A 280,372-nucleotide genomic window follows, 5' to 3' on the forward strand; every position below is an offset into this window, starting at 1 on the left:
AGACAGGAAGACAAACAAAAATAAATAGAATTGGAGGAAACAGAATGGACAAACATGGGACCATTCTAAATCCTAATACTGTCAGTGAGATAAAATACTTCAGCTGAGAACCAATAGAAGGTCATTAAAAAATAATAAGAGCCATTCCAAGAAGAATAAATTCTTTGAAATTTAAAACATATTAAAATAAAGATTTCAGTAGAAGAGCTGGAAAATGAAGTTGAGGAAATAACTCCAAATTAAAACAAGAAGACAAAGAGATGAGAAACAGGGACCAAATGATATGAAAAGTCAATGTTTCCTTCAGGGGGATCAATATGTAACTAATAGAACTTCCAGAAAGAGCACACAGAAAAATTAAGGGAAACTAAATAACCAGACAAATAATATGAGAAAACTTTAACAAATGAAAGGATGTGATCTTCACATTTAAAAGGGTCCACCAAGTGTCCCAAACAATAACATATTCAAGCATATCATCATGAAATATTGGATCAACTGGATAGTGTGAGAAGATATTAAAAAACTCCAGAGAAACAAAACAAAGCAAAACAAAGAAAAAGTAAATAAACCCAAAATGAAAATAGTTTATATAACAAAAAAGAAGATGTGGAATATCATCAGACTTCATAAAAGGAAACTACTCCCTGGAAATCAACAGGGAAATGCTGTAGAGAGGCAGTTCAAGGTGGCAGAGTGGGAAAATCCTGACCTCACTTCTTCCCGTAGGCACACTGCATTCTACAGCTGTATATGGAAGAATTCCCTCTGAAAAAGACCTGAAAACTTCTCCTTCATAACAAAGGATAAAAGGGCCACATCAAGACAGGTTGGAGAAGCAGAGATATGTAAGGCCAAGAATCCCTCCCCTGGTGTAGCAACTCACATCTCACCACCTTCTTCCTGAGGAATGGGGGGTTTGTGCCCCACATCGAGCACCCCAAACCTTTGAGCCTGCACCAGAGAATTGAGCCCCTGAAACATCTGGCTTTGAAAACCAGTGGGGTTTATGTCCGGGAGACCCAAAGTATTGTTGGGATCTGAGATTCTGCTCTTAAAGGGCTTGTACACAGACTCACTTACCATTGGACCCAGTGCAAAAGCAGCAGTTTGAAAAGCATGTGGACTGTAAGTGAAGGAAGTTCATTTGCGGTCTTAAAGCATCTACCAGAGGAGCAGGGGCCTGTGCAGACTCTCTCCAGGGACAGAGGCTCTGGCAGGCACTATTTTTGTGCTCTCAGTCGACCTTGTTAAAAAGCCTACAGGCACATGCAGTCCACGGAAGGGACACTCAGGATGGCCTGGCTCTAGTGGCCAAGGAAGGTTGTGTTTATGATCCTAAAGGTCTGAAACAATTGGAAAGACAGTTCTTGGGAGACTACTACCCACTGGGCACTGCACAGACAGCTGACTGAAGGACACCTCCTGGCTTCCTGTATGAAGGCCTGTATCCTTGTCCTGGAGCTTCAGCCTGAGGCGTGGGCTTCAGGTCTGCCACATATCTACAGGCTGCGGTGGTGTCGGCCGACATGGGCCAAGAGACACCATCTTTGTGCTCTCTATCAGCCTAGCTACAGATTGACAGTACCTCCCAGAAAGGAGCTTATACACTCATTTAAGGCCCCAATTTTTGTGACCATCACCCAGGGAACATGTCTACATTTCCTCGTCTGGAGGCCAGAGGATTTTCAATTGTACTCCTGCAAGACTGTGTTTAATTGCATGCTTTAAAAGCTGCTGCCTGAATGGAACAGAACAGAGAGCCAGAAATAAACCCATTCCTATATGGTTAATTCATCTATTTCAAAGGAGGTGAGAATACAAAAATGGGGAAAAGGCAGTCTCATTAATAAATAGTGTTGGGAAAACTGGACATCTACATGCAAAAGAATGAAACTGAATCATTATGTTGCATCATACACAAAAATAAACTCAAGGTGGATTAAAGACATAAAAATAAGACCTAAAACTATAAAACCCCTAGAAGAAAAACAGTCAGTACACTCTTAAACATCAGCATTAGTAACTTTTTTTCTAGATGTCTCTCCAGGCAAGGGAAACAAAAGCAAAGATAAACAAGTGGGACTACATCAAATTAAAAAGCTTTTGTACAGCAAAGGACACCATCAACAAAATGAAAAGGCAACCTATAGTATGGGCGAATATATTTGCAAATGATACATCTGATAAGGGACTAATATCCAAAAAATACAAAGAATTCATACAACCCAACACCAAAAATCAAATAATATAATCTAAAAATGGGCAGAGGAACTGAACAGACATTTTTCCAAAAAAGATATACAGATAGCCAACAGACACATGAAAAGATGTTCAACACCATTAATCATCAGGGAAATGCAAATTAAAACCACAATGAGATATGACCTCACACCAGTCAGAATGGTTAGTATCAACAAGACAAGAAACAATAAGTGTCCGTGAGGATGTGGAAAAAAAGGGAATCCTTATGTTCTGCTGGTGGGATTGCAAATTGGTGCAGCCACTATGGAAAGCTGTAATGGAGGCTCCCCAGAAAACTAAAATTAGTAATAGCAATATGACCCAATTCCACTTCAGGGAATTCACCTGAAGAAAACAAAATTCCTAATCTGAAAAGATATATACACTTCTATGTTTATCAAAGCATTATTTACTATTTCCAAAAAATGGGAACAACCTAAATGTCCAACAATAGATGAATGGATAAAGATGTGTTACATTTTTACAATGAAATATTATTCAACCATAAGAAGACTGAAATCTTGCAATTTGTGACAGTATGGATGGTCCTAGAGGGTATTATGCTAAGTGAAGTAGGTCAGAGAAAGACAAATACCATATGATTTCACTTATACATGGAATCTAAAAAACAAAATAATGAACAAGCAAGTGGAAAGAGACTCAAACACAGAGAACAGACTGGTGGTTAGTATAAGGGAAGTGGGTGAAAGGGTGGTTGAAGCAGGTGAGGGGAAAAAGTACTGAGAATGTTTGATATCTTGATCAAGCTAATGGTTACATGAATGTACACACATGTGAAAATTCATTGATCTGTACATTAAGATTTGTGCATTATATTGTATGTACCTCAATTAAAAAAATGTAGCCCCCCTGCCCCAACAACAATAAAAAAGCTACTATCTCAGGGTCTGGCTTCCAGTCAGCCAGAAACTAGGTATTGATTGAGAGTCCTTCGTTTGGACACCAACAGATCTTGGCATACCCTCAACAGCTAGGACCTAACAAGTATTAGTCAGGCTGCTTAGAAAATCACAACGGTTTGTGAGACAACCAAGAGCCAGGGCAAGGTTGAATGACAAATTTCCTCTCCTGCATGAGAAATGCTTTCAAATTCTGAGAGACAGAACATAATTTTCAACCTAGATTCTATATGTAGGGAAATTGTTAATCATATGAGGATATCGAATAAAGACACAAGGTTAAAAAAATTACTTCCCTTATGTCCTTTCTTGCAAGAATATAATGATGAGAATAACAAATACTTCCATGATGTTCAGTATTTGCCAGGCAATGCTCTAAGCATCTTACATACAGTAAGACACTTCTTACAGAATTCCCGTGATGTAGACATTTTTCCAAAAAAGACATACAGATGGCCAACAGACACATGAGAAGATGTTCAACGCCATTAATCATCAGGAAAATGCAAATCTTATGAAGAGACTGAGACACAGAGAGGTTGCAATTCTTGCCCATGGTCACTCCAGTTAGTGACTGGAGGAGATGGGCCATGAATCCAGAAACCTGAGTCCAGAGTGGCTGCCTTGCTGTCCAGCTACACTTCCCCTCAGAAACACTGGGGAAAGAAATAAGAGGCAAGCAGAGTATACCACGGGGCTCAACTATAATAGTGACATGGTCAGAATAATGAAAAATTTTAATTCTGATTAAACCAAAATTATATAACTATTTTCAAGATGTGTGAAGAAGTGTGAATGTGTGTGTGTGTGTGTGTGTAATATGTTGAGAGTAACTAGAGAGCCAAATTCTCATCTTTCATCATACAAAGTGAATAGAAAAATTATCAGACTGAGAAATCAAGCTGATTCATCTCTGCCTAACATATAGAAGGGACTCAATAAATGTTTGTAAATGAATGAATGAATTTCCAAAGTCTGCATCTCACATTCATTTGCACATTTGCATAGCACTATCCTTGAAAAACTGGACAAACAGCTTTTTATCTTTCTCTGCATGCTGTGTGTGTCATGGAGAAATGCTTATGATAAACATAATAAAAATAGCAAATTTGCATGATATTTCAATTCTATATTTTAAATAATAGAATGTACATATGTGTATGTATATAGTCACAAGCATGATGTTATATAGATAGGATAAAATCTCTGCAAGGATAAACCCTAAAGGTGTCAGTGGAGAATGGGACTGCAAAGAGGGAGATTTCTTATTTGATATACACTGTATTTTCTAAAAATTTTGCAATGAGCATTTATTTTTATAATTGAAACTTCAAAATTCAAAATGTACTTAAGTTGTCACAATCATATTTTGATACTTAAAAAATTTAAAGGTCGAAATTCATCTATTTTGTGTTCTTAACACCTTGAGTTTATTTAAACATTGCTTTAGTCAACTATAAATTTAGTCTTGGCTGAGAATAGATGAATAAGGGACAGTTGCCCTCAGGGACACCATGCACTTAAAGACCCTGGAAACAGTGAGTTGTAGCTCAACTACTGGGACTCTGGGCACAAAAACTTGAAAAACTAGGAAACTGCTTTATTGGCAACCACGGACCCAGTAAATACTTGGGATGTCAACATTTCTCTGGCTTCCAAGACAATAGCAGTCAGGTGGGAGTATGCCAAGCAAAAGCACATAAAACCTGAATAAATCTCTCTGCATGTCATTCTCTGCTGCCAGTGTCCGACGTACAGGCACTGAAAGGCAAAAAACATTCCCACCCAGAGCCCTTTGCAAAGATACCTAGACACACAGTCCCATTGTACTGCTCTGAAGTCCTGGGTAGGCTTCTTCACAAGGGAAGCGTTTCACAGGGAAGGGGAAAGGCTTGCCAAAGCGCTCAAACTTTCACTTCCTGTATTTGTTTACTAGTGCATTTATTCCAATTTAAAGGTAAGGTTTCACTCATTCCTTCCCTATCCCCCAAAAATGAATGAAGGAGGAAAGGTAAAGCCAAGGAGACTTGCTCTTCATACAGACCCCACCTGGGGCGGGGGCGGGGAGCTGTTTGGGGGTTTTGCTTAGGCAGTGTCTTGGACGAGGCCTATGGCTGGTTATGTACACATGCAGCAGGGAAGTGAAAGCATCACTAATCTTTTAATGGGAAAAGCTTAAAGTAAACAGAGTTTTTCTTCCTGGTTATGCCAAGAGCTGGAATAATAAATACAGATAAGAGGTAGCCTCATACTTCAAATAATTTGTTGAAACTACATTCACAAACTCAGCCTGATGCTATTTGTGCAGTTGTTAACCATAAGGAGAGCCCTATCCCTTGCTGGGCCTTGAACAAGTGCCTTGCCAGTCTCCACTCACATCAGCCCAGCCTGGGAGTCTAAAATTAGTTGACCTGCCCAAATGTCCAAACTATGATCGATCAATTGTCTCTACTTTCAGGGCAGACCATCGAGTTTGATTGGCAGGTGAAAATGCTAACTATCTGGTTGGAGGGGCAAAGGTCATGCTGTGTCTGTACTTTATGATATAAACAATGCTGCCAAAGAACAGAAAAACCAGAATAAAGATTACCTGGAAAAAATACCAGAATGACAAAAAAGGTCATTACTTAAGTACCTAAGATATTTAGTCAAACTGTCTTTCTAAAGTTTCTGTACTAATAATTTCTCATGTATTGTTCTAAGCAAAATTATCTAAGAATTTTTCAGAATTACATTTGTGTCTTAAGCTTTGTTGTCAGTTCTTTTGGAAATGACCTAAGACATGTGACTTACAAGGCTACAAACATCCAAGTTTTGTAGGACAAGAAAAATATTGAGTAAATCACATTTGAAATAAATAATGACAAGCTCCTACGTGCAGATTTGTGAATAGCAAGATGTTTTGAGAGTAGATAGGACAGTTTATAAATGTGTTTTATCCTTAAATATTTCTAAAAACATCGATTTCTTTTTCTTTTCTCAGCATAGGCCCACTTCCTCATCTCCTATTCCTTCCTTAATCCATTCCATTTGGGCTTCTATTCCTAATTTTTCACTGCAACTGCATTTATCAAGGTCACAAGTAAACTATATCTTTTCAAAGTTAACATCAGTTTACCTTTCCTTTGCCTCTAAAAAATACTGGACATTGTTTATCACTCCATCCTACTCAAAACATTCTCTGCCATAGCCTCCATAACCCTGCAGCTGTTGGCTTTTCTTATTTCCTCAGTGGTCCTCCTTGTCAGTCTTTTTTTGTGGCTTTTCCTGCTATCTCATAATTCCTAACCTAGGAGTGCCCTGAGATATTTCTTGTATCATCTCCTCTCTGTAATTCTTTCCCTGAGTATTCTCACCAAGTCTGTGCCTTTCAATATTATGTCTAAACTGATGACTCTCAAAATCATATTTTCAGCTTGACCAATATCTTAAGCTCTAGATTCATATATCTAATGCTCGTTGACAACTCTACTTGTCTAATTATCACTGCATCTTTCACATAGACCAAAAAGAACTATCAATTCTTATCCCTCTTCCCTAATTCTCTGTTACCAAGTCTCCTTCATCTTGATAAATGGCACCATAATCCATCTAGCTGCTCAGGCCAAAAGCCCAGGAGTCATCCTTGATTCCCCTTTTCCCCTCAGAACCTCTCCAACCCATCAACCAGTTCTATTAGCTCTACTGCTAACATATAGTGTGATTCTGGGCACTTCTTGGCCTCTTCATTCTACCACTTTTGCCCAAGTCACTCTCATCTCTCACCAGAGCATCCTTGTACCCAGTCTTGCTGCCTCCATCTTTGTTTCTACATTCCATCCTTCACAAGGATGTTGAGTGAACACTTAGAGCATAAACCAGATCATGATACTCCCAGTATCTCTTTGCTGATTATCATATGTAAAGCCTTGTGCTACAGTCTGTAAATAGAGAAAGGTCATGATTCAGTACAGGAAGCAGACATGCATACTGTAATTCTAATCATAATCAGAGAGTGGCAGGTACTCACCTAACAGTATATAAACAAACATGAAAAAAGAGTAAATTTTACTAGAGTGGTAATGGCTGATATGGAGCCTGATCGGAGAAATTATTCTCTGGTCATTCATTCAATAATCATTTTTTGAGCACACACTATACCCTGAACTGAGCTCCACAGGGAAAATTATACTTGAATCAAGCAGGATAAGCAGGACTTAAGAGAAATACTGTTTGCTAAGGGACAAAATGTGGAATACACAAGAACAACTTACATGTTCTGAGAATCTTGACAAGTTCAAGTGTGCTGAAATTTTATGTTCCAGTGTGCTGGAACCAAGGCCTTGGCTGGAGAAACCACAGGGACAGTGTATAGGAAGGTTGGTAAGGCCCACATTACACTGGGGCCTGGAAGGCCCAGACAGGCCAGACCGTCTGCAATTAACCTGACAGCAATGGCAATCATCAAGGATGACTTACTTTGCGTTTTTAATAGTTAAGTGATATAAACAAATTTGTGCTTTAAATTTTTTACTCAGGAGCTAGGATGAAAGGTGATTTATGGGAATAAGATAGAAGTCAAGGAGAACATTTACGGAGCTGCTGTAATATTTTAGAAGAAAGATGGTAGATGGTACAGACCTAAATTGGAGCAGGAGCAGTGAGAATGGAAAACATGGATAGTATTAGAAAAAACATCACAAGCTGAGAGCTTGCAAATCCAACCTTGTCACAAATGTTTTGCTTAATAATGCAAACATTTTAAAATCCAGAGACTTTATATAAAATATAAATTTCCAACTCTTCTTCAGAAACCCACAACCCACACTAGGGAGCCACATTCTCTTATCACATCCCTCCCTGACAGTTAAGGAGCACATGCTTTCTTCTTTAGACAGTCATGCTCTTCCCTTCCTGGCCACATCCCTTCCAGCCTGTATTATTTGACCCATCTGGGCTCTATAGGCATTTGAGAGATTTTTTTTTTGAGAGGGCATCTCTCATATTTATTGATCATATGGTTGTTAACAACAATAAAATTCTGTATAGGGGACTCAATGCACAATCATTAATCAACCCCAAGCCTAATTCTCAACAGTCTCCAATCTTCTGAAGCATAATGAACAAGTTCTTACATGGTGAACAAGTTCTTACATAGTGAATAAGTTCTTACATGGTGAACAGTGCAAGGGCAATCATCACAGAAACTTTCGGTTTTGATCACGCATCATGAACTATAAACAGTCAGGTCAAATATAATTATTTGTTGGATTTTTATACTTGATTTATATGTGAATCCCACATTTCTCCCTTATAATTATTATTATTTTTTTAAATAAAATGCTGAAGTAGTAGGTAGATGCAAGATAAAGGTAGAAAACATAGTTTAGTGCTGTAAGAGGGCAAATGTAGATGATCAGGTGTGTGCCTATAGACTAAGTATCAATCCAAGCTAGACAAGGGCAACAAAACATCCATGGATGCAGAAGATTTTTCTCAAAACAGGGGGGGTGAGGTTCTAAGCCTCAGCTCTGTTGATCCCCAATTTCTCACCTGATGGCCCCCCTGCGACTGTGCCTGTCTTAGGTTGTTCCTCCCTTGAGGAATCTTACCTGTCCATTTGAGAGACATTTGAGATAATCTTAGAAAATCAACCAGCCCCAGTGGTTGATGGGAGTGGAATGAGGAAGGAAGGACAGGTTCACCTTCAGGAAGTGGTGGCTGGATATGCAACTACCTGAGATAGGGTGTGCAGGAGAAGAAACTGGTTTGAGGAATAAGATCATTAGTTCTGGATATGCTGAGTGAATATGTTATTAAATCAATCTGTCTTCCAGTTAAATGTTATTAAAGGAAAAACCATCTTCTATTATATGCTTTTAAAAACAGATGACTGTTTAACCCAACCATTAAACCAACCTGCTAATTCTTTCATTTTGCCAAAAGAAGTCTTTGATCCTAAAACATATAAATGTACTGTGTTCATAAAAAGATGTCATTTTAATCAAATTTATATTTGAAGTGTCACAAGGAATTTTTATTCTTCCTGTCATTATTTATGTAAAGGAAAGTATTGCCAAAATTAAAGGCAAAGGAAATTAGCTTTTCTAGTTAATGTCATTGGACATGAAACATTTTTACTCTGATGGAATAAAGAATTGGAAGATTTTTGAAAAACTCTACAGAGTTAATTTAATCTTATGAGAAAGGACTATAGCAAGATATTGAAAGGCTGATTTTTTTCCCTAATGAGGAAAAATGTCAAGATAAATTAATTTTAACCCTGAAATTAGAAACAGATTGTATATGGAGAGTTCATAGGTTATTCCACATTTCAGAATGTTCTCTCTCTTCCTTCCTCCTCATCACTCATAGTACTTAAAGGTCCAGCCCCAGCCACTCCTGGTTCATTGACATGTCACAGAACCATCCAATCCATAGCCTCCTCCCCTTCTCTCAACCATTCCTTCTAGTTTCTAACCTAGAGTTCAGCATTCTCCCTTTCCACTAATGGTTTCATTTGTCTTCATTTTACTTCTCTGATAAGTCAGTAAGTTCATAGAATTAAGAAAACAAAACTTTGTTTCTTCACTGTTCCCCAGTCTACAGTGCATGCACTAAGTAGTTGGTAAAACTTTTGTCTGGTTGAGAGAGAAGATTAAGGGGTAGTATATTAAGGAGCACAAGTTCTGGAGCTAGCCTGATCCCCTCTCCTTCACTTAGTGGCTGTGTGATGTGGTCAAGTTATTTAACTGTTCTCTGCTGCAATCTCTTCATTTGTTAAATGATAGTGCCTGTGTCATAGAGCCATTGAGATGATAAAAATAAGGTCACGTATAGAATGCACTTAGTCTCTGGCGTGTAGTAAACTCTCAGTAAATGCCAGTTATTGTTATTCTAAATGTAGGCCCCGATACAGATTTCCTGACATTGAATAAACTGTTGCATCTTCTTATTCCTCAGTTGTTTGTTCTGGAAAATGGAGACACTAGTAGTACCTACTACATAGGGTTTTCCAGTAATTAAATGACATGATGTATGGAAAGTGTCTGGCACATAAGAGGAGCTCAACAAATGTCAGCCATTCTTATTATCACCACAAATATTATATTTATTCCAAAGCAACCAATCAATTGACAGAAGTAGGGGTTTGAGGGAAGGGGAATAAGTATACTGAGCTAGAGTAAAACCAATCAAGATTTCTGGCATCAGGTAGCAATGATCTCCAACAATGTCCTCATATGTTTTAGTTTTAGTTTTTAATTTTTTTTTTTTGAGAGGGCATCTCTCATATTTATTCATCATATTGTTGTTAACAACAATAAAATTCTGTACAGGGGACTCAATGCACAATCATTAATCAACCCTAAGCCTAATTCTCAACAGTCTCCAATCTTCTGAAACATAATGAACAAGTTTTTACATGGTGAACAAGTTCTTACATAGTGAATAAGTTCTTACATGGTGAACAGTGCAAGGGCAGTCATCACAGAAACTTTCGGTTTTGATCACGCATCATGAACTATAAACAATCAGGTCAAATATGAATATTCGTCTGATTTTTATACTTGATTTATATGTGGATCCCACATTTCTCCCTTTATTATTATTACTATTATTATTTTTAATAAAATGCTGAAGTGGTAGGTAGATGCAAGATAAAGGTAGAAAACATAGTTTAGTGCTGTAAGAGGGCAAATGTAGATGATCAGGTGTGTGCCTGTAGACTAAGTATTAATCCAAGCTAGACAAGGGCAACAAAACATCCACGGATGCAGAAGATTTCTCTCAAAACAGTGGGGTTGAGGTTCTAAGCCTCAGCTCTGTTGATCTCCGATTTCTCATCTGATAGCCCCCCTAAGACTATGCCTGTTTTAGGTTGTTTAGTTTTTAATTTTTTATTAAGGTATCATTGATATACACTCTTGTGAAGGTTTCACATGAAAAAACAACGTGGTTACTACATTTACCCATATTATCAAGTCCCCACCCATACCCCATTGCAGTCACTGTCCCTCAGTGTAGTAAGATGCCACAGAATCCCTATTTGCCTTCTCTGTGCTACACTGTTTTCCCCATGACCCCTCACACCATGTGCAATAAACATAGTACCCCTCAATTCCCTTCTCCCTCCCTCCCCACCCGCACTCCCCAACCCCTCCCCTTTGGTAACCGCTAGTCCATTCTTGGAGTCTGTGAGTCTGCTGCTGTTTTATTCCTTCAGTTTTGCTTCATTATAATAATGCACAAATGAGGGAAATCATTTGGCACTTATTTTTCTCCACCTGGCTTATTTCACAGAGCATAATATCCTCCAGCTTCATCCACGTTATTGCAAATGGTATTATTAGTTTCTTTCTTACGGCTGAATAGTATTCCATTGTGTGTATGTACCACATCTTTATTCATACATCTACTGATAGACACTTAGGCTGCTTCCATATCTTGGCTATTATAAATAGTTCTGCAATAAATATAGGGGTGCATATGTCTTTTTGAATCTGAGAACTTATATCCTTTGGGTAAATTCCAAGGAGTAGGATTCCTGGGTCAAATGGTATTTCTATTTTTAGTTTTTTGAGGAATCTCCATATTGCTTTCTACAATGGTTGAACTAGCTTACATTCCCACCAGCAGTGTAGGAGGGTTACCCTTTCTCCACATCCTCACCAGCATTTGTTGTTCTTAGTCTTTTTGAAGCTGGCCATCCTTACTGGTGTGAGGTGATATCTCATTGTGGTTTTAATTTGCATTTCCCTGATAATTAGCAATGAGGAGCATCTTTTCATGTGTCTCTTGGCCATCTGAATTTCTTCTTTGGAGAAGTGTGTCTTCATACCCTCAACCCATTTTTTAATCAGGTTATTTACTTTTTGGATGTTGAAGCATGTGAGTTCTTTATATATTTTGGATGTTAACCCCTTATCAGATATGTCATTTACAAATATACTCTCCCATACTGTAGGATGCCTTTTTGTTCTGTTGATGGTGTCCTTTGCCATACAGAAGCTTTTTAGTTTGATGTAGTCCCATGTGTTCATTTTTGCTTTTGTTTCCCCTTCTAAAGGAGATGCATTCAGGAAGCAGTTGCTCATGTTTATATTCAGGAGATTTTTGCCTATGTTGCCTTCTAAGAGTTTTATGGTTTCATGACTTACATTCAGTCTTTGATCCATTTCAAGTTTACTTTTGTGTATGGGATTAAACAATAATCCATTTTCAATCTCTTCAATGTAGCTGTCCATTTTTGCCAAAACCAGTTGTTGAAGAAACTGACATTACCCCATTGTATGTTCATGGCTCCTTTATCATATATTAATTGACCATGTATTGTTGGGTTTATATCAGAGCTCTCTAGTCTGTTCCATTGGTCTTTTTTTGTGCTAGTACCAAATTCTCTTGATTATTATGGCTTTGTAGTAGAGCTTGAAGTTAGGGAGCATCACCCCCCCCCCAGCGTTATTTTTACTTCTCAGGATTGCTTTGGCTATTCAGGGTCTTATGTGGTTCCATATGAATTTTAGAACAATTTGCTCTAGTTCATTGATGAATGCTTTTGGTATTTTGACAGGAATTGCATTGAATCTGTAGATTGCTTTAGGCAGAATGACCATTCTGAAAATATTAATTCTTCCTATCCATGAGCATGGGATGTGTTTCCATTTATTGGTATCTTCTTTAATTTCTTTCGTGAGTGTATTGTAGTTTTCAGAGTATAGGTCTTTCACTTCCTTGGTTAGGTTTATTCCTAGGTATTTTATTCTTTTTTATGCAACTGTGAATGGAATTGTTTTCCTGATTTATCTTTTTGCTAGTCCACATTAGTGTATAGGAATGCAACAGGTTTCTGTGTATTAATTTTGTATCCCACAACTTTGCTGAATTCAGATATTAGACCTGGTAGTTTTGGAGTGGATTCTTTAGCATTTTTTGTGTACATTATCATGTCATCTGCAAACAGGGACAGTTTAACTTCTTCCTTGCCAATCTGGATGCCTTTTATTTCTTTGTGTTGTCCAATTGCTGTGGCTAGGACCTCCAGGAATATGTTGAATAAAAGTGGGGAGAGTGGGCATCCTTGTCTTTTTCCCAATCTTAAAGGAAAAGCTTTCAGCTTCTTGCTGTTAAATGTGATGTTGGCTGTGGGTGTGTCATATATGGCCTTTATTATGTTGAGGTACTTGCCCTCTATACCCATTTTGTTGAGAGTTTTTATCATGAATGGATGTTAAATTTTTTCGAATGCTTTTGGTGCATCTATGGAGATGATCATGTGGTTTTTGTCCTTCTTTTTGTTGATGTTGTGTATAATGTTAATGGATTTTCAAATAGTGTACCATCTTTGCACCCCTGGAATAAATCCTACTTGATCATGATGGATGATCTTTTTGATGTATTTTTGAATTTGGTTTGCTAATGTTCTGTTGAGTATTTTTGCATCTATGTTCATCAGGGATATTGGTCTGTAATTTTCTTTTTTTGTGGGGTCATTACCTGGTTTCAGTATTAGAGTGATGCTGGCCTCATAGAAAATGAATTTGGAGGCATTCCCTCTTCTTCTACTTTTTTGAAAATTTTAAGGAGGTTGGGTAATAGGTCTTCACTAAATGTTTGATAAAATTCAGCATTGAAGCCATCTGGTCCAGGAGTTTTGTTCTTTGGTAGTATTTTGATTACCAATTCAATTTCATTGCTGGTAATTGGTCTGTTCAGATGTTCTGTTTCTTTCTGGGTCAGCCTTGGAATGTTCTATTTTTCTAGAAAGTTGTCCATTTCTTTTATGTTATCCAGTTTGTTAGCGTATAATTTTTTATAGTATTCTCTAATAATTCTTTGTATTTCTGTGGTGTCTGTTGTGATTTTTCCTTTCTCATTTCTGATTTTGTTTATGTGTGTAGACTCTTTTATTCTTGATAAGTCTTCTAGGGTTTTATCTATTTTGTTTATTTTCTCAAAGAACCAGCTCTTGCTTTCATTGATTTTTTTCTATTATTTTATTCTTCTCGATTTTATTTATTTCTGCTCTAATCTTTATTATGTCCCTCCTTCTACTGACATTGGGCCTCATTTGTTCTTCTTTTTCTAGTTTCATTAATTGTGAATTTAGACTGTTCATATGGGATTGTTCTTCTTTCCTGAGGTAAACCTGTATTGCAATATACTTTCCTCTTTGCACAGCCTTCACTGCTTCCCACAGATTTTGGGGTGTTGAATTATTATTGTCATTTGTGTCCATATATTGCTTGATCTCTGTTTTTATTTGATCATTGATCCATTGGTTATTCAGGAGCATGTTGTGAAGCCTCCATGTGTTTGTGGGATTTTTCATTTTCTTTGCTTACTTTTTTTCTAGTTTCATACCCTTGTGATCTGAGAAGCTGGTTGGCACAATTTAAGTCTTTTTTAATTTACTGAGGCTCTTTTTGTGGCCTAGTTTACGATCTATCCTTGAAAATGTTCCATGTGCACTAAAGAAGAATGTGTATTCTGCTCTTTTGGATGAAGTTTTCTGTAGATGTACATTAGGTCCACCTGTTCTAATGTGTTGTTCAGTGCCTCTGTGTCCTTACTTATTTTCTGTCTGGTTAATCTGTCCTTTGGAGTGAGTGGAGTGTTGAAGTCTCCTAGAATGAATGCATTGCATTCTACCTCCCCTTTTAATTCTGTTGGTATTTGTTTAACATATGTCAGTGCTTCTGTGTTGGGTGCATAAATACTTATAATGGTTATATCTTTTTGTTGGATTGACCCTTTATCATTATGTAATGTCCTTCTTTGTCTTTTGTGACTTTCTTTGTTTTGAAGTCTATTTTGTCTGATACAAGTTCTGCAACTCCTGCTTTTTTCTCCCTTTTAGTTGCACGAAATATATTTTTCTATCCCCTTACTTTCAGTCTGTATATGTCTTTGGGTTTGAAATGAGTCTCCTGTTGGCAGCATATAGATGGGTCTTGTTTTCTTATCCATTCAGTGACTATGTATTTTGATGGGTGCATTCAGACCATTTACATTTTATGGTGATTATCAATAGGTATGTACTTATTGCCATTGCAGGCTTTAGATTCATGGTTACCAAAGGTTCAAGGTTAACTTACTTACTATCTAAGAGCCTAATTTAATTCACTTAGTATGCTATTACAAACACAATCTAAAGGTTCTTTTTTTCTCCTCCTTTTTCTTCCTCCTCCATTCTTTATATTTTAGGTATCATATTCTGTACTCTTTGTCTATCTCTTGATTGACTTTGGGGGTAGCTAATTTAAATTTGCATTTGCTTAGTAAATAACTGTTCTACTTTCTTTACTGTGGTTTTATTACCTCTGGTGACAGCTATTAAATCTTGGGAACACTTCCATCTATAGCAGTCCCTCCGAAATACACTGTAGAGCAATTTGTGCAAGGTAAATTCTCTCAACTTTTGCTTATCTGGAAATTGTTTAATTCCTCCTTCAAATTTAAATGGTAATCTTTCCAGGTAGAGTATTCTTGGTACAAGGTCCTTCTGCTTCATTGCATTAAATATATCATGCCACTCCCTTTTGGCCTGTAAGGTTTCTGCTGAGAAGTCTGATGATAGCCTGATAGGTGTTCCTTTGTATGTGATCTTATTTCTCTCTCTGGATGCTTTTAACACTCTGTCCTTATCCTCGATCTTTGCCATTTTAATTAGTATATGTCTTGTTGTTGTCTTCCTTGGTTCCCTTGTGTTGGGAGATCTGTGCACCTCCATGGCCTGAGAGACTATCTCCTTCCCCAAATTGGGAAAGTTTTCAGCAATTACCTCCTCAAAGACACTTTCTATCCCTTTTTCTCTCTCTTCTTCTTCTGGTACCCCTATAATGCAAATATTGTTCCATTTGGATTGGTCACACAGTTCTCTCAATATTGTTTCATTCTTAGAGGTCCTTTTTCCTCTCTGTGCCTCAGCTTCTTTGTATTCCTGTTCTCTAATTTCTATTTTATTTATCATCTCCTTCATCATATCTAACCTGCTTTAAAAATATTCTATTGTATGTTTCATTTCTGATACTGTGTCTGTAATGATTGCATCTTTGACCGTAATAATTCAGTTCTGAGTTCTTGAATATTTTTCTGTACCCCCATGAGCATGTTAATAATTTTATTTTGAAATATCTTTCCAGAAGTTTCATGAGGTCAATGGACTCTTTCTCTGGTGTATTCATGACTTTGCTTTCAACCAGACTCCTTTGACGTTTGATATTTGTATGTGGCCCCTCTATTGCCCAGAAGCTCTACTCTCTGGAGCTGCTCAGCCCCAGGAGAGCAGTGTTGGTGCTTGGAGGAAGGAAAGAGCTGTTTCCTGCTTTCCGGCTGCTATGACTGTCTCCAGTGCCATAACCAGTGGGCCGAGCACACAGGTATAAGCCTCTATGCTTGCCTTTATAGCTGCTGTAGGTGGGGCTTCCCTCTGGCTGGCCTAATGCCAAGATAGGTTTGCTGGTTTGTAAGCCAGGTGGGTCTGGCCAGGAGGAAGTCATAGCAGGCTGTGTATCTGGGGGATGGGGGCTAGGAGCTGCATAGCCAGCCAGGGGGCTGGAGCACCTGAAGATTGTGAATGTTCCCTACCTGCTGGGCAAAGTGCACCTGGACAGTTTTGCCTGCCTGTCCTTTCTCCTGAGCAGTAAGCTCTGTGCAATCCTTGCCCCTTTAGCAGCCCTCTTGCTGTTAGGAAGTCTTTCAGACTGCCTGCATTTCTTTTGTCCCAAAGCAGCTGGATATATGGATCCCTGTTTTCCACAAGCAGCTGGAATCTCTGTCTCTCCAGGTATTCTGCCTGTCTTAGCTTTCCAAATCCCCTAATCATGAGAGCACTATGAAATGTAGGTTTTTGTTCCAAGAGCAGATCTCCAGAGCTAGATGTTCAGCAGTCCCAGGCTTCCACTCCCTCCCTGGTCCATTCCTCTTCCTCCCACCAGTGAGCTGGGGTCAGGGAGGGGCTTGGGTGCTTGGGTCCTGCTGGACCATGGCTTTGTTATGTTACCCTGTTCCGTGAGGTCTGTTTTCTCCACGTGCATGCAGTCTGGCACAGCCATCTTTCCTGTTGCTCTTTCAGAATTAGTTGTATTAATTATATTTTTGTATTATATGCAGTTTTAGGGGGAAGCCCCTGTCTCACCTCTCATGCTCACCATCTTTAATCCTCTCCCCCTCATATGTTTTTTAATTATTCTTTTGCCAAGAACCATTAATTTCTACAATAAATGAAAAACTGGCTCCATGAGGATAGTTCAATTCAGCCAAGTGGAAAAAGCTTGATGATTTACTATGCTGTCATCAGCAATCACTTGGACAAAGACAAGGCTGAGAATTATCATTGCAAATATATGGAGGTTTGCTAAGCATTAATAGCACAGACAGTAGATTTAAGATATCTCATTACTTTTTAGGATAAATTTAGTGTTAGTCTTTTAAATAAACCCATTTATACAAGGGAAATTAATGTGTTAATACAAACTACCAATGTCTCAAGGTCTATTATGTGGAAATACGTTTACAATCTAGTGACATCTTTCATACATCTAAAAAATAATAAAATTTAATTTTAAAAAATTTAACATATAAACATTAGATATAATTTAAAAGTAATTATGTTAATCATATTAATTCAATAAAATACATTTTGAATGCCAACTATGCATCAAGTTGTTTCCAAATATTATTTCACTTTTCCTAACAATATTCTTTCCTGTATTATTATCCCAGAGTTAATAAAGGTTAAATAGCTCTTAACCCATATAATGCAGTTGAACTAGGATCAGAACCCATGTCTGTCAAATCTGAAATCCATATTCTCTTTCTGCATCATGCTCCATTTAGAAAATATGTCATCCAAAATTGTGCTGTCCTCCAAATATGTATTTGAATAGCCTGTCACCAACTTTATTTGGTATATTTAACTCTGATTAAATCTTATTTCAAAAAATCTAAATGTATCCTCATGGGGCAACAATTTCCTCTATAGAATACACTCAAAGAATGGACAATAAATGCCCATATGTTTAATTAGTCTAGGATATTTAATATAGTAAAAAATTTTGGACTCTAGTCAAGGATGTAAAAGAAATTCAGAAGTAAAGGTATACCATGTTCATGAATGAACTGATTTAATGATCAGATAATTTAATTCTTCCTGAATTAATTTAAAATTTTGTTGTAGATTCAAAGTCACTCTCATATACTACTGGTGAGAATGTAAAATGATATTACCTGTTATCTATCAGTTTGGCAGTTTCTAAGAAAGTTACATATATGTTTACCATAGGATCCAGTCATTCCATTTCTAGTTATTTACCTAAAAGAAATGGAAGTGTACATCCATACAAAGACTTTATGAAAATACATATGAGTATAGATATATCATACTGTTATTTATGGTAACAAATTATTGGAAGCAGCCTTAGTTTTCATCAGGTGGTGGATTAATAAATGAAACACAATGGACATATACTATGAAATATTATATAGTGGGTAGAAGTGCTGAATTCTATGTATGTACAACAACAAATGTAGATATTAAAAACATAGACTTGTTTACAAAAAGGAGAGAAAAGTATATAGAATGATATCATGAACTAATTAAAAATATATTATCCCAGAAAAGAACATTATATATTCTTCAAATATACCTGTATATCCAAAGACTGATATGCTAAAGCAACTGTCAGTGATGATAAAGTGGAAATCAGTGTGGATCTCATGAATGGTGGAGAGAAATATAATAACATTAAATAAGAAGAAAGCTTCACACAAACTGATGGCATTGGTGTACCATGAACAAAAGAGCTAAGTTTAGTTTAGTTTTCTTTGCATCTGAGCTCCAAATTTAAAAAAATCACTTATATTCTGTATTGGTGGTCATCATATGAATGAATAGAGCAATTTAAAAAAATAGTCCTTGATATCTTTCTTTCAGTTAATATGTTAATTAAGGAAAGCAATATCTAGGAAATAGCCTTCAAAAAAAATATCAGTGATACAGAAAGACATTCTTAATAAGTTCCATGAGGGCAGGAACTGTGACTATTTTCTATACCCTTTTTATCTGCTCCTAGCATAATGACTGACACAAAAGACATGTATAAATATTTGAGAATAAACAGAATGAAAAGAATGCACTTGAAGAGCTTTATGTTAGATGTAGTTATAGACATTGGAAAGAACTCAGTTTATTAAACATTAGAACCTGGGAAATTTGAATCCATTTTCTGTCTCCTGGGATATTTAGGAAATAGTTTGAGTCAAATTCCTCCTGAGCCATCTCCTTACCAGAGAAGATGGGACTAATCATGCACACACACACACACAGACACACACACACCCTATGCCTCACCACCTTATTTTTATTTGTAATTATTGTTGCTTTGACATTCATTTGTTTTCTCTCTAAAAGAGCTTACTATAAATCTTAATGTGAATGGGATCATGCAAGGTCCACTGAGTCTGGTGCCATGATCTACCCAGACCCCAAATGATGGGAGTTGTTCCTTAGGATTTCTGGAGTGTGAAGACACTATGTGGAGCTGAGGGAAGACCCTGCCTCTGTGCTTGAAAGAGAGACCCCACCTTATCATTTCTTTTTTATCCTCTCAAAAACACCTAACCCAGAGTTCTTCACACAGCAGGTGCTCCAAAAATGCTCTTAACATTTGAAATATGAAGAAGAGCAGTTGATTTTTACTACTTGAATCAAATTTGGACTACAAAACTATTGCACCCACTGGACAAACCATAAACTGAAGCCTGCTTCTGGAACATGGGGACTCTGGAAGGACTGCTTTTTTGGCACCATTAGTCAATAAAGTATAAGGGCACACAGACATAAATAAAAATGAGATGCACTGCACATTTTAATGAAATGGCAAAAATCAATAGAATGGGCTAGAAAGACCGCAATGTTTAGAGAATGTGAGAAAGCATAAATCTAGGATTTGGAAAAACCAAGCTCAAACCAGATCAGGTAGTGTGACCTGGGGCAGAAAATATCATTCCTCAAAAGTTTAGTTTCATTTTCAAACTAGACATATAATCCACACATTATACTCCTCACACACAGGATTAAAAAAAATCAAACAATTTAATACAATGCATTATGTTTAATTAAATTAAAGCTTATGATATGACCTGGGGCAAGTCACATCATCACCTTAAGGCTGTTTCATCTTTAAAACAAGGACACAAATAGATATTCACAGTCCCTTTCAGTGAATTCTTAGAAATATCATGGAACTTAATTATAATTATGTAATAATTACATAAAAACAGAATATCTAATATTTAATGTTACAGAGTTTAAAAGCAATTTCATATAAGCTATGTCATTTTAATCCTGAAAACTTCACTTGAGGTTAATATTATTATTCCCATTTTTCTGTTATGCATTTTCTACTAGTTTGGAAGTTCCATGGGAGCCTAGACTTTCTTTTGGGTATCACTGTGTCCCCAGAATGGAATGCGCTACCTGAACCACTATGGACATGTAGATGAAACAGTATGTTAGAAACTAAGCCTCAGATATATTGTGAATTGCCCAACCTGAGACCCATGGGAAGAACGTTTTAATTTGACATAGTACAGTCAGTACAGAATAATATTTTGATCTAATGCCTGACATAAAGCACTAGAAAGTAAACCATCTCATTCATTCTATCCAGAACTGATTTGGATAATCTACAACCAAGCAGCAAGTAGATAATGCTAGCAGATCTACTAATATTCTTTAATGAAATCACTTTGGGAATTATTCATGGGAAAGGATAATGTTTTCTCAGAGTGTTTTTCCCCTTTAAAATATATTTTGAGGACATAGTTTCCAGGCTTAATTAACAAAGGCTATCATTTTTAACAGTGTTTTGAAAGTTTAGAGTATTATTGAAAACAAAAATTCTGGCGTTTCCCTTAGGAGAGAATGAATGGAGAGAGAGCAGTGAAATCTGACAGTAGAGGCTCAGCAACAAATGTTAAAGAAGTGATTGGGAAACAACAGATCTCATGACAAGCAGGGGCATATTGCTGAAGAAGTTTCCATTTTAAAACTAAAAGCAGCTTGTGAACAATCTAAGAGTAACCTGTGTGTAGATAAACGAAAGATAGTACTTGCTTTGTAAAGTATCTTGAGAGAAGGAGGAAATCAGAATAAAGTTAGTAATTATTACACAACTTGAATAAGATTTAACATATTATGCCTAAATATGTCGTTTTATAAATCTTCCTATAGATCTCCTCTATGTTCATTTCATCTCTTAACAATGTGTCTAATTTGTAGGGACACATCAATGAGTAGTCCAATTTTTCCAAAAAATATTAACTGGGCTCATTTATGTTCTTATGCTCTTTCTCTTCTGTTACCTGAAGAGCGAACCAAATTCAGTGGCTACTCTGTCCACCTGGTGGAAATGTCTAAAATTGCAGGAATAGTTTTCAGAGGAGCAAACCTCTCTCATATATAGCTGAAAGAAACCTAGATGTCCATTCCTGTGTTCAACAAACACTTATTGGTACTAAAAACTTGAAATGTTAGAACATAAAGATGAATATCAGTAGCAACAAAGTTTTAAAAGGTTTAAAATCACATTATATACTGGTGTAGCAAAGGGTTTAAATGCATTGGTGAGGTACTTAACGTATAGCACTCAAAGTACTGAATTTGAAGTGCTACAATCCAATTGATGTTTTCTCGATTGCACAGCGATCAGCACTTTAATTAAAACCATATGTCTTACAGCAGGATCCCAGTTCTGTGAGATGAGTTTAGTGCAATACTCATCTCACAAAGATCATTTGTCTAACTTCCGGTTGAGTTGGGCCAGTTTGAGTATCTGTTGCAACTGATAGCTGCAAAAAAACAAAAAGCAAAAGTAAAAGAAAAAAACCTATGTGTTCTGGTGAGCATTTTAATACAGGATGAGCATTATTCATTTTTCTTGGATGCTGCTCAATTTTACCATTCCTCAGGGGAGGAAAAACCTAAATTTGTTTTATTTTGCAACAACATAATCTAAAACACTCTAACCTGTGAACAGAAATGCTTCTTTAAAGCCTGTTTGAGAACTATGACTTTGCTGACTAGTGCAAAACAGTTGAAAATGCATAGTCTATAATTAAGGGTCTGAGTAAATTAAAACTATTTCCTGGCCTGCCCAAGGCCACAGAAGTTGCTGTAATATACTCTGGAGCCAGTTTGCAAGGAAACTAATGAATGCATGAAAACCTTTTTAAAACACACGTTTTCTTTTGTTTGTTTCTGTATCACTCAGGGATACAGAATGAGCCAAGAGTCAATACACAGAACTTCATCTCTTGATTAAGGTACAACCAATTGATTCAGAGATGTTTTTCTCTCTTTGGACCCAACTCTGGTCTTGAAATAGGAGGAACTGGTGTCCATATAACCTGCCTCCTGAATAAGGTGATGGAATGGCCACACCAGAAATCTGCTTTCCCAGCTGTACAAACTCATCTGTTAAGAACAAAGCTAGAAACATAAATAAGATGTATATCCATATTAACTCACCCAGAAGTTTTTATTTTTCATTCAATCCTTTATTGAGCATAAGCAGGTATCAGACAATCAGTTCCTGGGATATAAAGAAGATGAAATTGTGTTCAAAGAGCTGATTGTCTACCTGCTAGAGGCCTGAATTTTATTCTTGCTAAGCCTGGGAACACTGACCTCAGCTCCCTCCAGAGCTGCCCTCTGAAGCACATTTTCTAAGTAATACTTTGACAGGCTTCCAAAGGGTATATAAAAATTAAGCCCTGCAATCAGTGGGAGAAGCTTGCTCAGAGGAAGGATTTCACTCATTCCATCCTACTCACTGACCACCTTTACAGAACAAGAATAGAGGGAGGTGTTAGAAGGGAAGTGTGTTTACACCAGAATAGGGAACAGCATAGAGAAACCTCCCCTCAACAAGGCACAAAGAGGAAGCCTGTTTGTGCTGAATTGTTCTCTTAGAGCAAAATGATCCCAGTTCAAGAGACAAATCTCTGGGACTCACGTGCTCCAGGTACCTCAGTACCCAGCAAACACTTCACCCCTGCAAACCCCCTCTCTGGAGTTGCGCTAGGTCCCCACATGAAAATGATGGGCCCCAGCCAACAGATGAGAAAGGAGAAGTCAAGAGAAAGGAAGCCAAATGTAATAAAGTTAAAGAGGAATGAGGTGAGAGGAAGGGATAAAGAACAAGGAAAAGAGCTAAAGACAAAAGACAGTTGAAAGAAACACTGGACAAAAGAAAAGAAAGAGCTCATGTCAAAGAATAATGAAGTCCTAACACTGCCTGCCTGCCTGCCTGCACTGCACTACTTGACACCCGCGTGCCGTTCACTGCCCTGTGATCCCTTCTGCTCATAGCATTGGTTTGTTGCTATTAAGATACAGCCTAAACATAAACGAGCCATCCTTGGGCTCTGAAAAGTCACCGCATAGTTAGCAACTCCTCTGTGAAGCCTTCCCCAACTTCCAAGCAAGAAGCATGATCCCCCAGCGCGACTATTGCACTACGTTCAGAGCAAGATGGAATTTCTCCTATTGCTCATCGTTCTCACTGTCCCATTTTGTTCTTATTGTAACTAGAGCCCTTTCCTAGGTGGGGAAAGGGTCTAAGTAACAAAGCCCCAGCAGAGGGAATCACTAGGGTTTAGAGGCAGACACCATGCCCCTCACGTAATGAGAGACCCAGAATGGACCAAACGCAGAACTGCCACCAGTACCACCACCTAGTGAAGCTCAGGGGGGACTGGGAGAGGGGGAGGGGCCTGTAAGGAGTGCAAGGGTCATGCAGAGAGAGCATCACCTCTCCCCAAGGGCAAGGAGGATGAAGGCCTCAGAGGACCACTCTTAAAGTTTGGTAATACTTATAGGAAAAGCAGACTAGTATTTTGTTTTCTGGTTGAATGCAATACCCTGAACCTGTGCCACGAAAATGGAGGAAGAAAGAGAGAAAAGAAAGATGGCATAATGAAGGACTGCTAGGTGGAGGGGGGCATAAACGGCATTTTCCTGGAAGTCTCAAAGGTTATAGACAATAGGTGCTATGGCCCAGCAGTTGGCATTTACAGGAAATGAGATTTAAAGTAGCCTTTATGGGATAGTCAGAGGGTGAGGACAATGTTTGGGAGCAAATAAAGATATGTAGTAAAGCACTGTAGTGGGGGTTCACCACCTGGGTGCTGGCTAGAAGATGTGGCCTGTTCTCAAAGGCAGCAGCTGACTCATAATAAGGAGTGGCCCCCTTTCCCCCATCAAGCCCAGAGACCATCAACTAGGACAGTAGTTTACCACGAACCAAGGAGAGAACCTCAGCTTTGCCCTGTTGAGTGATGAAAGATTTTCTCTGCTCCCTCTTCTGCAGCCCACGCCAGAGGAGTGAGGGCCTGGGGAGGGAAGGTGCAGGTGTCACAGCCAGAGAGCATTTGCCTCCGCTTTGTGATGCCAGAACCCAAGCTCAGAAAGGGAGAAGAGCTTCAACTCAGGCACGAGATGATCCAAACAAAAAAAGGGCCGAGCGCCTAGCTTCACACAAGACTGTTCTGACGACTTAGAGAGGATGCCAACAGAGAGTCAGGACAACCTGTCTTCCAAGAAGGGGGTACACAGCAGGAAGGGTGGGTTGGGCTGAGTGCAGTTGGGTGGGGCATTATTAAAAGAAATAACTAGGTTTTTATCTCCAACCAGTTGAGAGTCCTCAGTCAACTGGTTTCTTATCTCAATGACAGGACCTATCAAATTTGACCTGGATAATATGACTAACTGCCCTACTATAATGTAAATTAAGGGCAAGGACCATTTCTTAGTTATCTTTATGTCCCTACCATCAAGCCCAGTGGCTAGTACTTCATAGGTATTCAATACAAATCAAGTTGGAACTAAAATTTTAAATGCATTTTATGACAAGGTGAGACTAGGTTATCTACACATTTTCTTACATTCTATAATCCAACAATTTCTCCTATTAGTTTCATTTGAGAAAGTTTGTCAAAGCAGTTGGGGCTAAAAGAACTTAGTTGGATGATACCACTGTATCTTCTCTCACCAGGTGTGGCCGACTCTCGCCGTGATGGCCACCAATGTGCTTACTCCTCTCTGGGGTCACTCCCCTCCCACACGGAATCTGGGCTTGGCATGTGACTTGGTTTGACTAGTGGGACAACAGCAAAGGCCACCATGAACCAAGGAGAGAAGCTTAGGACACAGCTTAGGCCTCGGAAAGCGCTTGGGAATCAGGGCTTTGTGCTCTTGGAGCTCCGTAGCCTCCATAAGAAGCAGTCCGAGCTAGTCGGCTGGATGATTAGGAAAACGTGATCCAGTCACCACTGTCCCCTCAGACAGCAAACAGTAGGCTGTCACACATGTGCGTGTGTCCATCCTAGACTGTCTAGTCATCAGTCCACCTGCCCGCTGACTGCAGAAGCAGGAGTAGTTCAGCCAAGATCGGGGGTAAACTATCAGACCAGAAAAACTGTCCAGCTGATTCATAAACAATTTTTAAAAATCCTTTTAGAAGCATTGATACATCTTTCCTAAAACATTCATTGCCAAGGCAATGTGAGTCGAGCAGGGCTGCTGGGACACAGAAGGCCGATTATTATTACTCTGTTATATCCCAGAGGAAAACCTCTCTTTCAGTGGAATATGCAAGAACTCGTAACCTTGGATGAATTCAGGATCCACCCTGCCCTATCTTTTGATTCCACTAAATAAATATATATTGGAGGGGTAACAAAGCCTTTAGTAACCGTCTTTACTTGCTTTTTGTACATTTAGCTCTCTCACCTTCCTCTGTAACTGCCTTCTACGTAATGTACTTCCTATTTTTTACTGAAATGTTCTTGTTTCTTGAAACAAAACATAAGAGTAAAGAAGTCTGATCAGCAGGGCAAACTTGCTTTCTACAAAAGAGCCAAACAACACATAATCTGTAAATCAGGAATTCCAAAATCTTTTCCTAAACTGGCTCTGAAGTTAACCATTTTGGGGCCCAACTGACTGGGAAGTGAATGAGAATTGAAGGAATCAGAGTTGGCAAGAAAAATGCCTCTCTCTCTCTGAAGCTTCCCACTGCACATTTAGTAAAGATAGGACATTTGAAGTAAGAGCATAATCTACCTGTCAGAAACATTTTGATTTCACTTAAATAATAGGCAAACTGACAACCACTTTCCCCACAACTGAGAAGCATCTCCTAACATGAGAGGCACTTGAAGACGTGTTAAAATTTTTGCAGCTATTAACACATTCCTAAGAAAAATACTGCTGGAGACACAAGAAAGCCAAGGAAAACAGTCTCCTCTTTCCAATGAAAATGTTTCATCTATTTGATTAAAGGACAATAAATGAAGGGGCTAGAGCAAATTCACCTCACATTCTGTGCTACAGTTTGGTTTTCCTTGAGACCAAGTTGTCCAGCTCAGGAAAAATGCAGCCTGTTGTCACATCCTGGCATTCCTGGGGCAGGGGCTCTGAAGAGGAACCACTTAGCATTTAGCAGAAGAGCCCAGCTGACGCTGAAGGGCCTCATTCTCTGGCAGCCTTGCCAGGAGTGGGCAGCAGGGGAGGGCAGGGCAGAACCTTAAAGGCACATGTCCTTCTTACACTTCTTATACTTATTGGTCTTTCAGGGATTCAGTGACAGATACAAATCATTGTAAGCGAAAAACACAACCCTCTGAGCCAGGAGGCCTGAGCTGTAGCCTCAGGTCTGCTGTAATTGTGACTAACAATAACTCTTAGGTGACTCTGAGCCTCCATTTCCTCTTCTAATAAATAGGGAGGTTGATCTAAAACTGTTTTTCCAACTGTGAATTGTAGCCATTAGTGGGGCATAAAATCAACTTAGTAGGTTGTCACAGGCAATTTTTGGAAAAACAAGATAGGATAAGATAGGGTAGGATAAAAATGACACTATATCACATATTGTCTCATGAAACCTTTGTTTTGGCTATTTGGTTGTGTGTATGTGTTGTTATTGTTGAATATAGTTGTCACTGTATATTGTGTTTGAAAAAGTTTTGATAATACTGGGTTAAATGACCCCTCAGGTTTTCTCAACTCTAGCCTTCTGGAATTTGGTGAAATGTACAGTAAGCACCATCTTGATCAGGTTACATTTGGGGTCAATCCAGACCTCAGTAAATTTCACTACTCAATATAAACTTATTTTTATGTGTGTTGAAGCCACTGAAATGAGTGTGTTTGTGTGTTGATGTGCAAGTACACTTGTGTTTTTATCTTATCTAATACAGGACATATCCACATAGCCAGCACTGACGTACAATGTGACTTGACTATGGTAAAATGAAATGATACAAACCAACATTAGAGGAATCTATCTCCAGAGAAGCATCCTGGATGCCTTAGGGGCAGTGTTTGCCTGATGCACAGAAGGGGCAAGGGGAGGCCATATATAGTTTTCTAGTCTAGTAACCACTGGAAATGCTTCTTGGGAAAAGCACCACTGCAGCATGGAAGCCGTTGTTTGTAGAAGCAAGTTACATGGTCTTGTGACTTCAACAAATTTGAAACAAGACTATAAGCTTACAAAAGCATTAAGCATGACAAGTTTACTGTTTCTTTCCTCGTCCCTGTCACTGTACCCAGGACACAGCACACACTCAATAGATATTTGTTGTCATTCTATGTTACTTTGCTGGCCTGGGGGAATCTCCTCTCACAGTAGCTTGGCCCTTTGTCTCTCCTAATGAATGGAAGACAGGAATAACTATTACATCCAATCCATTGGCCAGAATCAAGTCAAATGGTGCCAACTTAACATAGAGGGATTGAAGTAAACATGGATTTAGTGATTGACCTCTGTTAACACAATCACTCTCTCCTTTTTTTTGGAGGCTCATGTCCTTTATTACTAATTTAGGTTTTCTGACACTCTCTCCTTCTTAAAACACTTTATTTACTTGATTTCCAGAATACAGCACTCTCTTGGCTTTCCATTACCTGGCTGGCCTGTTCTTCCAGAGCCTTTTGCTCTCTGTATGTCTCCACATATCTTTCACAGATGGCATATCACTCAGTTTATACAGCCCATTTACACTTGCTGTCATTATTGATATATTTGAATGTATTTTTATCATCTTACTTTTTGGCTTCTATTTGTCCCACTTTTTCTGTTTCTTTGCTTCTTCTCTTGACTGTTCTAGCAAGTTTGTTTCCCACATCACACTTTTCTCTCTCTCAGGCTTTGGGATTTATGTCCTCATTCAGTGATGTGCTGGAGTTGGCTTTCATCAGCTTGTGAGTGTCAGTTGTGCACACTTTCCCAGCTTCAAGTTCAGTGAAGTTCATCTTGGTAGCTTGAAATCAGTCTTGCCGGGAGTATTTACATCACAGATACAGGCAAATGACACAGAGCAGGGCTTTGTTTACAGAGAGAAAATTGTCGTACATTTACCAGCTCACCACGGATTCTTTCTTTTAATGTTTATGCTCAAAATATTAATAAAGCTTAATTAATTTAACAAAATCTGAAACTAAATATCTTGAACTCCTTCTGAGCAATAGAAAATGTCAGAATAACTAGTTTTCCCTTACTGAACTAAAAACCTGTTGTCACCCAATATTTCAGTCCTGTCTTTTTTGCAGCACAATCAATTACACAGCTATTTTATTTTATACAATGTTTAGATTTATCTACCTATTTATCATTTTACTTCCCATCACTTTTTCTTGTTTCTCAGTCCATCCCTCTGAGATCATTCTCCTTTTTCTTGAGCTGTTTCCTTCATGAGTTCCTCTAGAACAGGATCCTTGAAAGTAAATTCTTTTGCATTGTTGTTTGCCTGTAAAAGATTTCATTTTGCCCTCATTTTGGAAAGATGGTGTTTTTATGGTGTGGGGGAAGATTTATAGTTTAATAGTTGTTATATATCAACATTATAAAAACAACATTACACAGTCTGCTGGCTTCCATTGCTGCTGTGGAGAAGACTGATGCCATTCTAATTACTGTTCCTATACAGGTGGTGTTCTGTTCTCTCTGGTTACTTTGTGAATCTTGTCTTGTGTTCTGAGGCTTTACTGTGGTGGTTTTCTTTTTTTTTATGTGGGCTCTGATGTGCTCCTTGGAAATATGTACTCATAACCTTTACAAGTTTTGGAAATTTTACAACTATTGCTTGTAATATATTGCCTCTCCTCCATTCCCTGTACTCTCTTATTTTAAATCCCTATTGAACACACATAAGGCTTTTTATTTCCATCTTCATCACTTTTCAGTTTTGGTAACATATTTTATATCACTGTATTTCTGCTGCATTATAGAAAGATTTTTCACATAATTCCAGTTCACTAATTCTTTCTTCAATGGTGTCTGATCTGTTATTTAACCAACCCATTGGTAAATTTTCAAAATTATGAAATACATATTATTTATAGAAGTAATGATGTTTTTTAAAATGTGTCCTTTCTTTAAAAAGTTTTTGTCATTATTGTGTGCTTATCTCTGTAATTGCATCCTTCTTTTGTTTAAACATTTAAAAATTAGCAGTCTGTGGAGATCTAAATTTGTTGTTTGTTGTTTCTACCAACTTTCCTTCATAGTGGCCTTCCTTCTAGTGTGTTTGGTAATCTTTGATGTCAGTTCATGGCTTGAAGGTATTCTGCAGAGCTCCTGCAGCCCTAGCTTGGGGAAACATTTCTCCAGAGAAAGTTTGGCTCTGCCTAACTGATCAGAAATGGGAACCCTCGACCTGCAACTACAACCTTCAAAAGAGTTTTAGCCCAGAGCCAGAGACCCAGATTCAAGTTTTCACAACAGTGTTATTATAGGAACACAACCTCACCTTCATGTAATATTTATCTCCCCAGACTACCTGCAGGATCTGGTGCACTCCCCACTGCTCTGACACCTGCTGATTGAACTTACCTATTGCTCTGGTTCTATTCCTCGCCTCTGTTAACTGGATCTCAGTCACCCATGCTTGGCCCAGGCTTAACATGACTTTTGGCTGCCCTGAGTCAAGATTAGGGCCACTAATGTTTTGGAGAAGGCAAACAGTAGAACACAAGGAAAAATGCATTAAACTGGACAATGAGACACTCCTTCTGCCTCAAATGGTTTCCTACCCCTTGGATTTTATCTACCTGGAGAGCACCCAGCTGTCCTTCAAAACTCAGCTTAAACATCACTTCTAGGAAGGCTTTCAGGACCATATTCTGTTTGTGTCCTATCCCAGTAGGATTTAGGTATGAGTCCCTCCTTGCTCCTAGGTGATTTGCTTTTTTGTTTATTTGTGGTGCTGGTGGTTGTGGTGTTTTTATTTTTGATTTGTTTTAAAACAAATGCTCAAAAAATTATGAGCAACCACATCTAAGACTAGTACATTTGAAAAACTCCCATGTGCAAAAAATTACCAACATATGAAAAAGCAATAATTGGAAATATTAATTTCTGACTGGTTATTTTATTAAATATCCACATAATTTATTTTCAACCCAATTGTTTTTTACCAAATTATCACCCACTCCTTTGTGACTCTACAAGATGCCTCATGTATTTTATTTTTTATTTTATTTTTTTTAAATTAAGGGACCACTAATATACAATCTTATGAAGGTTTCACATGAACAACATTGTGGTTTCAACATTCACCCATATTATCAAGTCCCACCCCCCACCCCACTGCAGTCACTCTCCATCAACTTGGTAAGATGCCTTAGAGTCATTACTTGTCTTCTTCATGTGCTACTGACTTCCCCATGAACCACCTATATTGTGATTGCTAATTACGGTGCCCCTTAATCCACTTCTCCCTCCTTCCCTACCCAACCTCCCCAACCCCTTCCCTTTGGTAACTGATAGTCCTTTCTTGGAGTCTGCTGCTGTTTTGTTCCTTCAGTTTTGTTTTGTTGTTATACTCCACAAATGAGTGAAATCATTTACTACTTGTCTTTATCCACCTGGCTTATTTCACTGAGCATAATACCCTCTAGCTCCACCCATGTTGCTGCAAATGGTAGGATTTGTTTTCTTTTAATGACTGAATAATAGTCCATTGTGTATATGTACCACATCTTCTTTATACATTCATCTACTGATGGACGCTCAGGTTGCTTCCATATCTTAGCTATTGTAAATAGTGCTGTAATAAACATAGGGGTGTATATGTCCTTGAAACTGGGCTCCTGCATTCTTAGGGTAGATTCCTAAGAGTGGAATTCCTGGGTCAAATGGTATTTCTATTTTCAGTTTTTTGAGGAATCGCCATACTGCTTTCCACAGTGTCTGCACCACTTTATATTCCCACCAGCAGTGTAGGAGAGTTCCTCTTTCTCTACATTCTGGCCAGCATTTGTTGTTTCTTGCCTTTTGGGTGTTGGCCATCCTAAGTGGTGTAAGGTGATACCTCATTGTGATCTTAATTTGCATTTCTCTGATGATTAGTGATGTGGAGCATCTTTTCATGTGACTGTTGGCCATTTGAATTTCTTCTTTGGAGAAGTGTCAGTTCAGATCCCTTGTCCATATTTTAATCGGGTTTTTTGTTTTATGGGTGTTGAGGATCTGAGTTCTTTATATATTTTGGATGTTAACCCCTTATTGGACAAGACATTTCTGAATATATTCTCCCATACTGTAGGATGCCTTTTTCTACTGATGGTGTCTGTTGCTGTACAGAAGCTTTCTAGTTTGATGTAGTGCCATTTGTTCATTTTTGCTTTTGTTTCCCTTGCCTGAGGAAATGTGTACAGGAAAAAGTTGCTCATGTTTATATTTAAGAGAATTTTGCTCATATTTTCTTCAATGTTTTATGATTTCTTAACTTACAGTCAGGTCTTTGATCCATCCAGTTTCATTCTCTTGCATGTAGCTGTCCAGTTCTGCCAACAGCAGTTGTTGAAGAGGCTGTCATTTCCCCATCAATATCCATGGCTCATTTATCACATATTAATTAGCCATACAGGTCCCATGTGTATTTTTATGATAACATCTGCCACCTTTTATTTCTATACTTCTTTCCTAGAAGACTAAATTATAAAATTCTAGGAGGCTGTGACCATTTACCTCTATTTCCATCACATAGTAGAATACCTAGTTTTTACTATTCACTTAATATCATTAAAAGAATGAATAAATAACATCCAGAATGATCCCTTCCTGTCTAAATAAAGCATGCTTACTCTGTCTTTGTAAGCTAATAGTGTATGTTTTGTACACACTGATTATGATTTACAAAGTTGGGTGCATGTGTTAATGTTAGACAACTGCTTGTTTATTAATGTCTTTAGACTGCTGTGAAAATGCTGATTATGAAATTTAAAACCATGATGATCTACATAGTTCATTTTTAACAAAATAGACCACCCAAGGGAGAGAAGGTTGGTTTCCACTTCACCAGACATGCCCTCGCAGGGATCACAGTCCACTTACTTGTTTATTACAAAAATATCTAGACACTGCCAAATATTGGAACTTTGTGAGATGAACCTAAGAGTGACTGGCCAAAATCCAAAAAGGATTCAAATGAATTCTAAGGCTCATAATTTATCATTTCACCTGCTTTGCCAAATCCTCCTAAACTCATTTGTTGTCAGTCAGTTTTCTTAAATGAACGCTTCTTTGGGTGGACAGGATGTGGGGGCTCTTATAAGTATAAGTGCCTCAATAAGTGTCTACTGAGCTGAGTATCAATCCTTCATTCATACTGATTTTACTGAATGCAGTTTAATCCATGCATTCTAATAAAGCCACTAAAAGCTGGAAATACTATATAGGATTCTCCAAATATTGTCTATCCCATCCAACAGTGATGGATTTAAATTTCTAATTCTTCAAAGTTTCTATATTTGATGTCAACATCTTGATATGTGTGTCTAATGACCATGTCTCAGTATATTTCTTTAAAAGATGTGTAACAATTTCTACACCAAAATTTCTAACTCATTGAACAGAGGAAATAATAAAAAGAATTTCATTATTATTGATCCCATTTTTAAAAATAAGGTGGTCAGATGAATTTTTTTATTGATGCATAGCTAATATACAATCTTATATTGGTTTCAAGTATACAACACAGTGGTTCAACAGTTATCCATATTATTAAATCTTCACCCCAACTAGTGCAGTTACTATCTGTCAATATAGGAAGATGTTACAGAATCATTGGCTATATTCTCCATGCTGTACTACCATCCCTGTAAATAACTTATGAGAATTTTTATATCCATACCCACTCCAACCCCTCCCCCATGGTAACCACTTGTCACATATCAGTGTGTATGGGTTTACTGCTATTTTGTTCATTTTGTTTTGATTTGTGAAATCATATAGTACTTGCCTTTCTCTGCCTAGCTTATTTCACTTAGCATAATACTCTTTAGGTCCATTCACGTTGTTGCAAATGGCCGGGTTTTTCTTTTTTATGGCTGAATAATATTCCAATATTATATGTGTACGTACATATTATATATGCACCACATAGATGTGTATATGTACCACATCTTTTTTATCCATTCACCTATAGAAGGACATTATGAAATAAAAACTGAAGCAATCCTAGGTTGTGTATTAATGTTAACAAAGATGACAGAACATTCAGAAACAAACCTATTTGGGAAGCAGCAGCCAAACATTTTTTTAATTTATCCATTTTCTATTTTGAAAAGTTCCATTATGATATTATATAGTAAGGAACAGAATGATTAGTAAAGTGGTGAGACAGATTTGGTGGGATCTAATGGACATGTCACCTTTCCTGGGGATGCTCATCTGGAGGCAGGGGTGGCGTGCGAGATGGTACGTGGCCTGTCAGTGTGATCTATGGAGGCTTTTTCACAATATCCTTGCTGGACCCCAAGAAAGCATGACCATGGGGCATGTAAAAAGGACGCTTACATGTGTGTATACCTCTACCTCCCATGTTTAATAACCACCTATGTTCACAATCTAAGCTATCCTAGGTATTATTTAAGTATACTTCATATTTTAAAGGTCCAAATGAAAATTGATAATGCAAATAAGTATCTGGTTATAATGAAAATATAATGGTCTCAGATGTAAGTTTCCTTATTCAGTATCTCATAGTTGGTATAATGGCAGCTTTTCCATCTTACTAACTCTAGCTAGTCAGGAACTTGATGGTCATTTTTCATGTCTACTGGTACCCAAATTTCTTCTTTGTACAAATTCCATTGGTCAATGTATTTTATTAAAGTTAATGATGTTGTGCTTACATAGTGCTAATTATGTACCAGACAATTTTAACAGCTTTACATTTATGAGATGATTTAATTTCACAACATCTCTATGAAAGAGGTACTATTATTATCCATTTTTTACAGATAAAGAAACTAGGACTCAGAGGAGTTGTGGAAACTGTGCAGAGGAGTTTTTTGTAAAGACTTGGATGTGCACTTGCAAATTTAGCACAAAGTTCCCTTCATAAGAATGTGCTAGAGCAACCAAATGATTTTTCTTCTGTACTTATAAAAGCGAAATGTCAGATGAAAATGAGGATGTGATATGAAAACATGATAATTCAGGTCATTTTAAAGACAAGTAAGGAAGTCAAAGCTCAGGAGAATTGAAGTGATGTGGACCATTAACTTTCCTTGATTCCCCCTCTTTTAAAGGGGCTTCTATTCTCTATTTATAAGAAAAGGAAAGTTGGGAGATCTATGAAGTTAAAGGCAAAATACACATCCCTGTTGAAACCTGGGGTAAATGTAAGTATCTTATATCATTGTTATTCTTCCCACAGATCTATTTCAGAATGGGTCCTGAATGATTGCATCATGAATAGCACATAGTTCCTTCCATGGATAATGAGTTTGGGATCCAATCCTCACACCCTCAGTCAAATTACTTTTTCTTCATAAAAGGCCACAAAATGTGGGCCTTTGAGTTGACCCAGAAGCTGCTATATACCAGGCTTGTGATTTTCTTCCTAACCTCTACTGAGCATTTGTATTGCATAAATAATAGTTGTATTGTCCATAGTTGAAGAACCATTAACATAATTGTAGTTTACTTATATTTTAGGATTTTCACAGTCACTCTATCTCCATTCAGTTGGACAACAGTTTCCACATATCAGACAAAGCTCTGTACCACTGTAGTTTTATGTAAGAGGAAAAAGGAAAAAGACAGAGTGGGAATGGTTAGGAACACCTCAAGTGTATTCAAATATCATCAAGATATGGTATATATATATATATATTTTTTTTAATTAAGTATAATCATTATTATGGCTAATGTATTGTCTTGCCCTCTCCTTTCCCCACTCAGTGTAAACATGAAATGCTTGACGTCCTTCAGGTTGACTGGAAAGGGAGGGCTAGGCTGATGACACAAAGCCATTCATCTTCATAGCTGGGCACCCAGTCTGTTGAAGAATCAATGTTGGAAGACAGTAGTACAAAAATCAACAGATAGGTGACAAGTGTGAAAAATGCTTGGTAAACAGCCTGTAATGCTGAATTTCTGTATCAGTCAAAATTTATACTCAAGATGACAAAGCTATAAAAGAAGAAATGTTTATGGATCTCAGCTGTTGATGGATCATGAGGGAAGGAGAGAGGACAAATATTCCTTAGATAAGATAAAAAGTAATGGAAAGGTATTTCTAGCTCAACAACATTTTGAAGGAGTTGTACTTAGAAAACAGATTCCTGATGGACTAGCATTTGGGTCAGCCAAACAATCAACAAGAGGTAATCAGGGGAGACCATTTCATCCTTCATTTCATTGGAGGCAAAACTGTGTTGATGTATAAATGGCCTCCTGTTTTCGAATCGTTGTTCTCACCCAGCAGTGAGGCATGAAGCTGGGGAAACCACAGATATCTGGACCTAAGAAGGTATTTTATTTCCCCTCTCCAGGGCTGTAGAGTGGAAAACACACAGGACATTTATCTTAGTCTTGCTGAGTTCTTACAGACTTATAACCCTCTTCCTCTGAGTTTCAAGCTTATTAACTTGATCATAATTAACTTGAACATAATTCTGTTATCCAGATGGACTCCCCAGTATACACATCCCTGGTCAGGAAGAAGGTGGGTGGATTTCTTCTCTCCTCATAGACCGACCACCCACTTTACCCTTCTTGATTTTTCAGTTGCCAGAAATAGACCATCTTAAAGCAAAGCATCAACAATCTCTTTGTCTAGTTATTTAGCCACCATGTGCTTTATTTGAGTAAGTTTCTCACTGAAAAGGAGAAAATGGTCCTCATCCTGCCCTACACATACAAATACATACTTTTTATTTTCCTGAAATGGCCATATCATCTTAATTCCTTAAAGGCTGAGTCAATCTCAATCTCTTCTATCGAGCTAGGGGTGGATGGTACAGAGCAATGAATTGAGGGCTTCCCAGCATAGTTTTTACTTTCCTGAGTCCTTAGAGACTTCCCTCCACAACTTTTTTCCCAGCTGTACTTGGAAACTGTAACAGATCCAGAGACCATTTTAGAACCTCATTTGTATTTTACTGACACTTAGGAATCCAGTTTCTGTTACAGGGATGTCATCAAAGTTGGTGGGCTCAAAACATGACCTACTTTTTAAAACCCATCTGTTAGGAGCCTATAGATTTTCTCAGTTTGTTTGTTTCTGACTGTCTGCAGAAAGGGCAACAGCAGTGTTCTCACTTTCCAAGCCCATCCCCCAAATAGAAATCATCTGAATGCTCACTAGGAAAGAGCTGAATGTCTTCCAAATACACAGCAGGCAAAGAAAGAAAAGGAAAAAGAGAAGAAAATAAAAGAAGGAAGGAAAGAAAAAAGGAGAAAAAAAATAAAAGAAAACAGTGATTTTCCTTAATCTGGATGGAGAAGAATGAAGCCAGGAAGTAGGAAGTAGAATTCAGTTTAATTTGTGCATATCTAGGCAATTTCCCATTAAAAACTCACTCCAGACCAAGGAACAGCATTAGAAAGCAGAATACAAGATCTACCGGTTAGTTTGCTAAGCCGTAGCCACTGTGGGGTCATAAGGCTATGGTTCCCTCTGACAGTGAGGTCCCTAATGTCACGCAGCCAAAAGAGAATTTGGGGACTGCAAGTTGGAGTTAATGAACTCTGTAACTTAACCCACTATTGCACTTGGGTAGTAGCTTTTCAGTTGCCCATCCCGTTGGTTTTACCCCATCTCAACGGCTAAATGTGCATGTACAAACACACACACACAGTCACATGACAGTGATTCTAAGTTCCCCAAAGATAATCATTCCTGGATTGGAAAAAAGCTACAAATAGGAAGGGTGAAAAAGAAGGAAGGAAGGGAGGAGGAAGGAAAGGTGAGTGAGAGAGGAGAAGGGAGGGGAAAACACGAAGGAGAAACGGGACATTGATATATACTGCCTACTCCCCAAAATCCTCACTCTCTACCTAAAAGTCAGATTCCAGATTCTACTAACATTCAATTTCACATCAGGTGGGCCCCAACCCAGTTCAGTTCACTGTAATCAGTAGCTCACTGTAATCTGGTTCAGGATCCTATTTTAGAGTCTTTTGATTAGAACCCAGCCTGCTCACATTCCTGTTTCCAATCTCCAATTCTGTAGAGAATCTTCCTTCCCTACAGCTGACCCCACAGTCATCTTTGCTCTTGCCCCTCTTATGCCTAAAACCTGGCAATAGCTCTGCCTGGCCCACTGGAAAAATGTCAGAGTTCATGGCCTGACATTCAAGGCCCTCTGCCTCTGGCTCAGATCTTCAATTGTGAGCTTACTATGCCTCAATCTCAATATGCTCACAAAATAGTACTTCTACCTCTAGGATTATATTTGTATTTTAAGTAAGAAGAAAAGTGGAAAGCAATAAAGTAAAAAGTGGTACCTACACCAGGAAAGCAAAAACCTTTCAAGACATCCCGGAAGCACATCAATTCATATCTTCCTGGCCTGAAGTGTTCACATAGTCACCAACAGCTGCAAGGGAGTCTCAGAAAACAAGTAATTTCCCAGAGGAAATTGAGGTTCTGGTAAGGAAGAAAGGAAGCACGGTTATTGAGTAGGCAGCTTACAGCGTCTCCCAAAGAGCAGAAAGTCAATAACGCAAAGAGATTGCAATGTATTTTGGTAACAGAAATTAAACAAATGCCTCAATGGTTCAGGGCTAAGCTCCGCACAGCAGCCATAAAGTTACATAGAATTTTGTTATGACTAATCAACTTTAGGAAGATGGGATATGAAATATCCCAAATTATTACATTCAGATATACATTTTTTATAATCTTTTTGTTCTCCTTTCTGAGTTCTGAAACCAAATCATGAATTGTTAAGAAACAGGAAGTAATACACCAAATGGGTTAAGTTACCAGAATACTGACTACTCAACTATCTTTCCTAACTACAAGAAACCTAGCTTGGGGATAAAAATGAATATCAAAATTATTCATTTCAGCAAACAGCTTGAACCCAGGCACATTAGGGTGACTGATATTTTCTGTTGAATAAAGCCAAAATAACATAAATATTTACATAGCATCAGAGTGAAGGGGAAGAATCAGGACTAAGATGAAACATTTTCTACATGAGAACTTCCATTAAATTGGAAAATAAATGCAAGTGTGCATTTAATTATCTTCAGTCTTTTTCAGATAGGTCACCTCTAAGAGTGAGGGTGGCCGGGAGCAGGTGTCATTATGAGCCAGCCTGAAAGCTCAAGGGGGTCACATTGCCTGAGAACTCGGCTCCATGATGCTGAGCTGTTGCTGGGAGAAAGAAATGGGGTTTTTCCACAACCTCACTGAACTATGTGGAAGTGCTCCTTAAAGGAACAAAAGGGAAGGTTCTCCTGGGCCTGACCCCACAGAGAACTTTCCTGTCCGTTCACTTTGTCACCAGTGTTTACTTATTTGGGCTGGTCTCACTTTTTGGCACTCTTCATTTTGACTTCTTCTCTTTCAAACAAATGCTCCAGAGATCTGTGCTGTTTGTTTTAATGCTTCCAAGCCAACCCCAAAGATAAGTGTTCCATGCCCAAATCTGAAGAAACCCAGGCACAGTCCAGGCACTCAGCCTTCCAAGTTGCATTTGGCAACTGACTCTCCAATTCATCTTTCTCTTTCCATTCACTCATCTCTGAAGTAGGAATAATAGCAGCCATTTTCACTTACAGGACTGTTTCCTTTGTCATTAAATATTTATTAAGCATCCACATGTATGACACAAAGTCGAGTTGCATAGGCTACACCAGATAGATGCCGTCCTGAGCTTCAGAGAGTTTCTGCAGAGGAAAAGGCAGGTGGCCCTTGGGCACATAGGCACAGGGCAAGAGTGTGCAGATTTGTGTGAGTGCGGGAGTGAGTGAAGAACAGAAGCTGGAACTACATGCCATTTGCTCTCTTTCTAACTACATGTGTCTGCCTTGACTTTAGGTTATCTTCGGTCATTAATATATGGAAATATATTTGAATTTCAAAGCTGTTGGATTTAGCAATAGCACATAATCAGATTCTGCCTCTTTTTCTATTTGCACAAAGGGCAGTCACTACCAAGTGCCCAGAAGGTATTCACATAGCAGGTATTCAAGATGACCCCACAAAAAAATAAGGAGCAAATATTTCCAGCATCAAGCTTCTCATCTGATAGTGTTACCTAGGTGCATAATACCACTAGGGCTTTTTTCCTTATGGTAAAGGTCAGCATAAGACTGAATTATAATGGTTAGTTCTGCTAAAAAATACTGTCTCTGGGCAGAAGAGAGCATTTAGAGAAGTAGTAACCAAGAAGGTACAGAATGGAAGTTACTGTGTTAGTATGTCTCCATCTATGAAGCTCCAGGCCTTCCCATTAACCTTGTGTCAATCTGTACTATTAAGGGACAGTCAATTATGTGAGGAAAATTATAAAAAATCTAAGCAAGCAATAGCTGGAAGTTTTCATCTGGGCCCTAGCTGTGTTTCCCTTGTTTGCTTAATCTAGGCTTTCAGTCTTCCTTAAAAGATGAAAGGCTGCCATTTTAGCCTCAATGCCTCATAATATGTACGTTAAACTCAGCACTGCCTCATTACTTATTAATATCAAGTTATTATACTTCAGTGGACGGTGGGGGCTGGAGCTGCGATGGTGACATATGTTCCAACAGATCAGCTTATATAATGAGAAGTTGGGCCAAATCTGTCGAAAGGAGTGTTTTTTAAAAAAACACACTGACTTCAAAGAAATGAGTTGTGGCATCTGTAATATCCATGGAGCAGTGCCAGTGGAGGCGAGTGGGTCTGCAGCCGGGGGGCACAAGTCATGCGATTATTGGAGCTTGCAGTGCAGTGACTGGAACAACATCTGAGCCACAGCAAGCTGGCCAGGACATTTAAAAAGAGCTCCTGCGGTGCCTCAAACTTTGATTTTACAGAGCTATGGAGAAAGAAACAGGCTGCATTCAAGAGCTCATGTGTTTTGGCTCACACGTTTTGTCCTCGACCACTGGGGAGGGCTCTGCTCAGCTGGGAATCTGAGGGACACTCTTGGACTGTCATTCTCTATCCACTTTGCTAGCTTTGTGGGTTTGTGCTGGGTTCTGAGCAGGTGATCCCTGAAAATGGTACAAAATAAGAAACACTCTCTCTATTCCATGGAAATTACACTTATTCTTTCTCAGCAAGAAACTCTCAAGGGAGGTGCTGTGTAAAAACTTGACACCTATCAGTTGGTTCTGGATAGAATGCCAGTTGGAAACTAAACAGGTTCTTGTCTGCGTGTGTGTGTGCATAGTGAGGGAGTAAGGAGATTGTGTCCTACAGTTGAGAATTAAGAATATCCATTTCCAATTTCACAGCATTTCAGCATCTAGTCCAAGTATCACAATGTCCTAAACAACTTTTTCCCTGTCTCCATTCTAGAACATTCATGTATGCAACACTATTATTGTGAAACTACTGTGTGTAACATACAGTATGCAGAGTCCTGGACAGAGTGAAGACTTGGGACTGAACCACAGCCTTGCAGCCTCCAAATTCTGTGAGTCTCACTTGCTACTCAAGGGCTTTGGACAGCATTTATGAGGTGTTTTGGAAACCTTGACGTTCTCTAATGTAGTGCAGGTGGGAGGACAGCAGAGTGATGAAGACCCTGGTTTCTGGAGCTGGAACCCTGGGTGCAAATCCTGACTTTTCCACTTACAGGTTATGTGACCTTGGGCACGTTATTTAGCCTCTCTCTTATACATAGGTCCACATCTATGAGATGGGGATAATAATAATAATAATAATAATAATAATAATAATAATAATAACCTATTACAGGGGCTTGTTAAGAACAAACGTTAATGCATATGATGCATTTAGGATTTTACTTGGCACATAGAAAGCATTATATAAGTAAGTGCTCTTTTAAAGCATACATGTGTGCATGCACCCACACACACATAAATGAAAGGTGCTATTTCAGAACTGAACCATCGATGTGAAAAACAAAACTTCCCTCTCTCATTTCTGGACTATTCCCTTTTCAGACCTCACTTGGCCAAACTGTCCTGGACTTCCTGATTCCCTTGTTTGTCCAACTTCGTGTGTGTGTCTTTTAATCAATGTAAGCTTCCTTTGCCAACATTTTAAGTATTATGAAGCCTGGAAGCTTTCCACTCCCAAAATGCAAGCAGGAGCAGAACCCAAAGGGCGTGTTGCACATGTAACTTAGAAGAAGAAATCGAAGCCTGGGAGCTTGGAGAGAAGTCACCAGGTAGAGAAGACATTGGTGCTGAAGAACATGAAGTCTAAGGCGCTCACTTAGTAACGCCAGCTAACATTTAAGAACCCTTGACAAAGTGGACTTTGAAGTGAATCAGACCTGGTACGAATCCTGCCTTGAGTATGCACCAGCTCTATAACTTTGGGAAATTATTTAATCTGGCTGAGTCTTAGTTCTCTCATCTGTAAAATGGGGGTAACAATATTACCTCCCTCCTAGCCCAGTTACAGATTATATTATATAATGCTCAATAGAGTACATGAAACATAGTAAATGAGCAATAAAGAGCAGTTGTAATTATAACCACTGGCTGCCCACTAGGTCGGGAGGACTGTGGGGAAGGAGTGGACTGCACCAGGAGGAAGGGGGAGAAAAGGAAACCCCTCAGCTTGCTGCCTTTCTTCTTTTAAGCCACACACGCTTAACAGTGACTAAAAAAGCCTACTTACCATTACTTGATAAAAGAAAAGTGGGTTAAGAAGAAACTCCTGGAAAACAGAGACTTACCTATAATAAAATCAACATGAAGACCAAATTTCTAAGAATTTAAGAAAGAAAATACTGTTTTCTAAAAGGCCAATAACTGCAGTCTTTGTGCCTTAAAAAATTTTTTTAAAAAAGAAGCAAAGTATATGCCAATAGAACAGGAGGAATTAAAGAATAACTTTAACAGGATCATGGGCTTCGTGAGTTATTGTGTTTGTTTCCATCCCTAAAAGTAACACTCATCCTGGTGAAAAAGTCTCACATGCTGTAAGAACTCACAGAATCATCCTAGAGTGGAAGCCCATAAATGAGTCACTTTGGAAACAGCACATTTTTCTCTTCTTATAAATTTATAATAGGAGAAAGTGATCGTAGTTTCTAGATCCTCCTTCTCCAACCCATCCTCACCTCAAGGGGAATGTGGCGTCAGGGCCCACAGATTTTTCTTGAAGTCTATGACGGGTCAGCTGAACAGACGCAGAGCCCAGCTTCCTCTTTGCTAGCTCCCCTTCTCCCCTTATCTAATGCCAACTCAACTTTATTTTTTATTGGGTTTCCATTACTTCAGTGTTCCCCATGGAGACTCAGTTCCTGTAACTGTTATAGCTGATGGTAGTTTAGTACTTTGAACATCAGTAATTAACTCTCTGCGTCACACAGGCCAGGCGCATTTCCATCACAAGCTGCTATCTTGTCCTCCAGCCTAGAAACCTTGGCACAGTGTCCTCTCAGAAAGCCTGGATTGCATCTAAAACCATGTGGCAGAGAGAGAAGCCACAGATGGGCCCCCCTGAGAAGACTCAGACTGGGAGCAAAACTCTCCTGTCCAAGCACCAGGGTCCAGCCACACTGGAAGCTGCTCCACGAGCCCGCCCACAAGCTTCCACATTTGTCTGAGCAATTTTACTTGTCTCTATACCACGTGCCCCTATCCTGACTCCTCCCACTTCTATCACAGTGACCAATGAATCCAAAACACAATCTCTTCTTTCCAAAATCCATACAACTCTGACACACCAGATATACCTAATGCTTATCATCAATCATTTTCATGCAGCATGAAAGAAATTCTTTTCTCCAACAGTTGTCCATTAGTTGTCTTTATGAAAATCCATCCTGAGTCACAGCCTTTAGCCACCCATAACAATAAATAGACTTGTTTTTATCATTTTACTAATTAAGTATTATATGGCTACTATGATGGATATGAAGAAAGAAGTAAAGGTTGTTAACACTTATAAAGTACCTATTATGTGTTAGTCCCATTCTGTGACTTCAAGGACCTTACATTCATATTGTTAATATAAGACTAACAAGCTCATAATAATTTAAATGTGGAAACTTTTTAAACACTTACAGTGACCCTGTGTTCTGCCTCTATGTGCTTCTCTTTTTAGTCCTTAGTTTCGAAAGAGAAGAGGTCTTTTTAGATCCAAATCCCATTCAGGCCCACCTAGGGCTCCCAATGCTCATATTTCTCATTTTTTCCAATAATTCAGGAATAAGACAGCATGTGTGCAAATGTTTAATAGAATAAAATTAAATTCCCAAATCACAGAGCTCCGCCCCTCCTGATGTTTGAGAACTATGCTGTCCTATATGGTAGCCACTGGACTTGCGGCCACTAACCCTTGAAAGGTGGCTACTGTAACTGCAGAACTACATTTTTAATTTTACACAATCTTAACTAAGTTTAAATTTAAAAACATTTTTTCATTTAATAAAGCGTTATTGTTTTCGAAGGGCTATGCTGAAAATTTAGTATCTAAATTGAGATGTGCTATTGTATAAAATAGACACTGGAGTTCAAAACCTTAGTGCAGAAAAAAGAAGGTAGAATGTTCCATTAATAGTTTTTATATTAGTTAAATGTTTAAATGATGATATTTAGGATATATTGGGTTAAACAGAATATTTTTTAATTAATTTCACCTGTTTCTTTTTCTTAATGTGGCCACTAGAAAATTTTAATTTATGTATGTGGCTTGTTTTACATTTTTATTGGGCAGTGATGCTCTAGAAAAGAATTAAAGAGAATTCTAGAAAAAATTATAGAAACTAGGAAAAATAATTTCTATTGAAATGCAGGGCGAGAAGGACAGAGGGAAAGATGAGAAACTACTAGTTTAGCCCATCTAACCAAATGAAAGGAAAATTATTCGGTTTGAGACTCAATCACTGACTCATAATTCCCTCTAGGATTAATTTTTCATTCCATGTTCCTACCCAAAGCCCTGCCTGCACTGTCCCCTGGGTGATGAGACTGCTCTGTGAGATCCTGACCACTCAATGCCTGGATATGATACTCCCCTCTACCCACCCTTATGAAAGCACTTAAAATGGTGTAATAAACACACAACGTCCAACAATGGCATTCATTGTTCCCCTACATGGTATCTGTGCGGAGCTTAATTCGATGAAAGGATTACAGGAAAAATTTATGTCATAACGATTCTTTAAAGTGAAATTGTAGATCAAAGTTCACCACTGCCAAATATACAACTCAAGAACAAACTGAAGTGCTGCTATTAATCATGGTTTCTGGGGATTTGATGACACAGATTAAACTGCTGTAGGGAATACTGCTGTGCATCTCGCCCTTGCAACTGTCATCAACACTTCTGCCCAGTATTCACGGAGCAGGAAGGAAAGCTGCTCAGTGTTCACTGTAGGTGCCTCTCTCAATGAGATTAGTCACAAATCTGGGCAACAGGTTTAAGTTCATGATAATACCTCAACGGTATCTGCAAAGCCTCTGCCTTCTTAGAAGAGAAAGGTCTTGGTAAGATTGAGAGGCACAGTGGAGGTGAAGCATGGAGGGACAAGTAAATTGAGATCAGATGTCATATTTAATTTCATTTCCACTGAATTTTCAATCAGCTATAAGGCTTTCCATAAAGATTCTATAGAACACTTTAATAATAATATGCCATATTTCAAAGATCTGAGGATATGTATCTTTTCAATTACATTTTTAGCATCTTCCACACTGAAATGCTTCTTAGAGCTGATAGCATCTTAGTCACTGTAGTCCAGGCAGCACTTACGATGAAGTTGTTTCTGCCCGCATTCTGGGTGCCCGTTCAATCATGCTGGCCCTTTTTAATCACTTCCTTTGAGTTCTTTGCTTTGTTGGTACAACAAGGGTTGAGTTTAACTACAAAAATGGAAAGGAAAGTCTTTAAGAAGATTACATAAGGATACAGCATTGAAACAAAGGGTATTGTGCACATAAAAAGACTTAGGAAAAAGTGGATATAAATTTGATATTTGTGTAGTCGTCATTGGAGGAATAATGTCAATTCCACCTTCTTACACAACAACAACGAAGTGTTTTATGGGACCAAACAACTAGAAACCACCTTACAATTGCTGGAGACACTCAAAAGGAGAGTCTCTTGCATGCCAGGCAGTGCAATGGAAGGCAGAAGAAATTGCAAAGCAACCAAAGACTGGTGTGATTGATTCATGTGTTGCACAGGACTATGGATAAGGCCTTGTATCAAATTTAACTAACATGTTTTCTTCCCTAGTGGTTCAAAAATGATAACATATCCTAATTCCAAAAAATTCAATATGTAAGTAAATATAAAAATGGAGGGCATTAGAGAGTTTGTGCCCTCAGTTTATTTTGGGCCCCGGTGATATGCTCCAAATGAACTTCCTTGTCTTTGGTAAGTAAGTTGTCCCCTGATCTCCCTTCTAACACAGGTGATGCTTAGATAAAATGTATGTATTTCCTTACTTTTTTAAATGATTGTTTTAAAATACAAATCATCTGGCTTTTCTTTAGTAAAGGAGCAACATTCAATTGCAGAAATGATAAAATATCCCTGTACTCCCTTGCCTGTAAATCAACTTAAGTAATGTTTCCTTCTTTCTTACTTAGAGTCTAATAGAGATGACCATAGAGATGTACTAAATACCGTCGATAGGCTGTTTTGATTGCCAGGAGAATCAGATGCTTGCTAGTTAGATGACAAATGAGAATCAAATACACACCAGTTGCATTTGTGTATCAGGCTCATTTGCATATCAGGCTTCTGTTTGTAATGCTTCACTCTGGCAGTTGCACAAAGAATAGTCCCCACCTTTTGTTAGTGAAGCAATGTCACAAACATACTTGCCTTGAAGAGAGGAAGGGCTTGGGAAACCAGTATATCATGTGACAGGCAGCAGTCGAGTGTGTCCAGTAGATAAGTGTACATGTTTAAGTTTTAAACTTAAAACTTGAAAATCAAGACCAAGAGTGTTCCTTGCTTCAGTCGCATTCCTCCTAGTATATGCTGTCCTACACCACTGATGCTTGTTCATAGAGAACACTGGCACTGTGGTGATTTTATACTTATTTGAGTTATTATTTGATCGATGTCTGTTTCCTCTGCTAGATCACTCTGTGTTCTGTGTTTTACTCACCACAGTATTCCCAGGGACGAGAATGATGCTTGATTCACAAATGATGTTCAATAAATACTTGTTAAAGATTGAAAGAATGGACAAACGATTGTGATATTGGTTTTCTGAAAGCTATGAGGATTATTTTTTGTTTTTTCTTGTAAGAATCAGTGCAGTTCTTTGAATGTTTTTTAATTTTTAATTTTGGTAAAATACATACAATAGAAAGTTTACCATTTTAACAGTTTTAAAGAGTATAATTCTATGGAATTAAGTATATTCACATTGTTGTGCAACTACCACGTCTGTCCATCTCCAGAACTATTCATCTTCCCAAACTAAAACTCTATACCCATTAAACACTCCCCATTCCTCTCCTCCCCAAGCGCTGGCAACCACCATGTACCTTCTTGTTTTTGAATTTGACTACCCTAAGTACCTCGTATAAGTGGAATCATACAAGATTTGCCCTTTTGTGTCTGACTTATTTCACTTAGCATAATGTTTTCAAGGTTCATCCATGTTGTAGCATGTGCCAGAACTTCCTCTTATAGTTGAATAATATTTCATTGTATGTTTAGACCACATTTTTTTTATCTGCTCATTCATCGATAGACTCTGGACTCACTTTCACTTTTTGGCTGTTGTGAATAATTCTGCTATGAATATGGGTGCACAAATATCTATTCAAGTCTCTGCTTTCAATGAATTTAAATTTATATTCAAAAGTGGAATTGCTGGATCATATGGGCTTCTATTCTTAATTTTTTAAGGAACTGCCATACTTTTTCCCACAGTGGCTACATCATGCATGGGGTTCCAATTTCTCTACATCCTCACCAACACTTATTATTTTCTGAGTTTTTTTAAAATGATTTCCTGATGGTGTGAGGTGGCATCTCATTGTGATTTTGTTTTGTAGTTCTCTATTTATTAGTGATGTTGAGCATCTTTTCATATGATTATTGTCATTTGTATATCTCCTGTGGAGAAATGTCTATGTAAGTCATTTGCCCACTTTTTAATTGGGTTGTTTTGTATTTGTTGTTGTTTTTGAGTTGTAGCTGTTCTTTATATATTTTGGATATTAATCCCTTATTGGATATAGAGTTTGCAGATACTGTCTCCCATCCTTTGGGTTGCCTTTTCACTCTGTTGATAATGTTCTTTGATGCATAGAAGTTTTTAATTTTGATAAATTCCAATTTACCAATTTTTTTTGTTGCCTAGTATTATGTTTCATAACCCAGAAATTATTTTAAAAACAATTCTGGTATCAAATGGACTTGAGTTCAAATTCTAATTTTTCTCCTTTCCAGCCCAATGGCCAGATAAGTCAGTCCCTTATTTTATTTCAGTTTTCTTATTTACAAAATGGTACTAAAAAATACTTGTTTGTATGTTAGAAATTAAAACATGACATATCTTTGGATCACAATTCATGTTAAAGGAATATTAGGCAATGACATGAACAATCAGAAGATTTAAATTTCAAGCTGGCAGGATTTTCCTTGAGCCGATACAGCTGTCAGATAGTTGAATTTTGGCATGAGGCAAAACTTTTCTTTCAAAAAGAAGTAGTTATCATTCTTCTCCTCTTGATCTTCACAATCTTAACATATTTGCTTCCTTTTCTAAGACGCAAAAAATAATAATTTTCTCAAATGAAGACCTATGAGAAATAATTTCCCATAGCATTTTGAAGTATTGTACACATATTTCCAAGGGGACCATAAGTGACAAAGCTGACAGTATTATTCTTCTTCTTTCCAACCCTAACAGGAAAGTTGTTGTTAAATTAATTAAATAAGGAGTCCATTACACTGCGGTGGCTGTAATGCTGTGGCAGCCAATGTAAGCCAACCCAAATATAACTGTATACACGCTTCAAGGTCATGAAATCAAAATGCTAAGGACAGGCAATCGCACGGCCAAGCAGGCTTCAAGCTACAGTCAACCAGCAATTTCCTTCCTTTGCTTCTGCCTTTTCTCTGTGGAAGTCGAATCACAGGCTCCTGGACGGGAGTGCTCCTGATCTGGTGCTGCCCGGTTCGAATCAAGTCTTGCTCAAATAGACTATTAAAGGACTTAATATGCCCCAATTTATCTTTTAACAACTCTTTAACCAAGACTCTGGCTGCACCCCAGCTCCGAATCCCTCAGCTGCGTCCTCACGGTAGGGGGCTGCTCGCGGGACGCAGGGCCGGGAGGAAGGGAGGCGGTGCGGACGGCTGTGCCGTGGGACCGCCCCCGCCGACCCACTGCTTTCCCTGACAGCAGCTTCTAGTCACACGGAATCCGCAAGGAGCGGTTTCTTTCCCTTTTCTTCTCTTCTCTTCTCCCTCCCGCTGCCTTTTGCCCCCCAGTCATTAATATGGCCCCAATCTTCTTCCTTCCATCCTGTCAGTCACCAGTTAGCAGACAGGTTGAGGCCTCACTTGTCATTTGATGGCTGGATGATTGTGGGCAAGTCCTTAACTTTTGTGAGTCCAGCTTCCTCACGTACAAACTGGGGACAGAAGTATTTCCCAGGGTTGTTGTAAAGACTGAATAAAATAAGGTATGTGGATGTGCAGTGTATATAAGAAAATGCTGTGCAAAGTCTAGTTGTTTTTTATGCCTCATATAATGAAAGTTCTGCATTAATTTTCTCCATCTTTCCCTGGGAGGAATTACCTTCATTCATTTAATGGGGGTAAGGCAAGAGAAAGAATCACACTTATCAATAAATGGTTACCTGGCCTTTAAGTGGTTTGACAAGGGAAGAGGATGAGATGTTGCCAGATAACGTTTCATTGTGTCATTCAACTGGATACGCATGAAGAGCTGGAGGACTAGAGCCAGGGCAAGGGGTCAGGGCCCCAGAGCCACCTCAGCTGGGAAGCAGTCACTGATGCTATAAACAGGGCCCCCTGATTCAGAATTACTAACTGCTCTTCCTAAACCCTATCAAAGCAAATTACAAGTGTCACCTTCCAAAAAGGACTTTCTTGGTCTCTGCCTGATAAAGGGAAGGGGCCTGGGCCCTCTGGATGATTGTGTGAGAAGCCCACTGTGTGGAGGACAGAACTGTGCAGGTGCCCCCTAAATGCATACACCATGAATGAGCTGCCTGGCAGAGTCACCCATCATTGGTCTGTTTTCAGTGGCCAGAGAGTCACCACCTACTCATAATACCCTACAGAAGCATCATCCATACAGCGGGTGGACTGCGTGTTGCAGAAGCTGTTCTCTCCGATGCCCATCATGCATACTGCTTTTAGGACACACAGTACTTTCTGCTTTGGAGAGTTTTCTAGAGCTTTATTGTCCAGCATGGTAGCCAGTAACTACACATGGCTATTTAAACTTGAAATACTTCATATTAAATAAAATTAAAAATTCAATCCCTCCATCTCACTAGCCTCATTTAAAGGGTTCAATACCTGTATGTGGCTCGTATTAGACAGGGCAGATATAGAATATTTACATTGTTAAAGGAAGTTCTATTGGACTAATGGAGTATACTGTCCTAGAACACTTACCCCTCACTTTACCAGCCCTTCCTGGCCTTTGTCAAATAGTGTCTCATCCTCACAGCTCGATCCCTTCCCTCTCCTCCGCATAACCGTAGTCACATCCTCTGTGCTCCCTTGGTACTACCTCCAGTTTACATAGTATTACCTTTTGGTACTCTTCCTGCTGCCTCGATTTTAACATTTACTACATGGTGTCATGACTATGTGTTTGCACATGTGATTCTCTGATGAGACTGAGTATCCCCAAAAGAACAACTTTTCTCACTCATCACCACATCACCAGCAACAGTATATGGACTGTGGCAGGTGCTCAGCAAATGCTAAAAGCAGGGCTGAAGAAACCAGTGAAAGTCATGTAAATAAGCTGACACATACTAGGAGCTCAAGGTGTCATCAACACCCTTCTCCCAGGGGTTCTGACTGGATGTATCACATGCACAGGAAATAGAAAAAGCATAAACAAAAGCTTTATCAATCCGGGCAGATATGTGATATGTGGCACCCCAAAGCAGAAACATAGTAAAAAGTACCCTATGAACACAGTGGGGTCTTCTGTTTTGTGTATCTCCCCTCCCCCAGTCTATGCCTATTTTTATGCCATCCTCCAACCTTTTGGATGGATCTTACCAATAGAGTCTGAAGAAAATCCAAGCCAAAATACTCTCCTGTATTCCAGAGAAAAGGAACAGAGAGCAAGAAGGAACCTGTGTGCCCCGCCGTGCAGTGACTCACGCACCTAAGCTGCTCACCTGAGATGGCAGCAGCTGTGGGGTCCGCAACCACTGTTACGGTTTTCCTCAGAGCAAAGGTTTTCTGAGGCATCTTAGATCACCACCAAAAGAGAAAACTTTTTTTTTCTGACACAACACCCCTAATCCATGGGAGTTGGAGAGATCTCTAGGTCCTTTTCTGGGATTTAATTGTTTTATATTATAAAAAGTACTTTTTCAAGATAAAATGGCATTTACTGCACTCAGTGGCACACATCTATAAACTAGAAGTAACCACGTTAGTAACCTAATACAGCAATCCTTTTAGAGCCACTGGGCCCATAGCTCTCAGGATGCAATACTCATCTTTCATGCAATCTGGGCTTCTCTAGCACCCTATCTCACTGCAGTCAGTGACACATCTGTGGCTAGCTGGATGTCCGAGGATGTTGAAAGTCTCCCTTTCCTCCCATTATTTCCAGACTAGACTCTGGAGGGTGTCTGCAAAAAACAGTTTCTGAAACTACAGCTTAGCCTGGGGAAGCTCCTTAGACTGAATGATCTCCAAGCTGCATGTAATTCATTCTTCCCTTAGGAATATTTCCCCTTTGAATTCACATAACATCCTAATAACTTTAAAAGATACTCATAAAATACCTATAGTTTTGGAAGGAATATCTTATTTAGCTGTCACTGCAATCCTCCATTCATAAAACTCAGCTCAAACAGAGAAAGAAAAAGGAAGGGAGGGAGGGAGGGAGGGAGGGAAAGTCTTCCCTTCCCTGTGTTTTTGTGAGAAACTTAGAGTCTTCTATGTCTCTACTGATAATGGGAAATTGGCAGCTCACCCAGCAAAATATCCAGACCTAACCAAATTTGAGGTTCCATTCTAAGCCTACAAAATCCACTTATTTTTTATTCATTTATTCATGTATTTATTTAGGTAGCCATTCCTTCATTAATCACTTTTTATCTTTACCATATGCTGTGGCAAAAATAAACAAGATAGAGATAGAGCCCCCCTCCCTATGGATTGCCCATTGTAGTTAAGCTGTTCGACCTACACAAAAAGCATATATTGAGGTATATTATCTTAAGAAAAGTTTGCACATTTTACTACACTGATGGACAGGGACTGCAGTGGGGCATGGGGGGGGGACTCAATAATATGCGTGAAAGTAGTAACCACATTGTTTTTCTTGTGAAACCTTCATAGGAATGTATGTCAATGATAACTTAATAAAAAAAAGAGATAGAAGTATGCACAGAATGCTTTGACAACATTTTAGAGAGACCGTTTATTTCTCCCAGGGAAAGGAAGGTAGAACCAATAGAAACTGGGAAAAGCTTCACTGAGGAACGATTTGAGTAAGTTCTTGAAAAGTGAGAATGTAGATTTGAAGGACATGCAGGACTGAGGAGAAAACATGAAACTAAGCTTAAAAGTGTTTGATGTCAAACTATCAAAATACATGTTTGATAGTGGAGACCATCGCTGAATTTTCTGAGGCTTGTAGATGGGTCAGAATTCTTAACTTTGAAGGTCGCCTGCTTCTCCACACACAGCTCTTACTTGATCTCTTAACATCTTTTAGCTCTAATTCTTCATATTCTTTCTGCTTCCCCATCCTCCCAGTGTCCTCAAGTTACAACTGAGTAGACAGCAGACATTTACACTTATACAGCTTCTAATTCCTCTCTTCCCCATATACCAAGTTCATGAAATTCAATAATCAGAATAAGCAGAAGCTACCAGGCACCCTCCTTGATGTTCATTCATTCTTAGACAATGTTCCCCAAGGCAAAGGACTTCTAGAACTTCGTAACAGTCCTTGATACAAGTGTCTTTAAGATTGTCTTTATTGTTGCTGAGTGAGAGCTTCTATTTTGTTTGAAAAACATATGGTTCAATGAATTTTCCCTTGAAATTCATTTCGGCATATTAAGAAAAAGGAATCTGCAAATCCTTCCAATCCATTTCACCAAATACCTTTGAGAAAAATGTGCAGTTTTCCAGAAGCCTCAACAGGCAAGGTTTTTCCCTTCCTGCTATTAATAGAGAAATATTTTATTACAGTTCTGTAAACAGAGCCAAATTGAAAAAATTGCATTTAAATGATGTTAGGGTTTCCAAAGAAAACCACAAAACAAACTCAGAGTTAAGGCGATAATGCATCCCTGTTGTACCTTGGCACAGGAGCAGGCATTTTGCAGTGACCATCCGGGATATGTAACATCATAATAGGGGCAAGGGCACCAACTCAGAGAGGCTAAGAAGCAACACTTTTGTGTGTGCCAACTATGATATATTGCAATATGAAAGCTTTTTCCAGGAAACCAACATTTCAACTTTTATAAGGCATTTGAAAACACCAAAAGTTTTTTTAACTGCTATACTTCAGATGTCTAAAATAATGCCTCACAGATAGATGCTCAATAAATATTTTTTGATTGAATAAATATTGAAAGTGCCAAGCTTTTTCTGTAGTAATAAAAATTCTTTGTTGCTTTGGGGTCCTTTTACCCTTCCTTTAAAACACTGAAGGATGTATAATTATTTACCCAAGAACATTTCAAGAGTGTTGGGAAGAGCGGTAATTTATCAAGTACTTTTAAATTTGTAGACCCCAAAACCATTTTAAAATGCACTTCTGTTACTGCTATCTCTACTAAGAATGTGAAAAGGCTGATTTTAAAAGTTCATCAAAATGTCTTGGCTCTCTCACCAAAAGCATGAGCAACAACAAAAATATAAGTAGATGAAGTAGATCTCTTTAAAATTAAAAATTTTGTGATGCAAAGAACATCATCAATAAACTTAAAACACAAGTCACCAGATGGGAGAAAATATTTGCAAATCATATCTGCTGGGGCTAGTATCCAGACTATATAAAGATCTCTTAGATCTCAAAAATTAAGACAACCCAATTAAAAAAATGGATGAAGGATCTGAATAGGTATTTCTCTAAAGAAGATATACAAATGACAAATAAAGCACAGGAAAAGATGCTCAACATCGCTCATAGTCAGGGAAATGCAAACCAAAACCACAGTGAGATACACCTAGGATGGCTATAATCAAAAAGGCTGATAGTAACTGTCAGAAAGGATTTGGAAAGATCCGAACCTCATGCATTGCTGGTAAGGATATAGATTGCTACAACCACCTTGAAAAATAGTCTAGAAGTCCCACAAAACATTACAACATGGCTCAACAATTTCGTTCCTAGTCACATACCCGAAAGAAATGAAAACACATATCCACAGAAAAACTTGTACACCAATGTGTTTAGCAACATTATTCATAACAGCCAAAAGAATGAAACAACTGAAATGTGTCCATCAGCTGATGAATGGATAAATGCAATGTGGTATGTACTTACAATGGGATGCTATTCAGAAATAAAAAGAAATTAAATACTGAGACATGAAAGAGCACAAATGAACCTTGAAAACATTATGCTAAGTGAAAGAAGACAATCACAAAGGCCCATATATCGTGTGATTCCCTTTGCAAGATATAGGTAAATCCAGTCCCAAATGGGCAAATCTGACAGAAAGTAGATTAGCAATAGCCTAAGACTTTGAAATAAAAAAAGGGCGGGGGAAAAAGTGAAGGTGCCTGTCAATAGTCATGGAGTTGTGGGCAGGGTGATGAAGATGTTCTGAACTTTATTACGGTGATGGTTGCACAGCTCTGAATATACTAAAAACCACCGTATTATTCACTTTAGGTGAATTGTATGGTTTGTTAATTATATCTTAAAGCTATGATTTAGAAAATGTATTGGCCTTATTATGAATTATTCTAGTGGCTTGTAGTTTAATATAACTTAAACATGGACATAGTGTGTGTAAGCTGACCTAACCCTGTATAAACCCAACGAATTGCAGGTAAATCAACTATTTCATATTATTGGATCTGAGTCAGTGTGAAAAAGACCCTTAAAAAATACAAATTACAAGTGTTTTCTTGATGAGGATTTAAATGTATTTTGAGTGGACTTGGGATGATCTCTAGGTATTCTCATAGATGCCGTATCTATTTCAAAGTGACTTTATGCCATGCAGTTAGAAGTATCATCAAAAAGTAGTTTTATTAACATCTTTTTCTGTTCACTATAGAGTCACAAATACAGTAAGTTCAGCTTCCTTCAAATACTAACGTACTAAATTATGTCCTACATATTATAACTAAATAACATGATAAGGTATGTCATACTTAATTATAACATGTAAAAGATAAATACTAATTTGATGAATTTAAAATAATACTGATGGTGGTGTTATGTTCTTTGTAAAGATAAACACACACACACAGGCAAATATATATATATAAATTTTTTTTCCAAAGGATGTATTTTAACAGAACTATTTCCTACTATTAAGCTGAATATTGTTTATACTTAAGGTCATATGAACTTGAAATTGAAAGGAATAGTAAAGATGCTAATCCTAGTCACCCCTTTTACACACAAATAAACTGAGTCCTGACAGGTTATGTTTTTGTCCAAAATCATGGTTGGGAAACCCTTTGAAACCAAGTTTCTAATTCCCAAGGAAATATGTTCTAACCATACCAAAATTGCAAAGAAAGGAAATTTGTTTTTGACATAGATGGATACTAACTTTTTATTTACTGGATGTGTCTGTACTTAGCTGTTCATTTCCATCACTGATGTTTTTAAGCTTTGAGCTCCTAAAAGGTTGTAGTCATATATGTCTACTTACGTGTTCACACATTCAACCTTACCCTCCACTTATCTGTGCACTAGTTTTAAAGAATGGTCATTAATGAGATTAAAACACTATGCAGTAATGATTTAATATCCAATGGAAGGCTTAAGAAAACTTCCATAGAGATGAGTCAATACATTCCCCAGGAGGAAATCCACAATGGTTACACTTTGAAATAAAGGGTTCTTTACAAACCTGTCTAATTAGACAGCATTGGGGTAGCATCTGCCAACTCTACCATGACTCCTAAAAGAAGCTCATGACATGATTATTTTTAATGGCTTTACACCAGGTTTGGTTAGAGCTCCCTCTTCCCAAGGTAAACTTTTCCTCCCTATCCCAATCTTCCCAGAATTGCCTTACTCCAAGAATTACTCTTTTCTTTTAATCAGACCTCCGAATGTTTTGTTTATCTCCAAAGCTTTTGTTAATCTATTTCACTGCTGATAGGTTTAAATCTGGGGAGGGATGCCTTGAGAGGAATTCACAATTTAAAAGTGAGGTTCCTTTTGCTCAAAATGTCATTAATTGATATAAAGAATGAGTGTGATCCTTTGCTATGTCAGTACCACTGTGCCTCAGCCTCTTCCGGGAGCCACCGAAGTCTCCTGACCCCCTACATTCCAGAAATCAGGGGTCAGCAACTGGGTGCCCTGCTTGTGAAAAGCTGTTGACCTCTGGGAGGGAGCTTGTATGGAACCGAGTGTTAATTTTCAAAATGTGGCTGGTTTTGAAACAGCAGCAACCTCATCTCATCACAAGTCCCTGGAATGTTGCCTAGTCAAGGGGTCTAGAAATGATCTGTCATCACTGGTCAGTGGTACAAGCATCTCATTTTTGTATCCTTGCCCTGCTCCCCTGGACCTGAAACAAAACATACCATTCTGCCCTTCTCTTTTTACATTTAAATTTTCATGTGCTCAACATTTGTCAGAGCTTCACCTTCAGTGACATGACTAGGGCACCAAGAAATTATATTTAACACATGAGAAATGAATACCAGGCCCATTTCTCCATGCCTTATAATCAAAAGCTACAAAATCTGTGTTTGGAGTAGATATATGCGTGCTTATTCTTGCAACAACATTTTATAGACACTTGAAATGATTACCCTCCAAAGTCATAACCGGGTTTAGTAAAACACTTTAATATATAATTTCTTAAGCACTTTTTAAATAAAATACAGATATATAATAATAATTATCAATGCATGTATGTCATTTAATATAATGATAAAAAGCTAGTCTTTGAAGTGACATAGTGATTAATATTTACAGTAAAACGTAAAGGACACAGCATCTGTACAATACTGCTAAATCTAAAAAAGGATTAAAAAATTCTACTAGTATTGTGCTGTCATCTCAAATTACCAACAGCAAAAAGGAAAATGCTCTCCTTATTAACAGATATGGGTACAGATCATTTCTTTCCAGGTTTTCTCAAGATGGAAAACCCTCCTATTCTCCTTGAATTATACCAAGGATGAATGAACTCCTAAGGACTTTTCCCAAATTTCTGTCAAGCTATTATTACCATATACAAACATCTTATACAGGTCTACCTATTAGAAATATTTCATGTCCCTTCATGCTAATCTTAAATTTAAAAATTAATACTAATTTGATGAACAGTTACAGAACCCACAAGGAAATTTATCAGTATCTATAAACAGAGACACATCCTGTGCAAATGCTGTTCATATAGTAATCCCCCCTAAATACCTAACAGCCACGCTGTTTTAAGCAAATTCTACCCTTTCCCCATCTGAACTAAGGTTGAGTTTAAACAATTCTCTGTGGCACTGCTTTAGCTTGGTAAATATGTGAAATGTAGTGAGTCATTGGAGACACATTAATTTCTCAGCAGGTACATGGTAACGCTCCTCATCATGCATTCTTAGCCTTTCCTATTCACTCTTAGCGTGCCATCAAAGTTACTTGTTTCGAAATCCTAAACCATGTATAGATTGGATGGATTTAAAAAAAATTAATGCTGTTTTCATTTTTCCAGTTTTAAGGTTAAAAATGCTGTTGAGGTTAAAAGTTTTATAGCTCCATTATCATTAGTATCTTCCTCCTTCGTCCTTCAAGAGGGCCTTTATAATAATGGGCTTTGGCCTTTGCACCACAACCCCCAAAAGACAGATTGCTGGAGATAACCCCCTGAAATTCCTTACAGCGTTATTAACACCAAGAAGCCCTAGAATCTGTTTCCGGAAATACTCAGACAGAGGGACAAGGTTAAGGAAGGGGGAGGTTTCAATTTGTAGTAGTTACCAGACATAAACAAGCAGCACAAATGCCTTTGTCCTTACGTACAGACCGTGGGTCAGAAAGCAAGATGGAAAAATACGCTGAATGAAAAAATCTCACTATGAAAAAATAAGGGATAGTAACAACATTATTCCCCTTGATTTAAAGAGACAGCCATTTTTCTCACTGGAATCAAAGAATTTGAGGTGGATTTATTTTCTTTTTACCATTCCATTCATATCATATATTCCCTCCCTAGTGAAAATTGGAATTTAAAAATATTTATAGAACTTTCTTTAACAGTCTACTTGATAAGCTAAATAAAAGGAGCAAAAAAATCCCCAAATACTGAAAATTTATCCTCTGCAGATGAATAAGCACTTCTATATGCCCAATGGAAATGAAATGAAAAAAATGACAAACTTTTCCTCCACCTTAAGAAAATAATTATTATGGGTTATGGATTTTTACAGAACCGAGGTCATCTAATATCTGTGATAAATAAAAGAAAGGAGGAACACAAAGCTAATCCTTCACTACTATAAAATACCTCAGAAATAATGCTAAGACCTCTCACACTGTGCCCAAGAATAGCAGAAATCACAGGACCCCGTATGCTGGTTACTGCTGGTTATCCAAACTTGAGTATGACACTGTGTAGAGTGTTTTTCTGATGAATTAAGTTATAAGTCTTAGTCTGGTCAGTATTATTGCTAAGTTTTAAGTTTGCTGTTTGGTTTTTAAGAGAGTCTGAGAACTTTGATGAAACAAAGATTTACGCCATTACTCTGTGCAACTAGATGAACCTGGGGAGAAAAGAGCAGGATGTGGTTTTGTAGACTAGCAAACTTGATGTGCTGTGTATAGTATACAGATGCACCACAGATAATTCACCGTGAGAAAGTCAGATAACTCAGCGAGCCTTCATTTTCTATCATGTGTACATTTTACAAGCTACTGATAGTTTCTTTTCATACTGCTTGCAAGAAAAAGCAGCAAGAAAATGCATTAGAACGATTAGAATGTCATTTAACTTAAAGGCTTCTTCAGACCATATGTGCCGACACTTGAGATGATGACAGAGTTAAGCTTCCTAGGGTCCTAGAGTCAAAGAAACTCTGCTGACCCCCGCTGCTAAGCAGGTGCATGCCTTCCACAGAGGGCAACATCTGCCGATCGGTCATAGTCCCACTCGGGGAGGACCCCAAGAAACTTCCTTGAGAAGAAACAATTTTCTCAGGACTGGCAGCCAATTTGGGGGATGTGGAGAAGTTATATCCATACAAGGCACAGGGACTGTGCAACCGGAAGGTGTTATAGGAACCCTGATGGGTCTGGTTAGTAGTGAAGGCGTTGCTGGACGGTGAGGGCATGATGTACTGGAGCTGCGGAGACATCCCCGAAATCTGCATGGACAAGCTGGTCTGAGGGCAGCTGAAGGCATCCCCGTCAGTGCCACCCATGGACATGTTCACGGAAGTGCTGCTGCTCACGCCCACGTGAGAGGGAGTCCTGGGCGGGGCGAAGGTCTCGCCGGTCTGGCTGGTGAGCCTGTTGTAGGTCTCGGCCAAGGAGGTGCCGTATCGGTTGAGGGTGAGGCTGGCGCGGGCACAGGCAGAGTAGTCAGCTGGGGCCAGGCTACACAGCTGGCTGGTGTTGGGCCCCAGATGGAAGGCAGGTGAGGAGCAAGGTGAGTCGGACAAGAGATGAGGGTGGGTGGCAGGCACGCCCCTCCCAGAACCTTGGAGTAAGGGGGAGGAACTTGTATTTCCTATAAAAGAAGTTGAAAGGTTAAGAGAACGTCCACAGCCATCTTTTCCACTCAATTTTGTAAAAATGAGCTAGACACAGCTTGTTACAAGGGCAGTGACAGAGGTGAAAGAAGATGGTCTCGGCTGTCAAGGAATTATAGTTTAATTGAATTCAGACTGGAATATTTTAAACACAGATTCTCTCAATGTATTTTTTTCAAAGCAAATTATCCCCCCAGGGAATATTTTTTTTTTTTTCAGGAGATATCAGGATACTACCAGATAGAATTTCATTCACTTCTTCGGTTAGCTTTCTCAAAGTTTTCTCATTTACTATAATAAATATTATAAATACTGACTCTGCAACTTTATAAAATATAAATTTCATCTTACTCTATATTTGTTCCAAAAAGAGTAGCCATCACCTCTCTTGTACCCACATTTTACCCTCTCTTTCAGCAGAGCTTGCTCAGGATCAATATATTTTCTTGCCAAGAAAAAAGAGGGAACTCACAGGAAAGCCAAGCTGGCAAAGGACTCATCCTGCCACAGACATATCTGCAGCTCCCCACAGAAAGAGGTGTGCACCAGTGACTATGCCAAGCCTGGCTCCCGCAATAAAGCAATAGTCTAGAACTTCAAAGATCTCTTTTCCAACCAGAAAACAGGTTGGTGAACCACATGCAAACATAAGAGCAGAGGGCCAGCAAATAAATAGTCCTGTGAAATAGAGAGGGAGGTCAACCCTGCTTGCAAATAACAGTGGTAGTGCGGGTGATTCCCCCTCTCTGGATCTGCTGGCAGATTGATGTTTGCAAACTTGACAGAATTTAGGGGGAGAGGAGAATTCCAATGGGCAGGACAGGCTGTAAAACCTTCATTGCTCTAGCGACAGTGTTTTATACAGCTTCTCAAAATAATCTAAAAGCCCAATCCAACCAATGATAATTGTCTAAAACCCAGCAGGCTAAATTCTCACTGGGGTGCTGGGCAGGATCAGGCATAAAAAGGCTGAGTGCGGAAGTGGGCTGGGAGGCCTACCTACCGAGCAGAGAAGGAAGGGTCATCTCTTTCCGGGCAGCTCCCTCTGAGGAAACACCAGCCCTGGGCTTGTGGGAAATACTCAGAGGTGAGCCCAGGGAAGTCTGCCGGAGTGTGCCTGACCTTCCATCATAAATCCAACAGGAGAACCCTGCCTAGAGGCAATTCTGCCGAAGGAAGAAAAAAGAGAAGCTGGCTAGAAAGAGTGCACTGGGACCGGCATCTGCACTTTCTTGTGAGGGGCACCAGGCATCAGGGCCCACTAATCCACCTCTAATTTTTACAAGAGATTTCGGGTGAGGTGAAGGTCATGAAATACATGAACAGCCTAAAATATACAAAATTTAACCAACAACCACACAGCCACTTTTCCTGGACCATCCCCACGCCACACAGGAAAGATATGAATCCTGTAATAGGAGGATGCTGATGAAGAGGTTGCCACTACAGATGGAATAATGCCTTGAGCATTTTTTCAGTGACTGAGCTTCTAGGCGGGAACTGGCTATAGATAGGGCCCAGGATACCTTGTGATTTACCTTGCTTGGGAATTCCAGGAATATCTTCAAAAGTGAGAGTCCGTAGTGAAGGTCTCCAGAATGCGTATGACTCCACAAGAGCTTCCAAACCCATTCTGAACGGAGGGGTCAGGATGGGGGGAGACAAAAGAAGCCTAGTTAGGAGCAGCTTGTCAGGAGCGTTCACCAGTAATAAGCAACGCAGAAGACAATGCTGGTGTCGACAGCGGCCCCAACCCAGGCAAGTGAGGAGATTGGCACAGGCAGAAAGAAATGCTTCGGAAATGGGCTACCATCCTTTCACCAGTAGCACAGAGGGATGGGAGCCACCCGAGATGCCCAAGATGTCCTGCAAATGTCCTGAGAAATCTAAACTGATCTCAGAGGATAAAAATCTGTTCCTTTGTGCCGAAGAGCTAAGGTAACAATCGTGCAGCTAAGGTAACAATCGTGCATCCGAGTGGATGTGAGTCCAAGGCTCTGCTGTGATCTGGGACACACCCTTCCTCCCCCTGTTACCTTACTTCTCCCTCTGATGAGGAAAGCTTTGCTAAGAAGTATGGCCTTGTAAAGCCACATCTTTTCTAAGAGGCATTTCTGCCCATCAGTTGTTGCCTCAGCAGCCAGCCTAGAAGAGTGTTCATCCAGAAAACACTGACATCTTTTTCAGGGGCACCATCTCCCTGACACCCAGGGCAGCTAGGATGGCTCTCCTTCCAGCAACAGGGCATTCAGGGTGGGCAGCCCTGGCCTCTCAGCCCAGTGTGTGGGATAATGCAGGAAGGTGATCTCACAGGGTGGTATAATAGGCAGAGCTAGCACTGGCATCAAACATTATTTTAAAGCTCCTATATACACTTAATGAATGGATACTGAAAGAGTCAGGGTAAGTTGGTTATGGACTATTTAAATGATTCAGTCTTCCCCTTCTTATATCAGATAACTAAGTCCTCTAGGTTCTGAAAATGGGGCCCTTCACTCAACCAGCCCATGCTCAACTTTTCCCTCAATTGCCTTAGCCATAAGCAATTTATTAAAGTAGATAACATTATGCTTTTCATGAAACATATAGCTCCACTGTAGGAAATGCTTGTTTTCTGAGTGTCAGACAATACTCAGACATCTCTTGGGATCATTAGATACAGTTTTATTTAATACAGATAATCTGTATTTAATGTGGACGTTAAAGAAAGGGCTTATCTTTAATAGCTTAGACTAAGCTTGCTGCCTCCTCTGGATTCCTTGCAACCCCAAGTGATGACCTGTGAGTTAGGACTAGAGGAGGTTCCCCCCCAGTCATACCACCTACACAGCATGGAGAAAGCTTTCTGAACACCCATGTCAAGTGATATGTGCAGATAAAACCTTCTCACATCAGCTGCCCTTCTATTCCAAGGCTTCACACTCTGAATGTGCTTCCTTAGAGTGTTCAGAGTACAGACTATTAATTTGTTGATTCTGTCATGACTCCGTGAGGAGCACGGCTACCCCATCTTAGCGACAGAAGGAGACAGCTATCTGTGTATGAGTGGGCGGTGTGTGTGCATTCCCAGGCTTGCATGCATGAACCATTCTCACATGAATCTGGCCTGATTCACCCTGAGTCAAAAGTTCAGCAAGGTGCTATTCTGAGCGCACTTTAAAGAGCTGTCACAAGCCCCACAAGGCTAGTCCCTGGCTGCCAAAGGGAAGAGCTGCTCACAGAGGGGGCCTGCATAGGCCTTTCCTGGGCTGTACTGAGAGTGAAGGGAGGAATCTGGCTTCAGAGTTGTCAGTGTGCCACGAAGAGGACTACTGAGTAGTAAGGATACTGGACTGGGGAGTCAGGAGAACTGGGCTGTGACTGCAACTCATTAAAACTTACTGTGTAATCTTAAGTAAAGGTCTTAACCTCCCTGGACTTCAGTTTCTCACAAAGTAGAATAAAAAAGCACTGCATCCTCTCCTAACTCTAAAGTTATTTCCTACTAAGTGATTTTTCCCAAACCAGATATCATAACTGTGGTTGACTACAAGCCAATCCAAGATTACTCTACTCAGTAATATTTTATGTACATTAAAATACTGATTTGGGGCAGTTTGGCAGCCAGGTCAATTCCAAAACCCCACATAGCCTGCAAGTTGCATTTTATGTTTAACTAATGAATGATAGGTGCTCTTTAGCTGATTACTCTATATTTAGCCTGCACTAAGTTTTTACGACTTTGTAGAAACAAGCTGTTTTGAATGCTAGGACACAATTTTTTACAAAAATGCTTTTTCATTACCACATAGATGAGTTTAAGTTATCATAGTTTTAAATATTAAGAATACTAAAGTGGTCATGGAGTGGTCTCAATGGGTGTTTATTAAGAGGTAATTAATGAGCATTCACTAGGCTTAGAAATTTATTAACTGTAGAGATGAACATTACTGCATTATTTGCTAAGGTAGTACAAACTTTATTATGCTTCATATACAAATCCATAGACTAAATTCTTGGAGAGAAGTTATTATCATCACAAACATATAACCCTTAAGCATTAAGGAGATGCTCTGAAGGTGATGTATCTACAAGTGATCTGATTTGGAGCTATTGATATTTTTCCTGAGGCTGTTGTTTCACACTGGAAGTTCCAGAAAGGATTTCAGATATTTTGCAGGAAACAGTTATAAAATATTTATTAGCTGAATCTGGACTTTTTAAAAAAGGCCTTCATTTTCCCCAGTAATGGAGACTTTTCCCATCTAGTTAAAGAAAAGATAAAAGGCACCTCCTGCAGGAGTGTAGCCAAGGCGATAATTTATACAAGATGCCTTTGAACAATTTCCACATTTTATCACCACCCTAATTTATGCTATCAAACGGCTAAGTTTGTTTAGTAAAATGGTTATGTTTTTCCTGAAGTATTTAAAGAGAAGAAATTTTTGTACCTTCCTGAGTAAAAAATTTTATAGGGTCAAACCTAAAGCCTAACTGAAGAATGAAACTATTCTCAGCACATAAATTCTCTTTCACAAATGTCTTACAGGAGAGCTTTTAAGGTCTGAAGCTACTGATTCCTATAAAATAGGCTGTAGGACCATAAATAGCCAGGAAAGGATAATTTTTAATTAAAGCAAATTGTTTTATAAAGTTTAAAAAAATCACAAGTCTATGTTAATTTCTTTTCCTGATTAATTCATTTATTTCACATATGGGGAAAAGTAGAATTTATATTAAAAAGCAATAGCACAACAGAACCAGGGATATTAAAGAAATACATTGAACTTTTTCTCAAGGGCTTTCTTCTTTATCAATATATAAAAAAAAAATCACCCCTTCCCCCAAGCCCCTATCACCAGTGAACCCTCTAAGTCTTAAAAAAAAATCACCCCTTCCCCCAAGCCCCTATCACCAGTGAACCCTCTATAACTTAGCCTCTTTTTTTAAGAAAAATGATATATTAAGTTATAAATCTTTAAAGCTGACCAGATTCTTTCTTCCCCATATAAGGGTCTTCTGCATTCATCAATGGATAATATTAAAATCAGATTTTTTTAATGGGAAATGTTGATTTATAGATATTCAACATTCCAAAATGAGCACCGAAAAGCTTATCTACAACAACCAGGAAAAGTAATTAAAATGAGAAAAAAACCCTATTTCTTTCACTAACACGCAAGCTATGTACAGGCTCACTATGTTTTTCTTGTACTAAGATATTGTTCAAATACTTAGAGCAAAGTTTAAATTTTAAATTTTAACAGAATTTAAGAAGTGTTAAAATCCAATTCATTATTTTCTGTATGTCCACTGAAAACTAAATTTTAGAGTCAGGAAAGAAACAGTTGCAAACACTATGGATGCCCTTCCTATATATTCCCGAGACAGCCAAAGGGAAGGAAAAAAATCGTATCAAACCCAACATTTTGACCTCATGATACCAAACAAAAGACTAAATAGTTTATCTTCACAAATGCCACCGATTTTTTTACTGACCAAATTTTAAAAACCAGATGCCTTTTCATTATGCTGATGTTTCTAGAATTCTTCCTGGAAATTTGTCATACACAACTTACCACACGCTTCTACTTGTAAGTTTATTTATTATTATTGTCTGCCCAAAGTATACATTTAAAAGTATTTTTAAATTTATTGCTTTGAAAAAGAACCAGCCGAGTAGAAGCAGCACCATCCCCCAGTGTCAAGAGCAGTGAGGTCTTCCCCAGAGCAATCCTGCAGGACAGCCTGGACGTGGTTCCTGCTACTACTCTCCCAGTGTTCCTGCTGCTCTCCTGGTTCCTTATCTACTCTCCAAGCTTCAGGGATGCCCTCCAAGAGTTTCAGTGAGTTTTAATACATGTATTCTACGCTTTAAAAACATAACAAACTGGAAGTAATTGAAGACTTAAGTGGATAAATAATGTTGGGTTATACCCAGAACGACAGGAAGATTCCATCAAAGTATTTGTCAAGGAAAAAAGGAATCATTCCAAAGGCTGCTTTACCTCACAGTGACCATTTCAGTTACCTAATTATTCAATTTTCAGAAACTCCTCTGAAAAGCACATCTAACCAGGAGCTAATGAAACAGAACAAAAGCCAAGCAAGTTTTTCCTCTCCACACTGAAATACACACCTAAAAATAGTAATTTCAATACAGCCAACAACGTGTAGTAGGTATACCTGCAAATCTTTCTACAGGGTGAAGAATTTCAGAGGGAAACCCTGTTATTAATTAGTCTTGTTGACCACCTCGACTAGGTTAAAGGCTACTCTACTTTCAATGCATTTGACTCCTCACATTGCATGGCGTTTAAAAGCCATTGCACATGAAGATGAAATCAAGTCTGCAAACACTTGAGTGTATTCTAAGTAAAGGTCTCTGTTGACACAGACCCTGCCCAACTTAATCAGAGGAAAGAACTAAAAGTCTGGACTATGACCTGATTGTTTTCTCTCTACAATTTTAAATGAAATTATCCCTAAAATAAGTTAATCGGGGATTTTGACTTCATGTAGACACAGCCTATCAATACCAAGTTTTCAAAGAGTATTAGAATAATTTCTGGAGTAAAGTAATAAAAATTTCTCAAATACTTCCCTTTAAAAACAAAATGTTTTAAAAACATTTAAGTCAGAGCCTTACCCTGAAAAGGCATCTGGAGAACATTAGTCTATTATTACTCTCTATTACTAGCAATAGTTATTTTAGAAAATGTTGCACCAAGCTGTATTGGAATAGAATTATATCAATAAACTCAAGAACCTTTGGCACACGGAACTGGGTGATCTGCTTTTTGATAAAAGTAATAGAGTGGAACTCATTCTTGTAGCTCTCTCACTTAGTACAAATACCATAAATCATGACACAGAAAAAATAAACAAGTGTGTGGCTGTCAGCAGAGCCGAGACATATTTGGAAAATCAAGAACAACAGCTCTCTCGGCAATGGGGAGCAGTTTCATAGTCTAGTTGGGGGAACAAGAGACTCCATCATATTCAGAAGACAGAATCAATAGATAGCTATGACATCATAAGCAAATCCTAAACCAAGAACAAATTCAGAGAGGATATTCAGTTGGGATATTGCTGCCCCTAGGCCTGCAGGAAAGACTTCCTCCAGGCCCTGTGAGAGGCAGCGTGCACTACACTCCCTGACAACTTCTGTTTCCACCCAGCGTCACACATCAAACTCACCTTGAGAATGGGCAGGCCACAACACTACTCCCAAAAATAAGTTACATCCATGGCCCAACACTATTAAACAAGTCTAAATCCTCTTCAGAAATTATCTCCAAACCACATCAGCAAATTCAACTGTTTCTTTTGTAATGGAAAATCCACAATACAAAATCAAATATGTTTATCACAGGGTGTTCCTCACTAAGACTTACCTGTTCCTCCCAGAGTCTCGGAAGCCTTTGGCAAATGGATTCCTATCTATCTTCAGACGAGTTATCTGCAGAACAGGAAAAATAAACCACGTCAAATCACATTATAAATGTCAAGTAAGGTCATTACAAAGAAATGATGGAAGAAGTACAAGTTATTCCAAAATTAACTGTCAGCAGATTCTATTGTGCTCCTCCACCCTATTTCCCAGGTATTTTATTATCTTAGCAGCAAAGCTAGAAGAAAATCTCAGAAATCATCCAGACATTCATCTACTTTGAAAAACATTCCCCATCTCTATTCAAGCTCTGTAAATAAAGTTTGTTTTGCTTTTAATAACCCTAGAGATGGATATTCGAATGGTCTACTGAGGAGCTGTCCTTTGTTTGATAATCTCTCTGAACTAAAGTTCTTCCTTTTAACTCTGTGACATGGTTTAATACTGTTTCTCTTGCAATAGTGGTGATGGGAAACAGCTAATATCCAACGTCTGCTTCACAGCCATTTCTAAGCCTCAGTGTTAAGCAACTATGTATTCTTTTCTTCAGAATTACATGATATATAGTCCTTTAAATGTTCTGCCTCTATATTTTGCTTTGTCTCTCCTTGAATCATCTTTATGGCTTTCATCTGAAAGTTTTATGCTTTCCTCTTTTATCTGTGCAGTCCTGATCTGGTCAGAGCACTACAGTGAATGTCTAACCAGAGGTAACCACTACTTGAAGGTTCTAATGGGATTAAATCTCAGGCATGTAGTTGAAGTAAATGATGCGTTAATTTTAACTACAGCTCTAATTTGTTGACTAAGAACCAGCTTTTTGACCACTAGAACCCCAAGTTTTAGGAGGGAAAATTGTGCAAATTATCTAGTCTCCATTATAAACAATTTTTTTGATATACATTTTGAAATTGACACTGATTTAGTTACACGCATCTTAAAATTGACACTAATAAACAACATCCGGTCTATTTCTTAACAGAGCTCTACTTTGCCTAGAGGAACTTACAGCCTATTTCTAAGAAGCACATCATGCTTTGTTTTCTGTGTTTATTGTCTTTGTGGAATCTATAAAGTTAATGAATATACTTCTGACTGTACCATTTTGGCTAAGTACAAATGAACACTGTTGGATAACACTAAGGCAAAGAAAGACATCTTTGAAGTCTTCTCCAGTTTCCTTATATTTCCTGTGTGCACTCTCAGCCATCCTCTAATTAGTAGTACAACACCTAGGATACATATGTTCCATAGGATATTGCTTACTATGTGGATAAAACTACATTATATATAAGGGAAATAATGTAAGGCTTTGCCAATTAATTCACCATATCTGCCACTTTGTCATTGAATGAATTATTTATTTATAACTTACTATAGCTCAATTCTGTGTTCACTTAAATACATTTAAATAGCATTAAATAATTTAAATGTTCATGTAAAATAGTATTTTTAAAAGAGTTCAGACTTACAGAGTGGTGTCTTGTCAAAATAGATATATCATGATTACTATAATTTTACTACTGACATTACATCTATTGAATGCATACCATTCATGTTATACCAAGAGTTTTATGCATATTATTTCACTTAATTCTCATAGCAACTTACAATAGTTACTATCTCAATATTATGTTTTCTTTTAAACTAAGGCTTAAGTTTCCTACAATGATAAGGTTACTTGGTGGTAGAACTGGGCTGGGAGCTCATGCTGTTAACCATTAGGCTAGGCTCCTTCCCAATTTTCCATAAGTTCTTCAAAATAGTAGCTGGGAAGTTAGAAAATAAACATGATTGTTTTTTATCATTATCAACTTCCCTTCTAATTTTTCCACCCTCTAATAATTGATTTGTCAACATTTGCTAATTGGTATTAGTTACCAACCAACATATACCGAAAGCCCACTAAATCTTATTTATTGTATCACAGAGGCTGGGAGAAAATACACGTTTAAAACAGTTAATTTGTGTGTGTTAGAGAGACAGAGAAACAAGATGGACTGGGTTGTTCCAAAGATAGTAAATACCTCTTTTCTCCTTATGCATTATATTTTTCCTAAAAATAAAAAATCATCATCTGTACTCAACATACTTTAAGAATTATTATTTAATTATCGCCAGCCTTCCTAAAAGTTAATTTCATCTTCCTTCCTAAAAGCCTAAATAAAAGCATGGCAATATGCATGTGAAAGGACAGGACAGCTTTGGCTGTGGGACTGGCTTCTTCTCCACACAGAGGAGAGCAGGTGAATCTCTCAACCTTAAAGGAGGACACCTGGGACAGGATCTGAATCTCCTAAGAAGCCTTAAAAAAACAGAAACCACAACAGAGAGATTAAAAGCCTTAAAATTTTAACTGAGATGTATACAAATCTACAGAGAAGTGGAGACCTTAAGTAATTCTGCTGACCATTGGAATTTATTTTTAAATCTACCCACAAACCACATCAGCCTCCACTACATTGCTATTTCTTATGAAAACCATACAGATTGTGTGGATTGAATAATTGCCTGTATTCAATTCTCTACCTACTTGACACAACTTCTATAATAAAGATGCATATATATATATATATATGCTTGCCATACAGAGAGAAATATTTCACCTTTCAAATTATTTCTTATTTTATGAAAGGGTCACAACCACAATTGCTAATCTTTCAGACTATAAGCATATCCATCACCCTCTATCACAAAAATAGCATATCTTGAAAGAAATAGCTCTTTTAGTATATACACCAAAATGACTACATAGGATGAATGCTTCTGAAATACTGTGTATAATACATGCACTATAGTTTCAAAATGAGCAAACAAATCCCATGTTCTATGATACAATTCACTTTTCATATTCTACATGTCTACAAGGCAATTTGCATGGTTTCTAATTTTAATTATGACATCATGATTCACCATCTCAAAATGGAGAGTAAACATACACTGTGGTATGAGACACATTCTTGCTTAACAAAATCCTCACTAGAGTGGCCTTACTTGGGAAATCATGGATAAAGTATTGTTATTACAATATATGTGCTCTGAACATCACATATTGCAAATGCCTTATGACAATTCATAACATTTAGATACAGTGAAAAGGAGAGCTAGCTTTCTATATACACCAGAAATGAAAAGTCCAGGAAGATGCCAATTCTGAGAACAATACCTGCTGATTCTGATAGGCAGCAACAGTTGTGAAGACAGTTTCCGGAAAGGAGAATGCTTTCACTCCTTCCCCAGATGGAACAGGCTTGACGGGAGAGAGATCATCTCCACAATCTTTACGGACGACATGGACCCGCAGTTGATATTTGTGAATAGAATGAAGAATAATCTATGGCAAGGAAAGAAAAGCCAAATTTATCAAGAACTTCTGCCCAATATCAGCAGCATGACTAAGCGTTTAATGTGTAAAATCCCAGTTGGAAGTGAAGATTTTCAAGAATGCAGAAGCACTAATTAAATAAAAATATAATCAAAATTAGAGAGAGAAAGTTAGGAAGTTATTCATAAAATATGCATCAAAACACACACCAAAAAGGAAAAAGAAAACCTGAAATTTTAAGTATAACCAGGTTCTGCCTTAAAGTGGCTCACAGAGTCTCTGGTCTGCCAGGAGAGCCTAGGGTCTGTGGCCACATCACAATAAGGTTTCTCAAACCCAGATGCCTGGGGATAGAAAACTTGGAGCCCTCAGATACTACTAGAACTGGAAAATATGGTTCAACTCACTTCTACCCAATGATCCTACTTCTGAGAATTTATCTGAAGGAAATAATCCAAATACAGAAAAGCATTTTGTGTACAAAGATATACAGTATACTATTTATGACAATGGAAAAACTCTAAACTACTTACATGAGTAGTTGGTTGGGTGAGTGAAAATCCACACAATGGATACATGTTATTAAGCCATTATTAATGCTATTTGAACACAATGAAATGCTTCTTTTCAAATCTTAAATGACAAAAAAGGATTCAAGTTGTTAATAAGCTTAGCACAACTACATAAAAATAGACATTAAAAGGGACCCATACAATTATATGAACAGTGATCATCTTGGATAGGATTGCTGGTGACTATTTTCTTCTTTATATGTTTTATACTTTCAAGGTTGAGAAGGTGGGGTAAAGAAATAGCCTCATTTAACAGGATTTTCTATTTGCTGCAGAGAGTCCATATTTAGGTATTCATTAATGAATTTAGTTAACAAACCTGTATGTTTCCTGAGCTACATGATTTGAATCCAGGTTCTCGGGTGTTAGGAATTTGAAGGGGAGCTGCTTCCACAAAAGTGTTGGAAACACAGTGGTTGACCTGCCTCATGTCTTTTAGGATGCAGGCAGTTTAGTAAGCCAAACTCAGAATCTGTGAGCAGCCCAGAAAACAAAGAGCCTATATCTGAACAATGGGTTTGCTGCCACAAGGAGAAGTCTTTACCCTCTGGCAGTAACCGGTGCTATAGTCAGTTTTGTTTTGTAAACCCTAAAGTTTTCTTTTTATCAATGGAAGAAATGCCTGGATAGCAGATCTAATAACAGTGCTTGATGGGAAGGCAGCATAAGTATGAGAAAAGGATAAGAGGGGACAACAGTTCTCATCTTCACCTGCAGACACATGCACAAATCTTCAATCCTTGTAAGTTTCTTTCCAAGTCTAAGAAAGGACAGAATTTCAGTAACCTAATAGTGGCTCACAAAATCCACTTGAAGGGTTACAATCAGAGGTTTTTCAAATCAATACAATTATAAAAGAAAGTAGAAAAAAAAAGAGTGTGCTCCTCAGAGTAAGGATAGATACCATTTTACAAAACACTGTTTTCTCTGTTAGTGTGTGCATGCGTAACTAGGTCATAACATAGGATGTATGTCTGATTATAAGTCAGGTAAAAAGTCTGAAAAACACACAAACTTTAATTTTAATGATTCCAATGATCAGCAAATTCCAGGACAAAAGAAAAATTAGAAAAAGCTCCATTATACTAAAGGAATTTCAGAGGACTAGAGCAAACTGACTTGGAATAAAGGAAACAAATTGATTTGGGTTTCTGTTTATTAGTCAATGAAAAGTAGGTTCTAGTTTTATGAAGTCTTCGTTCTCTCAAGCAGACTTCTACATACAGCTTTGTACATTTAATTTTATCTGTTTATATACTTATCTAATTTCCAAAATGAATTAAGATGGGGTATATTGGAGTGGGATAAATAAATGACTGATCCCTGCTTATGTTTGCCCATTAAGAAACAACTGCCAATAGTAATCTAGAGTATTCAAGCAAAATAATGTATTTTCAAGATTATCTATAGGAACTTAATATATGCCTAGAAATTTTTAAAGAATGCTAAACAAGCCTCAGTTCTTCCTTATAAAATAACACTATTTGAATTTTAATAAACTATCAAAATTACAATGATGAGTGGTCAATAGTATTTCGCTTATTTAACAGAACAAGTAAAACCAGAAGAAACACTGGCATTGGAAACAAGGAAACCACAACGAAAATGCCCATTACACACACACACACACACACACACACGGCAAGGTCCCAAGTAAAGGAGCTTCTATCCTCCCGGGAATTGGGGCCTGCCATGGTGGCATTTCCGGCGACCTGGTTCACAAAGCATGGAAGCACTGACAGAGAAGCAGGAGATGAGAGAGAGAGATGTGCTCTTCTCACAGGGTTTTGAGAGTGCTTCACTGCAGAGTCATGACTGACTCAGTCGCTGGCCATTGCTGATTCAACCTCCAGCCCTCATCACTTTCTTCTTCCTTCCCTGGGGGCTTGGGGCTGGAAGATCCCACCCTCGAACCACAAGCCTGGTGCCCCGGCAACCAACCTCTACCCTGGGCTAGGGCCCCAAAGCCTCTGCACTAACCTAACAAGATACCCATTGGACCGTTATAGCTAAGAAGAATTCTCAGGAACTGCGGAAGAATAGCAAAAATGACTAGGAAATAAACAAAATATTAGCAAACCAAATTCAAAAATACATTAAGAGGATCAAACACCATGATCAAGTGGGATTCATCCCAGTGATGCAAGGATGGTAAAAACATTTGAAAATCTATACACACCATCCACCACATAAACAGAAAGAAAGAACAAAACCACAAACTCCACAGATGCTGAAAAAGCATTCGACAAACTTCACCATTCATTCACGATAAAAACCCTCAACAAAATGGGTATACAGGGCAAGTACCTCAACATAACAAAGGCCACATATGATAAACCCACAGCCAACATCATACTGAACAGCAAGAGGCTGGAAGCTGTTCCTCTGAGATGGGGAACAAGACAGGGATGCCCACTCTCCCCACTGTTATTCAACATAGTACTGGAGGTCCTAGCCATGGCAGTTAGACAAAACAAAGAAATACAAGGAATCCAAATTAGTAAAGAAGAAGCTAAGCAGTCACTATTTGCAGATGACATGATACTGTACATAAAAAAACCCTAAAGACTCCACTCCAAAACTACTAGAACTGATATCGGAATACAGCAGAGCTGCAGGATACAAAATCAACACACAGAAATCTGTGGATTTCCTATACACTAACAATGAACCAATAGAAAGGGAAATGAGGAAAACAATTCCATTCACAATTGCATCAAAAAGAATAAAATACCTAGGAATAAACCTAACCAAGGAAGCGAAAGACCTATACCCTGAAAACTGTAAGACACTCTTTGAGAGAAATTAAAGAGGACACTAACGAATGGAAACTCATCCCACGCTCTTGGCTAGGAAGAATTAATATCGTCAAAATGGCCATCCTGCCCAAAGCAATCTACACATTGGGTGCAGTCCCTACCAAATTACCAACAGCATTCTTCCACGAACTGGAACAAAGAGTTCAAATATTCATATGGAAACACCAAGAATTCCGAATAGCGAAAGAAATCCTGAGAAGGAAGAACAAAGTGTGTCTGTGTGTGTGTTGGGTGGGTGCGGTATCTCGCTCACCAACATGAAGCTCTACTACAAAGCCACAATCATCAAGACAGTTTGCTACTGGCACTAGAACAGAGCCACAGACCGGCAGAACAGAACAGAGACTCCAGACATTAACCCAAACATATGTGGTCAATTGCTATATGATAAGGCAGCCAGGGACATACAATGGGGAAATGACACTCTCTTCAACAGATGGTGCTGGCAAAACTGGACAGCTACACAAAAGAGAATGAAACTGGAACACTGTCTAAACCCATACAGAAAAGTAAATTCAAAATGGATCCAAGACATGAATGCGAGTCATGAAACCATAAAACTCTCAGAGAAAAACATAGGAACAAATCTCCTAGACATAAGCATGAGCGACCTCTTCAAGAACATACCTCCCAGGGAAAGGAAAACAAAAGCAAATAAGAACTGGTGGGAATACATCAAGTCAAAAAGCTTCTGTACAGCAAAGGACACCATCAATAGAACAAAAAGGTACCCTACAGTATATGAGAGAATACATTCACGAACGCCCGATTAAAAAATGGGCAGAGGACCTGAACAGACACTTCTCCAAAGAAGAAATTCAGGTGGCCAACAGGCACATGAAAAGATGCTCCACATCGCTAATCATCAGAGACATGCAAATTAAAACCACCATCAGATATCACCTCACACCAGTCAGAACGGCCACCTTTGGGAAGACACACAACAAAAGACGTTGGCGAGGATGCGGAGAAAGGGGAACCCTCCCACACTGCTGGTGGGAATGTAAATCTCAGTTCAACCACTGTGGAGAGCAGTATGGAGGTTCCTCAAAAAGCTCAAAATAGAAATACCACTTGACCTGGAAATTCCAATTCCAGGAATTCACCCTAATAATGCAGCAACCCGTTTGAAAAAGACAGATGCACCCCTATATTTATCGCAGCACTATTTACAAGAGCCAAGAAATGGAAGCAACCTAAGTGTCCATGAGCAGATGAATGGATAAAGAAGATGTGGTACATATTATATACAGTGGAATATTATTCAGCCATAAGAAGAAAACAAATCCTACCATTTGCAACAACATGGACGGAGCTAGATGGTATTATGCTCAGTGAAATAACCCAAGCGGAGAAAGACAAGTCCCAAGTGATTTCACTCATATGTGGAGTGTAAGAACAAAGAAAAAGCTGAAGGAGCGCAACAGCAGCAGACTCACAGAACCCAAGAATGGACTAACAGTTACCAAAGGGAAAGGGACAAGGGAGGATGGGTGGGAAAGAAAGGATAAGGGCCGGGGAAGAAAGGGGGCATTATGTTTAGCATGTATGATGCGTGGCGTGGCGGGGCATGGGGAGTGCTGTGCAACACAGAGAAGACAAGTAGTCATTCTACAACATCTTACTATGCCTGTAATGCGGTATGTGGGGGTAACCTGGTGATAGGGAGTGTCTAATAAACATAATGTTCCTCATGTAATTGTAGATTAATGATATCAAAATAAAAAAATTAAAAAAAAAAGATATTGGCTTTGAAAAGGTTTAAAGATGGCAGTGAGAAAAATGAGGCAGTAACCTACTCTGAAAATGCAATTTAAGACGAAAATACAGCAAAAACAACTAATCCTGACAGAGTGACACAAAGATGGCAGAACAGACTGCTTACATCTGGGGAAAAGAGAAAATCTCACAGAAAAGGGTAAAGTACCAAAGCCATGATCCAGAGGGACCCAAGCCCTTTCCCCATCCCAGCTCACAGGCAGGAGGAAGAAAACGGAGCAGGGAGGGAGTAGAAGCCCATGACTGCTAAACACCCAGTCCTGGAGACATGCTCTGGGAGCATGAACCCGCTACATGGTGCTCTGGAGATTAGGGTGGTTGGAAAGCAAATACAGGCAGAGTTCTCAGAGAGACTGAGATTCCGGCCACTTGTGAAGAATAGGTGTGCACAAAAGGCAGATCCAGGACAAAAGAAGAGCGGGAATTTTGAATGACTTCCCAACAGTGAGAGGGGCGCTAAAGGGGCAAAGGATACACAGAACTTGCTGAAAAGGACAGGTGGACAAAATCATCCCGGCACACTCCGCCCAGTATGTTGGAAACTTTCAGGAGCTTCAGATGCTCCAACCCCCTGGCTGGCAATGCAGTCCCAAGGCCCCCGAACTGCGGTATGCAGCCAGCCGCTCCTTCCTCCAGGCAGACACCGATTCGCACAGCTGCTACCCCATCTAACACGCCAGGCCGCCCAGAGGGTGGCCCCACCTATAGCAGATACAGGTGCGTAACACAGAAGCTCCTACCAGCACGCTTGGCCCAGTGGCCCTGGTAGTGGAGGCAGGCACAGCAGCCAGGAAGCAGGAAAGAGCTCTTTCCTCCCGGCAGGCACCGGTACCACTTGCCTGCGACCCCCACCCTCACTGTAGGTGCAGGGCAGCTCCAGAGAGTAGAGCTTCTGGGCACTAGAAAAATGAAATGGCAAAATAATTTTGTACAAAGAAAGAATCAGAAGAAGCCAGAAAGAGGGCTAAATGAAACTGAAATCTCCAATCTTTTGATAAAGATTTCAAAATAAAAATCAAAAACATGCTCATGGAGATACAAAAAATATATTCACGATCTCACGGAGGACATCAGGAAAGAGATAGAAACTTTGAAATATACAGTACATGAAATGAAACATACAATGGAGGGATTTCAAAGTAGATTAGGTAAGGTAGAGGAGATGGTAAATGAAATAGAAATTAGAGAAAAGGAACACAAAGAAGCTGAGGCACAGAGAGGAAAGGGTTTCTAGGAATCAAAGAATACTGAGAGAACTGTATGGCCAACCCAAGCAGAAAAATATTCGCAGTATAGGGTTACCAGTAGAAGAAGAGAGAGAATAAGGGATAGAAAGTCTCTTTGAGGAAATAATTGCTGAAAAATCCCCCAGTCTGGGAAAGAAAATAGTGTCTCATGTCATGAAAGTGCACAAATCTCCCAACACAAGGAACCCTAGGAAGACAACACCAAGACATATAATAATTAAAATGCAAGATCATCATTGAATTTGAAGCGGGGATTAAACAATTTCCAAATAAGCAAAAGTTGAGAGAACTTACCCCTTAGAAACCAACTCTACAAAGTATTTTAAAGAGACTGCTGCAGATGGAAGTGCTCCTAAGGCAAAGTAGCTGTCACGAGGGAAACTGAAACCACAGTAAAAGAGGTAGACCAATTAATTACTAAGCAAATACAAAATTAAATCAGCTACCGAAAAACTCACTCAATGGATACACAAAGAGTATAGAATGATATCTAACATATAAAGAGTGGGAGAGGAAGAAAAAGAAGGGACCAAAAAAAAATGACCTTTAGATTCTGTTTGTAATAGCATAATAAACGAGTTAAGTCAGACTGTTAGACAGTAAAGAAGCCGACCTTGAACCTTTGGTAACCACGAATCTAAAGCCTGCTATGGCACTAAGTACATACCTATCAATAATCACCCTAGATGTAAATGGACCGAATGCACCAACCAAAAGACATACAGAATGGATAAAAAAAACAAGACCCTTCTATATGCTGCCTACAAGAGACTCACTTCAACCCCAAAGATAGACACAAACTAAAAGTGAAGGGATGGAACACGTATTTCATGCAAATAACGGAGGGAAAAAAACAGGAGTTGCAGTACTTGTATCTGACAAAATTGATTTCAAAACAAAGAAAGCTGCAAGAGACAAAGAACGACAACACATAATGATAAAGGGGTCAGTCCAACAAGAGGATACAACCATTATAAGTATCTATTCACCCAATATAGGTGCACCCAAATACGTACAACACATACTAACAGAATTCAAGGGGGAAACAGAACGCAACACATTCATTCTAGGAGAGTTCAACACACCACTCACGCCAAAAGACAGATCAACTGGACAGAAAATAAGTAAGGAGACAGATCCATCGGTTCTACTGTGTTGTTCATTGCTGTTAACAGACAGCTACGGAACACTCCACCGAAAAGCTGCGGAACACAAATTATTCTCAAGTGTACATTAAATGTTCTCCAGAATACATCAGATACTAGTCCACAAAATGAGTCTCAGTAAATTCAGAAACACTGAAATTGTGCCAACCAGCTTCTTAGACCACAAAGGTATCAAACTAAAAATGAATTCTACAAAGAAAAGAAAAAACAGCACAAACACAGGGAGCCTTAACAACATGCTCCTAAACAATCAGTGGATCAGAGACCAAATTAAAACAAGGTCAAGCAATATATGGGGACAAATAAAAACAACTCCACAGCCCCAAACCTGTGGGATGCAGTGAAAGCACTTCAAAAAGGAAAGTATATTGCAAATACAGGCTTACCTCAAGAAAGAAAAAAAAAATCCCAAAAGAACAGTCTAAACTCACAGTTAATGAAACTAGGAAAAGAACGAATGAGGCCCAAAGTAGATGAAGGGACATAATAAACATCAGAGCAGAAATAAATAAAATTGAGAAGAATAAAACAATAGAAAAAAAAAATCAATGAAACCAAGAGCTAGTTCTTCAAGAAAATAAACAAAATAGATAAAACCCTAGGTGGACTTATCAAGAAAAAAAGAGTCTACACACATAAACAGAATCAGAAATGAGAAAGGAAAAATCACTGTGGACACCACAGAAACACAAAGAATTATTAGACAATACTATGAAAAATTATATGCTAACAAGCTGGATAACCTACAAGAAATGGACAACTTTCTAGAAAAATACAACCTTCTAAGGCTGACCCAGGAAGAAACAGGAGAATCTCAACAGATAAATTACCAGCAATGAAATTGAAATGGTAATCAAAAAACTACCTAAGAACAAAACTCATGGACCAGATGGCTTTACTGCTGTATTTTATCAAACATTCAGAGAAGACCTAAGACTCCTTAAAGTTTTCCAAAAAGTAGAAGAGGAGGGAATAATTCCAAACTTCACTCTAATACCCAAACCAGGCAAAGACACCAGAAAAAAAAAAAAGAAAATTACAGACCAATATCCCTGATGAACAGAGATGAAAAAATACTCAACGAAATATTAGCAAACTGAACTAAAAAATACATAAAAAAGATCATTCATCCTGACCAAGTGGGATTTACTCCTGGGAGGCAACGATGGTAAAAATTCGAATATCCATCAACATCATACATCGCATCAAATTAAAGGAGGACGAAAATCACATGATGATCTCTATAGATGCTGGAAAAGCATTTGACAATATTTAACATTCATTCATGATAAAAACTCTCAACAAAATGGGTATACAGGGCAAGTACCTCAACACAATAGAGGCCATTTACAACAAACCCACGGCCAACATCATACTTAACAGTGAAAAGTTGAAAGCTTTTCCTTCAGGATCAGGAACGAGACAAGGATGCCCACTCTCCCAACTTTTATTCAACATAGTACTGGAGGTCCTAGCCATGGCAATCAGACGACACAAAGAAATAAAAGGCATCTAAATTGGTAAGGAAGAAGTTAAACTGTCACTGTTTGCAGATGACATGATATTATACATAAAAAACCCTAAACTAAAGAATCTACCCCAAAACTACTAAAACTAATAAGTAAGCAAAGTTGTACGATACAAAATTAATACACAGAAATCTGTTGCATTCCTATATACTATTAATGAATTAGCAAAAAGAGAAATCAGGAAAACAATTCCATTTACAATTGCAACCAAAAGAATAAAATACCCAGGAATAAACCTAATCAAGGAGAAAGACCTATACCCTGAAGATTATAAGAAACTCATGACAGAAATTCAACACACCATTAATAAATAGAAATACATCCCATGCTCATGAATAGGAGGAATTAGTGTTGTCAAAATGGCCATACTGCCTAAAGCCGTCTATAGATTCAATGCAAGCACTATCAAAATACAAACAGCATTCTGCAACAAACTAGAACAAATAGTTCTAAAATTCATATGGAAAGACAAAAGAGCAATCCTCAGAGGGAAGAACAAAGCTGGGGAGATGATGCTCCCTAACTTTAAGCTCTACTACAAAGCCACAGAATTCAAAACAATTGGTACGGGCACAAGAAAAGACACATAGATCAATGGAAGAGAACAGATACCCAAGATACAAACTCACACATACATAGCCAACTAATATACAATAAAGGAGCCATGGATATGCAGTGGGTAAATGACAGCCTGTTCAACAGCTGGTGTTGGCAAAACTGGACAGATACATGAAAGAGAATGAAACTGATTTATTGGCTAACTCCACACACAAAAGTAAACTTGAAATGTATCAAAGACCTGAAGAAAAGTCTTGAAACCATAAACCTCATAGATGAAAACTTAGACATAAACATGAGCAACCTTTTCCTGAACACATCTCCTCAGGCAAGGGAAACAGAAGCAAAAATGAACTGGTGGGACTACATCAAGCTGAAAAGCTTCTGTACAGCAAAGCATACCATCAATAGAACAAAAAGACCTCCTACCGTATGGGAGAATATATTTGTAAACAGCTTATCCAATACTGGGTTAACATCCAAAGTATATAAAGAGCTCACAATCCTCAACACCCAAAAACCAAATAACCCGATTAAATAATGAGCAGAGAATCTTAAGAGGCACTTCTCCGAGGAGGAAGTTCAAATGGCCAAAAGGCACATGAAAAGATGCTTCATATCGCTAATTATCAGTGAAATGTAAATTACAACCACAATGAGATATCACCTTACACCAGTTAGGATAGCCAACATCCAGAAGACTAGGAACAACATACGCTGGCAAAGATGTGGAAAAAGGGGAACCCTCCTACACTGCTGGTGGGAATGTAAATTAGTTCAACCATTGTGGAAAGCAATATGGAGGTTCCTCAAAAAACTCAAAACAGAAATACCATTTGACCTGGGAATTCCACTCCTAGGAATTTACCCAAGAAGACAACTTCTCAGATTCAAAAAGACATATGCACCCCTATGGTTATCACAGCACTATTTACAATAGCCAAGAAATGGAAGCAACCTAAGTGTTCGTCAATACATAAATAGATAAAGATGTGATACATACATACAATGGAATATTATTCAGCCATAAAAAGAAAAATCCTACCATATGTAAGAACATGGATGGAGCTTTAGGGTATTATGCTCAATGAAATAAGCCTGGAGGGAAAAAAAAGTACCAAATGATTTCATTCATTTGTGGAATATAACAACAAAGCAAAACTGAAGGAACAAAACAGCAGCAGACTTCACAGACTCCAAGAATGGACTAGCAGTTAACAAAGGGAAGGGGTTTGAAAGGGTAGGTGGGGAGGGAAGAAGAAGGGGATTAAAGGGCATTATCATCGGCACACACAATATACCTAGGTCATAGGGAAGGCCGTATAGCATGGCGAAGACAAATAATGACTCTACAGCATCTTACTATGTTGATGGACAGTGACTGCAATGGGATCTGTGGGGGAGTTGACAATATGGATGAATACTGAAACCACAATATTGCTCATGTGAAACCTTCATAAGATTGCAGTATCAATGATACCTTAATTAAAAAAAAAGATGTTGGTTTCATACTCAAATACCAGTAACATAATGTACATCTTCATGCTTTAAATTAAAATATTTAAGATGCAAATATATCACTTGTTAATGATTCCCCCCATGATATCCTGTTTTCTTTGATTCCCTAACTCAATTTTGAATTTCATAAAAGGGCAAATACAATATGGAAGAGAGTAGTTTATAACTCCAGGGGTTAAAGCTAGGAGCAAGAACGACTTTAGTTTAATACAAGATAGGACTTTCCCTTTCTAATAAAGAAATGCTGCACAATTAGCATCATTTGATGCCTGTTAAGGATATTAAGAACTGATTCTTTCAACATACATTTTCTAAAAGTCTGCTATGAATCAGGCATTGCACTGGCACAAAATATTAATATAATTCCTTCTCTCAAATACTCACATTCCAGTAGGAGACACAGACCTACAAATAAAAAGAACCGTATTACAAATGCTCATAACAGAGTAGTGGTTATAAATTCTCAGGGAGCAGGGTGGGTAGCGCAGACCCCTTTGAAAATTTGATGAAAGCTTTAACCCTTTTTTTCAAACATACATTCCCACATAAACTCTGCATAGTACTTAAAGGAATTCATGGATTAGCAATACCGATCCATGAATTCACAGCAGTATAAACATTGTTAGGGGGTAAAGTGTTCACGGACTTCAGAGAGGCAGTAACATCTCAGCTGACCTCTGGAGGAGCTCTCTAGGCAATGAAACGAACTAAAGGGCTCCTGGGTGGAGGAAACCATATGAAGTGGGCATCATATCTGTCTAAGCTGCCACTGTACTCCTTGTGTCTGGCACAGAGCTGGACTCATAATGTAAGCTCTTAAATATTTGTTAAAAGACTAAACAAGCATGTTCTGACAACTGTAACACACAAGGCCCCTAGTCGGGTCTGCTGCATACTGACATGAAAGAGATAGCAAGCCTTTTCCACTGCTGCTTTAGAATGTGACCTTTGGTTTAACCACCTAGCTCTGTTACCCTGGAAACCAGGTAGATGGCAGGTGTCAATTATATTGCTAGGCAAAATTGCTTATGGAAAAAGTGATCCTGACAGGTAAATTGCATCTGGACCGGGAGGAAGTATGAATAAGCTGTAAATACTTGATAAGGATCCATGTTTGGGACTTCCCTGCATGCAGGCCTGTGTGGAGAACCCTAGGAACTATGCCAAAGAATCACCACAAGGATACTGGCTGGTCAGGGCACGGAACTGCTTCTCAGCATAGCTCTTGCACCAGCCTGATGCAGATCTGGAGCCGTGAACCTGGAACCGTGTCACACAGGGAGACAAGAGTCCGCAGACGAACATGTGAGCTGTCATGGCTCGAAGTGCGACAGGACTCCTACCAAGAGGAATTCCCGATGCTGTTCGACTGGCAAGCTGGCGAGACATGCAACCTGTGTTATTGTCACACACCCGTACCTTTGGTTGCTCAAGCAGACCTTTCGTGGGCACCACACACACCTGATTCCATGTATGCTTACTACACCTGTGTGAGCTAAGAGTTTCCATTCCCCTGTTACAGAGGAAGAAAGGTAGGCTCAGAAATGTGAAATGATCTACACAAGTTCACAGAGCCAGAGGGGATGAGTGAAGGCAGGATCTTAACCCAGGTGTTTCTGGCTCCAAAACTATAAACTCTCATTTGGAACATATTTCCTCCCCTGGCAACCAGAATGCCAGTAAAGGAGCCTGGGTGCTGACAAACAGTGTGGGGTACTACATGTGCCAACCTAAGGGGCAGGCATGTGGTTCTACAGGTGGGTGGGATGTGTTACAGAATTTTAAGCAGGAAGTTATAGGTCACATTTGAATTTTTACAAAGAAGAGGAAGAAGGAAAAGAAAAGTGCCTGTTTAGAGTGGGAGGTAGGCCTAAAAAAGGCTCCTAGATCTTCTCCATTACTAAGAGTATCTTGTGACATTTTGCATGTAGAGCCAATAGATTCTCAAAACAGTGCAAAAGACAGTAATGCCAAAATCTCATACATGATCAGAGATATGAAAGTGCATCAAAATTAACAGAGATCTGGGAGACCTGACGCACGTTAGCACAAAATGCGTTATTTCAAACTTAACTTGAGCCTGTATCACAGTGAATAAAAGTTTTAACATATCCCATAAGTATCGACATAAGACATCAGGAGCAAGAAAGTGCCTAATTCACAAATCACTGCAAAGATCAAAGTGTCTTAATAGCAGAAAGAAATGTTTCTGATGATTTGAAAAAACATAAAATCTTTAAGAACAGAAGATTACTTTAATCACAGGTCTACTGAAAGTAACTACTGAAAACGCTAAAACTTTGATATAATCTACTTCCCAAGAGAACTTTCAAAATAGAAAACATTTTTTTCAAGGTAGTATTTAGGTAAAAAGCTCATAAAAAAGAGTCAAATGATTTCTTGAATTTTCTTTCAGCTTAGGATTCTATGACAAACAGCAACATGTTTATAATAAATTGAAATTTGCTAGTTATTTTTAATGCATGTTAAGTATAAGCTTTTGAGAAAAATAATGTAAAATGTACTTCTAATCAATCCTATTAATTATGCTTATTTAAAACTTAAAGGTAGAGACAAGAAAATGAAATGCCCCTTAACTTTAAAATCAATTACTGAAAACAGTGGTAATAACATGAAGTTCTTATAGATTGGATAATAACCTACTGGACATTAAGAATTTTAAGGATATCAAATATCTAAAGCTCAAAATATGGCTGCTAGAATTTAGATAAATTGAGCTGATATTATCCAACTGGTGAGCTACAAATCCTATGAACTTGGCTTTGCATTTTATTAACATTGTGTACATAGTATCGTTAGACCCATAAAGTATAATGATTTTATTCCAAAAGTCTGTACAGTGTTGCCAACAATCCTTATTCTTTTTCACCTCTTTGTTCTCTTTCACAGAAAAGATTATATTCAGGGGAATTAATTACTTCCAGAGACTACAGTTACAGCTGGTCTGTCAAGTGGATATATTCTGACATGTCCTATGTTTCTAGAAAGTCTATTCTGCTCATTTCCTTCTAGAGTTTCAATGCCCTCACGAGCTTCTGGGCTGATTCCTAGCTCAGCCGGTGTACACAGAATGGGGAGGCCTGTCCAGAGACCTCAGGAAACTTCTCAGATGGAGTGAAAATCAAAAGCCTTGCTTCAAAGTCTGGCAACTGATGTAATTCAAATCTGACATGAATTTATTCCTAGGAGACATAACAAATTCCAACACAATGACTATTGAAATGTTTCTGAGACTATTCACAAAGAAGTAGATTTTGCTATTATTGTTGCTTAATATTAGAGCTTGTTAGTCTCAATAACAGCATAATCATAAACTATATATATGTTCAGATAATTTTTGTAGAAAAACTCTGCTAAACTGGTGAAAATGTAAACTGGAGAGTTTTGTATTAAAGAAGCATTATTTATTTTCAAATAACCAGAACAAATAGGTAAGAGCATGTGGTTCTAAATTAGCAAAAAAAGACTGTTGTAATTAGCAGATTTCTTACACCCTGGTACTAGTAAGTATTAAAAGCCACTAATGAGTCTTAATAAACAGTCCCCCACACCTTATTTCTATAATTTGCCTGACACATTTTATTTTGTTAAAAAAAGAAGAACAAGCATTCGTCTTGCATTACCCAAACAATCATGTATCACAGAACCTAAGGTTCAACTTCATGATTCACCAGTCACAGAATTTCCACGCCAGCAGGGCTCACAGGCTCACCTAATCTATCCTCCTCACTTTACACATGAAAAACACTGGAGCCTAAGGAATTAAAGTGACTTGTTCCCACATAACAAGGCTAGTCAGCAAGTAGATTCTAACTCTGCTCCATGGCTGCTATTTGAGGAGCTCCCAGTACAGATAAACCAACATATTCCTAAGTACCCTCCTGAGAAAATGGCTTATAATTAGTTGATTTTGATTATAGCACCTACAAGGCTCTTCTGGAATAGCTTTGTTTTATTTTCTATTCAGTAAGCACAGATGTCCTTACCACCCGCATAAAACAAATAACTGAGGGAGGAGTGAGAAGACCACCAGGCTAATGAAAACAGTCAAGATAAAATCCTTGTGCAGATACTACAGGATGCTTTTTTTCCCATAAAATAGTCACGGGGTATGCTGTCTAAGAGGGAAACGTAAGCAAAGCCTCGGATCACTTACTAAGGGTTTTCTGCATTGGTCAAGAGGCAGTCACATGCCAGACACACAGGTGTGACAGGAAAAGGCGTGCGGGTAAGCCTTGCCTACTTGAGGCAAGGGCTAAGTCAACTCCACAATTTTTCTTCTCACTAAGAAAAAGGGGGAAAGGTAGGTCATTTCCCTGACACACTTGAAAAATAAGAGTTCTGAATCGTAAGATCTGAAATTCTAACAAACAAGATAATTTGTTAGTCTGCTAATAAAACCAATTTGGAAAAGGGATTGGAAGGCGTCTCTAAAACCAATAAGAGACTGTTAAGCGTTTACTATTATACATGTTACAGACTTAAACTTTTCTGGCAACTTTGGAAAACAGGCCTGCCTTACTGTGCTTACTTAAGAGGCTGGACAGCATATGGACGAGGCTCCCCAGCTACTACATGTAAAGCTGCAGGTCACTCCCCATTCCTGCTTCACACCACATGGCCTCCTGATGGCCTGGGTCAGGGAGAGGGAAACTGTCCTTGGTGTTGGCCTCTAAGAGCCCTACTAGTTATCAAATCCATAATCATAAGAAGGATTTTTGTGTCAACAAAACAGAAGATACAGTTCCTGAATAGGAAAAATGGGGGCTACGCATAATGACTTCACATCACTCTTTTCCAAAGAAACACAAATTTCATGAATGAGCCTATCATTTACTGTAAGAAGCACCAGGAAATACTGTTATGCTGAACGTAACTTGTTCCTACTCTATCTCTTAGGTCACCTTATTTGTAGTATAGACGTGCATGTTTCAGCAACTTTATATGAGAGTTAAACCAAAGCCTGAAGTGGACTGGGAAAAGGAAAAATCTCCTGGTTAAATGACTATGTACATTAGGATCCCTTGGACATTTCAGGCTATGGTGGGCCTTCCACAGAGAACATACTCTACTGTAACTTCTGCCCTCAGGTAATATGAGCAAGGATGTTCTCCTCTCCTTTATAGCTGCTGTTACCTCATTTCTTATCCAAGATAACCATTCAGAGGACATGCTGTTCACAACGCCCCACTGGGTAACTTTCCATGATCTCACCTACCTGGGACATTGCCAGGAATTACAAAGCAAGCATAAAAGGTTGGTGGAGGGCCAAAATAAACACCCTCACATTTACTCAATTCAATCCAGCAATAACTCATTGTGAGTGCGCTGTTCACGATCTGCCCAACGCTGGAGATGATGAAGATGGTGATAGTGATGATGATAAGAATAATAATCGTAGCAGTGGCTATCACATCGCTCACCATGTGCCAGGCACTGTTACAAACACTTAAAAACTCATTGGATTCTCCTAGCAAGCCTATAAGGTACCTCCTATTGTTATCTATATTTTTATAGCCGTCAGCAAAAATCCTGTCAGTCAGAAGCTTACCCCACCTGCCTTAACACTGATGTTTCCTCTTAGTAATTTCCAACTACTGATCTCCTTAAATATAAATTCCTACTTTTCCTTGTATTCAGTGCCAAGCCCAATCTCTCTCCCCTGCAAAGCCCCATTGCAGTGGTTCCTAAATCTATCCCAGCAGTCCCCCTGAAGAAATTACCTTACTGTCTTTAACAAGTGTCGTGAATAACTTTTAACAGAATTACATTATTTTTCTTTAAAACAATCAATAAACATGGAGAAAAAGTGTAACATCTTGAGTCTCAAACCTCAGTATCCTCAAATTCCCTTTCTAAAGCTTCTTCAATATGCATATTGACTCTACAAATATAGAAAATATCTGGTATGTATATGTATATACCAGATATACATTTAGCATGTTATGTGAACCGGAAGATTAAGTGGAATTTACTTACTCCTTCATTCTTCATCTCTGGCTCCTTCCCTATACCCTGAAAACAGTAAGACACTCTTTTGAGAGAAATTAAAGAGGACACTAACGAATGGAAACTCATCCCACGCTCTTGGCTAGGAAGAATTAATATCGACAAAATGGCCATCCTGCCCAAAGCAATCTACAGATTGGGAGCAGTCCCTATCAAATTACCAACAGCATTCTTCCACGAACTGGAACAAACAGTTCAAAAATTCATATGGAAACACCAAAGATCCCGAATAGCCAAAGCAATCCTGAGAAGGAAGAAGAAAGTGCGTCTGTGTGTGTGCTGGGTGGGTGCGGGATCTCGCTCCCCAACATCAAGCTCTACTACAAAGCCACCGTCATCAAGACAGTTTGCTACTGGCACTAGAACAGAGCCACAGACCGGCGGAACAGAACAGAGACTCCAGACATTAACCCAAACATATGTGGTCAATTGCTATATGATAAGGCAGCCAGGGACATACAATGGGGAAATGACACTCTCTTCAACAGATGGTGCTGGCAAAACTGGACAGCTACACATAAGAGAATGAAACTGGATCACTGTCTAACCCCACACAGAAAAGTAAATTCAAAATGGATCCAAGACCTGAATGTGAGTAATGAAACCATACAACTCTCAGAGAAAAACATAGGCACAAATCTCCTGGACATAAGCATGAGCGACCTCTTCAAGAACATACCTCCCCGGGCAAGGAAAACAAAAGCAAAAAAGAACTGGTGGGACTACATCAAGTCGAAAAGCTTCCGTACAGCAAAGGACACCATCAATAGAACAAAAAGGTACCCTACAGTATATGCGAGAATATATTCATAAATGACAGATCCGATAAAGGGTCGACATCCAAAATATATAAGGAGCTCACGCACCTCCACACACGAGAAAAGCAAATAATCCGATCAAAAAATGGGCAGAGGATATGAACAGACACTTCCCCAAAGAAGAAATTCAGGTGGCCAACAGGCACATGAAAAGATGCTCCACATCGCTAATCATCAGAGACATGCAAATTAAAACCACCATGAGATATCAACTCACACCAGTCAGGACGGCCACCATCGGGAAGACACACAACAGACAGCGAGGATGTGGAGAAAGGGGAACCCTCCGACACTGCTGGTGGGAATGTAAATCTCAGTTCAACCATTGTGGAATGCAGTATGGAGGTTCCCCAAAAAGCTCAAAAGAGAAATGCCATTTGACCCAGGAATTCCACTCCCAGCAATTTACCCTAAGAATGCAGGAGCCCAGTTTGAAAAAGACAGATGCACCCCTGTGTTTGTCGCAGCGCTATTTACAATAGCCAAGAAATGGAAGCAACCTAAGTGTGCATCAGCAGATGAATGGATAAAGAAGACATGGTACATTTATAAACAATGGAATATCATTCAGCCTTAGGAAGAAAACAAATCCTACCGTTGGCAACAACACGGATGGAGCTAGACGGTATTATTACTATGCTCAGTGAAATAAGCCAGGCGGAGAAAGACAAGTGCCAAGTGACTTCACTCATATGTGGAGTATAAGAACAAAGAGAAACTGAAGGAAGAAAATAGCAGCAGAATCACAGAACCCAAGAATGGACTAACAGTTACCAAAGGGAAAGGGACTGGGGAGGATGGGTGGGAAGGGAGGGAAAAGGGTGGGGAAAAAGAAACGGGGCCTTACGATTATTAGCATGTATAATGTGGGGCGGGGGGGGGATGCGCATAGGGAGGACTGTGCAACACAGAGAAGACAAGTAGTGATTCTACAGCATCTTACTACACCGATGGACAGTGACTGTCACGGGGTTGGTGGGGGGGACGTGGTGAAGGGGGGAGTCTAGAAAACAATGTTCTTCATATAACTGTAGATTAATGGTAACAAAATGAATAAACATAAAAAAATAAAAGTAAGAAAATAAAAAGTGTTTCCCAGTTTACTGTGTTGTGTGACTCGTATACCAGACACAGGCCCCAACATGAGACCAAAGAGAAAATCTGGGCTGCCAGGCTCAGTCAGAACGTGGCATGTAGCTATGCTGAAACCTCGTGGTCCCTGACCTACGCTTCCTGGGAAGCGAAGAAAGAACCTGCCTACTAGCTAGAAAGGGAAGTCACGCAGACGGTCCCCTCCTCGGAATCTGTCACTCGCCTGGCTGGCCATCGCGGAGAAAGCATGTCTGGCTCCAGGCCTCCCAGAGAAGATGGGAAGGCCCGGGGCGAAGGCGGGCGGCGCCCAGGCCTCAGGGACCGCGGGGGCGCAGCATTGGCCGCCGCACCCCGGGTGCTGAGCGCGTGCAGAGCTGACACCCGGGCGGGCCTAGCTCTGACAGACGAGGGCACTGCGGCCCTGAACAGTCTGCATGGAGGTCTCGCTGGCCCAAACACCTGCACAGCCCTCGGCGGGCAGTCCCGGGGGCTAGGGACTCTACTGGGGATGGCGTTGGGGCCACTCCCTGTGACACTGGGCCACGGTTTCCTCTGGGTGGTGCTGGTGTGCTCACGGCAGTGGCGGCTCCGTGACGCATCCCCCCCTGGATGACATCACGGTTGCCCGGGCGGCTGCTCTGTGATGCGTCCCCTGGCTGACCTATCAGAGGCTGCACTAGCTGGGCAGCTCAGGGTGCGCCCGGCATGAGAACGAGTTGGAAGCTCTCCCTAGCTTCGTACCCTATTCTCATGCCTGCCTCAAACGAAGGACCTATGGAAAAGATGCCGCTGGGGCGGGACTCTGACGCGGGGGGCGAGCCTATGAACACCACGCCGCCCCCGGGGGCCGCGGTTCCACTGCCGGACTCTGACACGGAGGGCGAGCCTAAGGACACCACGCCGCCCCCGTGGGCAGTAGACCTGGGGCGGGACTCTGACACGGAGGGCGAGCCTATGGACACCACGCCGCCCCCGTGGGCCGCTGTCCCAGGGCTGGACCCTGACACGGAGGGCGAGCCTACGGACACCACGCCGCCCCCGTGGGCCGCGGTTCCGCTGCCGGACGCTGACACGGAGGGCGAGCCTACGGACACCACGCCGCCCCCGTGGGCCGCGGTTCCGCTGCCGGACCCTGACACGGAGGGCGAGCCTACGGACACCACGCCGCCCCCGTGGGCCGCGGTTCCGCTGCCGGACCCTGACACGGAGGGCGAGCCTACGGACACCACGCCGCCCCCGTGGGCCGCGGTTCCGCTGCCGGACCCTGACACGGAGGGCGAGCCTACGGACACCACGCCGCCCCCGTGGGCCGCGGTTCCGCTGCCGGACCCTGACACGGAGGGCGAGCCTACGGACACCACGCCGCCCCCGTGGGCCGCGGTTCCGCTGCCGGACCCTGACACGGAGGGCGAGCCTACGGACACCACGCCGCCCCCGTGGGCCGCGGTTCCGCTGCCGGACCCTGACACGGAGGGCGAGCCTACGGACACCACGCCGCCCCCGTGGGCCGCGGTTCCGCTGCCGGACTCTGACACGGAGGGCGAGCCTACAGACACCACGCCGCCCCCGTGGGCCGCGGTTCCGCTGCCTGACTCTGACACGGAGGGCGAGCCTACGGACACCACGCCGCCCCCGTGGGCCGCGGTTCCGCTGCCGGACTCTGACACGGAGGGCGAGCCTACGGACACCACGCCGCCCCCGTGGGCCGCGGTTCCGCTGCCGGACACTGACACGGAGGGCGAGCCTACGGACACCACGCCGCCCCCGTGGGCCGCGGATCCGCTGCCGGACTCTGACACGGAGGGCGAGCCTACGGACACCACGCCGACCCCGTGGGCCGCGGTTCCGCTGCCGGACACTGACACGGAGGGCGAGCCTACGGACACCACGCCGCCCCCGTGGGCCGCGGTTCCGCTGCCGGACTCTGAAACGGAGGGCGAGCCTACGGACACCACGCCGCCCCCGTGGGCCGCGGTTCCGCTGCCGGACTCTGACACGGAGGGCGAGCCTACGGACACCACGCCGCCCCCGTGGGCCGCGGTTCCGCTGCCGGACTCTGACACGGAGGGCGAGCCTACGGACACCACGCCGCCCCCGTGGGCCGCGGTTCCGCTGCCGGACTCTGACACGGAGGGCGAGCCTACGGACACCACGCCGCCCCCGTGGGCCGCGGATCCGCTGCCGGACTCTGACACGGAGGGCGAGCCTACGGACACCACGCCGCCCCCGTGGGCCGCGGTTCCGCTGCCGGACTCTGACACGGAGGGCGAGCCTACGGACACCACGCCGCCCCCGTGGGCCGCGGTTCCGCTGCCGGACTCTGACACGGAGGGCGAGCCTACGGACACCACGCCGCCCCCGTGGGCCGCGGTTCCGCTGCCGGACTCTGACACGGAGGGCGAGCCTACGGACACCACGCCGCCCCCGTGGGCCGCGGTTCCGCTGCCGGACTCTGACACGGAGGGCGAGCCTACGGACACCACGCCGCCCCCGTGGGCCGCGGTTCCGCTGCCGGACTCTGACACGGAGGGCGAGCCTACGGACACCACGCCGCCCCCGTGGGCCGCGGTTCGGCTGCCGGACTCTGACACGGAGGGCGAGCCTACGGACACCACGCCACCCCCGTGGGCCGCGGTTCCGCTGCCGGACTCTGACACGGAGGGCGAGCCTACGGACACCACGCCGCCCCCGTGGGCCGCGGTTCCGCTGCCGGACTCTGACACGGAGGGCGAGCCTACGGACACCACGCCGCCCCCGTGGGCCGCGGTTCCGCTGCCGGACTCTGACACGGAGGGCGAGCCTACGGACACCACGCCGCCCCCGTGGGCCGCGGTTCCGCTGCCGGACTCTGACACGGAGGGCGAGCCTACGGACACCACGCCGCCCCCGTGGGCCGCGGTTCCGCTGCCGGACTCTGACACGGAGGGCGAGCCTACGGACACCACGCTGCCCCCGTGGGCCGCGGTTCCGCTGCCGGACTCTGACACGGAGGGCGAGCCTATGGACACCACGCCGCCCCCGTGGGCCGTGGTTCCCCTGCCGGACTCTGACACGGAGGGCGAGCCTATGGACACCACGCCGCCCCTGTGGGCTGCCATCCCGCAGCTGGACTCTGACACGGAGGGCGAGCCTATGGACACCACGCCGCCCCCGTGGGCCGTGGTTCCCCTGCCGGACTCTGACACGGACGGCGAGCCTATGGACACCACGCCGCCCCCGTGGGCTGCCATCCCGCGGCTAGACTCTGACACGGAGGGCGAGCCTATGGACACCACGCCGCCCCCGTGGGCCGCTGCCCTGGTCTCAGACCCGGATCCGGAGGGCGAGCCTATGGATACAACGCCGCCCCCGTGGGCCGCCGGCCTGGGACCAGACTCTGACCTGGACGGTGAGCCTATGGACACCACGGCGCCCTTGCGGGACGTCTTCCCGTCCCCACGGGCTCGATGCCACACGTGGCACAACCGCCGGACTCAGCCCTACCCCCGACGACGGTGACGCGCTGCACATGCCGCCACCCTTGCGGCCGTCTACCGGTCTCCCCCAGCCCCGTACAAGGCCTATGTCCTTTTGTCAGGGCTTCCTATCCTCCCTGTTATCCATTAAAGAAAGTCTTTCCCTGTTCTTACTAATATGCCTCTGGCTGTCTTTACTCTTTCACTCTGCTAGAGGAAGAACTCACATACACGAGTGATAATGTTTTGAGCCACACCTAACAATGTAACATGCCCCATGCCCCAGTGACTGGGATGTGGAAGTAGCCGCGTTTTATAACTGTGCGTGCTCAACGCGAGGTCGGCGTGCTGCGCGTTTAAGGGAAAACAGCCCAGGGGGAGGCAAGTCCAGAGGAGGGAGACCGGGTTGGCTAACGAGGTCCCTTCCCTCTTCTCTGACACTGCTCTGAGCTCGCCGCAGGCTAGGGAATCCCTGCTGTGACACAGAAAACCACTCTTTTCATTTTGGTTTTTAAACATGTTTAATTCTATGTGTGTGTGTGTGTGTGTGTGTGTGTGTGTGTGTGTACCGCTGCCCCTGTCGGTCTAAAAGTAACAAAGAAATGCACGATAGAGCGAAAAACTTGCAGTGACCAGAAGGAGTAAGCTTTTCCACTAGCCTCTGGGGATATAGATATCCCAAGGGTTTCTATGCAATTGTAGAAAGACTTTGCTGGAAATGTCGCTGGGACCACTCTGAACCATCACGTTAGTTAAGGCAATAAGCCAGGACAGGCGAGCAGCAAAGAGCACCCACGGTGCGTCTCCTACGTATAAGGCCAAGGGGTACAGGCTTTAATTCTACTACCTCACTTCATCTCACCATGACTGACGTGGGGTGACCTTACGCACCACCTTCATACAGGAGCAAAAAGTTACTTCAGAATCACTTCCCTTAACGGAAAACAAATAAATGCAAGGACATAAACATTCCTACAATTCCTGCCACCGCCACCCAACTCTTTATGCTCAGCACCCTTCCCATACGAACAGAAAACATAGCTCTAAATGCTACTATTCCATTTCAGATAGACCTCACTCACATCTAAATGCCTAAATGCACTGAAATTCCACCTCCACCTTGACAACAGAGGGGAGCAGTTTCCCCACGAGCTAGCTGGCCTGCCACCTCAGCAAGCCCACGGGCCACTAGCCCACACCAGCCCCGCGTGTCCCCAAAAAGGCGGCTCACTGAACCTGTGACTACACATGCTCTCCGGAGATGGGCAGGCAGCCAAGCAGGGCCACCAAGGTGACATCGGCGCGCAGGCACAAAGACCTACTACTGGGCGTGCACCTGCCTCGGCCCCAGCAGGCCAGCCGGGGTGCTCCCTGTGTGGGGCCTCAGATCTGCCCCGCAGCTCATGCAGCCGCCCCCGGCAGGGCCAGCCCCAGGGCAGAGCACCCGGAGGGCCCCAGCCCGCACTGGTCAGAGTCCAGCCGGCCACCTACACCCAGAGGACTCGGGCCACCTACCCAGGTGTTCCAACCCATGGCCACTCCTCTCAAGACCCAAAGACACAGCTAACTCACAGAAACAAACACAAGGAATCAAGAATGAGAAGGAGACAGAGGAATGACTGTGCGCCTAGTGACGGTACGTTCACAAAAATGGACAAAATAGATAGACAGATAGATAGATAGATAGGTAGATAGATACATAGGCAGATACATTAGATAGATGGATAGATTAGATTAGATTGATAGACTGATAGATAAGATAGATTACATAGATCATATAGATACATATAGAGAGATTAGATAGAATAGGCAGACAGACAGATTAGATAGATGATACATGATAGATCAGGTGGACAGATTAGACAGACACCTATAGATACACATAGATAGATGACAGGTAGATTGATAAGATGATAGACTAGATAGACGATATAGATACATACAGATTAGATAGACACATTGATATAGATACATATAGATGACAGATAACAGATAGGTGATAGATTAGTTTGGATAGATAGACACATAGATGACAGTAGATAGATGAGAGTGGAGAGATCAGACAGATAAGTTAGATAGATAGATAGATAGATAGACAGACAGACAGACAGACAGACAGACAGGAAAGCATTATACTAAACAATGCTATCGCTCATAACCAGGAGAGCAAGGATGAAAAAGCACAGAGAAGAACTATGAGCAAAAAGAAGAGAGAGATCAAGTTGAAGAAGTGCAATAAGGACACCGCTATCAATTATCACAGTAAAGGGAAAGACTTTAAATGCTCCAAACAAAAGACACAGGGTTGACTGAATGGATGAAAACTCACGACCGCCTACGTGCTCCCTTACAGGAGGCTCACTGAAGATCCAGATCCAAGCACACAGACAAACTACAAGTTGAAGGGGTGGGAAAAGATAGCCTACACAAGTGAAACTGAAAAAGAAAAAAAAAATTAAAGATGGCTTGGTGGGATTAAAGACGGCAGCGTGAGAGGGGAGGCAGAAACCTCCTCCGAAGACCACATACATACATACAATGTGGAAATATTAACAACTACACCAGATCCCGGAAGAGAAGCAGGAGAGAAGGCTGCCGCGGCAAGCTGTCACCTCAAGGTGAAGGGTGACGTACCAAAGCCGTGATCCAGAGGGACCCGGCAGGCCCTTCCCGCACCCGAGCTCACCGGAGGGAGGAAGAGAAATGGAAACGGGGAGGCGGGTGGAGGCCTAGGACTGCTGAACACCCAGCCCTGGAGATCTGCTTTGGGAGCACGAACCTACCTTACATGATGCTCTGGAGGATCGGTGTGGTTGGAAAGCAAAGAAAGGCGGAGTACGTGGAGAGACTTGAGATTCCTGCCACTTGCGGAACACAGGGATCCACATCCGGCTGCTGTGGGATGAAAGAGAGGCGGGCAGTCTGAGAGACCTCCTAACGGCGGGAGAGCTGCTAAAGGGGCAAGGATTGCGCAGAGAGCTTGCCGCTCAGGAGAAAGCACAGGTGCGCAAAACTGTCCGGGTGTAGTCTGCCCAGCAGGTGGGGGAACTTTTAGGAGCTCTGGGCGCTCCACCCCCCTGGCTGCCTACGCAGCTCCAAGGCCCACCACCGTGATGTGACTGATACACAACACGGCCTGCTGCACCTTCCCCCACCGCCAGCACCGGCTCGCAAACCGGCTGCCCCCACCATCGCGCCAGGCCAGCGACAGGACAGCCCCACCTACGGCAGCTATGGGTGCAAAGCACAGAGGCTTCTCCCTGCGTGCCCCACAAACTGTCCCTGGCAGTAGAGACGGGCACTGCGGCCGGGAAGCAGGAAAGACCTCTTTCCTCCCGCGGGCACCATCGCCGCTCCCGTGACCCCTGCCTGCCATCACCCCAAGGGCTGAGCAGCTCCAGAGAGGAAAGCTTCTGGGTGCTACAGGGCGCCACCTACAAATACGAAACGTCAAAGTCAAAGGAACCTGGTTAACTGGACTCAATCAATCTTTGTGAAAGGGATCTCAACATAAAAATCAGAAACATGCTCACGGAGCTCCAGCAAAAAGTTGCCCCTGCCTCTTGGGCATGATTCTCTCTCTCTGTCTGTCTCTGTCCCTCTCTCTCTCTCTCTCTCTGTCTCTCTACCAGGAGCATTTTGGAGGCCTTGATCTGAGAGGGACGCTGGGACAGCCCAGCAGGAACGGGCAGAGCTCTCAGATCCAACCCAGCCAGTGCCAGGGCAGCCCCACACGGGGTCTGACCGAACTGCAATGGGGGGACGCCACACGTGTAACTCCGCAGGAAATAACAGTGAGGCATGCCAGCCTGCCCATTAATGGCTAGTGGCTAGGTGGCTCCACCGATAACCAGGTGATGTCCACATCCCAGGCCTTAACTCCGTGGCAACCTTTTTTCCCTGTGAACCTTGAAAGCAGCACATGGAAAGATACTACCAGTCTCCACCATCTCACCTCTCAGTTTAGGCTCGATGTTCCTGTATCACATCTTCTCCTCTTCGTTTCAGTTTTCTTGGTGGGTTGGGTATTCTGAGGAAAAAAAAAAAAAAAATTGACTCAGAATTGGAATGAAATGGCAGGGGGTATAACATTCTGTTTAACCACCATCAGTAGAACAAAGACATCCGACAGTATGGGAGGACAGATTCATAGATGGCATATCCGATAAGGGGTTGACATCTAAAATACGTATTAAGTGCCCACGCATCTCCACACACAAAAAGCAAATAATCCAATTAAAAAATGGGCAGAGGATCTGAACAGACACTTCTCCAAAGAAGAAATTCAGGTGGCCAACAGGCACATGAAAAGATGCTCCACATCGCTAATCATCAGAGACATGCAAATTAAAACCACCATGAGATATCACCTCACACCAGTCAGGACGGCCACCATCGGGAAGAGACACAACAGACGTTGGTGAGGATGCGGAGAAAGGGGAACCCTCCGACACTGCTGGTGGGAATGTAAATCTCAGTTCAACCACTGTGGAGAGCAGTATGGAGGTTCCTCAAAAAGCTTAAAATAGAAATACCACTTGACCCGGGAATTCCACTTCCAGGAATTCACCCTAAGAATGCAGCAGCCCCGTTGGTACATATTATATACAGTGGAATATTATTCAGCCATAAGAAGAAAACAAATCCTACCATTTGCAACAACATGGACGGACCTAGATGGTATTTTGCTCAGTGAAATACCCTAAGCGGAGAAAGACAAGTCCCAAGTGATTTCACTCATATGTGGAGTGTAAGAACAAAGAAAAAGCTGAAGGAGCGCAACAGCAGCAGACTCACAGAACCCAAGAATGGACTAACAGTTACCAAAGGGAAAGGGACAGGGGAGGATGGGTGGGAAAGAAGGGATAAGGGCGGGGGAAGAAAGGGGGCATTATGTTTAGCATGTATGATGCGTGGGGTGGCGGGGCATGGGGAGTGCTGTGCAACACAGAGAAGACAAGTAGTCATTCTACAACATCTTACTACACCTGTAATGGGGTATGTGGGGGGAACTTGGTGATAGGGAGTGTCTAGTAAACATAATGTTCCTCATGTAATTGTAGATTAATGATATCAAAATAAAAAAATTAAAAAAAAAAGATATTGGCTTTGAAAAGGTTTAAAGATGGCAGTGAGAAAAATGAGGCAGTAACCTACTCTCAAAAAGCGATTTAAGACGAAAATACAGCAAAAACAACTAATCCTGACAGAGTGACACAAAGATGGCAGAACAGACTGCTTACATCTGGGGAAAAGAGAAAATCTCACAGAAAAGGGTAAAGTACCAAAGCCATGATCCAGAGGGACCCAAGCCCTTTCCCCATCCCAGCTCACAGGCAGGAGGAAGAAAATGGAGCAGGGAGGGAGTAGAAGCCCATGACTGCTAAACACCCAGCCCTGGAGACCTGCTCTGGGAGCATGAACCCGCTACATGGTGCTCTGGAGATTAGGGTGGTTGGAAAGCAAATACAGGCAGAGTTCTCAGAGAGACTGAGATTCCAGCCACTTGTGAAGAATAGGTAGGTGTGCACAAACGGCAGCTCCAGGACAAAAGAAGAGCGGGAATTTTGAATGACTTCCCAACAGTGAGAGGGGCGCTAAAGGGGCAAAGGATACACAGAACTTGCTGAAAAGGACAGGTGGACAAAATCATCCCGGCACACTCCGCGCAGCAGGTTGGAAACTTTCAGGAGCTTCAGATGCTCCATCCCCCTGGCTGGCAATGCAGTCCCAAGGCCCCCGAACTGCGGTATGCAGCCAGCCGCTCCTTCCTCCAGGCAGACACCGATTCGCACAGCTGCTACCCCATCTAACACGCCAGGCCGCCCAGAGGGTGGCCCCACCTATAGCAGATACAGGTGCGTAACACAGAAGCTCCTACCAGCACGCTTGGCCCAGTGGCCCTGGTAGTGGAGGCAGGCACAGCAGCCAGGAAGCAGGAAAGAGCTCTTTCCTCCCGGCAGGCACCGGTACCACTTGCCTGCGACCCCCACCCTCACTGTAGGTGCAGGGCAGCTCCAGAGAGTAGAGCTTCTGGGCACTAGAAAAATGAAATGGCAAAAAAATTTTGTACAAAGAAAGAATCAGAAGAAGCCAGAAAGAGGGCTAAATGAAACTGAATCTCCAATCTTTTGATAAAGATTTCAAAATAAAAATCAAAAACATGCTCATGGAGATACAAAAAATATATTCACGATCTCACGGAGGACATCAGGAAAGAGATAGAAACTTTGAAATATACAGTACATGAAATGAAACATACAATGGAGGGATTTCAAAGCAGATTAGGTAAGGTAGAGGAGATGGTAAATGAAATAGAAATTAGAGAAAAGGAACACAAAGAAGCTGAGGCACAGAGAGGAAAGGGTTTCTAGGAATCAAAGAATACTGAGAGAACTGTATGGCCAACCCAAGCAGAAAAATATTCGCAGTATAGGGTTACCAGTAGAAGAAGAGAGAGAATAAGGGATAGAAAGTCTCTTTGAGGAAATCATTGCTGAAAAATCCCCCAGTCTGGGAAAGAAAATAGTGTCTCATGTCATGAAAGTGCACAAATCTCCCAACACAAGGAACCCTAGGAAGACAACACCAAGACATATAATAATTAAAATGCAAGATCATCACTGAATTTGAAGCGGGGATTAAACAATTTCCAAATAAGCAAAAGTTGAGAGAACTTACCCCTTAGAAACCAACTCTACAAAGTATTTTAAAGAGACTGCTGCAGATGGAAGTGCTCCTAAGGCAAAGTAGCTGTCACGAGGGAAACTGAAACCACAGTAAAAGAGGTAGACCAATTAATTACTAAGCAAATACAAAATTAAATCAGCTACCGAAAAACTCACTCAATGGATACACAAAGAGTATAGAATGATATCTAACATATAAAGAGTGGGAGAGGAAGAAAAAGAAGGGACCAAAAAAAAATGACCTTTAGATTCTGTTTGTAATAGCATAATAAACGAGTTAAGTCAGACTGTTAGACAGTAAAGAAGCCGACCTTGAACCTTTGGTAACCACGAATCTAAAGCCTGCTATGGCACTAAGTACATACCTATCAATAATCACCCTAGATGTAAATGGACCGAATGCACCAACCAAAAGACATACAGAATGGATAAAAAAAACAAGACCCTTCTATATGCTGCCTACAAGAGACTCACTTCAACCCCAAAGATAGACACAAACTAAAAGTGAAGGGATGGAACACGTATTTCATGCAAATAACGGAGGGAAAAAAACAGGAGTTGCAGTACTTGTATCTGACAAAATTGATTTCAAAACAAAGAAAGCTGCAAGAGACAAAGAACGACAACACATAATGATAAAGGGGTCAGTCCAACAAGAGGATACAACCATTATAAGTATCTATTCACCCAATATAGGTGCACCCAAATACGTACAACACATACTAACAGAATTCAAGGGGGAAACAGAACGCAACACATTCATTCTAGGAGAGTTCAACACACCACTCACGCCAAAAGACAGATCAACTGGACAGAAAATAAGTAAGGAGACAGATCCATCGGTTCTACTGTGTTGTTCATTGCTGTTAACAGACAGCTACGGAACACTCCACCGAAAAGCTGCGGAACACAAATTATTCTCAAGTGTACATTAAATGTTCTCCAGAATACATCAGATACTAGTCCACAAAATGAGTCTCAGTAAATTCAGAAACACTGAAATTGTGCCAACCAGCTTCTTAGACCACAAAGGTATCAAACTAAAAATGAATTCTACAAAGAAAAGAAAAAACAGCACAAACACAGGGAGCCTTAACAACATGCTCCTAAACAATCAGTGGATCAGAGACCAAATTAAAACAAGGTCAAGCAATATATGGGGACAAATAAAAACAACTCCACAGCCCCAAACCTGTGGGATGCAGTGAAAGCACTTCAAAAAGGAAAGTATATTGCAAATACAGGCTTACCTCAAGAAAGAAAAAAAAAATCCCAAAAGAACAGTCTAAACTCACAGTTAATGAAACTAGGAAAAGAACGAATGAGGCCCAAAGTAGATGAAGGGACATAATAAACATCAGAGCAGAAATAAATAAAATTGAGAAGAATAAAACAATAGAAAAAAAAAATCAATGAAACCAAGAGCTAGTTCTTCAAGAAAATAAACAAAATAGATAAAACCCTAGGTGGACTTATCAAGAAAAAAAGAGTCTACACACATAAACAGAATCAGAAATGAGAAAGGAAAAATCACTGTGGACACCACAGAAACACAAAGAATTATTAGACAATACTATGAAAAATTATATGCTAACAAGCTGGATAACCTACAAGAAATGGACAACTTTCTAGAAAAATACAACCTTCTAAGGCTGACCCAGGAAGAAACAGGAGAATCTCAACAGATAAATTACCAGCAATGAAATTGAAATGGTAATCAAAAAACTACCTAAGAACAAAACTCATGGACCAGATGGCTTTACTGCTGTATTTTATCAAACATTCAGAGAAGACCTAAGACTCCTTAAAGTTTTCCAAAAAGTAGAAGAGGAGGGAATAATTCCAAACTTCACTCTAATACCCAAACCAGGCAAAGACACCAGAAAAAAAAAAAAGAAAATTACAGACCAATATCCCTGATGAACAGAGATGAAAAAATACTCAACGAAATATTAGCAAACTGAACTAAAAAATACATAAAAAAGATCATTCATCCTGACCAAGTGGGATTTACTCCTGGGAGGCAACGATGGTAAAAATTCGAATATCCATCAACATCATACATCGCATCAAATTAAAGGAGGACGAAAATCACATGATGATCTCTATAGATGCTGGAAAAGCATTTGACAATATTTAACATTCATTCATGATAAAAACTCTCAACAAAATGGGTATACAGGGCAAGTACCTCAACACAATAGAGGCCATTTACAACAAACCCACGGCCAACATCATACTTAACAGTGAAAAGTTGAAAGCTTTTCCTTCAGGATCAGGAACGAGACAAGGATGCCCACTCTCCCAACTTTTATTCAACATAGTACTGGAGGTCCTAGCCATGGCAATCAGACGACACAAAGAAATAAAAGGCATCTAAATTGGTAAGGAAGAACTTAAACTGTCACTGTTTGCAGATGACATGATATTATACATAAAAAACCCTAAACTAAAGAATCTACCCCAAAACTACTAAAACTAATAAGTAAGCAAAGTTGTACGATACAAAATTAATACACAGAAATCTGTTGCATTCCTATATACTATTAATGAATTAGCAAAAAGAGAAATCAGGAAAACAATTCCATTTACAATTGCAACCAAAAGAATAAAATACCCAGGAATAAACCTAATCAAGGAGAAAGACCTATACCCTGAAGATTTTAAGAAACTCATGACAGAAATTCAACACACCATTAATAAATAGAAATACATCCCATGCTCATGAATAGGAGGAATTAGTGTTGTCAAAATGGCCATACTGCCTAAAGCCGTCTATAGATTCAATGCAAGCACTATCAAAATACAAACAGCATTCTGCAACAAACTAGAACAAATAGTTCTAAAATTCATATGGAAAGACAAAAGAGCAATCCTCAGAGGGAAGAACAAAGCTGGGGAGATGATGCTCCCTAACTTTAAGCTCTACTACAAAGCCACAGAATTCAAAACAATTGGTACGGGCACAAGAAAAGACACATAGATCAATGGAAGAGAACAGATACCCAAGATACAAACTCACACATATATAGCCAACTAATATACAATAAAGGAGCCATGGATATGCAATGGGGAAATGACAGCCTCTTCAACAGCTGGTGGTGGCAAAACTGGACAGATACATGAAAGAGAATGAAACTGATTTATTGGCTACCTCCATACACAAAAGTAAACTTGAAATCTATCAAAGACCTGAAGAAAAGTCTTGAAACCATAAACCTCATAGATGAAAACATAGGCAAAAATCTCTTAGACATAAACATGAGCAACCTTTTCCTGAACACATCTCCTCAGGAAAGGGAAGCAAAAGCAAAAATGAACAAATGGAACTACAATAAACTTAAAAGCTTCCGTACAGCAAAGTACACCATCATTAAAACAAAAAGACCTCCTACAGTATGGGAGAATATATTTGAAAACAGCTTATCCAATACCGGGTTAACATCCAAAGTATATAAAGAGCTCACAGTCCTCAACACCCAAAAACCAAATAACCCGATTAAAAAATGAGCAGAGAATCTTAAGAGACACTTCTCCAAGGAAGAAGTTCAAATGGCCAAAAGGCACATGAAAAGATGCTTCAAATCGCTAATTATCACTGAAATGTAAATTAAAACCACAATGAGATATCACCTCACACCAGTTAGGATAGCCAACATCCAGAAGTCTAGGAACAACATATCCAGGCAAAGATGTGGAAAAAGGGGAACCCTCCTGTACTGCTGGTGGGAATGTAAATTAGTTCAACCATTGTGGAAAGCAATATGGAGGTTCCTCAAAAAACTCAAAATAGAAATACCATTTGACCTGGGAATTCCACTCCTAGGAATTACCCAAGAAGACAACTTCTCAGATTCAAAAGACATATGCACCCCTATGGTTATCACAGCACTATTTACAATAGCCAAGAAATGGAAGCAACCTAAGTGTTCATCAATACATAAATGGATAAAGATGAGATACATACATACAATGGAATATTATTCAGCCATAAAAAGAAAAATTCTACCATATGTAAGAACATGGATGGAGCTTTAGGGTATTATGCTCAATGAAATAAGCCAGGAGGAAAAAAAATGTACCAAATGATTTCATTCATTTGTGGAATATAACAACAAAGCAAAACTGAAGGAACAAAACAGTAGCTGACTTCACAGACTCCAAGAATGGACTAGCAGTTAACAAAGGGAAGCGGGCTGAAAGGGTAGGTGGGGAGGGAAGAAGAGGAGGATTAAAAGGCATTATCATCGGCACACACAATATACCTAGGTCATAGGGAAGGCCATATAGCACGGCGAAGACAAATAGTGACTCTACAGCATCTTACTATGTTGATGGACAGTGACTGCAATGGGATCTGTGGGGGAGTTGACATTATGGACGAATATTGAAACCACAATATTGCTCATGTGAAACCTTCATAAGATTGCAGTATCAATGATACCTTAATTAAAAAAAAAGATGTTGGTTTCATACTCAAATACCAGTAACATAATGTACATCTTCATGCTTTAAATTAAAATATTTAAGATGCAAATATATCACTTGTTAATGATTCCCCCCATGATATCCTGTTTTCTTTTATTCCCTAACTCAACTTTGAGTTTCATAAAGGGCAAATACAATATGGAAGAGAGTAGTTTATAACTCCAGGGGTTAAAGCTAGGAGCAAGAATGACTTTAGTTTAATACAAGATAGGACTTTCCCTTTCTAATAAAGAAATGCTGCATGATTAGCATCATTTGAGGTGCTGAGCCTGTTAGGGATATTAAGAACTGATTCTTTTAATATACATTTTCTAAAAGTCTGCTATGAATCAGGCATTGCACTGGCACAAAATATTAATATAGTTCCTTCTCTCAAATACTCACATTCCAGTAGGAGACACAGACCTACAAATAAAAAGAACCGTATTACAAATGCTCATAACAGAGTAGTGGTTATAAATTCTCAGAGAGCAGGGTGGGCAGCGCAAACCCCTTTGAAAATTTGATGAAAGCTTTAACCGTTTTTTTCAAACATACATTCCCACATAAACTCTGAATAGTACTTAAAGGAATTCATGGATAAGCAATACCGATCCATGAATTCACAGAAGTATAAACATTGTTAAGGGGGTAAAGTGTTCACGGACTTCAGAGAGGCAGTAACATCTCAGCTGACCTCTGGAGGAGCTCTCTAGGCAATGAAACGAACTAAAGGGCTCCTGGGTGGAGGAAACCATATGAAGTGGGCACCATATCTGTCTAAGCTGCCACTGTACTCCTTGTGTCTGGCACAGAGCTGGACTCATAATGTAAGCTCTTAAATATTTGTTAAAGGACTGAACAAGCATGTTCTGACAACTGTAACACACAAGGCCCCTAGTCGGGTCTGTTGCATACTGACATGAAAGAGTTAGCAAGCCTTTTCCACTGCTGCTTTAGAATGTGACCTTTGGTTTAACCACCTAGCTCTGTTACCCTGGAAACCAGGTAGATGGCAGGTGTCAATTATATTGCTAGGCAACAGTGCTTATGGTAAAAATGATCCTGACAGGTAAATTGCATCTGGACCGGGAAGAAGTATGAATAAGCTGTAAATACTTGATAAGGATCCATGTTTGGGACTTCCCTGCATGCAGGCCTGTGTGGAGAACCCTAGGAACTATGCCAAAGAATCACCACAAGGATACTGGCTGGTCAGGGCACGGAACTGCTTCTCAGCATAGCTCTTGCACCAGCCTGATGCGGATCTGGAGCAGTGTACCTGGAACCGTGTCACACAGGGAGACAAGAGTCCGCAGACGAACATGTGAGCTGTCATGGCTCGAAGTGCGACAGGACTCCTACCAAGAGGAATTCCCGAGCTGTCTGACTGGCAAGCTGGCGAGACATGCGACCTGTGTTAGTGTCACACACCCGTACCTTTGGTTGCTCAAGCAGACCTCTGGTGGGCACCACACACATCCAATTCCATCTATGCTCACTACAGCTGTGTGAGTTAAGAGTTTCCATTCCCCTGTTACAGAGGAAGAAAGGTAGGCTCAGAAATGTGAAATGATCTACATAAGTTCACAGAGCCAGAGGGCATGAGTGAAGGCAGGATCTTAACCCAGGTGTTTCTGGCTCCAAAACTATAAACTTTCATTTGGAACATATTTCCTCCCCTGGCAACCAGAATGCCAGTAAAGGAGCCTGGGTGCTGGCAAACAGTGTGGGGTACTACATGTGCCAACCTAAGGGGCAGGCATGTGGTTCTACAGGTGGGTGGGATGTGTTACAGAATTTTAAGCAGGAAGTTATAGGTCACATTTGAATTTTTACAAAGAAGAGGAAGAAGGAAAAGAAAAGTGCCTGTTTAGAGTGGGAGGTAGGCCTAAAAAAGGCTCCTAGATCTTCTCCATTACTAAGAGTATCTTGTGACATTTTGCATGTAGTGCCAATAGATTCTCAAAACAGTGCAAAAGACAGTAATGCCAAAATCTCATACATGATCAGAGATATGAAAGTGCATCAAAATTAACAGAGATCTGGGAGACTTGACGCACGTTAGCACAAAATGCGTTATTTCAAACTTAACTTGAGCCTGTATCACAGTGAATAAAAGTTTTAACATATCCCATAAGTATCGACATAAGACATCAGGAGCAAGAAAGTGCCTAATTCACAAATCACTGCAAAGTTCAAAGTGTCTTAATAGCAGAAATAAATGTTTCTGATGATTTGAAAAAACATAAAATCTTTAAGAGCAGATTATTTTAATCACAGGTCTACTGAAAGTAAGTACTGAAAACGCTAAAACTTTGATATAATCTACTTCCCAAGAGAACTTTCAAAATAGAAAACATTCTTTTCAAGGTAGTGTTTAGGTAAAAAGCTCATAAAAAAGAGTCAAATGATTTCTTGAATTTTCATTCAGCTTAGGATTCTATGACAAACAACAACATGTTTATAATAAATTGAAATTTCCTAGTTATTTTTAATGAATGGTAAGTATAAGCTTTTGAGAAAAATAATGTAAAATGTACTTCTAATCAATGCTATTAATTATGCTTATTTAAAACTTAAAGGTAGAGACAAGAAAATGAAATGCCCCTTAACTTTAAAATCAATTACTGAAAACAGTGGTAATAACATGAAGTTCTTATAGATTGGATAATAACCTACTGGACATTAAGAATTTTAAGGATATCAAATATCTAAAGCTCAAAATATGGCTGCTGGAATTTAGATAAATTGAGCTGACATTATCCAACTGGTGAGCCACAAATCCTATGAACTTGGCTTTGCATTTTATTAACATTGTGTACATAGTATCATTAGACCCATAAAAGTATAATGATTTTATTCAAAAAGTTTGTACAGTGTTGCCAACAATCCTTATTCACCTCTGTGTTCTCTTTCACAGCAAAGATTATATTCAGGGGAATAGTTACTTCCAGAGACTACAATTACAGCTGGTCTGTCAAGTGGATACATTCTGACATGTCCTATGTTTCCAGAAAGCCCATTTTGCTCATTTCCTTCTAGAGTTACAATGCCCTCACGAGCTTCTGGGCTGATTCCTAGCTCAGCTGGTGTACGCAGAATGGGGAGGCCTGTCCAGAGACCTCAGGAAACTTCTCAGATGGAGTGAAAATCAAAAGCCTTGCTTCAAAGTCTGGCAACTGATGTAATTCAAATCTGACATGAATTTATTCCTAGGAGACATAACAAATTCCAACACAATGACTATTGAAATGTTTCTGAGACTATTCACAAAGTAGATTTTGTTATTATTGCTGCTTAATATTAGAGCCTGTTAGTCTCAATAACAGCATAATCATAAACTATATATGTTCAGATAATTTTTGTAGAAAAACTCTGCTAAACTGATAAAATGTAAACTGGAGAGTTTTGTATTAAAGAAGCATTATTTATTTTCAAATAACCAAAACAAATAGGCAAGAGCATGTGGTTCTAAATTAGCAAAAAAAGAGTGTTGTAATTAGCAGATTTCTTACACCCTGGTACTAAAAAGTATTAAAAGCCACTAATGAGTCTTAATAAACAGTCCCCCACACCTTATTTCTATAATTTGCCTGACAAATTTTATTTTGTTAAAAAAGAGGAAGAAGCATTCGTCTTGCATTACCCAAACAATCATGAATCACAGAACCTAAGGTACAACTTCATGATTCACCAGTCACAGAATTTCCACGCCAGCAGGGCTCACAGGCTCACCTAATCTATCCTCCTCACTTTACACATGAAAAACACTGGAGCCTAAGGAATTAAAGTGACTTGTTCCCACATCACAAGGCTAGTCAGCAAGTAGATTCTAACTCTGCTCCATGGCTGCTATTTGAGGAGCTCCCAGTACAGATAAACCAACATATTCCTAGGTACTCTCCTGGGAAAATAGCTTACAATTAGTTGATTTTGATTATAGCACCTACAAGCCTCTTCTGGAATAGCTTTGTTTTATTTTCTATTCAGTAAGCACAGATGTCCTTACCACCCGCATAAAACAGATAACTGAGGGAGGAGTGAGAAGACCACCAGGCTAATGAAAACAGTCAAGATAAAATCCTTGTGCAGATACTGCAGGATGCTTTTTTTCCCATAAAATAGTCACGGGGTATGCTGCCTAAGAGGGAAGCGTACGCAAAGCCTCCGATCACTTACTAAGGGATTTTCTGCATTGGTCAAGAGGCAGTCACATGCCAGACACACAGGTGTGACAGGAAAAGGCGTGCGGTAAGTCTTGCCTACTTGAGGCAAGGGCTAAGTCAACTCCACAATTTGTCTTCTCAGTAAGAAAAAGGGGGAAAGGTAGGTCATTTCCCTGACACACTTGAAAAATAGAGTTCTGAATCATAAGATTTGAAATACTAACAAACAAGATAATGTTAGTCTGCTAATAAAACCAATTTGGAAAAGGGATTGGAAGGCATCTCTAAAACCAATTAAGAGACTGTTAAGCATTTACTATTACACATGTTACAGACTTAAACTTTTCTGGCAAGTTTGGAAAACAGGCCTGCCTTACTGTGCTTACTTAAGAGGCTGGGCAGCATATGGACGAGGCTCCCCGGCTACTAAGTATAAAGCTGGAGGTCACTCCCCATTCCTGCCTCACACCACATAGCCTCCTGATGGCCTGGGTCAGGGAGAGGGAAACTGTCCTTGGTGTTGGCCTCTAAGAGCCTTACTAGTTATCAAATCCATAATCATAAGAAGAATTTTTGTGTCAACAAAACAGAAGATACAGTTCCTGAATAGGAAAAATGGGGGCTACGCATAATGACTTCACATCACTCTTTTCCAAAGAAACACAAATTTCATGAATGAGCCTATCATTTACTGTAAGAAGCACCAGGAAATACTGTTATGCTGAACGTAACTTGTTCCTACTGTATCTCTTGGGTAACCTTATTTGTAGTATAGACATGCATGTTTCAGCAACTTTATATGAGAGTTAAACCAAAGCCTGAAGTGGACTGGGAAAAGGAAAAATCTCCTGGTTAAATGACTATGTACATTGGGATCCCTTGGACATTTCAGGCTATGGTGGGCCTTCCACAGAGAACATACTCTACAGCAACTTCTGCCCTCAGGTAATCTGAGCAAGGATGTTCTCCTCTCCTTTACAGCTGCTGTTACCTCATTTCTTATCCAAGATAACCATTCAGAGGATATGCTGTTCACAACGCCCCACCGGGATAACTTTCCGTGATCTCACCTACATGGGACATTGCCAGGAATTACAAAGCAAGCATAAGAGGTTGGTGGAGGGCCAAAATAAACACCCTCACATTTACTCAATTCAATCCAGCAATAACTCATTGTGAGTGCGCTGTTCACCATCTGCCCAACGCTGGAGATGATGAAGATGGTGATAGTGATGATAATAAGAATAATAATCGTAGCAGTGGCTATCACATCGCTCACCATGTGCCAGGCACTGTTACAAACACTTAAAAACTCATTGGATTCTCCTAGCAAGCCTATAAGGTAGCTCCTATTGTTATCTATATTTTTATAGCCGTCAGCAAAAATCCTGTCAGTCAGAAGCTTACGCCACCTGCCTTAACACTGATGTTTCCTCTTAGTAATTTCCAACTACTGATCTCCTTAAATATAAATTCCTACTTTTCCTTGTATTCAGTGCCAAGCCCAATCTCTCTCCCCTGCAAAGCCCCATTGCAGTGGTTCCTAAATCTATCCCAGCAGTCCCCCTGAATAAATTACCTTACTGTCTTTAACAAGTGTCGTGAATAACTTTAACAGAATTACATTATTTTTCTTTAAAACAATCAATAAACATGGAGAAAAAGTGTAACATCTTGAGTCTCAAACCTCAGTATCCTCAAATTCCCTTTCTAAAGCTTCTTCAATATGCATATTGACTCTACAAATATAGAAAATATCTGGTATGTATATGTATATACCAGATATACATTTAGCATGTTATGTGTACCGGAAGATTAAGTGGAATTTACTTACTCCTTCATTCTTCATCTCTGGCTCCTTCCCATTTGACTGATGTTCTGGTCATCCTTCCCTTGCCCCCACCTCTCTTCAATGGCAGGGTATTGTGGGGATGTAAGAACCTCAGCCCCTCCTCTCTGCCAAGCCCGTGTTTCTGACCCTGTCCCATCACTTGGATCTTCTGCTGAGGACTTCTCTCATGGCTCCAGATTCTCTGGTTTGGGATGGTATCTTCAGCCTGCCATTCAGACAAAAAATGGTATGGGATTCATACTGGTATACTTCCTATGGCCTCATCGTCACCCTGTTGTTGAAAAAGATAACTATATTTATTGGAGTGCGGTGGTTTTACTTATCAAATATTTGCTTATCAATACAGGCATCATTACTTAAAATGGCCAAGGGCAAGCCTAGGCGAGCCTTAGGAAGGATCTGACACGGGAGGCCCGTCTGGCTTCCAGATCCCTCGGCCTTTCTAGATCCTTGTAAAGGGCAGGATGCAATTCCCTTGCAGCTCAAGCTTAACTCAGATTTATCTCTGATTGTGAATTTAGCTAGAATGTTTCCTTCCTTTCTTTTCTTTATTCTTTTACCTGGTCATTAGTTTAGTGTGTCTGTTAGATACTCTCAGTGATGTCACTGTTTTCAATTTCCAAGTAATTGTAATTCTACCTGCTTAATACAAATAGATTTATACTTATTTCCTGTCTCTACCCTCAGTTTTTTATTTCTTTTGAGTACAATGAGAATGTAATCACACTTCAGAAATTTCCTTTATCTTGTTTATCTAGTGGCTTATCTTACAGTGACAAGAAGAATCTGTTTTTGCCTGGACTACTCATTTTGATGACATTTGAAAAAGTATTAGATTTCTGATAGATATTTCCATTCACTATAAATTCCTAGTAGGAAAAGTATTTGGGAATATCAGCAAGTTGCAAATGATTATACAATAATACGTTGCTCATTGGCAGAGCCAAACTCATAGTGCTTACCTTGTGTTTCATTTTCTCTTCAGTTTCTAAAACTTGCCATTTTAAGTAATGATGTCTGTATTTACAAATGTCTGGGTCAGAAAAACTAAAACAGAATTTTGGAGAAGAAAAAGGTAAAGGAGCAATTTATGTGGGGTGGGAGGGGGTTCCATGTTTTTCTCTCATTTTCTTGCAACTTTCCCCTCATGGGTGGGCCTAATCTTGGAGTTAAGTAGCAGTGGTGGTACCAGAGAATAAAAACCCACAGAAACTTTCTCTTTCTATCCAAAGAATAGGCAGCAGGGCCTCTTTTTGTGCAAAAAAACTGTGTTGAGGGCAGAATCCTGTTGTTTTTCCACCTTTCCTTCTGCACCTTTACTGGGCCACCAGTAACAGAGGTCCTCATGGCAATGGTATGCCCATCTAAACTCTAAAAGAAACTACAACTGTCAGGCCAGAGTACCTAGCAAAAAATGACCATCACGGGCTTGAGAATGATAGTAAAATTTCAGAGAGGAAAAAGCTCTAAAGAGTGCCAGTAATCTTTTATGTGGTCCTTCACGAGTCTGGGGTTCAGCCCTGAGCTGAGCATGTGGGAGAGACCCAAAGTATCACAACAAAGGCACTGGGAGATTTCAGCCTCTCTTTGAATGTCATGTGTGCGTGACAGACCGAAGCAGCAGAGCCACTGCCAGCACTTGATAAAGGTTAAAACCACCACTCCGAAAAGGGAGAGAGAGAACTCATGGTCTGAAAAGCTAGTGTTTTGATTGTCTGAAAACAAAACAAATCAAATCAGGAAATGAGCAATTATAACTCCATAAGTGGACCAACTATGCTCCATGAGTTTAAAATTTTAAAAATTAGTAATAAATTGAGGAAAATTCTCAGCAGCCAAATAAAAACCACAGCAAATAATCAGATGGGAATTTTAGAGCTGAAAAATACAATATCTGAATTAAAAAACTTATTGGCTAGGCTCATTAGCAGAATGGAGATGACAGAGGAGACAGTGAACTTGAACAATGAAAGGATTCATTCTAAAGATCAGAGAGAAACGGGAAAGAAACAAAAGGTCTAACACCTGTGTCATTTTGAGTCCAAAAGAAGAGTAGAGATTGCTGCAGAATAAATATTAGGGAAAGTGGCTGCAAACTTCCCAAATTTGGTGGAAGATCCACTTATAAAACCGAGAAAGCCAGAAAATGTCAAACAAAATAAACTCAAAATCATGTTTAGATACAGCATAAACACCTGAGAGCTAAAGGTAAAATATATAGACAGACATACAGATCTAGATTAGATAAATAATATTTATATGTAATATGTATTTCTTTATATCATTCTAAATGTACATCTGTGTACATGAATGTATCTTGAGAGCTCCTAGAGGAAAATGTCACTTTATATAAAGGAATACAGTGATTTGAATGACTGAACAGTTTTTTTAAATCCAGTATGGCACCTGGAGACTGTAAAAAACATTTTTGATGTTCTGGAATAAAATACATGCAACAATCAACAAAAAATATCTACCCATAATTTTATGTCTAATTAAAATACATTCAAGAATTAAGGCTACAAAACACATTTGCAGAGGATGGAAAACTAATGAAATTACTCACCAGCATGCTTGCTGTTAAAGAAATCTAAGGCAATAACTGGAGAATGAAAAGAAATTATAACAAAGGGAAACTTGGAACTCCAGGAATGCATAAAGATCAGTAGAAAGTATACAAATCTGAGTGTGTATAAAAAAATTAATTCTTCCTTCTTCAGTTTTAAAAAATAAGTCTGAAAACTGTATCAATTCAACATATTAATTACACATTAAATGTAAACTATACATTTTCTGTTAGCAATAGTGTAATATATATGTTTAGCTCTGTTGCAACTGATCAACTTTGCCACTAAAGTTCACAGCAGTCATAAACAATATGGAAGTGCATGAATGTGATCAGGTTGGTCTGCAGTAAGCTGGATTTGACTCACAGGCTGTAGTTACTATCCTAGGTCTAAGCATAACAAAGAAAACATAGGTGTTGACACATTACATAAAAAATACAATACTCAGTTATGCTCTCTACAAGAAACTTGTCACAAATATAAATAAATAGATTAAATGATGATCAGTTGCAAACAAAATCAGAAGCTGGAGTGGCTATACTGATAACAGACAATATACACTGCAGAACAAGGAATATTTCTAGAGACAAATCATCATGATAACAAAAGATTCAATTTACCAAATACTCGTAACACACTAAATGTGTATACAACTAAGAGCAGATCTTCAAACCAAAAGCTAATAGAACTGAAAGGGGAAAACAGACACGATTGCAATCGTAATTGGGAACTTTTGTCTTCTTCTCTCAGCAATAAAGAGAACAAGTAGAAAGAAAATCAGCAATACAAGAGAAAAACCGAACAAACCTTAATAAGCTTGACGTAATTGACATTTATAGAACATTCTATCCAACTACAGCAGAATGCACATGTATATAAATCATCTCGATGTTCAGCCTAACAAGTTGTAAAAAGAAAAGCAAATCAAAAGAAGCAGAGGAAGGATAAAAAGTGATAAAGTACCAATAAAATCGAAATGGAAAAACAATAGAGAAAAACAACTAAACCCTTTGAAAAAGATCAATAACATCGATAAAACTTTAGTCAGACCGATCAATTAAAAAAAGGAAAGACCATAAATACAAATACAGGAATGAGAGAGGATATAACTACAGACTCTAAAGCCACAAGAAGGAAAATAAGGGATATGACAAACAACTTTTTGCCTTTAAACTTGACTTACATGAGCTAGACTAATACCTTGAATGACACAAACCCTCAAAGCCCACTATTTAAAGAAAACCTCATTATTTCTAACTCAATTTCAAAAACTGAATTTAGAGTTAAAACCCTTGCAACAGTAACAGCAAGAAAACAAATCTTAGCCTCAGCTATGTTACTGGCATCCACTGCCAAACACTTCAGGGGGAAATAACAATTCTACATAAATTCTTCCAGAAAAGGGAAGAATCAGAGACACATTCCAACTCATTTTATGAGGCTCTGTTCTTGTGGTTCCAAAACTTGACAAAAATATTACAAAAACTGAAAACTAAAAACCAATTGCCATCATGAAGAGATGCAGAATGCCTTAAAATATTAGCAAATCTAATCAGTAATATATAAAAAAGGATAAAAATATGGTGGCAAAATGCTGCTTATCGTGAAGAAGCTAGGCTGGTTTGATTCAACATTACAAAATTAACCGATGTAATTTATTACATCAAAAGACTAAGAAGAAAAAGCATATGATCATGTTAGTTGATGCAGAAAAAGCATGTCACACAACTTAATACCCACTTATGAGAAAACTCTGACTAGAAAGGAATTATTAAACATGACACTGAACATCTACAAAAAAACCTACACCTACTATGGTATTTAAAACCAGTGTCGTCCTTAATAGTGCTTTTCCTCTAAGACTGGAAACGAGGCAAGGATGTTTATTCAGCCTTATACCGGGGATCCCAGCCAATGCAATAAGGTGATAAAAAGGAATTAAAAAATAAAGATAGGAAAATAATAAATAAAATGCCTCTATTTTTATTTATTATTGCAGACCACATGATCCCTAAGTAAAATAACCCAAAAAAATTTACAAAAGAAAAGAACAAAACAAAGTGACTAGAACAAATGAGTGAGTATAGCAAGGTTTCAGGATACAAGGAATAAAAATAAATTGTATTTTTAAACACTAATAATAATAAAAAATTTAAATACAAGTGTCATTTTTAATAGCTAAAGAAAAGAAAATAATAAATGTGTTGTACTTTGTTATACACCTAACAAGTGTGAAGGATCAGGATGCTGAAAATTACTCCAGCAGGCAGGCAATTAGCTTGGCTTCACTATGCACAGATTTCAAGTATCATGACTTGGTTTAATAATGCCAGTACCCGCCAAACACTGTCAGATTCATTTGCCACAGTGTATCAACAGTGACTAATTGCATAAAGTATGAACTTTACTGCTACTTCTTTAGTCCACAAATTACTGTGTAAATTACAGATCTGCAGCATGATCAGCGACCGATGATGTCATCTTTCAAACTCTGTTCATGATTGGTCCCTGTGCATCTGTTATTTAGTTCACACTCACCAAAATGTATAGTTGTTTTATCTCCTTGTCTCCCCGTGATAAACCCACATGACATTTTACAAAAATAAATAATCAAAAGACGGAGTGCCCAAAAGAGGGCAAGTGGAGCAAAGGATCAAAAGTGATCATGCTGGAGGTGAGGTTATACTCAAGCATGAATGGAGTTACAGGAGTAGCCAAGGAGAATGCTGACAGTACCGTTTGAGAACCTCTACCTAAGCAGCTGGGGGAAGTCAAAACAAAACTTACCAACATAAAAGAAAGAAGAACATAGTGAAAAAGATGAAGACATCCCAGAGGAAGTAATGTTGACAAGAAACTTCCTATCAAGGGAACTCTTGAGAGAGATTGTATACACCATAAGTACCAAATACAACGATGGAAGCCAATCCAAGCTTACAAAGAAATGCGACAACTCACGAAAGCACAGAAAATATGCTTGCTCCGTATCGTTACTGATATGACAAGAAGTAGGCATGGATGTTCAAACATCTCCAAAATTGTGGCAAGAACATAAATCTGTAAAAGTAAACATGAAAAGTAATGCAGCTTGCTAAAGAAAATAAGACTGCTACTTACCTTTGCCATACCATGTTCACTGACTTTTCTATAGTATTTTCCTCACATTTTTACACTTATTTTATGTGATTATCAATTAAAGTGATATAATTAATTATTTCTTGTTTGTTTACTGAGCAAAGCACCATGGTCAGTGAAATATGTTTAATTTATTGCAATAAACTTCAGCAGAATATGAGTTCAGAATAATTTTATCAAATCTGATAATGAAATTCTTTTTTATAAATTACTTTCTTTTCCTTCATGGTTTGAACCATCAGTACCACTACAAATCTACAAACTGTAACAAAAGTTAGAAGAATCTTACAAAAGATGTAATTTTAAATATCAATAGACTACACTTTATTTTTTCTCCCATTATAATTCTACAATATTTTATCTTCTTTTTACTAAAATCAAACTCTGAAGAAAAAATCAGGAGCAGTTCTTTATAAATACTCATTTCTCTGATAATATTCTCCCCTGCTATCTGTGGAAAGGTCCTTTAATGGTTTCCACAAACCTCAAGGAATGGTTTTAGTTCAAATAATTAATCTGATAGATGAATCTAATGGTAGATACCATTAGAAATATTCTTTTGATGGTTTTAAAATTCATTTACAAAAAGGACAGTATTTTTAATTCATTTATTAACTTTGGCATTCATCATAGTTGAGAACCATTTTCAGTTCCTATTGATTTCTTTATTTTGAGGCAACCAACTACCGTGTGTGTGACAATATTTGGCATATTCAGACACCATGGAAGGGGAATACTTCATTCTTTCAAAGCCATCAACAGAAGTTATCACCACCACCATTACCACGAAATGTGCTTGTTTCCTATTATTATTTTCTTATAGGCCTTGGCCTAAGCACTTCAGAAATTTTAACTCCCTGAATCCATACAAAAGGAACTGTTATTATTTCCCCCAGTCTACAGATGATAAGACAGAGGCACAGAGAATCTAATTGCTCACTGTAGCACAGGCAGTGGGGAAGCCAAGAGTCAGACCTAAGCATTTGGAATCAGAATTCATGATACTATCCACCACACCAAACTGACTTAGGACAAGTCTTGGGAGGAAGTCCAGTGCAGTTAAAATGTATTTTCTCTGCCACTGACATCAGTGTGATCTCAGACCGAAGTGTCTGCTCTCAGTCGAGTTCATTTCCTATAAAGTGTGATGTTGGACTGAAGCACTATTGATGACTTTAACAGCTATTCTTTTACTTGTAGATGATTCTGTTTATTGTGGCTGGTTTGAAGTTTCTTTTGAGCAGGTCATGCTATACAGACCTCGCAGACTATCTTGCAAGCAAACGGTTAAGCACTTCATGTTTATTTTCTCGAAACCAGAAGGATGAGTAGATAGGCACAAGAATCTGGATGATCTTCACTTATCCAATGATGAAATCATGTGGTTGAACTGATGAAATATGAAAATATTTCTCTCAGCACTATGCTCTCACCCATCCTGTCAACTAGGATTGGAGAAACCCTTACTATACTTTGCAATGCATATGTATATACACATACTGAAAACCCACATGAAATCAAGCATAAACACAGAAAATTATATAAGAGCCATACAAAATTTTATCAGTTTATGGAAGACATCTGTAGCTAAGGGAACTATGTCAAAGAAACATTTATTTTTCTGATGGTGTCTCCTTAAGACTTCTCTTAGGGACAGATCAACTACCAGATGAGGGTGTCCTTAATAGAGGTGCAGTTGGAGCATATGACCCCAAAATTCTACTTAATGTAGAAAATATAGTTTATTGGTCAAGCCATGTCAGTTGTGTAAGTATGAATAAGTCAAATCAATGTCACCTTCACAAAGTAGTCAAACAAGGTGGCTGGCATTCTGTTCCCTTATTTTCCCTAGGCCAAGCACTTCTGTGTAGGGCAAATACCGTGCAAACACATTTGACAGCTCTAATCAAGATTAAAGGGCACGCTGTTACACTGGCCCCAATATCAAGAGTTCTTTTTAATTTTTTTTTAACAATTTCAAAAGTGAACGGAGTAGCAGCAAGCAGATATCCATCTCTGACTTCAATCAATAGAGACCAATTCCTGTAACACACAGGTGACATGGCAAAGGTCAGTGAGGTCTTATCAATCAATTTGCTGAAAGAAGCTATAGTCAAGCAGGGCCAGGACCTAAACCATTCGCTAACATTTGAGAAGAATTATAGAATGTTAGAGCAGGAAAACTCTTATATATGATCATATGTGGCCCTTTATTATTAAAAAGATGAAGGAAATTGAACTTAAATACGTCTGGAAACTTTCCCTCAGATCAACTGTACCACAAAGGCCTTGCAAATGACTGATCCAAGTAAACTGTAGAGAATGCATGGAAGATATACTATAGAAACATGAGTAAATTTAGTATCTTAAATCTTTCCCCATTTGTGGCAACAGTAGTCAGTTTTTTCTGCAAATAAGAGATGCAACAAATGTGAGTAGTGGTTTCACTTACTGATAGATATTTAGTAAGTGCTTACCAGCCCATTCACCTTGCTTTTTATACTGTAGATACCACTTTAAGAAAAAGGAATCACCAGCTAAAGATTGGCCATGTTGATTATACAATATAAGCCTTCTGCCAACACAATCGAGCTTATCTGTGCAATATAGTGCAGTTGGTTAATATATGGCCTTATTCGTCTGTTCCCACCCTTATTTCTCTTTCTTCACAATACAGCATAGCATCTAGAACATTGTATCTCTCATCATTTTCTGGTCTTCCTTCAGAGTCAAAATTGACCAAGATTCAGCTATTTCTAGACTCAGGGAGCTCTGTCAGTGCTCTTTCTAGACCATATCCTAAGTCAGATCAGTGTTATTACAACCATTACATTTTTCTAGTAACTATGCTAACCTACAGCATACTTGAAGAGAGACTGTAAGTATTCCCCTTCATTTAAGCTTGATCACGAGGTTTCCTTATCTCAGAATATTTTTCATTTCCTTTTCTACTTTCCAATTCCTAAAAATAAAATTATTTTTGAGCTGTGGGCGGAAGAACTAATCTTTAGCATATGGTCTCCTCACAGACTGTGATAGTGTTATTTCTCTGAATCAACCAAGGCTCAGTAATTACTCCTTCCATGAGTTTGATTCTCTGTAGGGAACTAGAATGAAGGAAAATTTGAGGTGCGTATTGGCAGTAAGCAAAGATGCCAGAGTGATCAGAATCTTTAGCTTTCCCAAACTTCAATCTTTAGTCCAATATTAATCTCTGATTGAGCCATCCTTTGTCCTGTTCTTTTTCAGACTTCGGAAGCTTTGCTGACTAGGTGCTAGACTGACACTTTTGCAGAGAAAGAGGCATCGTTTCCTCTTGCCTCTGGCATCTTCAAATGTCTATCTGTACTATGTGAGGATATGCAGTAACTGACCGCCAAGGAACTACTTAAAAGTGCACAGCATGCCACTTTTGGAGGATCTGCCTCGTGGTCCCCACAGGGCTTTGGCTTTGGAGTCTCTGCCCTGGGAGCCCCTGCGCCTTGTCTCTCCAGTCTTTGGGCCAGTGGTTTGACTGGTGTTCTCCTCTTTAATGTACCAAGTAGAGTTTTTATTTTTCAATCTGTTCAGCTTTCTACTTGCTGTTAGGACAAAGTGGCAACTTTCATGCTCCTTACATGTAGAATCAGAAACCAGAAGTCATTATAAGCATTTTTAATTCATTTTAGAGTGAATTAAAAACATAATACTTCTTTCAAACTATTTCTACTGCAGTTTATGTCATTTTATGTTCATATATATTATAAACAATACAATTTATTCAAATTTATAACTTTTTAATAGATTAAAACAACTTCCAATTTATCACTGCCTCTTTTGTTCTTAGTGGTAAAGATCCCTTTATCTGGCTATTAATCGAATTAATATATATCATAGCTTACTTTCTTTTTCAGTGAAGAGTTGGCATTTTGACAGAATTCTACTTAAAACTATTGCATTTAGCTTTTCAAAACTTGTAATTGCTAAGGTAATAGTGGATTAGCAAATACTAGATGATTAAGACAATGCCACTGTCAGATGCTATGGGGACAACACATAAGCAAAGGCAAGCATTAGCATTTGGTGTCTCTCCCATTGATCGTCTCCATAGTTTCCGCGTGATTTTGCTTTTTTTTTCTGCAGTAGATGCTGCTTCCCTCTCTGGTTGTTCCATTCTTACCTCATTCTGTAGTTTTCTTTCAGTGAGACTGACTGAGAACATCACAACTGTATGCATCTGAAGTCAGTAGACCGAAGGCCAGGGGCACAGGTATGGCCGTCCGTGTCAAGCTGTCATCTCTGCGATATGACAGACTGGCTGAAAGGTCCATAGTCTTCAACACAGACTTTAAAGAATGAGGAGAAAAGAAGACCACAATAATACAAACCAATTCTATTATTCACAGAATACTGCACACATATAAATAATAATTAAGTTCATAATCATGATGATATAGGTAATAATAACAAGAAGAAAGAGTGGGAAGCTTGGCTCCACAATTAACTGGCTACAAAATGATAAAAAGGAGGAAAATCAATCCAATGATAATTGAATTATAAGGGAATTGGTCAAGAGGTAAAATAAGCATTCAAAAAAGTATGTGAGATACCCCCTAGCTTCAAGCATCCCTAACCTTCCCTGCAGGAGCTCATCCCCTAGGCTCCCCAACCAGTCAGCCTCCCCCTACCAAAAAAAAAAAAAAAAAAAAAAATTATGTGAGAGCCAGAGCAGGATGCTGAACCAGACAGCGATACTGGCTTTGGATTTTCGCTCCGTTCAGTTACTGCCCAGGGTAAGGGGGTTTGTTAAGTATTTATTATGCCTTGCATTTATATAGTACCTTATAATTTACAAAGCATTTTCATTTTTTTGGCACATTATATTCTCATTTTGCATATTAAAGCATATTAAAAAGAGAGAGATATAGGTTACATTTTGGTCTAAAATTCATTGCTAGTGACAGAGGTGGGCCAAGACCTCAGGATATTTGACTGTGCCCAACATCTGTTACAGTACACATCATAATTTTATGCCTAATTCTTCCTATTTATCCCCACCCATCGCAGTCCTTCAGTAAATTCACCTCCTATTAAAGGCAGCTGTTTGGAAAGGATCTGGGCACTTGTAAAGGAATCTGGATCCACTGCCTCTTTCTCACCCTCCTTGTCATCTGTGAAAGAATTCTGATACCATGCAATCAGTGCTTGCTGCTGATAGTTTTGACATTACTTCTGAACAGGAAAATTTATATGCTATTGAGTATCTTGAATAATTTTTTATACTAGTAAATTCTTCGTATCTAGTAGCTAAAATGCGGAATAATTATTTTTACTATCTTTAACAGATTCTTGGTAGATAGAAATTTAAATTGGGGTTTCAGAGACTAACATATCTTTATACATACAGAATTGCTAATCTAGCATAAAGTGTGCATATAAATTCAGCTAGAAATTAAGGTAAGTATTAAATCATTAGACTCAAACACCTTCTTCACTATTCCTCACACATCTTTAAAAGAGTTAATAAAATACTAAGTGTCATCATAGCAATTTTTTATTCAAGGACAGAAATGAATAGAACAATCTGTATTCCCCGGTCCCTAATTATCAAACTAAGACCAAAAATCTTTTTTAAACTCATGACACTCTTCCATTAATTATTTTTAATAAATACTTACTTTTGGCATTTAAAAAATCATTTTAACTCACTACAGTTTTAAACAAACCATAATTTTATTTGTAATTACTAGTCTTGTGAGTCAAACAGGGCCACCAAAGTATAATTTACTGACAGACTGTTTTCTAAAGACACAGAAGAGTTTCAGATTAAGCAGAGTAATGAGAAGACTCTAAAGTAAAGTAGGCATAATACACTGGCTGCAGACACAAACACTTTTCCATATATTCTATCATAACACTCAGATAACACAGGGGAAAAAAATCTTAGAGGGGTAGGACTATAGTCACATTTTGAGTTTTAATAGATGGGGCATAACTTATAAACAGCAATTACTTTTGAAAAGAAAAGTAATAGCCAAAGTTAATTTTGGCATTACTATGGACTTTTTCAACTATTCAAAGTATACTGCATTACAGAAATCAGGAAACAGACATATGTAATTCATCAGTATATTAAAGAGAAATCAAAATGGTTTTACGTGATAGCTTTAGTACCTTTACAATCTCATATAAAATGTTTACCAATGTCACAAGATTGGAATCTGCTGAAATAGAAAATAAAATATCATTATATTATACTTTAGAAGGAGTACCTCAATAGCATATTTAAAATGCTAGTTTCTCTGGGTCTTAAAAAAGATTTCCAAACTTCCCAAAGACTGTTTCTGGAAATCACACTGTAACATATTTGTACTTAAAGGACTAATTTCAAATAATATGTTATGATAGCAGCTCTGAAATCTAGGAACATAATAAGAAGGCAAAACTCATCTCATCATGACATATTAAGATCTAATCCTAATATATACGTGGGAATATCTTCTTAACATCCTTGTCAGCTGTCCAAGGAGTCTTCCAACTTTGAAAGACCCACGTAGGAAAATGCATCTCTGGTTATTAATTTATGATTACATAAAAGCTTTTGCCTAAAGACGGTTTTGTGGGCAGTAAATGAGTATCTCGAAATTTATAGGTATGATTATATAATGGTGTACCCTGAATGTCCAAGTGAAATAACCGAAATTTAAAAAAATAATAATAATAATTCAGTAGACGTGAAATATGCAAACTCTTTATAAAAAAAATTTTTATGACATAATAAGTATATAATATAATGGAAATAATACGAATAATAAACAGTACATAGAAATACATTTTTAAAAGTAGTAAGAAGTTTCTTAATTGTAAATATTACAAAATTTGACTAGAAATGTAAGAAAAATCTAGATGAATTATAATTATGTACCAGTGTATTCATGGATAGGCAAGCCTCACTACTGTTAAGAAGTTTATTCACAAAATAATAAAGAATATTTTGAGGGCAATAGGATTTGTATCCCACTAAGACTAGTGTGTCTATGTTATACTATTTATTTATTTATTTACCTGCTGAATTGCATTGTAGCTGTAGAATGTCTCAGCTGTACTTTCAGAAAAGGGTCTTCCCCACTGGAGATTAAAGCCTTAGAAACTCATTTAAGGGTAAAAAGAACAAACTCCTAAGTCAAAACAAGAATCACTGCTACAAGATAGCGCAGCTACTCGCGAACTTATACCCACTTAAAATTTCTTTATGAGGATAGGGGTGGAGCCAAGATGACAGCGAGAGTAGAGCAGCAGCAATCTCCTCCCAAAAACATATATATGTTTGAAGATACAACAAATACAACTAAATTCCAAAAAGACAGACCAGAAGATACAGGACAAGAGCCAGACTACATCTACACCTGCGAGAAACCAGCACCTCGCAAAGGGGGTAAGATACAAGCTGCAGCCCGGCAGGACCTGAGCGCCCCTTACCACAGCTCCTGGCCGGAGGAGAGGAGTTGGAGCGGGGAGGGAGAGGGAGCCCAGGCCTATTAAACACCCAGCCCTAGCCATCTGCACCAGAGCGCAGACACACAGTGAGTGGGGTGCTGGATATTACGGGAATGGGGCAGTAAAATCTGCAAGCAGGTCCCCGCAGCTAGCACCCCTGAGACAAAGAAGAAAGAGTGCCCTTTGAAAGTCTTAAAGGACGGAGGACGGAGGACGGAGGCATCCCGGCACAATCAGCTCAGCAGCTGGGAACCCGGGGAACTCCAGGTACCCTAAACCCCTGGGCGGCAGCACAGCTCTGAGGAACCTCACGGTGATAAACAGCCTCCCACCTGTTCCCGCTCTGGCGCGACCTCGCCATAGCAGAGACCACAGCAAGCACAAGCGGAGCTTCCTGCACAGCGGCCAAGCAGGAATCAGAGACCCCATTTGCGCACAGCTGCCCAGGACAAGCCGCTAGAGGTGGCTGTTCTCCCAGGAGAGGAAGGCCACAAACTAGCAAGAAGGGACATTCTCCCCACTGACACGTGCCAACTACCCATGACTATCTCTATCGCCATGAAAAGGCAGAAGAATTTGATACAGACCAGATTAACCCTGACAGTCTCCCTTGAAAAGAAATCTGGGGAGATAGACCTAACCAATCTTCCTGAAAAAGAATTTAAAAGTAAGGTCATAACCATGCTGATAGACTTGCAGAGAAACACGCAAGAGCTAAGGAAGGAGAATACAGAAATAAAACAATCTTTGGACGGATTTAAAAGCAGAATGGACGAGATGCAAGAGGCCATTGATGGATTAGAAACCAGAGAACAGGAACGCATAAAAGTTGACGAAGAGAGAGATAAAAGGATCTCCAGAATTGGAACAACATTAAGAGAACTGTGTGACCAAATCAAAAGGAGCAATATCCACATTATAGGGGTGCCAGAAGAAGAAGAGACAGAAAAAGGGATACAAAGTGTATTTGAAGAAATAATTGCTGAAAACTTCCTGAAACTGGGGGAGGAAATAGTCGCTCAGATCACAGAAATACTCAGAACCCCCAACAGAAGGGACGCAAAGAGGACAACACCAAGACACATAATAATTAAAATGGCAAAGATCAAGGACAAGGACAGAATTTTAAAGGCAGCTAGAGAGAGGAAAAAGGTCACCTACAAAGGAAAACCCATCAGGCTATCATCAGACTTCCCAACAGAAACCTTACGGGCCAGAAGAGAATGGCATGATATATTTAATGCAATGATACAGAAGGGCCTTAAATAGACAACTCTGTATTCAGCACAATTATCATTTAAATACGAAGGAGGGATTCAACAATTCCCAGACAAGCAAAAGTTGAGGGAATTTGCCTCCCACAAACCACCTCTACAGGGTATGTTAGAGGGACTGCTCCAGATGGAAGCACTCCTAGGGCGAAATAGATGTCACCAGAGAAAATAAAAACACAGCAGAGAAAGCAGACCAACCAACTACTAACTAAAGGCAAAAAATAAAATCAACTACCCACAAAAGCAGTCAAAGAAAACACAAAAGAGCACAGAATAAAACACCCAACATATAAAGAATGGAGGAGGAGGAATAAGAAGGGAAACAAATAAAGAATAATCAGACAGTATTTATAATAGGTCAATAAGCAAGTTAAGTTAGACAGGAAGATATTAAAGAAGCTAACCTTGAACCTTTGGTAACCACGAATCTAAAGCCTGCAATGGCAATAAGTACATACCTTTCAATAATCACCCTAAATGTAAATGGACTGAATGCACCAATCAAAAGACACAGAGTAACAGAATGGATAAAAAAGCAAGACCCATCCATATGCTGCTTACAAGAGACTCACCTCAAATCCAAAGACATGCACAGACTAAAAGTCAAGGGATGGAAAAAGATATTTCAGGCAAACAATGAGGAAAAAGAAGGTGTTGCAGCACTAGTATCAGACAAGCTAGACTTCAAAACAAAGAAAGTAACAAGAGATAAAGGACATTACATAACGATAAAGGGCTCAGTCCAACAAGAGGATATAACCATTATAAATGCACCTAACACAGGAGCACCAGCATATGTGAAACAAATACTAACAAAACTAAAGTAGGAAATAGAATGCAATGCACTCATTTTAGGAGACTTCAACACAACCCTCATGCCAAAGCATAGATCCACCAGACAGAAAGTAAGGACACAGAAGCACTGAACAACAAACACACTAGAACAGATGGACCTAATAGACATCTATAGAACTCTACATACAAAAGCAACAGGATATACATTCTCAAGTGCACATGGAACATTCTCCAGAATAGATCACATACTGGGCCACAAAAAGAGCCTCAGTAAATTTAAAAAGACTGAAATTCTACCAACCAACTTCTTGGACCACAAAGGTATAAAACTAGAAATAAATTGTACGAAGAAAGCAAAAAGGCTCACAACCACATGAAGGCTTAACAACATGCTCCTAAATAATCAACAGTCAATGACCAAATTAAAATAGAGATCAAGCAATATATGGAAACAAATGACAACAACAACACAAAGCCGCAACTTCGTGGGATGGAACAAAAGCAGTCTTAAGAGGAATATATATACAGCAATCCAAGCCTATTTAAAGAAGGAAGAACAATCCCAAATGTATAGTATAACGTCACAAGTATCAAAATTGGAAAAAGAAGAACAAATGAGGCCTAAACTCAGCAGAAGGAGGGACATAATAAAGATCAGAGAAGAAATAAAATTGAGAAAAATAAAACAATAGAAAAAAATTAATGAAGCCAAGAGCTGGTTCTTTGGGAAAATAAACAGAATAGATAAGATTCTAGCCACTTATTAAAAGAAAAAGAGAATCAACACATCAACAGAATCAGAAACAAGAAAGGAAAAATCACAACAGACCCCACAGAAATACAAAGATGAGAGAATACCATGAATACCCATACGGTACAAGCTGGAAAACCTAGAAGAAATGGACAACTTCCTAGAAAAATACAACTCCAAGACTGACCAAGTAAGAAAAAGAAAATCTAAACAAATCAATTACCAGCAAAGAAATTGAATCGGTAATCCAAAAACTACCCAAGAACAAAACCCCTGGACCAGATGATTTACCTCGGAATTTTATCAGACATACAGAGAAGATATAATACCCATTCTTCTTAAAGTTTTCCGAAAAACAGAAGAGGAGGGAATACTCCCAAACTCATTCTATGAAGCCAACATCACCCTAATACCAAAATCAGGTTAAGACACCAACAAAAAAGAAAATTATAGACGAATATCCCTGATGAATGTTGATGCCAAAATACTCAACAAAATATTAGCAAACCAAATTCAAAAATACATCAAGAGGATCAAACACCATGATCAAGTGGGAATCATCTCAGGGATGCAAGGATGGTACAACGTTCAAAAATCCATCATCATCGTCCACCACATCAACAAACAGAAGGACAAAAACCACACATTCATCTCCACAGATGCTAGAAAAAGCATTCAACAAAATTCAACATCCATTCATGATAAAAACTCTCAACAAAATGGGAACAGAAGGCAAGTACCTCAACATAATAAAGGCCGTATATGACAACCCCACAGCCAACATCATACTGAACAGTGAGAAGCTAAAAGCTTTTCCTCTGAGATCGGGAACAAGACAGGGATGCTCACTCTCCCCACTGTTATTCAACATAGTACTGGACGTACTAGCCACGGCAATTAGACAAAACTAAGAAATACAAGGAATACAAACTGGTAAAGAAGAAGTTAAACGGTCACTATTTGCAGATTACATGATATTGTACATAAAAAGCTCTAAAGACTCCACTCTAAAACTACTAGAATTCATATTGGAATACAGCAAAGTGGCAGGAAACAAAATCCACACACAGGAATCTGCGGCTTTCCTATACACTAACAATAAACTAATAGAAAGGGAAATCAGGAAAACAATTCCATTCACAATTGCATAAAAAGAATAAAATACCTAGGAATAAACCTAACCAAGGAAGTGAAAGACCTGTACCCTGAAAACTGTAAGACACTCTTAAGATGAAATTAAAGAGGACACTAACAAATGGAAACTCATCCCACGCTCTTGGCTAGGAAGAATTACTATCGTCAAAATGACCATCCTGTCCAAAGCAATCTACAGATTGGATGCAATCCCTATCAAATTACCAACAGCATTCTCCCACGAACTGGAACAAATAGTTCAAAAATTCATATGGAAACACCAAAGATCCCGAATAGCCAAAGCAATCCTGAGAAGGAAGACAAAAGTGTGTCTGTGTGTGTGGGTAGGTGCGGTATCTCGCTCCCCAACATCAAGCTCTACTACAAAGCCACAGTCATCCAGACAGTTTGCTACTGGCACAGACCAGTGGAACACAATAGAGACTCCAGACATTAACCCAAACATATGTGGACAATTGCTATACGATAAGGCAACCAGGGACATACAATGGGGAAATGACACTCTCTTCAACAGATGGTGCTGACAAAACTGGACAGCTACACGTAAGAGAATGAAACTGGATCACTGTCCAACCCCATACAGAAAAGTAAATTCAAAATGGATCCAAGACCTGAATGTAAATCATGAAACCATAAAACTCTCAGAAGAAAACATAGGCACAAATCTCCTGGGCATAAATATGAGCGACTTCTTCAAGAACATACCTCCCCAGGCAAGGGAAACAAGAGTAAAAGTGAACAAGTGGGACTATATCAAGCTGAAAAGTTTCTCTACAGCAAAGGACACCATCAATAGAACAAAAAGGTACCTTACAGTATATGCAAGAATATATTCATAAATGGCAGATCCGATAAAGGGCTGACATCCAAAATATATAAAGAGCTCACACACTTCAACAAACAAGAAAAGCAAATAATCCGATCAAAAAATGGGCAGAGGATATGAACAGACACTTCCCCAAAGAAGAAATTCAGGTGGCCAACAGGCACATGAAAAGATGCTCCACATCGCTAATCATCAGAGACATGCAAATTAAAACCACCATGAGATATCACCTCACACCAGTCAGGACGGCCACCATCAGGAAGACACACAACAACAGACGGCGAGGATGTGGAGAAAGGGGAACCCTCCGACACTGCTGGTGGGAATGTAAATCTCAGTTCAACCATTGTGGAATGCAGTATGGAGGTTCCCCAAAAAGCTCAAAAGAGAAATGCCATTTGACCCAGGAATTCCACTCCCAGCAATTTACCCTAAGAATGCAGGAGCCCAGTTTGAAAAAGACAGATGCACCCCTGTGTTTGTCGCAGCGCTATTTACAATAGCCAAGAAATGGAAGCAACCTAAGTGTGCATCAGCAGATGAATGGATAAAGAAGACATGGTACATTTATAAACAATGGAATATCATTCAGCCTTAGGAAGAAAACAAATCCTACCGTTGGCAACAACACGGATGGAGCTAGACGGTATTATTACTATGCTCAGTGAAATAAGCCAGGCAGAGAAAGACAAGTGCCAAGTGACTTCACTCATATGTGGAGTATAAGAACAAAGAGAAACTGAAGGAAGAAAACAGCAGCAGAATCACAGAACCCAAGAATGGACTAACAGTTACCAAAGGGAAAGGGACTGGGGAGGATGGGTGGGAAGGGAGGGATAAGGGTGGGGAAAAAGAAACGGGGCCTTACGATTATTAGCATGTATAGGGGGGGGGGGGGGGGGGATGCGCATAGGGAGGACTGTGCAACACCGAGAAGACAAGTAGTGATTCTACAGCATCTTACTACACCGATGGACAGTGACTGTCACGGGGTTTGTGGGGGGGACGTGGTGAAGGGGGGAGTCTAGAAAACAATGTTCTTCATATAACTGTAGATTAATGGTAACAAAATGAATAAACATAAAAAAATAAAAGTAAGAAAATAAAAAGTGTTTCCCAGTTTACTGTGTTGTGTGACTCGTATACCAGACACAGGCCCCAACATGAGACCAAAGAGAAAATCTGGGCTGCCAGGCTCAGTCAGAACATGGCATGTAGCTATGCTGAAACCTCGTGGTCCCTGACCTACGCTTCCTGGGAAGCGAAGAAAGAACCTGCCTATTAGCTAGAAAGGGAAGTCACGCAGACGGTCCCCTCCTCGGAATCTGTCACCCGCCTGGCTGGCCATGGCGGAGAAAGCATGTCTGGCTCCAGGCCTCCCAGAGAAGATGGGAAGGCCCGGGGCGAAGGCGGGCGGCGCCCCGGCCTCAGGGACCGCGGGGTCGCAGCATTGGCCGCCGCACCCCGGGTGCTGAGCGCGTGCAGAGCTGACACCCGGGCGGGCCTAGCTCTGACAGACGAGGGCACTGCGGCCCTGAACAGTCTGCATGGAGGTCTCGCTGGCCCAAACACCTGCACGGCCCTCGGCGGGCAGTCCCGGGGCGCTAGGGACTCTACTGGGGTTGGCGTTGGGGCCACGCCCTGTGACACTGGGCCACGGTCTCCCTCTGGGTGGTGCTGGTGTGCTCACGGCAGTGGGGGCTCCGTGACCATCCCACCCTGGATGACATCACGGTTGCCCGGGCAGCTGCTCTGTGATGCGTCCCCTGGCTGACCTATCAGAGGCTGCACTAGCTGGGCAGCTCAGGGTGCGCCCGGCCTGAGAAGGAGTTGGAAGCTCTCCCTAGCTTCGTACCCTATTCTCATGCCTGCCTCAAACGAAGGACCTATGGACAAGATGCCGCTGGGGCGGGACTCTGAAGCGGGGGGCGAGCCTATGAACACCACGCCGCCCCCGGGGGGCCGCGGTTCCACTGCCGGACTCTGATACGGAGGGCAAGCCTAAGGACACCACGCCGCCCCCGTGGGCAGTTGACCTGGGGCGTGGGCAGTTGACCTGGGGCGGGACTCTGACACGGAGGGCGAGCCTACGGACACCACGCCGCCCCCGTGGGCCGCGGTTCCGCTGCCGGACTCTGACACGGAGGGCGAGCCTACGGACACCATGCCGCCCCCGTGGGCCGCGGTTCCGCTGCCGGACTCTGACACGGAGGGCGAGCCTACGGACACCAAGCCGCCCCCGTGGGCCGCGGTACCGCTGCCGGACTCTGACACGGAGGGCGAGCCTACGGACACCACGCCGCCCCCGTGGGCCGCGGTTCCGCTGCCGGACTCTGACACGGAGGGCGAGCCTACGGACACCACGCCGCCCCCGTGGGCCGCGGTTCCGCTGCCGGACTCTGACACGGAGGGCGAGCCTACGGACACCACGCCGCCCCCGTGGGCCGCGGTTCCGCTACGGACTCTGACACGGAGGGCGAGCCTACGGACACCACGCCGTCCCCGTGGGCTGCCATCCCGCGGCTAGACTCTGACACGGAGGGCGAGCCTACGGACACCACGCCGCCCCCGTGGGCCGCGGTTCCGCTGCCGGACTCTGACACGGAGGGCGAGCCTACGGACACCACGCCGCCCCCGTGGGCCGCGGTTCCGCTGCCGGACTCTGACACGGAGGGCGAGCCTACGGACACCACGCCGCCCCCGTGGGCCGCGGTTCCGCTGCCGGACTCTGACACGGAGGGCGAGCCTACGGACACCACGCCGCCCCCGTGGGCCGCGGTTCCGCTGCCGGACTCTGACACGGAGGGCGAGCCTACGGACACCAAGCCGCCCCCGTGGGCCGCGGTACCGCTGCCGGACTCTGACACGGAGGGCGAGCCTACGGACACCACGCCGCCCCCGTGGGCCGCGGTTCCGCTGCCGGACTCTGACACGGAGGGCGAGCCTACGGACACCACGCCGCCCCCGTGGGCCGCGGTTCCGCTGCCGGACTCAGACACGGAGGGCGAGCCTACGGACACCACGCCGCCCCCGTGGGCTGCCATCCCGCGGCTAGACTCTGACACGGAGGGCGAGCCTATGGACACCACGCCGCCCCCGTGGGCCGCTGCCCTGGGCTCAGACCCGGATCCGGAGGGCGAGCCTATGGATACAACGCCGCCCCCGTGGGCCGCCGGCCTGGGACCAGACTCTGACCTGGACGGTGAGCCTATGGACACCACGGCTCCCTTGCGGGACGTCTTCCCGTCCCCACGGGCTCGATGCCACACGTGGCACAACCGCCGGACTCAGCCCTACCCCCGACGACGGTGACGCGCTGCCCATGCCGCCACCCTTGCGGCCGTCTACCGGTCTCCCCCAGCCCCGTACAAGGCCTATGTCCTTTTGTCAGGGCTTCCTATCCTCCCTGTTATCCATTAAAGAAAGTCTTTCCCTGTTCTTACTAATATGCCTCTGGTTGTCTTTACTCTTTCACTCTGCTAGAGGAAGAACTCACATACACGAGTGATAATGTTTTGAGCCACACCTAACAATGTAACATGCCCCATGCCCCAGTGACTGGGATGTGGAAGTAGCCGCGTTTTATAACTGTGCGTGCTCAACGCGAGGTCTGCGTGCTGCGCGTTTAAGGGAAAACAGCCCAGGGGGAGGCAAGTCCAGAGGAGGGAGACCGGGTTGGCTAACGAGGTCCCTTCCCTCTTCTCTGACACTGCTCTGAGCTCGCCGCAGGCTAGGGAATCCCTGCTGTGACACAGAAAACCACTCTTTTCATTTTGGTTTTTAAACATGTTTAATTCTATGTGTGTGTGTGTGTGTGTGTGTGTGTGTGTGTGTGTACCGCTGCCCCTGTCGGTCTAAAAGTAACAAAGAAATGCACGATAGAGCGAAAAACTTGCAGTGACCAGAAGGAGTAAGCTTTTCCACTAGCCTCTGGGGATATAGATATCCCAAGGGTTTCTATGCAATTGTAGAAAGATTTTGCTGGAAATGTCGCTGGGACCACTCTGAACCATCACGTTAGTTAAGGCAATAAGCCAGGACAGGCGAGCAGCAAAGAGCACCCACGGTGCGTCTCCTACGTATAAGGCCAAGGGGTACAGGCTTTAATTCTACTACCTCACTTCATCTCACCATGACTGACGTGGGGTGACCTTACGCACCACCTTCATACAGGAGCAAAAAGTTACTTCAGAATCACTTCCCTTAACGGAAAACAAATAAATGCAAGGACATAAACATTCCTACAATTCCTGCCACCGCCACCCAACTCTTTATGCTCAGCACCCTTCCCATACGAACAGAAAACATAGCTCTAAATGCTACTATTCCATTTCAGATAGACCTCACTCACATCTAAATGCCTAAATGCACTGAAATTCCACCTCCACCTTGACAACAGAGGGGAGCAGTTTCCCCACGAGCTAGCTGGCCTGCCACCTCAGCAAGCCCACGGGCCACTAGCCCACACCAGCCCCGCATGTCCCCAAAAAGGCGGCTCACTGAACCTGTGACTACACATGCTCTCCGGAGATGGGCAGGCAGCCAAGCAGGGCCACCAAGGTGACATCGGCGCGCAGGCACAAAGACCTACTACTGGGCGTGCACCTGCCTCGGCCCCAGCAGGCCAGCCGGGGTGCTCCCTGTGTGGGGCCTCAGATCTGGCCCGCAGCTCATGCAGCCGCCCCCGGCAGGGCCAGCCCCAGGGCAGAGCACCCGGAGGGCCCCAGCCCGCACTGGTCAGAGTCCAGCCGGCCATCTACACCCAGAGGACTCGGGCCACCTACCCAGGTGTTCCAACCCATGGCCACTCCTCTCAAGACCCAAAGACACAGCTAACTCACAGAAACAAACACAAGGAATCAAGAATGAGAAGGAGACAGAGGAATGACTGTGCGCCTAGTGACGGTACGTTCACAAAAATGGACAAAATAGATAGACAGATAGATAGATAGATAGATAGGTAGATAGATACATAGGCAGATACATTAGATAGATGGATAGATTAGATTAGATTGATAGACTGATAGATAAGATAGATTACATAGATCATATAGATACATATAGAGAGATTAGATAGAATAGGCAGACAGACAGATTAGATAGATGATACATGATAGATCAGGTGGACAGATTAGACAGACACCTATAGATACACATAGATAGATGACAGGTAGATTGATAAGATGACAGACTAGATAGACGATATAGATACATATAGATTAGATAGACACATTGATATAGATACATATAGATGACAGATAACAGATAGGTGATAGATTAGTTTGGATAGATAGACACATAGATGACAGTAGATAGATGAGAGTGGAGAGATCAGACAGATAAGTTAGATAGATAGATAGACAGACAGACAGACAGACAGACAGACAGGAAAGCATTATACTAAACAATGCTATCGCTCATAACCAGGAGAGCAAGGATGAAAAAGCACAGAGAAGAACTATGAGCAAAAAGAAGAGAGAGATCAAGTTGAAAAAGTGCAATAAGGACACCGCTATCAATTGTCACAGTAAAGGGAAAGACTTTAAATGCTCCAAACAAAAGACACAGGGTTGACTGAATGGATGAAAACTCACGACCGCCTACGTGCTCCCTTACAGGAGGCTCACTGAAGATCCAGATCCAAGCACACAGACAAACTACAAGTTGAAGGGGTGGGAAAAGATAGCCTACACAAGTGAAACTGAAAAAGAAAAAAAAATTAAAGATGGCTTGGTGGGATTAAAGACGGCAGCGTGAGAGGGGAGGCAGAAACCTCCTCCGAAGACCACATACATACATACAATGTGGAAATATTAACAACTACACCAGATCCCGGAAGAGAAGCAGGAGAGAAGGCTGCCGCGGCAAGCTGTCACCTCAAGGTGAAGGGTGACGTACCAAAGCCGTGATCCAGAGGGACCCGGCAGGCCCTTCCCGCACCCGAGCTCACCGGAGGGAGGAAGAGAAATGGAAACGGGGGAGGCGGGTGGAGGCCTAGGACTGCTGAACACCCAGCCCTGGAGATCTGCTTTGGGAGCACGAACCTACCTTACATGATGCTCTGGAGGATCGGTGTGGTTGGAAAGCAAAGAAAGGCGGAGTACGTGGAGAGACTTGAGATTCCTGCCACTTGCGGAACACAGGGATCCACATCCGGCTGCTGTGGGATGAAAGAGAGGCGGGCAGTCTGAGAGACCTCCTAACGGCGGGAGAGCTGCTAAAGGGGCAAGGATTGCGCAGAGAGCTTGTCGCTCAGGAGAAAGCACAGGTGCGCAAACCTGTCCGGGTGTAGTCTTGCCCAGCAGGTGGGGGAGCTTTTAGGAGCTCTGGGCGCTCCACCCCCCTGGCTGCCTACGCAGCTCCAAGGCCCACCACCGTGATGTGACTGATACACAACACGGCGTGCTGCACCTTCCCCCCACCACCAGCACCGGCTCGCAAACCGGCTGCCCCCACCATCGCGCCAGGCCAGCGACAGGACGGGCCCCACCTAACGGGCCAGCTAATGGGTGCAAAGCACAGAGGCTTCTCCCCTGCGTGCCCCACAAACTGTCCCTGGCTGTAGAGACGGGCACTGCGGCCGGGAAGCAGGAAAGGCCTCTTTCCTCCCGCGGGCACCATCGCCGCTCCCGTGACCCCTGCCTGCCATCACCCCAAGGGGCTGAGCAGCTCCAGAGAGGAAAGCTTCTGGGTGCTACAGGGCGCCACCTACAAATACGAAACGTCAAAGTCAAAGGAACCTGGTTAACTGGACTCAATCAATCTTTGTGAAAGGGATCTCAACATAAAAATCAGAAACATGCTCACGGAGCTCCAGCAAAAAGTTGCCCCTGCCTCTTGGGCATGATTCTCTCTCTCTGTCTGTCTCTGTCCCTCTCTCTCTCTCTCTCTCTCTCTCTCTGTCTCTCTACCAGGAGCATTTTGGAGGCCTTGATCTGAGAGGGACGCTGGGACAGCCCAGCAGGAACGGGCAGAGCTCTCAGATCCAACCCAGCCAGTGCCAGGGCAGCCCCACACGGGGTCTGACCGAACTGCAATGGGGGGACGCCACACGTGTAACTCCGCAGGAAATAACAGTGAGGCATGCCAGCCTGCCCATTAATGGCTAGTGGCTAGGTGGCTCCACCGATAACCAGGTGATGTCCACATCCCAGGCCTTAACTCCGTGGCAACCTTTTTTCCCTGTGAACCTTGAAAGCAGCACATGGAAAGATACTACCAGTCTCCACCATCTCACCTCTCAGTTTAGGCTCGATGTTCCTGTATCACATCTTCTCCTCTTCGTTTCAGTTTCCTTGGTGGGTTGGGTATTCTGAGGAAAAAAAAAAAAAAAATTGACTCAGAATTGGAATGAAATGGCAGGGGGTATAACATTCTGTTTAACCACCATCAGTAGAACAAAGACATCCGACAGTATGGGAGGACAGATTCATAGATGGCATATCCGATAAGGGGTTGACATCTAAAATACGTATTAAGTGCCCACGCATCTCCACACACAAAAAGCAAATAATCCAATTAAAAAATGGGCAGAGGATCTGAACAGACACTTCTCCAAAGAAGAAATTCAGGTGGCCAACAGGCACATGAAAAGATGCTCCACATCGCTAATCATCAGAGACATGCAAATTAAAACCACCATGAGATATCACCTCACACCAGTCAGGACGGCCACCATCGGGAAGAGACACAACAGACGTTGGGTGAGGATGCGGAGAAAGGGGAACCCTCCGACACTGCTGGTGGGAATGTAAATCTCAGTTCAACCACTGTGGAGAGCAGTATGGAGGTTCCTCAAAAAGCTTAAAATAGAAATACCACTTGACCCGGGAATTCCACTTCCAGGAATTCACCCTAAGAATGCAGCAGCCCCGTTGGTACATATTATATACAGTGGAATATTATTCAGCCATAAGAAGAAAACAAATCCTACCATTTGCAACAACATGGACGGACCTAGACGGTATTATGCTCAGTGAAATACCCTAAGCGGAGAAAGACAAGTCCCAAGTGATTTCACTCATATGTGGAGTGTAAGAACAAAGAAAAAAGCTGAAGGAGCACAACAGCAGCAGACTCACAGAACCCAAGAATGGACTAACAGTTACCAAAGGGAAAGGGACAGGGGAGGATGGGTGGGAAAGAAGGGATAAGGGCGGGGGAAGAAAGGGGGCATTATGTTTAGCATGTATGATGCGTGGGGTGGCGGGGCATGGGGAGTGCTGTGCAACACAGAGAAGACAAGTAGTCATTCTACAACATCTTACTACACCTGTAATGGGGTATGTGGGGGGAACTTGGTGATAGGGAGTGTCTAGTAAACATAATGTTCCTCATGTAATTGTAGATTAATGATATCAAAATAAAAAAATTAAAAAAAAAAGATATTGGCTTTGAAAAGGTTTAAAGATGGCAGTGAGAAAAATGAGGCAGTAACCTACTCTCAAAAAGCAATTTAAGACGAAAATACAGCAAAAACAACTAATCCTGACAGAGTGACACAAAGATGGCAGAACAGACTGCTTACATCTGGGGAAAAGAGAAAATCTCACAGAAAAGGGTAAAGTACCAAAGCCATGATCCAGAGGGACCCAAGCCCTTTCCCCATCCCAGCTCACAGGCAGGAGGAAGAAAATGGAGCAGGGAGGGAGTAGAAGCCCATGACTGCTAAACACCCAGCCCTGGAGACCTGCTCTGGGAGCATGAACCCGCTACATGGTGCTCTGGAGATTAGGGTGGTTGGAAAGCAAATACAGGCAGAGTTCTCAGAGAGACTGAGATTCCAGCCACTTGTGAAGAATAGGTGTGCACAAACGGCAGCTCCAGGACAAAAGAAGAGCGGGAATTTTGAATGACTTCCCAACAGTGAGAGGGGCGCTAAAGGGGCAAAGGATACACAGAACTTGCTGAAAAGGACAGGTGGACAAAATCATCCCGGCACACTCCGCGCAGCATGTTGGAAACTTTCAGGAGCTTCAGATGCTCCATCCCCCTGGCTGGCAATGCAGTCCCAAGGCCCCCGAACTGCGGTATGCAGCCAGCCGCTCCTTCCTCCAGGCAGACACCGATTCGCACAGCTGCTACCCCATCTAACACGCCAGGCCGCCCAGAGGGTGGCCCCACCTATAGCAGATACAGGTGCGTAACACAGAAGCTCCTACCAGCACGCTTGGCCCAGTGGCCCTGGTAGTGGAGGCAGGCACAGCAGCCAGGAGGCAGGAAAGAGCTCTTTTCTCCCGGCAGGCACCGGTACCACTTGCCTGCGACCCCCACCCTCACTGTAGGTGCAGGGCAGCTCCAGAGAGTAGAGCTTCTGGGCACTAGAAAAATGAAATGGCAAAAAAATTTTGTACAAAGAAAGAATCAGAAGAAGCCAGAAAGAGGGCTAAATGAAACTGAATCTCCAATCTTTTGATAAAGATTTCAAAATAAAAATCAAAAACATGCTCATGGAGATACAAAAAATATATTCACGATCTCACGGAGGACATCAGGAAAGAGATAGAAACTTTGAAATATACAGTACATGAAATGAAACATACAATGGAGGGATTTCAAAGTAGATTAGGTAAGGTAGAGGAGATGGTAAATGAAATAGAAATTAGAGAAAAGGAACACAAAGAAGCTGAGGCACAGAGAGGAAAGGGTTTCTAGGAATCAAAGAATACTGAGAGAACTGTATGGCCAACCCAAGCAGAAAAATATTCGCAGTATAGGGTTACCAGTAGAAGAAGAGAGAGAATAAGGGATAGAAAGTCTCTTTGAGGAAATAATTGCTGAAAAATCCCCCAGTCTGGGAAAGAAAATAGTGTCTCATGTCATGAAAGTGCACAAATCTCCCAACACAAGGAACCCTAGGAAGACAACACCAAGACATATAATAATTAAAATGCAAGATCATCATTGAATTTGAAGCGGGGATTAAACAATTTCCAAATAAGCAAAAGTTGAGAGAACTTACCCCTTAGAAACCAACTCTACAAAGTATTTTAAAGAGACTGCTGCAGATGGAAGTGCTCCTAAGGCAAAGTAGCTGTCACGAGGGAAACTGAAACCACAGTAAAAGAGGTAGACCAATTAATTACTAAGCAAATACAAAATTAAATCAGCTACCGAAAAACTCACTCAATGGATACACAAAGAGTATAGAATGATATCTAACATATAAAGAGTGGGAGAGGAAGAAAAAGAAGGGACCAAAAAAAAATGACCTTTAGATTCTGTTTGTAATAGCATAATAAACGAGTTAAGTCAGACTGTTAGACAGTAAAGAAGCCGACCTTGAACCTTTGGTAACCACGAATCTAAAGCCTGCTATGGCACTAAGTACATACCTATCAATAATCACCCTAGATGTAAATGGACCGAATGCACCAACCAAAAGACATACAGAATGGATAAAAAAAACAAGACCCTTCTATATGCTGCCTACAAGAGACTCACTTCAACCCCAAAGATAGACACAAACTAAAAGTGAAGGGATGGAACACGTATTTCATGCAAATAATGGAGGGAAAAAAACAGGAGTTGCAGTACTTGTATCTGACAAAATTGATTTCAAAACAAAGAAAGCTGCAAGAGACAAAGAACGACAACACATAATGATAAAGGGGTCAGTCCAACAAGAGGATACAACCATTATAAGTATCTATTCACCCAATATAGGTGCACCCAAATACGTACAACACATACTAACAGAATTCAAGGGGGAAACAGAACGCAACACATTCATTCTAGGAGAGTTCAACACACCACTCACGCCAAAAGACAGATCAACTGGACAGAAAATAAGTAAGGAGACAGATCCATCGGTTCTACTGTGTTGTTCATTGCTGTTAACAGACAGCTACGGAACACTCCACCGAAAAGCTGCGGAACACAAATTATTCTCAAGTGTACATTAAATGTTCTCCAGAATACATCAGATACTAGTCCACAAAATGAGTCTCAGTAAATTCAGAAACACTGAAATTGTGCCAACCAGCTTCTTAGACCACAAAGGTATCAAACTAAAAATGAATTCTACAAAGAAAAGAAAAAACAGCACAAACACAGGGAGCCTTAACAACATGCTCCTAAACAATCAGTGGATCAGAGACCAAATTAAAACAAGGTCAAGCAATATATGGGGACAAATAAAAACAACTCCACAGCCCCAAACCTGTGGGATGCAGTGAAAGCACTTCAAAAAGGAAAGTATATTGCAAATACAGGCTTACCTCAAGAAAGAAAAAAAAAATCCCAAAAGAACAGTCTAAACTCACAGTTAATGAAACTAGGAAAAGAACGAATGAGGCCCAAAGTAGATGAAGGGACATAATAAACATCAGAGCAGAAATAAATAAAATTGAGAAGAATAAAACAATAGAAAAAAAAATCAATGAAACCAAGAGCTAGTTCTTCAAGAAAATAAACAAAATAGATAAAACCCTAGGTGGACTTATCAAGAAAAAAAGAGTCTACACACATAAACAGAATCAGAAATGAGAAAGGAAAAATCACTGTGGACACCACAGAAACACAAAGAATTATTAGACAATACTATGAAAAATTATATGCTAACAAGCTGGATAACCTACAAGAAATGGACAACTTTCTAGAAAAATACAACCTTCTAAGGCTGACCCAGGAAGAAACAGGAGAATCTCAACAGATAAATTACCAGCAATGAAATTGAAATGGTAATCAAAAAACTACCTAAGAACAAAACTCATGGAACAGATGGCTTTACTGCTGTATTTTATCAAACATTCAGAGAAGACCTAAGACTCCCTAAAGTTTTCCAAAAAGTAGAAGAGGAGGGAATAATTCCAAACTTCACTCTAATACCCAAACCAGGCAAAGACACCAGAAAAAAAAAAAAGAAAATTACAGACCAATATCCCTGATGAACAGAGATGAAAAAATACTCAACGAAATATTAGCAAACTGAACTAAAAAATACATAAAAAAGATCATTCATCCTGACCAAGTGGGATTTACTCCTGGGAGGCAACGATGGTAAAAATTCGAATATCCATCAACATCATACATCGCATCAAATTAAAGGAGGACGAAAATCACATGATGATCTCTATAGATGCTGGAAAAGCATTTGACAATATTTAACATTCATTCATGATAAAAACTCTCAACAAAATGGGTATACAGGGCAAGTACCTCAACACAATAGAGGCCATTTACAACAAACCCACGGCCAACATCATACTTAACAGTGAAAAGTTGAAAGCTTTTCCTTCAGGATCAGGAACGAGACAAGGATGCCCACTCTCCCAACTTTTATTCAACATAGTACTGGAGGTCCTAGCCATGGCAATCAGACGACACAAAGAAATAAAAGGCATCTAAATTGGTAAGGAAGAACTTAAACTGTCACTGTTTGCAGATGACATGATATTATACATAAAAAACCCTAAACTAAAGAATCTACCCCAAAACTACTAAAACTAATAAGTAAGCAAAGTTGTACGATACAAAATTAATACACAGAAATCTGTTGCATTCCTATATACTATTAATGAATTAGCAAAAAGAGAAATCAGGAAAACAATTCCATTTACAATTGCAACCAAAAGAATAAAATACCCAGGAATAAACCTAATCAAGGAGAAAGACCTATACCCTGAAGATTTTAAGAAACTCATGACAGAAATTCAACACACCATTAATAAATAGAAATACATCCCATGCTCATGAATAGGAGGAATTAGTGTTGTCAAAATGGCCATACTGCCTAAAGCCGTCTATAGATTCAATGCAAGCACTATCAAAATACAAACAGCATTCTGCAACAAACTAGAACAAATAGTTCTAAAATTCATATGGAAAGACAAAAGAGCAATCCTCAGAGGGAAGAACAAAGCTGGGGAGATGATGCTCCCTAACTTTAAGCTCTACTACAAAGCCACAGAATTCAAAACAATTGGTACGGGCACAAGAAAAGACACATAGATCAATGGAAGAGAACAGATACCCAAGATACAAACTCACACATATATAGCCAACTAATATACAATAAAGGAGCCATGGATATGCAATGGGGAAATGACAGCCTCTTCAACAGCTGGTGGTGGCAAAACTGGACAGATACATGAAAGAGAATGAAACTGATTTATTGGCTACCTCCATACACAAAAGTAAACTTGAAATCTATCAAAGACCTGAAGAAAAGTCTTGAAACCATAAACCTCATAGATGAAAACATAGGCAAAAATCTCTTAGACATAAACATGAGCAACCTTTTCCTGAACACATCTCCTCAGGAAAGGGAAGCAAAAGCAAAAATGAACAAATGGAACTACAATAAACTTAAAAGCTTCCGTACAGCAAAGTACACCATCATTAAAACAAAAAGACCTCCTACAGTATGGGAGAATATATTTGAAAACAGCTTATCCAATACCGGGTTAACATCCAAAGTATATAAAGAGCTCACAGTCCTCAACACCCAAAAACCAAATAACCCGATTAAAAAATGAGCAGAGAATCTTAAGAGACACTTCTCCAAGGAAGAAGTTCAAATGGCCAAAAGGCACATGAAAAGATGCTTCAAATCGCTAATTATCACTGAAATGTAAATTAAAACCACAATGAGATATCACCTCACACCAGTTAGGATAGCCAACATCCAGAAGTCTAGGAACAACATATCCAGGCAAAGATGTGGAAAAAGGGGAACCCTCCTGTACTGCTGGTGGGAATGTAAATTAGTTCAACCATTGTGGAAAGCAATATGGAGGTTCCTCAAAAAACTCAAAATAGAAATACCATTTGACCTGGGAATTCCACTCCTAGGAATTACCCAAGAAGACAACTTCTCAGATTCAAAAGACATATGCACCCCTATGGTTATCACAGCACTATTTACAATAGCCAAGAAATGGAAGCAACCTAAGTGTTCATCAATACATAAATGGATAAAGATGAGATACATACATACAATGGAATATTATTCAGCCATAAAAAGAAAAATTCTACCATATGTAAGAACATGGATGGAGCTTTAGGGTATTATGCTCAATGAAATAAGCCAGGAGGAAAAAAAATGTACCAAATGATTTCATTCATTTGTGGAATATAACAACAAAGCAAAACTGAAGGAACAAAACAGTAGCTGACTTCACAGACTCCAAGAATGGACTAGCAGTTAACAAAGGGAAGCGGGCTGAAAGGGTAGGTGGGGAGGGAAGAAGAGGAGGATTAAAAGGCATTATCATCGGCACACACAATATACCTAGGTCATAGGGAAGGCCATATAGCACGGCGAAGACAAATAGTGACTCTACAGCATCTTACTATGTTGATGGACAGTGACTGCAATGGGATCTGTGGGGGAGTTGACATTATGGACGAATATTGAAACCACAATATTGCTCATGTGAAACCTTCATAAGATTGCAGTATCAATGATACCTTAATTAAAAAAAAAGATGTTGGTTTCATACTCAAATACCAGTAACATAATGTACATCTTCATGCTTTAAATTAAAATATTTAAGATGCAAATATATCACTTGTTAATGATTCCCCCCATGATATCCTGTTTTCTTTTATTCCCTAACTCAACTTTGAGTTTCATAAAGGGCAAATACAATATGGAAGAGAGTAGTTTATAACTCCAGGGGTTAAAGCTAGGAGCAAGAATGACTTTAGTTTAATACAAGATAGGACTTTCCCTTTCTAATAAAGAAATGCTGCATGATTAGCATCATTTGAGGTGCTGAGCCTGTTAGGGATATTAAGAACTGATTCTTTTAATATACATTTTCTAAAAGTCTGCTATGAATCAGGCATTGCACTGGCACAAAATATTAATATAGTTCCTTCTCTCAAATACTCACATTCCAGTAGGAGACACAGACCTACAAATAAAAAGAACCGTATTACAAATGCTCATAACAGAGTAGTGGTTATAAATTCTCAGAGAGCAGGGTGGGCAGCGCAAACCCCTTTGAAAATTTGATGAAAGCTTTAACCGTTTTTTTCAAACATACATTCCCACATAAACTCTGAATAGTACTTAAAGGAATTCATGGATAAGCAATACCGATCCATGAATTCACAGAAGTATAAACATTGTTAAGGGGGTAAAGTGTTCACGGACTTCAGAGAGGCAGTAACATCTCAGCTGACCTCTGGAGGAGCTCTCTAGGCAATGAAACGAACTAAAGGGCTCCTGGGTGGAGGAAACCATATGAAGTGGGCACCATATCTGTCTAAGCTGCCACTGTACTCCTTGTGTCTGGCACAGAGCTGGACTCATAATGTAAGCTCTTAAATATTTGTTAAAGGACTGAACAAGCATGTTCTGACAACTGTAACACACAAGGCCCCTAGTCGGGTCTGTTGCATACTGACATGAAAGAGTTAGCAAGCCTTTTCCACTGCTGCTTTAGAATGTGACCTTTGGTTTAACCACCTAGCTCTGTTACCCTGGAAACCAGGTAGATGGCAGGTGTCAATTATATTGCTAGGCAACAGTGCTTATGGTAAAAATGATCCTGACAGGTAAATTGCATCTGGACCGGGAAGAAGTATGAATAAGCTGTAAATACTTGATAAGGATCCATGTTTGGGACTTCCCTGCATGCAGGCCTGTGTGGAGAACCCTAGGAACTATGCCAAAGAATCACCACAAGGATACTGGCTGGTCAGGGCACGGAACTGCTTCTCAGCATAGCTCTTGCACCAGCCTGATGCGGATCTGGAGCAGTGTACCTGGAACCGTGTCACACAGGGAGACAAGAGTCCGCAGACGAACATGTGAGCTGTCATGGCTCGAAGTGCGACAGGACTCCTACCAAGAGGAATTCCCGAGCTGTCTGACTGGCAAGCTGGCGAGACATGCGACCTGTGTTAGTGTCACACACCCGTACCTTTGGTTGCTCAAGCAGACCTCTGGTGGGCACCACACACATCCAATTCCATCTATGCTCACTACAGCTGTGTGAGTTAAGAGTTTCCATTCCCCTGTTACAGAGGAAGAAAGGTAGGCTCAGAAATGTGAAATGATCTACATAAGTTCACAGAGCCAGAGGGCATGAGTGAAGGCAGGATCTTAACCCAGGTGTTTCTGGCTCCAAAACTATAAACTTTCATTTGGAACATATTTCCTCCCCTGGCAACCAGAATGCCAGTAAAGGAGCCTGGGTGCTGGCAAACAGTGTGGGGTACTACATGTGCCAACCTAAGGGGCAGGCATGTGGTTCTACAGGTGGGTGGGATGTGTTACAGAATTTTAAGCAGGAAGTTATAGGTCACATTTGAATTTTTACAAAGAAGAGGAAGAAGGAAAAGAAAAGTGCCTGTTTAGAGTGGGAGGTAGGCCTAAAAAAGGCTCCTAGATCTTCTCCATTACTAAGAGTATCTTGTGACATTTTGCATGTAGTGCCAATAGATTCTCAAAACAGTGCAAAAGACAGTAATGCCAAAATCTCATACATGATCAGAGATATGAAAGTGCATCAAAATTAACAGAGATCTGGGAGACTTGACGCACGTTAGCACAAAATGCGTTATTTCAAACTTAACTTGAGCCTGTATCACAGTGAATAAAAGTTTTAACATATCCCATAAGTATCGACATAAGACATCAGGAGCAAGAAAGTGCCTAATTCACAAATCACTGCAAAGTTCAAAGTGTCTTAATAGCAGAAATAAATGTTTCTGATGATTTGAAAAAACATAAAATCTTTAAGAGCAGATTATTTTAATCACAGGTCTACTGAAAGTAAGTACTGAAAACGCTAAAACTTTGATATAATCTACTTCCCAAGAGAACTTTCAAAATAGAAAACATTCTTTTCAAGGTAGTGTTTAGGTAAAAAGCTCATAAAAAAGAGTCAAATGATTTCTTGAATTTTCATTCAGCTTAGGATTCTATGACAAACAACAACATGTTTATAATAAATTGAAATTTCCTAGTTATTTTTAATGAATGGTAAGTATAAGCTTTTGAGAAAAATAATGTAAAATGTACTTCTAATCAATGCTATTAATTATGCTTATTTAAAACTTAAAGGTAGAGACAAGAAAATGAAATGCCCCTTAACTTTAAAATCAATTACTGAAAACAGTGGTAATAACATGAAGTTCTTATAGATTGGATAATAACCTACTGGACATTAAGAATTTTAAGGATATCAAATATCTAAAGCTCAAAATATGGCTGCTGGAATTTAGATAAATTGAGCTGACATTATCCAACTGGTGAGCCACAAATCCTATGAACTTGGCTTTGCATTTTATTAACATTGTGTACATAGTATCATTAGACCCATAAAAGTATAATGATTTTATTCAAAAAGTTTGTACAGTGTTGCCAACAATCCTTATTCACCTCTGTGTTCTCTTTCACAGCAAAGATTATATTCAGGGGAATAGTTACTTCCAGAGACTACAATTACAGCTGGTCTGTCAAGTGGATACATTCTGACATGTCCTATGTTTCCAGAAAGCCCATTTTGCTCATTTCCTTCTAGAGTTACAATGCCCTCACGAGCTTCTGGGCTGATTCCTAGCTCAGCTGGTGTACGCAGAATGGGGAGGCCTGTCCAGAGACCTCAGGAAACTTCTCAGATGGAGTGAAAATCAAAAGCCTTGCTTCAAAGTCTGGCAACTGATGTAATTCAAATCTGACATGAATTTATTCCTAGGAGACATAACAAATTCCAACACAATGACTATTGAAATGTTTCTGAGACTATTCACAAAGTAGATTTTGTTATTATTGCTGCTTAATATTAGAGCCTGTTAGTCTCAATAACAGCATAATCATAAACTATATATGTTCAGATAATTTTTGTAGAAAAACTCTGCTAAACTGATAAAATGTAAACTGGAGAGTTTTGTATTAAAGAAGCATTATTTATTTTCAAATAACCAAAACAAATAGGCAAGAGCATGTGGTTCTAAATTAGCAAAAAAAGAGTGTTGTAATTAGCAGATTTCTTACACCCTGGTACTAAAAAGTATTAAAAGCCACTAATGAGTCTTAATAAACAGTCCCCCACACCTTATTTCTATAATTTGCCTGACAAATTTTATTTTGTTAAAAAAGAGGAAGAAGCATTCGTCTTGCATTACCCAAACAATCATGAATCACAGAACCTAAGGTACAACTTCATGATTCACCAGTCACAGAATTTCCACGCCAGCAGGGCTCACAGGCTCACCTAATCTATCCTCCTCACTTTACACATGAAAAACACTGGAGCCTAAGGAATTAAAGTGACTTGTTCCCACATCACAAGGCTAGTCAGCAAGTAGATTCTAACTCTGCTCCATGGCTGCTATTTGAGGAGCTCCCAGTACAGATAAACCAACATATTCCTAGGTACTCTCCTGGGAAAATAGCTTACAATTAGTTGATTTTGATTATAGCACCTACAAGCCTCTTCTGGAATAGCTTTGTTTTATTTTCTATTCAGTAAGCACAGATGTCCTTACCACCCGCATAAAACAGATAACTGAGGGAGGAGTGAGAAGACCACCAGGCTAATGAAAACAGTCAAGATAAAATCCTTGTGCAGATACTGCAGGATGCTTTTTTTCCCATAAAATAGTCACGGGGTATGCTGCCTAAGAGGGAAGCGTACGCAAAGCCTCCGATCACTTACTAAGGGATTTTCTGCATTGGTCAAGAGGCAGTCACATGCCAGACACACAGGTGTGACAGGAAAAGGCGTGCGGTAAGTCTTGCCTACTTGAGGCAAGGGCTAAGTCAACTCCACAATTTGTCTTCTCAGTAAGAAAAAGGGGGAAAGGTAGGTCATTTCCCTGACACACTTGAAAAATAGAGTTCTGAATCATAAGATTTGAAATACTAACAAACAAGATAATGTTAGTCTGCTAATAAAACCAATTTGGAAAAGGGATTGGAAGGCATCTCTAAAACCAATTAAGAGACTGTTAAGCATTTACTATTACACATGTTACAGACTTAAACTTTTCTGGCAAGTTTGGAAAACAGGCCTGCCTTACTGTGCTTACTTAAGAGGCTGGGCAGCATATGGACGAGGCTCCCCGGCTACTAAGTATAAAGCTGGAGGTCACTCCCCATTCCTGCCTCACACCACATAGCCTCCTGATGGCCTGGGTCAGGGAGAGGGAAACTGTCCTTGGTGTTGGCCTCTAAGAGCCTTACTAGTTATCAAATCCATAATCATAAGAAGAATTTTTGTGTCAACAAAACAGAAGATACAGTTCCTGAATAGGAAAAATGGGGGCTACGCATAATGACTTCACATCACTCTTTTCCAAAGAAACACAAATTTCATGAATGAGCCTATCATTTACTGTAAGAAGCACCAGGAAATACTGTTATGCTGAACGTAACTTGTTCCTACTGTATCTCTTGGGTAACCTTATTTGTAGTATAGACATGCATGTTTCAGCAACTTTATATGAGAGTTAAACCAAAGCCTGAAGTGGACTGGGAAAAGGAAAAATCTCCTGGTTAAATGACTATGTACATTGGGATCCCTTGGACATTTCAGGCTATGGTGGGCCTTCCACAGAGAACATACTCTACAGCAACTTCTGCCCTCAGGTAATCTGAGCAAGGATGTTCTCCTCTCCTTTACAGCTGCTGTTACCTCATTTCTTATCCAAGATAACCATTCAGAGGATATGCTGTTCACAACGCCCCACCGGGATAACTTTCCGTGATCTCACCTACATGGGACATTGCCAGGAATTACAAAGCAAGCATAAGAGGTTGGTGGAGGGCCAAAATAAACACCCTCACATTTACTCAATTCAATCCAGCAATAACTCATTGTGAGTGCGCTGTTCACCATCTGCCCAACGCTGGAGATGATGAAGATGGTGATAGTGATGATAATAAGAATAATAATCGTAGCAGTGGCTATCACATCGCTCACCATGTGCCAGGCACTGTTACAAACACTTAAAAACTCATTGGATTCTCCTAGCAAGCCTATAAGGTAGCTCCTATTGTTATCTATATTTTTATAGCCGTCAGCAAAAATCCTGTCAGTCAGAAGCTTACGCCACCTGCCTTAACACTGATGTTTCCTCTTAGTAATTTCCAACTACTGATCTCCTTAAATATAAATTCCTACTTTTCCTTGTATTCAGTGCCAAGCCCAATCTCTCTCCCCTGCAAAGCCCCATTGCAGTGGTTCCTAAATCTATCCCAGCAGTCCCCCTGAATAAATTACCTTACTGTCTTTAACAAGTGTCGTGAATAACTTTAACAGAATTACATTATTTTTCTTTAAAACAATCAATAAACATGGAGAAAAAGTGTAACATCTTGAGTCTCAAACCTCAGTATCCTCAAATTCCCTTTCTAAAGCTTCTTCAATATGCATATTGACTCTACAAATATAGAAAATATCTGGTATGTATATGTATATACCAGATATACATTTAGCATGTTATGTGTACCGGAAGATTAAGTGGAATTTACTTACTCCTTCATTCTTCATCTCTGGCTCCTTCCCATTTGACTGATGTTCTGGTCATCCTTCCCTTGCCCCCACCTCTCTTCAATGGCAGGGTATTGTGGGGATGTAAGAACCTCAGCCCCTCCTCTCTGCCAAGCCCGTGTTTCTGACCCTGTCCCATCACTTGGATCTTCTGCTGAGGACTTCTCTCATGGCTCCAGATTCTCTGGTTTGGGATGGTATCTTCAGCCTGCCATTCAGACAAAAAATGGTATGGGATTCATACTGGTATACTTCCTATGGCCTCATCGTCACCCTGTTGTTGAAAAAGATAACTATATTTATTGGAGTGCGGTGGTTTTACTTATCAAATATTTGCTTATCAATACAGGCATCATTACTTAAAATGGCCAAGGGCAAGCCTAGGCGAGCCTTAGGAAGGATCTGACACGGGAGGCCCGTCTGGCTTCCAGATCCCTCGGCCTTTCTAGATCCTTGTAAAGGGCAGGATGCAATTCCCTTGCAGCTCAAGCTTAACTCAGATTTATCTCTGATTGTGAATTTAGCTAGAATGTTTCCTTCCTTTCTTTTCTTTATTCTTTTACCTGGTCATTAGTTTAGTGTGTCTGTTAGATACTCTCAGTGATGTCACTGTTTTCAATTTCCAAGTAATTGTAATTCTACCTGCTTAATACAAATAGATTTATACTTATTTCCTGTCTCTACCCTCAGTTTTTTATTTCTTTTGAGTACAATGAGAATGTAATCACACTTCAGAAATTTCCTTTATCTTGTTTATCTAGTGGCTTATCTTACAGTGACAAGAAGAATCTGTTTTTGCCTGGACTACTCATTTTGATGACATTTGAAAAAGTATTAGATTTCTGATAGATATTTCCATTCACTATAAATTCCTAGTAGGAAAAGTATTTGGGAATATCAGCAAGTTGCAAATGATTATACAATAATACGTTGCTCATTGGCAGAGCCAAACTCATAGTGCTTACCTTGTGTTTCATTTTCTCTTCAGTTTCTAAAACTTGCCATTTTAAGTAATGATGTCTGTATTTACAAATGTCTGGGTCAGAAAAACTAAAACAGAATTTTGGAGAAGAAAAAGGTAAAGGAGCAATTTATGTGGGGTGGGAGGGGGTTCCATGTTTTTCTCTCATTTTCTTGCAACTTTCCCCTCATGGGTGGGCCTAATCTTGGAGTTAAGTAGCAGTGGTGGTACCAGAGAATAAAAACCCACAGAAACTTTCTCTTTCTATCCAAAGAATAGGCAGCAGGGCCTCTTTTTGTGCAAAAAAACTGTGTTGAGGGCAGAATCCTGTTGTTTTTCCACCTTTCCTTCTGCACCTTTACTGGGCCACCAGTAACAGAGGTCCTCATGGCAATGGTATGCCCATCTAAACTCTAAAAGAAACTACAACTGTCAGGCCAGAGTACCTAGCAAAAAATGACCATCACGGGCTTGAGAATGATAGTAAAATTTCAGAGAGGAAAAAGCTCTAAAGAGTGCCAGTAATCTTTTATGTGGTCCTTCACGAGTCTGGGGTTCAGCCCTGAGCTGAGCATGTGGGAGAGACCCAAAGTATCACAACAAAGGCACTGGGAGATTTCAGCCTCTCTTTGAATGTCATGTGTGCGTGACAGACCGAAGCAGCAGAGCCACTGCCAGCACTTGATAAAGGTTAAAACCACCACTCCGAAAAGGGAGAGAGAGAACTCATGGTCTGAAAAGCTAGTGTTTTGATTGTCTGAAAACAAAACAAATCAAATCAGGAAATGAGCAATTATAACTCCATAAGTGGACCAACTATGCTCCATGAGTTTAAAATTTTAAAAATTAGTAATAAATTGAGGAAAATTCTCAGCAGCCAAATAAAAACCACAGCAAATAATCAGATGGGAATTTTAGAGCTGAAAAATACAATATCTGAATTAAAAAACTTATTGGCTAGGCTCATTAGCAGAATGGAGATGACAGAGGAGACAGTGAACTTGAACAATGAAAGGATTCATTCTAAAGATCAGAGAGAAACGGGAAAGAAACAAAAGGTCTAACACCTGTGTCATTTTGAGTCCAAAAGAAGAGTAGAGATTGCTGCAGAATAAATATTAGGGAAAGTGGCTGCAAACTTCCCAAATTTGGTGGAAGATCCACTTATAAAACCGAGAAAGCCAGAAAATGTCAAACAAAATAAACTCAAAATCATGTTTAGATACAGCATAAACACCTGAGAGCTAAAGGTAAAATATATAGACAGACATACAGATCTAGATTAGATAAATAATATTTATATGTAATATGTATTTCTTTATATCATTCTAAATGTACATCTGTGTACATGAATGTATCTTGAGAGCTCCTAGAGGAAAATGTCACTTTATATAAAGGAATACAGTGATTTGAATGACTGAACAGTTTTTTTAAATCCAGTATGGCACCTGGAGACTGTAAAAAACATTTTTGATGTTCTGGAATAAAATACATGCAACAATCAACAAAAAATATCTACCCATAATTTTATGTCTAATTAAAATACATTCAAGAATTAAGGCTACAAAACACATTTGCAGAGGATGGAAAACTAATGAAATTACTCACCAGCATGCTTGCTGTTAAAGAAATCTAAGGCAATAACTGGAGAATGAAAAGAAATTATAACAAAGGGAAACTTGGAACTCCAGGAATGCATAAAGATCAGTAGAAAGTATACAAATCTGAGTGTGTATAAAAAAATTAATTCTTCCTTCTTCAGTTTTAAAAAATAAGTCTGAAAACTGTATCAATTCAACATATTAATTACACATTAAATGTAAACTATACATTTTCTGTTAGCAATAGTGTAATATATATGTTTAGCTCTGTTGCAACTGATCAACTTTGCCACTAAAGTTCACAGCAGTCATAAACAATATGGAAGTGCATGAATGTGATCAGGTTGGTCTGCAGTAAGCTGGATTTGACTCACAGGCTGTAGTTACTATCCTAGGTCTAAGCATAACAAAGAAAACATAGGTGTTGACACATTACATAAAAAATACAATACTCAGTTATGCTCTCTACAAGAAACTTGTCACAAATATAAATAAATAGATTAAATGATGATCAGTTGCAAACAAAATCAGAAGCTGGAGTGGCTATACTGATAACAGACAATATACACTGCAGAACAAGGAATATTTCTAGAGACAAATCATCATGATAACAAAAGATTCAATTTACCAAATACTCGTAACACACTAAATGTGTATACAACTAAGAGCAGATCTTCAAACCAAAAGCTAATAGAACTGAAAGGGGAAAACAGACACGATTGCAATCGTAATTGGGAACTTTTGTCTTCTTCTCTCAGCAATAAAGAGAACAAGTAGAAAGAAAATCAGCAATACAAGAGAAAAACCGAACAAACCTTAATAAGCTTGACGTAATTGACATTTATAGAACATTCTATCCAACTACAGCAGAATGCACATGTATATAAATCATCTCGATGTTCAGCCTAACAAGTTGTAAAAAGAAAAGCAAATCAAAAGAAGCAGAGGAAGGATAAAAAGTGATAAAGTACCAATAAAATCGAAATGGAAAAACAATAGAGAAAAACAACTAAACCCTTTGAAAAAGATCAATAACATCGATAAAACTTTAGTCAGACCGATCAATTAAAAAAAGGAAAGACCATAAATACAAATACAGGAATGAGAGAGGATATAACTACAGACTCTAAAGCCACAAGAAGGAAAATAAGGGATATGACAAACAACTTTTTGCCTTTAAACTTGACTTACATGAGCTAGACTAATACCTTGAATGACACAAACCCTCAAAGCCCACTATTTAAAGAAAACCTCATTATTTCTAACTCAATTTCAAAAACTGAATTTAGAGTTAAAACCCTTGCAACAGTAACAGCAAGAAAACAAATCTTAGCCTCAGCTACGTTACTGGCATCCACTGCCAAACACTTCAGGGGGAAATAACAATTCTACATAAATTCTTCCAGAAAAGGGAAGAATCAGAGACACATTCCAACTCATTTTATGAGGCTCTGTTCTTGTGGTTCCAAAACTTGACAAAAATATTACAAAAACTGAAAACTAAAAACCAATTGCCATCATGAAGAGATGCAGAATGCCTTAAAATATTAGCAAATCTAATCAGTAATATATAAAAAAGGATAAAAATATGGTGGCAAAATGCTGCTTATCGTGAAGAAGCTAGGCTGGTTTGATTCAACATTACAAAATTAACCGATGTAATTTATTACATCAAAAGACTAAGAAGAAAAAGCATATGATCATGTTAGTTGATGCAGAAAAAGCATGTCACACAACTTAATACCCACTTATGAGAAAACTCTGACTAGAAAGGAATTATTAAACATGACACTGAACATCTACAAAAAAACCTACACCTACTATGGTATTTAAAACCAGTGTCGTCCTTAATAGTGCTTTTCCTCTAAGACTGGAAACGAGGCAAGGATGTTTATTCAGCCTTATACCGGGGATCCCAGCCAATGCAATAAGGTGATAAAAAGGAATTAAAAAATAAAGATAGGAAAATAATAAATAAAATGCCTCTATTTTTATTTATTATTGCAGACCACATGATCCCTAAGTAAAATAACCCAAAAAAATTTACAAAAGAAAAGAACAAAACAAAGTGACTAGAACAAATGAGTGAGTATAGCAAGGTTTCAGGATACAAGGAATAAAAATAAATTGTATTTTTAAACACTAATAATAATAAAAAATTTAAATACAAGTGTCATTTTTAATAGCTAAAGAAAAGAAAATAATAAATGTGTTGTACTTTGTTATACACCTAACAAGTGTGAAGGATCAGGATGCTGAAAATTACTCCAGCAGGCAGGCAATTAGCTTGGCTTCACTATGCACAGATTTCAAGTATCATGACTTGGTTTAATAATGCCAGTACCCGCCAAACACTGTCAGATTCATTTGCCACAGTGTATCAACAGTGACTAATTGCATAAAGTATGAACTTTACTGCTACTTCTTTAGTCCACAAATTACTGTGTAAATTACAGATCTGCAGCATGATCAGCGACCGATGATGTCATCTTTCAAACTCTGTTCATGATTGGTCCCTGTGCATCTGTTATTTAGTTCACACTCACCAAAATGTATAGTTGTTTTATCTCCTTGTCTCCCCGTGATAAACCCACATGACATTTTACAAAAATAAATAATCAAAAGACGGAGTGCCCAAAAGAGGGCAAGTGGAGCAAAGGATCAAAAGTGATCATGCTGGAGGTGAGGTTATACTCAAGCATGAATGGAGTTACAGGAGTAGCCAAGGAGAATGCTGACAGTACCGTTTGAGAACCTCTACCTAAGCAGCTGGGGGAAGTCAAAACAAAACTTACCAACATAAAAGAAAGAAGAACATAGTGAAAAAGATGAAGACATCCCAGAGGAAGTAATGTTGACAAGAAACTTCCTATCAAGGGAACTCTTGAGAGAGATTGTATACACCATAAGTACCAAATACAACGATGGAAGCCAATCCAAGCTTACAAAGAAATGCGACAACTCACGAAAGCACAGAAAATATGCTTGCTCCGTATCGTTACTGATATGACAAGAAGTAGGCATGGATGTTCAAACATCTCCAAAATTGTGGCAAGAACATAAATCTGTAAAAGTAAACATGAAAAGTAATGCAGCTTGCTAAAGAAAATAAGACTGCTACTTACCTTTGCCATACCATGTTCACTGACTTTTCTATAGTATTTTCCTCACATTTTTACACTTATTTTATGTGATTATCAATTAAAGTGATATAATTAATTATTTCTTGTTTGTTTACTGAGCAAAGCACCATGGTCAGTGAAATATGTTTAATTTATTGCAATAAACTTCAGCAGAATATGAGTTCAGAATAATTTTATCAAATCTGATAATGAAATTCTTTTTTATAAATTACTTTCTTTTCCTTCATGGTTTGAACCATCAGTACCACTACAAATCTACAAACTGTAACAAAAGTTAGAAGAATCTTACAAAAGATGTAATTTTAAATATCAATAGACTACACTTTATTTTTTCTCCCATTATAATTCTACAATATTTTATCTTCTTTTTACTAAAATCAAACTCTGAAGAAAAAATCAGGAGCAGTTCTTTATAAATACTCATTTCTCTGATAATATTCTCCCCTGCTATCTGTGGAAAGGTCCTTTAATGGTTTCCACAAACCTCAAGGAATGGTTTTAGTTCAAATAATTAATCTGATAGATGAATCTAATGGTAGATACCATTAGAAATATTCTTTTGATGGTTTTAAAATTCATTTACAAAAAGGACAGTATTTTTAATTCATTTATTAACTTTGGCATTCATCATAGTTGAGAACCATTTTCAGTTCCTATTGATTTCTTTATTTTGAGGCAACCAACTACCGTGTGTGTGACAATATTTGGCATATTCAGACACCATGGAAGGGGAATACTTCATTCTTTCAAAGCCATCAACAGAAGTTATCACCACCACCATTACCACGAAATGTGCTTGTTTCCTATTATTATTTTCTTATAGGCCTTGGCCTAAGCACTTCAGAAATTTTAACTCCCTGAATCCATACAAAAGGAACTGTTATTATTTCCCCCAGTCTACAGATGATAAGACAGAGGCACAGAGAATCTAATTGCTCACTGTAGCACAGGCAGTGGGGAAGCCAAGAGTCAGACCTAAGCATTTGGAATCAGAATTCATGATACTATCCACCACACCAAACTGACTTAGGACAAGTCTTGGGAGGAAGTCCAGTGCAGTTAAAATGTATTTTCTCTGCCACTGACATCAGTGTGATCTCAGACCGAAGTGTCTGCTCTCAGTCGAGTTCATTTCCTATAAAGTGTGATGTTGGACTGAAGCACTATTGATGACTTTAACAGCTATTCTTTTACTTGTAGATGATTCTGTTTATTGTGGCTGGTTTGAAGTTTCTTTTGAGCAGGTCATGCTATACAGACCTCGCAGACTATCTTGCAAGCAAACGGTTAAGCACTTCATGTTTATTTTCTCGAAACCAGAAGGATGAGTAGATAGGCACAAGAATCTGGATGATCTTCACTTATCCAATGATGAAATCATGTGGTTGAACTGATGAAATATGAAAATATTTCTCTCAGCACTATGCTCTCACCCATCCTGTCAACTAGGATTGGAGAAACCCTTACTATACTTTGCAATGCATATGTATATACACATACTGAAAACCCACATGAAATCAAGCATAAACACAGAAAATTATATAAGAGCCATACAAAATTTTATCAGTTTATGGAAGACATCTGTAGCTAAGGGAACTATGTCAAAGAAACATTTATTTTTCTGATGGTGTCTCCTTAAGACTTCTCTTAGGGACAGATCAACTACCAGATGAGGGTGTCCTTAATAGAGGTGCAGTTGGAGCATATGACCCCAAAATTCTACTTAATGTAGAAAATATAGTTTATTGGTCAAGCCATGTCAGTTGTGTAAGTATGAATAAGTCAAATCAATGTCACCTTCACAAAGTAGTCAAACAAGGTGGCTGGCATTCTGTTCCCTTATTTTCCCTAGGCCAAGCACTTCTGTGTAGGGCAAATACCGTGCAAACACATTTGACAGCTCTAATCAAGATTAAAGGGCACGCTGTTACACTGGCCCCAATATCAAGAGTTCTTTTTAATTTTTTTTTAACAATTTCAAAAGTGAACGGAGTAGCAGCAAGCAGATATCCATCTCTGACTTCAATCAATAGAGACCAATTCCTGTAACACACAGGTGACATGGCAAAGGTCAGTGAGGTCTTATCAATCAATTTGCTGAAAGAAGCTATAGTCAAGCAGGGCCAGGACCTAAACCATTCGCTAACATTTGAGAAGAATTATAGAATGTTAGAGCAGGAAAACTCTTATATATGATCATATGTGGCCCTTTATTATTAAAAAGATGAAGGAAATTGAACTTAAATACGTCTGGAAACTTTCCCTCAGATCAACTGTACCACAAAGGCCTTGCAAATGACTGATCCAAGTAAACTGTAGAGAATGCATGGAAGATATACTATAGAAACATGAGTAAATTTAGTATCTTAAATCTTTCCCCATTTGTGGCAACAGTAGTCAGTTTTTTCTGCAAATAAGAGATGCAACAAATGTGAGTAGTGGTTTCACTTACTGATAGATATTTAGTAAGTGCTTACCAGCCCATTCACCTTGCTTTTTATACTGTAGATACCACTTTAAGAAAAAGGAATCACCAGCTAAAGATTGGCCATGTTGATTATACAATATAAGCCTTCTGCCAACACAATCGAGCTTATCTGTGCAATATAGTGCAGTTGGTTAATATATGGCCTTATTCGTCTGTTCCCACCCTTATTTCTCTTTCTTCACAATACAGCATAGCATCTAGAACATTGTATCTCTCATCATTTTCTGGTCTTCCTTCAGAGTCAAAATTGACCAAGATTCAGCTATTTCTAGACTCAGGGAGCTCTGTCAGTGCTCTTTCTAGACCATATCCTAAGTCAGATCAGTGTTATTACAACCATTACATTTTTCTAGTAACTATGCTAACCTACAGCATACTTGAAGAGAGACTGTAAGTATTCCCCTTCATTTAAGCTTGATCACGAGGTTTCCTTATCTCAGAATATTTTTCATTTCCTTTTCTACTTTCCAATTCCTAAAAATAAAATTATTTTTGAGCTGTGGGCGGAAGAACTAATCTTTAGCATATGGTCTCCTCACAGACTGTGATAGTGTTATTTCTCTGAATCAACCAAGGCTCAGTAATTACTCCTTCCATGAGTTTGATTCTCTGTAGGGAACTAGAATGAAGGAAAATTTGAGGTGCGTATTGGCAGTAAGCAAAGATGCCAGAGTGATCAGAATCTTTAGCTTTCCCAAACTTCAATCTTTAGTCCAATATTAATCTCTGATTGAGCCATCCTTTGTCCTGTTCTTTTTCAGACTTCGGAAGCTTTGCTGACTAGGTGCTAGACTGACACTTTTGCAGAGAAAGAGGCATCGTTTCCTCTTGCCTCTGGCATCTTCAAATGTCTATCTGTACTATGTGAGGATATGCAGTAACTGACCGCCAAGGAACTACTTAAAAGTGCACAGCATGCCACTTTTGGAGGATCTGCCTCGTGGTCCCCACAGGGCTTTGGCTTTGGAGTCTCTGCCCTGGGAGCCCCTGCGCCTTGTCTCTCCAGTCTTTGGGCCAGTGGTTTGACTGGTGTTCTCCTCTTTAATGTACCAAGTAGAGTTTTTATTTTTCAATCTGTTCAGCTTTCTACTTGCTGTTAGGACAAAGTGGCAACTTTCATGCTCCTTACATGTAGAATCAGAAACCAGAAGTCATTATAAGCATTTTTAATTCATTTTAGAGTGAATTAAAAACATAATACTTCTTTCAAACTATTTCTACTGCAGTTTATGTCATTTTATGTTCATATATATTATAAACAATACAATTTATTCAAATTTATAACTTTTTAATAGATTAAAACAACTTCCAATTTATCACTGCCTCTTTTGTTCTTAGTGGTAAAGATCCCTTTATCTGGCTATTAATCGAATTAATATATATCATAGCTTACTTTCTTTTTCAGTGAAGAGTTGGCATTTTGACAGAATTCTACTTAAAACTATTGCATTTAGCTTTTCAAAACTTGTAATTGCTAAGGTAATAGTGGATTAGCAAATACTAGATGATTAAGACAATGCCACTGTCAGATGCTATGGGGACAACACATAAGCAAAGGCAAGCATTAGCATTTGGTGTCTCTCCCATTGATCGTCTCCATAGTTTCCGCGTGATTTTGCTTTTTTTTTCTGCAGTAGATGCTGCTTCCCTCTCTGGTTGTTCCATTCTTACCTCATTCTGTAGTTTTCTTTCAGTGAGACTGACTGAGAACATCACAACTGTATGCATCTGAAGTCAGTAGACCGAAGGCCAGGGGCACAGGTATGGCCGTCCGTGTCAAGCTGTCATCTCTGCGATATGACAGACTGGCTGAAAGGTCCATAGTCTTCAACACAGACTTTAAAGAATGAGGAGAAAAGAAGACCACAATAATACAAACCAATTCTATTATTCACAGAATACTGCACACATATAAATAATAATTAAGTTCATAATCATGATGATATAGGTAATAATAACAAGAAGAAAGAGTGGGAAGCTTGGCTCCACAATTAACTGGCTACAAAATGATAAAAAGGAGGAAAATCAATCCAATGATAATTGAATTATAAGGGAATTGGTCAAGAGGTAAAATAAGCATTCAAAAAAGTATGTGAGATACCCCCTAGCTTCAAGCATCCCTAACCTTCCCTGCAGGAGCTCATCCCCTAGGCTCCCCAACCAGTCAGCCTCCCCCTACCAAAAAAAAAAAAAAAAAAAAAAATTATGTGAGAGCCAGAGCAGGATGCTGAACCAGACAGCGATACTGGCTTTGGATTTTCGCTCCGTTCAGTTACTGCCCAGGGTAAGGGGGTTTGTTAAGTATTTATTATGCCTTGCATTTATATAGTACCTTATAATTTACAAAGCATTTTCATTTTTTTGGCACATTATATTCTCATTTTGCATATTAAAGCATATTAAAAAGAGAGAGATATAGGTTACATTTTGGTCTAAAATTCATTGCTAGTGACAGAGGTGGGCCAAGACCTCAGGATATTTGACTGTGCCCAACATCTGTTACAGTACACATCATAATTTTATGCCTAATTCTTCCTATTTATCCCCACCCATCGCAGTCCTTCAGTAAATTCACCTCCTATTAAAGGCAGCTGTTTGGAAAGGATCTGGGCACTTGTAAAGGAATCTGGATCCACTGCCTCTTTCTCACCCTCCTTGTCATCTGTGAAAGAATTCTGATACCATGCAATCAGTGCTTGCTGCTGATAGTTTTGACATTACTTCTGAACAGGAAAATTTATATGCTATTGAGTATCTTGAATAATTTTTTATACTAGTAAATTCTTCGTATCTAGTAGCTAAAATGCGGAATAATTATTTTTACTATCTTTAACAGATTCTTGGTAGATAGAAATTTAAATTGGGGTTTCAGAGACTAACATATCTTTATACATACAGAATTGCTAATCTAGCATAAAGTGTGCATATAAATTCAGCTAGAAATTAAGGTAAGTATTAAATCATTAGACTCAAACACCTTCTTCACTATTCCTCACACATCTTTAAAAGAGTTAATAAAATACTAAGTGTCATCATAGCAATTTTTTATTCAAGGACAGAAATGAATAGAACAATCTGTATTCCCCGGTCCCTAATTATCAAACTAAGACCAAAAATCTTTTTTAAACTCATGACACTCTTCCATTAATTATTTTTAATAAATACTTACTTTTGGCATTTAAAAAATCATTTTAACTCACTACAGTTTTAAACAAACCATAATTTTATTTGTAATTACTAGTCTTGTGAGTCAAACAGGGCCACCAAAGTATAATTTACTGACAGACTGTTTTCTAAAGACACAGAAGAGTTTCAGATTAAGCAGAGTAATGAGAAGACTCTAAAGTAAAGTAGGCATAATACACTGGCTGCAGACACAAACACTTTTCCATATATTCTATCATAACACTCAGATAACACAGGGGAAAAAAATCTTAGAGGGGTAGGACTATAGTCACATTTTGAGTTTTAATAGATGGGGCATAACTTATAAACAGCAATTACTTTTGAAAAGAAAAGTAATAGCCAAAGTTAATTTTGGCATTACTATGGACTTTTTCAACTATTCAAAGTATACTGCATTACAGAAATCAGGAAACAGACATATGTAATTCATCAGTATATTAAAGAGAAATCAAAATGGTTTTACGTGATAGCTTTAGTACCTTTACAATCTCATATAAAATGTTTACCAATGTCACAAGATTGGAATCTGCTGAAATAGAAAATAAAATATCATTATATTATACTTTAGAAGGAGTACCTCAATAGCATATTTAAAATGCTAGTTTCTCTGGGTCTTAAAAAAGATTTCCAAACTTCCCAAAGACTGTTTCTGGAAATCACACTGTAACATATTTGTACTTAAAGGACTAATTTCAAATAATATGTTATGATAGCAGCTCTGAAATCTAGGAACATAATAAGAAGGCAAAACTCATCTCATCATGACATATTAAGATCTAATCCTAATATATACGTGGGAATATCTTCTTAACATCCTTGTCAGCTGTCCAAGGAGTCTTCCAACTTTGAAAGACCCACGTAGGAAAATGCATCTCTGGTTATTAATTTATGATTACATAAAAGCTTTTGCCTAAAGACGGTTTTGTGGGCAGTAAATGAGTATCTCGAAATTTATAGGTATGATTATATAATGGTGTACCCTGAATGTCCAAGTGAAATAACCGAAATTTAAAAAAATAATAATAATAATTCAGTAGACGTGAAATATGCAAACTCTTTATAAAAAAAATTTTTATGACATAATAAGTATATAATATAATGGAAATAATACGAATAATAAACAGTACATAGAAATACATTTTTAAAAGTAGTAAGAAGTTTCTTAATTGTAAATATTACAAAATTTGACTAGAAATGTAAGAAAAATCTAGATGAATTATAATTATGTACCAGTGTATTCATGGATAGGCAAGCCTCACTACTGTTAAGAAGTTTATTCACAAAATAATAAAGAATATTTTGAGGGCAATAGGATTTGTATCCCACTAAGACTAGTGTGTCTATGTTATACTATTTATTTATTTATTTACCTGCTGAATTGCATTGTAGCTGTAGAATGTCTCAGCTGTACTTTCAGAAAAGGGTCTTCCCCACTGGAGATTAAAGCCTTAGAAACTCATTTAAGGGTAAAAAGAACAAACTCCTAAGTCAAAACAAGAATCACTGCTACAAGATAGTGCAGCTACTCGCGAACTTATACCCACTTAAAATTTCTTTATGAGGATAGGGGTGGAGCCAAGATGACAGCGAGAGTAGAGCAGCAGCAATCTCCTCCCAAAAACATATATATGTTTGAAGATACAACAAATACAACTAAATTCCAAAAAGACAGACCAGAAGATACAGGACAAGAGCCAGACTACATCTACACCTGCGAGAAACCAGCACCTCGCAAAGGGGGTAAGATACAAGCTGCAGCCCGGCAGGACCTGAGCGCCCCTTACCACAGCTCCTGGCCGGAGGAGAGGAGTTGGAGCGGGGAGGGAGAGGGAGCCCAGGCCTATTAAACACCCAGCCCTAGCCATCTGCACCAGAGCGCAGACACACAGTGAGTGGGGTGCTGGATATTACGGGAATGGGGCAGTAAAATCTGCAAGCAGGTCCCCGCAGCTAGCACCCCTGAGACAAAGAAGAAAGAGTGCCCTTTGAAAGTCTTAAAGGACGGAGGACGGAGGACGGAGGCATCCCGGCACAATCAGCTCAGCAGCTGGGAACCCGGGGAACTCCAGGTACCCTAAACCCCTGGGCGGCAGCACAGCTCTGAGGAACCTCACGGTGATAAACAGCCTCCCACCTGTTCCCGCTCTGGCGCGACCTCGCCATAGCAGAGACCACAGCAAGCACAAGCGGAGCTTCCTGCACAGCGGCCAAGCAGGAATCAGAGACCCCATTTGCGCACAGCTGCCCAGGACAAGCCGCTAGAGGTGGCTGTTCTCCCAGGAGAGGAAGGCCACAAACTAGCAAGAAGGGACATTCTCCCCACTGACACGTGCCAACTACCCATGACTATCTCTATCGCCATGAAAAGGCAGAAGAATTTGATACAGACCAGATTAACCCTGACAGTCTCCCTTGAAAAGAAATCTGGGGAGATAGACCTAACCAATCTTCCTGAAAAAGAATTTAAAAGTAAGGTCATAACCATGCTGATAGACTTGCAGAGAAACACGCAAGAGCTAAGGAAGGAGAATACAGAAATAAAACAATCTTTGGACGGATTTAAAAGCAGAATGGACGAGATGCAAGAGGCCATTGATGGATTAGAAACCAGAGAACAGGAACGCATAAAAGTTGACGAAGAGAGAGATAAAAGGATCTCCAGAATTGGAACAACATTAAGAGAACTGTGTGACCAAATCAAAAGGAGCAATATCCACATTATAGGGGTGCCAGAAGAAGAAGAGACAGAAAAAGGGATACAAAGTGTATTTGAAGAAATAATTGCTGAAAACTTCCTGAAACTGGGGGAGGAAATAGTCGCTCAGATCACAGAAATACTCAGAACCCCCAACAGAAGGGACGCAAAGAGGACAACACCAAGACACATAATAATTAAAATGGCAAAGATCAAGGACAAGGACAGAATTTTAAAGGCAGCTAGAGAGAGGAAAAAGGTCACCTACAAAGGAAAACCCATCAGGCTATCATCAGACTTCCCAACAGAAACCTTACGGGCCAGAAGAGAATGGCATGATATATTTAATGCAATGATACAGAAGGGCCTTAAATAGACAACTCTGTATTCAGCACAATTATCATTTAAATACGAAGGAGGGATTCAACAATTCCCAGACAAGCAAAAGTTGAGGGAATTTGCCTCCCACAAACCACCTCTACAGGGTATGTTAGAGGGACTGCTCCAGATGGAAGCACTCCTAAGGCGAAATAGATGTCACCAGAGAAAATAAAAACACAGCAGAGAAAGCAGACCAACCAACTACTAACTAAAGGCAAAAAATAAAATCAACTACCCACAAAAGCAGTCAAAGAAAACACAAAAGAGCACAGAATAAAACACCCAACATATAAAGAATGGAGGAGGAGGAATAAGAAGGGAAACAAATAAAGAATAATCAGACAGTATTTATAATAGGTCAATAAGCAAGTTAAGTTAGACAGGAAGATATTAAAGAAGCTAACCTTGAACCTTTGGTAACCACGAATCTAAAGCCTGCAATGGCAATAAGTACATACCTTTCAATAATCACCCTAAATGTAAATGGACTGAATGCACCAATCAAAAGACACAGAGTAACAGAATGGATAAAAAAGCAAGACCCATCCATATGCTGCTTACAAGAGACTCACCTCAAATCCAAAGACATGCACAGACTAAAAGTCAAGGGATGGAAAAAGATATTTCAGGCAAACAATGAGGAAAAAGAAGGTGTTGCAGCACTAGTATCAGACAAGCTAGACTTCAAAACAAAGAAAGTAACAAGAGATAAAGGACATTACATAACGATAAAGGGCTCAGTCCAACAAGAGGATATAACCATTATAAATGCACCTAACACAGGAGCACCAGCATATGTGAAACAAATACTAACAAAACTAAAGTAGGAAATAGAATGCAATGCACTCATTTTAGGAGACTTCAACACAACCCTCATGCCAAAGCATAGATCCACCAGACAGAAAGTAAGGACACAGAAGCACTGAACAACAAACACACTAGAACAGATGGACCTAATAGACATCTATAGAACTCTACATACAAAAGCAACAGGATATACATTCTCAAGTGCACATGGAACATTCTCCAGAATAGATCACATACTGGGCCACAAAAAGAGCCTCAGTAAATTTAAAAAGACTGAAATTCTACCAACCAACTTCTTGGACCACAAAGGTATAAAACTAGAAATAAATTGTACGAAGAAAGCAAAAAGGCTCACAACCACATGAAGGCTTAACAACATGCTCCTAAATAATCAACAGTCAATGACCAAATTAAAATAGAGATCAAGCAATATATGGAAACAAATGACAACAACAACACAAAGCCGCAACTTCGTGGGATGGAACAAAAGCAGTCTTAAGAGGAATATATATACAGCAATCCAAGCCTATTTAAAGAAGGAAGAACAATCCCAAATGTATAGTATAACATCACAAGTATCAAAATTGGAAAAAGAAGAACAAATGAGGCCTAAACTCAGCAGAAGGAGGGACATAATAAAGATCAGAGAAGAAATAAAATTGAGAAAAATAAAACAATAGAAAAAAATTAATGAAGCCAAGAGCTGGTTCTTTGGGAAAATAAACAGAATAGATAAGATTCTAGCCACTTATTAAAAGAAAAAGAGAATCAACACATCAACAGAATCAGAAACAAGAAAGGAAAAATCACAACAGACCCCACAGAAATACAAAGATGAGAGAATACCATGAATACCCATACGGTACAAGCTGGAAAACCTAGAAGAAATGGACAACTTCCTAGAAAAATACAACTCCAAGACTGACCAAGTAAGAAAAAGAAAATCTAAACAAATCAATTACCAGCAAAGAAATTGAATCGGTAATCCAAAAACTACCCAAGAACAAAACCCCTGGACCAGATGATTTACCTCGGAATTTTATCAGACATACAGAGAAGATATAATACCCATTCTTCTTAAAGTTTTCCGAAAAACAGAAGAGGAGGGAATACTCCCAAACTCATTCTATGAAGCCAACATCACCCTAATACCAAAATCAGGTTAAGACACCAACAAAAAAGAAAATTATAGACGAATATCCCTGATGAATGTTGATGCCAAAATACTCAACAAAATATTAGCAAACCAAATTCAAAAATACATCAAGAGGATCAAACACCATGATCAAGTGGGAATCATCTCAGGGATGCAAGGATGGTACAACGTTCAAAAATCCATCATCATCGTCCACCACATCAACAAACAGAAGGACAAAAACCACACATTCATCTCCACAGATGCTAGAAAAAGCATTCAACAAAATTCAACATCCATTCATGATAAAAACTCTCAACAAAATGGGAACAGAAGGCAAGTACCTCAACATAATAAAGGCCGTATATGACAACCCCACAGCCAACATCATACTGAACAGTGAGAAGCTAAAAGCTTTTCCTCTGAGATCGGGAACAAGACAGGGATGCTCACTCTCCCCACTGTTATTCAACATAGTACTGGACGTACTAGCCACGGCAATTAGACAAAACTAAGAAATACAAGGAATACAAACTGGTAAAGAAGAAGTTAAACGGTCACTATTTGCAGATTACATGATATTGTACATAAAAAGCTCTAAAGACTCCACTCTAAAACTACTAGAATTCATATTGGAATACAGCAAAGTGGCAGGAAACAAAATCCACACACAGGAATCTGCGGCTTTCCTATACACTAACAATAAACTAATAGAAAGGGAAATCAGGAAAACAATTCCATTCACAATTGCATAAAAAGAATAAAATACCTAGGAATAAACCTAACCAAGGAAGTGAAAGACCTGTACCCTGAAAACTGTAAGACACTCTTAAGATGAAATTAAAGAGGACACTAACAAATGGAAACTCATCCCACGCTCTTGGCTAGGAAGAATTACTATCGTCAAAATGACCATCCTGTCCAAAGCAATCTACAGATTGGATGCAATCCCTATCAAATTACCAACAGCATTCTCCCACGAACTGGAACAAATAGTTCAAAAATTCATATGGAAACACCAAAGATCCCGAATAGCCAAAGCAATCCTGAGAAGGAAGACAAAAGTGTGTCTGTGTGTGTGGGTAGGTGCGGTATCTCGCTCCCCAACATCAAGCTCTACTACAAAGCCACAGTCATCCAGACAGTTTGCTACTGGCACAGACCAGTGGAACACAATAGAGACTCCAGACATTAACCCAAACATATGTGGACAATTGCTATATGATAAGGCAACCAGGGACATACAATGGGGAAATGACACTCTCTTCAACAGATGGTGCTGACAAAACTGGACAGCTACACGTAAGAGAATGAAACTGGATCACTGTCCAACCCCATACAGAAAAGTAAATTCAAAATGGATCCAAGACCTGAATGTAAATCATGAAACCATAAAACTCTCAGAAGAAAACATAGGCACAAATCTCCTGGGCATAAATATGAGCGACTTCTTCAAGAACATACCTCCCCAGGCAAGGGAAACAAGAGTAAAAGTGAACAAGTGGGACTATATCAAGCTGAAAAGTTTCTCTACAGCAAAGGACACCATCAATAGAACAAAAAGGTACCTTACAGTATATGCAAGAATATATTCATAAATGGCAGATCCGATAAAGGGCTGACATCCAAAATATATAAAGAGCTCACACACTTCAACAAACAAGAAAAGCAAATAATCCGATCAAAAAATGGGCAGAGGATATGAACAGACACTTCCCCAAAGAAGAAATTCAGGTGGCCAACAGGCACATGAAAAGATGCTCCACATCGCTAATCATCAGAGACATGCAAATTAAAACCACCATGAGATATCACCTCACACCAGTCAGGACGGCCACCATCAGGAAGACACACAACAACAGACGGCGAGGATGTGGAGAAAGGGGAACCCTCCGACACTGCTGGTGGGAATGTAAATCTCAGTTCAACCATTGTGGAATGCAGTATGGAGGTTCCCCAAAAAGCTCAAAAGAGAAATGCCATTTGACCCAGGAATTCCACTCCCAGCAATTTACCCTAAGAATGCAGGAGCCCAGTTTGAAAAAGACAGATGCACCCCTGTGTTTGTCGCAGCGCTATTTACAATAGCCAAGAAATGGAAGCAACCTAAGTGTGCATCAGCAGATGAATGGATAAAGAAGACATGGTACATTTATAAACAATGGAATATCATTCAGCCTTAGGAAGAAAACAAATCCTACCGTTGGCAACAACACGGATGGAGCTAGACGGTATTATTACTATGCTCAGTGAAATAAGCCAGGCGGAGAAAGACAAGTGCCAAGTGACTTCACTCATATGTGGAGTATAAGAACAAAGAGAAACTGAAGGAAGAAAACAGCAGCAGAATCACAGAACCCAAGAATGGACTAACAGTTACCAAAGGGAAAGGGACTGGGGAGGATGGGTGGGAAGGGAGGGATAAGGGTGGGGAAAAAGAAACGGGGCCTTACGATTATTAGCATGTATAATGTGGGGCGGGGGGGGATGCGCATAGGGAGGACTGTGCAACACCGAGAAGACAAGTAGTGATTCTACAGCATCTTACTACACCGATGGACAGTGACTGTCACGGGGTTTGTGGGGGGGACGTGGTGAAGGGGGGAGTCTAGAAAACAATGTTCTTCATATAACTGTAGATTAATGGTAACAAAATGAATAAACATAAAAAAATAAAAGTAAGAAAATAAAAAGTGTTTCCCAGTTTACTGTGTTGTGTGACTCGTATACCAGACACAGGCCCCAACATGAGACCAAAGAGAAAATCTGGGCTGCCAGGCTCAGTCAGAACATGGCATGTAGCTATGCTGAAACCTCGTGGTCCCTGACCTACGCTTCCTGGGAAGCGAAGAAAGAACCTGCCTATTAGCTAGAAAGGGAAGTCACGCAGACGGTCCCCTCCTCGGAATCTGTCACCCGCCTGGCTGGCCATGGCGGAGAAAGCATGTCTGGCTCCAGGCCTCCCAGAGAAGATGGGAAGGCCCGGGGCGAAGGCGGGCGGCGCCCCGGCCTCAGGGACCGCGGGGGCGCAGCATTGGCCGCCGCACCCCGGGTGCTGAGCGCGTGCAGAGCTGACACCCGGGCGGGCCTAGCTCTGACAGACGAGGGCACTGCGGCCCTGAACAGTCTGCATGGAGGTCTCGCTGGCCCAAACACCTGCACGGCCCTCGGCGGGCAGTCCCGGGGGCTAGGGACTCTACTGGGGTTGGCGTTGGGGCCACGCCCTGTGACACTGGGCCACGGTCTCCTCTGGGTGGTGCTGGTGTGCTCACGGCAGTGGGGGCTCCGTGACCATCCCCCCCTGGATGACATCACGGTTGCCCGGGCAGCTGCTCTGTGATGCGTCCCCTGGCTGACCTATCAGAGGCTGCACTAGCTGGGCAGCTCAGGGTGCGCCCGGCCTGAGAAGGAGTTGGAAGCTCTCCCTAGCTTCGTACCCTATTCTCATGCCTGCCTCAAACGAAGGACCTATGGACAAGATGCCGCTGGGGCGGGACTCTGAAGCGGGGGGCGAGCCTATGAACACCACGCCGTCCCCGGGGGCCGCGGTTCCACTGCCGGACTCTGATACGGAGGGCAAGCCTAAGGACACCACGCCGCCCCCGTGGGCAGTTGACCTGGGGCGGGACTCTGACACGGAGGGCGAGCCTATGGACACCACGCCGCCCCCGTGGGCCGCGGTTCCGCTGCCGGACTCAGACACGGAGGGCGAGCCTACGGACACCACGCCGCCCCCGTGGGCCGCGGTTCCGCTGCCGGACTCTGACACGGAGGGCGAGCCTACGGACACCACGCCGCCCCCGTGGGCCGCGGTTCCGCTGCCGGACTCTGACACGGAGGGCGAGCCTACGGACACCACGCCGCCCCCGTGGGCCGCGGTTCCGCTGCCGGACTCTGACACGGAGGGCGAGCCTACGGACACCACGCCGCCCCCGTGGGCCGCGGTTCCGCTGCCGGACTCTGACACGGAGGGCGAGCCTACGGACACCACGCCGCCCCCGTGGGCCGCGGTTCCGCTGCCGGACTCTGACACGGAGGGCGAGCCTACGGACACCACGCCGCCCCCGTGGGCCGCGGTTCCGCTGCCGGACTCTGACACGGAGGGCGAGCCTATGGACACCACGCCGCCCCCGTGGGCCGTGGTTCCCCTGCCGGACTCTGACACGGAGGGCGAGCCTACGGACACCACGCCGTCCCCGTGGGCTGCCATCCCGCGGCTAGACTCTGACACGGAGGGCGAGCCTATGGACACCACGCCGCCCCCGTGGGCCGCTGCCCTGGGCTCAGACCCGGATCCGGAGGGCGAGCCTATGGATACAACGCCGCCCCCGTGGGCCGCCGGCCTGGGACCAGACTCTGACCTGGACGGTGAGCCTATGGACACCACGGCGCCCTTGCGGGACGTCTTCCCGTCCCCACGGGCTCGATGCCACACGTGGCACAACCGCCGGACTCAGCCCTACCCCCGACGACGGTGACGCGCTGCACATGCCGCCACCCTTGCGGCCGTCTACCGGTCTCCCCCAGCCCCGTACAAGGCCTATGTCCTTTTGTCAGGGCTTCCTATCCTCCCTGTTATCCATTAAAGAAAGTCTTTCCCTGTTCTTACTAATATGCCTCTGGCTGTCTTTACTCTTTCACTCTGCTAGAGGAAGAACTCACATACACGAGTGATAATGTTTTGAGCCACACCTAACAATGTAACATGCCCCATGCCCCAGTGACTGGGATGTGGAAGTAGCCGCGTTTTATAACTGTGCGTGCTCAACGCGAGGTCTGCGTGCTGCGCGTTTAAGGGAAAACAGCCCAGGGGGAGGCAAGTCCAGAGGAGGGAGACCGGGTTGGCTAACGAGGTCCCTTCCCTCTTCTCTGACACTGCTCTGAGCTCGCCGCAGGCTAGGGAATCCCTGCTGTGACACAGAAAACCACTCTTTTCATTTTGGTTTTTAAACATGTTTAATTCTATGTGTGTGTGTGTGTGTGTGTGTGTGTGTGTGTGTACCGCTGCCCCTGTCGGTCTAAAAGTAACAAAGAAATGCACGATAGAGCGAAAAACTTGCAGTGACCAGAAGGAGTAAGCTTTTCCACTAGCCTCTGGGGATATAGATATCCCAAGGGTTTCTATGCAATTGTAGAAAGATTTTGCTGGAAATGTCGCTGGGACCACTCTGAACCATCACGTTAGTTAAGGCAATAAGCCAGGACAGGCGAGCAGCAAAGAGCACCCACGGTGCGTCTCCTACGTATAAGGCCAAGGGGTACAGGCTTTAATTCTACTACCTCACTTCATCTCACCATGACTGACGTGGGGTGACCTTACGCACCACCTTCATACAGGAGCAAAAAGTTACTTCAGAATCACTTCCCTTAACGGAAAACAAATAAATGCAAGGACATAAACATTCCTACAATTCCTGCCACCGCCACCCAACTCTTTATGCTCAGCACCCTTCCCATACGAACAGAAAACATAGCTCTAAATGCTACTATTCCATTTCAGATAGACCTCACTCACATCTAAATGCCTAAATGCACTGAAATTCCACCTCCACCTTGACAACAGAGGGGAGCAGTTTCCCCACGAGCTAGCTGGCCTGCCACCTCAGCAAGCCCACGGGCCACTAGCCCACACCAGCCCCGCGTGTCCCCAAAAAGGCGGCTCACTGAACCTGTGACTACACATGCTCTCCGGAGATGGGCAGGCAGCCAAGCAGGGCCACCAAGGTGACATCGGCGCGCAGGCACAAAGACCTACTACTGGGCGTGCACCTGCCTCGGCCCCAGCAGGCCAGCCGGGGTGCTCCCTGTGTGGGGCCTCAGATCTGCCCCGCAGCTCATGCAGCCGCCCCCGGCAGGGCCAGCCCCAGGGCAGAGCACCCGGAGGGCCCCAGCCCGCACTGGTCAGAGTCCAGCCGGCCACCTACACCCAGAGGACTCGGGCCACCTACCCAGGTGTTCCAACCCATGGCCACTCCTCTCAAGACCCAAAGACACAGCTAACTCACAGAAACAAACACAAGGAATCAAGAATGAGAAGGAGACAGAGGAATGACTGTGCGCCTAGTGACGGTACGTTCACAAAAATGGACAAAATAGATAGACAGATAGATAGATAGATAGGTAGATAGATACATAGGCAGATACATTAGATAGATGGATAGATTAGATTAGATTGATAGACTGATAGATAAGATAGATTACATAGATCATATAGATACATATAGAGAGATTAGATAGAATAGGCAGACAGACAGATTAGATAGATGATACATGATAGATCAGGTGGACAGATTAGACAGACACCTATAGATACACATAGATAGATGACAGGTAGATTGATAAGATGATAGACTAGATAGACGATATAGATACATACAGATTAGATAGACACATTGATATAGATACATATAGATGACAGATAACAGATAGGTGATAGATTAGTTTGGATAGATAGACACATAGATGACAGTAGATAGATGAGAGTGGAGAGATCAGACAGATAAGTTAGATAGATAGATAGATAGACAGACAGACAGACAGACAGACAGACAGGAAAGCATTATACTAAACAATGCTATCGCTCATAACCAGGAGAGCAAGGATGAAAAAGCACAGAGAAGAACTATGAGCAAAAAGAAGAGAGAGATCAAGTTGAAGAAGTGCAATAAGGACACCGCTATCAATTATCACAGTAAAGGGAAAGACTTTAAATGCTCCAAACAAAAGACACAGGGTTGACTGAATGGATGAAAACTCACGACCGCCTACGTGCTCCCTTACAGGAGGCTCACTGAAGATCCAGATCCAAGCACACAGACAAACTACAAGTTGAAGGGGTGGGAAAAGATAGCCTACACAAGTGAAACTGAAAAAGAAAAAAAAAATTAAAGATGGCTTGGTGGGATTAAAGATGGCAGCGTGAGAGGGGAGGCAGAAACCTCCTCCGAAGACCACATACATACATACAATGTGGAAATATTAACAACTACACCAGATCCCGGAAGAGAAGCAGGAGAGAAGGCTGCCGCGGCAAGCTGTCACCTCAAGGTGAAGGGTGACGTACCAAAGCCGTGATCCAGAGGGACCCGGCAGGCCCTTCCCGCACCCGAGCTCACCGGAGGGAGGAAGAGAAATGGAAACGGGGAGGCGGGTGGAGGCCTAGGACTGCTGAACACCCAGCCCTGGAGATCTGCTTTGGGAGCACGAACCTACCTTACATGATGCTCTGGAGGATCGGTGTGGTTGGAAAGCAAAGAAAGGCGGAGTACGTGGAGAGACTTGAGATTCCTGCCACTTGCGGAACACAGGGATCCACATCCGGCTGCTGTGGGATGAAAGAGAGGCGGGCAGTCTGAGAGACCTCCTAACGGCGGGAGAGCTGCTAAAGGGGCAAGGATTGCGCAGAGAGCTTGCCGCTCAGGAGAAAGCACAGGTGCGCAAAACTGTCCGGGTGTAGTCTGCCCAGCAGGTGGGGGAACTTTTAGGAGCTCTGGGCGCTCCACCCCCCTGGCTGCCTACGCAGCTCCAAGGCCCACCACCGTGATGTGACTGATACACAACACGGCCTGCTGCACCTTCCCCCACCGCCAGCACCGGCTCGCAAACCGGCTGCCCCCACCATCGCGCCAGGCCAGCGACAGGACGGCCCCACCTACGGCAGCTATGGGTGCAAAGCACAGAGGCTTCTCCCTGCGTGCCCCACAAACTGTCCCTGGCAGTAGAGACGGGCACTGCGGCCGGGAAGCAGGAAAGACCTCTTTCCTCCCGCGGGCACCATCGCCGCTCCCGTGACCCCTGCCTGCCATCACCCCAAGGGCTGAGCAGCTCCAGAGAGGAAAGCTTCTGGGTGCTACAGGGCGCCACCTACAAATACGAAACGTCAAAGTCAAAGGAACCTGGTTAACTGGACTCAATCAATCTTTGTGAAAGGGATCTCAACATAAAAATCAGAAACATGCTCACGGAGCTCCAGCAAAAAGTTGCCCCTGCCTCTTGGGCATGATTCTCTCTCTCTGTCTGTCTCTGTCCCTCTCTCTCTCTCTCTCTGTCTCTCTACCAGGAGCATTTTGGAGGCCTTGATCTGAGAGGGACGCTGGGACAGCCCAGCAGGAACGGGCAGAGCTCTCAGATCCAACCCAGCCAGTGCCAGGGCAGCCCCACACGGGGTCTGACCGAACTGCAATGGGGGGACGCCACACGTGTAACTCCGCAGGAAATAACAGTGAGGCATGCCAGCCTGCCCATTAATGGCTAGTGGCTAGGTGGCTCCACCGATAACCAGGTGATGTCCACATCCCAGGCCTTAACTCCGTGGCAACCTTTTTTCCCTGTGAACCTTGAAAGCAGCACATGGAAAGATACTACCAGTCTCCACCATCTCACCTCTCAGTTTAGGCTCGATGTTCCTGTATCACATCTTCTCCTCTTCGTTTCAGTTTTCTTGGTGGGTTGGGTATTCTGAGGAAAAAAAAAAAAAAATTGACTCAGAATTGGAATGAAATGGCAGGGGGTATAACATTCTGTTTAACCACCATCAGTAGAACAAAGACATCCGACAGTATGGGAGGACAGATTCATAGATGGCATATCCGATAAGGGGTTGACATCTAAAATACGTATTAAGTGCCCACGCATCTCCACACACAAAAAGCAAATAATCCAATTAAAAAATGGGCAGAGGATCTGAACAGACACTTCTCCAAAGAAGAAATTCAGGTGGCCAACAGGCACATGAAAAGATGCTCCACATCGCTAATCATCAGAGACATGCAAATTAAAACCACCATGAGATATCACCTCACACCAGTCAGGACGGCCACCATCGGGAAGAGACACAACAGACGTTGGTGAGGATGCGGAGAAAGGGGAACCCTCCGACACTGCTGGTGGGAATGTAAATCTCAGTTCAACCACTGTGGAGAGCAGTATGGAGGTTCCTCAAAAAGCTTAAAATAGAAATACCACTTGACCCGGGAATTCCACTTCCAGGAATTCACCCTAAGAATGCAGCAGCCCCGTTGGTACATATTATATACAGTGGAATATTATTCAGCCATAAGAAGAAAACAAATCCTACCATTTGCAACAACATGGACGGACCTAGACGGTATTATGCTCAGTGAAATACCCTAAGCGGAGAAAGACAAGTCCCAAGTGATTTCACTCATATGTGGAGTGTAAGAACAAAGAAAAAGCTGAAGGAGCGCAACAGCAGCAGACTCACAGAACCCAAGAATGGACTAACAGTTACCAAAGGGAAAGGGACAGGGGAGGATGGGTGGGAAAGAAGGGATAAGGGCGGGGGAAGAAAGGGGGCATTATGTTTAGCATGTATGATGCGTGGGGTGGCGGGGCATGGGGAGTGCTGTGCAACACAGAGAAGACAAGTAGTCATTCTACAACATCTTACTACACCTGTAATGGGGTATGTGGGGGGAACTTGGTGATAGGGAGTGTCTAGTAAACATAATGTTCCTCATGTAATTGTAGATTAATGATATCAAAATAAAAAAATTAAAAAAAAAAGATATTGGCTTTGAAAAGGTTTAAAGATGGCAGTGAGAAAAATGAGGCAGTAACCTACTCTCAAAAAGCAATTTAAGACGAAAATACAGCAAAAACAACTAATCCTGACAGAGTGACACAAAGATGGCAGAACAGACTGCTTACATCTGGGGAAAAGAGAAAATCTCACAGAAAAGGGTAAAGTACCAAAGCCATGATCCAGAGGGACCCAAGCCCTTTCCCCATCCCAGCTCACAGGCAGGAGGAAGAAAACGGAGCAGGGAGGGAGTAGAAGCCCATGACTGCTAAACACCCAGTCCTGGAGACCTGCTCTGGGAGCATGAACCCGCTACATGGTGCTCTGGAGATTAGGGTGGTTGGAAAGCAAATATAGGCAGAGTTCTCAGAGAGACTGAGATTCCGGCCACTTGTGAAGAATAGGTGTGCACAAACGGCAGATCCAGGACAAAAGAAGAGCGGGAATTTTGAATGACTTCCCAACAGTGAGAGGGGCGCTAAAGGGGCAAAGGATACACAGAACTTGCTGAAAAGGACAGGTGGACAAAATCATCCCGGCACACTCCGCCCAGTATGTTGGAAACTTTCAGGAGCTTCAGATGCTCCAACCCCCTGGCTGGCAATGCAGTCCCAAGGCCCCCGAACTGCGGTATGCAGCCAGCCGCTCCTTCCTCCAGGCAGACACCGATTCGCACAGCTGCTACCCCATCTAACACGCCAGGCCGCCCAGAGGGTGGCCCCACCTATAGCAGATACAGGTGCGTAACACAGAAGCTCCTACCAGCACGCTTGGCCCAGTGGCCCTGGTAGTGGAGGCAGGCACAGCAGCCAGGAAGCAGGAAAGAGCTCTTTCCTCCCGGCAGGCACCGGTACCACTTGCCTGCGACCCCCACCCTCACTGTAGGTGCAGGGCAGCTCCAGAGAGTAGAGCTTCTGGGCACTAGAAAAATGAAATGGCAAAATAATTTTGTACAAAGAAAGAATCAGAAGAAGCCAGAAAGAGGGCTAAATGAAACTGAAATCTCCAATCTTTTGATAAAGATTTCAAAATAAAAATCAAAAACATGCTCATGGAGATACAAAAAATATATTCACGATCTCACGGAGGACATCAGGAAAGAGATAGAAACTTTGAAATATACAGTACATGAAATGAAACATACAATGGAGGGATTTCAAAGTAGATTAGGTAAGGTAGAGGAGATGGTAAATGAAATAGAAATTAGAGAAAAGGAACACAAAGAAGCTGAGGCACAGAGAGGAAAGGGTTTCTAGGAATCAAAGAATACTGAGAGAACTGTATGGCCAACCCAAGCAGAAAAATATTCGCAGTATAGGGTTACCAGTAGAAGAAGAGAGAGAATAAGGGATAGAAAGTCTCTTTGAGGAAATAATTGCTGAAAAATCCCCCAGTCTGGGAAAGAAAATAGTGTCTCATGTCATGAAAGTGCACAAATCTCCCAACACAAGGAACCCTAGGAAGACAACACCAAGACATATAATAATTAAAATGCAAGATCATCACTGAATTTGAAGCGGGGATTAAACAATTTCCAAATAAGCAAAAGTTGAGAGAACTTACCCCTTAGAAACCAACTCTACAAAGTATTTTAAAGAGACTGCTGCAGATGGAAGTGCTCCTAAGGCAAAGTAGCTGTCACGAGGGAAACTGAAACCACAGTAAAAGAGGTAGACCAATTAATTACTAAGCAAATACAAAATTAAATCAGCTACCGAAAAACTCACTCAATGGATACACAAAGAGTATAGAATGATATCTAACATATAAAGAGTGGGAGAGGAAGAAAAAGAAGGGACCAAAAAAAAATGACCTTTAGATTCTGTTTGTAATAGCATAATAAACGAGTTAAGTCAGACTGTTAGACAGTAAAGAAGCCGACCTTGAACCTTTGGTAACCACGAATCTAAAGCCTGCTATGGCACTAAGTACATACCTATCAATAATCACCCTAGATGTAAATGGACCGAATGCACCAACCAAAAGACATACAGAATGGATAAAAAAAACAAGACCCTTCTATATGCTGCCTACAAGAGACTCACTTCAACCCCAAAGATAGACACAAACTAAAAGTGAAGGGATGGAACACGTATTTCATGCAAATAACGGAGGGAAAAAACAGGAGTTGCAGTACTTGTATCTGACAAAATTGATTTCAAAACAAAGAAAGCTGCAAGAGACAAAGAACGACAACACATAATGATAAAGGGGTCAGTCCAACAAGAGGATACAACCATTATAAGTATCTATTCACCCAATATAGGTGCACCCAAATACGTACAACACATACTAACAGAATTCAAGGGGGAAACAGAACGCAACACATTCATTCTAGGAGAGTTCAACACACCACTCACGCCAAAAGACAGATCAACTGGACAGAAAATAAGTAAGGAGACAGATCCATCGGTTCTACTGTGTTGTTCATTGCTGTTAACAGACAGCTACGGAACACTCCACCGAAAAGCTGCGGAACACAAATTATTCTCAAGTGTACATTAAATGTTCTCCAGAATACATCAGATACTAGTCCACAAAATGAGTCTCAGTAAATTCAGAAACACTGAAATTGTGCCAACCAGCTTCTTAGACCACAAAGGTATCAAACTAAAAATGAATTCTACAAAGAAAAGAAAAAACAGCACAAACACAGGGAGCCTTAACAACATGCTCCTAAACAATCAGTGGATCAGAGACCAAATTAAAACAAGGTCAAGCAATATATGGGGACAAATAAAAACAACTCCACAGCCCCAAACCTGTGGGATGCAGTGAAAGCACTTCAAAAAGGAAAGTATATTGCAAATACAGGCTTACCTCAAGAAAGAAAAAAAAAATCCCAAAAGAACAGTCTAAACTCACAGTTAATGAAACTAGGAAAAGAACGAATGAGGCCCAAAGTAGATGAAGGGACATAATAAACATCAGAGCAGAAATAAATAAAATTGAGAAGAATAAAACAATAGAAAAAAAAAATCAATGAAACCAAGAGCTAGTTCTTCAAGAAAATAAACAAAATAGATAAAACCCTAGGTGGACTTATCAAGAAAAAAAGAGTCTACACACATAAACAGAATCAGAAATGAGAAAGGAAAAATCACTGTGGACACCACAGAAACACAAAGAATTATTAGACAATACTATGAAAAATTATATGCTAACAAGCTGGATAACCTACAAGAAATGGACAACTTTCTAGAAAAATACAACCTTCTAAGGCTGACCCAGGAAGAAACAGGAGAATCTCAACAGATAAATTACCAGCAATGAAATTGAAATGGTAATCAAAAAACTACCTAAGAACAAAACTCATGGACCAGATGGCTTTACTGCTGTATTTTATCAAACATTCAGAGAAGACCTAAGACTCCCTAAAGTTTTCCAAAAAGTAGAAGAGGAGGGAATAATTCCAAACTTCACTCTAATACCCAAACCAGGCAAAGACACCAGAAAAAAAAAAAAGAAAATTACAGACCAATATCCCTGATGAACAGAGATGAAAAAATACTCAACGAAATATTAGCAAACTGAACTAAAAAATACATAAAAAAGATCATTCATCCTGACCAAGTGGGATTTACTCCTGGGAGGCAACGATGGTAAAAATTCGAATATCCATCAACATCATACATCGCATCAAATTAAAGGAGGACGAAAATCACATGATGATCTCTATAGATGCTGGAAAAGCATTTGACAATATTTAACATTCATTCATGATAAAAACTCTCAACAAAATGGGTATACAGGGCAAGTACCTCAACACAATAGAGGCCATTTACAACAAACCCACGGCCAACATCATACTTAACAGTGAAAAGTTGAAAGCTTTTCCTTCAGGATCAGGAACGAGACAAGGATGCCCACTCTCCCAACTTTTATTCAACATAGTACTGGAGGTCCTAGCCATGGCAATCAGACGACACAAAGAAATAAAAGGCATCTAAATTGGTAAGGAAGAACTTAAACTGTCACTGTTTGCAGATGACATGATATTATACATAAAAAACCCTAAACTAAAGAATCTACCCCAAAACTACTAAAACTAATAAGTAAGCAAAGTTGTACGATACAAAATTAATACACAGAAATCTGTTGCATTCCTATATACTATTAATGAATTAGCAAAAAGAGAAATCAGGAAAACAATTCCATTTACAATTGCAACCAAAAGAATAAAATACCCAGGAATAAACCTAATCAAGGAGAAAGACCTATACCCTGAAGATTTTAAGAAACTCATGACAGAAATTCAACACACCATTAATAAATAGAAATACATCCCATGCTCATGAATAGGAGGAATTAGTGTTGTCAAAATGGCCATACTGCCTAAAGCCGTCTATAGATTCAATGCAAGCACTATCAAAATACAAACAGCATTCTGCAACAAACTAGAACAAATAGTTCTAAAATTCATATGGAAAGACAAAAGAGCAATCCTCAGAGGGAAGAACAAAGCTGGGGAGATGATGCTCCCTAACTTTAAGCTCTACTACAAAGCCACAGAATTCAAAACAATTGGTACGGGCACAAGAAAAGACACATAGATCAATGGAAGAGAACAGATACCCAAGATACAAACTCACACATATATAGCCAACTAATATACAATAAAGGAGCCATGGATATGCAATGGGGAAATGACAGCCTCTTCAACAGCTGGTGGTGGCAAAACTGGACAGATACATGAAAGAGAATGAAACTGATTTATTGGCTACCTCCATACACAAAAGTAAACTTGAAATCTATCAAAGACCTGAAGAAAAGTCTTGAAACCATAAACCTCATAGATGAAAACATAGGCAAAAATCTCTTAGACATAAACATGAGCAACCTTTTCCTGAACACATCTCCTCAGGAAAGGGAAGCAAAAGCAAAAATGAACAAATGGAACTACAATAAACTTAAAAGCTTCCGTACAGCAAAGTACACCATCATTAAAACAAAAAGACCTCCTACAGTATGGGAGAATATATTTGAAAACAGCTTATCCAATACCGGGTTAACATCCAAAGTATATAAAGAGCTCACAGTCCTCAACACCCAAAAACCAAATAACCCGATTAAAAAATGAGCAGAGAATCTTAAGAGACACTTCTCCAAGGAAGAAGTTCAAATGGCCAAAAGGCACATGAAAAGATGCTTCAAATCGCTAATTATCACTGAAATGTAAATTAAAACCACAATGAGATATCACCTCACACCAGTTAGGATAGCCAACATCCAGAAGTCTAGGAACAACATATCCAGGCAAAGATGTGGAAAAAGGGGAACCCTCCTGTACTGCTGGTGGGAATGTAAATTAGTTCAACCATTGTGGAAAGCAATATGGAGGTTCCTCAAAAAACTCAAAATAGAAATACCATTTGACCTGGGAATTCCACTCCTAGGAATTACCCAAGAAGACAACTTCTCAGATTCAAAAGACATATGCACCCCTATGGTTATCACAGCACTATTTACAATAGCCAAGAAATGGAAGCAACCTAAGTGTTCATCAATACATAAATGGATAAAGATGAGATACATACATACAATGGAATATTATTCAGCCATAAAAAGAAAAATTCTACCATATGTAAGAACATGGATGGAGCTTTAGGGTATTATGCTCAATGAAATAAGCCAGGAGGAAAAAAAATGTACCAAATGATTTCATTCATTTGTGGAATATAACAACAAAGCAAAACTGAAGGAACAAAACAGTAGCTGACTTCACAGACTCCAAGAATGGACTAGCAGTTAACAAAGGGAAGCGGGCTGAAAGGGTAGGTGGGGAGGGAAGAAGAGGAGGATTAAAAGGCATTATCATCGGCACACACAATATACCTAGGTCATAGGGAAGGCCATATAGCACGGCGAAGACAAATAATGACTCTACAGCATCTTACTATGTTGATGGACAGTGACTGCAATGGGATCTGTGGGGGAGTTGACATTATGGACGAATATTGAAACCACAATATTGCTCATGTGAAACCTTCATAAGATTGCAGTATCAATGATACCTTAATTAAAAAAAAAGATGTTGGTTTCATACTCAAATACCAGTAACATAATGTACATCTTCATGCTTTAAATTAAAATATTTAAGATGCAAATATATCACTTGTTAATGATTCCCCCCATGATATCCTGTTTTCTTTTATTCCCTAACTCAACTTTGAGTTTCATAAAGGGCAAATACAATATGGAAGAGAGTAGTTTATAACTCCAGGGGTTAAAGCTAGGAGCAAGAATGACTTTAGTTTAATACAAGATAGGACTTTCCCTTTCTAATAAAGAAATGCTGCATGATTAGCATCATTTGAGGTGCTGAGCCTGTTAAGGATATTAAGAACTGATTCTTTTAATATACATTTTCTAAAAGTCTGCTATGAATCAGGCATTGCACTGGCACAAAATATTAATATAGTTCCTTCTCTCAAATACTCACATTCCAGTAGGAGACACAGACCTACAAATAAAAAGAACCGTATTACAAATGCTCATAACAGAGTAGTGGTTATAAATTCTCAGAGAGCAGGGTGGGCAGCGCAAACCCCTTTGAAAATTTGATGAAAGCTTTAACCGTTTTTTTCAAACATACATTCCCACATAAACTCTGAATAGTACTTAAAGGAATTCATGGATAAGCAATACCGATCCATGAATTCACAGAAGTATAAACATTGTTAAGGGGGTAAAGTGTTCACGGACTTCAGAGAGGCAGTAACATCTCAGCTGACCTCTGGAGGAGCTCTCTAGGCAATGAAACGAACTAAAGGGCTCCTGGGTGGAGGAAACCATATGAAGTGGGCACCATATCTGTCTAAGCTGCCACTGTACTCCTTGTGTCTGGCACAGAGCTGGACTCATAATGTAAGCTCTTAAATATTTGTTAAAGGACTGAACAAGCATGTTCTGACAACTGTAACACACAAGGCCCCTAGTCGGGTCTGTTGCATACTGACATGAAAGAGTTAGCAAGCCTTTTCCACTGCTGCTTTAGAATGTGACCTTTGGTTTAACCACCTAGCTCTGTTACCCTGGAAACCAGGTAGATGGCAGGTGTCAATTATATTGCTAGGCAACAGTGCTTATGGTAAAAATGATCCTGACAGGTAAATTGCATCTGGACCGGGAAGAAGTATGAATAAGCTGTAAATACTTGATAAGGATTCATGTTTGGGACTTCCCTGCATGCAGGCCTGTGTGGAGAACCCTAGGAACTATGCCAAAGAATCACAAGGATACTGGCTGGTCAGGGGATGGGACTGCTTCTCAGCATAGCTCTTGCACCAGCCTGATGCGGATCTGGAGCAGTGTACCTGGAACCGTGTCACACAGGGAGACAAGAGTCCACAGACGAACATGTGATCTGTCATGGCTCGAAGTGCGACAGGACTCCTACCAAGAGGAATTCCCGAGCTGTCTGACTGGCAAGCTGGCGAGACATGCGACCTGTGTTAGTGTCACACACCCATACCTTTGGTTGCTCAAGCAGACCTCTGGTGGGCACCACACACATCCAATTCCATCTATGCTCACTACAGCTGTGTGAGGTAAGAGTTTCCATTCCCCTGTTACAGAGGAAGAAAGGTAGGCTCAGAAATGTGAAATGATCTACATAAGTTCACAGAGCCAGAGGGCATGAGTGAAGGCAGGATCTTAACCCAGGTGTTTCTGGCTCCAAAACTATAAACTCTCATTTGGAACATATTTCCTCCCCTGGCAACCAGAATGCCAGTAAAGGAGCCTGGGTGCTGGCAAACAGTGTGGGGTACTACATGTGCCAACCTAAGGGGCAGGCATGTGGTTCTACAGGTGGGTGGGATGTGTTACAGAATTTTAAGCAGGAAGTTATAGGTCACATTTGAATTTTTACAAAGAAGAGGAAGAAGGAAAAGAAAAGTGCCTGTTTAGAGTGGGAGGTAGGCCTAAAAAAGGCTCCTAGATCTTCTCCATTACTAAGAGTATCTTGTGACATTTTGCATGTAGTGCCAATAGATTCTCAAAACAGTGCAAAAGACAGTAATGCCAAAATCTCATACATGATCAGAGATATGAAAGTGCATCAAAATTAACAGAGATCTGGGAGACTTGACGCACGTTAGCACAAAATGCGTTATTTCAAACTTAACTTGAGCCTGTATCACAGTGAATAAAAGTTTTAACATATCCCATAAGTATCGACATAAGACATCAGGAGCAAGAAAGTGCCTAATTCACAAATCACTGCAAAGATCAAAGTGTCTTAATAGCAGAAAGAAATGTTTCTGATGATTTGAAAAAACATAAAATCTTTAAGAACAGAAGATTACTTTAATCACAGGTCTACTGAAAGTAACTACTGAAAACGCTAAAACTTTGATATAATCTACTTCCCAAGAGAACTTTCAAAATAGAAAACATTTTTTTCAAGGTAGTGTTTAGGTAAAAAGCTCATAAAAAAGAGTCAAATGATTTCTTGAATTTTCTTTCAGCTTAGGATTCTATGACAAACAGCAACATGTTTATAATAAATTGAAATTTGCTAGTTATTTTTAATGAATGGTAAGTATAAGCTTTTGAGAAAAATAATGTAAAATGTACTTCTTAGCAATGCTATTAATTATGCTTATTTAAAACTTTAAGGTAGAGACAAGAAAATGAAATGCCCCTTAACTTTAAAATCAATTACTGAAAACAGTGGTAATAACATGAAGTTCTTATAGATTGGATAATAACCTACTGGACATTAAGAATTTTAAGGATATCAAATATCAAAAGCTCAAAATATGGCTGCTGGAATTTAGATAAATTGAGCTGACATTATCCAACTGGTGAGCCACAAATCCTATGAACTTGGCTTTGCATTTTATTAACATTGTGTACATAGTATCATTAGACCCATAAAAGTATAATGATTTTATTCCAAAAGTTTGTACAGTGTTGCCAACAATCCTTATTCACCTCTTTGTTCTCTTTCACAGCAAAGATTATATTCAGGGGAATAGTTACTTCCAGAGACTACAATTACAGCTGGTCTGTCAAGTGGATACATTCTGACATGTCCTATGTTTCCAGAAAGCCCATTCTGCTCATTTCCTTCTAGAGTTACAATGCCCTCACGAGCTTCTGGGCTGATTCCTAGCTCAGCTGGTGTACGCAGAATGGGGAGGCCTGTCCAGAGACCTCAGGAAACTTCTCAGATGGAGTGAAAATCAAAAGCCTTGCTTCAAAGTCTGGCAACTGATGTAATTCAAATCTGACATGAATTTATTCCTAGGAGACATAACAAATTCCAACACAATGACTATTTAAATGTTTCTGAGACTATTCACAAAGTAGATTTTGTTATTATTGTTGCTTAATATTAGAGCCTGCATAATCATAAACTATATATGTTCAGATAATTTTTGTAGAAAAACTCCGCTAAACTGATAAAATGTAAACTGGAGAGTTTTGTAATAAAGAAGCATTATTTATTTTCAAATAACCAAAACAAATAGGCAAGAGCATGTGGTTCTAAATTAGCAAAAAAAGAGTGTTGTAATTAGCAGATTTCTTACACCCTGGTACTAAAAAGTATTAAAAGCCACTAATGAGTCTTAATAAACAGTCCCCCACACCTTATTTCTATAATTTGCCTGACAAATTTTATTTTGTTAAAAAAAGAGGAACAAGCATTCGTCTTGCATTACCCAAACAATCATGAATCACAGAACCTAAGGTACAACTTCATGATTCACCAGTCACAGAATTTCCACGCCAACAGGGCTCACAGGCTTACCTAATCTATCCTCCTCACTTTACACATGAAAAACACTGGAGCCTAAGGAATTAAAGTGACTTGTTCCCACATAACAAGGCTAGTCAGCAAGTAGATTCTAACTCTGCTCCATGGCTGCTATTTGAGGAGCTCCCAGTACAGATAAACCAACATATTCCTAGGTACTCTCCTGGGAAAATGGCTTACAATTAGTTGATTTTGATTATAGCACCTACAAGGCTCTTCTGGAATAGCTTTGTTTTATTTTCTATTCAGTAAGCACAGATGTCCTTACCACCCGCATAAAACAGATAACTGAGGGAGGAGTGAGAAGACCACCAGGCTAATGAAAACAGTCAAGATAAAATCCTTGTGCAGATACTGCAGGATGCTTTTTTTCCCATAAAATAGTCACGGGGTATGCTGCCTAAGAGGGAAGCGTACGCAAAGCCTCCGATCACTTACTAAGGGATTTTCTGCATTGGTCAAGAGGCAGTCACATGCCAGACACACAGGTGTGACAGGAAAAGGCGTGCGGTAAGTCTTGCCTACTTGAGGCAAGGGCTAAGTCAACTCCACAATTTGTCTTCTCAGTAAGAAAAAGGGGGAAAGGTAGGTCATTTCCCTGACACACTTGAAAAATAGAGTTCTGAATCATAAGATTTGAAATACTAACAAACAAGATAATGTTAGTCTGCTAATAAAACCAATTTGGAAAAGGGATTGGAAGGCATCTCTAAAACCAATTAAGAGACTGTTAAGCATTTACTATTACACATGTTACAGACTTAAACTTTTCTGGCAAGTTTGGAAAACAGGCCTGCCTTACTGTGCTTACTTAAGAGGCTGGGCAGCATATGGACGAGGCTCCCCGGCTACTAAGTATAAAGCTGGAGGTCACTCCCCATTCCTGCCTCACACCACATGGTCTCCTGATGGCCTGGGTCAGGGAGAGGGAAACTGTCCTTGGTGTTGGCCTCTAAGAGCCTTACTAGTTATCAAATCCATAATCATAAGAAGAATTTTTGTGTCAACAAAACAGAAGATACAGTTCCTGAATAGGAAAAATGGGGGCTACACATAATGACTTCACATCACTCTTTTCCAAAGAAACACAAATTTCATGAATGAGCCTGTCATTTACTGTAAGAAGCACCAGGAAATACTGTTATGCTGAACGTAACTTGTTCCTACTGTATCTCTTGGGTAACCTTATTTGTAGTATAGACGTGCATGTTTCAGCAACTTTATATGAGAGTTAAACCAAAGCCTGAAGTGGACTGGGAAAAGGAAAAATCTCCTGGTTAAATGACTATGTACATTGGGATCCCTTGGACATTTCAGGCTATGGTGGGCCTTCCACAGAGAACATACTCTACAGCAACTTCCGCCCTCAGGTAATCTGAGCAAGGATGTTCTCCTCTCCTTTACAGCTGCTGTTACCTCATTTCTTATCCAAGATAACCATTCAGAGGATATGCTGTTCACAACGCCCCACCGGGGTAACTTTCCGTGATCTCACCTACCTGGGACATTGCCAGGAATTACAAAGCAGGCATAAGAGGTTGGTGGAGGGCCAAAATAAACACCCTCACATTTACTCAATTCAATCCAGCAATAACTCATTGTGAGTGTGCTGTTCACGATCTGCCCAACGCTGGAGATGATGAAGATGGTGATAGTGATGATGATAATAATAATAATTGTAGCAGTGGCTATCACATCACTCACCATGTGCCAGGCACTGTTACAAACACTTAAAAACTCATTGGATTCTCCTAGCAAGCCTAGAAGGTAGCTCCTATTGTTACCTATATTTTTATAGCCGTCAGCAAAAATCCTGTCAGTCAGAAGCTTACCCCACCTGCCTTAACACTGATGTTTCCTCTTAGTAATTTCCAACTACTGATCTCCTTAAATATAAATTCCTACTTTTCCTTGTATTCAGTGCCAAGCCCAATCTCTCTCCCCTGCAAAGCCCCATTGCAGTGGTTCCTAAATCTATCCCAGCAGTCCCCCTGAATAAATTACCTTACTGTCTTTAACAAGTGTCCTGAATAACTTTAACAGAATTACATTATTTTTCTTTAAAACAATCAATAAACATGGAGAAAAAGTATAACATGTTGAGTCTCAAACCTCAATATTCTCAAATTCCCTTTCTAAAGCTTCTTCACTATGCATATTGACTCTACAAATATAGAAAATATCTGGTATGTATATGTATATACCAGATATACATTTAGCACGTTATGTGTACCGGAAGATTAAGTGGAATTTACTTATTCCTTCATTATTCATCTCTGGCTCCTTCCCATTTGACTGATGTTCTGGTCATCCTTCCCTTTCCCCCACCTCTCTTCACTGGCAGGGTATTGTGGGGATGTAAGAACCTCAGCCCCTCCTCTCTGCCAAGCCCGTGTTTCTGACCCTGTCCCATCACTTGGATCTTCTGCCGAGGACTTCTCTCATGGCTCCAGATTCTCTGGTTTGGGATGGTATCTTCAGCCTGCCATTCAGACAAAAAATGGTATGGGATTCATGCTGGTAGACTTCCTATGGCCTCATCGTCACCCTGTTGTTGAAAAAGATAACTATATTTATTGGAGTGCGGTGGTTTTACTTATCAAATATTTGCTTATCAATACAGGCATCATTACTTAAAATGGCCAAGGGCAAGCCTAGGCGAGCCTTAGGAAGGATCTGACACGGGAGGCCCGTCTGGCTTCCAGATCCCTCGGCCTTTCTAGATCCTTGTAAAGGGCAGGATGCAATTCCCTTGCAGCTCAAGCTTAACTCAGATTTATCTCTGATTGTGAATTTAGCTAGAATGTTTCCTTCCTTTCCTTTTCTTTATTCTTTTCCCTGGTCATTAGTTTAGTGTGTCTGTTAGATACTCTCAGTGATGTCACTGTTTTCAATTTCCAAGTAATTGTAATGTAATTCCACCTGCTTAATACAAATAGATTTATACTTATTTCCTATCTCTACCCTCAGTTTTTTATTTCTTTTGAGTACAATGAGAATGTAATCACACTTCAGAAATTTCTTTTATCTTGTTTATCTAGTGGCTTATCTTACAGTGACAAGAAGAATCTGTTTTTGCCTGGACTACTCATTTTGATGAAATTTCTAAATGTATTAGATTTCTGAATAGATATTTCCATTCACTATAAATTCCTAGTAGGAAAAGTATTTGGGAATATCAGCAAGTTGCAAATGATTATACAATAATACGTTGCTCATTAGCAGAGCCAAACTCATAGTCCTTACCTTGTGTTTCATTTTCTCTTCAGTTTCTAAAACTTGCCATTTTAAGTAATGATGTCTATATTTACAAATGTCTGGGTCAGAAAAACTACCACAGAATTTTGGAGCAGAAAAAGGTGAAGGAGCAATTTATGTGGGGTGGGAGGGGGTTCCATGTTTTTCTCTCATTTTCTTGCAACTTTCCCCTCATGGGTGGGCCTAATCTTGGAGTTAAGTAGCAGTGGTGGTACCAGAGAATAAAAACCCACAGAAACTTTCTCTTTCTATCCAAAGAATAGGCAGCAGGGCCTCTTTTTGTGCGAAAAAACTGTTTGTGTTGAGGGCAGAATCCTGTTGTTTTTCCACCTTTCCTTCTGCACCTTTACTGGGCCACCAGTAACAGAGGTCCTCATGGCAATGGTATGCCCATCTAAACTCTAAAAGAAACTACAACTGTCAGGCCAGAGTACCTAGCAAAAAATGACCATCACGGGCTTGAGAATGATAGTAAAATTTCAGAGAGGAAAAAGCTCTAAAGAGTGCCAGTAATCTTTTATGTGGACCTTCACGAGTCTGGGGATCAGCCCTGAGCTGAGCATGTGGGAGAGACCCAAAGTATCACAACAAAGGCACTGGGAGATTTCAGCCTCTCTGTGAATGTCATGTGTGCGTGACAGACCGAAGCAGCAGAGCCACTGCCAGCACTTGAGAAAGGTTAAAACCACCACTCCGAAAAGGGAGAGAGAGAACTCATGGTCTGAAAAGCTAGTGTTTTGATTGTCTGAAAACAAAACAAATCAAATCAGGAAATGAGCAATTATAACTCCATAAGTGGACCAACTATGCTCCATGAGTTTAAAATTTTAAAAATTAGTAATAAATTGAGGAAAATTCTCAGCAGCCAAGTAAAAACCACAGCAAATAATCAGATGGGAATTTTAGAGCTGAAAAATACAATATCTGAATTAAAAAACTTATTGGCTAGGCTCATTAGCAGAATGGAGATGACAGAGGAGACAGTGAACTTGAACAATGAAAGGATTCATTCTGAAGATCAGAGAGAAACGGGAAAGTAACAAAAGGTCTAACACCTGTGTCATTTTGAGTCCAAAAGAAGAGTAGAGATTGCTGCAGAATAAATATTAGGGAAAGTGGCTGCAAACTTCCCAAATTTGGTGGAAGATCCACTTATAAAACCGAGAAAGCCAGCAAATGTCAAACAAAATAAACTCAAAATCATGTTTAGATACAGCATAAACACCTGAGAGCTAAAGGTAAAATATATAGACAGACATACAGATCTAGATTAGATAAATAATATTTATATGTAATATGTATTTCTTTATATCATTCTAAATGTACATCTGTGTACATGAATGTATCTTGAGAGCTCCTAGAGGAAAATGTCACTTTATATAAAGGAATACAGTGATTTGAATGACTGAACAGTTTTTTTAAATCCAGTATGGCACCTGGAGACTGTAAAAAACATTTTTGATGTTCTGGAATAAAATACATGCAACAATCAACAAAAAATATCTACCCATAATTTTATGTCTAATGAAAATACATTCAAGAATTAAGGCTACAAAACACATTTGCAGAGGATGGAAAACTAATGAAATTACTCACCAGCATGCTTGCTGTTAAAGAAATCTAAGGCAATAACTGGAGAATGAAAAGAAATTATAACAAAGGGAAACTTGGAACTCCAGGAATGCATAAAGATCAGTAGAAAGTATACAAATCTGAGTGTGTATAAAAAAATTAATTCTTCCTTCTTCAGTTTTAAAAAATAAGTCTGAAAACTGTATCAATTCAACATATTAATTACACATTAAATGTAAACTATACATTTTCTGTTAGCAATAGTGTAATATATATGTTTAGCTCTGTTGCAACTGATCAACTTTGCCACTAAAGTTCACAGCAGTCATAAACAATATGGAAGTGCATGGATGTGATCAGGTTGGTCTGCAGTAAGCTGGATTTGACTCACAGGCTGTAGTTACTATCCTAGGTCTAAGCATAACAAAGAAAACACAGGTGTTGACACATTACATAAAAAACACAATACTCAGTTATGCTCTCTACAAGAAACTTGTCACAAATATAAATAAATAGATTAAATGATGATCAGTTGCAAACAAAATCAGAAGCTGGAGTGGCTATACTGATAACAGACAATATACACTGCAGAACAAGGAATATTTCTAGAGACAAATCATCATGATAACAAAAGATTCAATTTACCAAATACTCGTAACACACTAAATGTGTATACAACTAAGAGCAGATCTTCAAACCAAAAGCTAATAGAACTGAAAGGGGAAAACAGACATGATTGCAATCATAATTGGGAACTTTTGTCTTCTTCTCTCAGCAATAAAGAGAACAAGTAGAAAGAAAATCAGCAATACAAGAGAAAAACCGAACAAACCTTAATAAGCTTGACGTAATTGACATTTACAGAACATTCTATCCAACTACAGCAGAATGCACATGTATATAAATCATCTCGATGTTCAGCCTAACAAGTTGTAAAAAGAAAAGCAAATCAAAAGAAGCAGAGGAAGGATAAAAAGTGATAAAGTACCAATAAAATCGAAATGAAAAAACAATAGAGAAAAACAACTAAACCCTTTGAAAAAGATCAATAACATCGATAAAACTTTAGTCAGACTGATCAATTAAAAAAAGGAAAGACCATAAATACAAATACAGGAATGAGAGAGGATATAACTACAGACTCTAAAGCCACAAGAAGGAAAATAAGGGATATGACAAACAACTTTTTGCCTTTAAACTTGACTTACATGAGCTAGACTAATACCTTGAATGACACAAACCCTCAAAGCCCACTATTTAAAGAAAACCTCATTATTTCTAACTCAATTTTAAAAACTGAATTTAGAGTTAAAACCCTTGCAACAGTAACAAAGAAAACAAATCTTAGCCTCAGCTATGTTACTGGCATCCACTGCCAAACACTTCAGGGGGAAATAACAATTCTACATAAATTCTTCCAGAAAAGGGAAGAATCAGAGACACATTCCAACTCATTTTATGAGGCTCTGTTCTTGTGGTTCCAAAACTTGACAAAAATATTACAAAAACTGAAAACTAAAAACCAATTGCCATCATGAAGAGATGCAGAATGCCTTAAAATATTAGCAAATCTAATCAGTAATATATAAAAAAGGATAAAAATATGGTGGCAAAATGCTGCTTATCGTGAAGAAGCTAGGCTGGTTTGATTCAACATTACAAAATTAACCGATGTAATTTATTACATCAAAAGACTAAGAAGAAAAAGCATATGATCATGTTAGTTCATGCAGAAAAAGCATGTCACACAACTTAATACCCACTTATGAGAAAACTCTGACTAGAAAGGAATTATTAAACATGACACTGAACATCTACAAAAAAACCTACACCTACTATGGTATTTAAAACCAGTGTCGTCCTTAATAGTGCTTTTCCTCTAAGGCTGGAAACGAGGCAAGGATGTTTATTCAGCCTTATACCGGGGATCCCAGCCAATGCAATAAGGTGATAAAAAGGAATTAAAAAATAAAGATAGGAAAATAATAAATAAAATGCCTCTATTTTTATTTATTATTGCAGACCACATGATCCCTAAGTAAAATAACCCAAAAAAATTTACAAAAGAAAAGAACAAAACAAAGTGACTAGAACAAATAAGTGAGTATAGCAAGGTTTCAGGATACAAGGAATAAAAATAAATTGTATTTTTAAGCACTAATAATAATAAAAAATTTAAATACAAGTGTCATTTTTAATAGCTAAAGAAAAGAAAATAATAAATGTGTTGTACTTTGTTATACACCTAACAAGTGTGAAGGATCAGGATGCTGAAAATTACTCCAGCAGGCAGGCAATTAGCTTGGCTTCACTATGCACAGATTTCAAGTATCATGACTTGGTTTAATAATGCCAGTACCCGCCAAACACTGTCAGATTCATTTGCCACAGTGTATCAACAGTGACTAATTGCATAAAGTATAAACTTTACTGCTACTTCTTTAGTCCACAAATTACTGTGTAAATACAGATCTGCAGCATGATCAGCGACCGATGATGTCATCTTTCAAACTCTGTTCATGATTGGTCCCTGTGCATCTGTTATTTAGTTCACACTCAGCAAAATGTATAGTTGTTTTATCTCCTTGTCTCCCCGTGATAAACCCACATGACATTTTACAAAAATAAATAATCAAAAGACGGAGTGCCCAAAAGAGGGCAAGTGCAGCAAAGGATCAAAAAGTGATCATGCTGGAGGTGAGGTTATACTCAAGCATGAATGGAGTTACAGGAGTAGCCAAGGAGAATGCTGACAGTACCGTCTGAGAACCTCTACCTAAGCAGCTGGGGGAACTCAAAACAAAACTTACCAACATAAAAGAAAGAAGAACATAGTGAAAAAGATGAAGACATCCCAGAGGAAGTAATGTTGACAAGAAACTTCCTATCAAGGGAACTCTTGAGAGAGATTGTATACACCATAAGTACCAAATACAACGATGGAAGCCAATCCAAGCTTACAAAGAAATGTGACAACTCACGAAAGCACAGAAAAGATGCTTGCTCCGTATCGTTACTGATATGAGAAGAAGTAGGCATGGATGTTCAAACATCTCCAAAATTGTGGCAAGAACATAAATCTGTAAAAGTAAACATGAAAAGTAATGCAGCTTGCTAAATAAAATAAGATTGCTACTTACCTTTGCCATACCATGCTCACTGACTTTTCTATAGTATTCCTCACATTTTTACACTTATTTTATGTGATTATCAATTAAAGTGATATAATTAATTATTTCTTGTTTGTTTACTGAGCAAAGCACCATGGTCAGTGAAATGTGTTTAATTTATTGCAATAAACTTCAGCAGAATATGAGTTCAGAATAATTTTATCAAATCTGATAATGAAATTCTTTTTTATAAATTACTTTCTTTTCCTTCATGGTTTAAACCATCAGTACCACTACAAATCTACAAACTGTAACAAAAGTTAGAAGAATCTTACAAAAGATGTAATTTTAAATATCAATAGACTACACTTTATTTTTTCTCCCATTATAATTCTACAATATTTTATCTTCTTTTTACTAAAATCAAACTCTGAAGAAAAAATCAGGAGCAGTTCTTTATAAATACTCATTTCTCTGATAATATTCTCCCCTGCTATCTGTGGAAAGGTCCTTTAATGGTTTCCACAAACCTCAAGGAATGGTTTTAGTTCAAATAATTCATCTGATAGATGAATCTAATGGTAGATACCATTAGAAATATTCTTTTGATGGTTTTAAAATTCATTTACAAAAAGGACAGTATTTTTAATTCATTTATTAACTTTGGCATTCATCATAGTTGAGAACCATTTTCAGTTCCTATTGATTTCTTTATTTTGAGGCAACCAACTACTGTGTGTGTGACAATATTTGGCATATTCAGACACCATGGAAGGGGAATACTTCATTCTTTCAAAGCCATCAACAGAAGTTATCACCACCACCATTACCACGAAATGTGCTTGTTTCCTATTATTATTTTCTTATAGGCCTTGGCCTAAGCACTTCAGAAATTTTAACTCCCTGAATCCATACAAAAGGAACTGTTATTATTTGCCCCAGTCTACAGATGATAAGACAGAGGCACAGAGAATCTAATTGCTCACTGTAGCACAGGCAGTGGGGAAGCCAAGAGTCAGACCTAAGATTTGGAATCAGAATTCATGATCCTATCCACCACACCAAACTGACTTAGGACAAGTCTTGGGAGGAAGTCCAGTGCAGTTAAAATGTATTTTCTCTGCCACTGACATCAGTGTGATCTCAGACCGAAGTGTCTGCTCTCAGTCAAGTTCATTTCCTATAAAGTGTGATGTTGGACTGAAGCACTATTGATGACTTTAACAGCTATTCTTTTACTTCTAGATGATTCTGTTTATTGTGGCTGGTTTGAAGTTTCTTTTGAGCAGGTCATGCTATACAGACCTCGCAGACTATCTTGCAAGCTAACGGTTAAGCACTTCATGTTTATTTTCTCGAAACCAGAAGGATGAGTAGATAGGAGTGCACAAGAATCTGGATGATCTTCACTTATTCAATGATGAAATCATGTGGTTGAACTGATGAAATATGAAAATATTTCTCTCAGCACTATGCTCTCACCCATCCTGTCAACTAGGATTGGAGAAACCCTTACTATACTTTGCAATGCATATGTATATACACATACTGAAAACCCACATGAAATCAAGCATAAACACAGAAAATTATATAAGAGCCATACAAAATTTTATCAGTTTATGGAAGACATCTGTAGCTAAGGGAACTATGTCAAAGAAACATTTATTTTTCTGATGGTGTCTCCTTAAGACTTCTCTTAGGGACAGATCAACTACCAGATGAGGGTGTCCTTAATAGAGGTGCAGTTGGAGCATATGACCCCAAAATTCTACTTAATGTAGAAAATATAGTTTATTGGTCAAGCCATGTCAGTTGTGTAAGTATGAATGAGTCAAATCAATGTCACCTTCACAAAGTAGTCAAACAAGGTGGCTGGCATTCTGTTCCCTTATTTTCCCTAGGCCAAGCACTTCTGTGTAGGGCAAATACCGTGCAAACACATTTGACAGCTCTAATCAAGATTAAAGGGCACGCTGTTACACTGGCCCCAATATCAAGAGTTCTTTTTAATTTTTTTTTAACAATTTCAAAAGTGAACGGAGTAGCAGCAAGCAGACATCCATCTGTGACTTCAATCAATAGAGACCAATTCCTGTAACACACAGGTGACATGGCAAAGGTCAGTGAGGTCTTATCAATCAATTTGCTGAAAGAAGCTATAGTCAAGCAGGGCCAGGACCTAAACCATTCGCTAACATTTGAGAAGAATTATAGAATGTTAGAGCAGGAAAACTCTTATATATGATCATATGTGGCCCTTTATTATTAAAAAGATGAAGGAAATTGAACTTAAATACGTCTGGAAACTTTCCCTAAGATCAACTGTACCACAAAGGCCTTGCAAATGACTGATCCAAGTAAACTGTAGAGAATGCATGGAAGATATACTATAGAAACATGAGTAAATTTATTTAGTATCTTAAATCTTTCCCCTTTTGTGGCAACAGTAGTCAGTTTTTTCTGCAAATAAGAGATGCAACAAATGTGAGTAGTGGTTTCACTTACTGATAGATATTTAGTAAGTGCTTACCAGCCCATTCACCTTGCTTTTTATACTGTAGATACCACTTTAAGAAAAAGGAATCACCAGCTAAAGATTGGCCATGTTGATTATACAATATAAGCCTTCTGCCAACACAATCGAGCTTATCTGTGCAATATAGTGCAGTTGGTTAATATATGGCCTTATTCGTCTGTTCCCACCCTTATTTCTCTTTCTTCACAATACAGCATAGCATCTAGAACATTGTATCTCTCATCATTTTCTGGTCTTCCTTCAGAGTCAAAATTGACCAAGATTCAGCTATTTCTAGACTCAGGGAGCTCTGTCAGTGCTCTTTCTAGACCATATCCTAAGTCAGATCAGTGTTATTACAACCATTACATTTTTCTAGTAACTATGCTAACCTACAGCATACTTGAAGAGAGACTGTAAGTATTCCCCTTCATTTAAGCTTGATCACGAGGTTTCCTTATCTCAGAATATTTTTCATTTCCTTTTCTACTTTTCAATTCCTAAAAATAAAATTATTTTTGAGCTGTGGGCGGAAGAACTAATCTTTAGCATATGGTCTCCTCACAGACTGTGATAGTGTTATTTCTCTGAATCAACCAAGGCTCAGTAATTACTCCTTCCATGAGTTTGATTCTCTGTAGGGAACTAGAATGAAGGAAAATTTGAGGTGCGTATTGGCAGTAAGCAAAGATGCCAGAGTGATCAGAATCTTTAGCTTTCCCAAACTTCAATCTTTAGTCCAATATTAATCTCTGATTGAGCCATCCTTTGTCCTGTTCTTTTTCAGACTTCGGAAGCTTTGCTGACTAGGTGCTAGACTGACACTTTTGCAGAGAAAGAGGCATCGTTTCCTCTTGCCTCTGGCATCTTCAAATGTCTATCTGTACTATGTGAGGATATTCAGTAACTGACCACCAAGGAACTACTTAAAAGTGCACAGCATGCCACTTTTGGAGGATCTGCCTCGTGGTCCCCACAGGGCTTTGGCTTTGGAGTCTCTGCCCTGGGAGCCCCTGCACCTTGTCTCTCCAGTCTTTGGGCCAGTGGTTTGACTGGTGTCCTCCTCTTTAATGTACCAAGTAGAGTTTTTATTTTTCAATCTGTTCAGCTTTCTACTTGCTGTTAGGACAAAGTGGCAACTTTCATGCTCCTTACATATAGAATCAGAAACCAGAAGTCATTATAAGCATTTTTAATTCATTTTAGAGTGAATTAAAAACATAATACTTCTTTCAAACTATTTCTACTGCAGTTTATGTCATTTTATGTTCATATATATTATAAACAATACAATTTATTCAAATTTATAACTTTTTAATAGATTAAAACAACTTCCAATTTATCACTGCCTCTTTTGTTCTTAGTGGTAAAGATCCCTTTATCTGGCTATTAATCGAATTAATATATATCATAGCTTACTTTCTTTTTCAGTGAAGAGTTGGCATTTTGACAGAATTCTACTTAAAACTATTGCATTTAGCTTTTCAAAACTTGTAATTGCTAAGGTAATAGTGGATTAGCAAATACTAGATGATTAAGACAATGCCACTGTCAGATGCTATGGGGACAACACATAAGCAAAGGCAAGCATTAGCATTTGGTGTCTCTCCCATTGATCGTCTCCATAGTTTCCGCGTGATTTTGCTTTTTTTTTCTGCAGTAGATGCTGCTTCCCTCTCTGGTTGTTCCATTCTTACCTCATTCTGTAGTTTTCTTTCAGTGAGACTGACTGAGAACATCACAACTGTATGCATCTGAAGTCAGTAGACCGAAGGCCAGGGGCACAGGTATGGCCGTCCGTGTCAAGCTGTCATCTCTGCGATATGACAGACTGGCTGAAAGGTCCATAGTCTTCAACACAGACTTTAAAGAATGAGGAGAAAAGAAGACCACAATAATACAAACCAATTCTATTATTCACAGAATACTGCACACATATAAATAATAATTAAGTTCATAATCATGATGATATAGGTAATAATAACAAGAAGAAAGAGTGGGAAGCTTGGCTCCACAATTAACTGGCTACAAAATGATAAAAAGGAGGAAAATCAATCCAATGATAATTAAATTATAAGGGAATTGGTCAAGAGGTAAAATAAGCATTCAAAAAAGTATGTGAGATACCCCCTAGCTTCAAGCATCCCTAACCTTCCCTGCAGGAGCTCATCCCCTAGGCTCCCCAACGAGTCAGCCTCCCCCTACCAAAAAAAAAAAAAAAAAATTATGTGAGAGCCTGGACGGCAGAGACAGAGCAGGATGCTGAACCAGACAGTGATACTGGCTTTGGATTCTCGCTCCGTTCAGTTACTGCCCAGGGTAAGGAGGTTTGTTAAGTATTTATTATGCCTTGCATTTATATAGTACCTTACAATTTACAAAGCATTTTCATTTTTTTGGCACATTATATTCTCATTTTGCATATTAAAGCATATTAAAAAGAGAGAGATATAGGTTACATTTTGGTCTAAAATTCATTGCTAGTGACAGAGGTGGGCCAAGACCTCAGGATATTTGACTGTGCCCAACATCTGTTACAGTACACATCATAATTTTATGCCTAATTCTTCCTATTTATCCCCACCCATCGCAGTCCTTCAGTAAATTCACCTCCTATTAAAGGCAGCTGTTTAGAAAGGATCTGGGCACTTGTAAAGCAATCTGGATCCACTGCCTCTTTCTCACCCTCCTTGTCATCTGTGAAAGAATTCTGATACCATGCAATCAGTGCTTGCTGCTGATAGTTTTGACATTACTTCTGAACAGGAAAATTTATATGCTATTGAGTATCTTGAATAATTTTTTATACTAGTAAATTCTTCATATCTAGTAGCTAAAATGCGGAATAATTATTTTTACTATCTTTAACAGATTCTTGGTAGATAGAAATTTAAATTGGGGTTTCAGAGACTAACATATCTTTATAGATACAGAATTGCTAATCTAGCATAAAGTGTGCATATAAATTCAGCTAAAAATTAAGGTAAGTATTAAATCATTAGACTCAAACACCTTCTTCACTATTCCTCACACATCTTTAAAAGAGTTAATAAAATACTAAGTGTCATCATAGCAATTTTTTATTCAAGGACAGAAATGACTAGAACAATCTGTATTCCCCGGTCCCTAATTATCAAACTAAGACGAAAAATCTTTTTTAAACTCATAACACTCTTCCATTAATTATTTTTAATAAATACTTACTTTTGGCATTTAAAAAATCATTTTAACTCACTACAGTTTTAAACAAACCATAATTTTATTTGTAATTACTAGTCTTGTGAGTCAAACAGGGCCACCAAAGTATAATTTACTGACAGACTGTTTTCTAAAGACACAGAAGAGTTTCAGATTAAGCAGAGTAATGAGAAGACTCTAAAGTAAAGTAGGCATAATACACTGGCTGCAGACACAAACACTTTTCCATATACTATCATAACACTCAGATAACACAGGGGAAAAAAATCTTAGAGGGGTAGGACTATAGTCACATTTTGAGTTTTAATAGATGGGGCATAACTTATAAACAGCAATTACTTTTGAAAAGAAAAGTAATAGCCAAAGTTAATTTTGGCATTACTATGGACTTTTTCAACTATTCAAAGTATACTGCATTACAGAAATCAGGAAACAGACATATGTAATTCATCAGTATATTAAAGAGAAATCAAAATGGTTTTACGTGATAGCTTTAGTACCTTTACAATCTCATATAAAATGTTTACCAATGTCACAAGATTGGAATCTGCTGAAATAGAAAATAAAATATCATTATATTATACTTTAGAAGGAGTACCTCAATAGCATATTTAAAATGCTAGTTTCTCTGGGTCTTAAAAAAGATTTCCAAACTTCCCAAAGACTGTTTCTGGAAATCACACTGTAACATATTTGTACTTAAAGGACTAATTTCAAATAATATGTTATGATAGCAGCTCTGAAATCTAGGAACATAATAAGAAGGCAAAACTCATCTCATCATGACATATTAAGATCTAATCCTAATATATACGTGGGAATATCTTCTTAACATCCTTGTCAGCTGTCCAAGGAGTCTTCCAGCTTTGAAAGACCCACGTAGGAAAATGCATCTCTGGTTATTAATTTATGATTACATAAAAGCTTTTGCCTAAAGACGGTTTTGTGGGCAGTAAATGAGTATCTCGAAATTTATAGGTATGATTATATAATGGTGTACCCTGAATGTCCAAGTGAAGTAACCGAAATTAAAAAAAATAATAATAATAATTCAGTAGACGTGAAATATGCAAACTCTTTATAAAAAAAATTTTTATGACATAGTAAGTATATAATATAATGGAAATAATACGAATAATAAACAGTACATAGAAATACATTTTTAAAAGTAGTAAGAATTTTCTCAATTGTAAATATTACAAAATTTGACTAGAAACGTAAGAGAAATCTAGATGAATTATAATTATGTACCAGTGTATTCATGGATAGGCAAGCCTCACTACTGTTAAGAAGTTTATTCACAAAATAATAAAGAATATTTTGAGGGCAATAGGATTTGTATCCCACTAAGACTAGTGTGTCTATGTTATACTATTTATTTATTTATTTACCTGCTGAATTGCATTGTAGCTGTAGAATGTCTCAGCTGTACTTTCAGAAAAGGGTCTTCCCCACTGGAGATTAAAGCCTTAGAAACTCATTTAAGGGTAAAAAGAACAAACTCCTAAGTCAAAACAAGAATCACTGCTACAAGATAGTGCAGCTACTCGCGAACTTATACCCACTTAAAATTTCTTTATGAGGATAGGGGTGGAGCCAAGATGACAGCGAGAGTAGAGCAGCAGCAATCTCCTCCCAAAAACATATATATGTTTGAAGATGCAACAAATACAACTAAATTCCAAAAAGACAGACCAGAAGATACAGGACAAGAGCCAGACTACATCTACACCTGCGAGAAACCAGCACCTCGCAAAGGGGGTAAGATACAAGCTGCAGCCCGGCAGGACCTGAGCGCCCCTTACCACAGCTCCTGGCCGGAGGAGAGGAGTTGGAGCGGGGAGGGAGAGGGAGGCCAGGCCTATTAAACACCCAGCCCTAGCCATCTGCACCAGAGTGCAGACACACAGTGAGTGGGGTGCTGGATATTACGGGAACGGGGCAGTAAAATCTGCAAGCGGGTCCCCGCAGCTAGCACCCCTGAGACAAAGAAGAAAGAGTGCCCTTTGAAAGTCTTAAAGGACGGAGGACGGAGGACGGAGGCATCCCGGCACAATCAGCTCAGCAGCTGGGAACCCGGGGAACTCCAGGTACCCTAAACCCCTGGGCGGCAGCACAGCTCCGAGGACCCTCACGGTGATAAACAGCCTCCCACCTGTTCCCGCTCTGGCGCGACCTCGCCATAACAGAGACCACAGCAAGCGCAAGCGGAGCTTCCTGCACAGCGGCCAGGCAGGAATCAGAGACCCCATTTGCGCACAGCTGGCCAGGACAAGCCGCTAGGGGTGGCTGTTCTCCCAGGAGAGGAAGGCCACAAACTAGCAAGAAGGGACATTCTCCCCACTGACACGTGCCAACTACCCATGACTATCTCTATCGCCATGAAAAGGCAGAAGAATTTGATACAGACCAGATTAACCCCGACAGTCTCCCTTGAAAAGAAATCTGGGGAGATAGACCTAACCAATCTTCCTGAAAAAGAATTTAAAAGTAAGGTCATAACCATGCTGATAGACTTGCAGAGAAACACGCAAGAGCTAAGGAAGGAGAATACAGAAATAAAACAATCTTTGGACGGATTTAAAAGCAGAATGGATGAGATGCAAGAGGCCACTGATGGATTAGAAACCAGAGAACAGGAACGCATAGAAGTTGACGAAGAGAGAGATAAAAGGATCTCCAGAATTGGAACAACATTAAGAGAACTGTGTGACCAAATCAAAAGGAGCAATATCCGCATTATAGGGGTGCCAGAAGAAGAAGAGACAGAAAAAGGGATACAAAGTGTATTTGAAGAAATAATTGCTGAAAACTTCCTGAAACTGGGGGAGGAAATAGTCGCTCAGACCACAGAAGTACTCAGAACCCCCAACAGAAGGGATGCAAAGAGGACAACACCAAGACACATAATAATTAAAATAGCAAAGATCAAGGACAAGGACAGAATTTTAAAGGCAGCTAGAGAGAGGAAAAAGGTCACCTACAAAGGAAAACCCATCAGGCTATCATCAGACTTCCCAACAGAAACCTTACGGGCCAGAAGAGAATGGCATGATATATTTAATGCAATGATACAGAAGGGCCTTAAATAGAGAACTCTGTATTCAGCACAATTATCATTTAAATACGAAGGAGGGATTCAACAATTCCCAGACAAGCAAAAGTTGAGGGAATTTGCCTCCCACAAACCACCTCTACAGGGTATGTTAGAGGGACTGCTCCAGATGGAAGCACTCCTAAGGCGAAATAGATGTCACCAGAGAAAATAAAAACACAGCAGAGAAAGCAGACCAACCAACTACTAACTAAAGGCAAAAAATAAAATCAACTACCCACAAAAGCAGTCAAAGAAAACACAAAAGAGCACAGAATAAAACACCCAACATATAAAGAATGGAGGAGGAGGAATAAGAAGGGAAACAAATAAAGAATAATCAGACAGTATTTTTAATAGGTCAATAAGCAAGTTAAGTTAGACAGGAAGATATTAGAGAAGCTAACCTTGAACCTTTGGTAACCACGAATCTAAAGCCTGCAATGGCAATAAGTACATACCTTTCAATAATCACCCTAAATGTAAATGGACTGAATGCACCAATCAAAAGACACAGAGTAACAGAATGGATAAAAAAGCAAGACCCATCCATATGCTGCTTACAAGAGACTCACCTCAAATCCAAAGACATGCACAGACTAAAAGTCAAGGGATGGAAAAAGATATTTCAGGCAAACAATGAGGAAAAAGAAGGTGTTGCAGCACTCGTATCAGACAAGCTAGACTTCAAAACAAAGAAAGTAACAAGAGATAAAGGACATTACATAACGATAAAGGGCTCAGTCCAACAAGAGGATATAACCATTATAAATGCACCTAACACAGGAGCACCAGCATATGTGAAACAAATACTAACAAAACTAAAGTAGGAAATAGAATGCAATGCACTCATTTTAGGAGACTTCAACACAACCCTCATGCCAAAGCATAGATCCACCAGACAGAAAGTAAGGACACAGAAGCACTGAACAACAAACACACTAGAACAGATGGACCTAATAGACATCTATAGAACTCTACATACAAAAGCAACGGGATATACATTCTCAAGTGCACATGGAACATTCTCCAGAATAGATCACATACTGGGCCACAAAAAGAGCCTCAGTAAATTTAAAAAGACTGAAATTCTACCAACCAACTTCTTGGACCACAAAGGTATAAAACTAGAAATAAATTGTACGAAGAAAGCAAAAAGGCTCACAACCACATGAAGGCTTAACAACATGCTCCTAAATAATCAACGGTCAATGACCAAATTAAAATAGAGATCAAGCAATATATGGAAACAAATGACAACAACAACACAAAGCCGCAACTTCGTGGGATGGAACTAAAGCAGTCTTAAGAGGAATATATATACAGCAATCCAAGCCTATTTAAAGAAGGAAGAACAATCCCAAATGTATAGTATAACGTCACAAGTATCAAAATTGGAAAAAGAAGAACAAATGAGGCCTAAACTCAGCAGAAGGAGGGACATAATAAAGATCAGAGAAGAAATAAAATTGAGAAAAATAAAACAATAGAAAAAAATTAATGAAGCCAAGAGCTGGTTCTTTGGGAAAATAAACAGAATAGATAAGATTCTAGCCACTTATTAAAAGAAAAAGAGAATCAACACATCAACAGAATCAGAAACAAGAAAGGAAAAATCACAACAGACCCCACAGAAACACAAAGATGAGAGAATACCATGAATACCCATACGGTACAAGCTGGAAAACCTAGAAGAAATGGACAACTTCCTAGAAAAATACAACTCCAAGACTGACCAAGTAAGAAAAAGAAAATCTAAACAAATCAATTACCAGCAAAGAAATTGAATCGGTAATCCAAAAACTACCCAAGAACAAAACCCCTGGACCAGATGATTTACCTCGGAATTTTATCAGACATACAGAGAAGATATAATTCCCATCCTTCTTAAAGTTTTCCGAAAAACAGAAGAGGAGGGAATACTCCCAAACTCATTCTATGAAGCCAACATCACCTTAATACCAAAATCAGGTTAAGACACCAACAAAAAAGAAAATTATAGACGAATATCCCTGATGAATGTTGATGCCAAAATACTCAACAAAATATTAGCAAACCAAATTCAAAAATACATCAAGAGGATCAAACACCATGATCAAGTGGGAATCATCTCAGGGATGCAAGGATGGTACAACGTTCAAAAATCCATCATCATCGTCCACCACATCAACAAACAGAAGGACAAAAACCACACATTCATCTCCACAGATGCTAGAAAAAGCATTCAACAAAATTCAACATCCATTCATGATAAAAACTCTCAACAAAATGGGAACAGAAGGCAAGTACCTCAACATAATAAAGGCCGTATATGACAACCCCACAGCCAACATCATACTGAACAGTGAGAAGCTAAAAGCTTTTCCTCTGAGATCAGGAACAAGACAGGGATGCTCACTCTCCCCACTGTTATTCAACATAGTACTGGACGTACTAGCCACGGCAATTAGACAAAACTAAGAAATACAAGGAATCCAAACTGGTAAAGAAGAAGTTAAACGGTCACTATTTGCAGATTACATGATATTGTACATAAAAAGCTCTAAAGACTCCACTCTAAAACTACTAGAATTCATATTGGAATACAGCAAAGTGGCAGGAAACAAAATCCACACACAGGAATCTGCGGCTTTCCTATACACTAACAATAAACTAATAGAAAGGGAAATCAGGAAAACAATTCCATTCACAATTGCATAAAAAGAATAAAATACCTAGGAATAAACCTAACCAAGGAAGTGAAAGACCTGTACCCTGAAAACTGTAAGACACTCTTAAGATGAAATTAAAGAGGACACTAACAAATGGAAACTCATCCCACGCTCTTGGCTAGGAAGAATTACTATCGTCAAAATGACCATCCTGTCCAAAGCAATCTACAGATTGGATGCAATCCCTATCAAATTACCAACAGCATTCTCCCACGAACTGGAACAAATAGTTCAAAAATTCATATGGAAACACCAAAGATCCCGAACAGCCAAAGCAATCCTGAGAAGGAAGACAAAAGTGTGTCTGTGTGTGTGGGTAGGTGCGGTATCTCGCTCCCCAACATCAAGCTCTACTACAAAGCCACAGTCATCCAGACAGTTTGCTACTGCACAGACCAGTGGAACACAATAGAGACTCCAGACATTAACCCAAACATATGTGGTCAATTGCTATATGATAAGGCAACCAGGGACATACAATGGGGAAATGACACTCTCTTCAACAGATGGTGCTGACAAAACTGGACAGCTACACGTAAGAGAATGAAACTGGATCACTGTCCAACCCCATACAGAAAAGTAAATTCAAAATGGATCCAAGACCTGAATGTAAATCATGAAACCATAAAACTCTCAGAAGAAAACATAGGCACAAATCTCCTGGGCATAAATATGAGCGACTTCTTCAAGAACATACCTCCCCAGGCAAGGGAAACAAGAGTAAAAATGAACAAGTGGGACTATATCAAGCTGAAAAGTTTCTCTACAGCAAAGGACACCATCAATAGAACAAAAAGGTACCTTACAGTATATGCAAGAATATATTCATAAATGGCAGATCCGATAAAGGGCTGACATCCAAAATATATAAAGAGCTCACACACTTCAACAAACAAGAAAAGCAAATAATCCAATTAAAAAATGGGCAGAGGAGCGGAACAGACAGTTCTCCAAAGAAGAAATTCAGATGGCCAACAGACACATGAAAAGATGCTCCACATCGCTAGTCATCAGAGAAATGAAAATTAAAACCACAATGAGATATCACCTCACACCAGTAAGGATTGCCACCATCCAAAAGACAAACAACAACAAATGTTGGTGGGGTTGCGGATAAAGGGGAACCCTCCTACACTGCTGGTGGGAATGTAAATTAGTTCAACCATTGTGGAAAGGAGTATGGAGGTTCCTCAGAAAGCTCAAAATAGAAATACCACTTGACCTGGGAATTCCACTTCCAGGAATTTACCCTAAGAATGCAGCAGCCCAGTTTGAAAAAGACAGATGCACCCCTATGTTTATCACAGCACTATTTAAAATAGCCTAGAAATGGAAGCAACCTAAGTGTCTATCAGCAGATGAATGGATAAAGAAGATGAGGTACATATTATACACAATGGAATATTATTCAGCCATAAAAAGAAAACAAATCCTACCATTTGCAACCACACAGATGGAGCTATAGGGTATTATTATTACGCTCAGTGAAATAAGCCAGGCAGAGAAAGACAAGTACAAAGTGATTTCACTCATATGTGGAGTATAAGAACAAAGGAAAAACTGAAGGAACAAAACAGCAGCAGACTCACAGAACCCAAGAGTGGACTGACAGTTACCAAGTGGAAAAGCACTGGGGAGGATAGGTGGGAAGGGAGGGATAAGGGGGAAAAGGGGGCATTCCAATTACCACACATAATGTTGGGGGGGCGGGGGAGTGTTGGCACGCAGGGAAGGCATTACAACACAGAGAAGACAAGTTGTGATTCTATAGCATCTGAGTACGCTGATGGACAGTGACTGTAATGGGGTATGCGGTGGCGACTTGAAATGGGGGGGAGTCTAGTCACCATAATGTTGCTCATGTAATTTGTACATTAATGATAACAAAAAAAAAATTCACAACAAACTATCACCTCACACCAGTCGGAATGGCTTGTACCAAAAAACAAGAAATAACAAACGTTGATGAGGATGTGGAGAAAAGGGAACCCTCGTGCTTTGTTGGGTGACCTTGTAAATTGGTGCAGCTACTGTGGAAAACAGTGTGGAGGTGCCTAAAAATATTCATAACAGTATCATATGACCCAGCGTTCTTTTTCATACACAGCACTGGAACTCCTTTCAGGATACTGGACCTGTTTCCAATGCATATAACACCAAGCAATTCTCGAACACCAGTAGGGTGTCTGAGAACTCAACTCTGAGGAAATCTGCCTGGAGGCAGCACCAGATTCCCCAGGGTAAGGTTTCTATTCTCAAGACTGCCCTCCACTCCAACTCCAGAGCCCAGTTGCCTGGCCCACGCAATTATCCTGTGCTTCCCACCTAACAGGCTATGATTGGAGGTTCCAACGACCTCCCCCTTAGGTCTGCCCAAGTTGCTAGGGTGCCTCAGAAGCTCAGGGAACACGTTTACCAGTTCAACAAAGAGTACATACCATAGGCACACAACAGCCAGATGAACACACACATACGGCAAGGTCCCAAATAAAGCAGCTTCTATCCTCCAGGTGCTTGGGGCCTGGCATGGTGGCCTGTGCAGGCGACCTGGTTTCCCAAGCATGGAAGCTCTGATAGAGATGCAAAAGTTGAGAGAGAGATGTGCTTTTCTCATGGGCTTTTCTGAGGGCTTCACTGCAGAGTCATGACTGACTAAATCGCTGGCCATTGCTGATTCAGCCTCCAGCCCTCATCCCTTTCCTATTCTTCCCTGGGGGCTGGAGGCTGAAAGTTCCCACCCTCTAACCACAAGCCTGGTGCCCCTGGCAACCAGCCTCTACCCTGGGCTAGGGCCCCAAAGCCTCTGCATTAACCTAACAAGACACCCATTGGACAGTTATGGCTCAGCAGGATTTTCACGAACTGTGGATGAGGAGCAAAAATACCTAGAAAATGTATTTTGGTCATCTGAATTACCAAATATTTACTTCTTATCAATCATTACATCACAACAGGTGTCTCCACATACCCATAATGCCTGCAGGAACCTCTCTCTCCCCGAGAGGAGGCACAGAGCTCCCCACTTCCACTATTATTTCCTTCCTTCTTGTGTCATTGATCTGCACCAAAGACGATCCCTTTCAGGAGAATAAAGTCAAGGCTTCCGGCATATGCCAAGGCCGAGGCCCTCCTCCCCAGGGACATGAGCAGAGAGATGGGAGAAATGGCTTCAGGAGTCTGTTTTCCTGTCAGCTGCTCTCCCCTCCCCCAGCCGTCACCTCACCACCCAACCTTACACACAGGGGCCTATGAAGAACAAAATCTTGGAGTCAGAGCAGCTGAACAGCTGCCGTGTGTGCTCAGCTTTGCAGTGCAAGGGGCTCCGCTCCTCTCAGGGTTCAGATTGGAAAAACCCGACAGGGAAGAGGAGGTGGCCCAGCGACTCCCCGTCGCCATGTCAAATGGGGCAGCGCAAGCTCCACTTCCGCTGGAGATGCTTCCTGGCTGTCTGAGCACTTGCAAGGCAGCACGATAGGGTGTAGTTAGGGGGGGAATTTCCCAAACCTAGAATTTTAATTTCCTGACTATGAGCAGACTTTATGCTGCTCTGACTACAATGGAGCACAAAGAATGTCTAAGCAGCAGGTCCCACTTCTGAGTGACAGCACCCACGTCACCCGTTCGCAGCTGCCTCGGGTGACCAAGATGAGAACTAACTGGATGTTACTGGGAAGTTTTGACTGTCAAAGAAAGTGCAGAAGTTTTTGAGACACCTTCTCAATCCACGCTCTGCATTTGCAGTGACACAGAGCAGGGAAATGGGATGAGGGTCGTGCCACTGTAAAATACACTCAGCCTAAAAAAAGCCCACTTTATACTTTAACTTCATCTACATGCTGTTCTGCTTCTTCCAGCCCCTCTATCAATTAAGGAACATTGTAACCACGATGGGAGAGACCTGAGAAGGGCAAATGAACCTAGGGGGATAAAAAATGCTGAGAAATGGATCAACACAGTCCCCTGAATAACTCTACTCTTAAGACAAAACTTCAAAGGAATTAGGAATCAGCTGTATGCAGCATGCCTTACGCCCAGAGCTACCCAAAAGGCCCTTAACTGCGCCTCCTCTCTCAGGTCACTCCACTCCCATCTGGGTGTGTACATTGTCTGACAGTAAATGAACCTTCTTGTTGCACAAGCCAACTGGACTTGGCTCTGAACTATTTACCCTAAGACAAAAACCCTCTGACCTCCACGTCCAGAGCTAAATGTCTCTGTCACCTTTGCTACTTTATCCAGCTTTCTAGTTTTATAATCCTTTCTCTCTCCCTGTTTTATTTAAGGCCAATGGGGAAGCAGTAGTTCTTAGGACATAATCTCACTCCATCCAGTGCTCCATGGCTCCCCAAATTCTGGGACTGTAGGGATATAATTCTCACGCCATGCAGATCAAGTGGACACCGGATGCCAGGAGTTGCCAAGGAATATGCCCTGTGCCAAGCAGCAATTCAGTGAACTTGTTTTTCTCCCTCTGTTCTGCCCTGCTCTCTACTGCCTGCACAGCTGCTGACATTCGCTTTCTACTCTTGCTTTAATGAATTCCTTTCTTCCTGGCGCACATTTGACCTGGTCGAGAATTCTTTCCCTATCAGAGTTGAGAACTGTCCCTGATTCGGGGTGAGGTTTCACCTAGTACCCAGGGAGAGACGTGCCCAGCAACACCAGCATTCAGCTGCTGCTGTATAAGAGAGGGACCCACATGGGCTGAGTCCACACCCACAGCCACGTTCCTGGAAAAGCACGTGAGGCCAGGCTTCCACTCCTAACCCAGGGTCTTGGGCTCCTGAATTCTTTCCAATTCCCCTTTCCCGTCCGTCCCTGGACAGTGTCTGCCACTGCCACACCTTCTATAGCACTGCAGTCCATCTGGCTCTCTCCAGGTCTCCCCCAAGGACTCCAAATAAAAATACTTGCTATAATTCCTATTTTAATGAAAAAATTCAATCCACGATCTATAAAGGCAACAAAATATTTCCTAGTACGAGCTACCGCCCGCATCTATATTACTAATGCTAGCCATCACTACCAATCTCATATTCTATGGACAATGGGCTATTACAAAAATGTATGATACCATGGCATCTATCATCATTACCACCGCCATAGCCATAAAACTGGGAATAGCCCCATTCCACTTCTGAGTTCCAGAAGTAGCACAAGGAACCCTGCTGTCATAGGGCATACTACTATTAACCCGACAAAAAATCACACCCATCTCAGTTCTGTGTCAAATTTCACCCACAGTTAACATAAACTTAACACTCTCAATTTTAATTGGAGGCTGAGTGGGTCTAAACCAAACAAAATTACAAAAAATTACAGCTTACTCCTCAATTGCCCACACAGGTTGAATAATAACAACAACATATAACCCAACTATTACTATTCTAAATCTCCTAATGTATATTATAATGACCCTATCAGTATTTGTAATGCTAGTACACAACTCATCGACAACAACCTTATCTTTGTCTCACCTATCAAGTAAGACACTGCTAACTACAACCATTATGCTCACAATCCTAACTATCACTTGGAGGCCTTCCACCATTATCCAGATTTTTACCAAAGTGCATGATCATTCAAGAACTTAGCAGAAACAACAACATAATATTGCCACTAATAGCAGCAATAGCTCTACTAAACTTATATTTTTATATGCACTGACTTACTCCACAACACTAACAATATTCCCAATAACCAACAACATAAAAGTGACAATTTGAAACTATGAAACACATAAAATTAGCCCCACCCCTAATTATTCTATCCACAATAAATACTTCCACCAATTCCGACCATATCAATTCTAAACTAGAAATTGAGATTACACAGACCAAGACCCTTCAAAGCTCTAAGCAAGTATAAAAAACACTTAATTTCTGATCCTAAGGACTGTAAGACTCTATCCTACATCACTTGAATGCAAATCAAACACTTTGATTAAGCTAAATCCTCACTAGATTGATGGGATACAAACCCATGGAACTTTAGTTAACAGCTAAAAACCCTAATCAGCTGGCTTCAATCTACTTCTCCCGCCGTAAAAAAAAAAAAAAAGGTGGCGAGAGAAGTCCCCGGCAGAATTGAAGCTGCTTCTCTCAATTTTCAATTCAGTATGTAAAACACCTCAGGACTTGGCAAGAAGAGGACTTTACCTCTATCTTTAGATTTACAGTCTAATACTTATTCAGCCACCTTACCCATGTTCATCAATCGTTGATTATTTTCAACTAATCACAAAGACGTCGGCACATTATACCTTCTTTTTAGCACTTGACCTGGAATAGTGGGACCTGCTCTAAGCCTCCTTACAGTGCTGAACTAGGCCAGCCTGGAACCCTCTTAGGTAGTGACCACATCTATAACGTAAGCATAACCGTGCACGCCTTTTTAATCATTTTCTTTATGGTGGTACCTATTATAATAGGGGGCTTTGGAAACTGACTAGTGCCTTGAATAATTAGTGCCCCAGACATAGCATTTCCCCATATAAATAATAACATAAGCTTTTGACTCCTCCCTCCCTCCTTTCTTCTTCTCCTAGCATCCTCTACAGTCGAAACAGGAGCAGGAACCCAGTGAACCGTATATGCCCCCCTTAGCAGGTAATTTAGCACATGCAAGTGCCTCAGTGGATTTAACCTTTTTTTCTCTTCACTTAGCAGGTGTCAATTCTAGGAGCTTTAGTAACTGCATCACAACTATTATTAACACAAAACCGCCCACTATAAGCCAATATCAAACTCCACTACTTGTGTGATCAGTTCTAGTTACAGCCGTACTCCTAACTAGTGTCTCTACCGTGTTCTAGCTGCCAGCATTACTATGCTTTAACAGATCTCAACCTAAACACATTTTTTGATCCTGCTGGGGGAGGGGATCCAATTTTATATCAACGCTTATTCTGATTTTTGGTTACCCCGAAGTATATATTTTAATCCTTCCTGGCTTTGGAATCATCTCTCATATTGTAACCTACTATTCTGGGAAACAATAACCTTTTGGGTATATGGGCATAGTCTGGGCAATAATGTCCATTGGTTTTCTAGGCTTCATTATATGAGCATACACATTTACAGTAGGCATAGATGTTGATACACAAGCCTGTTTTACATCCGCCACTATAATTATTGCAATTCCAACAGGTGTGAAAGTATTCAGTTGATTAGCAACTCTGCACGGTGGAAATGTAAAATGATCCCCGGCCATATTATGGGCCCTGAGCTTTATTTTCTTGCTTACAGTAGGGGGCTTAACTGGTATTGTACTACTTAATTCACCATTAGATATTATTCTTTATGATACTTACTATGTAGTACATTTTATTTATGTGCTCTCCATAGGTGCGGTTTTTGCTATTATGGGGGGATTTGTACATTGATTTCCTCTATTTTCAGGATATACCTTCAACCCTACATGAGCAAAGATTCACTTTACAATTACATTTGTAGGTGTTAATATAATTTTTTCCCCCTCAACATTTTCTCAGACTTTCAGGAATACCACATTATTCTGATTACCCAGATGCTTACACAACATGAAATACTGTGTCGCCCGGGGGATCCTTTATTTCACTAACTGCCGTTAAAGTTTTCATAATCTGAGAAGCTCTAGCTTCTAAATGAGAAGTGCACATAGTAGAACCAACTAATACCAATCTTGAATGATTACACAGCTGCTCCGCACCTTACCATACATTTGAGGAGCCTGCCTTTGTCAACTTAAGCAAACAAGGAATCAAACCACCAAAAAATGCTTTCAAGCCAATATCATGACCTCTTTCTCAACTACTGAAGTATTAGTAAAATTTACGTAACTTTTTCAATGTTAAATTATAGGTCTAAGTCCTTCATACTTCCATAGCATGCCCCTTTCAACTCAGGCTAAGGCCTTGGGAGCCACAAGCCTAGAAGGAGAATGAACTCGATGCTACCTGACATTTACCCCAGGAAACTGACCCTCTGGCTGGGCTTCCCGGTACTCATCAGGGTCTGTAAGTAACGCCAAGGAGAGGGGGGCCAGGAGTTTATGTGTGCTTCAGGCCTCCTCACCTCCTCTGTCCAAAAGCTACCCTCTGTTTTGATAGCACCATGGGACAAAATTTTAACTCCTATACTGTACTTCATTATTTATTAATTTTCTAATAGCATGCACCAGACTGGGTTGCATCAGCAAACAGGAATGACCACTTCACTAAGTAGCCTGCCTAGACAGCTGCACGATGGAAACTACCCACTCCTACACCCATGGATGCATGTATATTAGAGCAGCCCAAGTTCACCTCCACAGAGTGCCACAATACACAGTGTGTCTCTCCAACACTGACCCTTGTCAAAGGACCTTAATTTTTGTTCTTAAAAAAACTTTACACCAAAATACATACAATAAAATGCACAAATCGCAAAGCTCGATGAAGTCTGATGTATGTACACACATCACCATCGCCTAGATCAAGATATCAAATATTCTCATTTTCTCACCCCTCATCTACTTCAGACATTTTTGCCAAGGAGGCATACAGATGGCCAACAGACATAAAAAGATGCTCAATATCACTCATCATCAGGGAAATGCAAGATTAAATCCTATGAGATGTCACGTCGCATTAGTCAGACTGTCCAAAATCCAAGAGACAAAAAATTACAGGTGTTGGCAAGGATGTGGAGACAACGGAATACTGGTGGGACAATGGCTGCAAGTTGATGCAGCCACCACAGAAAGCAGGAGGGAAGTTTCTCAGAGAACAGCTGTGCTCTCTGTAATGCTATGGGATGAGGAAGGACAATGAATGGTGGCTTGCTAAGGATGCTAAAAGGACTTACCTACTTGCCTCGTGTGACCCTGAAGGTAGGGAACAGCAGATGTTTGCAGAAATGGATCAAGTAGAACTTTCATGAGTTGACTTCAGAAAGACGAAGTTGTTCCCTGTGGAGACCTTATAGGGAAAACAAAAATGTCACTAAGAGGGTGAACCTCACCCACTGGGCTTCCCCACTAAGAAGGGACAGTCCACTACCAGATGGCTTTTTCGAAGGCAGGGGCAGTGGGTCACAGGGGAAGCCCTGATTTGCAGGCAACCTGCCAGGTGGAAGGGGGTGAGGAAGGATGCTCTCACCTATGACTATGCATGCTCCAGGGGCCTCCCTGCTGAGGCCAATCTCCCCAGCAGCCCGCCCCAGTCTCCCCACTTGACTTCTCTGCTAGGCAGTTATGGAAAACCAGCTGCCTTCCTCAAGCTCTCCTAGTGCACAGGCACCCAGACACACAAACACTGTCCCAGGCCGCACAGTGCTCTCACACAACACCACACGTACAAGAGCTACCGCACACACAGCAGACACCACAGCGACACATTCACCAGTGGGCCAAGCTGCCACCACGCAGCCACAGGTACCTTGACACACTCCCTGGACTACTGGCCTACTCCCGCGCTGACCCGTTTGGGAGCACAGGAGACCCCCCGAACCCCGCGGATGCACCCTCGCAGCAGCCATGCCCGCGTACCCACGGACCAGACATCCGAACCATTACCGGAAGTCAGAGAAGCTGGCGGGCCTGCGGAGCTCCTGGCTGAGATCCAGTCACCTTCCAGGCTGGGTAGGTGCATGCGCTGCCCATTGCTTTCCAATGCCCACCCACAGCTTTCCATTTCCTCCCAAGGACCATGCAACACCCCCAAACTCCCTGATAGAAAAGCCAACATGGGGGTGGCTACTTACTATGAACTGAGGTTGCTGCAAGGCGGCGAGGCCTGCATAGGAACCAGGGAGCCGGGTCCCTGGCAGGCGGGCCCCTGCTGGAGGTGTTACCAGTCTGAGGGATCTCGCAGTGGAGGGCCATGAGCCCTGGCGAAGGCAGCAACGTCGGCATCAGCGGAAGAAGGCACTGGAGGGCGGTAGCAGCGGCAGGCATCTAGGGCGGGTGTCAGCGGGAGGCGCCGGCAGGCAGGGCAGGAGAGAGGCGGGCTCCAGGACGGGTGGCTGCGCTTTGGTGGAGAGAAGCGGCGATGGAGGCCAGTGGCTTTGCCTGGCGCGGGGGGAGGGGGGGGGGCATGCTGGGCGTTGGCTGCGGGCCAGCTCCTCCCCCAGAACCGACACCATCGCCAGCCATGGACTCTGCCCTCCCACTGCCAACGCCCCCATAGCCTTGCTCTCGTCTCTGGCTGCGCACCTGCCGACGGCAGTGTCGGAAGTCCGCCTCGGGCACAGACACCCGCGCAGCGGACGCCACGGCCCACCATGGAGCGCAGCCTGTCCACGCTGCCGCCCACTGGAGACCCTGCTCCCCGCCACCGCCTCTGCCACCTCTCACGGCGCACCTGCAGCCGGTGGGCTGGACTCCGCCCCGGCCGCAGACCCCGCCACCGAGAAGCAACAGCCTGCAGTTTCCAGCAGCGGACTCCTTCCCCGCCCCATCCTTCCCCAACCCGAAGACGCCTGCCCCCTGGGGATGGCTGCTTACAGTGAGCTGCCGCTGCGAGGCCAGGCCTGTGTAAGTGCGCAGGGACCCTGGCAAGGTGGGGCCCTGGAGCCGGCGGTCGGCAGCCGCTGTTGGAGGGCTCCGGCCGGCAGTGCAGGGCTTTGGCGAGCGACGGCGACATCAGCGGGAGGAGGTCTTGGCCGGCAGGGACGTATGAGAGGGAGGCACTGGCGAGCGGCGGGCGGGATCAGGCAGGAAGCTTCCTTCTCTGCAGCAAGTGATGGCGCAGCTGGAAGGACACGTGCCGGGCAGGGAAGTAGGTGGCGCTGGCCAGCGGGAGGAGCGTGAGCAGCAGGCACTGGAAGTGGGCGGTGCTGGAAGGCAGGAAGAGCGGGCGCAGCCTTGGTGGCTGGCAGACACCGCCCCCCGTGCACGGCGGGCTCCGGAAGTGGGCGGCGCTAGTCGGTGGGACGAGTGTGCGCAGCCTTGGTTGCGGGCAGACCCCGCCCCCAAACCCCTCCGACAGAGCACGCGCATCAATCCCACACTCCCCTATCTGTGCAGCATCCATGTAAAATAAAAGATGGTACTCACAGAACCCAAAAATGGACTACAGTTGCCAAAGGGAAAGGGACTGGGGAGGATGGGTGGGAAGGGAGGGATAAGGGGGAAAAGGGGGCATTACTATTAGCAGACATAATGTAGAGAGGGGCATGGGGAGGGTTGTACAACACAGAGAAGACAAGTAGTGATTCTATAGCATCTTACTAAGCTGATGGACAGTGACTGTAATGGAGTATGCGGGGGGACCTGGTGATAGGGGGAGTCTAGTAAGCAATGTTCCTCATGTACATTGTAGATTAATGACACCGAAATTAAAAAAACAAAGACGGCATACAACAAAAATTCAGGAGCTCAAAATAAGTTAGCAGAAACAATATTCTGGGAAAATCTTGGTAGCTGGAGTCCAAGCTTCATGCCAAAGCCTCCTCACCATGTCTATATATATGGAGAAGCTGGAAGGACAGGGTGGGAGGGTAAAATATGGGAACAGGAGGCAGTACTTGCACTGAGCTGACGGAATAGACAAGTATACTGGACACACACACACACACACACACACACACACACACACACACACACACACACTTCCCCTAGAGAAACGTAGTCAACAAAAAAGAAAGGTAACTTAAAGGCCATTAGCTTGGGGTTGGTTTGGCCCGTCCCCACAGCTCAGCAAGGCAGGACGTGGCTCTAGTAGGGCAGGGGGATGTTATCAGGCCAGCCCAGAAGGCTTGGGATCAGCTCTCTCAGGAAGCCAGCTCCACTCAGACAAGGCACGCGGACGCGCGCACATGTCAACAAGCATCCCTCAGAGACTTCAAGACCCAGTTCAGTCCCTGCCCTCGGAAAGTATGATCTACAGGGAGAAGTCTCAACAAGTCCTGACCTGGGGTGTGGACAGGCCACCAGGAAACTCAGAAGGGTGTCAGAAAGAAGTGAGGTCTGAGCCGGGCTTGAGGAATTTCTCCAAGTGAGACTCCAGGCAGAAGGGAGCCTGGACACAAGTGGTGTGTGTGTGGTGGGGCAGGGGCAGAGGCTACCACAGGACGTGGGCAGCTGTGAAGGGACTGAGGGACCCACTTTCAGAGGCCTCCAAGCCCAAGAGCGGACTCCCTTGGCCCAGTGGACAACAGGAAGGGAGTGGTATTTACTGCACACCCCTGGCTTGGCACCACCAGCAGTCACCTCACTGAGTTGGACGCTCCCCCCTACACCCAGCTGCCTTGGCAGAAAACACTGCTTCCTTGTTAGGCTGGATCCGACAAGGGTCAGAGAGGGCAGGTCTCAGGGAGAAGGCCTCACAGCAAAGCGGCTGAGCCACCCATATGTGAGGAGAGCAGGACAGGAATGGTCAGCAGAACATAGGAGGCCCAGAACACCCCTGAGAAAGGCCGCTCAGCAAGGGTGCACCCCACAGTGCACAAAAGACATGGGGAGAGAAGGTCGCAGGCATTCAGTCAGCCCAAATAGCAATCCATCAGCCACTCAGCCCCAGGAGGGCAGGGCCCCACACAGTCCCCCTAGGGATGACACAGGGAGAGTCCTAGCATCTCGGGTGACCCCACAGCCCTTGTCCTCTACCACTGCAAGCCCTGACCACATACATGTATGCCCAGCCTCGGTGTCCTAGACTTGAGCATAAGGATGGTCTTCGTGATCACTGCATTCCAGGTCCCCAGAACAGGGGCTGACACACAGTGGGGGCTCAGCAGGTATCTGATGAGTAAATGAACCCAAGTTAACTTCTTAAAGGCTGAGGCTGAGTTGTTCCTTTAACAATTAATTGAGAACCCACTGTGTGCCGGACATGTTATTGGTGCTTGCTACATAACCATGAGCAAAAGAGCACAAGAGCCCTGCCCTCCTGGGGCTGACAGCCCAGTGGCCACATTCACCTTTGTGTCCGCATCACATCACATGTCAGAGCATCCCCACCCCCTATACCAGGCTCACTGAAGCAGAATGAATGGACTGTGGGAGGCGGGGTGTCCCAGAACTGGGTTGAAGCCCTGGCTCTGCACTGACTGGTTCTGAGCCCAGCTAACACCAACTGTCATCAGACGCAGGCGGTAAGCAGCATGCAGTGCACCAGAAGCCCCATCCGCATCCACACTCCCCACCCCCACCCCCCCTGCGGCCACTGCTGCCCTGCCGGCTTCCTCCCCCTGTACAGGACTGAGTATCTGGACCTTTCCATCAGTCAGGCTGCTTCAGACAACACTGATACCCAAAACATGGCTCTCTCAGGAAGCCAGCTCCACTCAAGACAAGGCACACAGACACCCACACATATCAATAAGCATCTCTTGGAGACTTCAAGCCCCAGTTCAGTCCCTGCCCTCGGAAAGTATGATCTACAGGGAGAGAAGTCTCAACAAGAGAACCTTAGGCCCCCCAGGAACCCAGCTGCACCCTGCAGTCCTGGAAATGATGCTGTCATTGCTCCCTCAAGGAGATATTCTGTCCCACCACTTGGACAGTCATGTTCACAGTCTAGTCCTGGAACTCCCGGAGCCACAACCACCTGGCAGCTAGTTAACAATCCTGCTTCCTGAACTCCAGCCGCACAAAGACCTCCCAAAGCAGAAGACCACCCTCCACAGGCCAGCCTCACTCCTAGGCCGGGTGCCCTCATGGCCACGAGATGGCTGCAGGTCCAGGCCTCAAAAGTGAACAACATTCTCAGAGGAAAATGACCATCCTTCTTCCCTCTTAGGCATGTACGGTGCCCACTCCTACCACCAATGCCTCTAATGTCTCATTGGCAGGAACTAAGTCACTCAACATGCTCATACCTCAGCCAATCCCAGGCAAGGGAGCAGACCCACGAAGCCAGAGCCCAGGGCCACTGTCTCAACAATGGGTTTCAACCCCAGGCAAGTTTGCTATGGATTCAGTGTGACCAAAGAAAATGACAGCAAAACGTTCTTGGGGTGAAAAGGTTATACCCAACTTTATTTCCAGGTGGCAAGTCAGTCACTAAAATCCTGTTCACTCAGAGCGAGTCTGCATGCAGCAAGCTGGTCTCTGCCTCTGGGCCCCTCTGTCCACACAGCTGTCCACTGGGCCCCTCTGTCCTCACAGCCATCCTCAGGGCCACTCTGTCCGCACAGCCATCCTGCACAGCCGTCCTCAGGGCCCCTCTGTCCACACAGCCATCCCACACAGCCATCCTCCGGGCCTCTCTGCACAGTCGTCCCACACACAGCTGTTCTCTGGGCCTCTGTCCTCGGCACTGCCACCACTCCAGCCTCTGCTCTGCTCTCCTGCAGCCTTGAAGCCCTGCCACCATGTCGCACCCAGAGCACTGGGCGGAGCTCTTTATATAGAGTCAACAGCCATGTATTGCCCACAGGTGTGCAGTGAGCTTAGTCAACAAGGGCCAGGTGAGAATACTGGCCACAGGAACTCTCATTTTATCCACAGCCACCAACAGTGAAGCAGAAGGCAGGCAACTGGAGAGGCTGAGAACTGAGCAAACCTGGGCTAGTCTGGAAAACAGTGAGTGCAGTGGAAAATGCTGGACTGACAACCAGGGGGCCCCTCGATGTCCCCAGGCCACCTGACAACAGCAGCCCCAGAAGTAAACACCAGTCCTCGCAGGACACCACTTCTCAGGGACAGCCACCACCTGTACTTTGGCCCTCACTTCCATTCCAGAAGGCCTTTGGCCTCACTTCTCTAAGCCTGTTCCGACTGCTGAGGCCCCTAGAGAAAGTCCTGTGGGCCAGTTCAGCAAATGGCACACCAAGCGTGAGCCTGACAGCTCATGACCACACAAACACAGCCCTCTGTCCGCTTGACACCAACCACCTGGGTGAGGAGACAAGGTGCACACTGAGATGGACAGTGTCGGGGAGAAACAGCCCTGAACTGGGAGATGGGGGAGGGGACGACAACACCCGCCAGAGACAGTGGCTGAAGGCTCACCCCGCACGGGCATCTGACCTGCACTTACAGGCGGGGGTGCTGGTTGGGGTTTTTCCTTCCCTGTCATCTGGCCTTTACCCTAGAAGTTTGGCACTATTATTACAGGTTCATGATCCCTTATCCATAATTTTTTAAATCCAGAACTCTCTAAAAACCAAAAGCTGATTTTGTTGTTAATTGATTGGGCAGCAGAGCTTCAACTGAACCAACACAAGACTATGACCTATCTACCCCTTCTGCAATGACTGCTCATACGTTTTGAATCAGAAATAGTGACATGTTTTACGCAGTGTTGCCCCTAAACCCCACCAGCAGCACCATATAATCCAGTATATGTTCCACATTCTGAAAAGTTCTGCATTCAGAAACACATCTGGCCCCAAGGGTTTCAGAACAGGGACTGGGGATGTGTATTACTACTCTACACAAGATAAAGTAACTCTCTTAGGAAAAAGCAGAACCGCACTTGGAACTAAGCAACTCAACTCACAGGCCAGAGCTATGACTCACTGTGCTTCCATCACTCACCCCCTGGTGATTTTAAGGAAGACACCACCCCACCCCACCCCACCCCGTAGACCTCATCTGGTCTTCTCATCCATAAAATGGGGAGCTTGGACTAGATCAGCGGGTTTCAAATGTGGTTTAAAGCCGATTGGCCCTTCCTTCAAGGACACCTTAAGGAAAAGTGTCACTGCTCCAGTGAGCATGTTCGCAGCAGGGTTCCTCAACAGCACAGTTTGAAAACTGCTATGCAGTGATCTTTTAGGGCCATCTGGTTCTAACATTATATGGTTGTCCTCTCGAGGCAAACAGCCTTTCCCATGAATGAAGGATACCTGGAAAGAACTTGAACCAGACCCTGACGAACAGATAGGCTTCTGACCTGCAGAGAGGACTCCAGAGCCAAGCAGCATGCATGCAGGTCAGAAGACCATAAGTAAGGTGTGTGAGAGGTTCCGGGAAGCTAGGCCAGCCAAGGGGGTTCCTGGGACAAGGTGACAGGAGGACGTACATGCTGGAAAGGTTGGCTGATCAGCCAGATGAGTGTCAGGAATCCTCTCCCCTACCCCCTCGGAGCCTGAAATTCCTCCAAACAGGAGGCCAGGGGACAAGTTGGGCAGTCCCGGCCCCACTGTGTGCAACCACAAATTCACAGTCCTGTCCTCACTATAGCAACCAAGAGCCTCAAAGCTTAGCTCACAGCCATCAATATGTTATTGTCAAATAAGTGACTCTTGTGATTCCAAAAATAAGAGCATATGATCTCCCACAAAGACACATCCTTCAGAGGACAACAGGACAGAGTAAGAGCAGGATGGCGGCCCTGGGCAGGCCAGAATGGAGGGTCACCAAGGTCCCACTGGTGTCCTTCCCACTGTCTAGGGGCAGTATGACTCCCAGGAGTCTGTAGCAGCCCAGGAAAGTCCACAAGCCATTCTAAACAACAGTGCCGCCTTCTCGCCTCGGCCCTGAAGACTCTCAGGCTGTTTCCAAAGAGGCCCTTCAGGCCAGTGGGCAGCCCCCCTGTCCACCATTAACTCTTCCCTCTCTGGGAAGGCTCCAGAGGCCTTACTGAGACCACTACCACATTCCCGTCTCCCATTTCTGGGTGCCATTCTTCCTGCTTTACAGACAGAGGGAACAAGACTCGGCTTCCTAGGTCGCTTGGTAACTTGTCTTAGGGGAAGAGAAGCCCAGAGGCTATGAATATCTGTAACAGTGGGGCTGTGGGGCCCAAGGAGAGGCAGAAAGGCTTCCTGGAGGGATGGAGCAGAGGTTATCTACCCTAGACTTACCTGATTCCCAAATCCATTCTTTCTCTAGCCCCGCAAATTAGAATACATCTAGAAAGGAGTAAGAGGTCAGCAGAACTGCAGACCTACAAGAAGTCCAAGAGATGGGGGCTGGATGAGGCAAAAAGTCAGAAAGAATGGAGCCACTGTGACCCTGAAGGTGGGCTCTCTGCAGACCATGTGAATGGGAATGAGACCGGGTGGGGGATATGTGGGAAGGAACAAGAGGCTGTAAGCACCGATCATGTGTTTGAGAAGAGTGGCCAGGAAAGGAAGGAGGAAAATGCTTAGGGGTAGTGGGTTTGTCGCGGGGGGCTTTACTTTTTTGTTCAGTTATAAGTTTTTTTGGAAGAGTAAGAAGGGTATGAGAAATTGATAGTATCCAAAAACAGGATTGTTTTCCTGACCAAAGATCAGAATGGAATAATCACAGGCTCCTGGCAGAGGGTGAGGAGGGAGGAACTTACTTGGCAGGGTGCTCACCCAAATGAGAAAGGCGGGTTTGAAACTGATATTTGAGGGAGAGGCAGGAAAAACCTTGACTGAAAAAGAGGAGCCAAATGCTGTGGAGACTGAGTAGATAAGGAAATGGAAGCACCGCCAGGATAGCAGCCTGGAAGCCTCTACAGGAAAGAGTAGGATTAAATCTCATGGCTCCGTATTACTCTGTAATATGGCTATCACAGAGAATAGCCAAAATTCAAATAATTGTATTTGATAAATACAACATCTATTACTATTGAGTGTTTCCTAAGTGCAAGCTTACATGTATTACCTTTCTGCATGGCATTCAAATGAAATGAAACTGAAGTTTCAGGGAAATTAAGTTAATTTACTCAATTCATACAAGTTTGCATAACCAGAAAGTTGCAGTCGAAACTCAAACCCAAGTTTGTCCATTTCCTGAACCATCAGCCCTACTGAGTCTTCAGGCTGGCAGAGATGACCTCAGGGAACATATCTGGATGGAAAAGATGAATATCAATAAGAATTCCTTTCTGAAAGGCAGTAACCAACAGAAGCAGTAGAGAATGAACTTGGGACGTCTGGGAAGAGGTATATCTGAGTGGGGATTCATACCCTTGGGGACAGAGGTTGGGTGGTGAGTCACTGGACAGGAACTCATCATAGGAGAAGCTACAGGTTACAGGTTCTTGGCCCTTGAACACTGTGGATAGGGAAGATGTGGCTTTCCTAACATGGATCTCAAAGCTGGTCTAATAGAGGCAAGACAGAATAGTTTCTTCTACCATCTCCTGAGCAGTAAAAATCTCATGTACTATACTATAAAGCAGAACTTCAGATTATTTCTTGAGTTTCTCAGTAGACAATTCGATCTCCCAAAGAATACAGATGGCAGCAAAAGAAAATCCCATCTTGTGCTGAATTCAGCTACTTCAAAAAGAACTAGTTGTGAAGTGGAAGGAAAGGAACTTTGGGGAAATGAGTTACTTCATATGAGCCAGGCAGATCATACATAAACCTGGACGTTAAGAAGGCATATTAAAAAGCAGAGAAGATTTAGGCCAGAGACTGTAAAGAGAGGATAGCTTGAGACCAAAAAGTTCACAAAAGCAAAGTTGTGAAGACACAACCACAATCAATAGGCAGAAATAAGTAGAATAAGGAGAAAATGGACATGCTGGCATATGTATTACTAGTTTTTCAGTCACTCGGAAATGGCAGTTGTATAGTGGTCAAGTTATTGAAGATCAGAGATGGATTTCCAAGGGACAGGCACCATGAGGGAGCTCTGGAACACAGGAAAGATTATGACATGCTTCCTAGATCTGAGTTGTATACAAACGTGTCTCTCTCAGTACTTAAAACAGAGTAAGGACACAAAAAGTGTTCAAATCAGCTTGGGGAAGAACCAAGTGAAATTCTATAAATCGATTTTATTGTGTTGAATCTGATAAAAAGATATTGTCAGTATTACAATAGCCATCATTTATTAAGTGGATCCCACATGGTAGGCATCATTTGAACTATTTTCCATGCATTTAATATTTACAATAACCCCAAGAACTAGGTGTTATTAATATCCATATTTTATCCTCATATGACGATAGAGTTGATTAACTTGTCCTGTAGAAGGTGGTTTACAGTCATTACTGTAAGTGAAAGTGTTACTTTCACCAAAGGCTGATTCTCTTTGAATGATATTCAGGAATCCTACTGGAAGGGATTTCATTATGGTGGTTTCTGTGTCTGTTACTGCATCATATGGATCCTGCTTTACTCATGGTGAGAGACATATCCTGTTAGAAGAGAAATTCTGCTTCCCAGATTTGTTCTCATTCTTGAGTCAGTCGACTTTGATGCTGAGCTTCTATGCTGTAATTGTTCCTGGGGATCTGAACAGTGCAGCTGAGGCACAGTGGTCCTGGAGCAGGAAGACCTGGCATACAGGGCCTTCCCTAGAGCTTGGACAGGTCACCTGCCACCATGGAGACAGTTAGCAGCAAGCTGAGGTCAGGACTTTGGTTCATGGTTAGTTCTCTCTCTCTCAGATGGTTGAATGACTGTGCAAGTTAATGTCAGCAACACAACCCCACTGCTATGGGCTGGACTGTATCCCCCTAATTCATATGTTGAAGCCTTAACCCCCAGTGTGACTATAATTGGAGTTTGGGCCTACAGGGAGGTCCTTAAGGTTAAATGAGGTCATAAGCGTGGAGCCTCATCCAATATAACTGATGTCTTTCTAAGAAGAGGAAGATAAATTAGAGATCTCTCTCTCCATACATGCACAGAGAAGAGGCCATGTGAAGACACAGCGAGAAGGCAGCCACCTACAAGCCCAGAAGAGAGGCAGGCCTCACTGATAATCAACTTGAATGGCACCTTGATCTTGGCCTTCCAGCCTCCTGAACAGTGAGAAGATAAATCTGTTGTTTGAACTATCCAGTCTCTGGTATTTTGTTATGGCAGCTCTAGATGATTAACACACCTGCCAAGTCTGCTTTCCTACCAGGTGGGGATTAATGATAATACATACTCATAGCCCCTGTCTGCACCTGTGGTCTAAGAAAGGCCATGTAAAAAGCTGAAGGTAGTGCCTTGTGCACAGTAAGAGCTTGATGATTTTCAGTTATGTTATTAATACTGAAATACAGTTCCTTCTCCAGTATCCTGGACATGACAGTCCTACTTCCCGCACAGTAGTTATGGGGATGCAATGAGATGTGTTTCTTAAGTCTTCCTTCCCTGACAACAGTCCAACAGGAGACAGTGCACATACACACCTGGGGACAGGGGCGTGACAAGAAAGGTCTACTGGAATGATTTTTGGTCTCATGTTCTTTCTTAAAAACACATATGCATCTTGCACTTTAATTCATATATAGTCATGTTTGCTTTAATTCGTAAGATGTTTGCCGTTATTTATCAGGTAGACAACTTATGATCTAGACAGATAACTTGGTCTTGTACACCTCACCCACATGACCACTTCATTCAAATTTTAAGAAGGCCTTTGCAAGTCACAAAGAACTGTCCTGGTGTAAGGATTTAGTTATTATTTTTGAAAAATCAACATTGCAATTAATTAATTTGGGGGGAACCATAAGGTGTGTTTCATATTACTAATTAACTAACTGAACCAACCACTGTTAGTGAGCTTCTACTATGTGCCAGCAGAGCAACCACACAGATCCATTCCCAGCCTTCCATTAGCTTACAGTCAGGCAGGCGGGTGGACACCAAACACACAGTCCAATAACTAACTGTTAAGAGTTATGGCACATCATGACAAAAGCTGTGAAGGAAGAATGCTAGGAAAGCCTGCAGCAGCAAGGGAGATGGTAAGAGCCCTATAACATTCTGAGTATGAACAGATTCCTGGGAAGTCCAGATTCCTAAGGAGAATGCTCTGGAGGCAGCCTCCTGAAGTGAGGTGTCAATTATTACGCTTTTAAAGCTCAGTTATTGTCACCCTTGGTTTGTCTAAGGAGGATATTGTTTCCACAAGTCTGAGAAGGCTAGGTATGAATTTTTATACTGGGGACCAGACAGGGTGGTATTTGACAACTTTCAGGGAGGTGATGGACTTGGGGACAGTGCTCTTTGCCTTAGATGTACGGTATGATGTTGCAGGTGGGAAAGTAGGCTTGAGGGACATTAGAGGTGCCTCCTTTCTCTTCCTGTTTTTCTTCCCTAGTGAGCGTGTATGCACTTTGCAGACTTGTCCAGGAGTCACTTAACACATGAGAACTGCTTGACAGATCACAGTCTTAGTACCGGAACAGCCAAACAGAAGAAGCCCCATCCATTTCCTGCCTGCCCTTTCAGGCCCTGAATGGAGGAGGTGTTTGCAGTATTTTGTTGGGAGTGGGGGGGGGAGGGACGTTGTCGCCAACATATTGGACTGGAAGCCAGGGGTTCCCTACAGAACTCCTGCCGCCTGGCTTTGCCTGTACTAGGAGTGCAGGGAAGCTTATGCCAAATCCTGCTCATGTGCTCATCCCTGTCACCAGCCCTCCTGTAGCTTCCACATCCCCGGTCAGTGCGTGTTTCCTTCCTGGGGGCCTCAGCACAGCAGAGTGGCAGATGGAAGAAAGGTGTAAAATTAATGTAGGGAGGGGGAGGGACTTTCACAACATTTGGCAACAATGCTTCAGTATGTTGGCACAGCACTCTACAACTTACAAGTACATTCACACCTGCTTTCTGTCTGGCTCTCAGAGGTGGGCACTGATCCCCAGCCTTAGATTCTGCCTCCCATTTCTTTACAGACAAATGCCCTTTGAGATGTCTAGGTCTTTTCTAGACCACGGTCCCAGAGGAAGAATGAATTCTTTCCTCATGTCAATTCCAATTTCTGCAAGCCCTCACCACTTCTGTGAAACTTCTATCAAACACATTTCTGAAAGAGTAGGGGCAGGAAGGGGCTGCAGAGACTATCTAATCCAACTTAGTCATTAGCACAAAGAAGAAAAGTGACTGAGCTAAGGCCCCACAGCCTGTCAGGAACCCAGCAGGGCTCAGACACCTGAAGGTAGACATGCACACGTACACTGCCCCCATTCTCCCAATGCCTTACATAGCTGCAAACTTCGCCCTCCTGGGGCTTCTCACGGGCGCACAGTGGGTGCTTCCTAAGTCAGGGTGTTTGGGAGTGTAACCTGTCAACCTTATTTTACCCTTCCTGAGGGGAATGCGGTGAGAGGAGCTCGCCATTCTCAGGGATCCTGTAGGGAATTCTTTTACAAAATGAAGACTCTAGTATGAAAACTGGTTTTGCACACAAGAGGCGACTCAGTCCTGGGACTGAGGGACTGACACACATGTGGGCTGCCCTAGCAGGAGGCACCTGTAAACACAGCATCCGGCCTTCCAAACCCTGATCACGTGACCCCTCTGAACGCTGCTCAGCCCACTGCCACCTCTCCCCTCCACCTCCACCTCTCCAGACGGTTCTCCCAAGGTGGGCTGAGGTCTTAAACGTCTGTTTGCTGAACAGTAAGTTAAGAATCTGACTTCTTAACTTCCTGGGTGTTAAAATGCAATCTTATCCTTAAGATGGGATCCATTCTGCCTTTTACTATATATTGTTTGTGGCTGGGCTTACTTGCTATATTAATTGCCCAGGTTATATATTACTTGATTAGGGGCTGGAGAGGGAAGAGCAGCATCTAGGCAAAGTTAAAGATAAACTGGGCCTTTTAGCAGGCTAAAGTAAATTTTACAATAGCCTCATTTAATTGACACAATGCAGACATGGGCTACACTGAGGTATTTTCTTATCTGGGGGATGTTCAAACATTCCAGGCCAGGTTACTCCTGGCTTTTTAGTTTTAACTCATCTTCACGGAAGAATGCTTATACGACCAGTTTGATACTTTACTTTAGAAAATTAATGTGACTCTGACTCTGCTGAATTGTTTAATACGGAGTTTTGGTACGGGTCTTTTTCCAGAGGCCCCCACCCTACTCTGACTACACCCATGGTCCCTGTCTCAGAATCCCTGTGGCTAGTTATAAGTTAGTTACTCAGCTGCAGATTTCAAACCTAAATGACAGAAAGATACTAATTTCTAAATACAAGAAAATGCACTGTCAGTTCCCAGATCAAAGTAAAGAAACTTCGTTACCAAATAAAAATTACGAGAGATACCTAATGAAAAATATTTTAATTTTAAAGGCGCTGCTTCCGGGCGGCCTCTCCCCCGGCGCGGGTCACACTTGAACTTCAGCCGGCCAGGCCCTCGCCGAAAACACCCACACACGGCAAAACGCCCGCCGGCCTCCCCGTCTGCGCGGCCCCGGCCCGGGCGGCGGGAGCAGGACGGGGGCGCGACCCCGGGCAGAGCGCACGCGCGCCGCGGGACCGAGCAGCCACCCTCACAACCCGGGCCGGGACGGAGGAGCGGCGGCTCCGGCGGGCCCCACCCCCCGGCCACGGCGAACTTGCACTGGGCGCACCTGCACCGCACCCTCCCTCCACGGGCGGCCCCTCCAGCGGAGCGCGTCAACTCCCGGCCCCGGCCGGGCCCCACGAGCCCACCACCCACGTCGGCCCCTTCCCGGCCCCGCGGGCCACGCGCTGCCCGCAGAGCTACCTGCACGGTCGCCCCCTCGTCCGGCTCCACCACGCCCTCAGGTGGAGGCAGGGGTCCCCGCGCCCCATCCGGGTTCCGCCGCGCCCCGCGGCCACGTACCTTCCAGCCCGCAGGGCTGTCGCCGTCGCCTTCACCCCTGAAGTAGGGCCCGCTCTGGACCCTCCACTGCAGATCTGCGACAGCGGGAGCCGCTTCTCGGCCGAGCTCTCTGAAGTCCGTACTGGGCAGCGGCTCCAAGTCCGGGTCGAGCGCAGCCCTCCGCCCGCCGCGGGAGACACGAGAAAGGCGAGTACCGCACCGGGAGCCTAGCGGGTGCGAGGCGGCGGTCCGAGGCCGGGGCACGAGGTCGGTGCCGCCCCCGCATGCGCGCCGGGAGGATGGCGCAGCCGAGCACGGCGCGGGTCCATCAACATCTGGTCTTCGCAGGGGCCCGCTGCGCGGACAGGACGGCACGAGACGCTCCTGCCCGGGCCAGCGGACCGAAGCACGGAGAGTGCAGCCGAAGCTGCCTCGCCCGCTGCGCTCCAGACGCTACTGACTTGAATATAGCGGTAGCGGAGCCTACAGCTACTACGCAGCCGCAGGACTTACGCGCCTGCGCCCAATGACTGCCCGCCCCCGACTGACGGCCCTTGCTACCAATGAGCGCGAGGCGCCGCGGCGTAGGCCCGCCTCCGACTGACGGCCCTCACAGCCAATGAGCGCGCGGCGCCTCGGCGCTGGAAGACAGGTGTGTCTATTCCCTGCTGCTACCGTGGCCAACCCTCCCTTCCAGGACCCACCGAGACCTGTGGAGCCCTGTGAACCAGGCACTCAGGGTCTGCGATTTCCTTGTGCGGTTCCAGCCTTGCTCTAAGTAACACCACACATTACCAGGCAGGAAGACAGGCCCTTCTACCTACCACGTGGTATGAACTCCATTAACATCTGCTCTGACCTGCGCTGATTCCATCGTTAGCCGTACATACATCTCAAAATCTCCCTAATGACAAAAAGCAGTAATGGGCGTCTGCTATGCTTGTTTAGTGAGTCGTAAATGAGCCAGTGGGACGATGTGTTTCTTCCCATCCAGCCCCCAGCTAAGTAATGGCCAGGAACTGGAAGAAGGGCAAGATGCACCAGACAGTAGCTCAAAGCGTTGGATCTTCTAATCACAACTGATTAAAAGGCAAAAATATTTGCATGCACATACTGTTTTCCATTACCTTAAAAAAATCTCAGTAATTACTTCTCCATCATCATTTTGGGAGAATGTTAACAACATTGATCTTTGATCCTTTAATTATGGTAAGCCCTGATAGGAGGATCCTAGGGGCTGGCTCCTCCCCACCTCCGCTCCTCTACTCAGACCGGCCTGCCTGCCTCACCTGTGGCGGGCTTCCCTCTGTGGTCCCCACTCCCCAAGGCTGTTCCAGCTCAGCAGGGATCCCCTGACCTGAACTCCTTTCATGTCTTATATTTTAGCAAATGCTGACTTTTTGTGAAAGAGAAATTTGAGAAGAAAACACACCCATAATTCTTTTACTGTACAAATTCGTGCTCCCATTTGCACACATCCACTACCATTTTCATTACTAATGTGGACGTTTTACGTGGTCTCTCCCTAGTGCACATATCAAATTGTTTTTATATCTACTCAGCACTATTTTCTCAAGATCTAGGTCTCTGAAAACGACCACTGTATGAACTGCATCATATTCCAACCCCCCTGGAGCCATCATTCATCTTCCATCCCGCAGGTGCAGACATGGTTCTTCTCCCCCCGTGTGAGCACTCACAGGTAAAGCCACCGGGGTCTCCAGGAACGCGAGCCTACCTCTTGTTGTTGTTACTAAGCTTTCCTTTGTTTCTACAGTTGATTTCCTTGTGGGGTCCATGGGGATGAATAGCTTTGTGGGTCTTGATTCCCAAGGAGGCCATGCAGATCTGCCATGACACCTGTGGCACCTGGGTGGGTTTCCCAAGGACAGAGTTGGATGGAGCCAGGTGACAGGCTCACAACAGGTGACTCGCAGGGCTCTGTGTCGGATAGGGTCCCCTCCCTTGTGCATGGCCAGGCCCTGGGGACTGAGTTCTAATGGCGGGTGACACGACAACGGCTCTTCCTGGGGCATTCCATGTCTCTCTCCCACCCTCCGCTGCTCTGGGGGCACTGCAGCTCCTTCGTCAGGCTGTGTGACAGACAGCGAGTCTCAGAGTGCTGGCACCAGCCACTAGCCTCCCTGCCTCAGGCCTCTGACCATGCAGCCCACTGAGAATCTACCATCTGGGGCCCGATGCACATCCCTGTTCCTCATGGCCCATGACTTCCTAGTTCTCTGTGTCCCAGACTCAGGGCAGGCCACGCTCCTCAAAGGCCTTCCAGGATGGCTGCTTAGTGAGCTCAGGGTCAGGGAACCAGATGCAAGGCCACCGTGAGCCCCAGAGGATTACTCCCAGGGGCCCACAGTGCTGCCAAGGGCGGCCAGGAGCTGGTGGGTCTGGGATCTGTGGGCAGGCTTGCCCCCAGTGGGTCACTGGCCATCCTGCTGCTGTGCCCCTCCCATCTGCTTTCCAAGGGTCCAGAAACTTGACTCTGCCTGGAGACACAAGATAGCTTTGAGACCTAGTAGGGGGAAGAGAAGAGGTGCTTGGTGGAGACAGCCCTTTCCTGAGCCGTACCCCAGTGACCTAGGACCCTCCCAGGTGGTTCTGAGCCAGGCAGGCAGAGCCCTGCAGTTCTGTCCTCTCTGTTACTCATCTCCGTGCAGCGGCTCCAGGTGGGGGCTGACGCCCAGCCTCATGCGGTGGGAGGAGCCGGGGTCTGGCTGGGGCCTCCAGACCCATCCAGAGAAGTCCTGTTCCTCCGGGCCTGGGGACATGGCATGTACATACATATATGAGTTCACATGTACACACACACATATGCACAGAAGAGACTCCCAGGTGTGTCCCTCATCTCTCAGCTCTCCCCCCACAGGGCTCATCCTAGCTTCTTTGTGCAGAGGTCATGTCTAAGTTCTGAGCTCTCCGAGTATGCTCCAGAAGGCACCTTAAGGAGCTGGGGCACCCGTTGGGGCAGTCCTGTTCCTTCCCCCTGAAATCAGGCTCTCTGCAGCCAGGTCTCCCTTCTGGGCCTGCATTTCAGAAGGACCAGTGCCCACTGTTCTGAGGCCTCTCTCCATGTGTGACCTTGGCATGTGCCTGCCCTGGCTTGCCTTAGTTTACCCACTGGTGCAGTGAGCAGGTTAATCAGAGCATCGCCAGGGGCTACTGTAGCCTTGCTGGTGGAGGACTTAATGCCGCATTGTCCCAGTCCTGGCCAGTTCTCCCCGCATCCTGCAGTTTTCTGAGAGTGGGGGGCATGTAGCACTTGAAGTGTTGTCACATCCTGCTATTTTTGCAAGAGGCCTGAACACAGTTGTTAAAAATAGAAATAATGAGGGAAAACAGCCACTTCTGACTTTGAGTCATGAAGCAAGGACAGGATCCCAGTATCCTCTCTGGCTCCTGATGATAAATGATCATCGCACTGTGTCTGTCCTTAGTTAATTTATCCTTGGCCCAGAGAGAAGTTTCTGCATTTTTTTTTTTTTTTTTAGAAATCTGGGAGTTTCTCAAAGCCTAACAGCTTCACCTGCTCTATTCTGTGTGTTCTTTGCTGGAATGCCATGAGGAGCCTGTTCCCTCTGCTCTGGGGCATTGCCAGAAGCCAGCATGGTATGGCAGACCTGAATGTGCTGGGGTGATGCCCCTGCTCCTTCAGTTGTGTCTGGCACCCTGCAAAGGGGCCCAGGAGGCAGGGCCTTCAGCACCCTCGGGGAGACTGTGTCAGAGGAGCTGCCAGGGCAGGGTACATGGTGTTCCAGGCCCCATCCTCTGGCTACTGTGTGTACAGTGTCTCTTGAAGATGCAGAATTCCGCACCTAAGAAGCCCTTACCATCTGCCCCAGGTGGCTCCTCCTGAATCCAGGAGGATTCAGGTGTTGGTGTCTCTTTTAACTCCCCACACACACACTGCCACTCCCTGCGCTGTGCTGTCGCTCTTCTGATCAAGAGGAACCCCAAGTGCCCAGGACCCTCAGAGTGTGGAGGAGGTCATCAGAGAGGCTGGCACCCACCTCCAAGGCACCCAGAAGTGAGGGTAACACTGCCTCCCCTGGCCTTGGGCTCATGGTCTGCACTGATATCAGCTTCAATTTTTAAATTCCAGGTTGAGCTCACAATGGTGCCTTCTGTCTTCAGAGTGCTAACCCAGGAGAGACTCAGGAGGAGACAGACTAAGACTCTCCTGGAAGTTACAGGGAATGCATGCACAGCTGGGCAGCAAGAGGTATGTCCCTGGTCCACAGGGGTACCTGGCCCATGTTAGCGCCCCAGTGTGTTTGGAGAGGGGGCAGGTTAGCCTTTTTTTCTTTATAGTTTACTTCCAAGGGAGGTTTTGGGTCCATGACAGGAGCTACCTAAACAGTTGCTTCTGCCCATCTGCTGTGTCTGCTCGGACATGGACATGGATGTCAGCCTGCTGTCATATCTGCCTTGCATTTGTGTCCATTCACAGTTCTCAGTGTAGTTCCTGCTGGTGCAAAGAGTGGGTGTGGAGCTGTACATATATGTGAGTACACAAACAAGTGCATGCACATATATGTTAACATACATGCACACGTGTGTGACATACATGCATGTGTGCACCTACCTATCTCCTGTGTGTGCACATAGGCACGTGCCAGGTGTGGAAAGGCATGTGCAGGTGTGTGTGTACATCTGCCCAGCCACTCAGTAACACTCTGCACTAATTCCCTGGGGCCTTGCAGTTGACAGCTGGCTGGTAAGCCCTGGTGAGCCTGTCCTTGGCTGGCTCGTCCTGCTGCTATGACAGAGTAGCTCTTATACTAGATGAGTAGGAGCTGAACTGCCTACTGGGGATTCCCAGGGTTTCTTCTGGTCCACCAGGAAGATGACAGCATCGAGACAACCTCATACAACAGTGATGCCTAACATTTGCATAATTTTTCATGTCATTCAAAATAATGTAAAAATAGCGCAGAAGATTAAAGGGCTAGCCCAAAGTCACACAGCAACTCAGCAATACAGCTGCTCCCAGGAAGCCTGCCCTCACTGCACAATTTAACTGGCCAGCTTTCAGAGAACTTGTGACTCCGACAGAGGCCCAGGGAAACACATCCTGTGCCAGTGAATTCCTCCATGTTCCAGAAAATGATGCACAGCTGTAGACTCAGCAGCTTCCCAGATAGGGTATGACATGCACCCCCAGAGCCCGAGGGTGGGTGACCTGGCTGCCAGTGGGCTCGAGGGATAAGGGGAGGTTAGAGGGCCCAGGGGTCTTGCTTTGAAACCAGCATCAGCTGCTCAAGATGGACAGGAAGGTGGTGCCAGGTGGGTTCAGAGGAAGACAAAAGCCTGCAGTCCTTGTGGGGCTGAGAGTTTGTGACGTGACCCCAGTGAAAACTGCTTTGTGCTTTGTGCCCGGCCAACCCTCCTGTCTGACTCCACAACCACCACGCCAGAACAGCACATCGAGAGCACACACAACCACAGGCGCCTGGGCCCAGCCAGCCTCATGGGCAGTGCCCAGTGCTCTGTCTCCACTGGGCTCTCTGGGAGGGCCGCTCCCTGAGGGCTCACAGGCAGACGTGGTCCAGGGGAGGGTGTGCCTGAGTGGCCTTCAGCAGCATGGGCTGGGTACTCCCGGGAGTGTCCAGGGCCTGACACTGTCACCACGTTAGCTCCTGCCTTTCCTCCTCGGGACAGGGAGGCCCCACCTGAGGCCCTATGGCTACTAGACACCCCTGCTATGCTGCCTTCACTGGTTTCCTCACTTTCAAAACCTCTCCACTTCCAGAGCACAGCCCAGCCACCCTTCACGGGCTCCTCTAATGTGGCAATGCCTCCCATGGGCAGGAACCCTGTTCTGAGCACCTTTGGGCATGCCACACTTCACACACCCGCTCTCCAGGCCTGCTTAGCTTGTCATTTCCTCCTGTGCCCTAAAGAGGAAACTGAAACTTTGTGCCACAGAGCTGAGCTGTAGGGTCTGGGGTCCCCTTACTGCCCAGGACTCCAGGTAGCCTCAGAGAAATGCCAAGATTGGCTGTCCCACAGGCCACGCACCTGTTCCCTCCATCCATCCACGGCGGAACCTGCAGCACCAGGCCAGTACAGGCTGGCACAGAGGTGGCAGCAGAGGGATGTGAGGAGAGCCCTGGCAGAGGGGCAGTGGGCATACGGGCACACGCCTGGGTGTGAATCCCAGCAGCAGCATCATGCACAGATTTTAAAAACGGGCAGATTTGTTGGTATGAAACCCCCACATTGCTCCTCACTGTAACTGTGAAGATTCTGAGGATGCGGGGCCAATGCTCTTCCCCTCCGCAAAGGTCAGCCAATGAAGAAGGGTCTGCCACTCACCCTCCTCATCGCCTGGACCCACCTTGTGGTGTCTCTGCTTCCACACCTCCTGCTGGGGATAGGGACCACCTGTCGGTGTCGTGGTGATGAAATGCAGTGGGGGACTCCTCGCACCAACACTCAGCATGTGCTCGGTTGCACTAACTCCTGGGTTCCCAAGTCCCCGGCCTCCATGATCCTGGCCCCCACAGTCCCTCTGCCGGCACCTTTCTGAGGCTTGAGCCCTCCTCCAGCACTGCTGGTCTCAGCTCCCTTGTGAAGAGGCCAGGCCAAACCATGCCCAAGTGAAGATGGTGGGCCACCTGAAAAGTCAGAGAGAGTGGGGAGGCAGGAGCCAGAGGAGCAGGGAAAATCAGGCCCTGCAGGGAGGGGTCCCAGGAGCAGGGACACTAGAGAGGTCTTGAAGCATGTGTAGGAGCTCACAGGAAGAGGGCCAGTGTGTCCCCAAGAGGACTGGGTCTGCTTTGGCATCCTACCAGGATGCTTTCCTGAAGCTCTTGCACCAGTAGTTCAGCAAATTCACCCTTTATGATTTTTCTGTTTCTAGTGGCCAGAGCTACAGGGTTGTTAGGCTTTCAGAAATATGGTGCTTTAAAGCCCATGTCCCAGATCAGTGTCCTCCAGAGAGCAGGGATGTCTGTGTGGATGAGGGAGATCCTGGCTATGGTGCTGAGAGGGCCCAGCCACACGGGAAATGCCACCCCCAGCCCACCCCAGGGAGGGAAGGGGCAGGGAGAGAAGTAGGACAGACCCCCAGGTCAGGGGCAAACCCAAATGGCCTGAAGAGCCCCCCTGAGCACACTGTCCCTCTTTACTCTGCTGAGGCCCCGCAGAGCCCTGAGTCGGCAGCACTGGGAAGGCCCCAGCTCCAATGCCTGCATGTGGGTGCCCTTGTGCAGCCAAGGCCCTGGGTTTCTGAGGAGCAGGCACAGCTCTTGATATGAGACCCAGAGTGAGCAGGGTTTGACTTGGAAAACCACTGCTGCTGACACATGCAGCACCCTGGGCCCAAGGGGCCTCATGCTTGACTGGTGGCCCCCTCCCTGGCCTTGGTGGTCTCTGGGGGTTCCAGGGTGGTCTCCTCACCACAGCAGGAGTGGCCAGAGGCTTGCAGATGGTGCAGGGTGGGCGACTGTCCCTTTCCTGGGTGGGGCACCGGCAGGGGTGTGGGGCGGCAGGGTGGGGGTGTGGCCCGCAGTGCTCTCATCCTGCAGGAGACTCCTCTGGGGTGCCCTCTGCGTTCTCCCTCTGATTCGCAGCCTCCCTGTTACCCTGTCCTGCTGTCCTGGGTCTGGGTGCTTCCGTCCCTCATGCTGTTTACATAGTGGGTGATCAGGATGCGGCCAGTCAGGCAGGGCCAGTCCCCTTCTAATTTATGGTGAATTTGGGCCCTGGGATGAGATTTGACCCCAGAACATTTCCTGCACTACTTCTACAACAGACTGAGGACTTGTGTCCCCCAAAGCAGATCCTGAAGCCTGACGGGGAGGGGCCATTGGGAAGTGCCTGAGTCGGGAGGGTGGAGCCTCCGTGAGTGGGATCGGTGCCCTTGCGTGAGAGCCCAGAGAGCTCTTTTGTCCCTTGGGCCATATGAGGACACAGTGAGCAGACAACCCTCTAGTGACCAGGCCCCAGGCCCCAACCAGACACCAGATCTGCCGTATATCAGATGCCCAGCCTCCCAACTGAGAAGTGAACACTGGCTGTTCATACCGCCCTGCCTCTGGTGTTTGAAATCAGCCATGACCCCACACTCCCTTTGTTCTCTGTCCAGCAACACCAGAACGCCCCTGCACTGGGCTCGCGGGTGGGCTGGGCCCTGGGCCCTGGTCTGCTGTCTTGCCCAGTCCCCTCTGGGGCCTCCATGGTCAGGGGCAACATTAGAGTCCAAACGCCCCTTGGGTGCCTGGGTTTGAAAGCTCCAGGACCCAGAGGACCTCCCGGGAGTTCGGGAATCAGCGCACCCCAGAACAGCCCTGGCCTCTGTACCCTGTCGTGTTGGCTCTGTGTGGGCCCTGAGCCCACAGCAAGGACAACTCCGGAGCCCAGGGGCAGCTGTCTGGGCAGGCCGTGCCCACCACGGGCGACATGGGCCATCCTGGAACACAGAGGAACATGGGCAGGGCCGGGAATGCAGCCCTGGAGGAGGAGGGCCTGGAAGCCAAAGTGGAATGTTCTAGAAAGTTACCCTTGCTTTGGCGTCACTGTGGGCACCCAGTGTATTTCCATCCTTTGACTTCTGCTTCTCCACTTCTCATTATGACATATTTATAGTCCAAATTGCTGAGACCTCTGAAAATATCCAAATCTTCACACCCGTGTTCTCACCTGAGGGGCCAAGCTAAGAAGAGAGAAGTGAGGGCGGGGACTCAGGAATAAGACCACGGACGGAGGGGCATGTTCCAGGGGAAGTCAAAGGCAGCCTGGAGCCCCCATCTCCATGGGGCCCCCTGATGTCTGGGGCTAGTAAGGACTCAGTGTCCCCGCAGCCTGTGTATGTGCTTGGGGTGGTCCTCCCTGGCTCTGCTGAGGCAGTGAAGACATGGCAACGGTGGGGAGCAGGGGCCCGAGCGACCTGGAGCACACTCTGCTCAGAGTGAGAGACACCACCTGGCCATGGGGTGGGGAGGCTGGCTTGGGAGGCTCAGGGCTAGGGAGTCAGTGTGACGTAGGACCCGTGGGGCCCTGGAGAAATCCAAGCTGGCCCCAGTGCTGACGGGCTCTTCCTGGCCCAGATAGACTGCTGCTCCCCCCGGACAGCCTCCTTTCACCGCAGCACTGGTGGTGGCTCCTGAGGGAAGGAGCCAGTCTTTAGAGTGCCCTGGGCACCAAGACCCCCACCCCCAGCCTGTGCCCCCTGCTCCTCTCAGGCCAGCACCCAGCATCACCACAGCAGGTGAGGGCAGACTGGGGCTTCTGGGCTGGGCCTTGACTCATCCCATCCCTGCTCCTCACCTCATGCGGCGAGACCTGCTCATAAGGCACTGGATCGGCCCTGTCCCTGGGCTTCTTCCTGGACTTCTGGTGTCACCAAAGCAGCCCAGATCCTCTGTGGCCACCATATGGGGAGCCCCACTCAAGGCCAGATATACAGGCTCTGACTTCATGCACCACTCAGGTGCTCACGTCTACAGGAGACTGCCAGTCCTGTTCCCACAAATGACAATGCCAAGATGTGATAAAAGCCACCTGTCAATCATAGAATTCAATGTCGCCTTTCTGTAAAGCCATAAGCCATCTGTGCCTCAGCCAGGAAATGGCCTATAAAATCCTGAGTAATGACCTTTCCAATATAAAGAATATTTTAGGCAGCTGTTTCCAGGATTTATCTGTGTGAGTAATTTTATGCCCCAACCTATTACGTGCTCAGTGTCTGATGCCCTGTTCAGCAGCTCCTACACATTTTATTAATTCACATCTTCATTTGGGCATTATAAATATAAATACAGGTAGAATAGAACATAGTGCAGGGAAGACTCAATGTGGGATTCATTTTGTGTCATCTTATGGATTCCTTGCATTGCTTGTACTGAATGTGATTAAGGCACAAAGTAAGCTAGGCCACTTGTAATAAAACCTAGATTAAGCATGGAAATGGGTTGGTTCCAACTTGGGGGTGATAGAAGGACTCCCTCACCATTGCCCGTTCTGTTCGGAACAGTAGGTGACGAGTGACAGGTTTTGCCTAGGTTCTCTGTCCCTATCCAGTGTATCCGTAGTTCCAGGTTATCACATCCTCTTTACCTTACCTTTATAATTTTGAGATTACAGGGTACAAATGAGGAGTTGAAATGAAGCAAAATGCAGTGGTATTTTGTTCCCTCTGATTTTTCAACAAACCTAAGTAGATAAAAGATTTCATTAAATTTGTTTTTCTTCTATATATGATACTTCATGCTGAGAAAAACAAATGAACTTGATAAAGGCTTTCCAAGAAGCCTATCTTACATGCAGAGAGAATGATGGGAAACTGTCCTTAAATTGTGTTATTAATCTGTATATGTCTGTCTGCTTACTACACATCTACATACATCCTGGGTAACTATGCCTATTTAGCCTGAACTATCTCTTCAAACATTAATTTATAAACTTCCATCAGTAGGGAATGCCCCTCTGTTCTGTTTTGTTTTTTTCTGGCTTATCAATATTTTATTTAATGGTTCATACTTTTTTGTCTTATCTGAAAAATCATTTTTTAAATTTTGGTATCATTAATCTACAATTACATGAGCAACATTATGGTTACTAGACTCCCCCTCCCATACTCAAGTACCCACCCCATACCCCATTACAGCCACTATCCATCAGTGTAGTAAGATGCTACAGAATCACTACTTGTCTTCTCTGTGTTATACTCCTTTCCCAGTGCACTGCCACCCCTGCTGCCACACCCCCTACAATTTGTGTGTGAATCGTAATGCCCCTTTTTCCCACGTATCCTTCCCTTTCCTCCTATCCTCCCCATTCCCTTTCCCTTTGGTAACTGTGAACCCACTCTTGGGTTCTGTGAGTCTGCTGCTGTTTTGTTCCTTCAGTTTTTGCTTTGTTCCTACACTCCACAGATGAGTGAAATTATTTGATGCTTGTCTTTCTCCATCCTGCTTATTTCACTGAGCATAATACCCTCTAGCTCCATCCATATTGTTGCAAATGGTAGGATTTGTTTTCTTTTTTTCTTGTTTGTTTTTTTATTTTATTTTGGTGTCATTAATCTACAATTACATGAGGAACATTATGTTTACTCGATTCCCCCCATCACTAAGTCCCCCCACAAACCCCATTAGGGTCACTATCCATCAGCGTAGTAAGATGATGTAGAACCACGACTTGTCTTCTCTGTGTTGCACAGCCCTCCCAGTGCCCCCACCACCACATTATACATGATAATCATAATGCCCCCTTTCTTGCCCTCCCTTATCCCTCCCTTTCCACCCATCCTCCCCAGTCCCTTTCCCTTTGGTAACTGTTAGTCCATTCTTGGGTTCTGTGATTCTGCTGCTGTTTTGTTCCTTCAGTTTTTGCTTTGTTCTTATACTACACATATGAGTAAAATCATTTGCTACTTGTCTTTCTCCACCTGGCTAATTTCACTGAGCATAATACCCTCTAGCTCCTTCCAGGTTGTTACAAATGGTAGGATTTGTTTTCTTCTTATGGCTAAATAATATTCTATTGTGTGCATGTACCACATCTTCTTTATCCATTCATCTACTGATGGGCACTTAGGTTGCCTCCATTTCTTGGCTATTGTAAATAGTGCTGCTATAAACAAAGAGGTGCATATGTCTTTTTCAAACTGGTCTCCTGGATCCTTAGGGTGAATTCCAAGGAGTGGAATTCCTGGGTCAAATGGTATTTCTATTTTGAGTTTTTTGAGGAACCTCCATAATGCTTTCCACAATGGTTGAACTAATTCACATACCCACCAGCAGTGTCAGAGGGTTCCCCTTTCTCCACATCCTCGCCAACATTTGTTCTTGTTTGTCTTCTGGATGGTGGCCATCCTGACTGCTGTGAGGTGATATCTCAGGGTGGTTTTAATTTGCATTCTCTGATGATTAGCAATGTGGAGCATCTTTTCATGTGCCTGTTGGCCATCTGAATTTCTTCTTTGGAGAAGTGTCTGTTCAGCTCCTCTGCCCATTTTTTAACTGGATTATTTGCTTTTTGTTTGTTGAGGTGTGTGAGTTATTTATATATTTTGGATGTCCACCCTTTATCTGATATGCCATTTATGAATATATTCTCCCATACTGTAGGATGTCTTTTTATTCTACTGATGGTTTCCTTTGATGTACAGATGCTTTTCAGCTTGATATAGTCCCACTTGTTCATTTTTGCTTTTGTTTCCCTTGCCTGGGGAGATATGTTCATGAAGAAGTTGCTCATGTTTATGTCCAAGAGATTTTTGCCTATGTTTTTTTCCAAGAGTTTTATGGTTTCATGACTTACATGTAGGTGTTTGATCCATTTTGAATTTACTTTTGTGTATGGGTTTAGACAATAATCCAGTTTCATTCTCTTACATGTAGCTGTCCAGTTTTGCTAACACCAACTGTTGAAGAGGCTGTCATTTCCACATTGTATATCCATAACTCCTGTACCATATATTAATTGACCATATATGTTTGGGGTAACATCTGGACTCTCTATTCTATTCCACTGGTTAGTGGGTCTGTTCTTGTGCCAGTACCAAATTGTCTTGATTACTGTGGCTTTGTAGTAGAGCTTGACATTGGGAAGCCAGATACCCTCTGCTTAACTCTTCCTTCTCAGGATTGCTTTGGCTATTCGGGTTTTTTTTCTGGTTCCATATGAATTTTAGAACTATTTGTTCCAGTGCGTTGAAGAATGCTGTTGGTATTTTGATAGGGATTGCATTGTATCTGTAGATTGCGTTAGGTAGGATGGCCATTTTGACAATATTAATTCTTTCTAGCCAAGAGCATGGGATTAGTTTCCATTTCTTAGTGTCCTCTTTAATTTCTCTTAAGAATGTCTTGTAGTTTTCAGAGTATAAGTCTTTCACTTCCTTTGTTAGGTTTATTCCTAGGCACTTTATTCTTTTTGTGCAATTGTAAATGGAACTGTTTTCCTGATTTCTCTTTCTGCTAGTTCATTGTTAGTGTAGAGAAAAGCAACAGATTTCTCTGTATTAATTTTCCATCCTTCAACTTTGCTGAATTCAGATATTAGTTCTAGTAGTTTTGGAGTGGATTCTTTAGCATTTTTTATGTACAATATCATGATATCTGCATATAGTGACAGTTTGACTTCTTCTTTACCAATCTTGGTTCTTGTATTTCTTTGTTTTGTCTTATTGCTATGACTAGGACCTCAAGTACTATATTGAATAACAGTGGGGAGAGTGGGCATCCCTATCTTGTTCCCAATCTTAGGTGAAAAGCTTTCAGCTTCTCTTTGTTAAGTCTGATGTTGGCTGTGGGTTTGTCATATATGGCATTTATTATGTTGAGGTACTTGCCCTCTATACCCCTTTTGTTGAGAGTTTTTATCATGAATGGATGTTGAGTTTTGTCTAATGCTTTTTCAGTGTTTATGGAGATGAACATGTTTTTTTTTGTCCTTCTTTTTGTTTATGTGGTGGATGATGTTGATGGATTTTCAAATGTTGTACCATCCTTGCATCCCTGGGATGAATCCCACTTGATCATTGTGTATGATCCTCTTGATATATTTTTGAATTCGGTTTGCTACTATTTTGTTGAGTATTTTTGCATCTATGTTCATCAGGGATATTGGTCTGTAATTTTCTTTTTTTGTGGTGTTTCTGCCTGGTTTCAGTATTAGAGTTATGCTGGCTTCATAGAATGAGTTTGAATGTATTCCCTCCTCTTCTGTTTTTTGGAAAACTTTAAGGAGAATAGGTATTATGTCTTCTCTATGTGTCTGATAAAATTCAGAGTTGAATCCCTCTGGCCTGGGAGTTTTGTTCTTGGGTAGTTTTTTGATTACCGATTCAATTTTGTTGCTGGTAATTGGTCTTTTTAGATTTTCTGTTTCTTCCTTGTTCAGTCTTGGAAGGTTGTATTTTTCTAGGAAGTTGTCCATTTCTTCTAGGTTATCCAGGTTGTTAGCATATATGTTTTCATAGTATTCTCTAATAATTCTTTGTATTTCTGTGGGTTCCATTGTGATTTTTCCTTTCTCATTTCTGATTCTGTTTATGTGTGTAGATTCTCTTTTTCTCTTAATAAGTCTGGCTAGGGGTTTATCTATTTTGTTTGTTTTCTCAAAGATCCAGCTCTTGATTTCATTGATTTTTTCCTATTGTTTTATTCTTCTCAATTTTATTTATGTCTTCTCTGATCTTTATTATGTCCCTCCTTCTGCTGACTTTACGTCTCATTTGTTCTTCTTTTTCCAGATTCAATAATTGTGACTTTATTCATTTGGGATTGTTCTTCCTTCTTTAAATATGCTTGGATTGCTGTTTACTTTCCTCTTAGAATTGCCTTCGCTGCATCCCACAGAAGTTGCAGCATTGTACTGTTGTTGTCATTTGTCCCCTATATTGCTTGATCTCTGTTTTTATTTGGTTGTTGATCCATTGATTATTTAGGAGCATGTTGTTAAGCCTCTGTTTGTAAGACTTTTTGTTTTCTTTGTAAAATTTATTTCTAGTTTTATACCTTTGTCATCTAAGAAGTTGGTTGGTAGAATTTCAATCTTTCTGAATTTACTGAGCCTCTTTTTGTGGCCTAGTATGTGGTCTATTCTGGAGAGTGTTCCATGTGCTCTTGAGAATAATGTGTAACCTGCTGCTTTTGGGTGTAGAGTTCTTTAGATGTCTGTTGGTCCATCTGTTCTAGTGTGTTGTTCAGTGCCTCTGTGTCCTTATTTTCTGTCTGGTTGATATGTCCTTTGGAGTGAGTGGTGTGTTAAGTCTCCTAAAATGAATGACTTGCATTCTATTTCCTCCTTTAATTCTGTTAGTATTTGTTTCACATATGTCGGTGCTCCTGTGTTGGGTGCATAGATATTTATAATGGTTATATCCCCTTGGTGGACTGCCCACATTATCATTATGTAATGTCCTTCTTTGAAACCTGTTACTTCTTTGTTTTGAAGTCTATTTTGTCTGATACAAGTACTGCAAACCTGCTTTTTTCTCCCTATTGTTTGCATGAAATATCTTTTTCCATCCCTTCTCTTTTAGTCTGTGTATGTCTTTGGGTTTGAGGTGAGTCTCTTGTAAGCAGCATACACATGGGTCCTGCATTTTTATCCATTCTATTACTCTGTGTCTTTTGATTGGTGCATTTAGTTCATTTACATTTAGGATGATTATTGATAGATAATTACTTATTACCATTGCAGGCTTTGGATTCGTGGTTACCAAAAGTTCAAGGGTAGCTTCTTTACTATCTAATTGTCTAACTTAACTCTCCTATTACACTATTATAACCACAATCTGAATGATTCTTTATTTCTCTTCCTTCTTATTCTTCCTGCTCCATTCTTTATATGTTAGGTATTTTAATATGTACTCATTTGTGTTTCTTTTGTCTGTGTTTGTGGATAGTTGATTTTATTTTTTGCCTTTACTTAGTATTTGGTTGGTGTGCTTTTTTTTACTGTGATTTTATTTTCTCTGGTGACATCTATTAAGCCTTAGGAGTGCTTCCTTCTAGAGCAGTCCCTTTAAAATATCCAATCAAAATATATAGAGTCACTGAAAGGATAGAAAAACAAGACCCATCTATATGCTGCTACAAGAGACTCACTTCAAACCCAAATACTTACACAGACTGAAAGTAAAGGGATGGAAAAAGATATTTAATGCAACTAATGGGGAGAAAAAGGCAGGAGTTGCAGTACCTTTATCAGACAAAATAGACAAGAGGATATAACCATTCTAAATATCTATGCACCCAACACAGAAGCACCGACATATGTGAAACTTAATAAATGCTGTTCTGTTGCTCTCACGTGCTTCAGCCACAACCATGCTGAGCCCCTTCTTTCAGCACAGGTGAGTCCGAGGGCATACTTACGCCGGGCGCTATTACTGGCCCTGGAAACACGCGCAACAGGAGGGGACCCGAGACATCATGAAACTCTCATTCAGCTTTCCCTAAAATAATGCCACTGGGATATCTAGAACAACAGCTTTGTATTCATGCCTGTATATTCATTGTTTAATTAAGCCTTGCGTTGCATTTGGCTCATGAAGAAAATTTCTCTCTTCTTCCTTGAAGAGTTTTAAAGAAAATTTAAGGTGGTCTTTTCATTCATGAAAAGAAAGAAAATCTATGTTTACATTGTCTACTCTTTTCCAAGGGTTAATACAAATTTCCAAAATAATACTTGAAGACACAGTATAAATCACATTTTCATTTAGAATGATGCGTGCCCATATAACCCAAAGATTTCCTATCACTATAAGGAAAATTTGGGTATCATCATTTTAACTTAGGCTCCTTCATAAAGCTTAAAGGTACTAGGAAGACTACAGATGAAATTAAACTCGGACAGAGGCTTTGGACTGACGATAGTATTCCGCTCACTGGCTGAAAAGGCGATCAGATATGCGCTCTGATGTCAGACAGATATGAGTTTGAATATATCCTGTCAATGACTAGTACTATAACTTCTGACAAATTACTTTGTTTTAAGTAATCTGGGGAGTAATAATCACCTTACACAATGTGGGGAGGTATTTAACTGAGAGAGCATATATACAGTTACTACAACATCAAAATGAAAGAGCTCAATAAATGGTAGTTTCTCTCTTCCTTCTATAAACAGTGCAAGCAGTTTAGAGGAACTTACTCTAGTGTGTAGGGGGATGGAAACAGAGCCCTTTCAGGGCTCGAATCATATCCTCACCACTATGATACTTTGGTGTCCTAATTTACACATCACTTTACTCTTAGAGATGGTGAAAGGATTGAATGAGTTATGCTATATAAAGAACACTGGCTGAAGTATAGTTAGTAGCTTTTCTTACTACTGTATTATTATTACAATTATATTTAAGGAATAGAAGGAACCCTCTCACGCAGGGCTAACCCATGTGTAGCTACTCTGTCTGCAAATTTGGTGAGATACATGTAAGGAAACAGTATTTCTTCAATCCCTGAGCTAAAGAAGTTTAAGAAATCAATCAACATTTGTACATGATCAATTCCCTTTATTCAATTCTGGTACTTATAACTTGGGGAGCTCATGAGAGAACCAAACCATCTTGTAATTATGCATGGGGAATAATTTTCCTGGTACAAAAATGACTTCATAACCAAACCAGAAAAAACAGTCATCACTTCTTGGAGTCATCAGCACCCTCTGGAATTCCCATATGTGTGCCCAGGACATTCCAACTTACTCTGCTTCAGTGTATAATTAGCTCAGTTCTCTCTTGCCCTTCTTTCTCTCTCCTCTCTCCTAAGGAGCCAATTTCTCAAGATTTTTTTGAGCCTTCTTTCTTCTCTAAGAGTTATATTTCAGTCTGCCCATCTCTAACTAGTTATTTTTATAGCCTCTGATAAGTTATAGCTTTTGATAGTCTTCTTTAATGAAGACTTAAGCTAAATACTTTTGCCAGGTATCTTTTATTTACTTGACAAATTCTTAAGAAAATATCTTGATGTTCCATTATTTTAGATAACAATAGAAGAATATATCTGTAAAATTATTTCTTTTCCCACTTTATTTTGAAAATAAGAATTGTAAAAACACGGAAATTGTAATATGTGTGTGTATTATGCATGTATATATATTATATGCAGTATAATAAAAATATATATAATATTGAACCAATAACCCTTACAAATATTTTTCTCTTTTTCTCTACCCTACAAACACAGCTTTACCTGCCAAGTATATTTTCTAAATAACAACACACATTTTTAGGAATGAATATGGAAGATAGAATTTGCAATGTCTTAAACATGGAGATTAGTTGTGAACACTCATATGTATGCATGTGTGTACACCTACGTCCTATTTTTATTGTGCATTCCTTACTTCAGCCTAATATCCATCCATGTCAAACCCTTGGTTGTGTAAAATGAGGGGAATGAGATTACTGACTGAGGCCTTGGCAATAAAAGCACAGCACTCTGAGGACTTCAGGAAAGCTTTTTACTCAATGCTTCTCCCTCAGGAGTTTACATTTTCTGTTTTATCTCTGGGATTGAGTTTAGTGACAAGCACACATTGAAAGTCTGTGAGAAATGCGGTGGGAACTGCTTAACAGCACTCAGATGAGGAGATGGCATTTGAGTCCCCAGCATCTGGCCTGCCTCTTTTGCATTAGAAATCTTAATCAGGTGAACTCATAGGGTAGTCAGAAAAGAGACCATCTACATACCTGTTTTCACCAGTAAAAGATGCATCTTAGTTTTGAATCATGTGTAAACGTTAGACACTGGAATAATTTTCATTTGATTGGCATGCCTAAGGTAATAAAGTGGCTGGTTCTTTGAAACAACATGTAGAACTTACATTTTACTACAATCGTTCTACGATGTAGAACAGTTTACAAATTGACCCATTTTATAAATCATGTATTTTGCTACAGTCCTCTGCTCTGTGATTCTGCTCAATTTAGTCTACATTAAGTGGCCAACATGTTTCAAATTATACTATTGTAGTATTTGTGCGGCATTTTAGAGACAAAAATTAAGCTGTTGACTGGTAATCAATAGCAAGCTTTATATTTAATTATATTTCATACTCAGAGCTTGAAATGGGTACACATTTTATTTCAAATTGTAATTTAATTGAGTTGTTGCAGTAATCCTTCCACCATTAAATATTTCTAGAACTCCAAGTCTGAGCTATACAGTGTAATGAGCAATGAAGATATTTTTCTCCATTCAGTGATAAGTACAATGTAATTCATTCAATAGTGTGAAATTTAAAAAGGGACAAGAAATGAATATAAAAGCAAATGACTGAATTGGAAAAGTAATAAAAATCTAATTACTGAAGCTGTTGAGGTAAGGTACTTAGCAATGTTAGTACTCTGAACTGTTACTAAAATATAAAATAATTTCATTTTGCATGATATTGAAAATTCAGGTAAACCAATTGACTTAAATTTGAAATCTTTGAAGTACAAAGAATTAACCTCACCTTCCAGACAATATACTTGAGGTTAAGTAGAATAGAAACATAAATATGTAAGTCTTATTAAAGGAGAAATATCTGCAGTTTCTGAGTTAGATTTCTTTCAATCAAAAACTCCCATTCTGAAATGCTAGCATTCTGACATGGTGACAAATTGCTGGAACAAATGCTAACTAGTTAAATGGACAGGTGATGGATGGCCTCATAAGCCTTGCAGGGCAGCCTGTGTAAGATACTAATTGGTTCTGTGGAACTGGTTTTAGTCAATAAATACACTTAAGAGATTTTTTTTATGTGTTAGACATCTTTAAAGAAGGCAGTGCTGTAGGTGACAAAACCTGTAAAATTATTTCTTTATTACACCCAGCTGTGCATGGCATTTCTCTTCTTTGTAGATCCAGCCTACACTCAAACACTAACATTAAATATTAGTGCCCAGGGGAGGTTCTGTATGGGTTCTCAGTTTTACCATCTGACCTTTTGAGACTACTTACTTTTGTCACTCTCAAAGATTTCTTAATTTTTTCTTCTTCCAGCAAGCACCTCAGGCTTTCTCAACTAAAATTTAAGTGATAAAGTTTTAAAATTTTCCTATAGAATCAGAATGTAAAGAATAATATTTTTCTTCCAATGTATGTGAAATCTTAGTAGATCTAATATTTTTAGAACAATTTGAATCTCTTCTTTTTAAAAATAATAAAATCATGTACTATGTATTAAAATTCATTTTCAAATTTCCAGAATCTTATTTAATGGAAGGAAGGTAGAAAGGGAGGGAGAGAGAAAGGGAAAGAAGGTAGAAAAGCATTAATTTCCAAAGGAATACTGTGGCTTTAGGAAGTCAGTGAGAAACTAAACTAAACTTTCTTACATTAGGAGAAATAAATACTAACAAACCAATTTGTTCATTTTTTGCAACGGCTTCAAGTCTTTTTGTACAGTAACAGAGAAGGTCAGTTACCAATTCCAGTGGTCCAGCATAGAAGAAAGTTCTTGTGAATCCCAAACTGTGATTCCATTTTCAAAATATCCCAGACAATCCTTCCTTCAACTGAGCCAGGACTATGAATTAGAATACTTGTTCTGCCCACAAATATCCCACCTTTGCCCAAAAAAGAAATGAGACACTTTGTATATGACATGCAAATAAGCTCTGCTGAGCTGAAGAACTGCATCCATTTAAACTTACTCTAGGATTTACTACTGTGTGACCTTGAGCAAGTTACTTTATCACTTTGTACCTTAGTTTCCTCATACATAAAACTGGCAATAGTACCAGATTCATAAGTCTGTAATTGATGTGTGTATAAATTAGTAATACCAGCATCCAGAACACAATAAGTACTCAATAAATTTCAGCTATCATTCTTATAATTATGATTATTATTCTGTGTATTTGTTTTCATCTCTTTAACAAACCTGGTTTTATAAAAATTCTGTGAAATGGAGTGTTTAATGTAGAGATTTAGGCTTAATATTATTAGTCATTATAATGTGAATAGGAAACAGGATATGTATTAACCTACAAAATATTAACCGTAAATCAATGAAATACTTGTCTTTCTGTTTTAACGATACTTCTTGCAGCATGCCCAAGTATTCTCTCTGTGTGTATGAGACACAGCCAAAACTGTGCTAGCAAAGTAAAATGGAAGTTTATCAATTAGCTCAGAAATTTCTGACAGAATGTTGAATTGTCTTGGTAACCCTTATTCTACTGACCTGTATTAACTGATTGCTGTTTTGATGTTATGAATTTTCCCAGCAAATCACCACTTTTCCTGCTTTCATGAACAGTGTAAATCTAACCATAACCATTATACAAAATAAAATTTGCTCATTGAAATAGCCAACCTGAAACAAAATAAAGAAAAAGTATTGTAGAGGTTAAAAGTACATTTAGCTGTCAAGAACAACATTAATATCAATAAGAATCAACTTGACCTACAGTGTCCTAAACAAATAGGAGTCAATATTTCTCACAGATGAAGAAATAAGGAAATAGGTAGCTTGTGACATTAGTTTGAGCAAAAATGTATATCTGTGGGTGGTAATGGACGTTACCTAGGCTTATTGCAGCGATCATTTCACAATATCTCAAGACTCAATATCACAGTATCTGAGTCATTATGTTGTACACCTGAAACTAATATAATGTTATATATCAACTATATCTGAAGAAAAAAGGAACTGAATGATATTGGTCTTGGAATCTTGGAGTTTCTCTACCTTTTTGTCATGGTGGCATGAACTATGCAGCAGCTCTAAGCCTCATGTACGAGTTTAAGAGGACAGACATGAATGGCACCGCTGCATCTGTTCCTATTTTAGGAAATGCAAAACCCTTCTTCAAAGTTTTCAGTACCTTCTACTTGCAGTTCATAAATCAGATCTGTGCCCGTGGCCATACCTCACTGCAACAGAGGTGCAAAAAATGACTAGGTAACCTTTCCAGTCCAGAGAGTAGAGGTGGCAGAAAAGAAACGTGGATCTGTGTCTGGTTAGCCAATAAACAGTATCAGCACAATAGTATTATTTGTATTTATAGAAATAAAAATAATATTGATAATACTTTTTCACCTTTTGCTAAACTGAGCTTTTTGAAAAATGGTTGTCATCCTTGATGTTTACTATATCAAAATTATATTGTACTTTGGTATATTAAAAACATTTTTTAAAAATTAGATGTAAATGAAAGTAGTTTATTAAGCTAAGAATTAAATGGACCAATAGAGATCAGAAAAATCATTACTGTTGTAACAAAGTTAATCAATCTGTCCACTAATTTATATGTAATAGATTAAGTCAAGAAGTTTTATATATGACTTTGCTAGAATGAATATATTGACAAATTGATCATATTTTGATATATAAAATTGTGAATTTATCTCCCCGTTATTCACACATTTCTCAGAAATAACATATTTCTGTTACTCTTAGAAAAATTTCACAACCTTTTCCACCAGACTATATACAACTATATAAAATTATAGAACTGTATTTTGGGAAGCAAAAGTTAAAAAAAGTAGAATATCAGAAAAAAGGTTAAGCATTCAAATTAGAAAGATTTCTTCAGTAACTGAAATTAAAATGGTGATGCATATAAAAGCCAAATCTGAATCATCAGTTTCTGACACATTCAATAATAAAATAGTTTTAATTTAATCTTTAATAGTATCAATCGTATTGATGTTAATGGCAATTTGATCTGTTCTTCCAGAAACCAGCATTGCATATTTTGAGCACTCATTTCATTTTTCTCATTTATTTATTCAACAAGAAAAAAAAGTTGTATGTATGACAATGTAAAAGTCATGTTGGTGGTAATTGTAGTTTATATAGTATCTAGAAAAGGAGAAGTTATCATCTGATATTTGTAAACTGAATATATTTTAATCCTCTTTTCTCACTTGGTTTTTCCCCTCCATATAAAAAATATAGTTAAATAAACATAAGCCACATAATAATAAAAATAAAGCTATAATAGTAACAACGATAGACATGTTAATCTCTAAATCTATTTTTATTACAAGATTATTGTGGAAAATGGTTTATGTAAACTGGCAAATTATCTAATAATTTTTTTGTTCACTTGGAAACATCATGTGATATTTAGCTATCAAGTGAATGAAATTTAAGGGAGGGAAACATACATTGAAGTAAAATATAATCTTTGTGCTGTTTTTAAGAAAATCAAAGTCATTATGTCTATATACTATAATCAGAAATATACAGGAAAGAAGCCTATATCATGTAAATATTTGACTAAAATTGGAATTTTACCTCTATATGTAATTAACAGACAGTAACTTACATTACAGTGGTTTACAGGAAAATTAACAAATTAGCCTGAATATCATGATGACTAATTATTACAAAGAAGATTATTTTAAGCTTAATAATTTGCTATCCTTCACTGGGGACATCTAAGAAACAAAGAAGCATAGATAATATTACCCGATACAATACAGGAGTGCAACCCGATACAATACAGGAGTGCAACAAAATTTTAAAACTGGTAAAATTTAAGCAATAAGTAACATTCCAGCAGGAGCTGGAGGAATATTCTTAATATATTAAATTCAAATTTTATACAAATATCTCCAACTTTGTATCTTAGAGGCTTTACATAATTCAGACTCTTCTTTCTGCATTAGACCACTGTCAAAAAAATTACACCAATTATTTTTAAACAGATTGAAACGTAATTGACATACACAAAATTTGACATATTTTAAGTGTATGTTTTGATGTTGTATGTGTTTATACATCCATGAAATGACCACCAAAAGCAAGAGAGTAGCATGTTCAACACCTTCCTTGCAGTTCTCTCCTGCCCGACCCTCACCTCCTTCCCCAGTAGCCCTCTTACTTTCCTTCTTTGTCACTGTAGGTTAGTTTGCATTTTCTAGAGTTTTATATGAATAGAATCATAAAATATGTGCTTATTTTTTCCTGACTTTCTTCACTCAGTATAATCACTATGAGATTTATCTTGTTTTGTGTACCAATAGATCAGTCTGGTTTATTGCTAGTACTATCCCATTGTATGGATATACACTGAATTCTTAGTATTTGAGGTCGTTATGCTCTATAAATCCGAGCAAAGACTAAATTAGCAGATACCGAGTCATTGCCCCTAAGAAAGTACAGGATTAGGCTCCTGCCAGTCTCCGGTTACATTTTCATCAATCAATCCATTCATAACCCTGTTTTTTGTGTGTTTCTGCTTAAAGGCACTTTAATATACATTTTAATTCATTAACATTGAATTTACAGTCAATAGCACTATAACTCATGTCCCAAAGCAGCTTATCTGGCACATATTTTCTCTATAAGGTAAGCACCAGAAAATGCTTCAGCAGTATGTTTGGGGTCATTTTAAACAAAAGTCACCAACAAAAATCACAAAAATGCAAAAACACGACATTTATTGTACAGTAAAAAAAAGGAGACTTCTTTACTAGTTTGAGAGCTGAAACAAGACCTCAGAATGTCACCTTGTTCTTTCTCAGCCTGGAAAATGTGTGTTGAGTGATTCAAAATTTACACTGTCCTGTGCTCTCTCATGCCCTCCCAGGGCCCATGAAAGTGCTGCACGTTTTGATTTGGGGGTTACAAACAAATCTCAGCTGGTAGCAGAATTCATAAATGAAGAAATCTTTAGTACAGAATTAGTCAATAATGAGGACTGAACTGCTATTTGTTTATCCATTTGTGCATTGATGGGTATTTGTGTTGTTTTACAGATTAGCTATCATTATCACAAATAATGCTATGATGAAAATTAATGTACAGTAAAATTGTTGATATGGACATATGCTTTCTTTCATCATAGGTCAATGCCCAAGAATGGAATGGCCAAATCATATTGCTTGTGTAGGTCTAACTTTCAAAGAGTTTCTAACTTTCAAACTGTTTTCCAAAGTGGTTGTAGTATTTTACATTCTCACCAGAAGGATATGAGACTTTCAGTTGCTCCAAATCACTGCCAATACAATCAGTGTTTTCAATTTTACCCATCCTTGTAGGTGTGAAGTATCTCATTGAAGTTTTAATTTGCATTTTTCTAATGACTAACGGTGCTGAGCATCTTTTCATGTGCTTTTTGCTATCCTTAATCTTCACTGTTGACTATCTTTCAAAATTCTCTGCCCATTAAAAAAATTCAACTGTCTTCTTACTGTATTTTGAGATTTTGCATACATTCTGGACACAAGAAATATGCTTATTATTTTCCCTCAATCTTTGGCTTATTTTTTTATTTCCCTTTTAAAAGCATAAAATTGTATTTTTAGAAAGTCAATTTCACCAAAGATTTTCTATAATGAATTAATCTTTTGATGCTGTTTTTTTAAGGAACTTGAGCATAAACCAAGGTAAAAAATTCTCCTGTTTTATTTTAAAATTGTTATTGTTTTAGACTTGACATTTACATAAATGATACATTTAGAGTTAACTTTTGCATACAGGGCAAAGCACAAATTGTTCTTTTTTGCATACAGATTTTCAATTGTTCCAGTACCATTTGTTGAGAACAGTTACCTTTTTCCTTCTCAAAATTAGTTGTTCATATATCTGTGCATCGATTGTAGATACTCTATTCTGTTCTTTAATCTATTCGACTATATGCCACAAACCATACCTTTTCTATTTTTTATTCTAGCCTTGATTTTTTCCCAAAGTTATTTTAGCTATTCAATTCTTAGCATTTAAACAAAAGCATTTAAAACAAAAGTGTAAATTCTACAAACAAATCCTCCTAGGATTTTTATTAAGATTGTGTTGAATCTATAGACAGGAAAATTTTATACCATAAAGAATGAGTGCTCTGAATCAGCAACACAGTAAAATCTCAGTGTTTACTTGGGTCTTCTTTACATTATGTCAGCAATATTTTATAGTTTTAAATGTGTAAGTCCTAACAAGTATTTTGTTAGATTTATCCCACAGTAATCATATTTTTATTCTGTTGTGAATAAAATGAATCTGTTCATTGCTACAACAAATATGTAACAGAACTGATTTTTATGTATTTGATGTTCTATCCCAAAACTTCTAAACTCACTTATTCTAGAAGCTTTTCTTGATATAGATAATAATGACTAATACAAACAAAATTTTACTATTCTTAAAAAATTTACCCTGATGGTTATTGTTTGTGGTTTTCTTGTCATCCTTTATATGGTTTGATGTCAGAGTGATGATGTGATGATGATCTCCTAAGGTGAGCTGGGAGGTACTTTGACTCTTGAATTTTCTGGAAGGGTTTGTGAAGAATTGGTATTATTTCCTTTTGTTTAGTAGAATTAATCGTTGAATCATGTGGGCCTTGAATTTTCCTTATGGGAAGATTTTCCAGTCAGTTATTTAATGGATATTGGCCTATTCAGTTTACCTATTTGTTTCTGAGTGAGTTTTGGCATTTAGTATCTTTTAAGCAATTTGTCTAATTTGAGTTAATAAACATATTGTTATAAAATTTTTCATAATATTATTCCCTTATCAACCTTTTATATTGATAATTTTTGTCTTTTTTTCCCTGAACAGTCTGGCTATGTTTTTATCAATTTTATTAATTTCAGAGAAACAGCTTCTAGTTTTATTCATTTTCATTATTGCTTTTCTGTTTTCTGTTCATTTGATTTTCTGTCTGACCTTTATAATTTTCTTTATATTGTTTACTTTGGGATGAATTTGCTTTTATTTTTCTGTTATTAGAGTGGAAGCTGAAGTCATTAATTTGTGACCTTGCTCCCTTTCTAAGACTAGGCACTTAGTGCTCTAAATTTCCCTCTGAGAGCTAGGTTATATTTTCATTGTCATTCAGTACAAAATACTTTCCAATTTCCTGTTGACTTCTTCTTTGACCTATAGGTTAGTTAGAATTGTGTTTTTGGTTCCTAAAACCTTTCTAAGACTAGGCACTTAGTGCTCTAAATTTCCCTCTGAGAGCTAGGTTATATTTTCATTGTCATTCAGTACAAAATACTTTCCAATTTCCTGTTGACTTCTTCTTTGACCTATAGGTTAGTTAGAATTGTGTTTTTGGTTCCTAAAATGTTTGGAGAAATCTTTAGAGATCTTTTTGCTATTTATTCCTAATTCAGAGAACACACTGTGTATGGGTTGAATCTTTTTAAATGTACTGACACTCAATTTATGGCCCAAATTTTGGGCTACCTTATCCTATGGCTTTTAGGTTGAATGTGTATTCTCCTGTTGTTGGGTGGAACATTCTAGAAGAAGAGCAATCATGGAACAAGCAGTATTGCCAGTAAATACACAATGGTAAAGGTGTTCATACTCTTTTACCTTTTCATTGTCGTTTGAGGATTTCTGCATAAACAAACTTTTTTGTATTTATTGAGCAAGAGATTTTACCTACATTGTTGCTGATCCTTGCACTGGCCCTGTAAGGTAGGTTTTATTTATATCCTAGTCTTGAGGAAAATGAATCTTAGAGAGGTAGAATGATTTGACCAATTATGGGTATTTTGAGTATGTCCTCTTTCCAGTTATTCTGTATTTAAATTAAAATATGAAATGTTAAAGCTAATACATACATTTACTGAGTGACTAGATAATTTGGAGTCTGATTTTTTTCAGTGCCACATCCTTTGGACAAATTTTTAAAAATATAATTATATCGTATTTGTAGCCCAGCATTTATGAGAGCAACATATTGCCCTCTCTGAAATTTCCTCCCTTTGCTGGTCCACTCTTTCATATCATGTATTTGTTCCCAATTTTCAGAGCTTAGATTCTGTACCTCAAAGGGAGCTACTGTAGATATCATCTCAGGCACCTGGGAAACATCCTTGTGCAAGTACAATATTCCCAACCATTGTAAGGTGGTTTGAGGAAGCATTGCTAACTCACTGACTGATGCATTTTGTCAAAAATCTATTCATCCTGACTGCTTTACCGCTACCTCTTGCAGTTCCTGAAATTTGAAAATTGCAGCCCCTCATCCAGAGCATTTTCCTGGGCATTAAGTGCTATGATAATATGTTTGAATATTAAAGAACCGACTAATCTTAAATGAACATTATATTCTTCTAAAGTAACCATGCTAGACTCAAAGGTAAGAACATTGTCTCTTTAAAAATATGCATAGAATATATAGTTTTATAAAAATACATTTTTCAACCAGTGTTATGCCGATTAAAGATGTACAGGAATGAAATTTCTCATGGTGGATGATATTAACATGACTCAGAATTGCAAATAATAAATGTCAATAAGAGCAATCTATTTTCATCAAAAGTATCTTGAATTTAAAACTTACTAAAATGGAATTATTATTCAGTTAAACACCCATATAATTTGATTTGAAGTCAAAGTAAAAGCACACTGCTGATTCATGTGTATGTGTTTTATATAAATGGGAGGTTTATCCTGCAGTTTAGTGATTAAAGACATATGGTAAATTGAATCGATTTGCAGTTGAGTTTCAGGTACACTTCTCTTGTTTCAGTGCTGTGTTCAAATAGGGAACATATTACAGGAGTTAAGAGCTAAGCTGTAAAGAAAATGAGCTGGATTTGTAGCCACCTGAGAGCCTTTGGTCATGCTATGTATTTCCTTGCATTTTATCAGACTTTGTGGCTCCTCAATATAGGCCATGGGTCTCTTAGGAACTGATCTATAATAAATATTTAATTTTATTAATACTAAGAACTGTAGCCATACACCAAACTGGACAAACAACTGTTATGTGATTTCCAATAAAATGCTTTACATGTATATGTCATAAAAGCCAAGGGTAGACTTACCTAGAATATTGAACTATCAGCTTAACTACTGAATCAAATATAGCTGTGAGATAGAAATTGTCTAAATAAGTAAAATAATTTTATAGAAACACTTGCCTTAGATTTTGTTATTTTTATAAACTCTTGCCCAGGATTTGAACTATTTTAAAATTCATAGATTCTAATATTTCCACAATCTATTCAAACTCAAGCTTGGCAACTAATAAATGTTTCTTTATAGTGAGATATAATGTGCCATTTCCAATTAGCTTTTATAAAATTGGGGAATACCAAGTTCCAATAATGCTATTGTTTTTTAAGAATAATATCATAAGGCCTTTTTTCTTTAGAAATTCATAATAATTTGTCTTTACTATTATTCCCATAGTTAATAATTGATGTCAGCTAGTACAAAACTAAACCCAAGTAAAGGCTCCTGAAAAATTAGGATTTTAATATAAAAATGTAGCAGATAACGTTAGGCAGCATTTAATGGTTAGCGTTTATCCATAAGAAACAAGATTTGTGGGTTTTTCTGGAAGATAAGCTTACAATAAACATTAACCAAAGTCTCCAAGTCATGTTAGATTTTGGAAGATATAAAAATGAAAATTACCATTCTTTTTCCTCCCCACAAATTTCTGTGGCTTTTCAGCTATAATCGTTGTTAGTTAATAATAATCATGGGAGACTTACTTTCATGTCAGTGACTTTTAAGGAAATTTTAAGTTAACAAAAATGAATGCAAGTAGCTAAAAGATGATGGGTTTGAAACTGGAGAAAATAAGCTAATACTGCTACTACATCATAGTAATGTGTTTGTTCTTTCTGCCTTTCTGGTCATTATAAATAAAGAAAAGGTATACTTTCATGTACTTGATTTTGCTTTGCTTATTATTAGCATTTTGCTTTTTACTAAAAATCATATCCAAAATTACAGTGCATATACAAAAGTATTCTCTAAAAGGAAGCAATGATCAGTTTGATATTTTTAAAGTATATAAAAATATTTGTGAATTGCTTTTCAGCTATAGTGGAGAAAGTCGTGCCAAAATCCAGTAAGTTTTTCATCTTTGTTTTCCAGCTATCATGTTTAGGGTGTTACCAAAGGAATTACAGGAAGTGGAGAAAGCAATAAGGGAATAAATGGTGATGATATGCTTTGGAAGAAAAAGGTGATCTAGACATCATTTCTTTGTGCTTGTCGTATCTAAGGCCCATCCGTAAGCCCCCATCAAATTTACCTATTGCTGCCTTAATCATGCTATTCAGAAATCCAAGACAAATAAAAGAGTGGTGTCACAGCCATTTTTCTTTAACATTTCACTCTTCATAACTGGAATGTCTCCTGAGAATGCCAAGCTGAGTTTACTGGGGAATATTTCTAGAGAGATACTACTGCGGTCAATACAGAGATTGCAAACACTGTACTGCTGGGCTAAATATATCAAAGCCATGCTGAGGAGATAAAGTGTATTTCTTCTCTAAACTATGAGATCAACTGTATCTCAATCCCCTTGAGCCTTCTAGCTTCTATCATAGTACCCACAATGCACCAGAGCTCATTTGATACACTGACTTCAAACTGTTACTTGGGAGGTTTAGTAGTAGAGCAAACCATGAACAAGCCAACAGACCACACTGTAAAAGTTTGAAGTGGGGCTAATAAAACTAAGAAGCTGGAATGGTATGAAGGAACTGGCACTGGGGCAAAATATGAATGAAGAGAATTCTTATTTTGAAATTCAAACAGCAGCATTGCTGTGACTAAGCAATCATGGGATGTTTCAGTGAAGAGCTTCTGATTCTACCTCTGTCTGTGCTGTATATAATTAGTAATGAGGTTATGGTTTCTTTACATTTTCCTCACCATACAGCCCCAGTGAAATGTCCTAGTCAAGTTAGGCTTTATAGTTGGTCCCGTAACCCAGAATAGTATCCTCTCCCTTCCCATTGCATCTGTCTCTCTTAAAGAAGGTACCAGCTGGTTCCTCCTCTCCCCACAGTTTCCAGGTTGTGGTCTGGTAGAGTGTGTGTGTGAACATTGGGAAGACAAGGGGGGAATGGTCTGGGAAATGATTTGAGGTTTTCTGTGGCTGTGCTTAAGCAGAGCCTCCTTTCATCAGAGAAGGAAGTGTGATCTGGCAGTAGAGACAGTGGAAGACAGACAGATAGAAAATAGGACAGGCAGGTACTGTGAGAAATCAGCAAAAACAGAAAAAGACAAAGGGGTGTAAGCACAGACAAAGAACAGTGAAGGGAAAGAAAATCTGGGAGAGAAACTTAGTAAGAGAGGCAGAGAGGGACACCTTTGGGGATACTTAAAGTAATGAGTGTCTACCTGCCATTATTTTAAGGTTGGAAGGCCTGAGAAGATTTTGATTTTTATTTACTTTGTAGAGATATAATTTACATATACTAAAAGCCAGCAGTATTATGTGTATAATTCTACGATGGCTGACAATATACTGAATCATGTGACCACCACCACTCTCAAGATGTAGAACACTTCCACCAAAGCAGCACGTTCCCTCAGACCCCCTTGCGGTCAGTCTTCTCCCCCACACGCAGTCTAGACCTGGCTCCTATCTTTTGCTATTAGTAGTCCTTTATTATAAAATAATTTTCAGCATGAAAAAATATATAAGGAATAATGTAAAATTCTGCCTACATAGTTACTGCCTGGCTTCCTCAGTCTTAGCTTTCTTTTTAAAAATCCAATAAAGATAAATTCCATGCTTACCCCGTGCAAATTTCTTTCTCCTGTCTTAATTTGGCATATATCTTCCCTCTGCATATTTTTATTAATTTACTATGCACCCCAATGGGCATAAGTTATATATGATTATTTTCTGTTTTTAAAGGCCAGTATAGGTGGCACACTACTGAACATATTATGCTGCTGTTTTTGCTCAACATTTGTTTTGACATGTATTAATTATACCTGTTACTATAGGTCATTCACTTTATCCCCTTTAGATTATTCTACTCTACTCTCATTTTTTATATTAATAATTCAGGTTATTTCCAATATTTCATTATTATAATCTATGAAATAAACATTCTTGCACATATATTCTTGTACAAAATGTAAGAGTTCCTCTAAGATGTGTATGTGGTAGTAATTTGCTGATCCACAGAATATATTCCTCCTAAATTCTCTCATATTTTGATAAATAACTCATAAAAATTATTGAATATATTTACACAAACTCAAAAGTATATACATGTACATGTTATTCCATTATTTACTAATGTTGATATTAAATTTTTCTTAGTGTTCTGACATTCTAATGGGTATGAAAAAGTATTCACTATACTGTATGTAAGCCATTATATGTTTTCTCCTCTTTGAAAGGCCTTCACATTTTGCCATTGGATGTATCATCTTGTTCTTATTGTCTTGCAGCATTAAAAAATGTATTGTAGATATTAACTGCAAGCTATTCATGTGAGTCGCATCTATTTTCTCTGAGTCTTTGGCACACTTTGATTTTTTCCCCCCATGGAATTGAGGGAACACAGATGATTGTCCTCAGAGGTGGTGGCACCAAGTGTTAAATAACATGAAAATGTCAAGGAAAAATGCCTCAACCACTGTTGGCATTATTACAGTCCTGTTGGAAGACACTGTATCAGGCCACAATATTCCCTTTCTTTTTTTTTGGTAGGTGTATACACAGAACAGAGTTCATCTAATGGTGAAAAATGAGATTTCCTAGGCTCAGCTTGTATTTTGCTATTAGAAACTATGCTACAATGAATAACTTTGTGCATATATCATTTCATGTGTGCAAGTACATGAATACACCATTTTTAAACTTTTTTTTACCTTTTCACCCTTTCACTTGATTTTTTAAGTGTAAAAATATTTAATTTTAATGCATTCTTAATGCACATATATATCATCCTCTTCCTTTAAGTAATATGTCCTTTTAGTATATAGTTTTAAAATTCTGTATTCATGAGTAGTTATAAATAGATTCTTCTAGGTTTTCCTTTAGGATTTTTATTTTAGTTCACATTTTTCAGTCTTTAATTCAACTGTAGTGCAATTAAGTGTAAAAGAAAACATGAGAAGTTTTTTTTCCCATGCAGATAAAAACTGTCCAAGCCCCACTGACTGAATATTTAAAGTACAGTCTTTTCTCAATGAATTGCAGTCCTGCCTCTGTCTTGTACGTGGATTCTCTATGTTCATAGGCCTGACTTTTGGCTATTGTTCCTCTTCCACTGGCCTATTTCTCAAGACCACACTGTCCTAATTATCAAAGCAATTAGGACAATTTCTGATATTTCGTAGAGTAAATCTGCATCTCATTCTTCAGAATTCTTTAAGATATTCTTGGTTTTTTGCTCACAAATGCACACATTAGATTTTTATTAAGAATTTAAAACATTTTGTTGCTATTGTATATGATATCTATTAAAATTTTTTTTATTAAGGTATTACTGATATACACTCTTATGAAGGTTTCACATGATAAAGCAATGTGGTTACTACATTTACTCATATTATCAAGTCCCCACCCTTACCCCAACGCAGTCACTGTCCATCCAGTGTAGTAAGATGCCACAGATTCACTATTTCCCTTCTCTGTGCTACAATGTTTTCCCCGTGAGCCCCCACACCATGTGTACTAAACAAAATACCCCTCAATTCCTTTCTCCCTCTCCCCCTCACCCACCCTCCCACACCCCTCCCCTTTGGTAACCACTAGTTCCTTCTTGGAGTCCTCTGAGTCTGCTGCTGTTTTGTTCCTTCAGTTGTGCTTCATTGTTAAACTCCACAAATGATGGAAATCATTTGGCACTTGTCTTTCTCTGCCTGGCTTATTTCACTGAGCATCATGTCCCTCCAGCTCCATCCATGTTGTTGCAAATGGTAAGATTTGGTTTCTTTCCTTTGGCTGAATAGTATACCATTGTGTATATGTACCACCTCTTCTTTATCCATTCATCTACTGATGGACACTTAGGTTGCTTCCATATCTTGGCTATTGTAAAAAGTGCTGTGATAAACATAGGGGTGCATATGTCTTTTTGAATATGAAGAAGTTGTATTCTTTGGCTAAATTCCCAAGGAGTGGGAATCCTGGGTCCTATGGTATTTCTATTTGTAGTTTTTTTGTGGAACCTCCATATTGCTTTCCACAATGGTTGAACTAGCTTACATTCCCACCAGCAGTGTAGGAGGGTACCTCTTTATCCACATCCTTGCCAGCATTTGTTGTTCTTAGTCTTTTTGATGCTGGCCATCTTTACTGGCATGATGTGATACCTCATTGTGATCTTAATTTGCATTTCCCCGATGATTAGTGATGTGAAGCATCTTTTCATGTATCTGTTGGTCAGTATATGATACCTATTTATAGTTAAAATTTCTAATGCTTACATGCTGATTTGTAGATAAAACTTTATAACTGATCATTAGTTTTGTATCATGAAACCTTATTAATCTCTTTTATTGGTTCTAGTACTTTGTGGTTCTGTGGGACTACATGGACTATCATTTTATATGCAATAATGGCAATTTCTTTTCTCCCTTTCCAAATGTTGCATACCTTTTTTTTTCTCAGTGTGTCATTTAGAATTGAAAACAGTATTAAAGAGAAATGGTACTGCTAGCCATCCTGCCTCATTCTTGATTTTTAAAGGAACTGTTTTTCATCCTTCTTTGAAAATGAATTTGCTGAGATACAGTAGATCAATTTTATCCAGTGAAAGTAATCCCATCTATTACTAGTTGGTAGGAGGATTTTTAAAAATTCAAAGTTATTGTTGTATTTGTTGATATCTCTTCCACTTATCGGGATGATCATATATTTTCTCTTTTTTAAATTGCTGTATGTGTGATTTAGCTTGATTATAACTTTAAACAAACATATGTATAAGTCTCCATTTATATGCACTTACATGCACATAAATGTGTACAGACACATTTCTGCATTTAGTTTTTTAATATCTTGCTTATAATTTTTGCATCCATATTTACATGTGATATTGGCCTGCTGTTTTCCATTCTTCTTGTATTTATGCATAGTTTTGGTACCCAGCTTTTACTATTCACATAAAAGTGATTAGGAGACTTTTATTCTCTGAATGAGTTTATGTAAGACTGAGTTTATATGTTTAATTAACATTGGTGGTATTTTGCCTGTAATATAGATAACGGATGAAATATATGTATGAATCCTATAGCCTAAAACTCATCAGCACTCACCTTCTAACCAGGGAACCTGCTCTTAATGTTACCAGCAAACCAGAGGGGTTATTCTGTTGGTTTCCCAGTGAAACTCCCTTTGCCATTTTTAAGGTGAGATTTTATACATTTCTGGTTTCTCCTGACTGATTTGGAGCTAATCTCTGATACCAGTTTCAAGTCACTAGTAACAACCTAAACCATTTCTGAATGTTTACTCAAACAATACATAATAAATCCATTTTAATGTGTTCACTTATTTGATGTACCAGGCATATGTTAAATACTTGATAAATATTATTTCATTTAAATATGAAGAAAATTTGTGAAGCTAGATAAAGAAACTGAGACACAGATAGGTGAAGTAATTTCCTGTAACTCCACAGGGAGGTGGGGGGGATGGCAGGAATATGTTCCCTGCCTGGTGCAAATTACCTTTGAAGCTGAAATCATTCAAAGAGAGAAATGAAGAGGGAGAAACCCATTTGTGACTTACAAGCAGTTGTCTACTTCTGCTCGCCCAACCATGTCTCTCACAACCCGACTGCAAAAAGGGACCCCACTCAACTTCTCTGGTCCAGGTATGCCCTGCTCTGCCTTAGAATCACCTATTGATATGGAGGTGCACTAAGGCCAGGCCAGAGATTCTGGAAATATTGCAATTTTAACCACACTTCCAAAGGTCATACAGCTAGTGACAGAGACAGGATTCAAACTCAGGCATTATGTATCCTTGACCCCTGTTTATCTCCACAGGTGATGTGCCTCCCCTCTATTTTCCAGGTACAGTATTCCCCTAACAGACCCTGACTTTAGTACTTCCTAAAGGCTAACTTTTGATACTTAATAAATGTAAGACGAGGTACCATTATGTTTTCCAAATATTAACAATTACTAACAGAAAATTAATAGTAAATATATATATGAAAAGCAAGATACTATATGTTTACACGTGTGTAGATTATAAACTATAGAAATGAAAACTTTGCTTTATGCAAAACTAGTGCACTTAGTTGAATCCAGAAAGCTAATTGTATTTAGAATATTCTGAGCTGAGAGACTGCTGTTCACAGAAAAGCATATTGAGGAAATTAAGAAATCAGGTACTTTACATAGAACACATTGCACATATTTGTGCTTCTGTGAATTCTTATTACTTTAAATGGCAAGTACAGTTCTGAGGCCTCTGGAGTTGGCTATTATTAGTTTCTCATCCAAATAAACATTGGGAAGTAGCACCCATGTAGTGTGCTCCTAGTTCACGGTGGCCTAGTTTGGTAGCATCGCCCTTACAGTCAACTCACTGGAAATCCAATGGTTTAAAGAAGCATCACAGATCCATTTGGTGCCCCGGCCTGATCCTCTCAGCATTCCTACCCCGAATAGCCCCCTAGTGTCTCCTGTCAGCCCCTGGGACTCTAGGACTGAAGACTGATTCTCAGCTTACACATACGATCGCCCAGAAATGCTGAGGGGTCAATGCCTCCATAAGCAGTCCAGTGATGAATGGAAGCTGAACTCAAGTTCCCTCAGCTTCCTCACCTCTTTCACAGGGGTTGGGACAACTCTGAGGCACCGTGTACTCTGCAAAGTTCCATAAGAAGTCTAACCACAGTTTCCCACAGTGCTTTCCTATTCAATAATCACACCTTTTTTTTGGTGGACAGGGAAGCAGTTATAACTTCTTTGTTTCTCTTTCCAACTCTCTGTTTTACGTTTCTTGGAATCACATCGCAAATAAACTATGTCCTCTCATTACCAGTATATACTCCTATAATTATGACTCTGTAGTTTCTTTTATCTCTAATATTCACATTATCACCCTGAGCAACAGGATTGGCTACATAATTTTTGGGCCCCAGTGCAAAATGCAAACACAGACAAAAAGTGTCCTTAAAGGTACTAAAATATAAAACATTTTTATTTCTTCCACCATCTCTCTCAACATGTCAGGGTGTTTTTTATTTGCAATTGAATATTGTAGAATACAGACGCTCAGTGGTGCTAGACAGCCTCACCCTGCCACTCTGTAGGTTAGCTCAGAGCCCACAGGCTGCTGGATGCCCCTTCCCACCAGCCACTGATATGCTGATACATGGCTCACTCCAGCCAAGGGCCAGGAAGTCAAGCTCCATTTCCCATGGGCTGGCTGCTCCAACCAATAGTGGACAGGCAAGTCCCAAGGAATTACAGCCTCTGTACAGGACACACTGAGCACCTACATCAGCGGTAGCTAAGGCTTACTCCTACCAAGTTACCCACCAGACTTGCTGTGGTGCTGCAAGCCCTGGGCAGGGATGGGCACAGCCGTGCCCCACTGTGAGGAGACCTTGAGACATGCACATCCAACTGTGGCTGTCTTCAAATGTATGTCCAGCACCCTACCACGGATGAGAGTCAGCAACTATGGCTGGATGGGTACAGGTTGAGGGAGGCACGCAGGTCCCTGGTCACCAGGGGCAGGAGGTGGTAGCTGTCACTGGGGGACCAGTGAGGAAAAAGAGGCCAGGAAGGGCCCAGCTGCTTGCCATTGCTGAGGCAGGCACAGGCAGCACTGAATCTTTCCTGGAAAGGTGGAAGGTGGGGAATGGGGGTAAATTGGAGGTAGGAATGCATATGAGTTGAGACTCCAAACTTTGACACATGTTCTATTGTCCCATGGACTTCACTGATGAGACACAGGTTTGAAAACCAAATTATTAAGAACTTCAAGATGTTAACCAAAGAGCATTATGTGACAAGTGCAGGACCCTTCAGACCAGGAGGCCCTGTAATGACTGTACTGGTCCTTATATCTGTAGGGCCAGCCCTGCTGCACACCAGGCCTTGACCTCTGTTTCCCCTAAAATTACATTCCTATCTTTCTCAATCCTATTCTACTGATCACATCCATCATCTTACAAATCCCTTATGTTGAAGCTTTTGCATTGCCCAGTTTGCAAAGGCTTTCAAAGAAACCACAGACATACTACACAGTTTACATTATGTACTTACAGGTCACTGTTTATCACCTTTCCTTTTTCAAGTACAAAGACCTATGACACTGAATTCCCATTCTACCTCCAATTAACTTAAAAAGGATATTCTCCCACTGCCTTAATGGCGGCCAATTTATAATTTCTTTCTCCATATATATCCTGACATTACCTTCAGCATTTTTAGAATGCCCGATGACATACTTATAAGGCTAAAGTTCTCTGTCAGCTGCATTTCTGATGAATACCCTCCTCGGCCCCCAGCTAGTCCCCTGAAGCCCACCTCCAGAACAATCTCTCACAATCATTCCCATTCTGTCTTAGATTCTGAGCTGGTCTCTGTCATATGGGGCACTTCACAAATGGTGTTGGCTCCCTGGGTGCCCACCGTCCACAGGACTCCGTGTAAGCCACCGCTGATCGCACACACAGGCCCAGAGAAGCAGGGTTACTCCAAGAGACTGCAGTCAGTGGGGCCGGAAACACAGGGAGAATTTAGAAGCTACAATTTCCTCTGGGTCTCTAACCCAATTATTCCTCTACTAACAAGATCAAATTCGAAGGGACTTGATAATTCACAAATTTTTAACTCCCATTTTCACCACTAAACACAGTTGCAGATGAACAGGAAACTGTGCTGAGTACAAAGTAATGCCATCTCACCATGTCTCGACCAACACTTGGCAATGCTTCTCATCCATAAGAGACTCCTGTGGCGTTCCCAGGTTTTCCAACTTTTCCCGCTCTCATTTCTAACCCCTCGTATCTCACCTGGCCCAGGTACCTGCCTGTCATTCTCTCACAATCACCTCATCCATCAGCCCCACAGAGACCTCCCAAACCTCCAGGGGCAGGTCATGGCAGCCACCAGTCTGACGTGACTTCCAGTCAGGTATAGTGTGTGCCTTTACTCCAAGGGCCAAAAGTGTTCAATGTGCAAGCATCCTTAATCCAAGCAATGTCCATCCTTATTCAATAAATTGTCTTGTTTCCAACTTTACCAAGAAAAAGACCAGAGAAATGCAGGTGCACTGGCTTTGTCCTATGAGTCCACGCCTTTCAGTGCCTTTCCTGCCCACCCTTTCTCTGTAACGTTGACCAGCCTATAGGCTCTATCGATTGGGATACGCCTGTGACCTCTTGCCTAACTATACAGGAAAGATCAAGTTAAAATTGGCTACCATAGATTATAAAAGAAGCTGTAATCTATTAGGCAGAGAACTGAAGTTCATTCTATCTATTGGAAGAAAATTGAATATAAAATTATTTTATATTATTTTTAAAATATTGACTAACATACTTTAAATGTATAGATTTTTAGCACATTTTTGTTAATATTTTTTGTGGCATAGCACCTAGATCTTATAGGTTGATTTTTTTATTCAATTTTTCTTACCAGAAATTCTTAAGAATTGAGTAAGTGAATAAGTATATATATGACTATAATTACTGAAATAGTATCTTAAATAGGATGCTTTTTGTAGGGTTTCTTTATACTTTAAATGGAATATCTAAAATTCTTTTCCTACTTACTTTTATTCATATTTCCTACTGTTGGGCAACATAGGATGTATGGAACTATTTTGATTATCAAAAGTGTAGTGTCAGTGTATGTTCAAAACTTTCTCTTTTATTTTTCTACAGTCCTCAAAGTGAAACCCTAAAGGTGATAAAGTGAGAGAGAAAGAAACTTGGTAATAGGAACTCAGGAGACAGCAAAGTTCACACTTTCCACCTTCATGTTCTCGCAGTTTTAGCCTGAACTGTTCATTGTTCTTACACTTAACTCCTTAGTGCCAGCAAAAAAAAAAGGAATACACTCCCATGAAAAAGTATTACCATTCTATTATAGTGCAAGCAGAATTTTCATTTAAAGAAAGTTTGTGTCAGTTTTTATTAATGAAAATAAATGTAAATATTCACATAGTCCCTTTTGCCAATCTAATAGTCTGAGAGATGTTTGGAAGTCATTTAAATATTTTTCACTAAGCGGTACTAAGATGAGTAATGTACATGTCTCTCTCCTGAAATTAATTTCATACAAACTAGAAATAATTTTTTTCCAGTATAACCAACTTTTTCAGTGTTAGAAATGAAGTTCACAGAGCTTAAATTTTTCTTTGAGGAGGAAACAAAATTCCTCAAAAAACAGCTTTGACTGTATCAATTACTACTTAACCATTCATTCTCATAAAAAAACAACAACCATTTTCTGGTTCCACCCTGCTTCCCATCTGACTCCCCTCCCTCTGTCGGAGATGCAGGAAGAACCATCAGAGCCCTGCTCTCCTCCCTCCATTGTGACGCAGAAACAGTTCGGAGTCTTCATAACTACAGCACTGCACACGCCATAGTCAGAGCCCTGCCAGCGGCCGACTGAGCAGCTTTAGGAGAGGCTGGGAAGACAAATCAAGGGCAGTGCTTCAGATTGTATAATAGAAGCCTGGAATTTAAGCACACACATTTTCATATTTAGCACCTCTTGAAAGGAAAATTTTATAACAGAACTGCTTTCTATTTAGATCGGTACCGTCTCTTGTTGCCTTGTCTTGTTACAATCCTCTGAGGACGCTCTAGAAATAATAGTGACACGAAAGCCTCAGCATCTTTTGCAGAGGGAAATGTTCTTTGTACACAAAGATGTTGCAGCTGGCTCATCCTTACTTGAACCTTTACTCTGCCTGTTTTTAATATGTCCTTGCCTTGTGACTTTGTAATAAAAAGCAGATGAAAACAGGGATAAACATGATTTCTGTCAATGTGAAGTCCATGATGCTTGCTCATTCACTTTTGAACATGCAGCACTAGTATGTGCTCAATAATTATTTGTTGAATGAACAGCGCCATTGTGCTCTGACCAAGTTAAGATGTGGTCTTCCTACCACGGCATTTTTGGTAATTAATCTTAAAAACAAACATCCCACATATCCTATTGAGACAGGGACCATGGATGTAGTCAGAGTGAGGGTGTCCGGAAAAAGCAAGGCAGGATAATTACAATCAGAGCAGTGTAACTACGTGCAAGGAAACCCCCACCAAAACTCCGTGTTAAACATTAAGCTCTAGAGTCTTTCTTCAGTGAGATCAGTTGATATTCCCCAGATAAAGGAAAGTAGCCCATGTTTTTATTATACTAATCATTTGTAATCATGTGTAAGATTCACTTTAGCATGCTAAACGGACTTGATGTCTCATCGAGGACAAACATCCTAAGACCGCTTTTAACAAGTCCACTCCCTTAAGTCCTTTATCAGTTCCCCCAAATCCTCAACTGCCTATAAATCCCCTGGACAACACCACCCTGGGCTCTCTTGTCCCCTCCTGGCACAAGCCAGGAGCTCTGTCGTCTCACTGTATCTCTCAATAAAAGCCTCTCCCTGGCTCTCCTACCTTGTGTGTTTGCTAAGTTCATTCTTTGACTCCACAAACAAGAACCCCAGCATCACTATTTTGTTCTTTTTGATACCGTTTCTTATTATAATTATTATTCTTATCTATCCTATAAATACAATAGACTTCTGATTTGTATTGCTATATATACTCCCAGAGCCATTCGTTTACTTGTCTTGCAAATACTTATTAACAATCTACTAAATAAAATGCATGGAGAACATAGTTCAGCCTCAAAGACCTTATAGTTTGGAGAAGGTGTGAATGAAACCATCACATAATGTATTTTAGTCGTAATAAATCTTATGAAGGAAAAGTTCAGGTACTATGATGGCATTAAATGGGAGAAAAGTGCTTTGACATTATCGTGCTCTATTGGATAGATGTCACTTTAGTGGGCAACTTTTACCATGAGTTTCATCTCTTATATTTTTGGATCTAAACTTTGAGATAATTTATTAAATTTAGAAATCTCTTTCACCATGAAACCAATACATAGCTAATAGCTGTATCTAAATTATAAAAATCTATAAATTATAAACACTGATAAAATATATTTCTGATAATTTTATAGCTCATTCCAGTTGAGATGCTATTAGGCAATGCCTGGTAATTGAATTATTAAAAAACCAGTTGTGGAAAAAGTGAAGGTTCCTATGGCCAGGATTCTCACCTGGCCCCGGTCGGCTTGCTCACTACAAACGTGTGGACAATACATTTGTTACTGACTGTATCAAAGAGCCCTGCCCAGTGCTCTGGGCTGCTGCACAGCTGCAGGGCTGCAGGGCTGCAGGAGAGCAGAGGCTGGAGGGGCAGCAGCGCCAAGGACAGAGGCTGAGATGGCTGCAGGGCAGAGAGGCCCAGAGGCAGAGACCAGCTTGCTGCGTGCAGACTCGCTCTGAGTGGATGGGATTCTAGTGATTGACCTGCCACTGTGAGAATAAAGTCGAGTATAAGCCCTTTCACCCCAAGAAGTTCCCACTGTCATTTTTTTCTATGTAACTCTTGGGGGAGTATCCCGGGGCAAATACATTTGAAACCAAAATCTGTCAAAGGGAGAAATAAAGTGGGAGAAACCAGTCCATTTCTTACAAACAGTCCACTTCCACTCTCCCATGTCTCTCCTGACCCGGCTGCAAAGAAGAGACCCCACCCAGCCTCTCCAGGTCCAGAGAAGCCCTTGCTCTCCAGCCTGTGAGGTCCCCTATTGATATGGAGATGGACTAAGGCCAGGTGAGAGATCGTGGAAATATTGCAATTTTACCCACATTCTGTCTCACTGAATTCAGAGTGAACATGTCTGGGGCTGAAATCTATTTGCAAGACAAAAGTGTTTTGAATATTTTACAATAATTAAAATCAGTTACGTGTCTTCCTATTTAAAAACTAAAACCTACTGTGATCATAGGAAAGATAAAACACCCGAGTTAGGGTGCAGAAAAAATCTGATCTTCCCCTAATTGCCAACAAACTATGTAATGTTCCCTCATGAAAGGTCAAGTCCTTGACTGACATTCAATCTGGGGTCTGGCATTGTTTCTTTCCCCAAATCTTTTCTTTCTCTCTATTCATGTGTGAAAAAGTGGAGTTTTGAAAAGGCTTAATCCTTGTTGGCTACTACTATAGAATTGCTGCACATTGCCACACATACTGACTATAAACAGAGGTGGTATTTTTTCACAGCCTCTCATGGAGCTTTTTAGGATATTTGGAAGTGTATATCTTCAAATGATTGTCAAGCGCTCCTTTCACAAAGAAGAGCTTTTTCAGAATAGCTAAGGAGGAAAAGTTCCCCAGAATGTAAACTCACAGTGTATCTCTTTTACCCACAAGTCTGTCTTTCTCTGAACAATGTCCAGGTCATCATTTAAGAGCGTAATAAATGGACTGCAATTTTCCTTCACATTGTTTGGAAACTGGTTTGAAAATTCTACAAGCATCTTACACCGTACTCTGCAAGGTAAGCTTCTTATAATGATGCCTTCATAATGAGATAGTAAGGATGGCGGGCTTGTTTGCGGAGTGGAAAAATGAACTTAGCAAAGAGTCAAGGTAGGAGAGCCAGGAAGAGGCCTTTTTTAGAGATACACTGAGAGAATAGAGCTCCTGGTAGGACAAGGGAGTCCGTAGCCGGTGCATTGTCTAGGGGATTTATAGGCAGTTGAGAGACAAAGAACTAGGGAGGCAGATCCACCAAATGGTCTCTAAATGTTTATTTTTAAAGAGACACTAAGTTTCTTATCAGTTTTCCAGACTATTTTGCAGAGTTAACATAAGAAATTTACTGCTTTGATTCTTTCTCAGCATAGCAGTTTCTTGATTTGGAAGCATATCAATCAAGGCTGCTTGTCTTGTTTTCAAGGTGAGCTGAGTTATTGTCTGTTTGTTAAATAGTAAGTTAAGAATCTTCTTAACTTCTTGGGTGTAAAAATGCAGCTTTAAGATGGAATCCTTCCTGCCCTTCACTATGTTGTTTACGCTGGACCTTCCTGTTATATTAATTGCCCAGGTTATATATTACTTGATTAGGGGCTGGAGGAGGAAAAGCAGCATCTGGGTAAAGTTAAAGATAAACTGGGCCTTTTAGCAGGCTAAAGTAAATTTTACAATAGCCTCACTTAATTGACACAAACAAAACATGGGCTATGCTGAGGTATTTCCTTATCTGGGAGATGTTCAAACATACCAGGCTAAGTTACTCCTGGCTTTTTAGTTTTAACTAATCTTCACTGAAGAATGCTTATATTCCTAGTTTGATATTTTACTTTAGAGAATTAATGTGACTCTGTCTTTGCTTAATTGTTTAGTATGGAGTTTTGGTAGGGGTCTTTTTCCAGAGGCCCTCACCCTACTCTGACTACCCCCACAGTCCCTGTCTCAGAATTTTGATAATTAAGAGTTTATAATTTACTAAATGACTTTTGAAAATTATATAAACATGAAACAAATACATGGTCCTTCAAGAAACACATCTCCATTCCTTAGAAACCTGGCCCGAGGAGCTCTGCGGAGGGGCTGCTCGGCAGCGGCAGGGGCGCAGCCGGCAGCGCTGTGCCGGGCGCCCGTCTCCCGCGCTGTGTCCGGGGAACAGCGGCCTGGTGTCCTCGCGCTGCGGGTGCGCCTCTGGCCGGACCGCCTCCCACGCGCTGGGCTCAGTCCCCGCGATCCTCGCGGCGCCGGGAGTGTCGGACCGCGGGGGCCGCCCCTAGTCCCGCTGGCTATTCCCGAAGGGTCACGAGGGGTCCGCCTGGGTTCTGCAAAGCTCGGGAAAGCCCCTCTGGGCCTCGGTGATGGACGTGACACAAACAACGCCCTACGACGGCCTTCTGTCTGCCTTTTTGTCCTTGTGCGTTTGATGGCCCAAGGTGATTAATGGGAGACTTGGATGGAAAAAATACTGCCTGGTGCACTGTTTCAAGGCTGTTAGGTGACCGCTCCAAAGGAGAGGCAGGCATTTTGTCTTCCAAGCTGATCTCTGGGATACAAGAACCCCCGTTACCCAGCCGCCGAAAGGGCGGCGGCGTTGGGGAGCTGGTTTGCCGTGCCCCGACCTCCGCGGAGAGCCCCCGACGGGCCGGCTGCGCCCCCCACCCACTCTGGTCTCTGGTCCGGGTTAGCGCTTTGCTCCGCCTTTGCACGACGGCCTTTCTGCTTTTAGTACCTTGGCACGTGTGACTCTCTGGCCTTCGGTTTCTGTCCCTCCCTGAACAGTCCACTTAGATGAGCAGGAGCTGTGTCAGGGAGAGAAAGTAGGGAAAACTCCCCCTTTAGGGTAGGTAAGGGGTTCGTATTTCTTGATATCTGACTCTAAGAGGGAGACTTGACTTGCCGGCTCCTGGCCGGCCCAGAAGGTGGTGGCGATGCTTCTCCCTGAGCCAAGCGAGTCGCAGGACCACCTGCTGTCCCTGGGCCAGGCCCCCAGCTGGGGGTCCAGGCTGTGCGCAGACGTGGGGAACAGCACAGCTGTGGGGCGTGCTGCTGAGGGAACGGAAAAGACTCTCCCATCTTTGTTTTCTTGATTGTTTTGCATACTTACTGCTATTTTTCTGTTACCTACTTTGATACTAGATGAAGCCTCATGCCTCCCTTAGCTCTGTGTATTACATTGACAGTGATGCTTGGTTTACAATGAAAATGATATGATAAAAGCAGACTTCATCTTATTTTCCTTAAGCAAGGATTATTCTTATGTTTTTGACTTCAGGGAGCAAAGTGAATCCCATGTTTCTCATTATAACTGTTAAATTAAATGAATGCCTTTGAGTTTTTTATTATAATTTTATTCAGTTGTCTAGGGCACATAGATCGATGATCCACATGGTGAATTTGATGGGAACTGGCTGATTCCTCAGAGGGCTGTTGGTGACGCCTGAAGAACAAGCCTCAGCTCCTCCATCCCAGACGAGCATTCTTCGCTTCTGATAATGCAGTTCTGGCTAGTAGTCACTGATCTTACCCTGGGTCCTGGATACTCAGATTTCAGGCAACATCACATTTAATCTTTACGGCAGCTCCATGGTAGTGACAGTAGGTACTGTTGTTATTTTCCTGTTCCTGGTGGGACAACTGAAACTTAGATCATTTTTTTATTAAGGTATTATTGATATACACTCTTATGAAGGTTTCACATGAAAAAACAATGTGGTTACTACATTCACCCATGTTATCGTGTCCCCCCCATACTCCACTGCAGTCACTGTCCATCAGTGTAGTAAGATGCCGCAGAGTCACTATTTGCCTTCTCTTTGCTACACTGTCTTCCCCATGGCCCCTCACACTATGTGTGCCAATCATGATACCCTAAAAACCCCTTCCCCTCCCTCCCCATCCTTCCTCCCTCACCCCTCCCCTTTGGTAACTGCTAGTCCCTTCTTGGAGTCTGTAAGTCTGCTGCTGTTTTGTTCCTTCAGTTTTGCTTAGTAGGTATACTCAACAAATGAGGAAAATCATTTGGCACTTGTCTTTCTCCACCTGGCTTATTTCGCTGAGCATAATATCCTCCAACTCCATCCATGTTGTTGCAAATTGTAGGATTTGTTTCTTTCTTATGGCTGAATAGTATTCCATTGTGAATACGTACCACCTCTTCTTTATCCATTCATCTACTGATGGACACTTAGGTTGCTTCCATATCTTAGCTATTGTAAATAGGGCTGCAATAAACATAGGGGTGCATATGTCTTTTTGAATCTAAGAAATTATATTCTTTGGGTAAATTCCTAGGAGTGGAATTCCCAGATCAAATGGTATTTCTATTTGCAGTTTTTTGAGTAACCTCCATATTGCTTTCCACAATGGTTGAACTAGCTTACATTCCCACCAGCAATGTCGGAGGGTTCACCTTTCTCCACATACTCGCCAGCATTTGCTGTTCTTAGTCTTTTCTGTACTGGCCATCCTAACTGGTGTGAGGTGATGTCTCATTGTGGTTTTTATTTACATTTCTCTGACCTACCTGAGGTCTTTACCTACTGATCTTCTGAGTGTGATCAAGAGCAATTAGAGAACTGTGTAGTTGTGGATGAGTTAACAGTTTGTATACTTGCCTTTCTCCATTTTGCAGGGTGGAGATGTCTGCCCAGAGGTTAATTTCTAACAGAACATCCCGGCAACCTGCATCTAATTCTGATTACACCTGGGAATATGAGTATTATGAGATTGGACCAGTTTCCTTTGAAGGGCTGAAGGCTCATAAATGTGAGTTTTATACAAACTTCCCATTGTAAGCATAATATGTATTTGTCTTACCATGTGAAATGCCCAATGAATATTTTCCCTAAATACTCTATCTTTTTATAGAGCTCTACCTGCAAAACCCCAGAAAACAGCCCCCTCCAAATAAGGGATGGTATTACATGCATCTCAAAGAACTGGAAAGGTTCCCTTAGTGGGGGAACGTGATTCAATATCATTTTCAAATTAAGATTTTTGAAAAAAGTACTGATGATTCCAGCTCTCCCAAACTGTGTGAATATTTGGACCATCAAAAATGTGTACAAAAATACAATCTGGAGCTATTGTTTGAAGAGCCTTCTTCTGTAGCACACAGTCAGCGGCATCCTTTCAGCTCTCTTGGTTTCCTGGGGCTGTGGAGAGCCGTCTGTGCATGCCTGTAAGGACGGGCGAGGACAGCCTGTGGTCATTCCTAACTCTGTGTTCCAGACATGAAGTGTGTTTCATGTCCTGGAGTGATTAATGACTCAGCACAGAGCAAGGTAGTATAATTCTGTGAAAGGTCACTCTAATTCCAATCATAACTAAATGCTGACCAGTCAGCATGAAAAGGCATTTTTTTTCACACAATGATCCAATTTATAAACACACACACCAGAAATAACACCATACAGTGATACATGCACATATTTTTTCATAAATGCGTAGAGAAGGGGCTAGAAATATATGCACTAAACAGTTGACTTCTGGAAAAAGGAGGGAGATACGGTAGGAATAAAAGGGGGCATTTGTTTTACATAATTTTTTTTTTAGTGGTTTAAAACAACAGAAATTTATTATACCACAGTTCTGTATGGTCCCAAGTCCAAGTGAAGTATGGCTTGACTGGTAGGAACCAGTCCATTTCACTGCTGACTGTCTGACATGGGTCATTCTCACCGAGAGGCCGTATTTCCAGGCTGTTGTTCCCCTTCAAAGCCAACAGTGTTGGGTCTTTGAATCTCTTTGTGTCTTCTCTGAAAAGGCATCTTGTTTTCTAAAGTAGAGTCGACATAATTAGCAGAAACGGCTGCCAACGCCACGTCCCATCTTGGTTATTCCACATAAATATTCCAGAGATGTTTGGTTGTTTTAGAATCTACAAAAATTTTAGGTGGTTAACTGGTTTAGATTAATGGGATACATTAGAAACTACAAGAGAGATTATGGTTGGACATGCAAATATGGCAAAGGACATGCTTTTGTCCTTTGTTATATTCTGGGCACTGCCCCTCTGCCCTGTCTTGGCATCCATGATCCCTCACACCCACTTGCCGCTCCCTTGCAAAGAGGGTTTTCTGTTTCAGCTTTATCTAGGTATAATTGACAAATAAAACTGTCATGTATTTGAAGTGTGCTAAGTGATGGTTTGATATATTACACATTGGAAAAGGGTTGCCCTCATTGAGTTAATTAACCCATTCATCACCTCAGATATTTCTTTATTTAAGTTCTATTCTCTTGCAGATTTCAATTACACAGTACAGTTGCCCATATTTTAATTTTTTTTTGTCATTAAGTTTTATGAGTTCCCTTATATTTTGGATATTAACCTCTTATCAGATATATGGTTTGCAAATATTTTCTCCCCTTCCATAGGTTGCCTTCTCATTTTGTTGATGGTGACTTTGGCTGTGCAGGAGCTTTTTAGTTTGATGTCACCCTTTTTGGTATAGTTTTGCTTTTGTTGCCTTTGCTTTTTTTTTTTGGTATCATTACTCTACAATTACATGAGGAACATTATGTTTACTAGACTACACCCATCACCGAGTTTCCCCCACATTCCCCATTGCAGTCATTGTCCATCAGCATAGAAAGATGTAGAATTACTACTTGTCTTCTCTGTGTTGTACAGCCCTCCCTGTGCCCCACCTCACATTACACAGGCTAATCATAATGCCCCCTTTCTTTCCCCCTGCCCCTTATCCCTCCCTTCCCACCCATCCTCCCCAGTCCCTTTCCCTTTGGTAACTGTTAGTCCATTCTTGGGTTCTGTGATTCTGCTGCTGTTTTGTTCCTTCAATTTTTTCTTTGTTCTTATACTCCACATATGAATGAAATCATTTGGCACTTGTCTTTCTCCGCCTGGCTTATTTCACTAAGCATAATACCCTCTTGCTCCATCCATGTTGTTGCAAATGGTAGGATTTGTTTTCTTCTTATGGCTGAATAATATTCCATTGTGTATGTGTACCACATCTTCTTTATCCATTCATGTACTGATGGATACTTAGGTTACTTCCATTTCTTGGCTATTGTGAATAGTGCTGTGATAAACCTAGGGGTGCATCTGTCTTTTTCAAACTGGGCTGCTGCATTCTTAGGGTAAATTCCTAGGAATGGAATTCCTGGGTCAAATGGTATTTCTATTTAGAGTTTTTTGAGGAACCTCCATACTGCTTTCCACAATGGTTAAATTAGTTTACATTCCCACCAGCAGAGTAGGAGGGTTCCCCTTTCTCCACATCCTCACAAACATTTGTTGTTTCTCTATTGGATGGTGGTGATCCTTACTGGTGTGAGGTGATATCTCATTGTGGTTTTAATTTGCATTTCTCTGATGACTAGTGATGTGGAACATCTTTTCATGTGTCTGTTGGCCATCTGAATTTCTTCTTTGGAGAACTGTCTGTTCAGCTCCTCTGCCCATTTTTTAATTGGATTATTTGCTTTTTGTTTCTTGAGGTGCATGAGCTCTTTATATATTTTGGATGTCAACCCTTTATCGGATCTGTCATTTATGAATATATTCTCCCATACTGTAGGATGCCTTTTTGTTCTATTGGTGGTGTCCTTTGCTGTACAGAAGCTTTTCAGTTTGATGTAGTCCCACTTGTTCATTTTTGCTTTTGTTTCCCTTTCCCGGGGAGATATGTTCATGAAGAAGTCGCTCATGTTTATGTCCAAGAGATTTTTGCCTATTTTTTTTTCCTAGGAGTTTTATGGTTTCATGGCTTACATTCAGGTCTTGGATCCATTTTGAATTTAATTTTGTGTATGGGGTTAGACAATGATCCAGTTTCATTCTCTTACATGTAGCTTTTTTGGCCAAGTCCAATTTTGCCAACACCAGCTGTTGAAGAGGCCTTCATTTCCCCATTGTATGTCCATGGCTCCTTTATCATATATTAATTGACCGTATATGTTTGGGTTAATATCTGGACTCTCTATTCTGTTCCATTAGTCTGTGGGTCTGTTCTTGTGCCAGTAGCAAAGTGTCTTGATTACTGTGGCTTTGTAGTAGAGCTTAAAGTTGGAAAGCGAGATGCCTCTGCTTTATTCTTCCTTCTCAGGATTGCTTTGGCTATTTGGGGTCTTTTGTAGTTCCATATGAATTTTAAAACTATTTGTTCCAGTTTGTTGAAGAATGCTGTTGCTATTTTGATAGGCATTGCATTGAATCTGTAGATTGCTTTAGGCAGGATGGCTATTTTGACAATATTAATTCTTCCTAGCCAGGAGCATGGAATGGGTTTCCATTTGTTAGTGTCCTCTTTAATTTCTTTTAAGAGTGTCTGGTCGTTTTCAGGGTATAGGTCTGTCACTTCCTTGGTGATGTTTATTCCTAGGTATTTTATTATTTTTGATGCAGTTGTGAATGGAATTGTTTTCCTGATTTCTCTTTCTGCTAGTTCATCGTTAGGGTTGTTGCCTTTGCTTTTTGTGTCAAATCCAAAAAATCATTACCAAGACTGATGTCAAGGAGCTTACCCCCATCCTATGACCACTATTTTGAATGTTCCGTCTGGTAATTCGCCTATCTCCATTTCTAGAGATTTGTCTTGTTCTTTGTCTTGCAACATATTCCTCTGTTGCTTCATTTTCCTTGACTCTTGTTGGTTTTCTGGGTCTTAGGTAAAACAGCCACCTCCCTGGTTGCATCAGAGTGGACTTGTGTGGGAGATGGATCTTGCCTTTCAGTGCAGCCCAGCCCCTAGTTGTCACTCAAGCTTCTATGATTGTCCCCACAACCTTCTCTGTTCTTAGTGGCTCCCAGTAGTTGAGGTTGTATGGAGACCTGCCTTTGTCCCTCAGGGGAGGACTGTGGTCATCAGCCATAACAAATGCAGTCTGATTAGAGGCCAGACCCTCAGGCAGCAGCTGGGAAAGCATGTGCTAAACCCCTTCCAGGGAGATCCTGGGAGATGAGTGTTTTTACATGCTGTCTCTATTCTCCGCCCAGGGTGTAGCCATGGAAAGGTGCTGCTCTGCTTTTGAAGAACTGCTTTTTGTTTACTGTAGTCGGGTGGGACTGGAACTTGTAAGCTCCGTTGGCTCTCGGGGCCGGGAGGTCAGGAGCCTGGGCAGCAGCCCAGGAGCCATGGTGCCAGCCCTGAGTACAGTCTCCTTACAGGGAGAAGACACAGGTAATGGGGTTTATTATTAGAGTGGGCTGGAGAGAGAATGTGGGGCAGTGTCTGCAGATGCCCTGGCCCTGCGCAGGAGCACAGCCCTAGGTGGCTGCAAAATTAGAAGCCCGGCCTTCAAGCAGCATCTTTTAAAGTCTGTGGATAAAACCCTTTGAGGGGAACACAGGAGGTGGGTGTTCCTGCCCGCCCCCCCCTGCACTGAGCCCTGCAGGGGTAGCCATGAGGTGGGCTTCTGCACCCATTAAGAACTGCTTTTTTGTTTGCTTAGTCTTGGGTTCTCATGGACAGAAATCCTGTTGGCTTTCAGAGCTAGATGTTTGGGGGTCCATCCCTCCAGGGGGAATCTTAAAAATGGGGCTCTAGATGTGTGATCCGAACCCTTTCCTCCTGGGGGGAAGTGGGGAGCTGGGAATTCCCTCAACACTGCGTCGCTGTGCCGGGGGTGGGACTGACGGTGAGAGAGCCTCTCAGTATTTCTTATTGACCTGATGTGGATACTTCCCCATTTGCCCGATGTGTAGGAGTCACCCCGCTAGATCATGTGATTCTTTCAGAAGGAGTCATGCCATATTTACTAGTGTCTTCAGCACGTCCAAGGGAGGAGGAGCGCTCAGGAACCTCCTGACTCCCTAGCTCGGTCAGCTCCTAGTTCCAGCTCATTACATAGCTGCGCCTTGGTCCCCACCTCCCCGTCGCAGGAGGGAGGGGAGACCCGGCTTCCCCTGCGGATGCCGGGAGCCCAGGGGCCGCTGTCTGCAGTGGCAGCTGCAGGGCCTCTGCTGTGCGGCTCCGCGGGCCCCACCTCCAGGGCTCCGGCAGCACGGCTGTAATGGGCTTCGGAGTTACTCATTTCCCAGACCAATGGCTTTCTATATTTGGTCCTGAAAAAATCATTAACTAAGTCACATATCTTTACTCTTGAAGTGAACAGTAACAATTAAATGCGTTCTCTCATTCCTTTTTTGTATCTGTTCATTAGTTCTTTGTGGAAATAAAATGAGCACATGGAATCCATTGGGATATGCTGTCATTGATTATTTTAAGGAAGGGTGTAAAATAATCCTCAGCTTATTTTAATTCTTTCATCTGCTGCTTTTCTTGGACAACCATTAGGTAAGGTCACTTGCTTGTTAAGAACTTTATTGGAAATCAGAATGACCAGGCAAACCGCCAAACATTTCCCTGTAATATGGGCTTTTACAGCTTGGTGACACAAATTTTATTTTTATGTCAGTTTGTTCTTATCTACTTCCCTTAGTTTAAGTGGCAAAAAAGACAGGCTACTGCAGTAATTTTTATTGGTACATTTCCAGAGATTATTGAAAATCTTTTTTGAGCCTATTACATTCTGGAAATTATTACAGCATGAAAAAAATCCTGCAAAATGTAGGCAAAGCATGAAACATTATATACTTACTTTACCTACTCTACTATTAATCAGGTATGCTTTTAGTTTTAATATTCACATCAGGAGAAAATGCCTGGGTGAGTCCTTACTGTTCTAATATAAGAGGTCTGATTAAAGACCCCAGGTTCACAAACCTGACAAGATATGAGATACAGAGAAAGTAAAAAGCATGCCACCTCCCAAAAAAACCCTAGACATGCAGGAATATAAAAAAGATTATGTCAGCTGTCAGACTCTGCATACTAGTATAGTCGCTTCCATTTAAAAATGCTATGATTCTGACCTTCAAGTGGGTCTCTTTGTTTTGCTGATCCAAATTCAAAGCCAGTTAGTTGCAGGTTCAAAAGAAGAGAAGGATGATATTTCAAGGGGAGCATTTCTTGAGGATAGGAATGACCATAATAGTTATCTTCATTTGCTTTGCCTGGGATGGATAATACTAGGCAACCATAGCTACGTCTTTTGTTAGAACAAGTTCTTCTGCCAGCTGAAGTCAAGAGTCCCACCCTTCAAGGAGGAACAACCTTTGGTGGTCATTGTGAATTCTTTTGCCCTCAGTTTGGACTCTGGTATTAAACCTTATCATGTATCAGAAGTGGACATATAACTGACCCCCAGTTGGTACCAGCAGAATGCACATTCATTCATTCATTGTTTCAGCACATATTTGTTGAGTGCTTGTTATGCACGGAACTATTCTAAGCACTGGAGGTACAACAGTGAACAGAAAAGACAAAAAGATATCCTCTTATGGATCTTGCCTTCTAGTGGGAGAGATAGACAATAAATAAATAAACAAACTATGCTAGATGGTGATGAAAAAAAAGAGAAGGGAAAGGAGATGTGGGGTGCAGAGGTGAAAGTATAGAGAGTAGCCATGGAAGGCCTTACTGAGAAGAGAAATCTGAAAACAGATCTGAAGGAAGTGAGAGACGGAGCCATATGGTGTCAGGAAGAACATTTCAGGAAATGCTCCATGGCAAGAGTGAAACGGAACACACAGGAGCACAGAGGCCAGCATGGTGCCA

At 41.1% G+C, this 280,372-nt stretch overlaps 2 protein-coding genes and 1 pseudogene across 20 annotated transcripts; 1 reads left to right on the forward strand and 2 right to left on the reverse strand.

The window, feature by feature from the left end:
• Positions 1–56,781: 56,781 nt before the first annotated feature.
• LOC140845881 (T-box transcription factor TBX18-like) lies at positions 56,782–182,016 on the reverse strand. Of its 19 annotated transcripts, XM_073221024.1 has the most exons (20): positions 182,001–182,016; positions 180,969–180,989; positions 173,368–173,442; positions 172,198–172,309; positions 161,338–161,422; positions 160,447–160,496; positions 158,453–158,618; positions 154,117–154,215; positions 148,574–148,796; positions 135,373–135,447; positions 134,184–134,295; positions 120,018–120,183; positions 110,139–110,361; positions 96,935–97,009; positions 96,305–96,413; positions 95,763–95,874; positions 70,238–70,405; positions 67,076–67,140; positions 61,238–61,332; positions 56,782–59,677 (listed from the first exon to the last, which is right to left on the reverse strand). In XM_073221024.1, exons 15-20 carry the CDS (start codon positions 96,325–96,327, stop codon positions 58,953–58,955), a joined length of 1,188 nt encoding a protein of 395 aa, XP_073077125.1. In that variant the 5' UTR covers positions 96,328–96,413; positions 96,935–97,009; positions 110,139–110,361; positions 120,018–120,183; positions 134,184–134,295; positions 135,373–135,447; positions 148,574–148,796; positions 154,117–154,215; positions 158,453–158,618; positions 160,447–160,496; positions 161,338–161,422; positions 172,198–172,309; positions 173,368–173,442; positions 180,969–180,989; positions 182,001–182,016; the 3' UTR covers positions 56,782–58,952. The 19 variants fall into 19 exon arrangements, with proteins under 19 accessions (XP_073077125.1, XP_073077126.1, XP_073077137.1 ...); XM_073221025.1 differs by lacking the exons at positions 154,117–154,215; positions 160,447–160,496; positions 161,338–161,422; positions 180,969–180,989; positions 182,001–182,016 and adding exons at positions 172,740–172,848; positions 176,090–176,173; XM_073221036.1 differs by lacking the exons at positions 96,305–96,413; positions 154,117–154,215; positions 160,447–160,496; positions 161,338–161,422; positions 182,001–182,016 and adding an exon at positions 70,930–71,029.
• LOC140845787 (cytochrome c oxidase subunit 1-like) lies at positions 168,465–212,554 on the forward strand (annotated as a pseudogene).
• LOC140845788 (uncharacterized) lies at positions 183,356–227,977 on the reverse strand. The gene is made up of 7 exons (XM_073220834.1): positions 227,963–227,977; positions 227,125–227,556; positions 214,215–214,546; positions 213,473–213,733; positions 212,576–212,688; positions 196,445–196,610; positions 183,356–186,774 (listed from the first exon to the last, which is right to left on the reverse strand). The coding sequence occupies exons 1-4, from the start codon at positions 227,975–227,977 to the stop codon at positions 213,559–213,561; spliced, it is 954 nt and encodes a 317-aa protein (XP_073076935.1). The 3' UTR covers positions 183,356–186,774; positions 196,445–196,610; positions 212,576–212,688; positions 213,473–213,558.
• Between the last annotated feature and the right edge of the window lie 52,395 nt (positions 227,978–280,372).

This window comes from Manis javanica, chromosome 13 (genome assembly GCF_040802235.1).
Source record: "Manis javanica isolate MJ-LG chromosome 13, MJ_LKY, whole genome shotgun sequence".
Classification (NCBI taxonomy): domain Eukaryota; kingdom Metazoa; phylum Chordata; class Mammalia; order Pholidota; family Manidae; genus Manis; species Manis javanica.

Bases quoted from the DNA above. Each gene is read 5' to 3' on its own strand.
- LOC140845881 (XM_073221024.1), bottom strand. From the start codon at position 96,327: ATGGTGCCCGCGGGAGGAAAGAG. The intron at 70,406-95,762 runs GTAGGTTCGTGC...TCCTTGCCATAG, and splicing joins CCTCCAGAGCATCATGTAAG to ATTATTCTTCATTCTATTCA. The intron at 67,141-70,237 runs GTATTGTTCTCA...CCTGTTCTGCAG, and splicing joins CTGCCTATCAGAATCAGCAG to ATAACTCGTCTGAAGATAGA.
- LOC140845788 (XM_073220834.1), bottom strand. The intron at 214,547-227,124 runs GTACGTGGCCGC...CCTGCCTTCCAG, and splicing joins ACAGCCCTGCGGGCTGGAAG to CACCGCCCACTTCCAGTGCC. The intron at 213,734-214,214 runs GTAAGCAGCCAT...ACCAAAGCGCAG, and splicing joins CCTCGCAGCGGCAGCTCACT to CCACCCGTCCTGGAGCCCGC.